At 36.4% G+C, this 288358-nt stretch overlaps 1 protein-coding gene and 1 long non-coding RNA gene across 4 annotated transcripts; one reads left to right on the forward strand and one right to left on the reverse strand.

The window, feature by feature from the left end:
• Positions 1–74622: 74622 nt before the first annotated feature.
• GLCE (glucuronic acid epimerase) lies at positions 74623–210942 on the reverse strand. Of its 3 annotated transcripts, XM_023498328.2 has the most exons (6): positions 210863–210942; positions 164257–164350; positions 110158–110203; positions 95216–95811; positions 86817–87062; positions 74623–78435 (listed from the first exon to the last, which is right to left on the reverse strand). In XM_023498328.2, the coding sequence occupies exons 4-6, from the start codon at positions 95796–95798 to the stop codon at positions 77411–77413; spliced, it is 1854 nt and encodes a 617-aa protein (XP_023354096.1). In that variant the 5' UTR covers positions 95799–95811; positions 110158–110203; positions 164257–164350; positions 210863–210942; the 3' UTR covers positions 74623–77410. The 3 variants fall into 3 exon arrangements, with proteins under 3 accessions (XP_023354096.1, XP_003755734.1, XP_031811171.1); XM_003755686.4 differs by lacking the exon at positions 110158–110203; XM_031955311.1 differs by lacking the exons at positions 74623–78435; positions 110158–110203 and adding an exon at positions 78718–79815.
• Positions 210943–211168: 226 nt separating this feature from the next.
• LOC116421834 lies at positions 211169–229002 on the forward strand. Its single transcript, XR_004232391.1, has 3 exons — positions 211169–211253; positions 225403–225501; positions 228196–229002. It is a non-coding gene; the product is annotated as an uncharacterized LOC116421834 (long non-coding RNA).
• The last annotated feature ends 59356 nt before the right edge of the window (positions 229003–288358 follow it).

Here is a 288358-nt window from a genome sequence, read left to right on the forward strand (position 1 = left end):
TGGCTGCTGAGAAAGCATTCTCAGTGCCAAATTCCATTTCCCTAATAGGTCTTTGCCACTATAGAAGTCAGTCCCTTAGCAAACTGATTTCTATACAACAATAAACTTTCATTTTCAATTAATAATTTGGGAATAAGTGAATTCTTTCACTTTTAAACTTGCAGTCGATTAAAGGGTATTTTTAACAGCTCTCTTATTGCCATTAACCTCATGACCACCAGGAATTGAGGGCATTCAAACCTCATCATAGAGACCAAGTTTCTGTCTTAGTCTTCTTCTGTCTTCTCCTAACTTTGGGCATGTCCATTTTTCTGAGCCTCAGTTTCCTTATCTGTAAGATAAGGGACAGGAGATTAAATCCCTATTTCAAGTCTAATGACATTTAGGAACACTAGGATCCTAGATTTAAGGACCTTAGAATCCAATCTTCTCGTTTCACAGATAAAAAAAAATTTGAGGCCCTGAGAAAAATGTGACTTGCTCAGGATGCTACAGGCAGAGCTGAAATTGCTGCTTGTGTGACTCCCTCTCTCCAGACCTCAGTTTTTATTATTTGTAAAACCAGAAAGGTGGACTAGATGACTGTAGAATTTCCTTCATCTTTAATATCCCTTGATCCTATGAGTATTATCTGTTGGAGCTTTATTTACAAGTATTGTCTTGTGCCTTTGTATACTCTATATATTTGTTCAGGCCAATATGATCTTTTAGATCTTAAAGGGCTGCAGATAGAGACTGCTATGAATTACTGCATAAAGATTCTAACCTGAATAGTTGCTTAATAAAATATACTGGAAATCTGGAGACCTGGGTTCTAATCTCGACTCTGCCACCCAATTCCTGGGTTGCTTATAGCATGTCAATTCTTTTCTGTAACATTCAAGCTTCTCTTTAGCAGAAATAGGATAAAAATGAATGCCTTTCTTGCCCATCCCACTGGGGTGCACTGAAGTTCAGATAAGATAATACCTTTGAAAGCCCTTTGAAAGAGAAAATGTAATTGTTATCATGATATATTTTGATGATAATTATGATGAATGGTTTTAAAAGGAGTAATGTTCCCACAGAATGTTCACCAGGAAATAAACCCAAACACAATTCCATCCTCCCCACCCTGTTCAAACTACAGTACAGACTGCTTAGGAATCTAACCCCCACCCCCCCAAAAAAATCTCTACTCCATTTCATGACAGCCAAAATAAACAGTGACTCTTGGTGCCCCACCTAGAAACACCAACACTCTCCAACTCCCATCTGCAAGCTTATTTTTATGCTCATGTTGTAAATGAAAAGATTCATTCATTCATTCATCCATCCTCCATTCATTTATCTATCTATGTATCTATCTGTTTCATCTATCTATCTTTGGATTTGTGATGTCTTTAATGTAGAGAATCTCACTGGAGGAAATTGCTATCACTAATGCAGATAGGTACTTGTTTGGCAGCTCACAGAGGGTTGGTTGTGGCTGGGGTATTGAGAATTTAAATGTTTTGCCAAGGTTCACTCTGACAGTATATGTCAAAGGAGAGCTTGAATTTCAGATCTTCTAGACTCGTAGGTCTGCTTTCTACAAAATTAAAGGAGGTTTAAAAGCAGAAGGGAAGCTAGGTGGATGGAGTGCCAGGCCTGCAGTCAGGAAGACTCATTTTTTTGAGTTGAAAACTGGCCTCAGACACTTACTAGATGTGTGACCCTGGGCAAGTCACTTACCCCTGTTTGCCTCAGTTTCCTCATCTGTAAAATGAGCTGGAGAAGGAAATGATGATCTCTGCCAAGAAAACCCCAAATGGAACCACAAAGAGTTGGACATGGCTGAAAACATAGATATCAGCCAATGTTGGGCCATAAATTATCTATCAGTCAGCCTTCATTGAGTACCGTTTACATGCCCAACTTTATACTAGGCAATGTGGGGTACAAAATAATATATAAAATATGGTCCCCGCTCTCAACTTGCTAAGTTAGAGTCTAGAGGAAGAAATGCAACAAAATATAGGAAATAGAACAATACAGTATAGAATCTAATATATGCAGGTATAGAATCTAGTGTATACAATATAGAATCAAGAATACAGTATAGAATCTAAATTTTGTGATATATTACTAGAATTCAGAAAAGGGAGAGATCAATGAGTGGTCAGGAAAATTTTTATGTAGGAGGTGGGACCCAAGCTAAATCTTAAAGGATGGGCAGGATTGGGTAAACAAAAAGTCATGGAAACATCAATCCCAGGCAAGGGAAATAGCTTGAGTAAAGTCACAGGGAATTTTAAACAATAACTTTACATTTTAAAATAAGTAAATTTTAATTTTTAATTTTAAAATAAAATTTAAAAACATCTAATAAGTATCAACTATGCATAAGACATCGTATCAGAGACTACTAACACAAAGAAGAAGAAAAAAATAATTCTTTGTTCTTAAGGAACTTAAAACCTAATGGGAGAGAAGCATACAACATACATGCAAATGAGTCTGGTGTAAAGTAGAATGGGATAAAGGCAAGGATGTTCCCAAGTACAAAATTATAATTATGTTCCACTTGACAAATGGCTGCTGTCTTTAGGGTTAACCCCATCCACAAAAATGAAACCAAATGAAAAGAGTTCCAAACTAACTTAAGGCAGAAATGGTGTAGGATGCCAGGAGTTGGTGCAAAATAAACATTGGAGGAAAAGCAAAAGGAAGATACCAGTGGAGACAGGCAGAATCTCTTGCCTGCCCTTGATTCTTCTCCACTATTCCATTAATGATGAATAGTGATTGATCAGAGGCTTAAACAACTTAGCAGATGAGCCAGTCATGCTGAAAAACAACCAGGGGGAAGAATCAGAAATTTCTGATTAGTTTGTTTTTTGCCCATGACAGAAATGCAGTTGGGAAAACCGTGGAATTGGAAGCTGATCTCATTTCCTTGGCTTTCCTCATGGAATCTATAGGAGGACAGGAGTAGAAAAGCAGTTAGGGGATGGGAAGGATGGTTGCAAATGTTAGTATTGGGCATATTGACTAGCTCTTTGTGGGAGTAGTTGTCAGGAAGCAGCTGTCCAGGCATTTCTCTGTTTCAAAAACTCCTGGTTTGGAATACATATGCGTCCAGACTGATTATGGCTACCTAGGTCTGAGAAGTGTCTTAATCATATAACCCAGGGTGGTGGTTGCTTTAACATACTTTGATTTTATTATTTCTTTTGAGTCCATGAAGATAAATAAGGCTATACTGAATTAAACCAATCTTCTGTTATCGATTTCAATATACGATGTTCATATGATGAGGGTATAACAAATATAAGATGAAGGAAGGTAAAATTTTCTCAGGCTGTGGGGGGCTCAAATCAAGGGTTAACCCACACCTCTAACCTAACAAGGTGGTTGCCAATAATTACAAGAGGAGAAATAGAGGTAGCAGCTCTCTGAGAACAATAGTGTGCTTGGTATTTCCTGAAAGTATCCCTAGTGCTGAATCAATTTATTTGTTGTTGTTCAATCATTTCAATTGTATCTAACTCTTTCTGACCCCTTTTGAAGGTTTTTTGGCAAAGGTACTAAAGTGGTTTGCTCATTTTACAGATGGGGTAACTGAGTCAGAAAGGGTTAAGTGGCTTGCCCATGGTCACATAGGTAGTAAGTGTCTCAGGCCAAATTTGTTCACTAAGATGAGTCTTTTTGACTCCAGACCCAGCACTCTATCCACTGAGCCATTTAACTGTCCTGAGTCAATCAATAGATAATCATTCATTAAGCATTTATTATATGTCAGACACAAGTAATACAATGTTTACAAAAATGCAAAAGTCTTTGTTCTACATTCTTCTATCCAATGCAAAACCACATGGGTGAGCATGGACCTTTCTAGTGCCTTTTTGTATTGGTGAATAGTATCAAGCTAATGGCCAGTAGTTTCCCCTGATAGATTAAACAAAAGTGTTCTAGAGAATAAAATCTGATGCTAGAGAGATTGCTTTTAACTGGGAGATCAGGGAAGGCTGCCTAGAGGAAGTGGCAGTTGAGCTGGGATTTGAAAGCTAAGCAGATCAATATGTTTATTCTAAATATGGGGATGCCCTGTGAGAATGCTCAGAGATGGCAGGTGCAGTTATGAGAGTCAGGGATCAGCCGGCAGTCAGTCTAGTGTGATTGGAACAAAGAGCTCTTAATGGGGAATAATATGAAAAAAATGGGCCAGTTGGGACCAGATTTTGGAGGTTAGAAACCCAGAAGAAGCAATTTGTAGTTTATCCTCCACATAGAAAGGAGTTACTAAAAGTTTTTAAGCGGAGGGGGTACAATGTGGCAAGAACTGGATATTAAGAAAATTCTTTTATCAGCTGTGTGAAAGATCATTCAATCAAATTCCAGTTAAGTGTATCCTACTATGTGCCAGATGCTGTGCCTACCAGTATAAAGAATGAAACAATCTCTCTTTGTGAAGAACTTATAGTCTAATAAACAACAAATATAGAAAATATATAAGGTGGGAAAAACAAACAAACAAAAGAAAATATATGAGGAGAAGGATTGCACTTGTGATTTCATGAATATAGGGAACTCCCCTATGAGGAAACTTCCTCTACTAATACAGGTTAGCACTTTCTCTGTGACTTATAAGTCTCAGGGACTTGTTGGGAGAACAGAGAAGTTCAGTGTCTTATCCAGATTGCAGTCAATGTGTGCCATAAGCCAAACTTAAATCTAGATTTTTTTTTTGAGGCAATCAGGGTGACCTGCCCAGGGTGACACAGTTTCTAAGTGACTGAGACTTCTCTTGCCTCCAGAACTAGTGCTTTCTAACTACTATGCCACCTGGCTGCCCCAAATCTAGTTCTTTTCAAGGAAAGCTTCCTATCCGATATGCCATGTACCTTCTTTCTCTATGTACATATAGATAAGAACAAAGTTGTTAAATACAGAATAGTCAGGAAGGATATTACTAGCCGTTGCAAGGACCAGAATTAAGTGGATTTAAGAGGGAAGAGAGTGGTTAGGGTGATTAGATGAGAGAAGTGAAGGATCAGGATACTGGCATTTTTTCATGGAAAACAAGAGTTTTGGGACACAATGTGGAGATGGAATTGGGAGGATTTTGGTAACTAATTAAATTAAGGAATTGAGGGAGAAACAAGAGTCCAGGAGCTGGAGTTTTGGAGCCTGGAGGACCCTTACTTGTGCAGTAAGGGAAAATGAACAAGTTGGGAAGAAAAGCTGGTTTAGGGGATAAGAAGATGGGCTGACTTTGGGACATCCAGGTGGGGATGTTGTAGCCAACAGAGGGATATGTGTTACTGAAACCAGGCTGCTCTTGGCCACAATGATCAGGATTTGTTCTGGTGAGGAAAAGGGCTATGGAGGGGCATTACCTTCTTTTGAATCCCACTCAGACCTTGTTTCACATAATAGTAGATATAATTTTATTATGTGAACATTCTTTACTCACTTTCACGTGTGAGGATAAAATGACATAATATTTGTTAAAGTGCTTTTCTTTTAAAAAATTATTTTCCCCAATTACATGCAAAAACAACATTTTTTTGATTATGTGTGTATATTCAATTTTTTTTTTTTACATATTTGCTCATGAATATCAGGAGAGAAAAATCAAGACAAAAGAGAAAAACCACTAGAGAATAAAAACAGAATTTCTCAAAGCTTAAAATTTTATATTTAATTGTATTTGACCCTTTATGACCCAATTTGGTGTTTTCTTGGCAAAGATACTGATATAGTTTGCTATTTTTTCCTCCAGCTTATTTTACAGATGAGGAAACTGAGGCAAACAAGGTTAAGGGACTTGCCCACAGTTGCACAGCTAACAATTATCTGAAGCAGAATTTGAACTCAGAAAAAGGAACCTTCCTGATTTTCAGACCTTGAATCTAGCCCCTGTGCCACCTAACTGCCCTAAAACTCTCTCTATACGAGCTATTATTATCTGAGTCTCTTAAGCCCCTTGAAAGCAAAAACAGGATTTCTACTTACCTCCTTCTTTTGTATAAGAATTATTACTCACATTTCTGCAGTACTCACTACTGCTTTGCAAGGCAGAATATATCAGGTCCTACAGCTCCAATAGCAGTGACCATCTCATCTCATCGTAGTTACTCCCTTTGCCTTCTTCCATCATGTCTACTGGGAGTTTTGTGCACTTAAATAACGCCAGCTGAGGAAATGCTAACTTTCAAAAACTTTTAAAAAATATCACCGCTAGCATTGCTTAATAGCAAGACCTTAAATATGGATAATGTTTTATATACTTTCAAACCCTCTCACATCAATTATTTCATATGATCCTGACAACACCCATAAGAGATAGGCAGATGATCATTTTACAGATGATCAGAGTGAAGCCCAAAGACATTAACTTAGTGATTCTGTGTGTGTGTGTGTGTGTGTGTGTGTGTGTGTGTGATAGAACCCTTTAGCAATCTTGTGAAGCATTATATTTTTAAACCAGAAAAAAGTTTTTAAGTAACTGAAGGAAATACTAAATTTCAGTTGGAGGTTTGTGAAAATAAAGGTGTAAATTTTCCCATTCAAGCTCGCAGACCCTGATATCTTTCCTTGGAATCCTTGGGATTCCATGAAGCCCATACCAAGAACCACTGTGTTAGCCTAACCTGTAACAGAGTAGGTATCTTGGGGTTCTCTCCAGAGTCAGCTCAAAATCCCCTCCCCCACGTGCTGGTGTTCTATCCACAAAATCACCTACTGCTTATTCCTTATAGCGCTCTGAGGTAGGGAAGTATAAGTGGTATTATTCCCATCTTAGAGCTGAGAAAAACTGGCAGGCACAAGCCACAGGACTATGGGTCTAACATTGATTCCATTACTCTTTATTCATCGTTCACAACAAAAAGTCTTCGAGCCTCCATTTCAGCCTTAGAGATGTGGAGCTCCCAACCTCATCCCATTCCATTCCCCTTTGGGACACCTCTAATTCAGTCAGCCAGGGTGGAGGCGATGATTGTCCGTTATTCTTAAAGAGGGCCCAAATCACATCATTATGTCAGAGTCAAGTTTTAGCATGAATAATGATGGAAATCAGACCAATTCTAACTCCAAATTTTCTACCATAATCCACATGAACATTGGGGACAGAGTCTCCAGATTTTCACATCTCACCTTTCTTCTGAACTACTGCAATTCTGAGTAGAATCATCTTTGCAGAAATTGTGTTTTTGTGTGTGTGTGTGAGAGAGAGAGTGTGTGTGTGTGAAAGTGTGTGTGTGTGTGTGTGTGTGTGTGTGTGTGTGTGAGAGAGAGAGAGAGAGAGAGAGAGAGAGAGAGAGAGAGAGAGTATGTGTGTGTGTGTGCACTTGCACTTTAACCACAGGATAGGATCCTGCTAGCTTTGATCATCAGGCCAAGCTTGGGTAAGTAGACAATTTTCAGGGCCATTTTCAGCCCCTCCTTCACACCGTGAGATGAGCAGGGCAGGCTTACAGGGGTCCTCAAACTTTTTAAATAGGGGCCCAGTTCACTGTCCCTCAGACTGCTGGAGGGCCGGACTAGAGTAAAAACAAAAATTTTATTTTGTGGGCCTTTAAATAAAGAAACTTCATAGCCCTGGGTGAGGGGGATAATCATCCTCAGCTGCTGCATCTGGCCTGTGGGCCATAGGTTGAGGACCCCTGCAAAGGCTGCTCAGATGCCCAGGGGGCTGCCAAATCCCCCTGCTGTTTCCAGTGAGAAGACCACTCTATGGCCAGAGCTGCCTCTGTGCAGGGGGGTGACTCCCAATGGGTTTGCACCTGCTTCTTTATCACTAGCCTATCACCACAAGACATGATAAATGGTAAAATGGTATGGGAGATGTTTTTTGATTAGTACATAAATTGAATTTAAGTGAGACTTCTGGAATCTCCCCCCAAATCATCTCAGTCCAATGGCAAGACAGAGTCAAGCTGACTGGTGATAGCTGAGGATGCAGTACGTGATCCTGGTGTCTTTGACATGTAACCAAGTGAGCTCTAAGTGCTCACAGTGCCTTCTACTGCTGCCTTCAATTCCTTGGGAACAAATTGTTCTCATCTACCCATTCCACTAGGGAAGTCTTCACAGGCTTGTAGGAGACAACTCCTAACTCACTGACAGGTTGGAGACTGGTTACTTTTGGTTAAACAACCTAAGTTAGCCCATTTACTAAAACAGTTTGCCAGGATGTGGTCATTGTGCCTACCAGCTTCTTAGGGCCACAGGTGGGAGTTGGGTGACACCAAATGTAGATGAGTAGTCCTGAAAAAGGGCTCAGCAATCCTCACACAAGAAGTACTGTCTTCCCTGCACAAGCCCTACAATTAATCAGTAATTGTTAATTAAGTACCTACTATATGGCACTATGCCAGGTGCTGGAAGAACAAAGACAAAAAGGAAATAGTCCCTGCCCTTAAGGATCTTACCTTCTAATGGGTGAGGTTCTCTCTCTCTCTTCTCTCTCTCTCTCTTTCTCTCTCTCTCTCTTTCTCTCTCCCTCTCCTCTCTCTCTGTTCTCTCTCTCTCTCTCTCTCTCTCTCTCCCCTCTCCTCTTTCTCTCTCTCTCTCTCTCTCTCTCTCTCTCTCTCTCTCTCTCTCTCTCTCTCTCCCTCTCTCTCTTCTCTCTCTCTCTCTCTTTTTCTCTCCCTCTCCTCTCTCTCTCCTCTCTTTCTCCTCTCTCTCTCTGCTCTCTCTCTCCTCTCTCTCTGCTCTCTCTTTTCTCTCTCTCTCTCTCTCTCTCTCTCTCTCTCTCCCCATACATCCTAATGGGTAAGATTTTATATGTAATATACTATGTAAATGATTCATAAAAAGTAGCTACACAATAACCTTAGAGAAGGAGATTCTAGCAGGTGATGGGACTGGGAAAGGTTTTCTACAAAAAGTGGAACATGAACTGCGACTTGGAGGAAACCAAGAATTCCAAGAAGTGAAGGTGAGGAGCAAGAGCATCCTAGGCATGAAGAAAAAAGTAAAAAAAAGGCCTGGAGATGGAGCATAGTATTTGAACAGCACATAGGCAAATGTAGATAGTTTGTGGAGTCTATGGAGGAGAGTACTATATTGGAACACTAGAAAGGTAGGAAGGAATGGGCTATGAAAAGCTCTGAGGACCAAAAATAAAAATTTCTACTTGATCTTCCAGGTAATAGGGAACCATTGGAGTTTATTGAGTAGGGTAGCAACATGGTCAGACTTGATCTTTAGGGCAGCCATGTTGGGAGCTATGAAAAGCATATATTAGAGTGAGGGGAAGCATGAGGTAGGGAGTACTATGAGGAAGCTGCTGCAATATTCTAGGTAAGAGATGAGGAAGACCTAGATTGGGGAGGTGACTGTATGACTGAAGAAATGGATATATATGTATATATATATATATATATGAGATAGAATGAAGTTTATCAACTGCCTAGACCTATGGTGTGAGTTAGAGTGAGGAATCAAGGATAATGCCTTGGTGGCAACCCTGAAAAAGGGCTTGATAACCCTCACCTCAGAAGTACCAGTTTTCTGTGAAGATCAGTGATGCCCTTGACAGATACAGTGACATTCAGAATATGGGTTGGTTTTGGGGAAGAGATCATGAGCTCTCTTTTGGACATGATGAGTTTGAAATGCCCATGAAACATTCAGTTTAAAAGCACTAATAGGTAGTTCATGATAGGGGACTGGAGCTAAGAAGAGAGACTAGGGACAGATAGTCATACAGATGATATTTGAGCCTATGGAAATTAATGATCTCACCAAGTAATAGCGAAGAGAGAAGAGAATTAAGGACAGATCCTTGGATGTACACCCATAGCATGATATGGGTGGAAAGGTATGAGGCGTCAGATTGGTAGGAGAATAAGGAAGAGAGAATCATGTCATAAAAATCCTAAGTGGAGAAGGTATTCGTGGGGAGAGAATGGTCAATGGTGGCAAATGCTGTAGAAAGGTCAGGAAGGATAGAGATTAAGAAAAAGCCATTGGGTTTGACAATTAAAAGATCACTAGTACCTTGGAGAAGGCTGTTTCAGCTGAATGATGACATCAGAAGACAGATTGAATAAGGATTAGATGAGAATATGAGAAAAGGAAGGAGATTATTGAAAACAATTTCAAGGGTTAACTGAGAAAGGAGGAGAAATATGACATGATAGCAGGGATGACTGGTCCCATAAATTGGTGAATTTTTTTCTTCCCTCTAAGAATATGAAGACTTGGATGCATTCATAAGCAATAGAGAAGAAACTAGTAGAGATGGGATGATTAAAGATTAAAATTAGAGGGAATAATGATGGATGAATGCTAGAGAATGCAAAATGCTAGAGAAATGAGAAAGGATGAATTCAAGAATATGCATGGGATTGGTCTTGTCAAGAATGGCCACTTTGTCATCAGAGATTAAAGTAAAAGGAGAGATAGTAGGCAGTACTGTCATAATGATACAATAAGAGGTAGAAGAGAGGGAGCTTGTGGCTACTGGCTTCAGTTTTCTCAGTAAAATATGAGACAAACTCTTCAGCTCAAAGGTGCTGTGGGAATGGTGTGGAGTGGAGGCTTAGAACAACTATTATGATAAATGAAAGAAAGAACCAATAAGGAAAAACATGATCACCTTTCAATAGTGAGAGCCCATTTGAGATTATATAGAATGAGTTTATGGTAAATTTGACTTTCTTCAGAATTTATAGTTAGCATGACTTTTCCTATAACTATTTTCCAGCAAGCAAATAGGTACAGAGAAGGCAGATAATTTGTGTTTGACAAGACTTGAGAGAAGATAGGATTATGGAAGAAAAGGTTCAAAGGCAAGGTGTGGAATCTAAAGTGGAAATGATTGATTAGAATGTTGGAACTGGAATGTCTATCCATAGATTGGAGGTTGTAGAGTATATCTAGAGCAGGAGTGAAAAAAATACTGAGTGGAAAGATCATAGATTATAGTAAGGATGAAGGTTTAGAAGTAGTAAATCATAGGGAGAAGTGAAAAATATAGAATATTATGATCAGATAGAGAAAGTTAGAATTCCTAAAAAATTTAGGATTGGGAGATAAATGATTATCTCATTGACCATAAGCTCTGACTCAATTTTCTTATCTTTGTTTTCAGGTCCTAACACAGTGACCGGCACACACAATTAGTCATAGAATCAAAGATCCAGAGCTAAAAATTTCTAATCCCCTCAAATCATAGAATAAGATACTAAGATTAATAGATAATAAGTGTAAATCCGAAGGTTGGATTGACTAATGCAGCCTCTAGGCCCTAGCATGACAGGTTATGGGGGAAGGGTACAGCATGAGCTTAGGTGACAATTCATTTTTTTTTAAACATCCTTTTGGGTTCCAAAAGAACTTGGAAATTTGGACATTGTGCCTTCTTTTAAATTCTAGTTATCCTACATGATGGAGAAAGCCAAAGTTGCTTTGTCTTTGGCATATAATTTCTGTTTTGGAGAGGTCTGAGAGGTCATGAGATCAGAGAAAATGTCTAGTCCTCCATCATGATGATCACATGACCTGAAAGTCTCTTCCAAATCCTAGCTTTTGACCACAACCTATATAACTCCAGAATCCTTCCTCTATAACTTGCTTGCTTTAAATGCTTTGTTGAATTCAATTGAATTTCTAAAGGTTCTAATAACAACCTTTATATCCCATGATTTTTTAGACCAAACATCAACAATTCACAAGAGCCTTCTTTGTTGAATGTCATAGTTTCCAGAATATTTGAAGGGAAAAAATATTCCAATTTGACTGAGGCAAGGAGTAGATGGCAGAGACATCAACAAATGAGAATGTATCCATTGGAGGGTGACTATGAATGAAACAGTCATCAGCCATACTCTATGAAAATGAAGGAAGGAAGTATAGATATTTAACCTGAAGAAGAAAAGACCTGAAGGAAAACGTGGTAGCTATCTTTAACTGAAGTTACTGAGGCAAGTTGTGTATAGACAGAGGGTGGAAGGGATAAAGTGGCTTGTTTAGGGATGAGATGGAATGGCAGGTAATTATCTATTAGCTAGTATTTATGGAGCACTTTAAGGTTTACAAAGTATTTTTTCATATCATGCCATTTGGTCCTTACAATGACCCTTTGAGGTAGGTATTAATCTTATCCCTGATTTCAATGATGACATTGAAACTTAGGAAAGTCACATAATTTGCTCAGAGTCAAATAGGACTATCAGATAGGAACTGAATTCAGGCTTTCCTGACTTCAGGCCCAGTCCTCTCTCTAATATCCCCCATCTGCCCAACATCAGAATAAAGAAAACAGGGCATGAGAAAATGGTGGACAAATTTGGGAGGGAAGAAGAAAGTACAATATTTTGTGTAATGTTTAGAGTGTGACCCAGATTGGGCATTTACTCAGGTCACCTAAGATGGAGGCACCAATGAGGCTGATAGTAGGGACTTGCTTCTGAGAGAAGACATTATTCTCAGATCATATGGATATAAACTCTTTCTTTCCATTTGCTGCAGAGCTAAAGTGGTCTACATCTTTGAAACTCATAGCTGGCACACTGTGCAGGTTGTGGGCTTTGTTCCCCCACAGCATGGTCACCATGCACTAAACTGGGATGGAGGAAGGAAGTGGGGGAGAACATCTGCTTGTCCCTTCTCCTTAGGCCCTGTGGAATGAGAGATGGGCTTGAGGTTTTGGTCTGTCTCAGTCCTGGGCACAAGTGGTAGAGTCCTGGACCTAGAAGTTAAATGGCAACTTTGATGTCATCCCAGATGTTTCTGCCAGCTAAGCAAGTCCTGGGAGGCCATTTGTGTGCAAGTGCAGGGAGTTTTGGACTTGCACCTTGTGAGACCATGTCTCTGAGAACCTACTTAAATTATGAACCTGCTCTTCTTCTCTTCCCCAGAGACATAGAAGAAATGGAGAAAGGGGGATTGTGTCCCCAAGATGTTAGGGATGGAAGGTTTGAATCTTTGTTCTTGTTACATCTTTGAAGTCAATGTTCATTAGTAAAAGTTAATCTAACTGTTAAATGGGACTGTGGTACTGGATATCCCTCAAATTAGGGGGGGACACAGGAGCTTGAACTAATGGCAGGGACAAAGATAACTACCTCCAACTGTTAAAAATGCTGCTGGAAAACCCTGGGGGTGGAGGTGAAATGTCATCCACTACACTAAGGATTCCATAAAAATCAAGGCTGTAGACAGAGGCCAAGGGACAATAAACACGGCATCATTGTAAGTGATAAATTCTTTATTGTGACATTAGGGGGAAATTTTTTTCTGACTCCTGGGCTGGCTCCTGGATCCAAAATTCCTTGTAAAAAGTGGACCATAACTTCCCAGACTAACAGAGGAGGAAGTAAATTGCTTGAATAGTCCCATTTCAGAAAAGAAATAGAACAGGCAATTAAACAATTCCCTAAGAAAAAATCCCCAGGACCAGATGGATTTACATGTGAAATTTACCAAACATTTAAAGAACAATTGGCCCCAATGCTATATAAATTATTTGATAAAATAGGGAATGAAGGAGTCCTATCAAATTCCTTCTATGACACAGACATGGTACTGATACCTAAACCAGGTAGGCTGAAAACAGAGAAAGAAAATTATAGACCAATCTCCCTAATGAATATTGATGCTAAAATCTTAAATAAGATATTAGCAAAAAGACTACAGAAAATCATCTCCAAGATAATACACTATGATCAAGTAGGATTTATACCAGGAATGCAGGGCTGGTTCAATATTAGGAAAATTATCAATATAATTGGCCATGTTAATAACCAAATTAACAAAAACCATATGATCATCTCAATAGATGCAGAAAAAGCATTTGATAAAATCCAACATCCATTCCTATTAAAAACACTTGAGAGTATAGGAATAAATGGACTTTTCCTTAAAATAATCAGCAGCATCTATTTAAAACCATCAGTAAGCATCATATGTAATGAAGACAAACTGCAAACACTCCCAATAAGATCTGGAGTGAAACAAGGTTGCCCACTATCACCGTTACTATTTAATATTGTATTAGAAACACTAGCTATAGCAATAAGAGCTGAGAAAGAGATTAAAGGATTAAGAATAGGCAATGAGGAAACCAAATTATCACTCTTTGCCGATGACATGATGGTATACTTAGAGAACCCCAGAGATTCTGCTAAAAGTTATTAGAAATAATCCACAACTTTAGCAAAGTTGCTGGTTATAAAATAAACCCACATAAGTCATCAGCATTCTTATATATCACTAACAAAATCCAACAGTCAGAGTTACAAAGAGAAATTCCATTTAAAGTAACTACTGATAATATAAAATATTTAGGAATCTATCTGCCAAGGGAAAATCAGAAACTTTATGAGCAAAATTACAGACCACTTTTCACACAAATTAAGTCTGATCTAACCAATTGGAAAAATATTAAATGCTCTTGGATAGGGCGAGCAAATATAATAAAGATGACAATATTACCTAAACTAATCTATTTATTTAGCGCTATACCAATCAGACTCCCAAAAACTATTTTAATGACCTAGAAAAATAACAACAAAGTTCATATGGAAAACAAAAGGTCAAGAATTTCAAGGAATTAATGAAAAAAAAATCAAATGAAGGTGGCTTAGCTGTACCAGATCTAAAATTATAGAGCAGCAGTTACCAAAACTATTTGGTATTGGCTAAGGAATAGATTAGTTGATCAGTGGAATAGATTAGGTTCAAGGGATAAAACAGTCAACAAATATAGCAACCTAGTCTTTGACAAACCCAAAGATCCCAGCTTTTGGGATAAGAACTTACTGTTTGATAAAAATTGCTGGGAAAATTGGAAACTAATATGGCAGAAACTAGGCATTGATCCATACTTAACGCCGTACACCAAGATAAGGTCAAAATGGGTCCATGACCTAGGCATAAAGAATGAAATTATTAATAAATTAGAGGAACACAGGATAGTTTACCTCTCAGACCTGTGGAAGGGGAAGGTCTTTATGACCAAAGCAGAACTAGAAATCATTACTGATCACAAAATAGAAAATTTCGATTATAACCTAAACTGAAAAGTTTTTGTACAAACAAAACCAATGCAGACAAGATTAGAAGGGAAGCAATAAACTGGGAAAATATTTTTACAGTCAAAGGTTCTGATAAAGGCCTCATTTCCAAAATATATAGAGAATTAACTCTAATTTATAAAAATCAAGCCATTCTTCCAATTGAAAATGGTCAAGTGATATGAACAGACAATTCTCAGATGAAGAAATTGAAACTATTTCTAGTCATATGAAAAGATGCTCCAAATCATTATTAATCAGAGAAATGCAAATTAAGACAACTCTATGATACCACTACACACCTGTCAGATTGGCTAAGATGACAGGAAAAAATAATGATGATTGTTGGAGGGGATGCGGAAAACTGGGACATTGATGCATTGTTGGTGGAGTTGTGAATGAATCCAACCATTTTGGAGAGTAGTTTGGAACTATGCTCAAAAAGTTATCAAACTGTGATACCCTTTGATCCAGCAGTGTTACTACTGGGATTATATCCCAAAGAGATTATAAAGAAGGAAAGGGACCTGTATGTGCACGAATGTTTGTGGCAGCCCTTTTGTAGTGGCTAAAAACTGGAAACTGAATGGATGTCCATCAGTTGGAGAATGGCTGAATAAATTGTGGTATATGAAAATTATGGAATATTACTGTTCTGTAAGAAATGACCAACAGGATGATTTCAGAAAGGCCTGAGAGACTTACACGAACTGATGCTGAGTGAAATGAGCAGGACCAGGAGATCATTATATACTTCAACAACAATACTATATGATGACCAGTTCTGATGGACCAGGCCATCCTCAACAACGAGATCAACCAAATCATTTCCAATGGAGCAGTAATGAACTGAACCAGCTATGCTCAGAAAAGAACTCTGGGAGATGACTAAAACCATTACATTGAATTCCTAATCCCTATATTTATGCACACCTGCATTTTTGATTTCCTTCACAAGCTAATTGTACAATATTTCAGAGTCTGATTCTTTTTGTACAGCAAAATAACGTTTTGGTCATGTATACTTATTGTGTATCTAATTTATATTTTAATATATTTAACATCTACTGGTCATCCTGCCATCTAGGGAGGGGTGGGGGGTAAGAGGTGAAAAATTGGAACAAGAGGTTTGGCAATTGTTAATGCTGTAAAGTTACCCATGTATATATCCTGTAAATAAAAGGCTATTAAAAAAAAAAAAAAAAAGTGGACCATATGCTTCACCATGGACCACCAAAGGGGTCCATGACACACCAAAAAGGTAAGAAGCCCTATGCTGGATTAAAACTATGTGTTCTTCCAGTTTTCAGAGTAGGGGGATTTTGGAGCAAGCATTCAGTAAGTACTTGTTGAATGATTGAACCCTTTTGTCAGCCAACATCTGTACTAAGCCTGAGAAGACCCAGAGAAGGATCAACAGTTTCTTTTATCATCACTCTTTCATTATCAAGACCTTCTTCTGTATCTGATTGTCCCATGGCACTATGCTCACTTTTTGCTGTACAGAGAACTACATAAGCTATTTCTGCCCTCAAGGACTTTATAATCTAAGACATCCAAGTTTATCCATTATGGTGACCCTCAATTTTGCCTGAGGGTAAAAGTTGGGAAGATTTAAATTCCAAATAGAGGGTTTGATGTTTTTATCTATAGCCACTAGCGTTTGTTCTATTTTTTTTTTTTTTTTTTTTTGGTAGAAGGAAGTAGACAAGTGGTTAGGAAAATTACTTGGGCAAAAAAAGTACTTTTTTGGCTCTCATTAGATATAGTAATATTATTAATTGGTAATACACTGATATTTATACTGAGAGCAATGTGACTAAATGTTTTGTTATTTTTGAAAATGCTGCTTTAACACTTTGTAGCACAGAGATTTGAAAGTGTACTTCTAACTTCGGTTTATTTACTTAATTTTAATAATGATCATAGCAGAATAGAGACCTCACAAAGATCCACAGATGCAAATGGAAGTACATCATTGGTTGTATTTGCTAAGTCATGACACTCATTTTTTAATACTATCCACCAGTTTTGCAAAGGTCTCATTGCAAAAACTAGGAAATTTCCATCTTCCCTGAAGACAATCATTTATTTTTACAGACTAATTGGAAAGCATTGCATTTTAAAAAAATAATTCTTAACAAACAGATTTAAAGTCCACTGAAGCTCTTTATTTGGAAGATTTTTAAACAGGTTGGAAATTTTGGTTTCCAAGTTTTTAAAGTATGTGAATATGCATTTTAAAAGGATAACACACTCACATTGTTTTTGACTGCAAAAGCTTAATCTTACATGTCTTTGTAATGATGATGACATTGTACTATCAGTGACTAGAATCTCAATGAATAATATATAGGTAAGGTGGGGAATAATATATAGTTTAGATAACTAGGTGGTGCAGTAGATAGCATGGCAAGCCTGGGATCACGGAATTCAAATCAAGTTACATACACTTAGTTGCTATGTGACTCCTGGCACACCCTGCCTCATCTGTAAAAAAAATGAGTTGAAAAAGGAAATGGAAAACCCTCCAGCATCTTTGCCAAGAAAATCCTACATGAGGTCATGAAGTCAAATAAAACTGAACAATAACAACAACAACAAGGTGGGGTTCATCGTTAATGATAATGCATTGGTATGAAAGTCCAGGTTTCAAAAAATTATCTTGATAACTAATTGCTATTATTGTTTTTATCTCATGTGGATGACAAAAGGGCTTGCATTAATAGTTCCTGTCTTGAAGTGGCTGATGGCTTATGTCTCTGACATTTTCTTTTCTACTTGCATTATTAATACAATCTTCAAACTGATTTTCTTGAGGGAATCTTTTATAGCCAATGGTTCATTTTTATGAAAGTTAGTTTAATTAAAACTAGATCATATAATCTGCAAATCTACTTCACAGAGTTCATGCAAACTGCAAGACATTATGTCACAATCTGCTGAAAGCTACAGAATGAGTGAGGGCACCTTTACATTATGGAACTCCCACTCTTTCCTCAGACATCTCACCTTTCATACATGACACATGAATGGTGAAAATGTTGATCCATATACAAAATAACAATAAAAGTTAATTTGCAATTATTTGCATAAAAATGAAATAATACTATTACCCCCATATTTAAATGGATTGTCTTGACCATCATCTTAGGTAAGCACAACCTACTTTTGTGGCCAGTGGAATAAATGACTTAAAGTTTAATAGTGACCTTTCACTGTATAGCCAAGTGGTGTGATAACTAGAGTGCTGGACCCAGAGTTAGGAAAATCTGAGTTCAAATCTAGCTTCAGACACTAAGTGTGAACTTGAACAAGTTATTTAACCTCTGTCTGCCTCCATTTCCTCTTTGTAAAAAGGGGACAATAAAAACATTTCCTTTATAAATGTGTTGGGAGGGACAAATAATATAATATATTGTATTTTGTAGACTTCAAAGGGATACATAAATGTTATTTATTGTAATAATATTGTTTGCATTTTAATAGGAAGCAAAAATCTATATATATGGTAGAGTTTCAGTTACCATAGGCCATTGAGAAAAGGACCATGTGTTTGTGTGTGTGTGTGTGTGATAAGCAGGGGTCTTGAAACCATTCAATTCATGAGGATACTTCCTCACAGAATCTCCAACTTGGAGAGGGGTCTCAGAGATAAATGTGACCAGGTGAAGATTTCTCAGGCTGTAGGACCTAGGTTTTAGGAAGTCACATGATCCCTACTCTCAGGACTGTATTACAAAAAAGGTCAAACCCTAGGTCTAAGCTTCAGGAAGTTATGTGACGCCCTTCCCCCCACCCCCCCATCCCCCCCACCCCCCACCCCCGCCCCAGGAACATCTTTTTTTGCTATATAATCTGTTCCCTATTTCCACCATGGTCATATCCCATGCTAGACTTGGTCCAGTTGCTATGTCTGGATCTCTTCTTGCAAGGACCGAATAAATACTTTGTCTCTAGAGCTGCCTTTGAGTAACCCCCTTTGTGTAAATTGGGGGTCTAGCACCCATCCCACACAGTTTATGGGGGCTCATCCGGGATCTATGATTTCTTAGAGAAAGGGCTGGGGGTCTGATACAAGGCAGATGCTAGATTGAGTTTTCTGCAACTTTACTTTCCTGTAGGGCAGGGTCCCAGCCTCCCTCCCTGTGGAATATGGGCCCCAGAGGGAAGCACTGGATAAAAATAGAAAGCAGAAGGAAAGTCTCTGAAGAAGCTCAAGGGTGAGAGAGCAGTCAGGTAACTTGTGTGCATAATCCACACCTGCATTTTTTATTTCCTTCACAAGCTAATTGTACAATAATTCAGAGTCTGATTCTTTTTGTACAGCAAAATAATGTTTTGGTCATGTATACTTATTGTGTATCTAAGTTATATTTTAATATATTTAACATCTACTGGTCATCCTGCCATTTAGGGGAGGGGGTGGGGGGGTAAGAGGTGAAAAATTGGAACAAGAGGTTTGGCAATTGTTAATGCTGTAAAGTTACCCATGTATATATCCTGTAAATAAAAGGCTATTAAATAAAAAAAAAAAAAAATGAAAAAAACAAAACAAAACAAAACAAAAAAAAAAAAATTTGTGTGCATAATCCAGAGGTAAGAGCACTGCCTGTGTCCTTAGGCTATCTTTAGGCTGAAGGGGACCCCGGGATCATCTAAATGATACAAGGAAAAGGGTGACATTTAGTAAGCTAGAAGGATAAATGGCCAGAGCAGGGGCACTCTGGATGACTGATGGGGGGGGGGGGTGATACCTCCCTACATGGGGCTCTTAGCTGAGAGGTCAGCTCTGTGTGTTACAGGATCACATGCCATGAGAGTGGAGCTGCTCTCCCCAAAAAAGCAGTCCAAACCAAATCTTTAGAGCAAAAAATGTAAAATAGCACCAGAATGTGCACTTGATGAGATATTGTTGTTTTGTAGGGGAGGGATGGTCCTCTTCCAAGTAATTTTTGTCTGTCATGTTTGTTCTGTGAGCTAGATGTTGTTACCTGGAAAGATTTAAAATGCAGTCAGCAAGAAGAAAAACCTCTATGCTGTAGTTAGAACACTGGGAAAGATTTCTTAACATTCTTGACTCCCACCTTAGAAGAAAAAAAACCCTGACTTTTTCCTATGGACCCCAGCTCTGGCCAAGTGGAGGGCTACAGAAATAAAGTTAGTTAATTTTTGAGAGCAATGACTGGGGAGTTTGGCAATTGGTCATTTCAAGAAATACTGCAAAAGTGCTTAGCATAAAACAAATGCTATATGAAACTGCTATATTGAATATAATTGTTTCGTATTTGATAACTTTAATGAGTTTTTAAATGTGAGCAACATCGAATGTTGCGATAAATGATTGTGTGTGTGTATGTATGAGTGGCCGCGCATGCGTGCATGCATGTGTGTGTGTGTGTGTGTGTGTGTGTGTGTGTAAAGTAATTTGGTATAAAATTCAACTAAATTCAAGATAGTGCATAGAGTAAAGAAAGTCTCTTTTTCTTTCCCCTTTCCCATTCTCTAACTGCATTAGGGATACATGGACAAAGGGGTAAGAGGGAAAGAAAGGTAATATACTCACTGAGTTCAGTGAAATTTGTTATTTGAGATATGATAGTAAAAACAGTTTTAAAAGAGCTCTAATCAAAGCCCATTAAAGGGATATGTAAATGGTAATCTCTGCACTGACTGTTAACAGAAGATTTAAGATTATGGGAATTTTAGGGAAAACAGAAAAGCAATTGGCTATCAGGCACGTAGCCTTTTCTGATTCACAGAGGAAAGAGAAAAAGATTTGTGTGGACTGGCAAAAATGACAAAAAAGATAATGGTTTCTTTCTAAAATTGTAGAACTGAAATTTGGCTTGTAACTAAGTTTGTATCTGGGAAAAAAAAAAAAAAAAAAAAAAAAAAAACCTTATCTGGATCAGATTTGCACTTTAAAAGCCTAGAGACTTGAGAGTATGCAACTCCAAAGGAAGCAGATGTCAATCAAAGAAAGTAAACAGACAGGAAGTGAAGAACAGTCTTTTTCTGGAATTCCTCTTAATTGTAACTTTGTTGGGTTTCTTAAAACTATCTTGTGAGTAAGTTTGTTATTCCTGAGAAATAACTTGTTTGAATTACAAAGGTCTCAATGAAGGAATGAGTTTACCGATAATCTACAACTTTGTTAAGTGGGAACAATTTCTAATGATTGGCTTTTATACCAGGAATATTGGCTTAAGGCCACCTTCTTAGATATCGATATGAGTTGTAAATTTCATATGATGAATTTCTTACTACCACAATTATATAGAATTCTGAATTTGTTAACTTTAAGCACAAGATCTTAGAAATTTGTGTGCAAACATTGAAACATTACTACTGGAAATTTAAATCTGTATTTGATTTGATTTTAAGTTAAAAAGTAGGTTATTAAAACAAAGTTCTGGTAACTTACTTTAAGAGGTCACATGTTTGTACCCCCTAATTAGATGAAATATGTTGCTTTCTAAAATGTATATAATTTGTAAAAATTATGAGCTACACTTTAAAATTTTGTCAGCTCTGCTGGATATATGTATAAGTTTTATGAAATTTGGTCCAAAGTTATTTGGATATTAGCTATATTGTGAATCTTAAAGTTTTTTTTAAGTGATTTTAAAAACAAGGGACAAGAAAGATTGATTTGCAAATAAGTTTGATAGTTTGAATGGAACATCCAATTAGAATATCACAAGGTAAAGTACTGATTTTTAAAATAACTTTTTTTAATTGGTGTGTGTATTAAAATTGGAAGTGACTATAAATTACATGAGATTTCTATCCATTTTTGTGATAGGTTATGTTTATTTGGCTATCACTTATAAAAATTATGAAATTGCTAATTAAGTAAAAGTTATTGTCATTATTATTTATTATTATTATTTTAAATAAATATATTTATTTATTAATATAATTGTTAAGGATGTGGTTCTCTGGTTCCGGTTTCTTGGGGGCTTCTGGAAGCAGCCTTTGTTTCAGTTCAGTGATCACCCGAAGGAGGAGAGCCTGCCACCATGAAGTGAATAAATCTCTCTGAGTCCAAAGGTTTGTGCTTCAGCCTCCAACCACCACAAAGGTGGACAATGGAATGATTCTATCTCAGCCTTTGCTGGCTGTTACATACTCCATTATCACAGGTGTGAATCTTGTGGAACTATAGTACATGTATTGAATTAGACAACTATTAAGTCAATTCCACTGACTTAACACCTTATAAGAATCCTTGTTTCAGAGTGCTGGCCCATAACAAAGGATTATTGCTATGATAGGTTGTTAGAGAAAGAGGGAGACAATATGTTAGAGAGACAGACAGAAAACAGACAGACAGACAGGAGATGTGAGGTCACAAAGAAGAACAGGTTGTTTTGGCTGGTACCAAAAGGTGGGTTCTAGGACCCAAATGGAGGGACAGAATAAAACCAGGAATGATTAATATGAAATAGAGTGGGAGAGCAGAGAAAAGGGTTTTAATAATTAATGATGGAAAGAAAGGGCAAGTTCTTTAGTGGAACTTGCCATTTGCCAGGAGAAAGGAAACACCCCATGAATTGGTACATGCCTTTAGTTGGCAGGCTAAATCCTGAGAGAGATTTAGCATCCTAAAAGAGTTTGCTCTAAGGAGAAGAAGTGGGGTTGGAAAGCTTAATGGAGTTAGGAGAGATAATCACATGGTATAGGGGAAGGGAAAAGACACTATATGGTGAAATGCCTTGGTGGGCTGACCTGGGGAAGAGCAGCAGCCATGGTGGGGCCCATGGGTAGATTTTGTGGAAAGAATGTCCCTAGGGACATGACTGGGATTTCTGGTGGGGCATGGCAGGGTGAGACTGCTCCTCTGCAGAGGGTGGGGTCTTAGGAGTTTGACATAACTTGGATTTCAGACTGCACTACCTCCCCCAAAAATGGAACCATGGAGTTGAACTGATCTCTTATCTGTGGCTTCTCCTTGCCTGCCTAAGGGACTCTAAGGTGGGACTGGACAGGCAGGGAAGTAGACTTCAGCCCCTGCTTTAGGATCCATTCCCCTGCTTTCTGAACTTGCCGAGTTTAGAAAAAACTTGGGTATAGAGTTTCAGTTTCTTCACCTTTAGGTTTTTTGAGGTTTCTGATTGGGATTTTGGGTAGTTAATCTAAAATTTAGGATTGAAAACCGTATACTGATTATTTGCATGATCTGTTGGCTTGGGAAGGAGAAAGCTTAATCCGCTCACTGGGTGTGGCTGCTTCTTAGAAGTGAGAAAACAAACCCATAGTGTTAATAACTGAATTTTTTTTTATTCTTCAAGTTTATGGGTGCTTTAAGGCCAAGTTATTTTTGATGCTGTATCAAAGATTCCACTGCTTAGCAATGCAAGAAATTTTTAAGAGATTTGTTAGAATTGCAAGTTCTTTGATATTTCTACCAAGGTTTCCATCTGTCTTCAGCAAAATTATTTAATATTTATTGAGTGCATAATGGTCTCCTTGTTTAATGAATATGATAACAAATACAATATATAGCTTTCTTGAAGTACCTAGAGCAGAATTTTAACCCGATATCCCTGCACTAGTTTTGACTGTGTCTTGCAGGTGCACATGATAAGTTATGCACAATGCTTCATAAGTTTTGGGGTTTTTTTAAAAATATAAACCTGTAACCTCTGATCAGTGAACCTTGTTATTGAGATGAAATCTCTTGGGACTGTAACTAATATTGTTCTGATTTTCAAATCTGAATATGATTGCCTGGTGGATCATTAAATACGTAACCCACCATTTGGGAGAAATGCTATAAGTTACTTAGAGAGATGCCTTCTTGAACTGTTACAGGTAGATGTCTTATCTGGACAAGAGTTGAAAGGACAACCTTGGTCTCTGCTTAAGATGGGATCCTTCTGACCCAGTTTCCCAGTTGTGTTTCTTTGAATAAAAACCCATCTGATTATTCTGAGTCTGGCTATGAGGGGGGGATTGTTACTGCATGATTGCTTGTCAGAGCTAAGAACACTTTATCCTGTAATGCATGTATTCTCAGGCTGAGGCCCTGAAGGACCAGTTTTAAGGCAATATATTATAAACATGTCCCTGCTTTTTCCTGTTATAGCAAATTTCTATAATCAGAGCAAGTGTCAGTAGAAGCCATGAGCACAGTACAAGTATGTAGATGATATCTTGATCTGCAGCCCAGCCCTGGAGGTTTTTCTGCTTCTGCCATAAAAACCTTTAATTTCCTGGCTTCCTGGGACAAGTATTAACACAGGGTCTGATTTAAGACCCCTTGCTTACTTCTCAAAGAAAATGTCTGAGGGATGACCCTCCTGCCTTGGAGCAGTGGCTGCCATAGCCCTTCTAATCCAGGAAGTCTCTAAGCTCACCCTAGACCAACCACTGGAGGGTCTAATTCCCCACCAGGTTCAGAACCAGAGTTTTAGAATTGGGGAAAGGAATGTGAGTGAACATTTGCACTGACTCCAGATACGCTTTTCATGTTTTGCATGCTCTTGGGAACTATATGGAAAGAAAGGGGATTTATTTATTTATTTATTTTGCCAGAAACATCCCTCCATTAAGTATGCTGATCATGGACCTAGAAAGGTTTCTGTTATTTTTGTAAAGGATACCAGAAGGGGGACTCACTTTAGGCCAAGGGAAACAGGCTTGCAGACTCAGCTCCCCATGATGCTGTCTGTTTGCCTCTGACCATGGCCCCTTTAACTCCCCAACCCTAACTCCTACATTCTCTCATATAGCTCCTAGACAAGTAAATTATGAAAGGCTGTTAAACTGCCCATTCTGAAGCCTATGTGGAGGAGGGATACATACTTAGGAGAGGACTGGCACATGGATTTTGCATGTATTCCCCTAGTAGGGACTTCAAACTGCTTTTAGGTTTTGTTGACATCTGTACTAATTGGGTAAAAGCTTTCCCTTGTAAGACTAAAAAGGTTCAGAGGTTTTTGCTAAAGGAGATCATACTTACTTAAGGCCACACCATTCCACCCATTGCCCCTACTCCTTTGAGGAAACAAAAGCATGAATTTAGGGGAAATGTTCTTTGGTATTTATGCTAGGGAAAGCTGTTTGGATGAGACATTCATGATAACCTCATTTCCTTCTCTCCCCTCCCCCCAATTTTCCTCTGGGTGGGGTCCCTGGTCACTGTCCCTAGTAACCTCCAAATTAACTCCGCTCTTGTTTATTCTTTTTCTTTTGGTCATATTTGGTCCTCGTATTTTTAGTCTACTTGTGAGAGTTGCTTCTTCTAGACTCCAAGCCATGAAATTCCAACCACTTGCTCAACCTGAAATCACCCGATTCTGATTCTCAGCACCGGACACTGCTGACATCTCCTACATTATAAAGCAGTTGTCTCCCTCAGTCTGGACCTCACTGGGCAGGGCCAGCTCTACCACCCCTTGCGAGACTGAAGCAGCTCCAGAAGATGATGAGACCTTCGTCCCTTTGTCCCTGATGAGGCTGGGTCTGGGCTGTTTGAGGTGGGGACGATGGGACAATGGCTCTGAGGCCCCGGACCTCCAGTGCTGGAGTTCTATGCTTGCCAGCCCCCAATCTGTTGGTCTGTGATGAATGGGCTTCCAAGACAGACAGTGGGAGTTGGTGGAAGCGGGGTCTGATTCCTGCTCATTGCTTTAAGCAGCGTTCTCCTATTACCCACTTGCTTATTAGAACAGTTTGAGATTCCTTAGCTAAAATGTTCTCAGTAAAAGCTTCCACTGATGTGTGGATGTTGGTTCTGGATGGTAGAGGGTGGATTACTGTTAGTTCTGAAGAGAGGGACGACCCTGAAGGCCCAGGTCACAAAGATGCCCTAGTGGGAGAAACATGTCAGGGCTAGCGTGAGAAATCTTCAAAGGTTTGAGATATAGAGGGGGCAGTGAATGGGACCAGGGCAGATTTCTCAGAGGCTGTAAGACGTTAGACCTAAGTTTCAAGAAGTCATGTGATCCCTATTCTCGGGACTGTAGGGCAGAAAAGGTCAGACCCTAGGTCTAAGCTTCAGGAATTCACATCATCCCCAGGAAGTAGACAGCATTGCTGACCACTGGTCAGTGGTTCTTCCTTTTCAGAGCCGATGAATTTAAAATCAACAGGAAAGAGAGTTGTGCTCGTCGTCTCTCTCTCTCTGTCTTTCTCTCTCTCTGTATATATGTATATATATAAATCCATTTTCTATTTCCTCCATGAGCCCCACCAGACTGGCCTGTCCAGTTGAGGTACTGGGGAAGGGATTAAAAAGATGAAGATAATATTCCATCAGCTAGAATGTTAAAACTGTGTGAGCAGTGAAGTTCCAAGGGCATACTAGATATGGCCCTTAACTTGGGATAAAGTGATAGTGGGGGATAATCTTGGAGCTGTAGCTTTTAAAACATGGGTATTAAGAGGCAGGTGATCCAATGTTTAGAATGCTGGACTGGGAGTCAGAAAAATATGTGCTTAATTGCACACCTAATGCCTATCAGTTGTGCAAACACAGGCAAGTCCTAACTTTTCTGAATCTTTTTTTCTTTATCTGTGAAATGGGGATAATAATACCTCTAATGTTTATCTTATGCAGTCATTCACTTATTAGCTTATGGGAACAGATTCATTTGGAGATATCCAGTTTTTAAATTACAGGTCCCCTGATACATGGTATTTACATCCTTTCTTTAAGGAATTCAGGATGGGGTTAGAGGTGGAGATTTAATTACTTTATGGTCTTTAGTTTCTGAAATAGTAAGACAATCTTCCTTTGCTATACTTCTTTTGCAGCTGTTATCTTTTGTACTTTAGCTTCTGCTTTGTGTCTTATTTGTACATGTAGTCATTGTCAGAATAGAACATTACTCATTGCAGAAATTTTAGAGATGACTGGAAGGCATCTTCTCTCTTCCCTTTCCTTTACAATTGTTCCCCCCAATATTGTCCTCAGCTACTCACTGATACCTTCAGCAACCACAATACAGAACCAGTCTCTTCTCTTTATAGTCATGCCTTGGTTTTTGTTGTTGTTGTTATTAGTTTTATTGCTCTTCTTTCCTTTTTTTTTTTTTTTTTTTAACCAGAAACCATATTCCTCATTAGGGAGGATTTTAGATATTTCTAAAATTTAGATCTTCAGAAGATAGTCACTTGTAAATTCATCTGGACTAGGATTTTTCCTCCCTTTGATGATTCAATTATGACTTGCATGATTGTCCTTCCTAACAATCAGTTAAGATCACTATTTCTGATTTTGCTAGTTGGGGTGTTTTACATTATGCTTCTTTTAATTTCTCATTAGTCTTTTTTATTTCTAACTTCATCTATTTCTCTGATTTTCAGATTTTCTTCTTTTTATGCTTAGGTTTGTTAATTAATTGGTTTTCTAGGATTTTAAAGAATTGTATGCTCAAGTCATTAATCTTCTCTCTTAAAATAATTTTATTAACATATTTTCAGACATAAATTTTCTTCTGAGGACTTCTTTAGTAGCATTTTATAAATTGTGATAAATTATGTCATTATTTTAATTCCCTGAGAAAAAGACATTTCTTGGTTTATGATTTGTTCTTTGACCCACTCATTATTTGGGAGGTTGGAACTTAGTCTCCATTTAGAGTGATCTGGGATGGAAGGAGAGAAAATAAAACTTCGAATCTCTATTATATTGATTTGGCTTTTCTTTTTAATATATAATAAATTCATGTAACTTGAAAACTGCCCTGCTTGTCTGTTTCATTTTGGCCTGCCTTTCTGCGAGAAATGGATAGGGATTTGGTTTCCACAGTTATGAAAATTAAATTGGAGAAATGAAACTTAAATTAAAAAACTAAAATTCACAAGGACATCAAAGAATAATCAAGGATAGAGATGATTCCCCTCTCCCCCCCAAAAGAATGCAAGCCTTGGGGACAGGGATTGACTTTTGTAATCAGGGTTGGTAGCCTGAGATTTAAAAATAATCTTTTGTTCTTTGCCCTTAGTGCTCCTCTGTAATTTTCCCTCTTCCAGAATGTAAGTTCCTTGGGAGCAGGGACTGACTATGTAATGAGCGCTAGAGATTCGGTGTCCTGTAACATCCAATTCATGGGAAATCAAGGGAGGGACTTGTGCTTCAGGATAAAAAATAAAATGCTGCCTTTGGGGTTTCAAAGTTGTGTCTATTCACCTAGGTACCCATTCCTTTTATTTTTAATTTTTTTCTTTATTAAAGCTTTTTATTTTTCAAAATTATGTGTGGACAATTCTTCAACATTAGCCATTGCAAAACCTTGTGTTCCAATTTTTCCCTCCCTTCCCCCATACCCTCCCCTAGATGGCAAGTAGTCCAATATATGTTAAACATGGTAGAAATATATGTTAAATCCAATATATGCATACACATTTATATATATATCTTGAAGCACAAGAAAAATCAAATCAAACCAGAAAAAAAGAGAAGCAAAATAAAATGCAAGCAAACAACAACAACAAAAAGTGAAAATGCTATGTTATGAGCCACATTCATTTCCTATAGTTCTCTCTCTGGGTGTAGATGGCTTTCTTCATCAATAAACAATTGGAACTGGTTTGAATCATCTCATTGATGATGATCATGAAAAGAGCCACATCCATCAGAATTGATTATTGTGTAATCTTGTTGCTATGTATAATGGTCTCTAGGTACTCATTCTTAAAAGAATGTAAAATAAATCTTTCCTGCATTCATCAGTGACTGAGTGGAGTCCTTGGTAAGATATTTGTTTATTACATTTTGTTCTCTTGTCATTTACCAGGAAGGTGTGGTGGTACAATCCTATCCTTAGGCTTTTTCTTCCTTTATTCTTCTCTCTCTCAAATTGGGGGAAATGGGGGGGGGGGGGAAGGAAGAAGAGAGAGAGGGAAAAAAAAAACCTTAAAACAAATTTTCATAGTTAAGCAAAGCAAATTCCTATATTGCCAATGTCCAGATATATGTCTCATTCTGCATTTCAGGTCCATCATCTGTCCTTTAGGATGTGGATAACATGTTTCAGAAACATTATCCCTTCACTCTATCTTCAGGATTAATTTCCATTATTTTTAGAGAGCTCGTGTATTCTTCTGTTCTCATTACCCTTTTATTTATTTTAATTTAGTTGATTTTCTTCTGCCTCTGAATATGTGAATTCCATATTCTTCAATCTCTTTTTCAGAGAATCTATTCTTTTGAAAGGATTAGTTATCACTTGATCTCAGTTCTTTTCTCTCTCTCTTTTTTTTTTTTTTATCTTTTTGGCTTCAGTTTTTAAATTTATTTTTATTTTATTTTATTTTTGTTGAGGCAATTGGGGTTAAGTGACTTGCCCAGGGTCACACAGCTAGGAAGTGTTAAGTGTCTGAGATCAGATTTGAACTCAGGTCCTCCTGACTTCAGGGCCAGTGCTCTACCCACTGCGCAATCTAGCTGCCCCTTGGCTTCATTTTTGAGAGCTCTAATTTTCATCCTTATTTCCAAACTTCTTCTATTCCGTTTTATAAATTTTAAAATTATTCTCTTGAATTATTCTGAACATTTGTTTAATTGTTCTGTTATCATTTCAGGGGTTATAGAGCATTCTCTTGTATGTTTGTTAAATATTTTCTTTACAAACTTTGAAATGCCATATAAATGTTGTTATTATTATTGCCAATAATCACAATAAAAGAAATTAGACATAGAATTGGGAAATTGGTCATAGAGGCATGATACCATAGGGATAATCATCAATAAAAGCATATTGAACAAATCTCAGTTTTCAGTCAAACTTCAATGTACTAATAGAGAGGGGAAGAAGGAACTGCTGAACAGGGAACTAAATCATTTTGTTCTGAGAATTGTAAAGAAAAAAGTTAGCAATCCTGATCTCAGAAAAAGTAAAAGCAAAAATAGATCTAATTCAAAGAGATAAGGAAAGTAACTACATCTTACTAAAAGGTGCCATAGGCAATGAAGCAATATCAATACTAAATATATATGCACCAAATGGTATAGCATCCAAATTTTTAAAAAAGTTAAGTGAGTTACAGGAAGACATAGAGAGCAAAACTATACTAATAAGGGCTTTCAGCTGTCCCCTCTCAGAATTTGACAAATTCAAGCAAAAAAAAAAAAAATTAACAAGAAAGAAACTAAATAGGTAAAGAGAATATTAGAAAACCTTTGGGGGAAAAAAACTGAATAGGAACAGAAAAGAATATACCTTTTTCTCAATAACATATGACACCTACACAAAAATTGACCGTGTATTAGGGCATAAAAACCTCCAAATCAAATGTAGAAAAGCAGAAATAATAAATGGATTCTTTTCATATCATAATGCAATAAAAATTACATTCCACAAGAGGCAGGGGAAAGTTAGATTAAAAATTAATTAGAAATTAAATAATCTAATCTTAAAGAATAAGATCCAAGAAAAATCATAGAAACAATAATTTCATTAAAGAGAATGACAACAATGGGACAACATACCAAAATTTGTGGGATGCAACCAAAGCAATATTTAAGGGGAAATTTATTTCTCTAAATTCTTACATCAACAAAATAGAAAAAGAAGAGGTGAATTAATTGGGTATGCAACTAAAAAAATCCCCAATTGAGCATCAAACTGGAAATCCTGAAAATCAAAGGTGACATCATTAAGACTGAAAGAAAAAAAACTATTAAACTAATAAATAAATCTAGGATCCAGCTTTATGAAAATCCAATAAAACAGATAAGCCATTGGCTAATTTGATTTAAAAAAAGAAAATCAAATATTTAGCATCAAAAAAATTAAAAGGATGACATTACTACCAATGAAGAAGAAATTAAAATAATCATTAGAAAATATTTTGTCCAATTATATTTTAATAAATCTGACAGTGTGAATGAAATCAATAAATATTTTTGAAAATATAAATTCCCTAGGTTAACAGATCAGAAAATAGAATGCCTGAATAATCCCAATCTTAAAAAAAAAATAATTGAACAAACCATTAATGAATTTCTTAAGAAAAATTCCGGGGCCAGATGGGTTTACAAGTGAATTCTACCAAACATTTAAAGAACAACTAATTCCAATATTATATAAACTACTAGGGAAAAGAGGTGAAGAGCTTTTTTATGATGCAAATATGATACTAATATTTAAACTAGGAAGAGCTAAAACAGAGAAAGAAAATTATATGCCAATTTCCATAATGAATATTGATGCAAAAATTTTGGACAAAATACTAGCAAGGTAATTACAGCAATATATCATAAGGATTATACATTTATGACCAACTACCAAAGAATTATTTGATAGTATTAGGAAAAAGATAGCCACAAAATTCATTTGAAAGAACAAAAAGTGAAGAATATCAAGTCAATTAATAAAAAAAAATACAAAAAAAGGTAGATCTCAAAATAAAACAGTAATCATCAAAACTATTTAATACTGGCTAAGAATAGATTAGGTACATAAGACAAAGTAGTCAATGACCCTTGTAATCTAGTATTTGATAAACCAAAGATCCCACTCTTTGAAATACAAACTCATTATTTGCAAAAACCTCTGGGAAAATTGGAAAACAATAGAACACAAACTATGTATGGACCAACATCTCACACTATATGCCAAGGTAAGGTCAAAAGAGTATATGATTAGACATAAAAGGTGACATCATAAGCAAATTAAAAAAAACAAGGGATAGATGAGTTCAGAAAGGCCTGGAAAGACTTATATGAACTGATGCTGAATAAAATGAGCAGTCCAGGAGATCATTATTTACTTCAACAACAATACTATATGATGATCAATTCTGATGGACGTGACTTTCTTCAACAATGAGATGAACCAAATCAGTTCCATTTGTTCAATAATGAATAGAACCAACTACACCCAGCGAAAGAACTCCTGGGAATGAGTGTGAACCACTACACAGCATTTCTAATCCCTCTGTTTTTATCCGCTTGTATTTTTTATTTCCTTCATAGGTTAAGTGCACATTATTTCAAAGTCTAATTCTTCTTGTGCAACAAATTAACTGTATGGACATGTATACATATATTGTATTTAACATATACATAACATTTAAAATGTATTGGTCTATCTGTCATCTGGGGGAGGGGGTGGGAGGAAGGAGGGCAAAAATTGGAACAGAAGGTTTTGCAATTGTCAATGCTGAAAAATTTCCCATGAGAACTGAGTCAAATTTATAAGAATACATGCTTGTATTTATATGAATAGGTTCCTCAGTTGATAAATGTTCAAAGGATATGAACAGGCAGTTTTCAGATGAAGAAATCAAAGCTATTTATGTTGACTTCTGAAAAAGTGTTCTAAATTTCTTTTGATTATAGAAATGCAAATTTAAACAACTTTGAGGTACCAATTCACATCTATCAGATTGGCCAATATAACAAAAAAAAAAAAAAAACAAAAAAAACTGATAAATGTTGGAGAGGATGTGGGAAAAGTGGGACATTAATGCACTGTTGGTATTGTGAATTGATCCAACTATTCTGGAAAACAATTTGGAACTATGCCCAAAGGGTAGCCAAAATGTATTCATTCTTATAAAATTGTTCATATCCTTTAATCCACCAGTACTACTATTACATCTGTATCCCAAAGAGATCATTAAAAAGGGAAAAGGACCTACATGTGCAAAAGCATTTATGGCAGCTCTTTTCATGGGGGCAAAAATATGGGAAATTGAGGGGATGCCCATCAATTGAGGAATGGATGAACAAGCTGTAGCATATGAATGTAGTTGAATACAATTGTGCAATAAGAAATGATGAATTGTCAGATTTCAAAAAAAAATCTGCAAAAACTTGTACAAATTGATGCAAAGTAAAATGAACAAAACCAGGAAAACATTGTACAAAATATCGGGAACATTGTGTGATGATCAGTGACTCAACTCTTCTTAGCAACACAATGGTCCGATACAAGTACAAAGGACTCATGAAGAAAAATGTTATTTACAGCCAGATGAAGAACTGATGGACTCTGAATGCAGATCAAAGCATTTTTTTTTCACTTACTTTTTTTTTTTCCACTTATTTTTTCCCCCTGGTTTTTTCCTTTTGATCTGGTTCTTCGTTCATAATTGTGACTATTATGGAAACATGTTTTACATTATGTGTATAACCTATGTATATAACCCATGTCAAATTGTACATATGTGATATATCAGATATGTATAACTTATCCACATGCATAACCTATATTAAATTACCTAAAATTTTCAGAATAGGGGAGGGAAGAGAAAGAGGAAGAAAAGTTTGGAATTCAAAATCTTGGGAAAATATATGCTAAAAATGTTGGCATATAATTGGGAAAAAAATGCTATTTAAAAAAAGAAAGCTTATAGGCTATAATCAAGATTAGACTTAGAAAAAATGGGCAAATTATCAAAAGTACACGTTAAATGTATTTTTAAGTGTAGCTAATATACTGAAAGTGTAGTTTCATGATGAAAAACTTAAAGAATATAAGGCAACATTTTGTGAGTTCATGACATTATGTAAAAAAGTTGTAGCAAAAGGTCATTGCATATTAAAATTTTAAAAGATGTTAAATTATATGAATTAATTTTATAGGTCTAATTATATAAGTCAATAAATGTAATTATTTTACATTATCCCAGTTTATATACCACGGAAAAAACTATGTTCTGTCCTATTAACAATATGAAAAACCATTGAATTTACTTCCTTGACATAATAATTTTACTCTTGTAACATTTTATAAAAAGATATATGGTAATAAATGACTAGGTTAATTTTTAGATATTTGATCTTTTTCTTGATTTGCCTTAATGATATTGTGATTCTTCAGAGGTAGAAGAACCAATGAAGGGAAATCTATTCTCATTTTGATTCTCTACATTGGAAAGAACTGGTTGTGGGTATGCTGAGAATTTTGATGGGAAATGACAGTTCAGTTTTAAAAGTCATGATAGAGAAGGAAAGAGAAGCGAAATATATTCTGAAATAAACCTGAATTTTGCAATGGCAGAGTCGACAAAAGATTGGGGTGACAACTAAGGCAACATAGGAGGTTGACAGGAGTAGTATTGTGATGGGGATGGGGCTCACCCAAAGCACAGTTTCAGAAGCTTTCAGTCCAGAAGAGGGTCAGGACCTGGCACTGTTTGGTAACTCTACTGCATATACACAGTTCTCTGTCATAGTTCCAGGGCACAGGGGAGCATTGGTGGTCAATCACAAGGGAGTAGGGGTGCTAGTCTTAGCCAGAAGTGCATTGACACTTGCAGCTGCAGGGGAGCAAGGGTCCTTCTGGATAAACATAGACCAAGCATAGACTGAGCATAGACCAAGAGAGCAGTGACCACACCTCTCTCTACATCTCACCACCACCTTGGAAGCACTGAAAATTTGCAGACCTCTAGAACCAGCTCAAAACAACAGCATGAAAAAGCCTGAGTCATGGGATGGTTTCTCCCCTACTTCCAGAGTCCAACTTTAATATAAAGTTTGAAGTAAAGAAATAGGCTGGAAGAATGAGCAAACAACAAAAAACGAACTTGAACATAATAACAATTATTGTGGCAGGTAGGACTAAGACACAGACTCAGAAGAAGACCATAATGTAAAAAGAGCCACAAGCAAAGTCTCAAAAATGCTAATTGGGTAAAAACTCAAAAAGAATTCCTGGAATAGGTTTTTAAAAAAGATATTACTGGTATAGGAAAAATTGAGAAAAGAAATGAGTGATACCAGAAAATTATGAAAATAGAACAAACATGTTGAAAAACGAGGTTTGAATAATTCTCAGGTGAAGAAATTGAAACTATTTCTAGTCATATGAAAAGATGCTCCAAATCATTATTAATCAGAGAAATGCAAATTAAGACAACTCTGAGATACCACTACATACCTGTCAGACTGGCTAGAATGACAGGGAAAGATAATGTGGAATGTTGGAGAGGATGTGGGAAAACTGGGACATTGATGCATTGTTAGTGGAACTGTGAACGAATCCAGCCATTCTGGAGAGCAGTTTGGAACTGCTGTGTTATTGTGGCTTTCATGCAGTCCAATAATCCTTAAGTTTTTCTCTCCTCGATCTATTTTCCAGAGAACAGTTATTTTTCTAATGAGATATTTTACATTTTTGTTATCAGACTGTGCATACCCTTTGATCCAGCAGTGTTACTACTGGGATTATATCCCAAAGAGATACTAAAGAAGGGAATGGGATCCACATGTGCAAAAATGTTTGTGGCAGACTTTTTTGGAGTAGCAAGAAACTGGAAATTGAGTGGATGCCCATCAATTGGAGAATGACTGAATAAATTGTGGTATATGAATATTATGGAATATTATTATTCTGTAAGAAATGACCAGCAGGATGATTTCAGAAAGGCCTGGAGAGACTTACATGAACTGATGCTGAGTGAAATGAGCAGGACCAGGAGATCATTCAATACTTCAACAAGACTATATGATGATCAATTCTGATAGACGTGGCCCTCTTCAACAATGAGATGAACTAAATCAGTTCCAATAGAGCAATAATGAATTGAACCAGCTACCCCCAGTGAAAGAACTATGGGAAATGAGTATGAACTATTTCATAGAATTCCCAATCCCTCTGTTCTTGTCTGCCTGCATTTTTGATTTCCTTTACAGGTTAATTGTACACTACTTCAAGTCAGATTCTTTTTATACAGCAAAATAACTGTTTGGACATGTATACATATATTGTATTTAACTTATATTTTAACATATTTAACATGTATTGGTCAACCTGACATTTGGGGGAGAGGTAAGGGGGAAGGAGAGGAAAAATTGGAACAAAAGGTTTTGCAATTGTCAATCCTGAAAAATTACCTATGCATATATCTTGTAAATAAAAAGCTAGAATAAAAAAATGAGGCTTGAAAAATATTGAGGGAAAAACACTTTTTTTTGGATAAAAAAAGAGAACTAACCTAATGATAAAAGAAATACAAAAAATTCATTGAGGAAAAGAACTTCTTAAAAAGCAGAATAGACCAAATGGAAAAGGAAGTACACAAATTCACTGAAGAAAAAAACTCCTTAAAAAACAGAATTGGCCAAATGAAAAAAAGTACAAAAGTAGATTGAAGAACATAATTCCTTAAAAATTAGAATTGGGCAAATGGAAACTAATGACTTCACGAGACATCAAGAAGCAATAAAAAAAATAAAAGAATGAAAAAAGAAAGAAAATGTAAAATATCTCATTAGAAAAATAACTGTTCTCTGGAAAATAGATCAAGGAGAGAAAAACTTAAGGATTATTGGACTGCATGAAAGCCACGATAAAAAAAAGAGCTTAGATATCATATTTTGAGAAATTATGAAGGAAAATTGTCCTGATAGATAGATGGTCCCTTAGATCCATATAGCAAAATGGAAATTTCTAAAAGAAATAATTAAATGAAAACTCCCAAGAATATTATAGCCAAATTCCAGCGCTTTCAAGTCAAGGAGAAAATTTGGCAAGCAGCCAAAAAAAAAAAACCAAAACCAATTCAAATAACATAAAGCCACAGTTAGGATCACACTAGGTAGATTTAACAACTTTCATATTAAAAGAGAATAGGGCCTGGAGTATGATATTCTGGAAATCAAAGGAGATAGGGTTATAACCAAGAATAACCAACAGCAAAAAATTGAGTATCTTGGGGGAAATGAATATTTAATGAAATAGAGGGCTTTCAAGCATTTCAGTTTAAAAAACAGATCTAAATAAAAAATTTGACATTCCAAACACAATTCTCAAAAGATGCATAAAAAGGTAAACATGAAATCAAAAAAGACTCAATAAAGTTAAACTGTTTGCTTTCCTATATGAGAAGGTGATGTATGGAATTTCTGAGAACTTTACCATTATTAAAGTGGCTAGAAGACTCTACTAAAAGACAGCATAGGTATGAGTCAATTATATTTTGACCATCTCCCCCAAAATGAAGGGATGAGAAAAAGAGATGTATTGAGAGAAAGGGTAGGGGAGAGGTAGAATTGGAAAAATCTTCTTACATAAATGAGGGACAAAAGGAAGAGCTTTTACAATGGAAGGGAAGTTGGAGGAGGGTAACAGACAATGCTTGAACTTCACTCTTATAATTGTTTCAAAGAGGGAAGAATATACACATTGTTGGGTATGGAAATATTATCTTAGCCAACAGGAAAATAGAAGGGAAGGAAGATAAAAGACAGGGTAAGAAGATGACAGAAAAGGAGGACAGATTAAGGGAGGCAGTGGTCAGAAGTGATGAATGTGGAAATGTTTTGCTTGATTTCAAATATATATATATATTGATACCATATTGTTTGTTTAGTCAGAGGATAAGAAAAAAAGAAAGATTTGGAACTCAAAAATTTAAAAACTGCTAAAAATGAAAAAATAATGTGTTTCTTTAAATAAGTATTCAGAAGACAAGTAAAAGAAAGTGTAATGTTAAAAAATGACAAATTAGGAGGAAGATTGTTTTGTTTAACAGAATATGCACTTTGTCATTTTTTCCCTCAACAGCATTCCATTTTTCCATCTACATGCAAAGATAGTTATCAACATTCACCCCTTTAAGATCTTAAGTTCCAAACTTTCTCTCTCTTCCTCCTTATACCAATAAAGCAAGCAATCTAATATCGGCCACACATGTGCAATTATTTTAAACATATTTCCATATTTTTCATATTGTGAAAGAAAAATCAGAACAAAAGAGAAAAAAAGGGAAAGAAAAAACAAACAAAAAACGTGAAAATAGTATGCTTCAATCCATATTCAGTCTCTAGTTTTCTCTCTGGTGTAATGGAATTGCCTTGGATCTCTGCATTGTTGAGAAGAGTTAAGTCTATTGTGGTTGATCATCACATAATTTTGCTATTATTGTATACAATGTTCTCTTGGTTTTGCTCACTTTGCTTAGCATCAGTTCATACAAATCTCTCCAGGCCTTTCTGAAATCATCCTGCTGGTCATTTCTTATAAAACAATAATATTCCATAACATTCATATACCATAACTTATTCAGCTATTCCTCAATTTGGGGGTGCCACTCAATTTCCAATCTTTTACCACTACAAAATATTTTTGTACCTGTGAATTTTCTTTATGGAGGGAGATTAGTAAAAAGAATTAATAGGTTGGAACAAACAGGTGGTAAAATTTCCTTAAGAATTGCATTCCCTGAAAATTAGAATGAGTCAGAGAGAAAGCTGTAACTACAGGAAGCAATCAAAGGTAACAAAACAAAATTAGCAGATTTTTTAAAAAGAAAAAGTATATATTTGTAAATATATACTATTAAAAATTAACTTAAAGCATGTAAATCAATAGTTCTCATTAATTGATTTCAGACTATTAACAACCATTTGAGAAAATTATCTATATCAAGAATAAAAATAGAACTGTAAATTAAACCAGCCTTGAGTATCACTTCACAACCAGCAAATTGGCAAAAATAAGAAAAGTCAATGCTGGAGAGGTTCTGACCTCATTAGTGTTTCATTGCTGGAGTTGTGAATTGGCACAACCACTATGGAAAACAATTGGAATTGTGCAAATAAAGTGACCAAAATATCTATACACTTTGACTCAGAGATTCTACTGCTAGACCCTTCTTTATAATATTGTCATTGTATAAATTATTCTTCTAGTTCTTCTCACTTCAGTCTGCCTCATTTTATAGAGGTCTTTCCACTAATTTCTGAAATTGTCCATTTTGTCATTTTCTAATATACACCAAAATATTTATGCTACCATTGTATGTGGGTATGTGTGTGTGTGTCACACATGTGGATGTGTAGGTAAAGAAATGGGTAAACACTCATTAGTTAGTAAATGACTAAACAAATTGTGGTACATGAATATAAAAGAATATTACTTTGCTAAAACATGCTGAATGTGATGAACAGAAAGAAGCATGTAAAGACCTAAATGAACTGATGAAAAGTGAAATAAGTAGTGTCAAGAAAACAATATACACAATGACTATAACTATGTAAATAGAAAAAATTGCAAATGAATATTAGGAAAATGCAAAGGGGATTACTTCAAATAAAATTTAAGGAATAAGGAAGAAACTATCTTTTAAATCTATTGAACATGAGGAATTCATGATCAAAAAGTAGTAGTCATATGAAATAAAAAGACCTATTTGAGTTATATAAATTAAAAAAACTTTTATACAAATTTAATAAAAATCAAAAGGAAAATTAGTAATTGGAAGAAAAATCTTTACAGCAAGTTTCTCTAATAAAAGTCTCAGATATAAGATATATAGGAACAGAGTCAAATTGATAAAACTAAGAACCATTTCTACAAGGTCAAAACATATGAAAAAACAGTTTTCAAAAGAAGAAATAAAAACTACCACCAGTTCTAGATTTCTCAATGTCTCTCTTTGTCTCTATCTCTACTTCTCTGTCTCTTTTGAGATATATATGGTCAGACCTCTATAAACTGAGGCAGACTGAAGTGAGAACTAAAAGAACAATTTTGCAATAATAACATTAAAAAAGAAAAACAATTTTGAAAGAAAGAATTCTCATCAATGCAGTGACAAACCATGAGTTCAAAAGAATGAAGAAACATCACTCACTTTTTTAATAGAAGGTGATGAACTTAAAATACAAAAAGAGATATATAATTTTGGATGTAGTGATATGGGAATTTATTTTGCTGGACTATGCAGCAATATATTAAAGGTTTGTTTTCCAGTTTCTTATTTTTAGCTGCTAAGTTGAAGGGATATGTGTGTGTGTGTGTGTGTGTGTGTGTGTGTGTGTAGGAAGGGTTCAGTACAAGGAAGAACAGATAAAATATAGCTTTAATATAGTTTTTAAAAAGAAATTACCAACAAGTTTGGCCCTCAAGAAGAGATACAAGAAATTTCCACCAATTCTTTGTAGAGGGGTGTTAGGGGGGTGGGAAGATGGTCTATGAGAGTGGAACATTGTATATCTACTCAGATTTTTTTTTTTTTAGCACTTTGATTAGTTTTGCTGAATCATCTCCCTCCCCTTAAAAAAAATCTTTATTATATGAGGTAGCTTTCTGGGAGAGGGGGTAGGTGAAATACAAGGGAATTTTAGAATGTATATAAAAACAAAAACTTCAATAAAAATTTTGTTGAAAAAGGAAAAAGTAACAAATGGAAAAGCAGAATAAGGAAACCTGTCAAGACCATATCAACAAGAACTAAGCTTCCAATCATTATACCACCTGAAAATCATGACCACTACAAAAGTCTGAATACCACATTTCAAGAAATCACAAACAAAAGCTGCCCAGAGGTGTTAAGACTAGAGGGCAGAGTGAAAATAAAAAGAATCCACTGGTCAGTCACCTCCTGAAAGAAACTCCACAGTGAAAACTCTCAGGAATGTCAAAGCCAAAACCCAGAGCTTCCAAATCAAAGAAAAAATATTATGAAAAGCTTGTTTTTCTTTTTAAGTATATAATAAAATCAACATGTTATTTTCAAAACTGTTATGTTTTTTGTATCCTTTGTTGTCCTCTTTTCTCTGCTTTTTACAGATGCTTCATTGATTGTTTTCTTACTTTTTTCCTTCATTTAAGTAACCCCAGAGCTGGTCTCTTCCCTACTAAAGTGAAAGAAAGAAAAATAAAATTCATATGCCTGATATTCATAGTCCTTCCCCCCAACACATTAGTCATATATGAAATTGTAAACCTTATTCTATACCTTGAGTTCATCATCTTTTGGGGGAGATATACAAATTGTTAATAATCACTTGAAAATAAGTTTAACTTCAAAGAGATCCAAAATAAAACAACTTTAAGGTACTACTATATACACCATCAAATAGGTGCTGATAATTAAAGACAACACAATTTAACACTAGTGGGATTGTGAAGATGCAGGTATTTTTATTTATTGCAGATGTAATACAAACTGGCAGACTTTTTGGAGAGCAATCTGGCATTACCCAGAAACATACAAAAATTATCATAATTTTTATCCAATAATTTCATGGTTATGGATATTTGCTGAAAGTGTCAACAAAATATTTGAAAAGAGACATCCATTCAAAGCTTTTTATGGCAGCATTATATGCAACTGCAAAAAAAAAAAAATCCTGTAAGTACTCTAAATGTGTCATTAGTAGGAAAACAGTTAAATAAATATAGTACATTAATATAATGGGATAATATAGTACAATTAAGAATAATCAATGTGAGACCTATAAAGAAATCTGGAAATAGTGTAAAGCAAGAAAAAAAAATCAGAGGCATGAGAATGAAATGACAAGGGATCCTGCTGGGGCTTTAGATGGAGCAATTGAAATCATATTATGATATTTTTTGCATTGAAATTTATTAAAAAGTAAATATCTAATAAACAGGTTTAATCATATTTATTCATGTTCAATGTTACATTTGTAATAAAACAATATCAAAAAGAAATTGTATATGGTAGCTACCATATAAATGATGTATGTGGAGTGTTGGGAATAATGTAAAGGGCTTTAGCTGCTTAAGGAGAAGGAATAGAAACAATGGTCAGTTAGTTTGTTGAGCTGAAAAGCTATCTTGGAAGTCCTCTAGAAGCACACATTTTTATAGTCTTAATAGTTTGCTTTCCTCACAACAAACCCATAAGATAGAGAGAGGGCATGTGCTATTAACCCCATTTTGCAAGATGAATTAATTGAGACTCAGAAATGAAATAAATTGCCTGTCCAAGACAGAGCTAATAAGTAGCACTTTGATCAGGTTTTCTGATAATAAAAACAGGGCTCTTTCCACTGTACCATCGCCCTGTGTTGGGGAATGGTAAGAAATATCACTCTGCCACATAAAGAAAGGACTACACTGATTTCGTGTCTAGCAGATTTTGGTCTAGTAGAACCAACACTAGTCTAGGAAACAGAAGAACTGAATTCTAGTCCCAGAATCTCCACATTCTAACTATATATGCCCATGCCAGGTCAATTCTCTTAATCTCATCTATAAAATAGGGTTAAAATGTCTCTAGTAGCTTCCCTACAGAGTTTTCTTGAGAATCTAATGAGATGATGTATATAAAGTGCTTTTGTAAATCCTAAAGTGCTATGTACAGTAAATGTCAATTAGTATTACCTGGAAAAGAAAGCCCTTTTGAAATGGTAAAGTGCTGTTCAAGGATCCAATATTTGCAAATCCAGAACTACATGGAAGATTAATTAGGGAGTGTTCCTTTATGTTATATCGCGGAACATAATAGGATTGCTTCAAATATAGTAACTCCCCCAGTGCACTTAAAATAGAATTCAATTTTCAAAAGTTTAATGTAATTACTACTTTGCTAGGAACATGTCTAATGTATAAAGCTCAATGTATGCCAAGTTTAGGTTAAAATTAAATTCTGTAGCATTAATAAATTTCACATTAGACAGCTAACCTTGATAACAATTGTCTTTCCTGGGTCATGTTTGTCATGGATAAGGAGTCATTATTCCATCATGATAACAGCTAGCATTCATCAGTACAAATATGTCTATATGTATGTCTATATACATATACATATATATACACATATATACATATATATATATATACTATACACACACACACACACACACACACACACACATATATATATATATATATACACACACACACACACACATACATATATATCACTTTATAATCTACCTAAGCCCGTTTATCACAAAACACTCTGAAGCAGGTATTTCTGTCAGGTGAATGTCAATATCAGCAACATTACAAATCTTTCATTGGATCCCTTCGATGTAAAAGCCATCAATGAAATCAGAGACCATTAATTTAAGCCCAAATCTTTCATTTTAATGATGAGGAAACTAAGTGTCAGGAGGTGAAAGACATGCTCAATGTCACAGAATAATAAGTAGCAGAGTAAGGAAGCAAACGGAGATTCTCTGAATTTTTGCCCTTCTCTGGAGGTTTGCATGCAAAAGCCAGACAATCACTTGGGATATCGTAGCAAGGATTCATGTCCATATATAAGTTGGACTTGATGATCCTTGAGGTATCTTTCCAACTTCCATATTTTGTACCTCTTTATGAAACCCTTGAGACCATACAGTCTAACTCCCTTATTTTATAAAAGTCTGATCTGACCTTTTTTTTTTTTTCCCACAAAGAAAACAGAACTTGGGTATTAGTTTAAAAAAACAAAACAAAACCCAACAATGTTCTTGTCTTTCTCTACAAATCAGATAACTTTCTGCTGGGTCTGGAAATATTTTCTGAAGGGCCCCTGCTAAATATTTTAGCCTCATGAGGGAGTCACTAAAGAATCAGGAGAGAAAGAAGGACTATGTAAATATTTAATTTAGTCCTAAGCCAACATCCTAAATTGTATACATTAAAGGGTTGTATTTTTTTTATCCCATATTATTCCAGAGTTTATCTACTGACAAACAACTCTTCCTACAGTATGTAGAAAAGCTCTTGGTTGAAGAAGCTTTAGTCTAGTTGAATATTCTTTTCACTACTCCACACTTCTGTTCATGGTGGTTCTTTAACCTGAAACTCCTTCCAGAGCCAAAGCTGAGAGAGAAGGGTGATCTGATCTTTTCCCCAGGTTACTGAAATTTAAAAGGGGCTGATTCTTCTCTGAGCAGTACTCTAGCCATTATCAAATGTCAGTCATAGACTCTTGCATTTACCAGGCAATCACCTCCCTATATTTTGTAGTTATTTGCATTTTCTCACCCCTATTGGAAAGTGAGTTTAAGAGGAATTGTTTCTTCACCTTTCTTTATAGCCCTATTATTTGTGCCTAGCACATGGTAGGTGCTTATCAAATACTTGCTGACTCAATAAAAATTGATTCATAAACTTTTATTAAAAGACCTACTATGTGCCTGGTACTGTGTTAAGCACTGGAAATAATATGCCATGATGGAAATAGCACTGGATTTGAAGCCAGAAGATTGAGATCAAATCCTGGCTTTGCCATTTATTGCTTATATTAACTTGGGTAAATCACTTAACTTCTTGGTTCCCCATTTTTCTTGTTTGTAAAATAAGGGGAGTTGAACTAGATGATCTCTTAAGTTCCCCTTTCAACCATAAATCCTATGACTACAAATTGCAAAATCTGGATTTGAAACAAGACCTTCTGACCCCATATCTAATGGTGCTTGAGGTTGAATAAACAGGGTAGAATTTAGAGATACTTTAGATTATCTCTGAATTCTTTTCCTACTTCAAGGCTCAGGGATTGTAAATGCAGGTAAGCACATGAATGATAGACCATTGCCTGGCTAGGAAACAGACCTATAGATTTCACAAAGGGCTAGTTGTTTATTATCTCTACTGCCCATCCCCTATCTCTTCTCCATCCCCAAAGATTAACCATAAGGAGAATGTATGTGGGGTTTAGCTATGCAGCACTTCCCAGACATTTTAATAGATAACAACCCATCCATCCTTGTCATTCTGTGCAGTGCTTGCTCATGTTCTCCCATAAATCCAGCCCTGGGGGTTCTCATCATTCTGGGAGCCTTCTCCCAGATGTTTTACCGTTTTTGTAGACACCAGTGGGACACACGGGCTACCCTACTGTAATTCTGAATAATAGGTTCTTCCAGTGTCCCTTATATCACTTTTCTTCCATGAATCTTCATACATAGTGTGTTGAAGCCTACTGATGTCCACCAAGCACCTTTCCATTGCCTTTTGAGGGACCTTCAACTAATATTTGACTAAGAGTGAAAAATGTGGAAATAAATACATATATTTTAAGTTAATGTTTAATTTAATTTTAATTTGTTTATTTAATTTAAATGTTTAATTTATGCAATTTAAATGTTTAATTAACCAATCATCAAGCAAGATGCCAGGGACTGTGCTAAGGATTGGAGTCATAGAGAAAAAGAAAATTTAGTCCTCAGCTCAAAGAACTTACCTTCTAATGGGGGACATGAATCCCAAAAAGATGAAAGCTAAGCGTAGAAAGGAAAGTCCAAGTTGCTAGGGGACTGGATAAAGAAAAGGGAGTGGTTCCATGAAGCAAATTTGGAAGGAAGGAGATATGTGATTGATGGACTTGAGCTTTCTGAGAACATTGTGGAGATTCTGGGAATTAGTCTTAGAGTCTCTGTTCTTTTCCTTTCATTGAGTCAGTAATTAGGGAGGGGAAGGGCAGGAAAGTTGCCCAAGGAAAGGTGGCTATATCCATCATTTTACTTCGGTAACACAGACAGAGAGGGGAGTTTTACTTCCAGAAGGGTTTATTTAGAAGCCGATGGCTTGGGTTTAAGAAGTGGGATGGTATATTGGGTAGGGTATTAAGTGGGTATATTTGTGCTTTGAAGGCACACAGGTCTGGGTGCATACCCTGTCAGTAAACTTTTATTAATTATGAGAGCTTGAGGAAGTTGCTTAACCTTTCAGTGACCAGGTAACTTTCTAAGGCTACAAATTGCTGAGCCAGTGCTGGTCTTCAGTGGTAGGAGGCAAGTGGGATTCTTTACTGGGAACTCCCCAAACTAATGAAACCACAGATCTTGTCCAAAAAAATCTATCCAAAGCAAACAAAAACTTGGGTTCCAAAAGTTTGAGAAGCTTTAGCAGCTTTGGGGGTTGTGAGTTAGTTTAGGAAGACCCAAAACAACCAAAAATATGGATTCCAAAAATGTGAGAAGCTTTAGCAGCTACTAAAGGAGAAAGAATGTGGTCCTGGAAATATTGGGGAAGAAGTGAGGAAAGGACGAATCAGATCCAGGAAAAAGGGTTTGTCACTAAAGGATGGGGAGAAAGCCATGGGATGGTGGATTTGGGGTTGGCAGGATTCTTAGAGGTCACTAATGTAACTCTGGAAAAACTGAATCCTTGATAAGTGACATGTCTGCCCACAGCCAAACAGGTAATAAGTGTCACAGGCAGGATGTGGCTTCCTGGTTCTAAGTCCAGCACTCTATTCAGTCATACTGAAGCCCTAGATACTAGGAAGAGACACATAAAAGAACTATCCCTGAGTGTTTTGGGGTGGGAAAATTGAGGTAAAGAAGAAAAAAGGGAGCGGTCAGGGTTGGAGAGCTGGGAAAACAGAAGGCAGGGAGCTGAGCTTTATACCTCTTGGCTGACATCACTTCCTGACACTTGCCCTTTGTAGGAATCTGGAGAAGGAGGTTACAACTTAGATTCAAATTTTGCTTTACCTTGGGAAGTCACTGGTTCTCAAGCCTGTGCCATGGGAGACACGTCATGACTGAACACCAGATGGCATCCTTGTGTAAGTCTAGGCAGCAACAGACACTAATAATACCTGTTAACCCAGTTCTATCTCCATTTTTTATTAGCTTTTTTTCCCCCAAAATGCATGCAAAGAGAGTTTTCAACATTCACTCTTGCAAAACCTTGTGGTCCATATTTTTCCTCCCTCTCTCCCCACCTCCCCCTGCCCCTGGACATCAAACAATTCAATATATCCACCTCCATTTTTAACCCTGTTTTTTGGTTATCACCCATTGCAGTGACAAGGTTCTGGCTGATGACGAGGATGGGGAGAATGTCAGAGGCATCTATTTCAAAAATGTTTGTAAACTTTAAAATGATATCCATATTTTGTTAACCTTCCTAGGCCTCTTTTCCCAACTATAAATAGGGAGTGGGGATGATGGGGACAATAGGTCCTACAAAAATAGGACTTTTGTAGTGACAAGGTCCAAAATTAAATACGAGGCACATAGAAATCTCTTTGAAAACCTTAAAGCACTATATAATGGCCATATATAATACATATTATAATATTATTATTGTTATAAATATAAGCAATTAAAGAGGCGTACGCCTCTTAAATTGCTTATATTTATAACAATAATGTATTTCCCAGGCCATTTCAAAATAACCCTCTGTATAGTTATGATTCTGTCTCCTCTCCAGTGGGCTACCAAGGTTCTGAGAGGACAGAAAGAAGAAGAGTATGTCTTCAGTTTTTGGATGTCTTAATTCAGATTCAGGAGGTTTGGAATCCCATAGTCCAATATAGAGAAAGGAGCAATCTCCCTTGTTTTCCACTTATATTCGTAAGGGAAAAAGCCTTAAGAGCGTGGGGTTCAGGAAAGAGCTCTGGTCACAGTCCTGATATTAGGGAGAAGGTAGGAAGCCTCTTCACCCATGATTCAACCTTTGCTATTTACATTCTTTAAATCAGAAACTTGCTATATAGGTGTGGCTGCTAACATCATGAGTCACAGTCCTAGATGATGGCTTATGCTATTTTAAGGAGAGAACTGGTAGCTTGTCAGGGCAGTATAGCCACCCAAATGGACAGAGAGAAAGGAAAGCAAATAAGTAACCTTTATTTTTTTAAGCAATAGTTTACTTTTCCCCTGATTACATGTAAAGACATTTTAAAAAACATTCTTTTTCAAAAATCTTTTTAATTTTTTAATAGTATTTTATTTTTCCAAATACATGCAAAGATAGCTCTCAACACTCACTTTTTTTTTTTTTAATTTAATAGCCTTTTATTTACAGGATATATGCATGGGTAACTTTACATCATTAACAATTGCCAAACCTCTTGTTCCAATTTTTCACCTCTTACCCCCCCCCCTCCTCCAGATGGCAGGATGACCAGTAGATGTTAAGTACATTAAAATATAAATTAGATACACAATAAGTATACATGACCAAACCGTTATTTTGCTGTACAAAAAGAATCAGACTCTGAAATATTGTACAATTAGCTTGTGAAGGAAATCAAAAATGCAGGTGGGCATAAATTTAGGGATTGGGAGTTCAATGTAATGGTTTTTAGTCATCTCCCAGAGTTCTTTCTCTGGGCGTAGCTGGTTCAGTTCATTACTGCTCCACTGGAAATGATTTGGTTGAGCTCGTTGCTGAGGATGGCCAGGTCCATCAGAACTGGTCATCATATAGTATTGTTTCAACACTCACTTTTGCAAAACCTTGTGTTCCAAACTTTTTTCCCTCTCCTTCTCCCTTCCCCCTCCAATATAGGTTAAACATGTACAATTCTTCTAAACATATTTCCATATTCATTGTGCAGTGCAAAAAAAAAAAAAAAAGATCAAAAAAGGAAAAAACATAAGAAGGAAAAAAAAAACAAGCAAACAAATAAAACCCCTGGAAAGGGGGAAAATACTATGATTTGATCCACTTTCATTCTCCATAGTTCTCTCTCTAGATGTGAAAGGCACTTTCCATCACAGTCTATCTTCATCCATCTCATTGTTGAAAAGAGCCAAGTCCATCACAGTTGATCATCATATAATCTTGTTGTTATTGTGTACAATATTCTCTAAGTTCTCCTCATTTCACTCAGTATTAGTTCATGTAAGTTTTTCCAGGCCTTTCTGAAATCAGTATGTTCATCATTTCTTACAGAACAATAATATTCCATCACATTCATATACTATAACTTATTCAGCCATTCCACAACTGAGGGGCATCCACTCAGTTTACAGTTTCTTACTACTACAAAAAGGGCTGCCACAAACATTTTTACATTGTGGGTCCTTTTCCCTCTTTTATGATGTTTTGTGATACAGACCCAATAGGGTCTGGAGCAAAGGGTATGCACAGTTTGATAGTTTTTGGGCATAGTTCCAAATTGCTCTCCAGAATGATTGGATTATTTCACAACTCCACTAACAATGCATTAGTATCCCAGTTTTCCCACATCTCCTCCAACATGATCATGATCTTTTCCTGCCATATAAGTCTTTCCAGCTTTTTTCCTTAGCCAGATTGAAAGATGTGAAGTGGTTCCACAGAGTTGTCTTAATTTGAATTTCTTTAATCAATAGTGATTCAGAGGACTTTTTAATTTCTTCATCTGAAAATTATCTGTTCATGTCCTTTGACCATTTATCAATTGAGGAATGGCTTGTATTTTTATAAATTTGAGTCAATTCTCTCTATATTTTAGAAATGAAGTCTATTAGAAACACTGTAAAACTTTCCTCCCAGCTTTCTGCTTCCCTTCTAATATTGGCTGCACTGGTATTGTTTGTGCAAAACCTTTTTAATTTAATGTAATCAAAATGACCAATTTTGTATTTCATAATGTTCTCTAATTCTTCTTGGGCCATAAATTCTTCCCTTTTCCACAGATCTGAGAAATAAATTAACCCTTGTTCTCCTAATTTGCTTATAGTATTAAAACATTCTTTTGAAGAAAATTTAGAGTTCCAAATATTCTCTCTCCTTTTCTCACCAACTCCCTGCCCTAAGATAGTAAACAATTTGATAAAGGTTATGCACATTCAGTTATGCAAAGCATATGACCATATTAGCCATCATGTTAAAGAAGACATAGAACTAAAGAGAAACATACACACACACACACACACACACACACACACACACAAACCAGAAAGTGAAAGATAGAATGTTTACTGAATCTATCAGCTCTTTCTCTATGGCACTTAGCATAGAAGCTTTTCCAAGATGGCTAGGATCTTGGTATAAAAATGTCTACAGAACTCAGCTAGGACCATGTGACTTTCACCCTAAATCCTTCAGAATTATCTTAGATCACTGTATTGCTTAAGTAGCTAAGTCATTCGCGGTTGATGATTGTACAGTACTGCTATTACTGTGCACAATGCTTTCTTGTTTCTGTTCACTTCACTTTGTATCAGTTCATGTAAGTCTTCCCAGCTCTTTCTGAAACCATTCTGCTCATCATTTTTATAGCACAATCATATACCACAACTTGTTCAGCCATTTCTTCAGTTTCTAATTCTTTGTAGTACAAAAAGAGTTCTGTAAATGTTTTTGTTTAAATAGGTCTTTCTTCTTTCTTTGATCTCTTTGGGACACAGACCTAGCAGTGATCTAGATTAAAGATTATGTACAGTTTTATAGCCCTCTGGGCATAGTCCCTAGTTGTTCCTTAGAATGGCTGGATCATTTCACTCCACCAACAATGAAACGAGTTTTATTAGGGGAAAACGTTCATACAGTAGAGGGTCAGTCAGGGAGGTTGAATCCAGAGCTCTCAGCAGAGATTCTGGGCAGACTTGGGTACCAGAAACAGGTGAAGGAGAGTAGCTTTTGATAAGGTATCTTATGTGGGTTAAAAAGGACAGGGCAAAAAGCAGGCAGCTGGATTTGGGATGTAAATTCAGTTTTTGGAAGGGCTGACTCGTGCTGTAGGGACTGCTGGAGCATTTGCCAGCTAGTTGATATTTAAAGTCCTTACTGGAGCAAAAGGGAGCTTTGGCCATTCCTATAGGTCTTATCTGACAGGATAAGTTAAGAGGATTTTGAGCTTCCCCAGCAAAGCTGGTAGAGAAAGCAACTATATTCCTTATACTAGACTAGTCCAGTCATACAAGATTTTTCTCCATGCCCTGGGAGGAGCGAGATGCATAACTCTTTCTGGCTTTGGAATTCAGCCCTGGGCCCTGCACTCTATTGATTTGTGAAACTTAAAGGGACCCATTATATCTAGCCAGCTCCAGTCATGCTTCACTTTACAAGCTGGTCTGAACACCCTCCCCAGTTTCTAGAGCTGGAACCATAACAAATCAATACTTCTATTGCTACTGGAAATCATGAGTCAGTCTTCTTCCCTAAGGCTTCCCTCACCATCCCTGTAACTTTTCAAGCCAAACACCCTTCCCTGGCCACTACTCCCTTAAATGTATCATCTCTTCTGATGAAAATATATGCTCCATAAAGTGACAAGCTCCCTCCCTCCTTCCCCTCCCTCTGTATTTGTATCCTCAGGTTTAATGTAAAGCTTGGCACAGAATAAAGCCTTGGTAAGTGTTTTTTTGCATTCTTTTTTTCTTTTTCCCTCTTTCTTTCCCTCCCTCTTTCTCTCCTTTCCCTCACTCCCTCCTTTCCTTCTTTCCTTCCTCCCTCCCTCCCTCCTTCCCTTTCCTCCCTCCCTCCCTCTCTTCTTCCCTCCCTCCCTCTCTTCTTCCTCCCTCCCTCCCTTTCCTCCCTCCTTTTCCTTCCTTCCTTCCTTCCTTCCTTCCTTCCTTCCTTCCTTCCTTCCTTCCTTCCTTCCTTCCTTCCTTCTTCCTTCCTTCCTTCCTTCCTTCCTTCCTTCCTTCCTTCCTTCCTTCCTTCCTTCCTGTAGAAAAAAGAACCTTCTCTTCATGTGAAGCAGGAATGAAGGAGGAGATAGTGCAGTAAGATATTTTAGTAATATGAGAAGAGAAGAAAAGGGAACTGTTGGTAAATGGCCTCAGTTTCAAGGGAGAAATATAAAAAGGGCCTCAGTTGAAAGAGTAAAGGGAACTGAAGAGGGGAATGAGGGCTATGAAAATGGTTGGAATAGCTTCTATGCTAAGTGCCATAGAGAATCTGTTAGAGCCATCTTGGAGGCAAGGCACCGTTCTAAGTGCTTAGGAATAGGGAAAGAGGTGAGCTGAGAGGATATTTAAGGCCCCAGTGTCCACTGTCCAAGAACGTGGAGTCTAACTAGCTCAGACAAAGAGGCTGAGAACAATAGCTTAGGGATATATTGCAGGCTTTAGTCAAAGAAGATCTTTCCAGCATCTTTTCCCATCCCCCACCGCGGGTTGGCCACAGCTGTTTTTCATAGTCTAGGGGGAAAAGGTGCTGCCTGTCAGGCAATGTCCTAGCTCTACCCCCATCCCTTAGCTACAGTGTTGGCTACTTTTTTCAGTTAATCTATTTTAATTTAGTTTGTAATTAAAAATATTAATGCACTGACAAGATCTGCTTACAGGGCATGTAAGAGCTATGAATATGTCAGTGGAAGGGGCTCTGGTGCATTGATTTAAAACCCATATGCAGAATGAATAACTTTCTGAACAAGGAAGAAAATCTCTATTTAGAGCTATTCATGACTTCATAAATGGCCAGACCGGGCATTATTTTCCCACCTGCTTGGGAGAAGTGGAAGGGAGTACCGGATGTTGTTCAGGGTACCCCTTGGCTGATTCAAAATTATGAAATCAGTCTTTGTATTTCCCAGTCTCAGAACCTTAAGATCTCAGAGAGAAAGAGGCTTCAGGAGTCTCTCCCTTGGTGATATTTTCTTCTTGCTTTCAAGTGCCCAATGTTTTTCTGCTTTCTTATGTGCCCTGCTCTGGGGAAGGGACCTGATCGTCTCATTCAGATTGAAGTGAAATGAGGAATCACAGCTTGAAAGAGTGACTCTTCCTTGAGTGATTTAAATTTTGCTCAAAGATTAAGTGTTAAAGATAGCTATGGGCACCTATATCTAATGTAGGGAACTAAAGGTAAGTTAACACCTTTTTACAATGCAAATCAGTAGCTTCTCTGTAACTTATAACCTCAGAAACCAGTTAAAAGAGTCTCCTAAAGTCACTCAGTCAGGAGGTGTCAGAAGGAAAACATGAGCCCAGTTCTTCTTAGCTTCTAGGCAGACTATCTGTCCACTCCACTAACTTTCTTCCAAGACATGTCATAGAGATCCTGTGCTAATAGTGCCATTTTGTCCATCAGGGATGGGCCAGGGATGGTGGGAGAAGACTATGTTTAAAGACAGTACTACCTGAGTGTCTTCCCCTCCCAAACTCACACACACACACACACACACACACACACACACACACACACAATTTCACCAGGTTAAAAAAGCCTTTCTTTGCCTCATTCCTTACCTAGCCTTAATCATTGGTTGGTCATTACCTCAGTCAGATTGAGACTTGTTAAAGTAGTTTTAAAAAGCCAAGGTCTCCTACTGCATAGGGGGCCATCCCCAGCCAGCCTGATCTCTATCTGGCCTCTGGACCCAGAGGGTTCTGGAGGAGAGAGTGAGGCAGGTAACCCTGCCCAGCCTCCCTCACTTCAGCCCAATTCACTTTTATGTCATGGCATCCCCCCTCTGATGTCCTGGCTCTCTTCCAAAATGAAGGACCAACAACAACAACCTGCCTGCTTAAAGTTTTAACTTTAATATCCCATGCAAGTCTCTAAATGATTCTCCAAGGTCGCACGTCCAGGATGGGTTCTAGAGGAGCCTGAACACTCTAGAGGGAGAACTTGGAGGCTGGCCCCACCATGGCTGCTCTCAGGCAAACCTGCTTTTCAGCACTGAGCTTTCCATCTCTCCCAGTGCCAGTCCCCTCCTGGCTGCCAGAACTCCCCACGAGGGAACCTTAGCCCCCAAGCCAGGGCATCAGAACTTCTTGACCTTTATAGAGTCAGGGAAGGTTTGGTGGAGAAGGTGACAAATGATGGACCCCTTGAAGGAATGGATATTTCAGTAGACATGAAGAACGGAAGCTGGAGGGAAGGGGTGTAGAAAGTCAATGCAGGAGGATTCTGGGAAGATGGCAGATTTCAAGCTCTCCTGATTTCCCCCACAGATAGAACATTTGTTCTCAGGGCGAACATAGACGGGTGAAGAATCAGGAAGACTTGGGGCAGAGCAGGGGTCCTGCTGGCACAGCCCAAGAAGACCTGAAAAAAGACCAGGATTAGCCCAGGTGAGTGCAAATACCTCTGGGATCGCTTCCCAGCAAGTGGGGAGCCCTGGGGCTAGCTGGGTTTGACTGGAGCCTCAGCAGGAACCCCAGAAACTCACCTCCTCGACTGTTTATAGAGTCAGGGTCTGAATTCTAGAAGACAGAGGCAATCTTGGTTGATCAGGAATGCCAGGCCCAGTTGTGCTGCTGAGACACAGCCCCGGGGCCAGAAGGAACCAGCACCAGGTGAGTGCAGAGACAGTGGGGTAGGGACACCATGAGCTGCGGGCACCTGCATGGGGGGGGACTCTCTATCTGGCATTCCTGCTCTGAGGGGGAGCTGAGGGAATCCTGAGATAGCACCCTCCTACCCCATGATTAGAGATTCTTACACTAATACATCTTATTTAAAAAAAAAAAAAAAAAAGAGCCAGCAAAGAAGAAAGAACGCTATCACTGATACATGATGGGAATAGGGAAGAACAGCGGGTTCATCTTCAGAGGACACTGAAGTACAAAAAGCTTCTACCCAAAGAGTATCGTGAAATGGTTCCCTGCCCAGTGAGAATTTATAGAAGAACTCAAAAGAGAACTTAAAATCAAATGAAAGACATTGAGGACAAATTTTTTTAAAAATCCAAGAAAAACAAAATGATTATGAAAAAAAGTTAACTAACTAGAAAAGGAGATACAGAATCTTAAAGATGAAAATTACTCTTTGAAAATTAGAATTGGGCAAGGGGAAGCCAGTGAATCTATGAGAGACCAAGAAATAAAACAGTTCACAAAGAATGAAAAAAACAAAAACAAAAAAGAATAACAAACATAAGAAAAACAACAAATCTGGAGAACAGACAAAAAGAGAAAATATAATAATAATTGGACTGCCTAAAAGTTGTTTTGTTTTGTTTCATTTTGTTTTCCTTTTGTTTTTCTTTTTTTTTTAATTCTGTTTCTTTAAATAAGATAAATTTTTAAAAAAATAAGAAAGCAAACACATAGAAGAAGTTGGAATGAGATTAGGGAAGGTCTTAAGTATAAGTCAGAGGAGTTTATTCTCTAATCTAAAGGCAATAAGGATCTACTGAAGGTTTTTGGAGCAAGGAAGTGACTTTGTCAGATTTATGTGTAGATTAAATTTATATCTTCTACTTGTTCAATCTGTTCATTGGACAAACACATGCTAGGTATCAATTCTTTTTTTTTTTTTTTTTTTTTGCTGAGGCAATTGGGGTTAAGTGACTTGCCTTGGGTCATACAGCTAGGAACTATTAAGTGTCTGAAGCTGGATCTGAACTCAGGTCCTCCTGACTTCAGGGCTGACACTCTATCTACTGCACCATCTAGATGCCCCTGTTGGGTATATATTATGGTTTGCGAAGAGCTCTGTATCTGATATTGAAGAATATGTGAAATCTTATGAATATAAGGTAAGATCTATAATCTTTGCTGTCTCAATTCCTGTTTTCCTTTAAAGCCTAATTAAAACTTCCATCTTTGTTGAGTCTTCTCTCATTCTCCAAGTCTCCAAGCTAAAACCTCATAAGATAGTTTGTTTCACAATTCTTTCGTATACTTATCCATTATTTTGCATTATGTATTATCTTATGAATGCAACTACAGAGATAACTGTGAAAATCAATAATTCTCTGGTTATCACTACTATATGAGATATAAAATAGGAAAACATTTATGTGGAAGGTGTCATGGAAGATTGCCTGAGCAAAGTCAAGTGGAACTCACAGTAGACCCAGGAATTTTTTAAAAAATGGTTTTTACATCATCAGAATTTTTATCAATATCTTTCCCCCTTCTCCCAAAGAAGCATCCCATACAAGAACTTTAAAGAAAAAAAAGGAATAAGATGAAACAAAAGTCAGCAAGATGTATTGAATCACCAAAAAAATCTGAAAAAATATTCACTGTATTATGCTTGTGCATCTCCCACCTTTGTAAAGGAATGGAGTGGGTTTCTTCTCATCTCTTTTCTTTGAGAGCATGCTTATTCTTTATAATTTTGCAACATTCATATTCTTCTTTTTTAAAAAATAGATTTTTATTTATTTTTTTTCACATCAGCACAATTTTCCCCAATATATCTATCCCACCTCATAGAGAACTTTCCCATATAGTAAACATTTTTAAAAGACATAAAAAGAAACAACTGAAAACGAAGAAAATCAGCTGATCAATACGTTGAAAAAGTCTGAAAATATGTATATCACACATTTGTGAACTTCCTACTTCTGCAAAAGTGTAAAGGTTGGGGGTGGGGTGGGAAACGTCTTCTCATCTCTCTTCTTTTCAAATATGTTTGCTCTTTGAAATTTTGCAATTGAAATAGATTTCAATTGTTTTGTGAGGTTTTTTCCCATTTACATTGTTGTAATATTCTTATATGTTTTCTCAGTTTTATTTGCTTCACTCTGGTTAGATCACGTAGGTATTTTTACCTTTCTCTGTATTCTTCATATTCATTATTTCTTCCAGCACAGTAATATTGTATTACATTCATGAACCACAAATTGTTCAGCTACTCCTCCACTATTCTGTTTCTAATCCATTGCTACCACAGAAAAATATTGCTGGTATTTTGGTAAATATTTTGGTATTTATGGGGAATTTCCTTTTATTAGTGATCCCCTTAGAGTATAAGCCCAGTAATGGAATCTTTGGGGAAAAGGATACGGACATTTTAGTCACTTTATTTCCATATTTCCAAATTGTTTTCCATAGTGGCTGTATTGAATCACAAGTCTACCAACAGTGCAGTAGTGTGTCTTATCTTCTCACAACCCCTTCAATATTATTTCATCTTTGGTCATCCTGGACAATTTGTGGGTATGAGACAATTTGCATTTGTTGTTATTATGTTTGGAGCATTTTTCATGTGATTATTAATAGTTTGAAATTCATTTCAGAGCAGTTCATATCCTTTGACCATCTATTAATTGGGGAATGGTTTTTGATTTTCTATTTATTAGTTTTCCATACAGCTCATTTACCAAAACCTTATCTGAAAAATTTGACGCAAAGATTTCCCCCTCATTTTCCCATTTGCTATATTGATTGTGTTTGTTCAGAAACTTTTCAGTAAAATTATATATTTTATCTTTTTACAATTATCTCTATCTCTTCTTTAAGAATACATTTTCTACTCATATGATCTCTTCTAGTATTTTTATGGTATGATCATTAATATTAAGTCCACGTGCCTATTTTGAGTTTATTGTGAAAATAAGACCAGAAGTTCTTAAATTGATGTCTATGAACTTGGTTGAGAAAAAAATTGCATTTTTGTTTTCAATTAACCTTTAGCTGAAATTTAGTGTTTTCTTTAATTATTAACAACCACCCCCATTATTCTGAGATAGAATTCATCAGACTGTCAGAGGGATTTATTTCCCAAAAAAATGTTAGCAACCTTTTCTGTAAACGATGAGATTCTCTATTTGTTCCTGCTTACAAATGTCATTTTCTGATTGCATTAAGCCTTAGAAAGAAGAAAAGAAATAAGCATGTACTAAGTACATATACATATACATACTAAGTACCATATGCAAGACACTATGCTAAATATTTTTACAAATACTAACTCATTTGATTCTCATAATAATCCTGGGATGTAGGTATTATTATTATCCCCATTTCATAATCAAGGAAACTGAAGCAAGCAGAGATTGTGATTTCTCCAGGATTACACAGGTAGCAAAGGTTTTAGGTTAGATTTGAACTCAAGTCTCTCTGGAAAGAGTCCCAGTGCTCTATTCACTGTGCCACCTAGCTGTCTCCAGAGCCCTATAAGGTCACTTCCATGAGATTCACAATCACAGAAGAAATCAAGTGAATGAAGAATCCAAATTGCTCAGATTTTATATATATGCATTTGGGACAAGCAACCCATTGACTTGGTTCTTATATAACTTGGACATCCATTCAGTGCAAAGGCTGTAGTATCTACCATACAGTAGCTTGGCAAAGTTAGGTGTAGATTAAACCCTCAATAAATACCCCTTGAATTGTACTGACCTGCACAGGACATTCTTTGCTCCTTCCTCCAATCCCCCAAAGGCTCAGATGCCAAGATTAAATTCTGTCCTCTTCTTCATGGCCCTTGCTAAATCTGGGGTTGCTTGGAGGATGGGATTTAGTACATTGATAGATCAATGCAGAGTGTTCAGAGGACAGGAGAATTTAGATTCAGGAGAGATTTCAGAGATCATCTAGTCCATTTTCACTTTTTAGATGAAAAAAAAAATAACTCTCACAAGTCCATTTCACTATTGCATCTCTTCATCAATATGTACTATGTTCCATTTCCTCAAGATTCTGAATTCTGTAATCAAAGAAGATTGTGATAAAATAAATTACAATAGTCAATTAACTAATTTAACATTCAACAAGTATTTTTAAAAAATTTGTTTATTTATGAATGCTTTATGAATCATGTGGAGAGAGAAAAATCAGAGCAAAAAGGAAAAACTATGGGAGAGGAAAAAAATAGAAAAAATAAGTGAACAAAGCATGTATTGATTTACATTCAATTTCCATAGTTCTTTTTCTGGATGCAGATGGGGCATTTTCTGTCCAAAGTCTATTGGGATTGCTTTGGATCACTGAACCACCGAGAAGAATCTAGTCTTTCAGAGCTGATCGTTGCACATTCTTGCTGTTATTGCGTACAGTGTCTTCCTGGTTCTGCTTGTTTTGCTCAGCATCAGTTCGTGTAAATCTTTCCGGGGCCTTTCCAAAATCAGCTTATTCATCATTTTTTATAGAACAATAATATTCCCATTATACTTTCATATACCATAACTTATTCAGCCATTCCCCAATTGATAGGCATCTATCCATTTTCCAATTATTTGTTACTACAAAAAGAGCTGCTACAAACACTTTTGCACATGTGAGTCTTTTCCCCTCCTTTATGATTTCCTTGGGATATAGACCCAGTAGACAGTGCTGGGTCAAAGGGTATTCACAGTTTTATAGCCCTTTGCGCATAGTTCCAGATTGCTTTCCAGAAGTTTCACAACTCCACCAACAATGCATTAGTGTCCCCAACAAGCATTTAGTAAATACCATCAACAAAGCATTTATTAAACATCTATTATATATCTGGCACTGTGCTAAGTGCAGGGAATACAAAGAAAGACAAAAGACAATTCTTGCTCTCCAGGAGCTTGTTGTCTAATGGGAGAGATAGCATGCAAACTGCAAAGTACAAACAAGATAAGGGGCAGACCAGAGAGAAACAAGGGAGGGAAGGCACTAGAATTAATGAATCATGAGGAAAGCTTCCTTTAGAAGGTAGGATTTTACACATGTTATGTTCACTTTTTTTTTTTTTTAAATCTCTCCTAGGGTTTTGCTCTTATTTTTCTCTCCCAGCATAATTCACAAAGAAGGTGGGATTTTAGTTGGAACTGAAGAAAGCCAGGAAGCAGAGATAAGGAAGGAGAGCCTTCCAGCATGAGGAACACACAGTGAAGGTGCCCTAAATTGGGATGTAGAAGTTTTTTATTTGGTTTGAGGACTAGACTAGCTGTCACTGGGTCACGTTCTCTGTGGGGTAACATATATTGGGGTGTAAGTTTTGGTTTGTATAAGAATGGGGGTATAAGGCGACTGGAAAGGGAGGAGGAAGTTGGTTATGAAGAGTTCCAATTTCCAACAGAGGATTTTATGTTCGAGGCTGGAGGGGATAGGGAGCCACGGGAGTTGACTGAATAGGGGAGGGCCATGGGCAGATCTGTGCTTTAGGAAGGCGGTTGCGTGAAGGACGAGCTGGAGTGGGGAGACTCAGGCAGACAGCCCTGCCAGCACAATGGTCCCGGGATGGCCAGGGGATGAGACAGGGCGCAGGGTCAGAAGGGAGATCATTTGATCTCAGCCACAACCTTGGAATAGGTGCGATTTCCGTCCCTTTTTACAGGTGAGGAAACGCCTGTGATCTGCCCGGATCCCCCAGCTGGAGTCTGAGACAGAGCTGAGCTCAGGTTTTCCCGACTCCCGGCCCGGCCCTGAGCCCCTGGGGCGTCTCTCGGTCATGGGGATCATTCCTGGAGAAGAGGACCAGCGACACTGGGGCGGTCCCTGGATCTCAGGTGTATTTAAGTGAGGCAGAGTTGCCCAAAGTCAGCTGCCACCTTCTCATCCCAGTCCGGCAGTCAGGACACCGGGAGATGGCCCAGGAGGCAGCGGGTGATTCTCAGTCAAATTGAAGACCTTAGCTTAGAAAGCCCAGGTGCTCTCATCGCATCCGGGGCCAGACACAGATCAGGACGCCTGGAGATCTCCCGCCAGGGCATCCCCTCCCTGATGTCGAGGTCCTCCCGGAGAACAAAGGGCGGACAGCGCGGCCATGGAGCAAACCGTTCTCCTCCGCCAGGGAAAGACATCCCCCGAACTGACCCCGGGCCCCGACCGAGTCTGCCTGCTGAGACTGTGCGGCTGCCGCGCGTGCTAAGGCTCCTCGGAGCCACAGGTGAGGTTGGGTGAAAGGTGGACCCTACGGGAGGACGATCAGCCCTGAGAAAACTGGCACACCCTCACCTGAGAGGGGCTCGTCCTCCCAGAACTGCCTGAGGCGGTACTGCTTGCTGACCTCAGCCTAGAAGTACCGGGAGGATTTGCACTGATAAAGGAAGACATTTCACACAAGGAAAGAACTATAAGCAAAAAAGCAAAAAGTACAAGAATGGGAAAGAGAAAAGCAAATGGACCAGGAAAGAATAAGGATTAAAAATAGGGACGAGATTGTGGAAGGTCTTGGATGTCAGGCAGAGGAGATTAGAGAAGATACAGAACAAAGAAATAGGAAACTATTAAGGTTTAGAGCATGGGATTAACATTATGAAAATAGTTTTAAGGAACTTCTTTAGTGAATTATTATTGAGTGAAATAAGGTAGAATTGAGAGATCTGGATTAAGATTGAATCCTGGATTCTAATCCTAAATCCCCATTGAATGACTGTCTAATTTTGGGCAAGTTTCTTTATATCTTTGAGAATCAGTTCCCTGTTATGTAAAGTGAGTCTCCTAAGTAAAGGTGAAAATAGGCTCTGTTTTGGGGCATCTTTCCTGGGATTAGTCTATAGAACAATAAGGGAGACCCCAGGATGTAACAGATGGAAAGCCCCACATTTTTCACTGTTCTCTGCCAGGATTCTCAATGGGGCAATTTGTCAGGCTCGATGTAATGTTATTAGCACAAATCAAAATTGTCCGCAGTTGTTGAAATTTATTTCAGTGCCTCCTGGCTCTGAAGTCAAAACGACATTTAAATAGAGCCATATAATGTACAAAAAAAAGTAAAGCTTTTGGGGGAGTGGTTACTGGCAATTTCTCGGAGCTGCTGCCCGATACTTCTCACAGGTGATTTGCTTCCAGAAAACTCATCAATAGACACACCAAAGATCCAAATTGCTCTCATTAAAGGCAAACAGTAACTGGTGCATTTTATCCCAAAGAGAGACATTTTTATTAAATGGATTTCTTTACCCCAGCTGCTGGCAAAGATGGTGTCTTTCTGGTGAATACTATTAGAAAATTAATTCTGCCCTTATTGCAGAGGGAGAAAACCTCTTAAAAAGCTTCTTCCTCATGGGTAAAGTTTGCATGAGCAATGTAGCTGCAGTCACTGGTCTGGAAGAGACAGGAAAGGCATGGTCAGGAAAGATTTTCTTTAGAGGAACAAAACAAAATAAAAAATGATTTTCTTCATGTATCCTAACTATTGACGGAGCAGATTCTTTATTCCTATCTCTGTCTCTATCTGTCTCTGTCTTTTTCTCTGTGTCTCTGTCTCTCTCCCTCTGTCTCTGTTTCTGTCTGTCAGTCTCTCTGTTTCAGCCTCTATCTTTGTCTCTTTTTTCCTCTCTTTCTCTCTCCCTCCCCCTCCTCTTTGTCTCTGTTTCTGTCTGTCTCTGTCTGTCTGTCTGTCTGTCTCTAACACACACACACACACACACACACACAATCTCCCCCAGTGGCACCTTACATAACCACCTTCCCCTTCTCCATTCTCCGTCACAAGAGGAAACATTTTATTAAGGTTTGCATCAAAATGGACATATGTTGCTGCTGTTGCAGCAGATGGGAGGGAAGACTGGGAGCTAGCCCTTTCCCATTGTTCACCTCTCTATTCTCCTTGTCAGTACCCCAGTATAAGCCTTTACAACCGCCTGCCTTGGCTAGTGCAATGGCCTCCACTCCCTTCTCTCCCCGACCTCCATCCCTTCTTTCCAGTGTCAGAATGATCCTCTGCAAAATTCAGTCACACCATTAGTTTGTTCTAAATCTTCAGTGGCTCTCTCTTACTTTCCAAGCAAAATGAAAACTTTTTGGGGTATCTGGCCTCTCACATCTGATTCCAGGCTACCTTTCCAGCCAAATTCTCTCTCAAACTCTTTGCTTTGGTCTAACCAAACTATTTTTCCACCTTTTGAACAAACACTCTATATTCTTGCCTCAATAGCTCTGCTCACATTAATCCCTCATCTGAAATACCCTCTCTCCTCTTCCTTTCCTTACTAAATTACCCTCTTTCCTTCAAAGCCCAATCTGAATGCCATGGTCTTTATGAGCCCTTCTACCCTCTCCCCCCCCCATTATTACCGATCTTTGCCCCATTCTGACCTCACATACCATTCTGTTTCCACTTATCTATCGCAATTATGTAATATTGTGTACTATAGGGATCTGGGTTTGTGTCATCCCTTTACTAGGCTGTAATACCTCCTAGAGGTTTATTATGTTAACTGTGATTCTCTCCCTGATTCTTTAATATCTTAGGTAAAATACCTCCAATCTTATAGGTCTCTTCTCCACTCAGCTGGGTGATATAGTTGATAGGACATTGAACCTGGAGTCAGGAAAACCTGAATTTAAATCTATCTGACTTACTAGCTCTGTGACTCTGAGAAAATTACTTAATCTTAGTTTCCTCTGCTGTATAATGGGGACAATAACAGCCCTTACTTCCCAGGGATTATTATGAGGCTCCAAGGAGATATAATATGTGTAAAGTGTTTAGCACAGTGCCTGGCAAATATTACCTTCCCCTGACAAGCCCATTTCTGAAACTCTGGGCTCTTTGCTAAGTATACAAAATATACCAGGTATGTGTCTATACAAAGTATGCTAAGTAAGTGAAGTCCCTGCTTTCAAAGAGCTTACACTCTATAGGGGAGACAACATGTACATACGTTGGTATGTGCAGAAAAATGAATGAACAGTAAAGACATTAGTGACTGTTAGGATCACAAAAGATTTTACAAAGAAGGTGGCATTGGAGCCAGAAGCTGAGGAAGATCAAAGATTCTAAGAAGTAGAAATGAACAGGAAGAAGATTGTAGCCATAAGGGATAGTCAATGAACAAAGCCTCAAGATGAGAGGTGAAGGGGAGGAAGGATAGAGAGGTAGGACAGGGTCAAGTTGTGGAGAGCTTCACTTGCTAAACAGTGATTAAATATGAGGGCAGGGAAAATAAGTTCAGTACAACAAAGATGGAACTGCATAACCTCCAGTGATGTCTTCTCTCTCTGAACTCCCCTAGTACCCACAGTTTGTATCGATAACCTAGTGTGTGATTCTGTGCAGTTGTGATGTTCCCTCTTGTTTTGTGTGAATTCTTTGTACAAATTAGCAGTGTGATGGCAAACTTTTAATTAATTAAATGTATTTAGGTAAATCAAGTTAAACAATTAAAATTTGGAGGGGGAAATTACATGCCACATACTTTTAAAAAATTCTTTTTTCCCTTCCTTCCCTGTAATGGACTGAGGCTTGAGTAGATGCACTGAGGTCCCAAGCACGTGAGGCTAAATAGTAATTGGGCTATACTCTATTAATATATGCTTGGAGAAAGAATGGCCCCCGCCCACTCTCCATGCAAGTCCTGATGTGTTGTATAGGAAATGATGATTTTAGTGGGTGGAGGCAGAGAGAGAGAGACAGGAAGAGAGTTTGGAGAGATTGGCCTGGGTTCCATACGCCCAGCTGCTGGTCTAGCTAGCTTCTTGACTCAGCTACACACATTGCTATTGCCCATTCTCTTCCACCTCCGATTTTTCTTCACTGAGAATAAAGATTGATGATTTTCCCCTAACCTGAATTCCTGACTCTGGCTGATTGTAAAATATGCGGTCTTCACATTTCCCCACCCCTCCTGAAGACAGCAAGAAGTTGGATATATGTTAAATGTGTGTAATTCTTCTAAGTGTACTTCTATATTTGTCTTGCTATGCAAGAAAAATCAGATCAAAAGGGAAAAAAACATGAGAAAGAAAATTTTAAAAAACCAAGCAAACAATAACAACAAAAAGATGAAAATACTATGTTTTGATAAACATTCATCTCCATAGTTACCTCTCTGGATACAGATGGCACTTCATTGTTGAAAAGAGCCATCTGAACTGAACATTACATAATCTTGTTGCCACGTACGATGTTCTCTTGGTTCTGCTCACTTCCCTCAGCATCAGTTCAGGTAAGTCGTTCCAGGCTTTTCTGAAACCAGCCTGCTCATCATTTCTTATAGAACAATAATATTCAATTCCATCCATATACCATAACTTACTCAGTCATCCCCAACTAATGGGCATCCACTCAGTTTCTAGTTCCTTGCCACTACAAAAAAGGCTGCTACATACTTTAAAATATTATTTGCATTATTGAGATTTTCTCATTATTTTCTTTACTCTGGAGAATGAAATAAATTAAGCTTTACGTTGTAGAGTTTGCTGATATCTGAGGTGTAATTTGCTCAAAATGAAAATTTAACAATCAGTTCTCATGGTCTGGTTTGAGTTGGCTCTAGCACACCTCTCTCCAACTGTACTTTATTCTCCTAAACTAGCTTCTTTTGTCTCCTTCACTTATATAGCAACTGTAAAGCAGGGCCATTGTTCAAATCCCATCTTAGATACTTATTAGCTATGTGAGCTTGGATGAAACATTTGGATTCAGAAAAAAATTTCTGGAGGGCAAGGACTGATTCATTTTTATCTTTGTATTCTCAGAATCTAGTAAAAAAGAATCTAGTGCTTACACATTGTTTTAAGATTTGCAAAGTGCATTATAAACATTATTTTATTTCAACAGCAACTTTGGAACAGAGTTGCTATTTCCCCCCATTTTGCAGATGAGGAAACTGAGGCAAACAGAGGTTAAAGTGACATCCCAGTTTACACAGATAGTTAGTGACTGAGGATGGATTTGAACTTAGGTCTCCTTGACTCAACTCTATTTACTATGTCAACTAGATGCCTCAGCACAATAGTGTCTTGCAATACTCAAATGTTTGTTAAAGTTAATTAGAATTGGAGAGGAATCTTGGAGGTCATTTAGTCCATCCCTCTCATTTTACAGGAGAGGAAACTAGAATTCAGAGAGAAGAAACCACCTTTTTTTAATACCCCAGGAGTAGTTAAGTATGAGAGCTTGGATTAGAAATAAAGTTTCTTGATTTAAAATCCAGGAATTTTTCTATTTCACAGGGTGGTGTTGTAAAGATCAAAAGAGTATATACACCCTGTTGTAAAGAAAGACTTTTTTTTTTTTTTAAACCAGTGAGCTCCATTTAACAAAATTCCATTACAATGAAATGACTTTGGATGCTTTATGGAGCTTGTAATGAAGAGATTTTACTTCTTTTTTTCTCCCCCCCCCCCAAAAAAAAAAGAACCAATGATAGGAAAGTAAAATGGTGACTATTTCTAGAAGAAGCTATGTAGATGGGATTTTCTATAATAGCAACTCTAAAAGGTTACGACTTTGTGCTTAAAACACAGCATTTTGCTTCTCCTTGAAATGTTTCCTTTAAAGCAGCCTCAGCCCTAAACGAAACAGATGAACAATGTGTAATAAATTAAACCTGGAGTGTCACTTATTGCAGAAAAGAGGATTATAGCTTGGGAGCTGATCATGTAGTTTAACCCTTCACTTTACAGATGGGAAAACTGAGTCCTGGAGAGATTTAAGTAACTTTTCCAAGTTCAGGATTCAAATCCAGGTCTTCTGATTCACTATGTTCCCTCTTCATGCCATGCTTCCTCCTTCTTATGCACAGATCTGGGTGCAGCAGTTAGGGTGTCTTGATGAAAAGGAATTGATTTGAGTCTTGACTCTTGGCTGTGTGGATCTGAGAGCATCCCCTAGTGGGTGGTCAGTAAATGTAGAATGAATAAATGATGTATTATTGATGAGGTATGGGATTAAGGGGGAGAGGTGCAGGTCCAAATGCAAAAGAATTCAGGAACCCCAAAATCTGTGGCAAAAGGAAGTTTTATTGTTCACTAAGAAGGAATTCTCTTAGGGGCAAATTTCTAATGAGGAAATTGGCAAAGAGTGTGTAAACAGACCCCTGTTTTGTGAGCAAATCTTGGCCTGGGGACTAGGGGGCAGTTTGAGCTGATTATTAGACCAAGATCTCCAATTGAATAAAATCATTTTGAAGGCTTTTCCCCCCAGAGTCTGGAATTTCCTGAAGGGAATTCGGGCCACCCCCAAAGATCAATGGAGGGTGATTTGATCAAGATCTCCAATTGAATGACATAGCTTAACTTGGGAAGGGCTTGTCTAGGAAAGCTTTCTCCAGACTTTTCAGTCTGAGATCCCAAATCTAGTTTCAGAGTTCACCCCATCACTATGTTACTGAGGCCAATTGTGAACTGGAGTGTTAATGACTTCTAGTCATACTTTACTCAGTAGCCCCCATTTATAGTGAATGAAAAAGCCCTTCAATGCAATCTCTGGGCAAAGTTTGGGGAATATAAACATAAAAGCAGACAATCTTGACTCTTAAGGAGTTCACATTTAACAGGGAAAGAAAACACATGGAAATTTCAATTAAGAGTCAAAAGCAAAAGCTCTACGGAGCCTTAGGGTTTAATGGCAAAGCAGATACAAATATCCTCGCCCCCCCCCCAATTATATATATAGTTTTCAACATTCACTGTAAGATTTTGAGTTCCAAAATTTTCTCCCTCCCTCCCTACTTCCCTCCCCACTCTCTCCATAAAATACCAAACAATTTGATTTAGGTTATACATGTACAGTTATTTTAAATATATTTTAATATTAGTCATGCTGTGAAAGAAAAATCAGTGAGTTAGAGCCAAGATGGCAGAATAAAGGCAGAAACTCGCTGACCTCTCCCCCCAAGCACTCCAAATTGTTTAAATGATGACTCTAAATTGCACATGTTTAACCCATATTAGATTACTTTCGGTCTAGGGGAGGGGAGTAGGGGGCAAGGAAGGGAGAAAAATTGGGAACACAAGTTTTGCAGGGGTGAATGTTCAAAAATTATCTTTGCATGAATTTTGAAAACAAAAAGCTATTATTTAAAAATAAATAAATACATAATGACTTAAAACAAATTTTAGAGCATTAGAACACACAAAAAGAAGAGTAGAACATCAACAGGAAAGTTCTGGGGCACCAGGGTGGGAGTCCAGCATGCAATCCTGGTGCAGGCTGGGCCAGCACAGCCCCAGCCTGACTCCCAGCACCAGCAAAGCAGGAACTGGCTTAAGGAACTCTGAAACAGTGGCATCCAGACCTCTCAGACCAAAGGGGACTTGTTAGTAGGAGGAGAGGGCCTTGGGAAACCAGGAACCCAAGAGTGAGTATGTGCTGTGATGGGGTTGGCAGTTTTTGGGGGCCTCAGCCCACAGGGGGTCTCTTTACTAGTGTTGAGGAAGGATTCTGTTGCTCTAGCACACAGAACTTAGAGCTACAGAGGGATGGAGATCCTTCTCACAGTTCCAGAGAGGAAATATTGGTGGTCAGCTCCCTAGAAGGATCTCTGAAAACAGTTGCACAAAAACCCTGATGCTTGGGACATTAGACTCTATACTGAAAATAGAGGGTTAAAAGCCAAATAGGAAAATGAGCAAACAACAGAAAAAGATTCTGACTCTAGAAAGTTACTATGGTGATAAGGAAGATCAAAACACACATTCAGAAGAAGATAAAGTCAAAGCTCCTACATCCAAATCCTCCCAGAAAACTAAGAATTTGTCTCAGGTCATGGAACAACTCAAAAGGAATTCTGAAAATCAAGAAGAGAATTGAGAGTGCTGCAAAAGGAAATACAAAAAATGAATGAAAAGATGCCTTAAAAAACAAAATTGGCCAAATGGGAAAGGAGATACAAAAGCTTGTTGAGGAAAATAATCTTTCTTTTTTTGTTTTTACATATCCAAACAGCTATTTTGCTGTACAAAAAGAATTGGACTTTGAAATAGTGTACAATTAGTCTATGAAGGAAATAAAAAATGCAGACAGACAAAAATAGAAGGATTGGGAATTCTTTGTAGTGGTTCATAGTCATCTCCCAGAGTTCTTTTGCTGGGTGTAGCTGGTTCAATTCATTACTGCTCTATTGGAACTGATTTGGTTCATCTCATTGTTGAAGATGGCCACGTCCATCAGAAGTGATCATCATATAGTATTGTTGTTGAAATATATAAGGATCTCCTGGTCCTGCTCATTTCACTCAGCATCAGTTCATGTAAATCTCTCCAGGCCTTTCTGAAATCATCCTGCTGGTCGTTTTTTACAGAACAATAATATTCCATAACATTCATATAGCACAATTTATTCAGCCATTCTCCAATTGATGGACATCCACTCAGTTTCCAGTTTCTGGCTACTACAAACAGGGCTGCCACAAATATTCATGCACATACAGGTCCCTTTCCCTTCTTTTGAGATATAAGCCCAGGAGTAGCACTGCTGGGTCAAAGGGTATGCACAGTTTGATAACTTTTTGAGCATAGTTCCAAATTGCTCTCCAGAATGGTTGGATTTGTTCACAATTCCACCAACAGTGTATCAGTGTCCCTGTTTTCCCACATCCCCTCCAGCATTCTGCATTATCTTTCCCTGTCATGTTAGCCAGTCTGACAGGTGTGTAGTGGTATCTCAGAGTTGTCTTAATTTGCATTTCTCTGATTAATAATGACTTGGAGCATCTTTTCATATGGCTAGAAATGAAAATAATCTCTTAAAAATTAGAATTGAGCCAAAAGAAAAATTAGAATAAAAGGGAAAAATCACAAAAATGGGGGAAAATGTGAAAATAGTATGCTTTCATTCATATTCAGTCTCCATAGTTCTCTCTCTGAATATAGATAGTCTGTTCCATCCCAAGGCTATTGGAATTGTCTTGGATCACTGTATTGCTCAGAAGAGCTGAGTCTATCATAACTGACCATCACATATTGTTGCTGTTATTGGGTACAATGTTCTGCTCATTTCATTTAGCATCAGTTTATGTCTTTCTAGGCTTTTCTGAAATCATCTTGCTCCAGATGCCAATATTCTAATGTAGTTAAGTACATTATTTGGAAATAAGATTGTATTTATTTCAATATATTCTACAGTTCCACATAATGAATAATTGCTATTTCATGGATAAATTGGTCAAGTCTCCTTTATAAGTTGGGAATTAAAGATAATGGAAAACAATGCATTGCTTTTTAGTGAACACTGAATTCAAGGGGAGCTCTGAAGGCGTAGGGAGGAAGATCTCCCTCTCCTAAGTGCATTCCTCCAACTGCTATGTGTGAGGGAGTGGAAAGGATGCTAACCATTGATAGCTCCTAGGGTTGGTAAGCAATAGAAAGGGGAAGTGGGCTCTTATCTATAAAAGTGTTTCCCAAAGATAAAACAGTACTTGCATTAAATAACACTTCCAAATGGCCATTATATTAATTAGCCTTAGTTAATTCTGCGAGACTGAGAAGCTGCTGTCATGAATTAAAATGAAAAATATATATATATTGTTAAATTTACATAAGAATAATAACTGACTGGTGTTCTAATAATGCTTGGAGGTTCATATAGCACTTTTCTCATAATGACCCTGCTAGGTGAGTAGTGCAAGGATTGTGAATGTTTTCCCAGAAGACTCAACTGGTATTGGAGATGGGGTTCAAACCCAAGTCTCTGGACTCCAGCTCAGAGTTTCTTATATTCCATCATGGCAGAGGTCATAGGCCAGAGTAGGTCCAACAACTATTAGGGTCCAGCTTGTGTGAAGGAGAAGATGAAGAGCCCAAGCACAGGTAAGGGGAGGTGGAGGAGGCCCCAAGCCTGCTGTGGTGGAGGCAGAGACAGCAAGGTTTTCAAGAAACCAGTAGGAATGCCACCTGATGAGCAGCCATGGGACCCGGAGAGGTTAAGGTCAGGGACTGACTAGGCAGGTGCCTACGTTGGCTAGACCGCGGCTACAGACTCTAAGGTGGTTGGATCCCTAAAGTTTTGAGGTTTTCCTGTATATATTTTGAAGTGGGCCAATCTCAGTAGAGCTGTCTATGGCAGAAGTTGATTGGCAACAGCATCTGCACTTGGCTATAGTAAGGATGATCTGAGTTTTTAAAATCAGTCATTTTTTAAAAAATAGCCTTTTATTTTCAAAGAATTTCCAATTTTCAAAACACATGGAAAAATAGTTGCCAACATCCACCCTTGCAAATCCTTGCATTCCAAATTTTTCTCCCTCCTTCTCCCCACCCCTCCTTTAGGCAGCAAGTAATCCAATATAGGTTACACATGTGCAATGGAATCTGTCTTAAAGAAATAAGTAGAGAAGAGCAGTGAATCCAGAATTAGACTCAATTTTTATTCAGTGACTCTTCCAAGCACTTATAGGATGGTTCTTTTGGATGGGCTGTGTCTGTGGCACCTTCTGGTGAATATCCTCCATAGCGACAATCTTTCAGGGTTAGAATGATGTTTGGAAACAATTGGAAGTTATTTTCAGCAAGATTTGGTTTACTATCATAAACAATTAGGTATTTGGGGACTGCCTCATAAAAAGGCACTGAAGGCAGCAATTAAAAACAAAAAGATGAGAAAAAAAATTGAGCAGTTACAGTGGGGAAAGTGAAGAGGGTCCCACAGTGAGTGGTCTGTAGAATTCTGGGATTACAGCTGAACTATGTTCAAATTCCATCTGTGCAGTTTAAAAGTTTTTGTGACCATGGATGGGCACGTCATTTTTACCTCTGTGACAGTTTCTTCATCTGTAAAATAAAGGAATTGGATTCCATCACAAAAGTTCTTTTCTAAGTCTATATCCTAAGATCTCAAGAAAGGATAAATTTTTTGCTCAGACGATTTCAGGGGCTTAAGGTAGTGAAGTCCAAAAACTTGTTGGGTACTTTGTCTGTCAGCAGCAGGATTTAAATCTACTTGTCTCCAAAAGACCCTCAAAGACACTGTCATTCTGACTTTTATGTGTAGTTGAAGCAGGGCAAATCATGAAGGAGTGATTATATCCTTTCTCAAACCCAGGAGAACAAGGGATACAGAGAGAAAACATTAAAACATTCCTCCAGTGGTTCAAAGTATTCTCCACAGGATTATAGACGGATCCCTTCTTTAAGAGTCATTTGCAAAATGCCTGGATGTGCATGTGATAATTTGCTACCATCAGTGAGGAAGCAAAACAAATCAGCAGGGAATCCAAATTTGGAGCACTAAAATTGCTTGTAAGCAGACACCAAATGCATCACAGCCATTTAGTATTTGCTTGGGCTTGGGAAAGTTTGTCTAAGTCATTATGTTCGAGCTGGAAGGAATTTTGGAGATTATTTAGTCCAACTGTGGAATTTTTACAAAAAGGTAAACTGAGTTCTAAAGAGCTGTGAAGCAAATTGCCCGAAATCTCATGGAGATAAAGAATCGAGAACAAATTAACCTAGTTCTTCTGTTTCCTAGTCTAATGACAGCAAAGGAAGCCCCAACAGAATGCTTGGGGAGCATTTTGGAAAGCAAAGGTGGTTAAGGCTGCAAGTAGAAGTTAGCAGGAGGGCCTCTGACATAATGGAAGGAGCCTTGAAACTAGAGTCAGAGGACACCCCTCTACAACTTAATCTATAGTCATTGCCTGTTTTTTTTTTTTTTTTTTTTTTTTTTTTCATCTCAAGGGGCTGGAGTGCATTTCTAAGGTCCTTTCCAGCTCTAAAATCCCACTAACACCTGTGAAGTGAAATCTGGGCAGCCCATTTTAAAGAAGTCATAGCCATTTCCCCTTCTCATTCTCTCTGCAGGTGATAGAATCTAAGCATTTACTTCAGGAAACACAGGGGGCTTGGCACTGTTCTATTAAAATGGGCTGCCCAGATTTCACTTCACAGGTGTTACAATGAGGAGCCATTTCGCCATATGTTTACATACAAACAAGGTTTCCAGTGGGATTCATTTCCTTACTTGACTAGATTTTCCTCAACTGGAATAAAGCAGCCATTCTCACCTCAAAATGCAATCAGAGATTTCAGGGCACAGATGGGAATACATTGGATTATGGGGCAAAACTAGATTTTCACCGGTGTTAAGCCTCAGGTATAGCAGAGCTTTTAAACTAATGGCATCTGAGCAAAACTGTTTGCTTAGTGCCACGGATGTAGGGCTATTTCAGTCACCAGGATCCTGCCTCCCCCTTCACTCCCTTTCCTCTGTCTCTCAATTACTGCTGTACAGACACAGGGGTAGTAAAGCAATGTTAGCTTTACATTTCTTTCTCTTTCTGGAAAAGAATTAGTGGAACAGTTTAGAATTGCCGTTTAACATGCAGGAGATGTAGCACTTGTACACAAGGTATCAATCATTCTAGGCAGATGGTAAATGTATCTCCTTTCACCGCAAATTGGGCAGCAAACATTCAAATTAATCACCATGACAACATTTAAATTCACTTCTATTTTCAATTTCCCACTCTCAGTGAATGGGAGTAATGAAAATCTAGATTCTGTCTGCAATCTAGATTTTATATCCTGTCATTAAGCAAACCCAGGACATCTTCAAGACACTTGGGCAGGAGGATGACTTCATACATCTAAACAAAAATTTAGCATCCAGCATTTATTAATAATGGTGTTGATATTGCGGCACTCTGGATTTTTAAATTCCTAGATCATAAGATTTCAAAGTTGGAAGAACCTCCAAGACCATCTTTCCCGACCGCCTTTTCTTATAAAGGATATTGAAGTCTAGAAAAGGGAAATTAATTGTACAATGTGAGTAGATCATTCTTTTGGGAAAATTCCCAAACAAAGCAAAGTCCATAGTGGGGACTTTGATGTTACAGATGATTCATAAGTCAGATAGATAAATCCTTGACGGAGCCAAGAGTCTGATCACCTGGTTCAACCTACCTTATTGAATATGAACCCTAGCCCATTTGGTTTTATTTTAGGGAATTTTAAAACTAAAATAGTGAATAGCAAGCTGAGCCAGAATCTAATAGCTACTTCCTTATGACTCTGGGTGAAGTTTAATTTCCAATACTTTGATGTGGACAAAGTAATATTCAAGGTTTCAAAAGTTTCATTTCAAATACAAAACTAGAAAAGCCCCACAATGTAATAATGAGCAAATAACTTGTTGGTGACTGTGTGTATATGATGTGGGAAAGATTCCTTTCTAGATTCCCACCCCCTCTTAGTTAATAATGTAAATTACCCTTTAACTCACAAATCCTGGTCCCTTTGAATTCCAATAGAAGATCCGGACCTGTCCCAGCCCCACCCGGATCTGAGCCAACTTTGGGGCTGCACCCCAAAGCCCCTCGAGCTAAGTGTCCCATTATAAAAGGGAGATGCTGGGACCCCCTCTGCAGAGATTCCAAACATGCCAGCCATGTGAGGACCCTCTGTTCACTGGACCCTCTGTCAGGTGCCCTCTTTATCTCTACCTTCACCTATCTCCTACTTCCAAACCCAACAATAAACCTCTTTTATCAGTCTAGTTCTCTGGGCCAATAAATTTCTTTATTGGGAACTCAAGCCCTACTAGACCTCATTTACACCGTATCCTTGCACCGAATCTAGGGGAGTTGCAGGGGAGCTCTGATTCCCTGTACCCCAAACCTGCCACTAGACCACAACTAAACCCTAATTTCATTTAGGTACCCCAAATCTAGACCTCAACATATATATGTATTTTGTTATGGTTGAGTTGTATAGCAATGTCTGGCGCTTTCTGATTCTGGACTATACTGATGTTCATGGGGTTTTCTTGGCAAAAATGTTGGAATGGTTTGCTATTTCCTTCTCCAGTGGATTAAGGCAAACGGAGCCTTAGTGGCTTGCCTGAGCTTAGACAACTAGTGACTGTCTGAGGCTGATTTTGGACATGGATCTTGGGGACTCCAGGCCCAACATTCTGTCCACTAAGCCACCAAGCAGGCTTCAGGGGTTGTTGCCCAGTAATTTGCCCCAAATGACACAGCTAGTGAGTATCTGAGGCTGAATTTGAATACACACACACACACACATATATATATTCCAGAATTTGTCTGTCATATTTCCATATCTATTAAATTTTAGAAAGGAAGCTAGGAGTTGATTTGCAAAATGGACTTGCTGTGAGATGCAGTTAGACTTCCTGATGCCTGGGAGAGCTTGAAGTCTTGAATTGAGCATGGGGGTAAGGGTAGCTGCAATAATTATTGACAAGGCCATCTTTGAGATTGAAGAGTAATGGAAATAGGGGAGTATATCTGCTTTATAAGTAACATTCTACCCTGCAGACTTCTGGGAAGAACATTTGTATAGTCAGATACGGGACTACACTTTTGTATATATATTCATGAATCAAATCCCGATGGGATGTTTTTTTTTTTTTCTTTTTAAAAGATGACCAGTAGCTGGTGTTGTGGAAGATGGGCAAGTACAAAAAAGTGTGGGAAAGCATTAACGAGATTAATAGGGTTATCCAAAAAGGAAAGAAAAGGGTAACCTTTCTCCTGCTGGGTATCATCTGATCATTTTATTCCTTGGACTAGACTATTCTTCCCTTCTATTCTGCATAACCAAATTCTTCCCCCACCTTCAAGGATTAGAAGCTGCTATCTTTTTGAAGTCTCCAACCCACTAGGATTTATTTCTCCTCTAAATCCTGACACTTATTTAGGCATGATAGTGTAAAGTACGAGTGTAAAACCAGTAACAGAGTACTCTGCAAACCTCGTAGTGCGAAAGTTTAGTGTACCATTATTTAGCCTTGTTCCAAAATGGTTTCCCACATGTTGGCTAGTTTTGTCTCTCCTAGAGACTGCTGGCTGGACAGCCCACTCTCATCATTCTTGGATCCTCCCAGGGCCCTTAGCAGAGTCTCAGACGGGCCCATAGCACGTTAATTAGCACGAGTCTAAAAGGAAGTCATGTGTTCAGAAGGGCTGTGGAAGTAATGGGCTGGAGTCATCACTCAATTTACCCCTAGTCTGCTTCCTCTACACCCTCCTGGAATATGAGCGCCAAAACAGCACTACTCAGGCATAGTGCTCTCAAGATAAAAACTTTATTTTACAATTTTATAAAGCAGCTTTACATTAAGCACAAACGATCCATTTACTTTGTATAGAAACATAATACCTTTCCATCTGCAAAAAATCAAGTTTTGCTGTATATAAAACTAACATGTGCACATTGTGCTTGAATTGCAAAGTCTGTACAGCTTTACAAAGGACTACCCTTCAGAAGGGCATCCAGTAAACACTTTATTGCATATTTAACACATGGTATATAACCCACATGTACAACAAAGAAAAAACAAGAGAAAAGTAGTAGAAAGAAAAGAGTAGAAGGTGGATGAAAATAGCAGCTTCCAGTGCACAGCTTTCAGACACTGGTCGAGAAAAGAAGACTGCCACATTTATAGAGTTGTGCTTGTGTGTCACTGTTGCATATACTCACATGCATCGCGTTTCTTAGATGAAACCTATGTACAATTCTCCTGATATAAAGGTCAAAAGGAACTCGCATCTCTCCACTCTTGGATGATTTGATTTTACATGTGAAATGCCTAGAGAGGTTTGGGTTCAAATCAAAGTCAGCTACAGACCAGACCAATACATGTTCCATACCAGCCCCATGCCATCCCCAGTACCCAACCTCGCCCCTGGCAAAGCTTGGAACAGTGCGCAGCTCTCCCCGAGGATGTCTATGGAGGCAATTACAAACACAAAGAATGGTTTAGGAGGAACGTACTAATGTAGTCTCCATGCGCTTTTCCCCCAACCATGGTGTCACGGGTTCGAGGAACTCTCTTAGGACCAAAGAAATCACACAGCTGCTGCTGCTGCAGTAGAGAATGCAAGGTCAGACCAACATCACGGAAACCCCAATGCCATTCATTTCTGACATTTCTGGATGAAGTCACTGCATTTCTTTCCTGTGCAGAAGCCAGCCAAATGGTTAAGGCAGTACCATACACTCTCATGAATCCTCCTAATTTGAGATTCTTTAAGGTGTGCAAACACATCCGGGAGAAGCCCAGACCACTCATCTTTCTAGAATAGCCTCACTATCAAAAGGAATCAAATGGGATGATTACACAGACTTTCTGGATTCTGGCACTGAGAAAGAATAAACAAAAGCTCTAAGTTCAAAATTTTCAGACTGCAAAATTAAAAGTTAAGTAGTTAAACATATTGGTTACTTCAAGCCCGCTTCTTCTATGACCAGATTTATTTTATCACAGTGCTGACAGGCATCTTTTCCTCAGCTCATAAACCGTCTCTTCAAAATTTCATTTCTCTTTCTTAATCCAAAAGTAAAAGAGATTGCAGATTGACGGGACACATATTTGGTTTCTGGTGATCATTTGGTACAAATAGCCAAGCCATACTGTATTTGACAGGCTTTTTACTTGGAAAGCGGGGGACCTTATGGTTATAATTTATAGAAGTCACAGTATTGTTGTAAGGCATTAATATAATGGCCTGCAACCAACCAGTTACTAATAGGATTAAGACAAAGGCCAGTGGAAAATTGACTTCACCCCACCCCCACTAGCTCAATGATCTGATCAATGACTCTGAAGGCCTTCATCTATCCAGATAACATTCTTGTGGATGTGAGGGGATGTGGAATCTGCTCAAGTGTAGAAGCAGCTTCTTTTTTTTTTTTTTTTTTTTTTTTTTTTGTCCAATGGCTGAAATAACTTTCTCTAACACGGAAAAAATATTTAATGCACATTACAGCAATGACTTTCAGTTTGAAAGAAGCATGTGTCTCGAATTTATGTTTATACTACATTGTTCCCCCTTAAGAGCATGTATGGAGATGGGGGTGGGGAATGATTATAACAATGGACGCTAATTCAGAAAGCCCTTCAAGTGAATTACTCTGGGGAAAAGAAACTACTCAGGTGTATTATAAGTTTTAATTCAAGTTTTTCTGCAGGCTATGAAAATTAGATCCTTTATAAATCTAGGCTGACCATAAAGTTTCTCAAAAAATATGGTATCAAAACGAACAATTCTTAAGTATGATTCAAAATAACAATACAAAATTCCAGACAGTGACAAAAAGAACCCAATGCCATGGCAGAGGGGAGTGATTGATGATTAAACTTTCATCTGATTGGAGATCAAGTTTCATCAAAATGAATGGTAGTTTTGCAATTGTGCAGTCAACTATTTTCACTCTTATTTGTGCTTACAGAATGTAACTTAGAAGCCAGAAAACTGGCTTTATGTTTTTAATTTATACATTTCAAGAAAACCATAAGCTCAAAATATTTCTCCATATATACCAAATTTAACAAATGCTCCCCCCAAATTATTCTGTAGAAAAGAAACATCTTTTAAAAAGATGTACACAGTCCACTATTCAGTTTACAAGTAAGTAGACATTTACCTCATTACAGCACATGATTTTTCTTTACTCTGCTTCCAACACACACATAAATAATTTCATTTTAAAAGAGGCCACATACTAAATTTTCAGGCAAGGGCTAGACAGAGGGACTGTATGGCTATTTAATCATTTTCATATAAGAAGAAAATGATGTTTCCCCAAACTGAGTGTGAATTTCTTTAAGGCATGTCTAATCAAATTGGACTATAGGTAAGCAAAGTAAAGGGAGTAGCCTTTATTGAGCCCTCATGCTAGAAATGTCACTCACACTTGTTAACATCCACATCATGGAATGCAATGATTTTGAATTAGCTTTAAGGATCACTATTTTAAAGTGATCCATAAAACTCATTATGTGACCTTTTAAAATGTGCCTTGGTTTTTGCTATGAAAGCCTGACTGGTGGTTCCGATTTTGGTCGTGAGCTTTAGTTGTGCTTTGCCCTGTTGCCTTTGAGGTAACTCTTCCACCGCTTGACGAAGTCTCTGAAGACCGGGGCCTCGTCGATGGTACTCAGCAGCTGCAGCTGGTTGATGTGGGTGGTGTGGTAGTCCCAGCGGGCCAGGTTGGGCGCGCTGCCCAGCATGAAGTGCCGCAGGTCGTAGATTGTGCCCGAGCCGGTGTCGTACAAGGGGAGCATGGCCTTCAGGGACTCCATGCCACGCTCGTACAGCAGCCTGGCTTCTTTCCCTAGCTTTTCCCCGGCAGTTTCTTTTAAGTCATAGAGTCCAATTAGAGAGTACATGAAGCCATTTAAGACAAAGGAGCTAGGTGTGGTTGGATATTCTTCATACCAGTCATATTTATTCATGAAGATGGCTTTCACGCCATGTTGCTCTGACAAGAACTTATAAGGGGCCGTTGCCCGTAAAGCTGAGTCGAGGAATACGTGGTCCTTGGTTAAGAGATAGGCCCTCACTAGGGTGGAAATCGCTTGTCCCTGGGCCATGGCTGAGTACCAGCCGGGCTCTAAAGACCTGAACCCTTCGCCTAACTTTCGTGTCACCATGATTGGCCAGCCACCTTTTTCATCCTGGTTTTTGACCAGCCAGTGACTTGCTGCAAAGAAAGCAGCCATGTGAGCCGTGGTAGAGATGGTGATGTTGTCGAGGAATCCTTTTCCTTTTGCAATTAACCTGACTACTTTCTTGGGCATTATTTTGGTCTGCTTGACAGCTTTTGTGTTGGAGAGACCCACTCCTTTCCTCAGGTCAGTGACCAAGTCTCTCGTGACAGTGCTCCAAGTAGTTCTGGGCCCAATGCCATAGTAAATGTCTCTTTCTTTAAAAGCAATCAGCTGAGTATTTGAAACATAATGCACTGTGAAGAGCTGGTTTTTCTCCGTGGTCTCCAAAACCACAGACACGCTCCCATTTGTCAGTAACTTGAGGTCAAAGGAAATAATGAAGTCTTTTGTATTTCCAAGCTGTAGAGAGACGCCCTCACTGGTTTCTGGAGAGAGGACATACAAACATACACCCCCCCAAAAAAATAAGTTTGATTAGGAAAAACTATTAATTTGAACATTTTAGTTCAATTCTTCCTGAAAACTACATTGGGATAATAACACCTGATAAAAAGGTAAATCTCACTATTTCAAGGGTATTTAATATAACAAATGTACTCTTAAATTAAAATTAACATTTCAATTTAGGTGTCAGTTCATTATTTCTTATTGCTAAAATGAATCCAGAATAGCTTTTAAAAATTAAAAAAAAAAAAAAAAAAAGCCCTCTAACATTTCCCCACTTCCCTCCAAATTGCATAATATGCTTCAGGAGATTAAAAACAAATTGGTCAGATTATTAGGCTAGACTTTTTTTGTAATCTAATGCTGACTGATCACTGGTTTGTGGGTCTCTGGTAGTAACAACAAAATATCTATAATATGCTACTATCTTCTGTACTGCCTGGAATACAGCTCAAGAGAACCACAAATTCACTGATCAGGATACTTTATCCATAGGTAGACTGTGACTCTTCCACCCCCAGTGGTTTAGTGAATGGATATGGCCAGAAACACTAATTACCTAGGGGCTAATTTTCTGATGATAACACTGTTTAGAAGCCTAGCAGCAGAATTTAAATTCTGCTGGTATAAATTCTGAGAACCAAAGGTCACCTGATTTTTTGGGATAAATAGCTACTGAAATTACTTCAAAGATGTGTTTGCATCTTGCTAAGCTTGAGAACCAAGTTCAAGTTGCATCAGTTCTGGCAGAGGTACCAGATTTCATAGGTCTAGTAAAGCGAAAGTAATTTCAGCCAATTTAATGTCAACAGAAAGTCCTTAGTAACCAGCATTTCGGCATGATAATTAATGTTAACATTTTTAAATCAAAGATTATACTTCCTAGAATTCTAGTTCAATATATATTTTTATCTTCTCATTCTTTGAAAACCGTTTCTTTTATATGTGAATGAATTTATTGCATAAAAATAGATGTTATCTTCTCAGAAACAGCTTCCCATTTGACTTTTTAAAATATTTAGTAAACTTTCCTAACATGATCAAACAAATATTCCAGCTAATGAAGTTATTGCATACACACACGCACACACACACACACACACACACGGTATTGAAAAAGTCTTTAAATTTTAATGGCTTAAAAGTACTCTATGATTTTTGAAATACTCAGTCTACATATGTTGCAGTTGGAATTCTAACATTAGTTGGAATATTTGATCAAATGTGTTAGGAAAGCTTAATAAACATTTAGAAAACCACATGTGAGACAATTTCTGAGGCATTATATTGTTTTCTTCCCAGGGCCAAAAGGATACTGTTCTTCATGCTCCTCATATTCATATCACTCTTTCTGAATAAGCCTACAGCATGAACAAGATAGATAAATCAGGAAGAAGTTTGTAGCAGACAGTTCATAATCCCCCTGTGGACATAATTAACAAAATCTAAGAACAGGAAGGGGCCTTAGTTCTGACAGAGACCTCACACAAGAACCCACTCCTACTAAACAAGCAGTCATTTGGCCTTTGCTAAAAGTCTCCATGTGAGAGGGAAATCTACTTTTGGTCAGCTCTCATTGTAAGCAATAAGCCTTCCTTGTTGTTATGCTGAAATCTGCTTCTTTCCCACCTCCACAATTCTTCCTAGAATTCTGTTCTCTGGGTCCAACTCTTGCCAGTTTCATGATTCGGCTGAAACTCCTCTCTCTAAAAGTTACCACAGTGAATGGCCCCTTAGAGCCTTCTTGCCCTCCCTGTGCCAGAGCAGATCACCATTTCCTCCAGGAGACCGGCTTGTCTCTAGGTTTTTATATCTGATCTCCTCTTACTTGTCTGACCACTCCATATCTCTTCTCTCTGGACCCTTTCTCTTGGTTATCTCACCAATTTCCATGGTACAATGATCTATGTGTAGATGATCTCCAATTTATATATCCAGCCCTAATCTTTCTCTCGTATTACTGACTGCCTTTTGGATAGTTGAAACCGCATGTCCAAAATCAACAGGTCCACAACCGAATATCCGTTTTCTCCCCTTGAACCCTTTCCTTTTCAGAACTTCCCTATTACTGTTAAGGGGACCACCACATGCCCAGTCATTCAGACTGCCAATCTCAGGGCCATCCTTGACTCTTCAGTGGGCACTCTCACTTCATGTCTCCAACCTGTTGCCAAATCTTGTCTCACTACTTTTCCTCTATGGCATTTCTCCCAAGTGTCCCCTGAGTGTCCTTGCACAGGCCTTTGTTACCTCATGTCTGACTGCTGCAGCAGCCTTCTGCTTGGCCTCCCATCCTCCACTCACCTACAGAAGTGAATCTCCTGCAGCACAAATCTGAGCATGTCCCTGTCCCTATTTAATAAATTCCAGTGGCTCTGTTACTATAATGTCAAATCTAAAAGCCTTCGCTTGGTTTTTAAGACCCCTGATCCCTCTGGCTTTTCCAGGACCTATAATCTATCTAAAATAGCCTCTTGTTCCTTGTGCACAAGAGTTTGTCTCTGGACTGCAGACCTTTTCCCAGCAGTTCCTCAGATTTGGGACACCATCCCTTCCCAGCTGTTCCTCCTGACCTCTCTGTCTTCCATCAAGATTCAGCTCAAAGCTATCACTGGCAAGAAGTCTTTCCTGGTACTCTCTACTGCTGGGACCTTATTTCCCCTCAGCTTACACAGATATGTATGTATGTATGTATGTATGTGTGTGTATATATATATATATATACATATATATATATATATATATATATATATATATATGTGTGTGTGTGTGTGTGTGTATATATCGTATATGTATACAGTTATCTGAATGCTGTCTTCTTCAGTGGAACTTTAATTCCCTGAGGGTAGCCTTGGCCCATATTTTTGTCTTTCTTTGTATCCATCCCCCAAACTCAGCATCCTGCTGGGCATTTAGATTTTTGTAAACTTATAGACATTTAAAATATAGGCTAAATCTGGGAATAATATTTCTGCTATATTTATGTATTTTTTCAGTTCTTTTTATTTAAAGGAAAAAGTGAGCTTAAGATTTAAGAGAGCTGTATAATTCTGAAAAAATTATTACAAATTTCCAATTATTGTAGAAAGCATTTGGCTCTTCAAAAATAATATATGACTTACTTATAGTCATTTCTGGTTTTATTCTGGAATGATTTTAACTCACATTGGTTTTTTATTAATCCATTTCTTCTCTGAAAAGGCATTATCTTGTCCTTCACCTAGATTTTTTTCCCCCAATAATTGTTAAAAATGGTATTTTTTAATATACTGGATTTATTTAAGTGTCATGTGAAAGCATTTTCATTAATAAAGTCACTTATGAAACCAAATTAATTTTATGCAACATTTCCCTCTTTACTAAGACAGACTCATTAATAAGGATGTAATGTATTTTTCTCCACTAATCAATATCCATTTGAATTAATGAGCCCATTACCTGAAAAAGACAATAAAGAAATTTTTACTAGAAACTTGGGTTTGCTTATCTTGAAGGGAAAAGTTGTCAAGAACAACCTTGTGTCTTTTTAGAAGATAATTATTAAGAGGAAAAATGGTTATGGGATTTTATATTTTCTCTTCATCCTCTAGTGAGGGCAGAGTAATCTGCTCATTGTGAAAGCTACAATACAAATTTACTCATTTTAGCCTTAAGTAATAAACTGATGAATACTTATTACAGTATAAATAATGGGCAATTTTTATTTTTTATCTTGTGGTACTTTATATTCTGTACAGCTTGCACAAAAGCAGTTTTGGCTTGTGGTTTTCTGTGTGATTTTTAGTTAATTTGCCTTAGTTTGTCAAATTATCATATGCTTAATTTTATAATAGCATTTTTCTTTGAACTATGTTCTTCAATGAATCTACTGAAAAAGCCACCATCTTACTTTCTGGAATTATATAAGAGGTAAGAATAACTAAACAAAAAACAACAACAACAACAAAAAAACACTTTGGAAAAGTTTTTAGTAGCAGGTAATATCAAATACAGTATTTTCACCAAGCATAATGACACTGTTTAGATTAGGGAGCAAAGAATTTCCAGTCTCAGCCTAATTTTATCCATTCCATGGTAGGTCTTCTAAAACTATCTTAGGGTCATATGGCAAGCAGGAAGTTGTGATAAGATTAAAAGCTCAGCATTCAGGAGTCCAGTCTGTGAACTTTACACTGAGCTGCTGTATAAACTGAGCATTTTTGGCGTGCCTTTTTTTTTTTTTTTTTTTAAACAGTTTAATCTCTTAAAACAGAGGAAGTCATGGAAGGATTGATATTTTAGAATTAATTGTGACCAGCAAGGAAGAACTGTGACTGATTAAGTGGTAGTGATAAGCAACTTGGATGAAGAAACTAACATCTTAATATATTAACAGCTATAGAAAGAAAACTTAGCTCTGGATAAAAAAATCCAGAGAAAAGGTAAATACAAAAGAAACATATAGCTAAAAGAATAGTGTCCGTGTTACAATTCAGAATGACTCAGAGCAGCCAAAAATGGGAAAAATAAAAGAATGATGGAAGAGATAAAAGATGACAAAGAGCTGCCAAAGACTGTGGGTCTGGAAGAGAAAGAACAAAAATGATTGTTCCTTAATTGATACTCATGAGAAATATAAATTTAGAAAAGGATCACCCAGTTGCCCTTAATTAAATTCCGGTCCTTAGAGATAATGAACTACCCCCTAAGGTACTGAAAGACTTGGAAGTTATGATTTTTGACCTATTGTCAGCCATTTTTGAAAGGTTGTGGAAACTGAAAAAGTACTACTGTAGGAGTAGAAAAGCACAAATGTCATTATCAAAAAATAAAAAGAACTGAAATCTGCATTATAGGGCTGTATATTTGACTTTAATTCTTGGCAAACTACTAGACTATGTACCAAAGGGATTCTTCATTAACATTTAGAAAAAGGAAGTAGTCTTCACAAAGAGCCAAAGACTAATAATAATCATGACCAACTAACCTTATTTCTCTTTTGACACCGTTCTTAGCCTGATAGATCAGGAAAAGATTATCAGTATGGTTTGGCTAGGTTTTTTAGCTAAGAATTTGACAGAATTTCTCCTTCTATTCTTGAAAGTATGGAGAGTATGGAAGCTAGTGGATTAGACCACACGAAAGTCTAGTTTAGGGAGAAAGAACTGGTTAAAAGACCAGGATTAGATTATTCAACCACTATTAAGTCTTCTCAGAAGCCATTTTATCAATGATATATGTAAAAAAAGACACAGATGGTAGGTTTAAAAGACTTATAAGTGACATAAAGTAGGGAGGGATAGCTGAAACTTTGGATGATCAAGTGAAAATCCAAAAAAGATCTTGACAGGTTATAATACTGGGTTGAATTTGACAAGATGAAATTTAACAAGGATAACTGTAAAATAGATTTAGTTGTTGTTTTTTTTTTTTTTTTTAATTAACTTCATTACAAGATTGGGAAAGAAATGACCGAGAAAGGCCCATACATAGAAGATTTGGGGATTTTACTGGATAGCAACCTTAAAGTGTGTCAGCAGTTCAGCAGCACAGCTCAGAAAGCTGTGCTTTCTTAATGCTAGGTGTCCAGTATTGTACATTCTGCCTTGGTCTTAGAAGATTTCAAGTATTGTGTTTAGTTCTTAGGCATCATGCAATCTTAATGCTAGGTGTCCAGTATTGTACATTCTGCCTTGGTCTTAGAAGATTTCAAGTATTGTGTTTAGTTCTTAGGCATCATATTTTAGAGAGAACATTGGTAAAAATAATATAATTACAATTATTTTTTGTGCTTCAAGGTATGCAAAGCACTTCTTATTCAACATCCCGTTCTGTCCTCACAATAATCTTATTATCATCCTCATTTTATAGATGATGAAACTGAGGCAGATATAAGCAAAATGACTTGTCCAAGGTTACAAAGTAAGTATCTGAGAAGATGGATTTGAACTCAGGTTTTCCTAATTCCAGATCCAGTGCCCTATCCACTATACCACCCAGCTGAGTGGAGAGGAGATCTTTATGATAGAAAGAAACAAGATTTGGCAACAGATTGGATATGTGTCAAATGTGAGAGTAAGGTGTCAAGGATGACTGAGATTGCAAACCTGAGTGACTTGACAAGTTAGTGCTACTCTCAACAGTAATAGGGAGGGATGGGATTTTAGGGGAAAGAGGAGGTCTGGTTTTGGATATTCTGAAATTGAGATGCCTCCAGGACATTTCAATCAATATGGGCAATAGGCAGTGATGACCTAGGACTAGTGCTTAGGAGACAAACCAGGGCTGAGTATATAGACCTAAAAATTATCCAAATAGAAATGGAAAGAGGACCCAGACAGAGTCTCAGGAAACACCTGTAGATTGAGGGCATGACATGAAGGAAGATGAGACAGGCCTCAGGAAAACCTGCAGGAAAGTGCAGCCAAAAGCCAGTGGCAAACGTTGCAGAGAGCAGTGAAGGGTGAGGGCTGAGAGGAGGCCATCAGATCTGGCAGCTGAGATAACAGGATACTTTGAGGAGAGAAGTTTCATTTGAACAATGAGCTTGGAAGCCATATCATAGAGGATTTAGAAGGAGTGGGGTAAAGGAAATGAAGGCACAAAACATGGAGATGGCTTTTTCGAGTACTCTAGCCAAGAAAGGAGAGATACAGGAAGATAGCTGGTATGGTTGGAGCTAGGGAGCATTTTCCTAAAGATGGGGAGAGATATGGGCCTATCTGTAGGCATCAGGGCAGCAGCCAGCAGATCAGGAGAGAAGGAAGATTAATAAGACAGTGACAATGAAGGGACAGTCTGTTGAGGATGACTAGACTGGTATTAAAGGTGCATGTAGAGGGGCTTCTTCTTATGAGCAGTTAGGGGCACTTCATATGAGATGGGGTTGTGAAAAGGGAGAAAGCTGGGGGAGAATATTTGAATTATATGAGATAAGAAGGAGGTGAGTCAAGAGGACCTTTTCAGGGAAGCAGCTTCCCTCCATCCTCCCTCTCCTTCCCCCAGCAAAATATGATCAGCAAGGGGTGACTGCACATAGATAACCCACACTTGGTTTCTCAATGAGGGGGGAGTGGTGAGAGAGTGAGGAAGGATTCAGAATTCAAAATGCTTTTTAAAATATCAACAATTGTTTTTTACATGAAATTTTAAAAACGGTAAAATATGATGCAAGGTTGCTAGCTAAGAAGGTGTTAGGGGAGGAGATGAGAGGCTTGAAGAGGGCTAAAACCATTTGGAAAAGCAGCTGTGGTAAATGAGATAATAAACTGATTAGGGAGGTGTAAAAGGACTGTCTTCTTGTAGTGAGGGTTTAGGTGACATTATGTCACATAAATCTGTAGTGTATCCCGTTAGCATTAGGCTCCATAATTTTCTCTAGCTCCTTTCAGCTCTTCTGTATTCCTAGACCAAAGTGTGAATTTAGATACAGATTCCAAACTTTTAAATGTAGGAGGAGGAACATTAGAAAAATCCAGCACTTTAAGTCAGCTTTAAAAATACAATTTTAACGGGGCAGCGAGGTGGCGCAGTGGATAGAGCACCAGCCCTGAAGTCAGGAGGACCTGAGTTCAAATATGGTCTCAGATACTTTAACACTTCCTAGCTGTGTGTGACCCTGGACAACTCACTTAAATCCCAATTGCCTCAGCAAAAACAAAAACAAACCCCCCCCACAATATTAACATTACTAATCCAGTCATGTTAACAACATTACACTGTACCTAAATAGTGTTAAATTGTCTTTCTCTACAAAAAAGTACTGGAAAACAAGTGTTATTAAAATACCATCTAGAAAAGGTTAGATTTATAAATCAAATCACATTCTTTTATTGACTTTTATTTGGAAATTTGGAGATGTTTTTCCCAAGAAAAAACATTTGGAAAAAATAAATAAAATAAAAATAAAAACAAGGAAAACATCTTTTAAAAAACCCATAAGATCATTTTTTTTTTTATTCCTAGTTTTCTTATATTTAAAATGAGAGGAGTTGGATTAAATGATTTCCAAAATATCTTGTGGCACCCTCTATCTTGTTTGATGTTTTGGGGTGTTTATATATTTAATATTTCTGCTTAGAGGTGTTAATATTGTTAGTATATTTTGTTTAGTAATCCTCTTCAGTTCCTTATGGTAACAATAAGGGTATTTGATATTACCATAAATTATAAGAAATGAGTATTTTTTCAGACTTTGAAAGCTGGATACGATATGGATTAGAAATATTGCAGAATGTAAACATCAAATAATTATAGAGAAAAAGAAATGAAGCAATCCTATATCAAATCCACATTAAAAGAACTATCTTTTTTAAAAAAAAAAAAGATTTATCAGCTATTAACCTTAAAAGTAGCAAACATTCTAATATAATAAATAATTTACCTGGAGCAACAAATTGTTTAACATTGGTGAATCTAGACTTATCAGCCACATTAGTCATGAAGCAGCCTTTTGGCACAGTCCAATCATTAGACCGACTGTGTTTGTCCTTATCTTCTGCTGTTTCATAAACTTCAATGTGTGGGGGCTTCTCAGTTAGATTCTTGCTGTAATGACTTAAACCATACTGTGCAATCTGGATTGGATAAAAATAGCCTTGAGGTCCCCATTGAGTGGATAGTGGTACACCTATAAAATAGAGAAATAAAATGAATGTGTTAAAACATTTAAAAACCACTTTTGAATCCTACTCCTCACTGTTTTATTATGGTATTACCAACTTCCAATCAGTGATTCTGATAAAGAAAATCACATTCTAAAAAACTAAATTATGTTGTCTTTATATTATTTAAATTAAACTGTTTTCTCTATGATATTTAACTGTTGATACCATTATAGCACTACTTAAAAATTAAGTGATCTTTTAAGGCTCATCATTTCTTCCTGAGGATTAGTAATCCTATCCAGAGATAGGATTCAGTTTCATACATTTAAAATTTTGTGAATGGAAGCAAATATCTAATTTTACTAAAGACACTCATAAAACTTTACACATGAAATTTTATTGGATGTCAAATGTATCATCAATGTCAAGATATGGTCTAATAATTAAGCATTATTAATTTGATGATTAAAATATTTGCTAAAAAAAATGTCAGCCATGTTCAAGGAATTTAAAAGACAAAGAATGGACCTTGCCCTGTAAGTACTTGTTTTTAATAAAAGGTCCTTGAAAAAAATTTTTTTAAAAATAATGACATTTAAATAAACTATATGAGGATGGGTAAGAAAATGTATTGTCTTAACTGTAATATTCAATTTTTAACTTAAACATTTAAATGTATATATTCTACATAACATGAAATAATATGAAGTGCTATGTAAATGTCTAGTGCTTCCATCACTATAATTCCTTAAAAACATGACACATTGATAAAAATGTGCTAAATATAATCATCCATATGTGATTTCTATGAGGAAGTTACTCTAAGAAGGGAGCTCTTAGACATTAAACTTGCTGGACAATATTAGAATAAAGGAGAAGTTGGTGATTAACAGTTCTCATTATTTAGTGATTAAAATTAGAAGTCAAATTCAGGTTTGAAAAAAGAAGTATTAGATGAAACAAAGCAGTAAGTTCCATATTTCAGGTTACTGCTCAACTTGTTCTGATAGTCTCGGGTCCATTTTTTGCTAATATGGAGGAAGAAGGGGAGAAACAGGGCCAATGCTGTTACTTCTATCTATTCTAAATTTCCAAGGAAGAAAAAAAAGCTTTTAATAGCATATAAAGGTTGACTTGTCTTCCTTAGAAGGAGGTTGTGTTCTTTATGGATATCAAAAGTGCAAAGAAATAGTTCTTAAATACTATTATCAGAGGGATATCTTTCTAGCTCCAACAGTAAATTGCTAATGATAACAGAATTGCTTGGGGATGATTTTCAGTATCACTTCCAAGATAAACTTTAGTTTTAAGGAAATTCATAATAAATCATAATATGTAAATCCAGGCAGAGATCTAATATGTATGATCTAGTGTAAGCAGACTTCTTCTGTTTTCTTACTCCCAAAGTAGATTTTTCTCAAAGTTCAGCTGAACCTGTTAAATGTCTGGACCTTAATCATAATGTAATTTTATGCAAACTCTATTAAAAACTGGCTGCTCATTTGTACATCATATTATCTATTTAAGAAGATCATTGTGAAGAAAGTGCACAAAAGACCTTAAGGCACTATAGGGATGTGAATTATCATCATTATCATTCTACTGCATAGATGTCTGGGTTCTTAACAATACAAACCTGTATGAATGGACAGCAAGAATTAGTGACACTGAAATGAGCAAATGTGCCATCTAGTGGCAGCCCAACTCAAGTTTCAGATGGGTTAGTGCTAGTTTTCTAAAGGGTACAAAGAATGTCTTCTAAACCTAGAGAATGTTTTTATTTTATTGTCTATGAAAGAGAAAACAAATTTATTAAGTCAAAAAGATCTTAGAGATCGCCTAATTCATCTTCATATAAAGATTAAGAAACTGTGGTCTCTGTTACATCATTTTAAAGATAATGGATTAGTAAGAGTTCAAAAGTTTGTTTCAGTTATCTTTTGGCTGAACAATTATGATATGGTAAAAGAAAAATACTAAGGAAACAATAGAAAGCCAAAAAACTTTGCTTACAAAAGAAAAGTATCTTTCTTCAATTTGGCTAATAAATTAGATTTGAAAAGTAATTTTAGAAGTTCACAAATCATCAATGAAAAGACTTACCTCTAAGTAACCCTCTTGTTCTGTTTATTAATGAGTAAAGACTAAGTGCTTTTGCACTGAGTAACTCTTAATCTACATAAAAATGATCAATAAATACAATTTAGGAGATAGAAAATGATTCTGTGGTAAAAATAGAATAAGGAATTATATGTCTCCCACTATTTCATAACTGTTGATTGACTTATTACAAGTGATAATATTTAAGGTTTGGTCCTTCTTTTCAAGGAGACTCACAAACTACTTGGGGGAAAAAAGAGCCATGAAATGATTGTGAACAATATTATAACTTGATAGTTCAAAGGAAATGGAACAGGATAGAATAGTCAGGAAAGAGTTAATAAGAGGAAGATGGACCTGATGGAGGCTTTGAAGGCTGTGCAAGCTTTGGTTAGACAGAGGAAAATGGGAGAAGGCATCTCATTTTATGAAGGGTCTAGTCTGGCTGTCTCAGAAATGATGTGTATGAGTTCTAATAAATTAGAAAGGCTGAGGAGATGAAGTTCTTTTATTCTTATTCCTTTATTTATTTGGCATAAGTAAATTTCCCAGTTACCTTGTTTTTTCCCTTTAAAAATTATTTAAACTCCTCTAACTGGTCATATACTGTATACCATATTTAACACCAGGGCTTCTTAAACTGTTTCTGCTCATCATCCTTTTCTGTCTGGGAAATTTTACATGACCCCATCTTGATTCTGAGGTGTTTCTGACTGCCTTTGTGCTACACAGTGCAGTATATACATTCAGGATCAGAAACAAAGCTGCAATGAAGTCACTCAATGCAACAAGGGCTGCCAGAAACACCCTGGATTCATTACCTGTTTGATTCTGAATTAATTTTTGGTTGTAGTGTTTATAAACCTTTTACTGTTGCCAAATTTTTTTGCCAATCCTACATTCAGTTATAGATACCCCCATATGAAATCTCAACTCAGTTTGACCAAACCCTTTCCTAACACCATTAACTGATCTAGAAATAAACACGATGCTGGAACAAGCAAACGTTTGTTTTGGGAACAATGAGATGGTAACATAGTAAGTATTGAAAATAGAATAGTATACAGGAATGCTCAGATACTTCTCATGCACCTAAAGAATATTCCATTCAGTTGGAGGGGATGTGGGAAAACTGGGACACTGATGCATTGTTGGTAGAATTGTGAACAGATCCAACCATTCTGGAGAGCAGTTTGGAACTATGCTCAAAAAGTTATCAAGCTGTGCATACCCTTTGATCCAGCAGTGTTTCTACTGGGTTTATATCTTAAAGAGATATTAAAGAAGGAAAAGGGACCCACATGTGTAAAAATGTTTGTGGCAGCCCTGTTTGTAGTGGCCAGAAATTGGAAACTGAGTGGATACCCATCAACTGGAGAATGGCTGAATAAATTGTGGTATATGAATGTTATGGAATATTATTGTTCTGCAAGAAACGACCAACAGGATGATTTCAGAGAAGCCTGGCGAGACTTACACGACCTGATGCTGAGTGAAATGAATAGAACCAGGAGATCATTATACACTTCAACAATATTATATGATGATCAATTCTGATGGATATGGCTCTCTTCAACAATGAGAGGCTCCAAATCAGTTCCAATTGATCTGTAACCAACAGAACCAGCTACACCCAGCGAAAGAACACTGGGAAATGAGTATAGACCACAACAAAACATTTCCACTCTTTCTGTTACTGTCTGCTTGCATTTTTGTTTTTTTCTTCTCAGTTTATTTTTACCTTTTTTCTAAATCTGATTTTTCTTTCCTGTGCAACAGGATAACTGTATAAATATGTATACATATATTGTATTTAACATATACTTTAACATATTTAACATGTATGGAACTATCTACCATCTAGAGGAGGGGCTGGAGGGAAGGAGGGGAAAAGTTGGAGCAGAAGTTTTTGCAAGGGTCAATGTTGAAAAATTACCCATGCATGTTTTATATATAAAAAGCTATAATAAAAAATAAAATTATAAAAGAAAGAGCCAGGTTTATCATTAAAAAAAAAGAATATCCCATTCAAAGTATGAAGAGGAAGGAGCAGAAAATGCAGTTCAGGAGTGTGGGAGTGTATGATTCTGGTTGGTAAAAAGAATATTAAATAATTCTCATTTTCTTTCAGTGTATAAGTAATCATAAGGGGGGGGGGGGGGGAAAGGAGGCAAGATGAATAGAGATGACTCCTCAGAGATCAAAGCCTGGTCACAGCTAGCTAATCTGTTGGGAGAGAAAGCTTTCTGATTGTCACTATTTTATTTGAGTACCAGACAATTGGCCAAATGCTGTTACCACAGGATTGGGCTACGATGTGTTAATGATGTCTGGAAAATGCTGACAACAATGTTTAGGAAGATATTTATGTCTGCAAGCACTTTCATGCTTTCTGGAAAAGAATAGATTGAACAAAATTTAACATTTTCCAATGATTCATAGCCATCATTTGATCAATTACCATACCATACTACAAAGCTGCACTCATGAACTGACTGCTCAGATATGCAGTAATATGATCCCTACACCAAACATCACCAGGCTTTTAGAGTTCCTGTACCTGCTTTTAAAAAATAATTTTCCTTGGTTCTAAGTTACAAGGTGCCTCTATCCCCAGCTGGCCATGTGCCTAGCTTTAAATATCAGTCCTATCTATCTCCTTCTAATAAACTTCAATTCTTCTGTGGGAGAGGGAATCAGTCAAGCAACTTTAGAACTATGCCTAAAATATGTAGCAGGAGGCTATGAGTGAGTGCCTAAGTAGCTCTCTTATGAGTCAAGTGTATATAAACATTATTTTAGAACTTTAAATTTAATGACGTCTCTTATTAATATTGAGCATTAAAAAAAAAGTTCTTTTTGGATTCTTAGCTATTATCCAGAGTCAAGGTTGCTTGATAAGTGATTTCAGAAATGAGCTGTGATTACTGCAGTGTTTTCTGGAGAGGGGAGGGAGAAAAAAGAAGAAGAGGGAGGAAGGAAGGAAGGAACAAAAGAAGGAAAGAAGGAAAGCAGGGAGAAAAAAAAAATGATTCCTATTTTGTCAGGCACTGCCCTTGCTAGATTCATAAGATTAAGATGGAAAATTCCTTTAAAATCTTATTTAAAACCCTCACTTTACAGATGAGGAAACTGAGGCTCAAATCTCAATCACTGCTCCAGAAGAATAAGTGGCAGAGTGGAGACTTGAACGTAGATCTTTAACTCCCAATCTGGTACCCTTTTTAATTATATCATGCTGCCTCTTTGAGAAAGTGCTACAATGAGCCAAAATTTTAGATTTGAACTAATAAACAACATCGCCTCTCTGGGGGGGCTATCAAATAGGAGAATGCCATAATGAAAGCACTATTTTAGGATGATTAATCTGGCAGGGATATGCAGGAATGGGAAGGACTATATATAGGGAGGTCAGTTAGGAATAATATGGTACTTTAAAATTTACAAACATTATTTGCATATGTTATTCTATTTAAAGCTTTACAAGGAGCCTCTGAGATAGGTACTAAACATTTACGATATTTGTTTTCCAGATGTGGAAAAAAAAGGCTTACAGAGGTTACAGTTACAAAGCTGGCATCAGGAAGTTACTACAGTAATTCAAGCACAGTATAATGACTGCCCAAGCCAGGGATTTTTAACTGCTTTTTTATGTAGTGATTTCAGAAAGTAACAAGAATCTCCTTGACCAAAAAATTGTCTATCACTCTCTCCCGCTTTGGCAGTCTGGTAAAGCCTATGCTATGGGCCCCTTCTAAAAATGTCTCTTAAATGCATAAAAATATATTTGGATTACAAAAGAAACCAATTATCTTGAAATACAGTTATCAAAATACAAGAAAACTCAAATTCACAAGTCCTAGGTTAATAAGAACATTTGGTCTAAGCTAAATTTGTGGGGAATAAAAATGAAAAGGAGGGCCCAATTCTCAGGAGTCATTCTGAAAGTATTAAGGACCTTTGGCATTGTGGACTAGCACAAAATAGAAGGCCTGGAAGTTAGGAAGCTTTGGATTCAGGTCTTGTCTCTGAGAAATAAATACTAGCTATAAAACCATCAACATGTCACTTAACATCTCAGTTATCCTAACCAATTCTTTTAAAAAACATCAGTTGTAAGAGCTTCCTTTAATAGAGATTTTGGGTTTCTAGGCTAGAAGTTAGTTATATTGATTAAAAACACTTGGTTTAGAGGGAAAAATAAACATCCACTAATTAAAAAGTTTTTGGTGAAGATCAGAAGGAAATAGTGAATGGTTTTAAAAATTTTGATCTTATGGCTGTGGAAGACCAGGAGGCATGTCTGACCAAAATAAGGAAAAGCAGAAAATCATTTCCTGTTGTAAGGAAGATTACAGTTCAGTTTCTGACATTTTCAGTGATGCTGGGGAACATGTAACTAGAAATATCTTCTTATTGAAGGCTAGGAATATAGGAAGCTGAATTGTGAGATCAGGGCTAGATAAAAGAGAATGATTTTTATTTGAATTCATACTTACTCAGGTCAACTAGAATATTGTAACATGATATTTTTCTGCCAATTACCAAAAAGCTCCTTTCATTCTGACCCTTCTTTTCTCCCACTTCCCACCATCATTTTCATAACCTCCAACTGCCTCTCACCCCCTCCAAACAAAGCAGAAATCTGTCCTTTTTCCTAATCTGCCAAGGGCAGATTGCCAAAGGCAATGTTTCTCAAGGTGACAACAACCTAATCTGATAAACAAATCCTACATTTTAACAGTGGCTTTCTGGAAACATAAAATCTGAACTCAAAGAAGTTATTTATAGAATGTGAACTTCAGGCCTCAGTGACAGACATTTTTTGGTTCAGGAAGGTCTTGTTATTTCCTGAAATCATATCATGTAGATAGCTATCTAGGGTTCTATCTTGACCTGAGGGAAGAATGCTTTTTCTCTATGACCGTTGAAAAGACTGAGGGCCAAACATCCTTTAGTTCCTGTTGAATTAAAACAGGTGGTTTTTGAAACTATTTCTAGTCATATGAAAAGATGCTCCAAGTCATTATTAATCAGAGAAATGCAAATTAAGACAACTCTAAGATACCACTACACACCTGTCAGATTGGCTAAGATGACAGGAAAAATAATGATGATTGTTGGAGGGGATGTGGGAAAACTGGGACATTGATGCATTGTTGGTGGAGTTGTGAGCAGAATCCAACCATTTTGGAGAGTAGTTTGGAACTATGCTCAAAAAGTTATCAAACTGTGCATACCCTTTGATCCAGCAGTGTTACTACTGGGATTATATCCCAAAGAGATTATAAAGAGAGGAAAGGGACCTGTATGTGCCAGAATGTTTTGTGGCAGCCCTTTTTGTAGTGGCTAAAACTGGAAACTGAATGGATGTCCATCAGTTGGAGAATGGCTGAATAAATTGTGGTATATGAAAATTATGGAATATTACTGTTCTGTAAGAAATGACCAACAGGATGATTTCAGAAAGGCCTGGAGAGACTTACACGAACTGATGCTGAGTGAAATGAGGCAGGACCAGGAGATCATTATATACTTCAACAACAATACTAGATGATGACCAGTTCTGATGGATCAGGCCATCCTCAACACGAGATCAACAAATCATTTCTAATGGAGCAGTAATGAACTGAACTAGCTATGCCCAGAAAAATAACTCTAGGAGATGACTAAAACCATTACATTAAATTCCCAATCCCTATGTTTATACACCTGCATTTTTGATTTCCTTCACAAGCTAATTGTACAATAATTCAGAGTCTGATTCTTTTTGTACAGCAAAATAATGTTTTGGTCATGTATACTTATTGTGTATCTAAGTTATATTTTAATATATTTAACATCTACTGGTCATCCTGCCATCTAGAGGAGGGGTGGGGGGTAAGAGGTGAAAAATTGGAACAAGAGGTTTGGCAATTGTTAATGCTGTAAAGTTACCCATGCATATATCCTGTAAATAAAAGGCTATTAAATAAAAACAAAAACAAAAACAAAAACAAAAAAAAAAACAACAAAACAGGTGGTTTCCCTCCCGTCTTCCAGAAGAGCTGGGGAAGAGTTAGGCAGTGACACTAACCTTCCACACCACTTATGCACTTGACTCTATCTCGGACTTCCACATTGTAGCCTTCAAAGGACATAAACACTCCATCAGGGTGATAAGGCGCTCTCTGTGCGTAGACTTTGGAATAACTGTGAGAGAACTCAAACCGATCATAGCCGTCGTACTGGACCATCTTCCCATAAACTTCAAAGTACTTCTCTACCCAAGAGAAAGGGAGGAAGATCTCATTTCCCTCTCGCCTTCCTTTAATTGTGTGTTCATCATTTATCAGACAGTCAATCTCTTCATACTTGAGTCCCAGAACTCTGTTGCCCTGGCTGTTGAAGCCTCCGACTACAGGGGGAGCTTTCTGCTGCTCCTGCGGGGATGCTTCCTCCGGCTGCTGCCTGGCTGCATGGTTCACGCTATCGTCACTCTCAGAAGCTGCTGCTCTTTTTTCTAATCCGTCTGCTCTCAGACCTTTATTCCAGTTTCGTGGAAACTGAATAGCCTTATCACTGGAACACTTATTCCACAGCAGGACTGTGACCAATGTGAAGAGCGCACAGATGACAATCAAAGTCTTGTAGTTGACCCGAGCTGCCAAGCAACGCATATTCAGACCATACCTAATGGAAAAGAGAAAAAGTCCATAAGACAGTGAGTAGATATTATGATCAGATTATAATTAATTATTAAACAATTTTATAGTGTTATGCGCCTCCTGACAGAGAAGTGACAAACTCAAGACACAGTGTCTTATATATAAAACTTTTTGGATATGGTCCATGAGAGAATTTATTTTGTTTGACAATGTGTATGTTATATGAGTTTTATTTTCCCCTTCACTCTCTCCTACTCTTTTATGGGGAGAGAAAATAAATATCAATTGAGTACTTTTTAAAAAAAAGATCACCATTTATATGGGAAAATCACATTTCTTTCTCCAGCTCATTTTACAAATGAGAAAACTGAAGCAAATACAGTATAGTGACTTGTTCAGGATCACACAGCTATAAAGTGCCAGAGGCTGAATTTGAACTCATGCCTTCCTGATTCCAGGAGTTTCCAGAAGGAAATTAATAACTCTTTATATAGGGACAGCCTAAGCCATTTTTTTTCTGGACAGCTCTAATTTCGAAGAAGTACTTCTTGATAATGAATTTTGAAGCCTGTTTAACCTGCTGATCACACAATCATAGAATTTTAGATCCGAAGGGGAATCTTGTTTAAGCCAGCACTCCAGTTTTAGAAGTGAATAAAAGTCCAAATAAGACTAAGAAAGGGTCTTTTTGATTTTGCCCTTGCAGCTCTAAGACTTGGTACATGGCAGGTATTTAAATACTTGTTTAATTGAACTGAAGAAACCAAGATCAATAGTGACAATTCCCAAACGCAGTATTTGTGGTAACTGAGATTGGAATCCTTATACCAATTTTAAAAGACACTGATCTTATGGTCAGAATTAATGACCTTATAGTACCAATATTATCAGACTAAAAAATCCTATTGAAAGTATTTGACTATGATCAACATAAATTTTCAACAAAGGACTTCCTCCCCCCAAAACATATTTATAAGTAAGATTCTAACATTACTTAAAACACTCTTAGTCAAGGTTACTTTAACAAATCTCTAATGGAATCAATGAATTATGTCTCACCGATTTTATGTTTCTATACTAAAGCACCATCTGGGCATTTAAATTAGACTTTAAAATGGTACATATCCTATTTTCTAAGGTCTAGCTTACTATAAGCTTTTAGTGAATATCAATTTCTATATAATTGCATTTTATGCAAATGTTAAGAAAATAATAAATCCAATTTTCTACATCAGCAGATAATTTTAAATGATTATGTTTTTAAGATGACCTCAACAAATAAGCTTTACTTGTTTTATATGTGGGAAGTAGCATTTTCAACAGACTTTGGTCAAAACAATAAAAAGACACATTTTAGTGAAACCATCTGTAGTGAGAACACTATCAGCATAGTCTTATAGTTAGATGACTAATCATCAAAAATGATTGAGTATTATTCTTTATGTATAATGGGTTCCAAACATAATTTCATTTCTGAATTAGGAGGCCAAGAACCCATGGGCATTTTTATTATAAATAAAATTTGTAAAAAAAGAGCTAAATCCTAAAAGATTATAGGTATCAACACAAGCCCAACATTTTTAAATGGTAAAATTCTTATCCTTTGTCTTTAAATAATCCCAGCAGTTGTGAGGTATGAGTGGATTGTTTAATTTTTCTGTCCATTATTTAATGTCTATTCTATCATTATCTGTTTAATAATTTTCATACTGACCATTATAGAAAACTAAGATAGTGCATGATAGTTTCTCTTCAAGATAGTGAGATGAGTGGACAACAACCATTCTAGGAAAATATTTAAAAAGGAGGGGAAAAAAGGATAAAGGAAAAAAATTCACTATCCCAAAAATGCTCAAGAAAATTAAGGAGAAAATTACAGTAAATACATTTTAGCAGTTTAGGTGTATACAAAGAAACAATAATAAGTCTGAAAGGTATCAGGAAAGGGATCTGGATAGAAAAACATAATCAGGTGAGCATACCCAGAAGTGTTCCAGCTTAGAAAATAAAGGATATCAGGGTAGTTAAGGCTGGAAATTATGGATCAAATGCAGCCCAGTCTAGTTAAAGATTCCTGGAGCCTGCATTGGTGCTCATCCTACTGTGAATCAGGGATCAGAAAACGGAAAGAAACACACACACACACACACACACACACACACAAACACACACACACACACACACACACACACACACACAGAGAGAAAAAAATAGAAAGGAGGAAAGAAAAAACGAAGGAGGAAAGAAAAGAGGAAAGGAGGAAAGAAAGGAAAGGAGAGAGAAATTATAACAAATGAAGAAATAATGGAAATTATTAGAAATTGTTTTGCTTAATTATATACTAAAATTCTGAATGAAATTAATGGATATCAAAAATATATAAAAGAACCTGGCTTAATAGAGCAAAAAACAAGAAATTAATCTCAGAAAAAAGAAACTGAATAAATGAACTTCAAAAGGGAGGGACAACCTTAATCCAATTGGATTCACAATTGAGTCTATCAAACAATTAAAGTTCAATTAGCTCCAGTATTGCATAAAAAAAAAAAGGTTTCCAAAAATAGAAAATAAGGGAATCCCACCCTCCAAATTAGTCCTCTAAAAAGAAATAAAATATTAGTACTTGAACCTAAAAGAGAGATCAATTAGAAAAAGACACTAAAGGCCAAATTCCTTGATATACATTTAATGAATATTTAAATTTAATTTTTAAATTTTAAATAAAATATTTAAGAGTTTATACCAACACAGAAAAATGGTTGTACATTAAAACTAGGTAGGATTAATATCACGAAGGGTTGGTTCAGTATCAGCCATATTAACACAATATTCAAAAGCACACCATTATATATCAACAGACATGGGAAAAGTTTTTTGCAAAAACATCCATTTTTATAAGGAAAATCATAAAGACGATATGAATAATGAACCTTTCTGTTATATGGTAAATAATATCTAAAACCATGATTACACACGATATGAAATGGGGATAAACTAAAACCTGTCCAATAAGATAAGAATAAACCAAGGATATCTATTATCAACACTATTATTTGAGAATATTGGAGGTACTAACAATAACAATACAAGAAAAAAAATCAAAGAAATAAGAATAGGCAAAGAGGATGCAAAATGATCACTCTGTAGAGGATATGATCTGATTTTATGGGAGAGCCGTAAAGTCAACTAAAAAAAAAAAAAATCAGAACAGGAACTTTAGCAAAGAAATGGAACATAAAATAAAGCCATACCAATCATGAATATATATATATATATGTATAGGTATACATATGAGCTTTAGGAAAATCACTTTCAGTGGCTGAATGAAAATAGATGGGCGTGAGAAACGACTTGAAGCAAGCAGATCCACCAGCAGGCCATTACAATATTCTAAACATGAGGTGATGATGGCCAGGGCATTCACCACCAGAGTGGTGGCAATCTCAGAGAAGAAAAGGGAAAATATTCAAGAGACAATGCAAAAGTGAAATAGATTTGGGGCAAAAGACTGGACATGAGTGTGTGGGGGTATGAAAAATTCTTACTGCTCAAGAATGACTCCTAGGTTATTAGGGACTGGGAGTCTAGTGTTCTCTGCAGTAATAAGAAGACTAGCCTTCCAGGAATAAGGACAGTAGGAGATGGGAAGAAAGAGGAAAGAAGGAAAGAAAATGAGTTTTCTTTTTGGGCATGCTTGGAGATACAACACTGGAGGGCAAGAGAGAAACTGGGACAAGAAAGGTAGATCTGAAAATCATCAACATAGAAATGGTATAACTAAATCCATAGGAACTGATGAAATCATCAAGTGAAGTAGTATAGTGGTAAAAGAGAAGAAGGTCCAGGACGAAACCCTAAGGGATATCTATAATTAGAAGGTATCATTTATCTTTTGAACAGGTAACACAGGATTGTTGGAAGGGAAATCTATTATAATGAAATATTCTAGCTTCCTTCATCCTCATCACTAGAGAAAAAATACCTTTTACTTCAGGGGGACCTAATATAAAATATTAACTATGTGGGATGATTTGGATAAGTAAAGGTTTCTATTTGGCTCTATTACAGAAACATGACTAAAGATTGTTGAAAGGACCCTCAAAACTCACAAAAATCCATCATATCCTCTCCCCTCTGTATTCTCCCTGGATTTTCCCAATGAAGTAGATGCTTTAGAAGATAATTAAAGCTTGGGTGTAGTTGAAGGGTCCCTAGTGCTCTGTCACTTAATTTCTGGGTGTAGTTTTATTACAAGTACTTTTATAAACTGGCCATCAATTACTTAAAAAAAAAAATCAATCTCATGATTTATGAACCATACCCAAACTTTGGTGTAATCCCCCTCAGCCTATTTAGCAAAGTAGCAGTGATCTCTGTGATGTCTTCCTCTATTCCCAAAATGTCCATTTTTATTGAATGCAGTCTTTGCTCAGGCCCTAACTACTTCAACATCCTGCTTTAATTTTCAGTGTATATGTGCATGGTTGTACGGACAGGGAGGCTAAGTCTGAAAGTCACATGGGTAGAAAAGAAAGCAGTATTAATTGTCTTTCAAATAGACTGGCATAATGTGGCATAGTGTGGCATGTGGGGAGCAATAAATCCAATCTATCAATCCATTTCCTTTAGGTATTTCATCTTTCGCCTACCCCCTCCACTTTGCTGCTTAAGACATTTTCAGTCTTGCTTGATTCTTTGTGACTCCATTTGGGGTTTTCTTGGCAAAGACACTACAGTAGTTTGTCATTTTCTTCTCCAGCTGACTTAACAGATGAGGTAACTGAGCAAACAGGGTTAAGTGACTTGTCCAGGTCACATAGCTAGTAAGTGTCTGAGGTCAGATTTGAATTCAGGTCCTCCTGACTCCAGGTCTGGTCGTCTATTCTGGCCACCCAAATGGCTCCAAAGGGCATACAACTTTACAAAATTAGGTTCAAATAACTCCCCATTCTCAGCTAACTAAGAAGGGACAAAACACATATCTCGGCAAATTTGGCTGACTGAATAAAGGACGTCTTCCAGACCCTGGGAGGCCAAAGCAGAAAGAGCTTTTCAGACTCAGAAGCCATTGTCCAGTTGTGTTTCTTGGGTAAAGAGGCTCTGCCCACATTCTATTCACTCAAGGCAGAGAGATACTAATTTCCTCTCCTGGGAGCAGTGTTAGGATAATTCACATTATTCCTCCATTTTTGCCTCTATTCAACCCTCCAGACTTTCGCTCCTATCTCTGGGCCAGAGAACCCTGCTTGTGGTCCCTTCCACCCCATCAGGTTACATTTCTTCCCTTGGGCTGCCAGCAGCTCCATGGGTAAGCCACCCCTCAGCTTTCACTGCAAAGTTCCAGGAAGCTGAGAGCTCTGCATGAATGGTCCTGCCCAATTTACTTTGGGTCTAACTTGCAGGCTTGTGCAGCCCAGAATACTGGTCTTTCTTTCCCTTTCTAGGCAGCTTCCTCCAGCACTCAGTTCATGTTTGTCTGAGAAGCATGCTGCTGGCCCCACAGAGAGGCCACCCCATGCATGATCAGTGCCCAATGATGGGGAGCTAGGCAGGGTCTCATGCTCAAGTGAGTCCCTTCCCCTCCTACCCTTCCTGTCTGTAGGGCTCTTCCTCCAACTTTACCATCAAAATACTCACAAGGCCATTTCTCTTTCATCTCAACTTGCTAAGAGCATGCCAAATGGCCCTCTTAATTCAGGTTTAATGTTGGCACAAAATCAGGTCCTCATAGTCCCTGAACATTTAAGTGAGGAGATTTATTTTGTCCTAAGACATCAAGGATCCGCAATAAAGATACTGTGGCACTTAGCTCATTTCCCCATTTGGAAACAGAATCTATTTGGTTAGTAATTCTCAGAGTATGGCAACTGAGGTAGTCTAAGGTACCCATCAAGCCTGAGAAGCCAGAACTGAGATTAATAAAGCTCCTTTCATTAGATGTCAAACATTTTCATATTTTCTAATATAGAATTTTAAACAAGCCTTCTTCTTATTATTTTCTTAGCATAGTTACAAACTTTTAAAAGTTTTTTTTCCTAGAGAAAATTTTTATATTTTGTTTTTTCCTCAATAACATGTAAAAACAATTAACTTTTTTTTTTAAATTCTGAGCTCCAAATTTTCTCCCTCCCTCTTCTCCCCATTGCTTGAGGAAACAAGCAATTTGATATAGATTATGCATGTGTAGTTATGCAAAACATATTTCCATATTATCCATGTTGTGAAAGAAAGCAGAGGGGCTGCCTAAAAAAACCCCTCAGAAAAATAAAGTTTGCAAAAAATATGCTTTGATCTGCATTCAGACCCCATCGTTTCTTCCTCTGAAGATGGATAGCATTTTTCATGACAAGTTCTTCAAAACTGTTTTGAATCATTGTGAATAGCTAAGTCATTCATAGTCCTCAAAAGATTAAAAAAATCATTTTTGTGTTCTGTAACATGAAAAGTACACATCTGTGCCAACAAATATAGACAAATTTAAACAGTTTGAATATTCTTTTACACAAAAGGAATACAGTTGTGATTAGTCATTTATAACGCATAGTGTGACTTATTAAGATTTCTTGGCTTCAAGACACCAGAATGACAGCAGTAAAAATAGTTTTAAGAATTTTTTGTTCAATTTTTAAAAATCCTTTGTGTTCAAAACAGTTTGATACACCATTTGCTTCATCTCCATTTTTAAGTAGGAATATAAATTCCATTTAATCAAAAAATTTAAATAGTTCCACTAAAATATTTAATGTTGTGTAGGAGATGAATTGACTAGTTGGCATTTCCTTTGATAGAGTACTGAGTATTGCATTTTTATTAGGAAGGCAAAAAAGAGATTTGTGGAAAACAAGACTAAGTTAACTACTTATTTAATGTGTTTATTGTAACAAATGCAAATGACACATTTTAAAATTGAAATGAATATATACTGCTGTAGTTAAAGAAATTATTTGGCTATCTAGAGACAGGCCTCTATTTTCTATGTGGCATATGTAGTTTGATCATTCTGAGACTGCAAAAGAAGTTAGGCATAGTGGCTAAAGCATTAGACTTAATAATGGCACCTGCCATTCATGTAGCCCCTTTTAAGGTAGACAAAGCACTTTTTGTACATTGTTTCGCTTGCTCCCCACAGCAAACTTATGAGGTAAAAACTACACTTTCACCTTACATAAAAAGATGAGGTGGCTCATGGATTGAAGCAGAGAGTTCCTGAAAGCATAGAGCCCAGTGAGTTGGCAAGCACTGAGTAAGTGCCTGTTGTATGTGAAACAAACAGGTCTGGGGATACAGAGGCCCAAGACAGAATCCCTCAGGGGGCTCATCAGGAAGGAGGGGGATGGGGAGAGGCCCTTATGGAAGGTGAGACTCAGCTGAGGCTTGAAGGAAGCCAGGAGGCACAGGGGAAGAGGGAACGCATTCCAGGCATGGGGGTGGGGGTGGGGGTGGGGGAGAGAGGCCGCAGGCGGCAGAACTGGAGGATGGAATGTCATGCTGAAGGAACAGCAACAGGCCAGTGGGCTAGTGTCACTGGACTGCAGAATCCATGGAAAGGAGTCAATTTTAAGAAGACTGTTTTGTAGGAAGGAGTCAAAAAATGAAGAGCTTTAAAAACCAGATGGGATTTTTATATCTGATGCTGGAAGGCAAAAGGAACCACCTGATTTATTTATTTGAGGCAACTGGGGTTAAGTGACTTGTCCAGGGTCACCCAGATAGGAAGTATTAAGTGTCTGAGACCAGATTTGAACTCAGATCCTCCTGACTCCATCCACTGTGTGATCCGGTTGCTCCAGCTGAGTTTATTAAGATGGTGACATGGTTACTTATAGCTGCACATTAGGAAGATCATTCTGGCAGCCAAGGGAAGGAGTGACCAGATCTAGAAAAGGACTATAGGCAGGGAGACCCACCAGAAGGTTCCTGGGATAGTCCAGGAATGCACACCAGGGCCACAATGGTGTTAATGGTAAGAGACTGAATAACATCCATTGGTAGTGCCCCGGCCTTCAGCACTATGGAGATAGGAGCTAACTTGGCAGAAAGTGGGGGTAATCCACAGGGGGATTTGCCCCACAGGTGGGGTTTGGCAAGGCCGGACCAGGGACTCCACTAGTGAGGCTAACACAGAAGGGAGCCGGTGCCCTTCAAGGCTGAGAGAGGGAAGGGAAGGGAGGGCAGCTTCTGCAGGGGTGCTGGCCTGGGAAGGAGCTGAAGAGTGAAGGGAAGTGAAAGAACAGGGTGAGGAAATACAAGGTCTGGTGTCCATCACTTCTCCATTACTTTTGGAATCTCCCTCCATCTCATTTCTTCCCACAGACTGTTCCTTTTGTAATGGCCACTCTCACTTATCTTCCATCTCTTCCTCTTCCTCCTCTTCTGAAAAACTCTTCCATGGATCTCACCTTGTAAGCATCCTCTATCCTGCCTATTGTAGATAAACTTGAAAGGCCAGCTACACCTTCTCTCCTCTCACTTCTTAGTCAAGTTGTGACCTTATCATTCCACTGAAACTGCTCTCCCCAAAGTCATTAGTGATCTTTTAGCTATCAAATTCAATGGTTCTTTCTCCATCTTCATTTTTCTTGACCCCCCTTCTAGCCTTTGATGCCGACTTTGTTTTTAGGACCAAGACAGCCTGATTTTCCCATCTAACCTATCTGACTGCTCCTTCTCTGTACTTTGCTGGATTCTTTTCCAAATTATGCCATCCCATAGATATCCCTCAGGACTCTGTTCTGGGCCTCTTCTCACTCTAATCTACTACTTCTCGAGGACATGAAGTATCTTGTCCCTCTTTTTCTATACTTGGGTGCTTAACACAGAGGCTAGCACATAGTAGGCACTTAATAAATGCTTGTTCACTGACTATAGGAAGTTGATCAAACTCATATCACTCCAGGGATCAACTACAGTTGAGTACAACCTTGCCAATGCTTTTCCCCTCTATTCTTGTGGCTGACACTGGTTAAGGAATAGTTTGCTCTCACCTGAGAAGACCAATGTACCTTCACCTTTCTTCCCCAGGACTACTTACACTGTCCTCCAAATCACCATATTATCATCAGGAGAGCCCTGAAAGAGGCTCTCTTCTTGAGGTAGTATCTAACACACTACACTGATGACACATTGGTGACTAAGTCAGATCAGAGGGCAGCTCTTATGAGAGAGACGGGGGTAGTAAATCATCACTAAGAAAATCTAAGTTCCAGCCTGCACAGGCAAATTTGTCTAGTGATTTCTGTCTGATAAGAATAAATAATTTTTATTCCCTCTCCAGAAGAGAGCTGACCTAAGGTCTAGATCCTTATGCCCACAGAAAGCTCCATGCACCTTAGAGAAGTAGCTCAGGTCTCTCTTAATTGGCAAACTTTCTTTTGGAATGGTCTAGGAAACTCCCTCCCAGAAAAGGCTTGGGGGACAAAGAAATGGTACTGATGGGTGGCATCCTTCTTTGTAATAATTTGGCTCAAAGTGGGAATGAGGGGGGAGGTGAAACTTGCTATAAAACTGTGGTGGGTGTTATTTACTTGGAAGAAAGGCTATCCCTTCATTGACTTGGTGAGGGGGGCTGTGTTTATCCTTGGTGCACCTTCTTGCTATTTCTCAGGAGAAAATAAAATTCCTCTTTGGAAAAAAAAGTGGGGGGGGGGGAGGAATTAAGTTCCTTTCTGATTTAATTTCAAAGAGAATAATCCTTACCTGTTCTATTCTCTTATTTCCTCAAAGGAATTGAATATATTAATTAAAAAAAAAAAAAGCTAGAGAGATCTAGAGCTTGACATCTTCCCCCCAAACTATTTCCTCTCTTACTTTCCTCTCTTCTGTAAACATCAGCATCAACTCTTCCCAGTTACCTAGGTTCTAAAGTCATATTCAACTTGCTTTTCCTTCACTCTTTATTCATTTTCTCTTCTTCATCAATACTGCCACATTTGTTATCCTATGCATTTTTTCTCTCTCTGAAAAACTAGTCTAGGCTGTCTCGAAGCTAGCTCCCTGGAATGGTCTCTTAAACAACCTTGCTAATTTCAGGGCTCTAGTACAATCACTGGGCAGGACCTTGGATTTCAGGGTCAGAAGATGAATCTTCAGGCCTTACATTGCCATTTTAACCTGAGTGATCTTAGATGCATCTCTTAAACTGAATGAAACCAGATGGCCCTTTAGGTTCCTTCCAGCTCTAGATAGGCTCTCTTGCTTCTTGTGGTTCATTGTATATACTACTGTCAGATAATTTTCTAAATTAACAACCCACTGTCATCATCATTCTTTCACTAAAAAAAAAAGTTCAATGAGTCCCTAACTCATTAAAGTAGGTAGTATTCTCTGATTGGCTCTCAAAATCATCTAGAAACTGCCTCATCCCTATTATCTTAGATCTTCTCTAGCTATTTCTTTGTTGTTCTAATAAAGCTGACTGTACTGCCTCTGATTTATATTACTTGACTTTTTTCATGTTATTCCCCTGAATTGGAATGCCTTCTCCATTTATTTCTCACCTGCAATGTTGTAATATCCTTCCAGGAACACTTTACATTCAATAATTAATAAGCACTTAATGTGTGCAGAGAGCTGTACATAGTACTGAAATAAAAATTTAGCTAATACATGGTACCTGTCCCCATAGATTTTAGATTCAAAGAATCCACCAACAGCTAAAATAATATATGAGACCTGCATAAGAGAGATACAATACTAGTGTGCTGGTTGGGGCAAGAGAAAATTATTACCAAGAAACAAGGTTCAGAAAAGGCTTCAGAACAGAGGAAGGCCAAGGTGTAGAGGCTTAAATTGGGACCCAATCTGCCGAAAGGTTTCTTTAGGGAAAATAATGAACTAAAAGAATAAGTAATTTCCCCAATGTGTAGTCCTCAGCTCCTTTGTATCTGCTTAGGAAAATGTAAGCTTCTCAAGGCCCTCCACTTTCTCTTTTGTTTTTTTTAGCTTAGCACCATCTGTGCCTCATACTAGGTAGCCCTTAATAAACATTTGTTGAATTACTGGATGGAAAGCCAGATCTAGCTTTAGGCCCATTTCCAAAGGGAGCAGAGGATTTCCTTCTTGGCAGCTAAAGCAGAATCAGAATTGTGAAGTCAATCATGTCCTTATTTAAACTGAATAATTTAATTTGTTTAAATTATTCATTTATAGGTATGTGCCAGCACGGGCTGCAGCACAGCTGCTAATGGGGCATAGTGATCTGCTAAAAACAAATTAGAGGGAATAAGTGCTCAAAGCTGGAGGCTCGGGGGTGCTTTTGTCCCAGCTGAATGAGGAAGACATTTGACTTAAGAGATGACAATTATGAGAATAACTGCAGCATTAGCCTACAGTTAACAGTCCTGTGGGCCACAATCCCCCAAATGATGAAAAATCATTTTGGGTAAGGTGTGACTACTAGGTAACATTAGCATTCATTAATATAAAAGTTCATCAGAATAGCATCAATGGAATAAAGCCACAGGAAAGGAAACACAAGACCAATATGAAGGAGAAGATAATGAGAAATGGAAGAATCCCACAACTGTTCTAGGCAACAGTCAAGGATCCTGGTATGTAGCTGGGGCAGCACTTTAGAGAAACCTGACACTGAAAGAAGTGGAGAAGCTAAATTTGCCTAATTTTCCCCCCCAAGCCAGCTTTACTCTTTATTTCCAAAAGCTAGGCTTCCTAGAAATATCATAAATAAATGAATAGGCCATACAGAATCAGGTGTGGCAAATTATTTTTTCCCTACCAATAGAAGCCTGACTCAGAAGAAAAATCAAATAAAGAAGGCAAAACATTATAAGGATGGGAGACTTGAATTTTGTTCCTTGACTCACTTTCCCTATCTGTACATCGAGATGGTTACAACATTAGAAGGATTCCTAAGGTCTCTTCTAGCTATAAAAGATAACATTGAGATATCTTCACAAGGCAATTGTAAGAGTCAAAAGAATTTCTGTATGTAAAGTGTCCCTAAAGTCTTAGTATAGTCAGTTTAATACTGTATGAAATGTAATGTCTGGACTAGTTCTCTGGAGGATCTCTGGACTGGTCTTAGTCTTTAGGTGGAGAAGTGATGAAGGCAGGAGAGCCACCACAAGGTTGGTCAAAGATGGAGTCTGGAGTCTAGAATCTGGAGTCTCAAGTCTTCTCTGTGTTGGTGGCTGAGTCTTCTGTATCTGAGACTCCCTTAAATACCTCAGTACAATCACTACAGCACACTGAGCATGCGTCAATTGCCCATTACATCACCATCACATTAAGTATATGTTTAGAGAACCATTATATCATACTGAGTAGGTGCTTAATATAAGCACCCTGCTGTCCTTGATTTAAGTATACCTTTCCAGAGTTCCGGCCCTCTACATCAGTTTATAAACCTTTTAGTATTATATAAAGACCTGCTATTACTACCACAGTTATGAAAATTAGTTTGTCCTTATAGAAATACAGAACAGGGAATACAAGATTTAAAGTATCACAAATAATAAATTGTTAACATATTTTTAGTCATCTTGGGGAGATGAGGAAGAAAAAAAGATGAAAGTAGGAGATGGGGAGCTGGAGGGAAGAGTGAAAAAAACAAGGAAAGATGAGGAAAATGAAAGAAAAAGACAGAAACAGTGAGAACAAATTATACTTAGCAAGAATGAAGTGGGGGGAGGGACAAGGGTCTTGTTCAATCAGGTAAACTACCTATTTTCAGTTACCCACTGGCAAACAAGGTAATTACATTATAGCATAGTGAATATTAACAGTACTGTTTTTTTTTTTTAAGTACTGCCTATTAACACAAATGTGACCATTTATATAGTCTATCAGCTCTGCTTAATATTTACAAATATTAAAGCTAAATTCTAAAGACTCTTTACCCAACTCTATCATCACATCACCTCTAAGTCTCTTCAACCTCCAAAAACCCCTTGATTCTGTTAGAAAAGAAAACAAATAAACCCAAAGAACTAAGCTAACACTTTGTTGAGGTTAGTTATACAGCATTTCTCCTGGCACAAAAAGGAAGGTAATGAAAAAAGAGCATTCAAATTTTGTCCCAATGATTTAAACATCAAAGAAAGCTGTATCTTTATGGACAGAAAACTATATGTATTAACACATACAGTAATGGCTATGCCTCAGGGAGAGAGACCCAAGCTCACCCAATACCAGAGATTCTTGCTGAAGTCAATTTACATAAAATTACAACTAAAAATGTCACCTGCCATACAAACTTTCAAATTTCAAAAGGCAGAAAAGATTGCTTTGGAATTTCTTTTTTTGGGGGGGAGGGAGGAGGTGAGGATAAGGACTGTAGGGTGAAGGGAGATAGATATGAAGTCAATATCCTAAGTTAAAACCAGTGATTTCTGCTGAGCAGTGATAAGCTACCTATTTATTTGAAAGCTTCTGTAACATCCATGGGCTAAGGCTAATCTTTTAAGTAAAAAGAAAAAGTTAAAAAAAAAAAAAAAAGCCAAACTCTGAAACCTTATGTATCTCCAATTCTATAGGAACTGAGTTAAGCTATGAACCTAATCCCCTAACTTTTCCCAGAGACTGAGGTGATCTAAGGGTGAAGGATTAACCCTTTCATGTTATGTATTTTTTGTTAAATATTGTTTAACAAAATTTGTATTGTGGTGTTTTTTTAAATATTCAAATAGTATATCCAGTTTATTGCCTTATGTGACATAAATATTAGTTTAAACCTATTTGTTTCCAGACTACTTTTCAGCTTTTTCAGAAGTTCTTGTCAAATATAGTCCTTCAACTAGTTTATGTTTTTTAATTTTTTGAACATTAAACAGCTAAATTTGATTCCTTATGAACTTTGCCTATTTATTCTATATCACCAGCCAACTTTTTTATTTAGTTAATATCATAGTTTTTGTTTTCTTTTTCTTTACTTCTTTATAAAATTAGACCACTGAAAGAGTATTGTTTTCAGAAGAGGCACTCTTGTAGAAAATTATGGTCATATTTATGCATCAGAAATCAGGAGATCTGAGATCATTTAGAAACTACCAACTTACCTACCTATCAATTGACAGTGCTGAATAGATCTTAAATTTTTTTGAAATTAAATTTTTTTTAAGGAAAAATCTAATTTGACTGTTTAGTGGCTAAACAGAACTGGAGTGCAGAGGATACTTCTTATACTTGGGGGAACACTATCAATGAAGACTGGACCAATGGCAGAGAACCCAGACACCTCTTAGTTCCACTTAAGAGTTCTAGAGAACTGGGTGGGGGGGGGGGGAGGAAAGGGAGGTTTAAAATCTAACACATCTCCTTCCTCCCCCCCCAATTCCCCCCCCCCCACACACACACACTTTTCAGTCAGTAAAGGCCAAGAAAGCCAAAATTACACTAATACTTAAGACATTACCTTTCAGGCACGTTTGAATCTCAGAATGGCACTGTGGATATTCCTCCTGGAAGTTGAAAATTTGAAAATGCAATTCATCAGTCAGCCCTTCAGTTATTATTCATAAAAGTTAATCTCTATTAACATTGTTTTCTTCATTGGTCATCTAATATTTTTACTCAACAGCTTTTTATGACGCCAAGCACAAAGTAGGGGATAAATTCTACATTTTACAATGATTTATATATATTGGAAAGGATACCACTAAAAGAACAGAATGATACTGGTTAACCAAAATAATTGGTTCAGGAAATAACTGAATAACTTCTGTAATAAGTATATAGGTTGATGGTCAGTTTTAGCCATAAGTCTGGCCTCTGCCATTAAAAACTGGTGATTTACTGCAAAGAACATGCCACAAGGAGTTGGATTTTCAAGGTTCTCCATAAGTAAATCTTATTCTACTTTGCTAACTTTTTTCCTACTATTTACCTAGCACAAGTCTCTTGCTCACCTACCGACTTTTTTACTCATTCCTACTTTCTCAAGGTTCTCCATAAGTAAATCTTATTCTACTTTGCTAATTTTTTCCCTACTATTTACCTAGCACAAACCTCTTGCTCACTTACCTACATATTTTACTCATCCCCACTTTCTCCTTTACTCACACTTCTTTCCTTGTGTGAAATATTCTGCTTTCTATTTCTTTTCTATCCCCTCAAAATCCAGTTTGTGTTGTTAGTCCCATGAACCCTATTGCAACTTCTCTCCCCCCCCCCCCCCCCCCCCCCCCTCCCTTCTCCTCCTCCCCCCCCCCCCCCCCCCCCGTGAAGTTTTGGCTTATGCAAATTCCTGTTGTACCCTGTAGACATCAATATGTATATTTAATGGCTCTTTAATTTTCAAGAAAATGTTAGTTGGGGCAGCTAGGTTGCCACAGTGGATAGAGCACTAGCCCTTAAGTTAGGAGAACTTGAGTTCAAATCTTGCCTCAGACACAACACTTCCTAGCTATGTAATCCTGGGCAAGTCACTTAACCCCAAGAAGCAAAAAACAAAAAAGAAAATGTTAGTTCTATTTGCCCAATTAAAGCCTTAAGTTTCTTTTAAGTCAGGAGCCACTTAAAAAATGTTAAAATTTAATTTTTATTATTTTTTGATTATCAAACATTTATCTTTTTAAAATTATCAACATTTATTTCTTCTTTCTCCAACCTTAACCACCCTCTATCACATGGGGAGAAAAGAAAAAGAAAAACAAATTCCTTGTAATAAATATGCTTATGTTTTAATCAAACAATTGTCCATTGTGGCCATTTCCAAAAATGTATGTCTTGTTTTGCATATTTATTTGGTCTATCATTTCTCTGTCAAGTTGGTAATATTCTTCATCATCAGTCTCTGTAATCATTGTTGGTTACTGTTTTGATCAGAGTTTTTAAACTAAAAACTGTATTACAATATTGGTATTATGATACAAAATTTTTGGTTCTATTCATTTTACTCTGCATCAGTTCACAATTTTTCTCAGGTTTCCTTGAAAACTGGCTCATTATTTCTTACAGCACAACAGTACTCCATTATATTCACGTAGCATAATTTAGCCTCTCCCCCATTAACAAACATCCCTTATTTCCAGTTCTTTTCCAAGACAAAAAGGGTTGTTTCACTGACTCCAGTGAGGCAGTATCTGAGAGTAGTTATTAGTGATTTGGCATGTTTCCATATGGCTAGAATATCTTATATTTATTTCTTTTAAAACTACTTCCTCATGTCTTATGATCGCTTATCAAATGGGTAATAGCTTTTAGCCGGTAAATTTGAATCAGTTCCTTATATATCTTGGAAATGAGACCTTTAATCAAAGAAATGTTGCAAAGACTTTCCCTCCAGCAAGTATTTCCCTCCTGCTCTTCTTAGCTACCTTAGATTTCTTTGTGCAAACTCTCCATTTAAATTTGTGTCCCTCTCTATTTTTATTTGGTCATGAACTCTTCCTTTCGCCTTATATCCAAAGGATGATTTCTTCCTTTTTTGTCTCATCTGTGATGTGACCTTTAATATATAGGTAATCATTTGTTACGATTCCTCCTGGTAAAATAGTGTGAGATACTAATCTAAACCTAATTTCTGCAAGGCTACTTTCTAGTTTTCCCAAATACTAAGTTCTTACTTCATTATCTGGGGGATTTTAATTTTAAATTTTAAATAGTAGTGGTGACAACGGACACTATTACTTTATGTCAGCTCTTGGTTTTAGATATATTACTATCTATTTAAGGATAGATGTTAAGGAAAAGTCTCATTTCTTCATATATTTTCTAGAGACTTTTAAAAACAGAAATGAGCATTGCAGTTATTTTTTCTGAATCTAGATACATTTGATTTGTGTTGTTCTTATTATTACCATAGTCAATTGTGTTTTTAGCTCCCTTAACACTAACCCAAACCCCGTGTTTGAGGTAAAAAACCAATGTGGTTATTGTGTATAATTTTTGTGATATGTTGCTATAGCCTTTTTCTTAACCTTTAAAAATTTACCATCAATGTTTATTAAGCATATCAGTCTATAGAAAAAAAAAAACACATTATTAATCAATCTGCACTCATTTTTTTTTTTTTTTTTTTAAAGAAGAGACATTTTAACTTAACAGCTTTGCTTACTTTCCTATTATTTGGGTGTTTTGAAACTATAATCCAAAACCAAAGGAACATAACCAACAAAAGAGAATATAGATTAAGATGCTGTGGTTTGGCTAATTCTTTAACACAGACTTATGATTTAATTACTGCTGTTAGTAATATTCCATCTGTGTACTGCTTGATGAACTGGGATTTAAATCATTCTGTAAAATGGTTAAGTACCTGGTGATAGAAGAATGCTTTATTTTTAAAGCAGAAAATGCCTAACTTTTTAGAGGTCAGAATCGATTCTTTCCTGTAAGCAGTAGTAACTGACCCCACTTCATCAACTACATTATCTCTTGGCAGCCCAAAAGATAAGACAGAAGTAAATGTGGGGCCACTTTTGATAGTCTCTGTCTTGTTTTGTTTTTTAAAATGATTAAGAGAAGCTTGACAAGGTTCACAAACATAATATTTCACTTATAGTCAACAACATTCCTGAAAGGAAGGGTAGGACATATGTGATACTTTCTATATTTCAAAGATGAATAACATAACACACCTTTGCCCATAAATGAGTTCATCGAGAAGACAATCCTAATCAGGCACTAAGAAGTTCTGTGCTTTCTTACTAAATTATGGTGAATGTTAACTTTTCAGGTTTGAAGAAGCTCGATCTTCTATGTATAGAAATCATATCAAATCAATCAATGATCAATATGAAAATACTAATAAAATTTTTTTGGGGAAAAAAAAAAACCTGGTCTCATTTCTAGAATCTTGGACAAAGAAAAACTGGGCCCTCCTCATTTTTGCTATGTGAAATGCACATCTCCCTTTTTGGCCACACATTTTTAATGTGCAAGTCATTGTTACTAAGACTGTTATTCCTTTGGAAGTGATCCATGGCACATCCTAGGTACAGATGCAAAGGTGCTCATGGGCCACCACATGTCAGTTCCATACTGCATTGCTAGTACACAGCATGGGCTTCATAAATGCTTGTTGGTAATTCATCTGCCTGCCACACTCCTTCTGATTTCACCTACCAATGTTCTCTGGATAATAGTTACATTGCACACCATACTTTCTCTAAGCTCAATTCCTCTTTGATGTTCTTTGTTGCTTTATGAGGCAGTTTTCGAGCATCCTGTTCCAGTTTTGTGACTATCAGTTGGACTATGCTTGACATGGGTGTTGCTCTTGAATGTCATATTTCTGATTTTCAAGGAAGCTGGCAGTTCTGCTCACCATATTCTGCTTTGAATATTGCATGACTTATCCCATGATAATTTTAAAAGCACACTGTAGGGGCTGCCAGGTGGTGCAATGGATGGAGCTCTTGTCCTAGACTCAGGAGGACCTGAATTTAATCAAAATAAATAATATGGAAAAAAGGTTCTATTGTTCAAGATAAATACAAAACAGAAAATAAAATCTTCTGATTATGTCTTCTTTGATGATCCTTTCTCAGTAATAACTGAAAGACAATTTATAAAAGCTCAAAACATTTAAAAAAAAACCATTCATAATCATAGCCACCCAAATAATAATGCACGTATAAATATTCTATTGTGTTTGCTGATATAGAGATGGCCACATTGTAAATACAACCTGGGACTTCTGGCTCACTACTATGCTCTAAGCATAGAATAAGGCTTAGACTAGTGACTTGATTGGTATAGTGAGCTCCTGGTCTCCTACCAATGCACATTAGCACCTTCTCTGCAACTTCTATACGCAGCTAGATTGCTAAGTGGATAGTGCTGGACTTGGAGTCAGGTATGCCTGAGTTAAAATCCTGCCTCAGACACTTAGCTGTGTGTCCATGGAAAGTCACATAATTAATTTTTCTTTTCTTTTCTTTTCTTTTCTTTTCTTTTCTTTTCTTTTCTTTTCTTTTCTTTTCTTTTCTTTTCTTTTCTTTTCCTTCCTTCCTTCCTTCTTCCTTCCTTCCTTCCTTCCTTCCTTCCTTCCTTCCTTCCTTCCTTCCTTCCTTCCTTCCTTCCTTCCTTCCTTCCTTCCTTCCTTCCTTCCTTCCTTCCTTCCTTCCTCCCTCCCTCCCTCCCTCCCTCCCTCCTCCTCCTCCTCCTCCTCCTCTTCCTCCACCTCCCCTTCCACCACCACCCATAATGTTGCAGTGAGAATCAAATGACATATAATAAGCCCTTAGCAAACTTTAAAGTACTATATACATGCTAGCTATGCCTAGAACACTGAGGAATTAAGTGATTGCCTGTGGTCATGCAGATAGTATATGCCAGTGACAGACTTGAACTCATGGCCTTCCTGGTTGTCCATACATTATGACATACTATCTCTCTAGTGGGCTCTCAAACATGATAACTTTAATTTCTCCTCAGTTGACTTTCTGGTGACCATGACCACATGAATAAATAAAAGCTTACATTTATATTGGATTTTAAAGCACTTTCCTCCCAACAGCCTGAGGTAAGTAACAGAATTATCATTATCCCGAGATGAGGTGATCTACATTTTGCTAGTATAGAATCAGAGAAAGTACAAAATATATTCATAAGTATCTACAAAAATATAGTAATCTCAAATTCAGAATTGCAGTCTATTAAATGGACTTAGATTTATGCTACTAGATTGAGCATGGAACCAGCCAAATCATTCCTTACTAAGCGGGCTCTTTTTTAAACAAAGTTGAAATTTTTTATCTCGATTCAAGCTCTCATGAGTAAGGTAATCACTGGAAAGTTGCCCAAACACTCTGAAAATATGGTTTCCATTAGGTTATTACTACAGTTATTAACATTTTTAAATGAAATCGTTGGATTTTCCAATTTTTTTTCAAACTTTATACCACATTTACATGACATATTGGGAAACAGTAAAAATTGCTGTCATGATTATAAATCCATTCAGTAAATGGTCCAATAAATCTACTCACTCTCAAGATGGATTGGAGCAATAAACTCTAACTAATGGTACAAACAACTCCCCTCCTCCCTCAGAACCCTGATCTAGCAACTGCTTACAAATGCATTACAAGGCTTCACTTCAAATTTTATATTATTGATGTAAAAATTGCTGAAGCAAAATCTTTCCCAAGAGATGGAAGTGAAACTTAACAGTTTAATTGGTCTATATTAACTCTGGGCTTTGAAAATAATATACTGATACCCAACAAGTCCCAAGGTAGCAGAGTTTATACAATAAGTATAGAAGATTGAGGTTAAAGAGAGTAGTTATATTGAGATGAAAAGATTTTATTAACATAATTAAATCTTTTTTTTATTAGTTATGTTAAATAACCAGAATTTTTTCAGTTTAATTTATGGCAGGAACATACAATCCTGGTTACAGATTCTCTATAACTACCTCCACCATGCTCTGAAAATTACTAGAGATATCAAAGCACAACTGTAACCAAATTCATTGCTGAAGTGCTTAATTTACAATGTGTTTTGAAACAACTTCAGCTAATATTTAACTTTTTTTTGGCAGTTCTTCTAGAAAAAAATGTCTTTTTTCACACACTCAAAAAAAGATACTCAAGATTTAGAAGCAATGCTTAATAAACACATTAATTATAAGAAGAGCATTTCAGAGTAAAACTGATGAAGTGGACTTTTATCTAGAAGATGAGAAGTCAAAGCTTCTATTATTCATTTCTTTCCCTTTTTTGCTGAATATGATATTGTCAAAGTTATTTATTTTCTTGTCACCTTCAGGGCAAATTGATTAATGTAATGAGTTCGAGTTTTATTTGTAAGGATGATAGAGGACCACTGGATGAATTCCATTAGTGCAAAGTGCTCCTCTATTCTTACATGGAATAAGTTTTCCTGAGACTAAATGCTTGCTATTTATATTTGCTTTTGTACGCTAATCTCAGTATTGTTAACCTTATTGATGAACAGGGTGGTTACAAACACAACTCTGATTTTGCTTTGTTTTGTTTTTGCAGTTGAACGCTTATAGGAAGAGTAGTGGGAATAAGACAATGAGAAACTTTTTATGGAAATGGAGGGGTTTTATGAAAATAGAAAAATTACACAAGGATTATCCTTAAGAAATCTGGAGTAATTTATTAAATGATAATTTTTTCAAGGCAAAACAGTAGACATTGTGCAAAGCAATTCTGTAGATTACACTTCCCACTTCATTCTCCAACTTCTTAGCAATAAGACTTGAGATGCCTTTGATCTGAAGCCCATTCTCCTAATTGGTAAATCTTTAGCCTGGCCACCATTTCATAAGGCACTTAGACTATGCCATTTTCATTCTTGGTTCCAGGAACTTTTTTATTTCTTTGATGCCTGTACAAATACCCCTCTTTTCTAGATTTCTTTTATGTATTCATTCTCCACTGAAAGTAAGCCTCCCGAGGGCAGGCACTGCTTTGTTTACTTGTATTTCTACTCCCAGTACTTAGCAGTGTCTGACACATGGCAAATACTCTATAATAAATGTTTTAACTATTGATATTAAAAAATAGCACTGGTTATCAAATATCTAGCAAGCTTATGGCTAGAATTATACAACAAAACCTTACTCTTTCATAAACTAATACTTGACAAATCCCCATACTGCAAATAAAAACCTCAAAACATCCTTGAAAATTTTGTTAAATTTTCCTCCTATCTGCTGACAGGAGGGGAAAAATTGGAACAAGAGATTTGGCAATTGTCAATGCTGTAAAGTTACCCATACATATAACCTGTAAATAAAAGGCTATTAAAATTTTTAAAAAAAGAAAAGAAAATTTAACAGACAAATCAATCATAATTGCATAAAGATAATATTAATAAATAAGTATTTAAGGATATTTTTAAAAGACTAGTGTCACACCCAATACTTATAATCACTTACAAAATAACATCAAAACCATGTAGAAGAAGGAAAAAATACCTATCATCCCACTTTTCCTATCTGTTGTTGTTCTATAATGCTTTCAGAGTCTGACTATAAAAGATGAATTTGCATTCAACTGCTTTTTTTCAATAATAAAAGCAGTTAGTTTACCCATCTATGTAAGAGTCCACAGAACATTAAAATAAAATAATACTAGTAGGAGAGTGAGTTGTTCTCAGACGGTTTCTGTCTGAATTTCATCAAAACAGATGTGAACAAAATAATGATTTGCAAGACATTCCACACACATCTTCCAACTTGATCCTCACAATAACCTCATGAGACTGTTTCTACAGTTACTCTTCTCCTTACTTTACACACGAACTCAAAAGAGCAGCAGCATGAGAGTTTGGATTGAGCAAGCCAATGTAATAATAACAACAACAACTAGTATTTATATAGCATTTTAAAGTTAGCAAAGCATCTTATGTATGCTAACTCATTTGAAAGAGTTAAGTCTCATCAACCAGAGACCAGTAAGAAAGGATAGAAGCTGGAATGCTGATTTGGAGGTGGAAATTAGAGTAAAGGTTTGCGGCAAGAATATGGCAGGGACCTACAAGTAATTCAGAATATATACAACATGCATGTCACATTTATTCGATATACCTGAATATATACACAGATCTGTATATCTAGGAACCAGTGAATACTAGAATGAGTGAAGACAAGTTATTATAGTGCCTTTCTCCTTTCTCAATGACTTCACTGAAGTTCCAATGTCAAACAGCTTCATTTCTGATCCAACTGTTTTGACAATGTGGAAGGCTAAACAATCATGATGTTTAATTGTAGAGAATGAGGCACTTTAATTATCCAGATACACAGTTTATCAGCTAAGTTAATAAAATTTGAAGGTGCAATATAAACACAAGATGTCTTCTTTTAATTTCTTTTTTTAAATGCTACATACACCTTTCCTTAATGCTTGCTATGGAGAAAGGAGCATTTCTTTCCTGTAACAATAGGATTCAACTGGATTATTTTGCTATATTCTTATAAATACTGACAGCTCTTGATTTACAAACATCTGAGTTACAAATTGTTAATATATACAAGCAGAAAGTTTCCAATTCTTTGTGGTTTTTGTAAGGGTATGCACAGTTTAATAGCCCTTTGGGCATAGTTCCAAATTGGATCAGTTCACAACTCCACCAACAATGCATTAATGTCCCAGTTTTCCCACATGTCCTCCAACATTTTTCATTTTCTTTTCCTGTCATTTTAGCCACTCTGAGAGATATGAAATAGCATCACTCAGAGGGGTCTTAATTTCTCGAATCAATAGTGATTTAGAGCATTTTTTCATATGACTAGAAATCATAGCCTCTTATTTCATTAAAAAAACTTCAGCCATTTGCAGAAAGATTCCTCCTTCTCCCCTGTTCCTCATCTCCTACCAGTCAAAAATGACTGTTACTATTTCCTCCTTGAATCCTATTTCACATAAAGAGGGGGTCCTTCTTGCTAAGACAAATCCCTCTCCCTACATAAATAACCTCATGTCACCCTGTTTTCTTTAGCAGACTGACCTCTCTATGATTCCCAATTTATCTAGTCTTCAGTCACTTCCTGTCCCTCAATGTTTTCCTGTTGCATATAAACAGGTGCCCACCCTCAAAAAAGCCTCACTTGATCCATCATCCATCCTCACTTGGTAGCTACTGTCCTGGATCTCTCCTCCTTTTCTGAAGTCACCTACACTAGGTGCCTCTACACCCTTTCCTCTCATTTTCTTCTTAACTAAGCTTAGTTTAACTTCTGACCTTATCATTCAATTGCTCTCTCCAATCATGAAAGACCACTTCACTGCCAGATGTAATAGCCTTCTCCCCACTCCCACCCCCCACCACCATTCTCACACTTCTTGACCTCTCTGCTGCCTTTGACATGATTGATCTCTCTTCTTTCTAAGTTTACACGACACTACTCTCTTGTAGTTCTTCTACCTGTCTGACCGCTCCTTCTGTTTCCTTTGCTAGATCCTCAGGCAGTCATGCCTGCAACCATGGTGGAATTCTGAAGGCTCCATCCTGGGTCTTTTTTCCTTTATACTACTTCACTTGATCTCATTAGTTTCCATGGTTTCAATGATTATTTCTGCAGATGACTCTCAGATATGTCTAACTCTAACCTTCCTTCTGACTTCGTTTTGCACCTTCTCATGCCTATTCAACACCTCACACTCAATTTGTCTACAAATGAACTCGTCAGTATTTCCCCTGCCCACTATTACCCTCTCTCAACCTGCCTCTCTTCCTAACTTACCTGTTATCGTGCACCCTCCTCCAGTCACTCCAGCCCACAATCTTCGTGTTATCCTCGAGTCCTCATTCTACCACTTGTCATATCCAATCAGTCTTCAAATCTTGTTATTTCTACTTTCTTAACAGCGCTACTATATGCCTCCCCTCCAAACTTCCTGATGCATGCCACCTGACAGCTGGACCACAGTAACAGCCTGTTGGTTAGACCTACCATCTAGCCACTAAAGTGATCTTCCTAGAGCACAGGACTGATCATACCACTTATTATGCCCCACCTTCCTCCTCATTCAATAGATGAGTATACCAGATGACTGTTAAATGCCAAAAACAAATTATGAAGAACAATATCATGTATTATACAAAATAATCCAACTGCCATGTCTGGGTGAATAAGATCTTACCTGTTTTATATTTTCATTGTCTGATCTCTTTTAATTTTCATAGAAAAATTGAGATTCTAAATTATCTGGTCATTAGGAGGCTCATTAGCTTATACATGACAATCGTTTTAAATTTCTTCGGGTTAAAAAATGCAATTGTATATCTAAAACTAAAAAACAAATCTTTGTAGAACTTAACAGGGAATCAATTCTCCCCCCTTCCCCCAACCCCACCAAGTGAATGAAACAATATCTGATGTGTTATTACATGGGCAGAATTTCTATCAATTTAAGTGTACAAGTATTTTCCAAGTACTTAGGTGCAAACCACTTTTTAAAGGTATTACTCCTTTTTCCTTTTCTTAAGAATAACCTAAAAAATGAAGCATTTAAAAACATTTTTCTGCCAAATAAATCTTTCCAGGAAAATTTCTGTAACTTCGTCTCTAAATTGAAAGCTGTAAGAAACAGCAATTAAAGATTGAAAATAGTCTTTCTTTTCATTTAGAATAAAGTAGTGACAAGGAGTTTAAATTTTAGTACCAATATCGTGAATTAAGTAATCATGAACTTATGTCTTGAACTTCTCATATGTACAATATTTGAAAGCCAACAGTAAGGTTACCAAATCAAATTAACTTTTGACTCTACAAGAGCTTTCATTTGCCTCCCACTTATGACCCCACTACATACTGATTGAAGGATAGTAGAGGATTTCCACAAGCTTTAAAGTGCAAACATATAATTAAAATATGGAACTAGTTCTATGTAGCTAAGTAAATACATATTGCGGTTTGAATCTAGTTGCTATTTGTTGAATAAGTTATTTTTGGTTAATTAAAAAAATTATTTTATTTTAATATTTAAAAATTAATATATATTTTATTTGACATTCAACATATATGTAATAAAAATAAAAAATTAAACATTTACATAGTTAAATATTTTTATATTTTTTTAAATGTTTTTCAAGGATTGAGACATTGCCAGAATTATACATTGGCAATATAATTCCTTCTTTTTCCTATGAGGCAATTGAAGTTAAGTGACTTGAACTCAGGTCCTCCTGATTTCAGGGCTGTTGCTCTATCCACTGTCCCACCTAGCTGTCCTCACAATATAATTCTTAGTAGAACATGAATTATAAATATTCAGCTCAAGGAATTTTCTCTTTTTATATGAATATCCATTCTTTCTCGGCAACTAGTCCTACACCAAGTGTTCCACAAACTGACTGATGAGATTGTGTTTTTCACATTAAGAAACTGTTACCTTTCCAAAGGGATTTTAAAAGAAATGTTATCTCTATATTAGTTTGTGTCCTTCAAGTGTGAGGTTTCAAGATGTGCCAAATACTAATTAAGAAATAATAGATTACAGTGAGATACAAACTCTCCCTTTTCTATCAAATCAATAAACCTTTATTAAGTACCTATCCTGTGCCAGGCACTGTGTTGCATGCTGGGGATACAAAAGGAGGCAGAAGATGGTTCTTGCCCACCTTGAAACAATACAACAGAAATAGAGTTTATAAACTGAGTTTCACACTAAGTCCTATGAATGATTTTATGTATCAAGGATAGAGGTCATCTTGGTGCTCATTAGGAAAAAAAAAATGCTCATAACTATTTATATTGCTCATAAGTCCACCTCATCAAATTCTTTTTCTTTTAGGAGAAAAAGATAATTAAAAAAAAGAAAGCACCAGTCTCTGTTCATTGTCTTAAATTTAGTTTATTTGGCAGGTTTTTAAAAATGAATTTGTTTGTAGTTTAATAACATGAAAAGCAAAAAAAAAAAAAAAAATTAACTCCATCTTTCCCCTTATGGAATTGATGAGATTTTGACTCCTGTTTTTCCAAATACTTTCAAGGCAGAAAGAGACAAAAAGATTATAGATTTGGAACTGTAGAGGACATCAAAAGTTATCTAGTGCAATTTCCTTATATTACAGACAAGGAAATCTTTGGTCAGGGAGGTGGAGTCTAAGGTCACACAGGTATCAAGTATCAAACAAGATCTGAATTCTAGACTACTAATCCAAGGCTTGTTCCATTCTACTTTGAGGCTTTTGAGGGTTATGTTAAACCTCCTGGATTATGGGATTAAAAAAAAATAATTAAGCATTTCCAACATAGCCAATTTTTCTTAAGAAATTCTTAATTCCTTTTCTTCATGTGGTAAACAATCTTTAAACAAGTAATACTTTATAAGGATATCTGACATGATATACTATGATATACTTCTGGCCTATTAAAAAGAGTTGGGGAGGAATACATTTTAGTTAAGTGAGAACTGCCAATCATAGCATATATGAATTACCAATTATCAAGACAGAAAATATAGTAAATATAAACTTCATTGAAAATAATTATATCTTTGGCAGTCCCAAAAGTTGTTTCTGAAGTGTACATGCTGCTGACCTCTGGATACTGACTATGTCTCTGATTATTTTTAATTATTAATATTCATTTATTTCCCATCTAATATTTGTGCGTTAAAAAAAAAATCCTGGCTGACAAAGTTTAACTGTCATGTAGTTTCAAGGACTTTTACCTTCTCCGGTCCCCTACATACCTGACCATATATGACACCTGAAATTTCTTTAATAAAGAATGAGTTCTTCATTCCACAATGAGAAATATGGCTTAATATACAAAATCTCAATTTATTTAAATATATAATACTTACCCTAAGAACAGCAGAGAGAGAATGAAAGGATATGAGCCTAGTCAAGGAGAAAAGAAATAGCAAACAGGGTTGCCAAAGGCACAAAATGTTTATTTCATCTTACTTCACAATTCTGGCTAGTACTCATTTAAATATATTATACCTAGTGCTATATAGATTGGTCATATTTTCTCTTTTTGGTTAAAAGATACTCTTATTATTAATTTCTATTATTTGAGATAATGAGAAACTTCATTTTCTAAGAGAGATAATTATTAAATTATGAAACAAATTCCAGAATTGATTATCCCTCAATCCCAAAAGCTACATTCTGAACTTTAAGCCATCTTACTCACTGTCTATGTGGAAGAGGGGCCAATTCTTATTAGTGGTGTACTGGGAGGTTAAAACAAATTTATACTTTATATAAGGAAAGCTCATAGTTATATGCATAGTAAAATATTTAAAGGAATCCTTTTTAAAAAGTATTTCAAGAGTGATATTTGCTGTGCAAATGATAAGCATTCAAATGGCATACATAGCTTTTTATGCCTAGAAAGGATGTCATTAGCAACATCAGGCCCTACTTAGCTCCTGTTGTAACCCTGTTGCAATAATCTGCAAGATGGTGGTTCACAAATGGTGTGCCCTTGGTCAGGGGATTTAAAGCTTTCTCAGTTTCAACTGTAAAATGGGAGTTGGACCTGGTCCTTCCAGCTCTAAAGCATTTATCTCGGGGGACCTTTCCATTCTGATCAGGGGGTTTCTTGGCAAGTACAAGTAACAAGAGAGAAATCACTTGGGGCCACCCTAACAGGACACATTATTTCTAACGGGATGAAGGATGAATTTAATCTTACAAATTGTAAGCTAGTTGAAGCAAGGAAGCAGTTTTCATTTCCCAGTCATGCTAAGGGCCAGTCATAATAAGATAAATCCAGTTAAAATAAACACAGGCAGCTAAATAAAGGAAGCACACTACCAGGACACTAAAGGTAAGACCAAGCTGGAAATCAAATGATCTAGTGATGGAAAGTATAAATCTATAATAGTAAAAGTCATTGTTGTCTTCATCATCACCATCACCACTACCATCATCTAGACACATTTATCATCATCATCATCGTCATCAACCTCATCTAAACACATTTTTCAGTTTATCGATACACTGAGTAAGGTTCAGACAACTCATTTTAAGTTTTCCTAGTTCAAATTCTGGTAATATAGCAACCCATTTTTCATTCACAGTACTGTGGAATAGGAATAGGAATACTGTTCCTGTGCCATAAATCTGTCCTGTACCATATGCTTATTTCCCTGCAATCCCTTTTGTTTCTGTGGGCCCAATTAAACACATAATTCTAGGTGACATAGAACTATATATTTTTTTTGGCTGAGGCAATTGGGGTTAAGTGACTTGCCTAGGGTCACACAGGTAGTGGAACTATACTTCTTTATTCACTTCAAGACTTTCTTTTTTGCATAGTGAATTCTCAAAGGATCATTCACTTCTCTCTCAAAAAGTTGAGCCAGTAATTTAGGCATTCTGTAAGATACTGTGGTTGTCATAATTATGTTTTCCCTGGTGGTAGTGGGGTGTTAATAGTGGTGTGTGTGTGGGGGGTGACTTTTCTTTATATCCCCAGCACTTTTCACAGATGCTGGCAAAAAGCAAGAGCTTAATAAATGCATACTGTTGATTGCTTGAATTACTTGATTTAACTAAAAATTTTCTACTTTAAAAACAAATTCACAGTTAACATTCCCCTTTATCCCTTAATTGGGAGTCTTCTTAACTTAGAATCAAAATCCCCTTCTTTACTATTTACTTCTCAATCTTCAAGCTCTCTCAGCAAAATTTTTTCTCTCTCTAGAGTCATAGATTTTCCCTGTCCACATTGTTCTGACTAAATACAGAGAAATCCAAATCATCCTTTTCTTTCTCCCAGTACTTACCTTTTCTTTAAGGCACAGCAGAAAAACACAATATGGGGAATTTTTTTTTTAAAGTAAGTGCACTATGTATGTTATTTTTCCTTCCCTTTTTTTCACACTACCAAAGGAGTAGATTTCTGCCAAATATTCTTTTTTAGTATTTCTACTTTCTTCAGCTACTTATGTTAATCCAAGCTAAGTGTAAACTCATCTGCAAGCAATTCTTATTTATTTTTCAAAGTAGCTGCTGATACAAACAAACAACAGAACTGAAATTTTAAAACAATTCTAGGAACAGAGCTGAGATATTTCTTGAGAGTCAGAGGTTTCTTGAAAATAATTTTCTTAAATATCCTGTATCTTTCATACAACAGAGAATTCTAAAAAAAAAAATCTAAATGAAACTAAAAATATAAAATATACATTCAAACTATTATAAATGCACTATAAAATATATTTATTCTTAAAAAGAATTAAGAATATTTCCTCAAATCCACAATATTCTCCCCAAGGGCCCATAATACAATTTGTTAACAGCCAAATTAAGAGATTTTAGAGTTATTCAGTGAAGCTTTCTAGTATGAATCAATAGCATAGAGTCAAAGGATATTTTGACATTCACAAGTATCTTATTGATTAAAATTACTTGCATCCTTTATAGAGAGGTATCTATTCTAGTGAAATATGAAACAGATGGACTGTTTGATGAAAATGCCTAGGTACAGTCAATGGATTTAAAAACAGCAGTCCAATAAGGAACTATCTTGTACCTTCATACTCTTCCACTAAATTACAGACTGCTAACGGGCTATCCTTTGTAACATCTGGGTTATTTCTATTAGAAAGTGACCTAGTTTAGAATGTAAACTCTGACAAGAGCTATACAACTATCAAGATAGAAGGGCAGATGAGAAGTCAATCTCTAGTATTACAAAGTTCCATTTAATTTTTAATGGAACCATTTCTCAGCATATTACAAAGACCTTATCATATTTCAGTCAGTTTTAGACTTAGAGACTTTACGAGGGCAAGTGTTAATTACTTAGCCATCTCATAAAGTAATGTTCTTCCACAAAGCCCATACTAAATCAAGTATGAATGCAAAGGAATAATTTTCCATGAAAATGCCCTTTTTCTATTCCCATTCCACAAACTGAACCTGAAAGTTCTAGGTTAAATCCTCCTAACATTTTTCCAATCTGGAGTGAAATAAAAGAAAATAATGTACCGTTTCAAGAAAGAAATCTTCATGGACAATTCGAGAGTGTGGGAAGTAAGCAGAGTGCTGAAGTGTCAATAAACAATAATGCATGGTTGTAAAGGTGAAGCAAAATTTTGACAATGAAAAGAATACTGGAAAAAATATTAACTAGTTCTTTTAGGCCCTATATAATACAATCATTTCAAGAACAGGTGCTTGATGTTAGACTACCAGTCTTTCATAAATCAAACAGGTTAGCAAGTAACATTTATATAGCAATTTTTCTATCCTAGAATCATTTCCTATTTAAGTACTTCACATATTTCTTCTCCTAGATCCCTTTTTGCTAGCAATTACATCCTTGTCCCATCTCACCTTCATGTGCCCCAGTCTTTTCTCCCTACCTGATCACAGGAAAAAAATGTTAGGATAGAAAAGATGATGCAAACATGGCACCTGTGCCATTCACCATCAATTCAAATATTGTGCTAAGCACAAGTAATACAAAGTCAACCCCCACCCCCAACTATCTCTGCCCTTCAGATTTATAATAAATGCTTGTTGACTACCTCATATCATTTTCCCAGTACAAAGATCTGAGAAGTATGCCATTTAAATATATAGCTCTTTCAGTAGTTCTGAAGGTTAAACAAAACAAAAACCTAAGTGAACTACCACATAGTAACGGGAGGAACTCCCTGGCTCAGAAAAGACACTAATCAAATGTTTACATGAATGTCTTCCTGTGCTACAGGTCCATTTCTAAAATTAAACCTTTCAGATCTTTACATTCATTGTTCACTGCTCTGAAACCAGCACTATATGAACAACATGCTTAGTCATAGCACATTAATAATGAAGGGAGGGGACGCCATTACCTGGTACTTCCTCCTCCTACCATAATGGATGAGATTCAGAAATGAAAATGATTTTCTTCTGCTACCTCTATCTTACATGTTTGCCTCCTCCCTGTCCCTTCCATCATCCTAAAACGCTGCACTTTTACCTGGCCTTCTTCCATCTCACATTATCCATCTCCATCTTCTGGGGCTCCTAGAAACCTAGCCTTCAGAAGATATTGTATCTCTAGTCACCCTCACCCTCTCTAATTACCAAATGCTCCTCTTTTCACATAATCCAAACATCCTGGGCTGGGAGGTTATAGTAGTCTTCTCTTTGCTCCTTATTACTACTTCTAGAAATATTAAATCTATTATAGACAATGCAATATATATCTCCAGTCCCCTACAAGCAAGAATAGCGTGTTTGTCTGCTTTTTCAATTTTTCTTTTCTTCTCTTCTTTTTTTTTTTTTTCTTTTCTTTTCTTCTGGTTAGCTGTCATTTCTTGAAGCTAAGTAGCAATTTCCTCCTCCTCCTCTTCAAATCCTCATCCTTACTAGACACCCCTGTTAATTAAAATTATGTCTAAATTAAGGGTAGTCTGTGAAGGTGAGTCTCTCTTAGGAGTGTCTTGGCATTATTGCATAGGCTTTGTGACATCTATTCTGGCTTATTGGAGACCTTTTTTTCACTTATTCTAAATTCTAGGCAATGTTCCAAATGTATGAGACTGTTAAGAGGCCTGACTTCCAAATAAATGGGGCATTACTCTATTTTGTTTTAAAAGTACATAGTGACAGTTTTATTGGAGCCTTAAAACCTTTCTCTCTCTCTTTTTTAAACAGTGAATTCAAGTATATTCAAAAACCACATGTTTTATCCTCTTCCCTGTAGGGGAAAATGTTTTCAGTAACATAGCCAACTTTTTCTTATTAAGGCTGCTGGCAAAACAAACAAATAAATAAATAAACATCAGCATGACAATGTCCACAGAAGGAAATAACTGTAGTCTTAAAGTACAGTTATTACCCATTGAAAGTAGTAGAATTGTATTAGAAAAGAAATCCTGTTACTGCTAAATACAAGAAGCAATGCTGAACTGATTTTTAAAAAAATACCCCTACCTACAATTTTTTTAAATTCACATGAAATAATTGATAAACATTTTTCTCAGTAACAATGAAAAGCAAGGCTTATAAAAATAAGCACTAGTAGTCTTCTTTTTTCTCTTATGTTCTAACAGAAGAGTTAATATCAATCTCCATTGAGAATCTTAGTGTAATACAATAAAAAAAAATGCCAATTAAGAAATGAAATAATTGTGTTTATGCATCAGTGAACTTAACTTCAAATACATTGGTGGCATTTATAGAATCCTCCCAATTTTCAAATTTATCAAGAATTCCTTGTACTTTGAATAAAAAATTTTTTTTGCAGTTAATAATCAAATTTTTATATGCAACTTGGATCTCACCTACTTGAGTTTCCTTCAATGATGCAGATTACAACCTAGTATCTTTCCATTCTGTGTAATGTTTACACATGTCCTCAAAAAGGTTTGCCACAGGGATCTACCCAATATGTTTGTGGCCATCCTTGCTTCCTCTCAACATCTCAAGGGACCAGTGGAGCATTCTGGCCATCTTATATCATCCCTTCCTTTTGCCATGTGACCTGTCCAGCTTCCTTTTAGTCATCCATTCCCTTGATGACATCTTTTATTTCTCTTCTTCATAGGAATTCTTCATGAGTTATACTTTGTGGCTACTCCTGCCCACCATATGCATCTTTCCATTGCCCCCTGGATAATGCTCTTATTTAGTTCTTCAGGGACAGTGATATGCCAGGTCTTGCTTCCATACAGCAATACTAGGAAATGTTTGTGAAGCAGTGGATGGAGCAGTGGATAGAGCGCTGAGCATGGAATTAGGAAAACACTTACTACCTGTGAGACCTTGGATGAGTCACTCAACTCTGCCTCAGTTTTCTCACCTGTAAAATGAGTTAGAGAAGGAAATGGCAAACCATTTCAAGTACCTTTGCCAAGAAAACCCCAAATGGGTCATGAATATTTATACATGACTGAAATAACTGAACAACAACAAAAAATGAAAAAGATAGGATTTTGTTGTTATAGGACACTTGGGAGCCAGTAAAAATTCTATGAATTTTTCCCAAAACAATTCAGCATGTTCTCTTCTACTTTTTCAATTCTAGGCCTAGATCACTGTCATTTATATTGTCTGTCTTGGACATACACATGTATATATGCATATATGTACACATACGCATTTTATACACACATACAAAACCCAACTCCTTGGAGGAATAACAGATCCTTTCCAGGAAGATATGAAATGTAGTACGAGTTTGATACTATCAATATAATGTCATCAATCAACAGATGTACTCTCATCACAGAGAATCTTTCCTAGACCTGGACTCTACACCAGGTCACCTCCACCAAAGTGACATACTTTTGGCCCCATTTTGTACCTTACCTGATATTGGTCATCAAACAAAATTAATTCTGTTGTGACCAAGAAATCCCAAATGATCTTAGTACGTGCAAAGGAGACAGTTTGTCGTGAATGATTTTTGAAAGTTGCTTCTGACTACTGAGTCAAGGGCTTTGTTCAACAAACAAATACCATAGGATATATGTTTTAGTCTGTTGTGACATGCTAAAAATATGGTCCACTTTTGCAGATCATTTGAAAAAGCCCTCTTATTGCCCTCCAATGCCTCCATCAAGGATGCCCCTAGTTCTTATACAGATAACCCTTTCAAGCACTTCAATTAGTTACCAAAAGTAACTAATACAAGAAGACCAAAAGAGTGTAGAAAGCAACTTAGTTTAAAAATTTGTGATTTTTTTTTTGTCATAGAATGATGCCAAAGGAAACAATAGGTTAGAATATAACTTTGTAAAATTTTCATGAATAAGGATGAACACAAAAACAGTATCATCTTGTAAAGGAGAAAGCAGTAGAAAATAAAAACAAACTAAACAGAACTTTCTAAAGCAATTAAGTAAAATAAAACTTTCTAAGATATTCAACTAAGCAGTCATCCCAAAGAAAACATCAAACTTTTCTCCATCTGCGCAAGTAGAACTGTCAAATTTGGACCATAATAAACATTAGTCCCTGAGATGCTTATAAAAGCAATATTAATGGCATTAAAGAGAATTAAGATGGAGAAAGCTACCAGAGTGGATCAAGTACATATACAGCTGAGATCTGTGTTGGAAGTGATTCACTTCTGAAGGCAATTTAGGATGGATATTCAAGATATCTAAAATAAGATACAAAAAGGCACGGAAAAAATCTCAGCTATTATTTCCATCAGGAAGAAGTCTAGGGAACATCAAAAGTTTTCATTTACATGATTCCTATTCCATCTATACAAACATTTTATGTGATTCAAATGTGTGTGAAAAACCATTTCATTTTTAGAACTTCTCTAGCAGAGATAGAATACTTATTTTCACATAAAAAGACCAAGAAATAGCAAAACAATATAAAGAATGAAAAAAATAGAACAGAATGTGAAACATAAGAAAAACAATACATCTAGAGAACAGATCAAGAAGAGAAAATATAAGAATTGGATTACCTTAAAGTTGTGACCAAAAAAAGAACCTTGATACAGTAATGCAAGAAATAATCAAAAATGTAATGTTTCTTGTGCAGCATGATAATTGTGGAAATAGGTACAGAAGAATTGCATATGTTTAACATACATTGGATTACTTGCTGTCTAAGGGAGGGGATGGGGGAATGGAGGGAGAAAAAAAATCGGAACTCAAGGTTTTACAAGGATCAATGTTGAAAATTATCTATGCATGTATTTTGAAAATAAAAAGCTAAAAAGAAAAGAAATAATCAAAGAAAATTATCCTGGAGTGAAAGAATGAATATGAAGGGAAAATAGGAAAAAAAAAAAGAAAGAAAGAAAGAAAGAAATCCTATGTGGAAAACAACAGGAATATCACTGCTAAATTTCAAAACCCCCAGATCAAAGAGAAAATTTTTCAAGAAACAAAAAAATTCAAATATGCTGGAGCTACAATAAGAATTTTACAGGATTTATATATCAGCAAACAACTGTGGCCAAAAATATCATATCCAGCAGAACTTATCATAATAGTGAAAGAAAAAAATGGACATTCAACAGAATTGCAGATTTTCAAGACTTCATCTCAACCAAACCCAAACTTAATAGAGAATTTAACATATAAGAGCCAACATCAAAAGTGAATTTAAAGGGACTTAACATGGACAAGTTATTTAGTTTTTTTGCATGGAAAAGTATACCATATTTTTAAGATTGACATCAGTAATTGGGTAGCTCAAAAGAAAGATTGGGGCTGATTTGAATATGATCTGACTCTAAAAAACAAAACTGTCTGGGAAAAGGTAAAAATAGTAATTATGTTATATGAATGAGGTACAGAGGAAGAACTGACACAAAGGTACGCACACATATACATATACATACATATACATACACACAGACCATAAAGGGAATAGCACCTTCTAAAATCTAAAAACAAATAATGGGAGAGGAAATGGGATAAGATGGGATTTAGAAGGATGAGTAGATTTATGACAAGGTATAGATTAATGGGAAAGGGATAAAGTGGCATCGGATAAGTTGAGATATACAGGGTGTTATTTCGTAAAGTTTTCATAAGTTTTTCTTTTTCTATTTTGTTTTTTCTTATTTTGTATTTAATTTTATAAAATTTTTTAAAATTATTAAGTTAATGTAAATAAAATTATTTAAGAATCTTATTATGCATTACAATATTGACTTAGAGATAAGGTTAAACACTAATACTGACAGGGATCTTTATATTGCTATTCAGAATAGATAAAAACAATTTAGATTTTAAGGTTAGTAGCATGTACAAATAAGAAGCAGGTTTTTTGGTACTATAACTGTAGCTACTGTACTGTGGATTTTCTAAGGTTACAAGTTACCACTTTGTTTTGATTTACATATAAAACCTGGGCCATGTTCTATTTCTTTTTTGGCAATTTTGTCAACTAATTAGCTTTTATATTAAGTGCTTACTGTATGCAGGGCACTATGTTTAAAAACACAGATTTGATGATAATGAGAAGGGTAGACAGGAAACAATAGGCAAAAAACGGCACATTTGAGACATATACAAAAGAAGGTACATTTGTCATTTTGTGAAAGCTCCACTGCTCCTTCTGCTGTATATTTAGGAGACCAGACAGCTTGAGAATTTGCTCAGTTCTCAGAGTTACAACTACTGATAGAATAAAATATTTAGGAATCTATCTGCCAAGGGAAAATCAGAAACTTTATGAGCAAAATTACAGACCACTTTTCACACAAATTAAGTCTGATCTAACCAATTGGAAAAATATAATGCTCTTGGATAGGGCGAGCAAATATAATAAAGATGACAATATTACCTAAACTAATCTATTTATTTAGCGCTATACCAATCAGAGTCCCAAAAAACTATTTTAATAACCTAGAAAAAATTACAACAAAGTTCATATGGAAAAACAAAAGGTCAAGAATTTCAAGGGAATTAATGAAAAAAAAAAATCAAATGAAGGTGGCTTAGCTGTACCAGATCTAAAATTATATTATAGAGCAGCAGTTACCAAAACTATTTGGTATTGGCTAAGGAATAGATTAGTTGATCAGTGGAATAGATTAGGTTCAAGGGATAAAACAGTCAACACCATATAGCAACCTAGTCTTTGACAAACCCAAAGACCCCAGCTTTGGGGATAAGAACTTACTGTTTGATAAAAATTGCTGGGAAAATTGGAAACTAATATGGCAGAAACTAGGCATTGATCCATACTTAACGCCGTACACCAAGATAAGGTCAAAATGGGTTCATGACCTAGGCATAAAGAATGAAATTATTAATAAATTAGAGGAACATAGGATAGTTTACCTCTCAGACCTGTGGAAGGGGAAGGTCTTTATGACCAAAGCAGAACTAGAGATCATTACTGATCACAAAATAGAAAATTTCGATTATACCAAACTGAAAAGTTTTTGTACAAACAAAACTAATGCAGACAAGATTAGAAGGGAAGCAATAAACTGGGAAAATATTTTTACAGTCAAAGGTTCTGATAAAGGCCTCATTTCCAAAATATATAGAGAATTAACTCTAATTTATAAAAAATCAAGCCATTCTCCAATTGAAAAATGGTCAAAGGATATGAACAGACAATTCTCAGATGAAGAAATTGAAACTATTTCTAGTCATATGAAAAGATGCTCCAAGTCATTATTAATCAGAGAAATGCAAATTAAGACAACTCTAAGATACCACTACACACCTGTCAGATTGGCTAAGATGACAGGAAAAAATAATGATGATTGTTGGAGGGGATGCGGGAAAACTGGGACATTGATGCATTGTTGGTGGAGTTGTGAACGAATCCAACCATTTTGGAGAGTAGTTTGGAACTATGCTCAAAAAGTTATCAAACTGTGCATACCCTTTGATCCAGCAGTGTTACTACTGGGATTATATCCCAAAGAGATTATAAAGAAGGGAAAGGGACCTGTATGTGCACGAATGTTTGTGGCAGCCCTTTTTGTAGTGGCTAAAAACTGGAAACTGAATGGATGTCCATCAGTTGGAGAATGGCTGAATAAATTGTGGTATATGAATATTATGGAATATTACTGTTCTGTAAGAAATGACCAACAGGATGATTTCAGAAAGGCCTGGAGAGACTTACACGAACTGATGCTGAGTGAAATGAGCAGGACCAGGAGATCATTATATACTTCAACAACAATACTATATGATGACCAGTTCTGATGGACCAGGCCATCCTCAGCAACGAGATCAACCAAATCATTTCCAATGGAGCAGTAATGAACTGAACCAGCTATGCCCAGAAAAAGAACTCTGGGAGATGACTAAAAACCATTACATTGAATTCCCAATCCCTATATTTATGCACACATGCATTTTTGATTTCCTTCACAAGCTAATTGTACAATATTTCAGAGTCTGATTCTTTTTGTACAGCAAAATAACATTTTGGTCATGTATACTTATTGTGCATCTAATTTATATTTTAATGTATTTAACATCTACTGGTCATCCTGCCATCTAGGGGAGGGGTGGGGGGGTAAGAGGTGAAAAATTGGAACAAGAGGTTTGGCAATTGTTAATGCTGTAAAGTTACCCATGCATATATCCTGTAAATAAAAGGCTATTAAATAAAAAAAAAAAAAAAAAGAGAATTTGCTCAGTTCTACAAGTTAGCATTCAGTAATTCCTTAGAAGAACAAGAACCATAATAGTATCTCAATTATACTGTCTACTTCACAAAAATATTCAAAAATCTACCAAGCCTTACTATTTTGAATAGCAATGTATGAAACCTAACCTGAATCATCTAAATACTATTTTTCATCATCTAAAATACAAAGGATTTGTTCAGGGTTCTACTAGAAGATTTTATTCATAACTCACCTAAAGACAAAGCAGTTGTGGGTAGGTAGGGTCACAATATATTATGGTTAATACACCAAATTACAAAGAACAGTAAATATAATCACTGGGAGTGGGGTTGGAGAGGAGAGTTATTTTGCTTCTTATGTCCCGTGAAAATCTTCAACTTTCAGATAATAAAATCTGTAGGAAGAGGCTATGCTTTTTTTATATCTATGTTTAGAAATTACCACTGCTATGCAATACAAAGCCTTTCTTTACATAAATCATTGCACAAATAACAATCAAGCATTTGTTGTATGCATAATGCCTCACAGAACACTATAAAGAAAATACAGATTTGCATAGTGCCTGATTTCCAAAAGCTCAAAGCTAGTTGAAGAAGTAAGACAGGAACAAAGAGGAAAAAACAAGAAAATATATAATTAAGAGCTCACTTGTGGCACAGAAATAAGTACTGGTTGAGAAAGGAGAGCAATCATTGAAAACTCATGGAAGGATGTTATGTACTCTGTACTCAGAGTGTACTCTGAGAGTTGGGAGCAGGCGACTGTGTGCTCTAGGATGGGTTTGAAAATTATACCCTTGGTGAATCATGGCTTTCAGGAGGCTTTGAGCCTTCCCCAAAACATAAGGAAGTTGACAGATCACAAAATAAATGCACAATGGAAAACAGAATCTTAAGGTCCAAATATGTGCATTTACAAAAAATAACAAAGCATATTTAATAGTGTCCCAAGATCCCTTCTACAATATCCTGACCCTCCTCAAATACAATGTAACCTGGGATAGGAACTAGACTTGTGATTTCACTGGCACAAAGGAAATTTCACCAACCACAGCAGATCAGTACTTTCTCTGCAAACCAGAATCTTAGAGAGAGTTGTTGGAGAACAGGTAGGTTAATGAACTTGTCCAAAGTCACAAAGCTAATTTTTATGTCAGAGGCAAGAAAGGATTGATGTTCTAGCTCACTAACCCCTATGTCATATTGCCGATCACAGGCAATTAAACATGAAATCCTGGTCTTTGTATTACCTCACCCAAGTAATAAAAAACAGGAAAATGTTTTAATTTACATTTAAAAATATGTATTTTTCAAATTGATGTATTTACTTGTTCTAGCCTAGAAGTCTTTCTGTATGCTGCTCTATATATGTGCTATCAAATTCAAATAAATAGGGATCATTAATTTTCCATAAGGAGCTCTATGGGCTACTTATTGATTTAGAAAATCACATATGTTTATACATTTTTTTTATTAATGTCAACATATTAAAATCAGGTAGGTAACTACATTTTAATCTGGTTTGTATCACCCTTGGGAGTGTTGTGGGTTTGCATGTTTGACACCTTTGTTCTATATAACCTATAACAAATTTCAGGTAATAAGTATCACCATAATTTTTAAGTAGTTTATTCAAAATGAAATATTGCATAATTCAAAGCAACAGGAAATTCACCAGATATCTAAAGCAAGAAATTAAATCATAAGACTTACTATTTGCTAGAAATTCTTTTTTTCTCAATAGTATTTCATTTTTCCAAATATACGTAAAGATATTCTTAAACATTCATTTTTTCTAAGGCTTTGTGTTTCAATTTTTTTTTCCCTTCTTCTCTTACCTCCTTTCCACCCAAGACGGCAAGCTAGTTAATATAGATTAAACATATGCAATCCTTTTAAACATTTTTTCATTGTCATAATGTGCAAGAAAAATCAAACCAAAAAGGGGAAGAAAAAAAAAACATGAGAAAGAAAAATCAAACAAAGGTGAAAATACTATGCTTTGATCCATATTCAGTCTCCATAGTTCTTTTTCTGGATGCACATGACATTTTCCATTTCCCACTCTACTGGAATTGTCTTGAATCACTGCTTTGCTGCCAAGAGCCAAGTTCATTACATTGGATCATCACATTATTTACTAGACTATTTGGAGGTGTAAAGGATCTTAGAGATTACAAAGTGAAAACTGGGAAAATCAAATTGATTCTATTTTGTAACTGATTCCCTTCTGTATTACTGCTGACATTTTTCTAACTGCCAAAGTAATGTTTTGTTTGTCTCAAAATTAAGTTTGAAAATTTCAGCTTTCTTGTGAATAATACTGTCTTTAAACTAAATTTAGAAGCTCAGATCTCCTGCTAATCACTACTTTATTCTTATATTAAGAGTATCTATTATCCTTAAAGGATGCAGATGCCAAGGAGTCTGGTCTGTTATGTAAGTCCACTATCACTAAACTGTTCATATAGGGGGACTTCAATGATGAACAATGATAGACTGGAAGGAGAGATTGTTGCCAATTCCTCATCCCCAAATTCAAGCCTGATTATTCCTTACACCCATCATACTACACGTTTTGTAAACAATCATACTGTTTTCCTCAACTATGATATTGCTTTCCAGCTTTTAGATGCTTTCCCTTTTGTTTGTAAAAACAATCTGTCCTCAGTCAGTGTCTTTTGGTTTTCTGAGCAGCTAAAGACCCCATTTATTGTTAACTGCTAGCCTTAGTAATAAACTGAATACTCTTGGAATTTTGTGTCTCATTTTACACACCATTCACACTTACTAAAGATCTACTACACAGCACTATCAATTGCTGGATAGGTGGATTGGTAGTTTCTAGATGATCTCAGGTCTCTTGATTTCTGATGCACAAATATGACCATAATTTTCTACAAGAGTGCCTCTTCTGAAAACTATACTCTTTCAGTGATCTAATTTTGTAAAGAAGTTAAGAAAAAGAAAACAAAAACTATTTGATATTGGCTAAGTAAAAAAGTTGGCTGGTGATATAAAATAAATAGGCAAAGTTCATAAGGAATCAAATTTAACTGTTTAATGGTTCAAGAAATTCAAAAATATAAACTAGTTGAAGAAGGACTATATTTGGCAAGAACTGCTGAAAAAGCTGAAAAGTAGTCTAGAAGCAAATGGGTTTAAACTAGTATTTATGTCACATAAGGCAATAAACTGTATATACTATTTGAATATTTAAAAAAACACACCACAATAAAGATATAGTTATGAAAAAAACTCACCCCAAACAAGTAGTAGAGAAGATCACAAAAGATAAAACTAGAAAATTTTAATTATATGAAAACAAATAAATTCTAATAGGATAAAAAGAAAACCAACTTGGGGAGAGGGATGTAATATTTGCAAGAGAAGTCTTTAATAAAGGTCAAGATCAATAAATCACCTAGCAATTAAGTGACTAGTAGGTTGCAGGAATCGTGCTAATGACTATTATACAAAGATCCATAGAGAATTAATACAAATAAACAAGATGAAGATAAGTAGAAAAAGATTATGAATAATTTTTAAAAGAAGGAATGCAAACTATTAATGACAATATGAGAAAAATGGACTAAATCATTAATCAGAAGTGGAAATTAAATCAATTCTAGAGTATTGCCTTATACTTATCAAATTAGCAAAGATGATAAAAGGACATAAATAATGTTGAAGCAACTGTGACAAGACAAGTACACTATATAATTATGACTGGAGTTATGAACTGATCCAAATATTCATGATTCTGTATGGAATTATATAAGAAGAGTCATAAAATTGTTTGTAACCTCTGATACAACCACTGGGATAAACTCCCAACAGATAAATACTAAAGAAAAATGACTAGTGCAAAAAATTAGAAATAAAAAAATTAATATTAATTAATGTTTAATTGACTCATAATAATAGCTAACATAGTGCTTACCATATCTGTTATTGTACTTTATAATTATTATTTCTGCTTGTCTTCTCCATGCAGGGAGAGGAGATGGAGAAAGAGAGCGAATTTGAAATGCAAAAATTTTAAAAGTTCACGTTAAAAATGGTTTTTATATGCAAATTTAGGAAAATAAAATATTATTCAATGGGAAAAAAATATATATATATAATTATTATTTTATTTGATCCTTACAAAATGAGGTGTGCTATTACTATCCCCACTTAACATATAAATATAGGAATTATACATAAGGTAATCTTAAAATTCATCTGATATTAACCTTTATTTTACAGGTGAAGAAACCAAATTTGAGAGGACTCAATGACTAATTTAAAAGCAAATACCTAATAAACAGGAGAAATATGATTAGAAACCAGAATTTGTTTCCAAAATTAATGGTTCTCATTCTATTATATGAGGTATCTTCCACTGCTTACCTCACAATATCTAGAGAAAAAAGATGACTATAACTTCCTTGAAGATAAAGTATTTTGTCTTTTGCATTTGTGCTTCCAACATGTAGCATAATATCTTGCACACAGCATGCACTTAATTAAATGCTAATTTATTAACCAGATAAACTAATCTTATTTTAGGTTGTATTAAGAAAAACAGTATCCAGGACTAGAGCAATAGTCCCATAATTATATGAAATACTAGAACATGTTATGTTATTATCTCCTCCAAAATGTTGTAATCAAACAATGTCCAGTCCAGGTCATTTCCCTTCCTTCCTCAAAAGCTCAATCAAGTGCATTCTTTTCCATCTCAATTCCTATCATTATGTTTTGTAGAGGGATGCAGATAGTGGGGGAACTCTGGGTAAGGTAGAAGACTCTTCAGGCCAGAGGGAACCTGTTGACAATGTCTGGTTTGGCTCTCCATCTCTCCTAAGGGCTTTTGGCCTTCCTGAGGCATCAGGGAGGGCATGACCATTTCCCTTTGGTGCTCTCACCCTTCCTGAGAAGTCAGAGAGAGTGTGACCATCTGTGTTCTACTTGAAGCAAGGGATACTTACAGTAAAGAGAGACATTTGCATATCAATAGCAAGGTGCCTTGGTGATGTGATGGTTCTACAGTTGGCACATGCTCAGTGTGCTGTAGTGATGTAATCTTACTAAGGTATTTAAGGGTTGAGAGGACTTGAAATAAAAGGACTCTATCTTTGACCATCCTCACGAGTCTCCTGCCTTCTTCACTCCTCCACTAAGACAAAAACTAGGGCTGGTCCCGAGGCCCTCCAGAGAGCTAGTCTGGATGGTATATTTTGGCAACCCCAGCATGGGGGCTCTAGAAAGCACACTACATACAATCTTTGATGAGACATTTGTGTAGTGGAAAGACTACTAGACAAAAGGGGGAGGGAAGGTGACATGGTTGGCAAAATAGGTGACTAATTGTTTTCCATATACTCTCCCAAACTAATACCTTCAAAATATGCTAGATTTATAGGTTTGTGAAGTTAATAATTTAATAAAAATTATATCACCAACATACAGAAACACCACACTGTCAAATGTTTTTTATAACATAGAAAAGTTGAAATATCTAAACTTACTACTTTACCCTATCCACCCCAAATGTGTCCTGTACAGAGCCTGACCAATGTATAAAATCTGGCATACTTGTGTTTTAAGTCCTAGCTGTAGTAATTTCTTATTCTCTTCACAATAGTAAATCAGTCTGAATCCAACCCCTAAAAACATTGATCCTCCTCAGCCACATGATAGAAAGAGGTTGAAAATGCTCAAGTGGAGAGCAGGGATAGAAAAAGGAAAGAAGACCAATCAGCAGAGAGGCTAAAGTAAGGGAAGTAATTCAAAATAATTTAAAATACATAATTATTGGGAGTCCAATCAACCAAGAGACCTTTAATATTTATGCAAGTACAGTTACAAAACATTCCTTATAGCAATAAAGGAAACCTTAAATAACTGCAAACTGATTCATATATTTAGTGTTATCTCATATTACCAACAGGTCATTTTATATATTACTAATAATATTCGGTCAGAGGAAAAAATGGTCTAGAATCTCAAAGGAAACAACAAAAAAATAGGACTAAAAGGAAACAGTAGATCACAACTGTAGAGTTGGAAGGGTTCTAGAGGACTCCAAGTTGGAATAGAAATATACAGAAAACAGAGATTTTAAAGAAAGAGATTTTAAAAGATTATTAAAATGCTAAAAACAATATCTTAAAAGTACTTAATTCTATAGACATTTTCTGCATGACAAGGTCATTAATGTAATTTAAATATTTTTTTAAAAACTACAACCAAAAATGGATGATTCTATAAAGTTGTCAATCTTGACAGTATACTACTACTATAGACAAAAATACACAACAGTGTAAAATCACTCCACAAATGGAAGCTATTGATCCACTACAAAATGAGCTTATTGGCAAAACAGTTAAAGCATTATCTGAACCATATAAGTTTACTTTGAAAATACTATACCCAATACCAACCCCATGAGTTTAATTAAGATAAAGCAATAAAAAAGTTATTTTAAGATGTTTGTTGAACCTGACATGTGTATAGATATATATGATACTAATGTGGACTTGCAATATTAGTCCCTACTGAACAATCATTTCTTTTTTTAAGAGAATTACAACTACTAATGACATATTTGAAGATCATTTTCAATGGAAGGTAGCCAAGTGATTACTATTAATGACTGTTATGCTTTTGTATATGATCTTGCAGAAGTGATGTTTAATATAGTCGAGGAGAACACAACAAACATATTATTCCTATTTTTATCTTTGTCCAATTAATATTTTCTTTCTCCAGAGGCTCAGAAATTGAAAGGAACATTGAAGATTATTTGTTATTTTCCAACCATTTTTCTACTTAAAATGACAACTTTTTTGATGGGTTAAAGTAAGAAACATTTTAAAAATGTAAATATTCACTAGGCTTTCATTTTTCTGCCCTTTCCCCTCCATCTGAAATACACTTAAAAAAAAAAAAAAAAACAAAAAAAACACGACCAGTTCAATCCATGTTTGAATAAGAATGCCCGTCCACAAGATCCCAATATGTGGCTATTTGATCTTTGCTTGGACCAGATCTTGCTTCATATATTATCCTGTCACCATACAATGCCCAACTCACCTCCCTGCTTTGAATACAGGATTCAGATCAATATTACCATTACTTTGAGGGAGGAATGGCTGCCCCTACAATTCTTAAATCCTTTCAAATCCCTTCTCCATCAACCACTTTGCTCTATGTGTTGTCTCCCCCATTAGTATATAAGCTCTTTGAGATGAATTATTTTATTTTTTTTTACCTTTATATTTGTATTCTTAGTGCTTAGCATAGTGTCTGACACATAATAAATGCTTAATAAATACTTTTTCATTAAAGAAAAACTGTACTCCACTAAACAGCAGGTGGTATAGTAGATAGAGTACTGGATCCAGAGTCAGAAGACTCATTTTCCTGACTTCAAATCTACTTTCATTTACAAGCTGTATGCTAGGCAAGACCCTTAATCCTGCTTGCTTTAGTTCCTCATCTGTAAAATGAGCTGGAGAAGGAAATGGCAAACCATTCTAATATCTTTGCCAAGAAAACCCCAAATGGGATCACAGGGAATCAGATACCACTGAATGACAAGACAGAACAACAAAAATATTCCATTAGGCATGGCACAAACAAGTAAAAATAAAATAAATATCAAGATTAAAATGTTATGCCTGAGAGGTCACTAGCAAAGGGGCAATAAGAGATGAAGGTCAGGATAAGAAAGGCAGAGCAGGGATACAGGTGTGGATAAGAAAAAATGTCCTATAAGTATCATCCAAGTGTCTCCTTTGACCCAAAGGAAGGATTCTGAATGAAGAGGTGAAAAGGGAATGCATTTCAAAGTTGGAAGGGCAGGGATCAGGAGAAAGGGTTGTAAAAAGGTATGGACAAAGGAGACAATGTTAGAGGGGGGAAAGCAAGTAAGTGAATTTAGTCATAACATAAACTGTTTCAAAAAGTAATGTACTATAAAGTCTGGAAAAAGTAAATTTTAGCCAGATTTTAAAGAGCTTAATAAATCCAATAAAGGAAGTTAGTCCTAATGGTAGAGGAAACTACTTGTGCATTCTGAGTACTAGAGTGACAGCCATATCTGTACTTCATTTACATTTGGTAGTTGTGTGGAGGATAGTCTACTAAACCTTTTCTACTTATGACCCCTTTTCACAAGATAAATTTTTACAGTACCTTGGGTATAAAGATATGTAAAGTAGGTTTACAAATCAAACATTTAATGATAATAAATCATAATTACATGACGCCCAAATTCAGTTTCAAGACCCCCTATGAAATCTTAAATTAATTCTAAGGTTTAAAAAAGAAAGGTCCAGATGTCAGGAGATCAATTAAGAAGCTAGTGGATGGAGTAAGAAGAAGTGGGTCTAGACCTGACTCTCATCCACTACCCAAGACAGGCTCACACTGTCTAGTGTTTCTGCCAACCTCTAATCCAGCCCCGTTCCAGTCTATCCTGTGTCTCAGGAGGTTCTAAATTACTTCCAGGATTAAATGCTTAATATCTTTCCTTTGTCCTTTACAGATCCTCACAACATGACCTAGGCTTCTTATGCAGGATTCCTTTCTACATCATCCCCAGTTCATTGACACTGGCCTTCACAGAATACTCCAGCCCCAGCTTCAGGCCTTTCTCTGGTAGTCCCTTATGCCCATAATGCTCTCCCTCTCCTGGTCTTCTGGCTTTTCTGGATTATTTCAGGGCTCCATCAAAACCCACTTTCTGTAAGAGGCACACCTGGACCCTTCCTCCCACTTACATTGAGTCTATCTTTATGTACACAGATATGTATGTATCTCCATCTCCATCAGGATGTGAGTTCCCTAAGAGCAGAGGCAATGTTTTTGCCTTTTTTGGTATCCTTGTTGGGCTATACAAAACATATCTGAGATAGAGACTTTTAGAGTTTTAAGATGGAGTTTATTGCTGGAGATAGTCATAGGCTCTTTCCCCAAATCATATGGCCTGAGAAGTGGGAGGGCAGGGTTTAAATAGGCTCTCACTAAGGTATACAAGCTGAAGATAACAGAAGCCAAACTTGCCACTAATCTATTTCCTTTATCTGACATCTTGCAGCTGCTGCTTTTAGCTATTAGTTCTATTGAGAAAATATTTGAATTAAGGCAAACAGGGAAGGGGGAAGCAAGTGAAAAGTCAGGGCTTGCACAATATTTCACAGCTGCTAGTTTCTGGATACACAATGGCGAGGGGGAGTAGAGTTTCTGGATCATCGAGTTCAGAGTTGTTCTTTTTGTACCCAGCTTATCCAACATTCCCTACTCCTTTTAGGGGAGTATTCAAACCTTTGAATCCTCATCCTCCACATAATCAAGGAGTTGCATTACCATGGCCTTGACTTCTCTACCTGGGGATAAGCCTAATGAGGCTTAAGAATATACAGTGAGGAAGAGGAGGAGGAGTCCCAATAGGCATATAATATAAGCATGATTACCTATGGGGAGGAATTAAATAAGGACTGGGACCAGTTTTGTTCACTTTTCTGCTCTAGTCATCGAGACTCTAAGTTCTTGCAAACAAGAATCAGACTTTCCCTGATGACCCCTGAGTTGTTAGTATGGAAACAATCCTCATTTAGTGCGGCACAGAGGCCCCCTTGCTGGAGGAGGAGCAAGTTCAGTCCCCTCTGGTTCTGGAGTACCATTTTGGCAAGGGAGTCTAAGTCTACTTGGTTTTCTAGTTTAGATACAGAGAATTCTTCAGGAGTCAGGTCTTCAGTCATTTGTGTACTCAACTCAGCCACCCCGGAGCTGCTTTTCAAGAGAGCAGTAGAGCTCAAGTCTGTTGGGCCTGCTAACCCCAAAGCTGCAAAGAGGGTAGGAAGTAGTGGCACTGTGGGGCTTCAGGGAGAAAAGAAGAGGCCCTAAACCAGTCCGCTGTCCTTGCCCAGGAGGAGGGAGAGCTGTAGGAGCACTAGGAACCAGAAGATGAGACTGCAAACCAAAAAATCTCTGGAGCTGGGGACCAGAGCACATCGTCAGCTCGAGAGGCTGAAACTTTAATTACAGTGCTGGAGATCCAGGACCAGAGGAGCGGTCAGAGGGGCTTGTAGGTGCGCTCATTAAACAGGTACCTGTAACTTGGTTGGTCCCAAGAACATGTAGAGTGGGAAGTGGTCCCTATGCCTGGGTCGTTAGGGCAAGTCCAGAGAAATAAGGGGTTTGGCGGTCAAAGTAGAGCCAACGGCCGCAGCCCAACTGAGGTTGTGTGAAGTTCAGAAATGAATGAATGAACAGAGGGCAGGAAGCCAAAGAAAAAAGAAAGGGACTTGGGGCTGTTTGTGACTGAGACTGGGAGTGTGGGAGGGTAAATAATTCCTGAGATGGGCTAGACTGGGTTGGGGGTGTGGACTACTAGAGAGGCCAAGGGTCCCACAGGGCCCCATGAAGTAGGTGGGTGGGATTCCAGCTGGGCCACCTGGTGTAGAGACTAGGGTGAATTTTGGGGGGCGATTTCCACTTAGAGTTATAGGGTTGCTGGATGGTTAAGATGACACGTGGAGGATGAAGGGTAGTTAGGGTCTGGTGGTCAAAAGTTTGGATTGACACCATGAAGGAGATATCCCCTGGGAGTGAACACCACAGGTGAACTAGATTACAAATGGAGGCATGGAAATAAAAACAAGGGGCTAGAGTGGGGTCGACTGACACAGAGGGTTCCATTCCCTAGTAATAGGCTGCATATTTCAGAGGATTTCCTTAAGTCAGGATCCATATGGGACTTGGGGAGTTGGGGTTCCCTAAGGAGGCAGGAAGTATGAAAAGGCAAGTTAGGGAGCAGAAGAGCAAACCAGTCTTAATTTGAGGGGATCCTCACAGATTTCTGCTTTCCATTCTATAGTGACTGCTGGTTTTATTCTACTATAGTGCATCTAGGCAGAAATGGAATCGACCTTCACGGTGTAGTGAGGATCATGGTATAAAGTCTTTTCCACCGTGGTTCTAGGCTGGAATGGGTGGCCAGGAGCAGAGTCTGGAATAGGAAGGGCTTCTCGGACCAAGCTTGAGATTTCTTTTTGGGTTTTCTGTAAAACCTGGAAGGAACTTAATAAGGAAGGAGTTAGTGATTTCAGCAGTCAGTTCTTCCCTGACAAGGGGAAGAATGGGTGGTGGTCTCCCAAACATGATTCCAAAAGGAGTCAAACCTAATCTATTCGGACTACACTGACTTCTAAGGAGAACTAGAGGTAGTAACAAGACCCTGGAGTCTTGGATTTCCAAGACAAGTTTAGTGAGAAATTCTTTAAGTATCCTATTCTTCCTCTCTACCTGCCCTGATTTCTGTGGTCTGTATGCACAATGGAGTTTCCAGTCAATTCCTAGGGTTTTACTGATGCCTTGAGATATTTTTGCAATAAAAGCAGGACCATAATCAGATCCAATGGTGGATGGGAATCCAAATTGGAGCATGAGCCCATTTAGCATTTTCTTGACAGCTGTGAGAGCTGTCTTGTTTCTTGTTGGAAACATTTCAACCCATGCTTAAAAGGTGTCTACAAAAACTAGGAGGTGGTATTTGTAGTCTGCCACTGATGCCTTTATTTCTGTGTAATCCATTTCCCATCTCTCTCCCAGGGGCATGCCCTCTAAGCCTGATTCTTATACAGGTTTCTCTAATTCTTTTTGGATTTACTTGGGCGCAAGTCAAGCATCTATGAACATAGCTTTTGATTAACTAACATCCTTTATATAATATCTGCCTAGTAACTGGTACATTTTGTTAGTGCCCAAATGGGTGGAATCATGCAAGTCCTTCCCAAGAGCTCTGCCTACTGCTTGTGGAATGAAGATTCTGTCTTTTATATACCATCAGGGACCTTCCTTTCTACCTCCGTTTTCTGTCGTGAAGGAATCTTCCAAGGGAAAATATACAGGTGAGAGAGGAAGTAGAGAGATGGCTATGGGCAGGGAAGAAAACAGGGAGAGGGTGACCATATGACAAGCTGCCATGTCAACTTTGTGGTTACTCACAGCCTCCACAGAGCTACCAGATTGGCATCCTAGGCAATGGATAATGGCTACAGATGAATTCTAACAAGGAAAGGATTTCTATCTTATTTTTGATTTCCTTACGAGCAGAAGTTAAAAGACCTCTCTCTTTCTATGTAGAAGCATGGACATGAGCTGTAGTAGTAAGAGCATAACGGCTGTCGGTGTAAATATCGACAAAGCAGCTTCTATCAGCGAAGAGGATAAGATATGAATTTGGCAGGGGAGTATCAAGAAGATCAGGCCTGGCTGACTGGGTCTCATCAAGGAGTTGGAAGCAGGTAGGGAGAGGGTCAGAAGAAAGGTCTGGAAGGAGGGTAGCAGGGTTGAGAACCAAAGACTCAGAAAATGTAAGATCTGGATGGTAAAGGAGTAGAGCTTGATATGGGGTAACTTTGTGTTAGAAAGCCACCCACTGAACAGGGATAGATCTGAGAAGCACCTCAACAGAGTGGGAGGCAGACACAGCGAGGGACTGTCCCAGAGAAAGTTTGTTGGCCTCCTTGAGCAGGAGGGTAGTAGCTACCACAGCCCCCAAGCAGAGGGGACAACCAGCGGCAACTGAATGCAAGCATTCAGAGAGGTACGCTACAGGGCGACCCCATGGGCCCAAGGATTGGGTGAGGACCCCGTTTGTGACTCCCCTGGCCTCTGCCATGAAAAAGTGAGAAAGGCTTTGTGACATCAGGAAAGGCAAGGACAGGAGGCTTAATAAGGGCATCGTGGAGGCAGTCAAACAAAGCTTGCTCCAAGGAACCACAGACAAGGGAACCCAACCCGATGGTGCAGGGATAAAGGGGCTTAGCAATTTCAGCAAAAGAAGGAATCCACAGATGGCAATACCAACTGTACCCAGAAACTCACTTCTTTTTGCTTCTTCTTGGAGGGAACAGGAATAGACAAGATAACATGGATATGTTCAGAGGAAAGAGAGCTGTGCCCAGATTCAAGGATATAATTTAAATAAGAAACCTTAGGGAGCAGAGTTGGGCTTTCCCTGTAGAGATGTAGTATCCGAATGATTGTAGAAGGTGTAGGAGTGTGAGTGACTTTTAGACAAAGGGACACATCAGGAGCTGCAAGAAGGAGATCATCAACATACTGAACAAGGGAACAGTAAGGGTACTCTAAATGGAAAGGTTGGGAATCCAGATGGAGAGCCTCATCCAATTGAGTAGGAGAATTTTTAAACCTCCGTGGCAGCCTGATCCAGGCAAGCTGCCCTGAGAAGCCTCCCTGTGGATCAATTCATTGAAAGGCAAACAAGTGGTTGACTAATGGGGGGTAAAAAGGAATTGCAAAGAAAGCAATTCTTAAAATCAAGGATTGTTATGTACAAGCTGGTTAGGTTAGAGATAATAGGGTGGATAGATTCAACCTGTTTATTGACTTCCCTAAAATCTTGAATGGGGCAATAATTGGCAATGCTAGCCTTCAAGACAGGGAGAAGGTCAGTATTCCAAGGAGACTGGCAAGGAACTAAAATACCAGCATCTTTCAGCCTATTAATATGGACAGATATACCCAGATGATTCTCCCTGGACATGAGATACTGCCTGATGGATACAGGGGAAGCTGTAGCCAGGAGATGAACAATCACAGGAGGAGAATGGGAAGCCAGACACAGGGGGTTTTGTTCCGCCCAGATATGGGGGAAGTCAACCTCCTTCGGGAGGAAGATACAGAAGAGAAAATTACTACTAACAGATGTTCAAATTAAAGGGACGGAGTAATGAGAAGATGTGGTAAACTAGGGGGATCAGAGTTAAGATAGCCCAATCCTCAGAGAAAGAGAGTTTTCAGAGTAAATCCCTAGTTAGTAGGGGGTAAGGGCAATCTGGTATGACAAAAAAAGAATGGGTGTCTATGCTCTGCCCTAAATGGACTATATGCTTGGTAGTCCAGGGATAAGAGGTGATTTTACTATAATTCCTTGAATGGAGATTGAATCAGAAAACACCGAGCCATGAGGTTTTTTAAAAGGGCAGAGTAAGTGGCTCCAGTGTCAACTAGAAAGTCAACAGCAAGAAAACCCTAGATTCCGGTCGGGTCCAAAGAAAGGGAATCAGGGACCCTTCATGCTTCTCCTGCCAGAGAGTGAACACTTTTGGACAATTTTTTCTTCTATTTAGATGAAGGATTCTAAGAAGGAAAACCCTATGAATTTCAAAAGATCATAAAAGCTATCCCAGTTTTCAAGCAGTCCTAACTGCCTTAACTCTGAGAGGGGCAAACTGCTTGACCTAGCCTGGCAAAAGACCAATCCTTAGCCAAGATACCGTTCTGTAAGCAAGGAAATGAAATGTTAGACTTAACCTTCAGCTACACTGCACCAGGAAGAGGCCCTGAAGGTGGGAGTAGGGGTGTTGTCTGAATGCTTTGTAGTAACTATTTTAAGTCAAGTTCACTCTCAGGGAGACCAATTTGGTAGAAAGGAGAGTGTGCTCCCAACTGTGAAGAGGGGTGATTGAACTTCTGTTCTTGCTTTAATTTCTTGGGAAATATTCCTTTGTAAAAGTTAATTGATGTTAATTATTTATTCATGATATTGGGAGATGCTAATCTTACTAGGGAAGGGAGAGATAATTTAAAAATTTATGTGATATAAAAACAAAAAAACAAAATAAAGGTGATTAAAATAAATTATTCTTTTTAAAAAAAATCTTCCACCCCCCCCCCCAAAAAAAAACAAGGAAATAAAGGCTTAAGAGATCTGACTGTATTATACAGCTAAGTATTTAAATGTGAATGAAGACTTGGATTGGATCTTCTGACTCCAAGTCCTGTTCTACTATACTATGTCATACTTATTGACAAATTAGTAATATTTAAAATTTTCAAAGAATCTAAAACTGAACTGTCATTCCATGTCTGATCCTTAAACAATGAAGATAATTTAAGTACTGATTTAATTCAGTCTCTCAATTAAGTTTACCCCAAATATCCCAGAATAATATAATGCTACCATAAAACTGAGATTAATAATGTATTATTACTTGTGTTAAAATCTTATTCATATTTGCCTTTTACTATTGTATTCCATTTAGTTTCTTAGAATTACTATAAACAGAATCTATTCCATGCTTTGAAACAAGGATAAAAACAACAGCAATCTCACTTTTGCATACTGCTTTGTAAAAATGAAATTATTTTCTTCACAGAAACCCTGTGAAGTAGGTAAAACAAGAATCATTCCTGTTTCCCAAATAATTAAAATCAAAGTAGACTGCAGGGGTCCTCAAATTACGGCCACAGGCCAGATGCAGCAGCTGAGGACATTTATCCCCCTCACCTAGGGCTATGAAGTTTATTTATTTAAAGGCCCACAAAATAAAGTTTTTGTTTTTACTACAGTCGGGTCCTCCAACAGTCTGAGGGACAGTGAACTGGCCCCCTATTTAAAAAGTTTGAGGACCCCTGGTTTAGAGGGTAAACAATTGGTTGGCAGTTGCATAATGAAGGGGCAGAATAATAGCCTGAGCTTCTAATCTTCCACTGTTTTTTAGAATAAATAAGTTCTGTAGTAAGCAAGAACACAACAAAAATTATTTAAATAAATCCAACAACTAAGATCTGAATATTTTTCCACTTTATTTTAGCAAGGTAAAAAATCCAATTAATTTCTAAATTACAGATTATTCAGCAGTAGCCTTTGATCTACAAAAATGCAGGTGAGAAGCATTTCCCATTTTTAATTAATTTAGCTAATGAAGTAATACATTACAGGTTTTTAAAACCAAAAGTGGTCAGTCAACATACATGAGGAAATTCTACTTCAACAACAAAACATTCATTTCTATCCCATTTCACCCAGGATCACATTCACTTGACAATTTAGATTATGTATTTAAATATAGACTTTATCTACACATTTAATGATCAGAAAAACCAGCAGCCATGAACACCACAACTGAGGAGTAAGCAACTTGTTTTTTCAGTCCAACAGCTGAATAACCCATAACCAAGATACTGTCCTACAGCAAGAGAATGATTTGTTCATCAGCTATGTCACATGAAAAAGTGACATTAGTGGGATGAATGCTAGCATTTTAACCATTTTAAGTTTGAGGCTACTCTCAGAGGGGACCCAGGAGATAGAGGAGAGACTTTTAAGAGGAAAGATTTTTACCTATCATTCTACTAGGTACTTAAATTATCTTTTAAGTCAAAGATACATATCAACATCAATGCTCAGAGATATATCCAGCTAAATTCCTGGAGTGGAAGTTGGGGGGAGGGAGGTATGGGCATCAAGAAGAAAAAAGGCACAATATACTTTTCAGTTTAATCTGGATCATTAACATGTTCTCTCTCACTTTCTTAATTATAGACAATCAACAAAACATCAAATCAAGCCATAATTTAGAGTGTTTGCTAATTTCAAACTCTAAATGCTCACAATGAAAATGAACAATTGGCCCTTGGGGCTTCCGTATACCACTGCATATTACTATCTTTTTGTATAAATCTGCTCCTGCTTCCAAATTTTATAATGTTCTATCTATGGTATTACAATTCACTGCTGAATCATAGGGTATGTACAGTTTTATAGTCCTTTGGGCATAGTCCCAAATTGCTCTCCAGAATGGTTGGATCAGTTCACAACTCCACCAACAACGTACTAAGTATCCCCGTTTTCCCACATCCTTTTCAAAGCCAATCTGAAGTGTGAAGCAGTACCTAGTCCTATCTATTTCACTCTGCAACACCCAACTTCTGTTCTTTCCTTTATATTCTTCCTTAAATTTGAATCTAAGGCTTTGTTACTCCTCTTGCCTGCTGAAATACTTTAAAAGATATTCCTTTCTCCATTCTCTCTGCACTACAATTCATCCTTCATATTATCACCCAAATAATTTTATATCTGATCATTTCACTACTTTGGTCAAAAAATTTCAGTTTCTTTTCACTGGCATTATTGACATTACACAATTTTGTCCCTTTCTTGCCATTTTAATATTATCTCATATTTTCCTGAGCATGTATTCTATGCACTAAAAGATTGAACTAGTCTTTGACCATTGAATAAATACAGTTATCTCAAACTTTCATACTTTATATTCAAACTGTCTCTTGTCTGTAATGTCTTACTCTCTTTGCCAGTTTTATTTGTGCCAATCTTTTAAAATTCAACTTAAATGCTACCTAATAGCTTTCTCTGATTTTTCATTAGTAAATTAACACTTACTTCAATGGTTTTGTGATCTCATCAATATGGATTCTATCTCCAATATGCAGATTGAAACCCATTCCTACTTTTTCAATCTATGTCATACTTCTGCATACATGACCATAAATTCCCCACTAAGAAGTCCACCCAAAGGTCTGGGGTAAGATGCATTCCTTTAGACATCTTGATGCTAAATAGACACTAATGAAACCTAAGAGCTGTTCACTAGTGATCCCTCATTTCAGTCAGATGACCAGTTAATCTTCTTTTTTAAAATTGTTTTTTAATTTTTTTTTAAGTATGCTATCCTGCACAATTTGTCCTGTGCATTTCTTTGCTGGAAATACACTGCAGTCTACCCAAGTCCACTATGCCCCTAATAAATGTCCTTTGTGTGATTTTTAACTTCTACTCTTCCAAGATAGGGGTGTTTTGTAACTTGTGGCCATATAGTACATAACAAGATGAACCTTTCTTTTAGGTAGAAGTGGGATAATTAAAAGTATATTGCATTTTTCTTTTCAAATCAACTTTTGTTCACTCTTCTCGTATACATTTCTGGGTCAAATTCACTGTCCATACAAAATGCCTCCAAATTTGCTTTGGATTTTCAATACTGACCTGTGGAAAGAATCTCATTGATTCTTTCAGGTAAGCTATCCTGGAGGAAGGGGATTTGAAAAATGGTAACTCAATTTTGGAATATTAACTATGGCTATATTTTGAGATAACTTTTCTTGTTCAAGATTCCTAAAAATGTTCCCTGAAATATTCCTGAGGCGGAAAGTCATATTGGAGGGAAGGGGATTGTGCCAGTTTGGACAATTTCTTCTATCTAAACCAAAGATGGCTTGATTATAGATGAATGGTATGTTAAAGAAAAAATGTTTCTCACAGATTGAAGCCTAAAAGCAGAGAACAGTATTAATATTAATATTTTTATTCCATGAAACAATAAAGGAGAGAACATGGAAAAACTTCAAAGACTTCAATATGCATTCTGAAGGATGGGTCAATAAATATTTATTTCATAGAACAGAATTCTACAATTAGCACAGGTAGCAAAGTAAGTAGAGTGCTGACTTGGAGTCTTCCTGAATTTGAATATTGCCTCATATAATATTTATATGAACTCTGTACAAATCACTTAATGTGTTAATCTTTCTTGTTTTCTTCTTCTGTAAAAACAGAGATAATAATAACATCTACTTCATAGGATTGTTGTAAGGATCAAATGAAATAACATGTCAAGTGCTTTGCAAACTTTAAAGCATTTTATAAATACCACCTAATTTTTTAAGGTAGGAGACATGAGAAACAGTAATTTAATCTCTCATTTTACAGATAGCGAAATTAAGGTCACAAAAGACTGGATGCATAACTTATTACACTAAGATAATACTGCAATAAAAATTTAAATTCAAGTTTCCTGATTCTCAGTGTAGTATTCTGCTCATGAGTGATTTCTATAAAATATAGACATTTGTGATTATTACACCCTCCTCTCCCCCCAAAAAAGGACTGAAGCCAAGAAATGTTGAATTGACCAGGATCATAGCAATCAGGTCTTGTAACTTCACTCTTTCCACTTCAACACAAAGTCTCTTTACCTCCAAAAGATAAGATCTATTACTACAAGAATATTTAAAAGAATAAGAACTTCCAAAAGAGAAGTTCCACAAAGTGCTTTAAGCAATGGCAATAAAACCAGAACAAGTTTATATAGCTTCCCAAAAGCAACCTTGATGGGCCTAACAATTTTAAAGGAAACTATATTTTAGATATATAAGCTCTGATATATTTATAAAAGTCTTCCTGTGCATCAATAACTGCTTGTATCAGTTAATCCGTAAGAATTTTTAAATTGTCTATTATGTGTCAATCCCCAGGCATACAAAGTAAAAACATTCCCTGCCCTTCAGCAGTTTACAATCTAGCTGATGAAAAACTATTTCAATATATACACAAGAGCTACAAAATAATTTTGAGGGGAAGCTATTAAGAGTGATAGAAATGAGGAAATACCTCCTGTGGTAGTTGGCACATGAGCTAAATTTTCAGAGAAGCTAGGGATTTTGACAGCTGGGAGGTTAGCAAGTGCATTCCAAGGAAGGAGTTCCACTAGTACAGAGGTAGGAAAGGGATATTCTACATAAGGAGAAGCAAAAAGGCCAGTCTGACTGGGCAGAAATGTGTAGTAAAGATGGGAAAGTAGACTGAGGTCAGGTGGTGAAGAGTTTTAAATGCCCAGTAGAGAAACTCAATATTTGATCTTGGTGGTATGTATAAGGAAGCTGGTATAGTTGACTGAGTAAGGAAATGACATGATCATACATGGATTTTAGGAAAATCACTTTGGTAGTTGTGTGCTGAATTGAAATCTGAGGAAGAGATACTAATTAGTAGTTAAACATCCTATATTCCTGGACTTATATAATCAGCCCAAAAGGCTTAAGTTGGAGTAAAAGTCACAAATGAAGCAGCTCCTGCTCAAGATGTTTATATTACCAGGTGAGACAATGTAAGATACAAAAGTATATGAACTATATATAAAACAAATGCCAAGTGGTTGGAAAAGAAGAGCACTAGCAGCTGGTGGCAAGCAGTAGAAGGAATCAGGAAAGACTTCACACAGGTGTATTTGAAGGAAATAAGGGATTCAAACCACTAGTAACTGCTTTTAGAAAAAATGTACTATGCAGAGACTCATGAAAAACAGATGGAAATAGTTTTGACTTTTTAATTTTACCTCATAAAGTAAAAGATAGGACTTATTCTTACTATATCTTTTATGGAAGAAATTTGACTGAAAGGACTTTCCTTTTCAATTACTTCTATCTTCTCTAAAAGCAGTGACCCTAAATCTTTTTTTAAATGTTAAGTTTCTCAAGTCTAAGAAAATCATTTTCAAAAGATCCTATCAATTTGCTTTTGAAATTCAACCCAAATAAAGATTCAACAGTTATTACTGCTCCAAAAGAAAGAGAAATATCCTCAAAAGAAAAATGCATCCCTCCTCCTCCCTCCTTCCATAGTGCTTAGAATTCTTCATAAACTTGTAGTAAAGTTCCTCATCTCATCTTTTGAACTAGAACATGTTTAATCCCACCAAACCAACTCTAATCTTCTTATACTCAACTATTTTATGATCATCTACACTAGAAAAGGAAAAGACTCTCTTTGATGCTTCCCTCTGGAAAAACTTCTGGCAATTAAACCAAAGCACATTAATTCAAGATTTTCTCTAAGTTCCTAGTTTAAGATTCTATGACAATCCTAAAAACTCTGTAACAGAACACATACTATATCCTAAGCCTAATTTTCTCGCCTAATATTCCATTATTCCAGCCAAATGGAATTTGTTATTTCCTTTACATAAGCTATGCTCTCCTGCTTCTGAATTGTTCCTGCACTTTTCTTCATCTAGAATTACTCTCCCCCTAAAACTAAAAGCTTATGCAAGGCTTTCATAAATGCTGTCTTACTCAGGAACTTATTTCTCAAACTTGCAAAAACAGATTTTTCTTTTTTAATATATTTCCTTATTTCTTTCTTCTGATAAAATCAGTTGATTTTAGAGGTTTTGAGTGAGATAGCAGACAAGAAGGGATGGGTCAAGTCCTATTTCTGACACACACTAGCTATTTAACCATATGAAAATCAGATTAGTTTCCACGAAGAAATAATAATTTTCACTATCTTCCAGACACAAGTTTGGGTTCTGGACAACAATGATATAAAAAAAAAATCTCTCCCATTATATTTTGTCAAGGATATGCATTATAACTATATACAGAATACAAAGTGATTAGGGCCAGAGGACATCAGCAGCTGAGGGATCAGGAAAGGCTTCATTTGCAAAATGCTAGAGCTATTTGAAGGGGAATGATTCTATGGTATAGCTGTGAAGAGGGAGTGTACCCCAGGCAGGGAATATGAGGGCAGTACAAAGGCAGGGTGTGAAGAGGTAAGAGTTAGTGTGTTAAGAACAACAAGAAGGCCAATTTGCTAGACTGTAACCTAAGACATAAAGAGGTAACTAGTAGGTGGTAGTTAGCCTGTGATGTATCTTCTTCAATGAAAAGTTCACAGTTGATCTTAGATGCAAAGTTATTGAGTGAATTGAATGGATAGATAGTCAGCTCTGCACTAAAGGAAAGTCACTTTGTGAAATGGGCAGAACCGGAGAACATTGTACACAATAATAGCAATACCGTATGATGAACAGTTGTAGATGCCTTATCTCTTCTCAGCAGTACAACGATCCATGACAGTTTCAAAGGACTCATGATTCTCCTGCAAAGTAATGGAGTCTAAATGCATATTGAAGCCTATTTTTTTTTTAAACTTTATTTTTCTTGGGGTTTTTTGATCTGTTTTTCTTTCACAGTATAACTAATATGGAAATATATTTTGCATGACTGCCCATGTATAACTTATGTCAAACTGCCTGCCTTCTCAATGAAGGGGGAGGAAAGGAAAAGTGGAAGAAAATTTAGATTTCAAAAAAATTCCAAAAGTTAAAATTGTTTTTACATGCAATTGGAAAAAAGTATTTTAAAAGTCACTTTGACAGTCATGTGGAAAATAGATTGCAAAGAGAGATGATGCAGAGAGATTAATTACAAGTATTCAAACAAGAGGTGATGGATAAGAAAAAGGCAGACACAGAGAAATGTCATGGAGTAAGTAATGGCAATATTTGGCAAGTGATTGATTATGCCAGATAAAGGAAAGTGAATGGTAGAAGGTAACGCCAAAGTAACATACCTGAGAGAGTGAACAAACAGTGGTGCTCTTAATAGAACCAGGTAAACCAAACAAAAAGGAAAGGAAAGGAAAGAATAATGAAAACAGAAAGTTTAAGATGTATCCAGGACATCCAGTTAGAAATGTCTAATATTAAATGATGATGGACTCAGGGTGTAGACTAAAGCAAATATTTTTTGGACATGGCCAATTATTTTGTTTAAATATGTGCATTTGTTAGAAGGATTTTTTTTTCTTTTTCCAATGAGCATGTGGAAACAGATATTATGAGAGAAAATTGTTAATTGAAAAAAAACTAATATCCAAATAAGCAGATGATGATACTGGAATGGAGATGTAGATTTGTGAGTCATTTGCATACAGATGATAATGAAATCTTGGAGAGAAAAGAAAGTATGTACAGGACAGAGGCTCAGGAAAGGTTCTCATGTAAGAAAGAAGGTGGTACGTGAATTACATATTTAGAAATTAGGGATTCTAAGAAGCAGAGGGAATGGGATGTGCACTCCAGGGGTTGAGGTGTGCTTGGGGGGCAGAGACTGGAAATGAAGTATCACATATAAAGAATATTAAAGTCAATCCAATAGGACTGAAGGGTATATAAAGGGAAATAATGGATAATAAAGCTGGCCAGGTTGTGATGGGCTTTATTAAGGCCAAAGAGAGGAATTTATATTTGATCCTAGAGGTTAACAGGGAGCTATCCATGTTTATTGAGGAGAACAATAGTAAAATCTGCACTTGATAAAAACCACTTCACCAGCTGTGTGGAGGATAGATTGGATTAGAGAGAGACATGAACCAGAGAAGCCAATTAGGAGGCTATTGCAGTAGTCCAAGTGAGAGGTAATGAGGACCAGCACTATCATAGAATACTAAGTAGTAGGAGAGGCATGATATGGTGGAACAAGAAGGCTTTTATGGACATGGGGATAAATAATCAGAAATCTAAGTAAAAACTAAATGTAGAAAATGGCAAGAAGATTTGTCTATCCTGAATCAGTAGATGTGGAAGGTAAGAGTATAGGTAAGCATGGCTGATTTTCAAATGTTTTTTCTGTTTTTCCCCAAAATTCTATTCTGACTGAAGTGGCTACTTTTCATTTATCAATACCAAATTTTATGCCTCCTATTTCTATCTCTTCATCTATATCCCATTTTAGCAAACTAATATAAGAACTGGTAAAGAGAAATATTGATCTCCTGGAAATACAAATTCCCATGAAATTAAAATCAAAAACATGATTTTTAAAAAAGCAGAATACATTATATTTCTTTTGGACCTGTTGCTCTGTCTCTATGAACTCACTTAACTTCCTTTTAGGATCTGGGTAAGTGGGTCAATGATTATTTCTATGACTGATCAAACAATAACTGAGAAAATAGAGGAGAATCTTGGGTTTAGTACTTTATCTGGTGAGCTTTGAAATAAGGCTTAGGTTAATCAAAGATATTAAGTTGTTTTATTCTACTGGGAACATATAGATTACTTTGATGAGGCTACAGATGCTGAGATCTTCACACCAGGAGATCCCTACAATGATGAAATCACAGGCTTGAATAAAAGAGGAAAAAAAAAAACTTTCTTGAAGGGCAAGTACTTTTATATATCTGAGCCTCAATTTCTTCATCTGTAAAAGAGGACAGCAAAAATCTGTTATACAGAAAATAGTCTATAACAGTCTCTGCAGAAATGCACGTTTTATTATTACCTCACCTAGCCTTTTATGCACTGCAGAATCTAGCACTCTAGTCATTTCACATAAGAGTTATTAAATATTTAAGTGAATATGGGGCAAACTTCCTCAATTCTAAACAGTTAATACTTCCTTGTAATTCTGTTCATGTTCACCTACTAGTATAGTTTAAATTCCAATATTTATTATTTTCATACTTATAGCTAAAAAAATCTCTTTTTTTTTAGGTGCAAGAGTCAGCTTCAATTCAAGAGATTTCCCTTTTAAAAGTACTTTTATATGTGGTACATATATTAAGAAGTTATAATTAAGTTATCTGTCATAGATTTAGACTTAAATGTAAAAACGACATTTATGAGAGCTTACCCAATCTAAGAGATTTTTATCTACTTTTCTTCCCTCACCTAATTTTCAAAACAAACAAACAAACAAAAAAAACCAAAACCAAACTTGTTCCACAGTACATATTAAAATTATAAGCTAGTAAACATGAAATTAGTTCTTCCCTCCTTCCTTCCTGTACCCTAAAATGCTTTCTATTATCTAACCACTTGTGCTGAAAAGCAAAGTGACCAGGAATAAGGTAGCAACAGTCTCACTGGACTCAGTCCACTAAAGACATCTGGAGTATCTTACTCAGTTCCAGGTACATTTTAGGAAGAGCACAAACTGTCAAATGTCTAGAGGACAGCAACAAAGATGGGAAAGTGTAATGGATCAGAACTCTGGAGAAGTATACTTAAGGCTCAGTATAATTGATTTAATCCTACAACAAGGTGTTAACTCAGTGGAATTGATAAGACAATGGTTATCTAGTTTTACATGTACTTAATACTTAATATAGTTCTACAAGATTGACACCTATGATGATGTAATTATAATAGAGTATATAAGAGTCAACAAGGACTAGAGGAGAGACATTCATTCCATCTCTGACCTTTGTGGTGGCTGGCCTGTCCTCCTGCTTCCCCCCACTGAAACCAAGGCCCGCCTGAAGGCCTCCAGAAAGCTAGCCGAGCCCCAGGCAAGGAGACAAGACTGTGAAGGAGATAATAAAGAATTTGGACTTTATTCCTGGCTATTCTCGTGGTAAGACCTCAGCAGAGACCAAGGCTGGTCCGAAAGACCTCCAGAAAACTAACCAGAATACTATAGGGAAAGGGTCCTAAGTTCATTTTACATGAAGAATGGCTGAATGAAATGGAGATATTTAGCCTGGAAGACTGAAAAGAGGATATGATAGCTGTCAAATAGATGAAATGTAAGAGGGATTATTCTTATTCTTTCTGGTTACAGACAGTAGAACCAGAAGAAATTAGTAAAAATTGCCCCCAAAAAAGCAATTTAAGGGTTGATATAAAGAAAGAATTTCTCCTAATTAGAGCTCTGTGACAAAAATGGATGTCCTCTAGAAATAATGGGTTTGAGGTCTTCAAGCAAAGGCTGGAGGGCAAGCATAGTTAAGGGAATAGGACTAGTGAGTACTGAGAACTCTTTCAGTTCTATGATTCTGTGAATCAAATTACCTTTATTTTCCAAAATTAATTCAAAACCACATCCCTTTGCTTATGTTTCTATATGGCTTTTGCCAATTTGTTTCATAATAGTCAATGCAAAATGGTTTTGGTCAGAACATACACAGTATTGTCAAATGTATAATAACTTTTAGTTGTCTGTACCAATAGTCTGTTTTATAGCATCTGTTACAAAATTCTATATTAAAGAGAGCTCTGCTCCCTGCGTAGAATCCTGAAATATAGTCATGTGGCACTTTTATAGTGACTGCAGAAATGTTTGCTAGGATGTTGCCTTTGAAAGTGAAGAAGTCCAGTGGGAAATACTCTATCAGCAAACAAAATTAAGTGGATCTATGCATTTGTAAAAATGTCCAAATAGGAGCTCTCTTCCTGAAAATATGTACTTCCTGAAAACTGCTCCTCCTGAAAATTTCCTCTTGGGAAAGGTTTTCTTACCTTTCTGAACCCAGAGATTCTCAAACTTTTTAAATAGGGGGCCAGGTTCAGTGTCCCTCAGACTATTGGAGGGCCGGACTATAGTAAAAACAAAACTTTGTTTTGTGGGCCTTTAAATAAAGAAACTTCATAGCCCTGGGTGAGGGGGATAAACATCCTCAGCTGCTGCATCTGGCCCGCAGCCGTAGTTTGAGGACCCCTGATCTAAACCATCAGCTAAAGTAGGGATAAGTAACATAAAGCATATTATAATAGAAAGAACACCTGATTGAGAAAAAAAGAGCCCTCCATTCTAGTCTTAATCCTGTCACTATTTACCTATGTAATCTTGCACAAGTCATTTCATCTGAGATAGAGCCTTTTCATTTCTAGGCAAGTAGAAAAAGTGATATGGTCTGGGAAGCATAGTTCTGAGAAATAAAAAGGTGACAGTCTTACTCTAACACTTGCCTGGTAACAATTCACTTGCAATGTTCAATGTAAATGTTGAACACTGGAATGTTCAGTTCCAGAAGGCAAAGTTTAAAAAGGGCATTGGTAATAAACTAGAGTGTGTCCAGAGGAGGGCAACCAGAATACTCAAGAGCCTCACTCAGTCATGAGGTTCAGCTGTGAAGGAAGTGAGACTATTTAACCTTACTGTAGGGAAATTAGACTTGTGCTTGACCGCAAAGGAAAAAAAATTAGAGCAAGAGGGCTAAGGGTCAAAGAGACAAACTTAGGCTTAATGTTAGGACAAACATCCTAACAACTGGAGTTGTCCAAAAGGGGAATACACAACCTAGGTGTACTGGTTTCTGAGTAAGATGTAGAAAGGAATCCTCCCCTGTATGTAATAGATTAGATGGCCACTGACATCCCGCTCAACTCTCAAATTATGTGATCCTAATTAAATGATTTCTAAGAGTGCTTCCTCTAAGAAGTGCATCTTTTGATAGTTTTAAAGTGGTAGAAATAATTCAGTGCAGCAATATGATGGGCTCCCATGTACACCACTCTGGGTACTCCAGAGTAAACTCCAAGTATACTTCAAGTTTACTGCTCTTTTAAAAAGAGCCATGATCTTACATTTAACATGAATCTTTTCTTGAAGGCAAATCCACTTAAAAAAAAAAGTCCTTCCTAGAAATCTATTTTAGGAAAAAGGAAGATGGTACATTAGCAAGGTGGTACAGTGGATAAAGTGTTGGTTCTAAATTCAAATCCAGCCTCGGACACCTATATTGGCTGTGACCCTGGGCAAGTCACTTAACCCAATTTGCCTCAGTTTCCTCATCTGTTAATGAGTCAGAGAGGAAAACACCAAATCACTTCCAATATCTTTGCCAAGGAAACCCCAAATGGTCATGGAGAGTTGGGCACAACTGAAACAACTAAACAACAGAAGGATGGTACCCTGCCACAGATCTTCTCACTTCTTAGTACCAAGTAACAGAATGTGTTTTGAAATACATATCTGTGCGTATGTGTGTGGAATCAAAGGGGATTTTTTAAAGTTACAAGTTTTTTTCTAAGAGAACCAAGACCTTATTTATAAACTGACAAACTTAATGGTCTGTGGTACATATTTTGTTTTAGGTCTAGGTCCAAAATGTTAAAAGACTGAAATTTACCTGATATCTTTCAGAGTCATGAACAAAAGGAATTTAGGGAGCATGACTTTACCTTTTCTTTTTTTCTTTCTTTTTTTTTTTTTGAGGCAATTGGGGTTAAGTGACTTGCCTAGGGTCACACAGCTAAGTGTTATATCTGAGGCCACATTTGAACTCAGTTCCTCCTGACTTCAGGGCTGTTGCTGTATCCACTGTGCCACCTAGCTTCTCCCCCCCCCCCCAATTATTTCAATGATTGTTTCTATCTGCTGGTGACTCAGTATCTCGTTTTTTAAAAAATGAAACAACATATGCCAATGAAATTATTAATGATAAAATTATGATTAAGTAGAAAACAAACAAAAATAGCAAGAGAACTGTTTACTAAATATTGGGAGATGATTTTAACAATCATTACCAGTTCCTTTTTTTAAAAACTTTTTCTTTCAGAGACGATTTTCAACATGTACTCCTACAAAACCAAGTGTTCCAAATATTTTTCCTTCCCTACTCCCCACTCTCTTCCCTAGACAGCAAGTAATTTAGTATATGTTAAATGTGCAGTTCTTCTATACATATTTCCACAATTATCATGCTGCACAAGAAAAATCAGGTGACAAAGGGGAAAAAAATGAGAAAGAAAACAAATGGCAATCAAACAACAATAAAAAGGTGAAAATACTATGTTGTGATATACACTCATTGCTCACATTCCTTTCTCTGGGTACAAATGGTTCTCTCCCTCACATTTCCATTGGAACTGGCCTCAATCACTTCACCAGCTCCTTCTTATTACTGTTTTAAATAGTTCATCACTTAAAAGGTAATTTTCAAGATGTCAGAATATGAATAACTTTTTTTCTCCAAGGATTCAATCTAGGTTACTTCTTTGTATGTGTGCCAAGACTATTTTTATACAGTTAAGTATTCAAGGTTTCCATTAGTTTTTCAGTAGTATATTTTCATTTATCCATCAGAACTCAACTCTACAGGCATCTTCATCCTAAAAATTATTCTAATGTAAATATAAAGCTCATGATGCCGATATAAACTGAGTAGGAAACATTCTTAAAATTATGAAGTTATTACTTATACACAAAGAGATGGCAAAACTTTCTGGTACAAAGGGCACCTTCTTCAACCATATTACTTAAATTACAGTAACCTCCAAGTCCAGCCTTCCCCAACTTTCATTCATTTACTCTTTTTACGATATTTATTAGTATTCATTATAAGTAAGGAATTCGATACAAAGCTAAACAAATCATTGTTCCTGCTTTAGCCTAATCATCTTGCATAAAACTCCTCTCAAAAGGTCTTTTAATTAATCTTTCTTAAATCTTTTGCAAAACTATTTAATTAAAATGTCAGTTTATTATTTGTAAAGGGTCAATAACACTACTATGCCTGTTTTTGAAATGTTAAATTAAACCTTACAATGATATAAACTTTAATCACTATACTAAAGAATTCAGATATAAAAATTATAAATGAGGAACACTGAAATATAAGGGGTAATGAAACAGAGCTCTTTAAAATCAATTTTTTTAAATCCTCTTTCTTACTGTTCCCAATATAATTAATCTGGTTCCTAGCTTGATATTCCATTCTAGAAAGCACACTAGTTTATTTTTCTTGAATATGTTTAAGTTTCCCCTTCTTAAATCAAAGAAAGGACACTTTAAATGGACTTTATGTGAAAGCAAATAAAGGAATACAACACACATGACAATTAGGAAATCCTATATGTTACGCCTCAAGTTATTTCCTATGCTAAAGATAAAAGAGGCTGTTTTCTTAATCAAATGGAGTCTTCATTTGAATCAAATTTCAGGAAAGTCTATATTAAATGTTTTATTAATATTTTTTGGTAGTTAGCAAAAAGCATTTAAATCAGGTCTAAAAATGTAGATCATGTTTTTAAAAGAATACTCCTTTTAAATATCCTATGTAACTTGGCTATAAAATAGACTTCAGCCACCAGATTTTTGAGTCTGAAGATTTGGTACAATATTTTCTGGCTTATAATTTTAATTTCTTCCCTAATATGATTCTCTAAAGTTGTATTAAACATTTACCACAAACACAAAAATTATTCAATTTAAACTTCAAGGACTAAAACACATATTATCCAATAATAAAACCACTTCAAAAGACTTTGCATTACAGTGATCTCCTTTAAAAAAAAAATCTCATTTTCTCAACCTTTAAAGCTATCATGACAAATGTTTAAAAAGCCTCATTATTATGCAATAAACAAATTACTCACCTATAACATAGGGGAAAAAAAATCACACATAAAAAGGATTAAAAAAGCAACAAATCCATCTACAATTTTAGTTTGAAAAGTTTTAAGAACTTAGTCCTCATGTAATTATGAAGATAATTTTTAATAACCTGAAATAATTCACTTTCCAATATTTCAGAAAACTAATTCTCTGGCTCAAAAATGAAACATCATTTACTCCTGGATGCTATCAATCCTCTTTCTGATATGCAAAGCTATTCATATGTATGAGTTCATGTGTGATAGACCATAAATGAAAAGCAGACCTCATATTTGTATCATTTTTTATATAATCACATAACATTAATTCTGTTGATACATAAAGATGACACATTTGATATCGTGTCTTACGGCCTTTTGAAGGTGAAAGTTGTCGAACAGAACATCATTTAAACAGTGAGGAGACTCCTAAAATTATTACAAGTTAAAACCAGCAAATGCCAAGATAAGCCAAAACATTAAACTATGTCTCCAAAATAAGCAAATATAAAGTTGAAAATACGCAGTATGACATGTAAAATTTTATTAAATAATTTTACCTTAACCAAATGAAACACTCTAAATTCTAGTGCATCTCTGGTTTCAAACTTTCAAAATGTATCTGAATCAAATCTTCTGTCCCTTGCCAAGTACCTAAAGTAAGGGGGAAAAAAAAAAAAAAGAAAAGCATTTAGGTCATCAAAGTTTTTCCAAAAGACCTATAATTTGCATTTTATAGTTTGCAAAAAAAAATCCTCTTATTTAAATTCTGTCTGCTTTTAAGACAGAGTAAATGACAAATATCTCTACTCTATTCTTGATATGCAAAATTACTGGAGGATCAATAGCATAAATATCAGTTCCTCTAAGGCAATGCATCAACTGCAAAGAAATATAATCTGCTATCTACCACAATCCCATATAATTGAAGAGTAAATCCCTATGTGTGCTTAGTGGCACCAAAGCTTTCATTAAAAGCATTTCTGAAGAATTACAATTTAAAATCAGTAAAGAATTTCAGGGAATGAGGTAAAAGTTATTAACTCTCCTTCAAGTTGCATAAAGGAATACTTTGAAAATGACTTAAAATATAATAATTGATTCCTATATTTATTATTGGGGAAAATTTGATTAACTTTATTTAAATAAGGAAGATAAGAAGAGGAAAGTCAACATATCTGAACACAGAATATTTCAGATTTTAATCCAATTCTACATATTTCTCTACTGGATTTAATTCACATTGTCTCTACTGATTTAATATGCAGCTTAGAGTTTTCAATGAGTTTTAAAAATTCATACATTTATATACATATAGTGAGTCAAAGTAGATTACAGTCATAGAGCTTCTAGGATGTGTTTAATATTAAAAATAAGTCCTAAATGAAAGTATTTTTTTCCATATGAAAATCAATATTATCATGTATTTATTTGCATATAACATAAATATTAATAAATAAATTCTATGTAAAAACAAATCAATTTTTATTTTGTCATCTATTTTAAGTTAGTTAAGGATTTTTATAGTGCATTAGTAAATTCAACAATTTAATACCATTTTATGTTTGTTCCTTAATATAAAATGAAAAAAGAAACATCTGTTAGGAATAGAATTTGTCTTTGCTAATTTTTTCCCTCGGGTTGTGCTTTAATTTTCTAACAAAAATTACCTCTAAGAATGCATGTTTATTTTCTCAAGAAACATATTTGAAAAATATATGATCTATGTCTGGTACCATACGTTTGCTTTCATTGAAACCATTTATTTGTAGACAATTGCAGCAGTAGTTCACTAAGGTCAATTTAAATTTGGTCCATGAAAATCTACATGTTTATTTCTTCTCCTGTAATCTTCTCAGCAGACGTTCAACTTAATAAACCAAAGGAAGCTTTAATAATTCAAATCTTTCTTTCAAGGATGTGCTGACTATCAGAGGAGCTTTTGGCAATACAGTTAAGTAAATTTCTTCACTATTTCCACAGCTTTGCATACATTTAAGTCTATCTCCTTTTTCAATGTCAGTAACTTCAGCTTCTTTTCTGTTTTTGAAAGGATTAGGCAACTCACAGGCAAATCATGCACCATTAAGTGGCCAACAGAATTTCATTCCATGATTTTAAAGAAGTTTCCTAATGAATTTTTATAATCAATTTATTAAATAGAAATAGGATGATACATTTTCTCACTTACAAGCTTTTCAAACATGAAAACTATGCTGAAAAAAAAAGACATTGAAGTCCAAAAGATATTTCAAAATCAACATGTCTAATACAGAACTCATTGTTTCCTTTTTAATGTTAAGGACACCACTGTGTCTTTCCAGGTACCCTATATTGTAGCATAGGAATCACACTTAACTCTTTCCTCTCCCTTCTCATATCTAATCAGCTGCCTGGTTTTGTCTATTCTACCTTCACAAGATCTCTGATATCCATTTATCTTCTTTTTATTCATCATAATCACCCTCATTACCTTGTGCCTAAATTATTACAATAGCCTCCTAAGTAGTTTTCCTATATATGGTTCCTTTCCTCTCTAACCCATCCTTCACAGAGTCAAATAGATATTTCCTAAATTTTGACCGTGAATGAATGTTTTAGCCAAACCAGCTGACAAATATTGCTCTCATAGTACATTCATTTCTTAAACCTGTGTTTTTGCATAGTTCCCCTATAATGTACTTCCCTTCCTCATCTTCCTCTTAGCACCCATAGCTCCCTTCCAGGCTCAGCTCCGGGATCACCTCTAAGGGGCCCTGCCTGATTGACTTAGCTGTTAGTCCTTTCCCTTCTAAAACATTATTTGTATTTGTTTTCTGAATATTTGGCATTTACTTATTTGTGTACATGTTACTCTTCCCAATAGAACATAAGTCAAAAATGAAACACTTGTTGTTATATCCCCAAATCTTCCACACAGAATCCCACAGAGCTTCATACTTAATCCCATACTTAAAGGCAGTTAATAAATGCTTATTGAACTGACACCTTCAATGCCTCCTTGCCTTATTCTCTTCATCATAAACCAATGTCTCTAACTACATTACTTGATCCTTCTCTGGTCCTTTATTTATTTTTATTTTTTGAATGTCACAAGCTTTTTATTTGTCATTGTTTTCTTTTAATTTTTTGAAAAATAGTTTTTTTTATTTTCAAAATATATGCAAAGCTAATTTTCAACTTCATCCTTACAAAAACCTTGTGCTCCAAAATTTTCTCCCTTCCCTCCCCTAGACAGCAAGTAATCCAATATATGTTAAACATGTACAATTCTTCTTTATCATGCTGCACAAGAAAAATAAGATCAAAAAGGGAAACTATATTGTAATCCACATTCAGTTCCCATAGTCCCTTTTCTACATGCGGATGGCTCTCTTAATCACAAGTCTATCGGAATTGGCCTGAATCATTTCACTGCTAAAAAGAGCCACATTTTGGCATAACCTCCAAACTTACTCCCCTCTATCTTCAAATATGAACCTTCTACTCTTAGTTATTTCATCTTATTCTGAAGTTCATTTAAAGCTATTTCATACTCATAGCATCTGTGCTTTTAAAAACACTATCTTTAAGTCTGATTCTTTTTATACAGCAAAATAACAGTTTGGTCATGTATACTTATTGTGTATCTAATTTATATTTTAATGTATTTAACATCTACTGGTCATCCTGCCATCTGGGGGAGGGGGTGGGGGGGTAAGAGGTGAAAAATTGGAACAAGAGGTTTGGCAATTGTTAACGCTGTAAAGTTACCCATGCATATAACCTATAAATAAAAGGCTATTAAATATATATATATATATATATAAAAAAAGGGAGAGAAGCAAAAAAAAAAATAAAATAAAATTGAGGCTGAGAGTATATGCTTTGCCAATGGTACATAAATCTGTTAAGTTGCAGAATTGGGGTACAGATCTGGGAACCATATCTCCTGGTTTACTTTGCAAAGGAGAAATAAACACATTAATAAATACAGAGATGGACAAACAAGAAAATAAACAAATATATATATAAAAAAACACTATCTTTACCATCTATGATACTCATCTCTCTCCCCCTTCTATAGCTAATCACTGTCTAGAATACAACTTCTAACACAGTAAGAACTTGATGAACAGACACTGACTGACATCAGCTTTCATCCCATCACTCTCTCTTCCATTAAGCCTTTCCTAACTAATTATATTCATTCACTATTTCATAAGCACCTTCTATGCACATGACACAGTTAGGTACTTGATAAATAGAAGAGTCCCTGATATAGTAGAAGATCACAGAATTCAAAAATTTTAGAGATCAAGTTCAAACACCTCGTTTTATAGATGAGGAAAATAAGGCTTACAAAGGTAAAAAAATTTTCCTTTTCAGTTGGGATTCAAAGATAAATCAATGATTTAAAATTTATTAAAATCAAAATTAATACCTTTATCTTGCCACAATACTCACTGAAATACATGCTGAGAGATAGTAAGAAGTCTCTAAGAGGAGATGTTATTTGTGAGCAAAGACACTATATATTTTGGAATTATAGTATGTTTAACCAGGCAAGAGTTTACAGGGTTTGAGGGAAGGAAGACATTTTAGGCAGAGACAATAAGAGCAAAGTTGGCTATGTGTCCAAATAACAGCAACAAGAACAAAAAAGGTAAAGCTAGAAGGCCCTTCAAAAGCTCTTCAATCTAGTCTAACTTTATACCTTAAGAAACTGATACTTCGAAAAGTTAAGAGATTTGCACAAAGTCAAATAGAATTTGACTATAACTTGTAGTCACTTTCTCTACTTTGTCACTAGTCTATTAGGCATGGAAGAAAAGAGAAAGAATGTGAGGGGTCAAAACAAGGAATGATTTGAAGACGAGACCAAAGTTTAGATTACCTATGTGGCCTGAGGCAAGCTTTTAAATCTTCCTTCTTCATTGTCTTAATTTCTCAAAATTTTTAGGTACCTGGGCTTGTACCACACAATTCCCCCTCTCCCCCTTTCCCTTTGCAGTGCTTATTCTAATGCATATTACAAATGCTACAAAAAAAGAGACAGGGTCTCAAAGAGAGAGAGGAGAGAGGGAGAGTGTGTGTGTATGTGTATGATTCACTGTACAGAAGAGCATAACACTAAGTATTTAGTAGGTATTTAATACCTGTCTTTCGTCACAGTTCTCAAAATATCACTAATTACAGCTAATTTATAACCAAATTATGTAATACTTTTAAAAAGTAAAAAAGCATTTTAGTTATTTTATTTGCTTAATTCCAAACACTCCAAAGTGGTCATACTAATTCACAGTTCTATCAACAAATGTATCAGTATGTCTATCTCTCCAAAACCATGCCAGCATTTGACTATTTCCATCTTTTGTGCTGTTTGACAATTTACTGGTTATTAAGTGCAACCCCTGAGTTGTTCTGATTTGTCCTCGTTTTTTCTTCTGAGAAATTTGATAAAAAATTTTTTTGAGTTAATGTTCCCTTGTAATTCTAGAGGCATAAATTTTGTCAAAAAGCTTTTCAATTTTATCTAAACTTTCTATTTTGCCCCTTGGTTAAAAACTCATTTCCTATTCATGGATGTGAAAAATGGCTTTTCTTATTGTATAATTTTTATTGTCAGATGTCATATATTTAGAATTTAACATGGAATGTGGTATAAGCTATCAGGCTGAGGTAAATTTCTGTCAGATGGCTTTCTACTTTTCTCTACAGTTGTCAACAAATAGTAAGTTCTTTTCTATGTTATTTGTAGGAAACACTAAATTACCATTCCATTACCTGATTTCACTTGTTTACTACATTCTAGTTTCAACTAAGCTATTCTTCTGTTTGTTTTAATATTAAATATCAAATGGTTTAGATGACTGCTGTTCTATAATAGTTTAAGGTCATTATCTCCCTTGGTATAAATCTTTTGTTCCTCCAAATGAATTGTTATTTTCCAAAGTTCCATAACATATGCGCTTGTACAACGTTAGTCAGAGTAAGAATATGACCAGTTATTCCATAAAAGATGCAAACAATAGAAACTCTGATAGGAAATTTTGCACATGACCCTGGGCCATCCTTGGCACTATGCCTTCTTTCTTTGTTTTCTATGTAATATCTAACCTGTTAATGTGGCAATCTACCTTTACCTGTCATGGAAGACATGATCCTGTGAATAAATTCCCCCCCCCCCCATGAATACTAAAATCTATTTAGCTGGCATGAAGCCTTTTTTCTTCAGGATCTCAGTATTGTCTTAGAGGGTCTGCATCCCTACAGTTGGCATATCAGGTCAGAACAATTTAATCTCCTTAGTAATGGAATAGTCAGCAAGATTATCTGCCCCCTACAAAATATATATCCTTATACCCCTTAATTTAATTAGTATATTAAATTTGTTAAGGTAACTTGGGCAGTACTATCATTTTTATTATGTGGAACAGCCCAGCTATGAGTACTAAATATTCCTCTAACTGAATATATGTAAGAACTGCTTTAGTAGAATAATTGCCAAATATTTTATGTATTTTGAAGTTCTTCTGAATGGGATTTCCCTTTTTTATTATTGTCTCATGAATCTTGCTGCTGTTATTTAGAAAAACTGCTTGATTTTTGTGGGTTTATTTTGTGAACCATAGCTTGGCTATTAATAATCTCAATTTGTTTCTTCATTGATTTCCTAGAATTTTTCTATATCCACAAATAAGGACAGTCTTCTTTCTTCTCTTTATGTCAAGTTTTAAGCTCTTTTTCTTGTCCTATTATTAGAATTTCTTGAACTGTATGGAGGATACTCTTGCTTTACTCTTGTTTATTGGGAAAGTTTTTAATATTCCCACTGCATGTACTTGCTCTTGGTTTCAGACAGATTGGTAGTTAACAGACATTCAATCATGCATGACTTTTTGTGACCCCATGGCACATAACAGACCTCAAGCCCTTATTATCATATCCTTTCCTATACCCCTTCCCCCCCCCTTTTTTTTCCCCTTCAATCTTGCCCTATCTTTTTATTATGTAGTCAACATATTTAAGCTGCAGCTTCAGGATGTGACTTTATAGGGAACAGTTGGGGTTGATTTCTTTAAACATGCAGTGACTTACTCTCCTTACGAGGAATGTCTAAATCTTTTCCAGCATCATAATTCAAAAAGAGCAATTCTGTTGTACTCAGCTTCCTTATAGTCCTAGGAAAGCCATACATTGCTACTGAAAAAAGTACAGCTCTTTGTCAGCAAGGTGATGTCTTTTTAGTATGCTGTCCACATATGCCAGTTTCCCTTCAAAGGAGGAAGCATCTTTTAATTTTAAGACCACAGTCATTCTCTACAGTTATCTTTGAGTCCAAGTGTGGTGGTGTTCTTTTCTAAAATATAATGGTTCTCTGGGAGCAGGTTTCTTGGGGAAGCTTCTGGAAGCAGCCTTAGATTCAGTTCAAATCAATAATCACCTCAAATGCAGCCAGGGATTTAAGTACAGTCCTTTATTGTCTCTTCCAAAATAGCCCAGTTAGTTTTCTTAGAAGCCTATCTCCTTCCTTGGTTCCAAGAGCTCTTGAAGCTTCAGCCTTCAGCCCTCTGCTATATATGATCTCTTAGAGGTGTGAACCCAAAGGTTGACTCCTCCTCTGAGAGAGTGGGATTGTGGGAGCTGTAAACTTGTGAATCTCATACTGAATCCTCAAATCTCCCAAACTTGTGAACTAATGTGTGAGTTAATGTGTGAACTCTCAAAGATGTAAACATAAGCATTGTTTCTATCAATTCTAGTGACAACACTTTGTAAGGATTCTAACATCCAAGAATATAAAACCTGACGCTGGTTCCATTTCAAGTTTCTCTATTTCCCAAGAAGTGATAGAACCAGTTGCCAAAACCTTGGTTATGGGTTTTGTTTTGTCTTTTTGAAATGTTAAGCTTCAAACTAGCTCTTATGCTCTCCATTTTTTTTTTTAAAGATTAAAGCAATTCTTCTAAACCTATACTTTTTTCTTATAAGTACAAATATTGCACTAATTCTTTAAAAAGTTATAAAGACTTCTCTTGTAAATTCATTCATCAAGATTACTCCACTATTCTACTTAATAGCTAGTTTTATTTCTCTTAGAAAAGACTGGATTGTTCAAGATATCTATCTGGTGCTTTGTCTATTAAATTGGATAGTTTGCAGATTTGAAAGCAATACAATCTCTTGTTTGCAGTTTTCTTGGACTATAACTGGGCATAGGATGTTCCGATGGTTTTGATAAGGGGCTTTTTCATAATTTCATTGTATTTTTTTAATGTTTTGTTTTTTAATTTTTTTTAACAATTTAACAAATTTTTTTTAAATTTTTTAATGTTTGGCAAAAGGGTTTTTTTCTTAAGAGTTCTTTTTAAAGAACCAGCATTATTTTTTTTTTTCATTTCTATAGTCTCTCCCATTGATCTATTTCTCCTGTAATTCCTAAGATATCTGTGCTTATTACAAGTTTATTTTGTTAGGTGTCCAATTTTTAACACATATTCAATCATCTCCTTTTCTGTTTTGCCAGTTTATGTTTCATAAAACTTTCATGTTGTCTTCCTAAGAAATGTATTCTTTAGTGGTCATATTCAGTAGATTCTACAACACTTTCATCTCTAATTTCTCCAGAAATTTGTTCAATTTCATATTTTCCTTGCCCACATTTCATTTGTCAATTTTTTTTTAAGCTTCAGAGTTTTACTTAACTTTCTCTTTCCCTCCTTTAAACAGTTGTATAATTCTTTAACTACATAACTGAGAGTAGGGGGAAAAGGTAATCTAAACCTTCTACTCTTCCCTTTCTATTTCTTTCATTTCTTCTATTTTTCTAGTAACAATTTCTTAGATCTTTTAAATAATTCTCTTTCCACTGAACCCATTGTGAGGCTCTCACTTCCCATTACAAAATATATCTTCCTAGAGCCCTGGAGAATATTCTTTAAGCCTGTTGCTTTACTATCACTTCTATTACCTTTATTTTCATTTTCATCTTTAAAATCAGGTGTTCTTTTTACTAAGAATATCTTATAGGTCTCTCCTTTTTTTGAAGAACAGAGAAATATTTTCCAGGGCTTTTTTTTCCCCCTTTTAAATAAAAATATTATTTCAGCATTTGAGTTTTTGTTCATAATTGCATTTCTTTACCTTTCTTGTGTTTCTGTTGTTCAGGTATTTGCAAGTATCTGCTCAAAAGTCTTTTGTAGTATTGCTTCAAATATTTCATATTTTTTTTCCATTTATAATCCAGTTTAGGTTTATGGGGCAAATAATTTCAGGCTGTATCTGGATGGAGAAAGTCTTTTTCAGGATATATATAGATATATATGATTTTTTTTTTAATAGACTCTGTAGTATTTAAATTTCCTTTATATTTGAAAGTCTTTCTTCAGGAAGCTTTCCAAATTTGTTTACTGTAATTATAATTTTAAATTTTACCCACTACAGGTAGGCATGCCCAGGAGTTTGAAGCACATGCTTTGTTTTATGTTCCAGGAGGGCATTTGTGGATTCTTTTGATTTGTGCTTTATTTTCCATTTTCTGACATTCTGAGCAGTTTTCTGCTCTGGGTTTTTTCAACTGTCATGCTTGTGAGGAACTGTGATCCAATAGTTTAATTCATTCATATTTAAAGTTATAAATTAGACATATTTTCTTCCACTATGAATTAGAAGTTTTGTTTTTGTTTCAACTCTTTGTTATTTTTGCCTAATCTACTTTAAAATAAGGGCAGGTAGGAAGCACAATGGATAGAATACCAAGTCTGGAGTTAATTAGACTCCTCTTCATGAATTCAAATATATCTTCAGACACTGACTAGTTGTGTTATCCTGGGCAAGAATCACTTTATAAGTTCTCTTCATTTTACTCTCAAAATCCCTACAATCAAATTAAGCTTTACTTAATTCATTTCATTTTTCCTTAATTCATAATTCTTTCCCTTTTTTCCTTTTAATTAAATAAAATCTTTCATCTCATCAACTTTTTTTCATTTTGTGCACCTTTTCTAAAATGAATTTTTTCCCCTTTGTTCTCTTCTTTCTCTTTCATTCATGCATGGAAGGTTCCACAGATCAACAAATCCCTACAGATTACACTCATTGTGATGAGTTCCCATTTCACATTATACGATATCTCTTTCTCTCCACTTCCTACTGATGTAATATGATTTTGTGCTTCCCTAATTTTAGGGGGAGGCTTCTGTTTTGCCAGTTAAGTCAGGAAATCCTGGGTCTTTTGGTTTTGGAGTCTGCCTCAGGAAACTCCCATGCCCAATCTGTCTGATTCTGAATAGACTATTTCTCAGTTTATTGTGACTGATATCTGGTCAGTGATAATCAAATTTTGGAGACTATCACTCAATCTGGAGACTACTCCCTAGATCTACCCTTGGGCCACAGACTCGCTAGCCCTATCCTTGAGCCATAGAATTAGCATATCTATGGTAGATGCTGGATAAAATGTCTCTCCCTGGTTCTGTTTCTTTATTCGTTATTGAATTCCCTTACAATTCACTCCCCTTTGTAATGGTGTTACCATTACTTTCAATAAACTTTGCCCCTTAACTAAAAGATGGGTTCAAGCCTGCAAATTCTTTTGAGATACCTTGCAACACTGGTCTGGGACCCCAAACTTCTAGGGTCCCCTCCTTCCCAACCTCTACATTACCATGGAAGCATTAACTGGGGCCTCTATCAGGTTGAAATTTCCTTCTTTGTACAAGCCTATGGGTTGGTTTATATTCTCTTGGGGTGAAGAGACTAATGTGAGCTGAGCATGTTAAAGATGAGTGAAACACTGATAAAGACTGTTTAGTTAGGATCTGTGTTTTCCGTGAAGTGGGAAACTGAAGTGGGACTGCTTCCTCTAAACCTAATTCTTCTTTTGGGGTTTATTTATTTAGGTTTTACTTAGTAGGACCGGAAACACATGTTTTGCCCTCACCTTGCTGGCCATGTGACAAGTTTCTGACACCATTTGCTATTACAGATTTTTCAAACAACTTACTTTCCACTTTCTTCTAATGAACTGTACTTTGGTCATCTTACTACTTTTTATATTCTTTACCCTGGGTGGTAGCTAGCTGGGCAGTGGCACAGTGGATAGAGTGCTAGGTCTAAAGTCAGGAAGCCTCTCTTCATGAATACAGATCTGTCTTCAGATACTTCCTAGCTGGGTGACCCTGGACAAGTCACGTCATCCTATTTGCCTTAGTTTTTTCATCTATAAAATGAACTGCAGATGGCAAGCCTCTCTCATACATTTACAAAGAAAACTCCAAACAGGGTCACAAAGTCAGCCATGACTGAAAAACAACTAAACTTTTTGAACAGGCAGAAGGGAGTACAAATCAGTACATCAAGGAGTGAAGGCTGAAATTTTACTTTTGAATTTGAAGTTTTAGATAATCTAAAAGTTTCAATTATCCATGTAACCTCATCCCCATTACCACAAATAATTAAGCCCTATGCTATATTACATCACATTAGATAACAATGATGATGGTGGACATCTTTGCTTAACCTCTGGTTATTATCCTCTTACAAATAATGCTTGTTGTTGATTTTAGACAGTACTACTCATCTTAAGAAAAGTCCCACTTAATTCTTTTGCTTTCTAGTGTTTTTGAGAGGAATGAGTTTTGTATTGTTTAAAAAAAAAAAACTTTTTTAGCTTGTCCCTTACAAGTATTAATCTTCAAAACAATTTTTATGTTACTGGTTATTTGGTTTAGGTAATCGAGCTTAGAAATGGGCCAAAATTGAGCATTCTTATGATAGAAATAACATTACTTTTCAATTTCTAAGAACCTTGTTCTACTTTTGGTTCACTGTGATTTATTGAACTTACTGTCACCATTTGGCCTTAGAATATCTCTCACTTTCATGAAAGAGATTTTTTTTTTAAAAAAGTACATGTTTTGATATTTATCCCTTTCTCTTTTTACTCTAAAATTTAGCCACAGTTTGCATTTAATTTGCATAAATTGATATTTATTCTGCAAAAATACTCTATTTCTTCCTCCACAACTAAATTATAAACTTTCTTATGGAAACAATAGTGAACTCTTCCCACTCCCTCCATATTCACTGTAACAAGATGATTGAAAATATCAGTTCTTTGTGTCCTAAATTGTTTTCCTTATCAATTTTGTCTTCATAATCCTCTCCCCACCAGTTTGCCTCACCATTGTATTATTTTCTTTTTTTTTTCAATAGGGTTTTATTATTTAACATTTTTGTTTTTCACAGTTACATGTAAAATAATTTTTACATTTGTTTTTAAAATTTGTAGAGTTCTAGATTCTCTCCCTTCCTTCCCACCCTCTCATCCCATTGAGAAACCAATATACTGCTATAAAAGTTATGTTGCAAAAGAAAACAACCCTTAAGAAAAATAAAGAAAAGATTTGATGCAAAATATAGACTGAATACCCTTTAGTCTATATTCAGACACAGTCAGTTTTCTGGCATTTTTCATCATAAGTCCTTCAGTGCAGTCTTGAAATCACTGTATTGCTGAGAACAGTAAAGTCATTAACAGTTGATCATCCCATAAATTAACAGTGATCATCCCACAACATTGCTATTACTTCTTTGCTCAGGCTTCCCAGGTTTTGTTATTGTTGATTTTCCCAAGTTTTTCATGATTTTCCATAGAACAATAATATTCCATCATAATCATACACCACAATTTATTCAGCCATTCCACAATTTCCAATTTTTTGCCCAGAGAAAAGAGCTACTATAAATATTTTTATATAGATCCTTTTCATTTTTTTTTTAACATCTTTTATGGGATTTATGCCTAGGAGTGGTATTGTCAGGTCAAAGGATATGGATATGCATGATTTACAATCTTTTGAGCAATTTCATATCTTTTGATCATTTATCAATTGGGGAGTGGTCCCCCTTTTTTTTTTTTTAAATAAATTTGATCCAATTTCTTATATATGAGAAATGAAGTTTTCACAAGAAACTTGCTTCAAAATTCTTTTCACAATTATCATTTCCTTATCCTGTATATTCTGTTCTCCTTCTTTTACCTTGTCCATTCTCAAAAATATTTTGTTTGACCATTCCCTCCCCCAATATGGTCTCTTCTTATCTTCCTTCCCTCTTCACATGTCCCCTTTGCTGCTACTTTCCTAAGTAGGTTAAGACAGATTTCTATAACTATAATGGGTATGTGTGTTATTTCCTTTTTGAGCCAATTCTGATGAGAGTTAAGGCTCTCTCACTCCTCCCTCCCCTCTACTACCTTTTCCCCTCCACTGTAAAAGCTTTTTCTTGCTTCTTTTATGGCAGATAATTTATGCCAATCCACCTATCCTTTTCTCATTCTCCTAGTTTATTCCTCTTTCATCCCTTAATTTTATTATTTTTTAGATATTATTCCTTTGTATTCTACTTATATCTGTGCCTTCTGTCTATACACACACACACACACACACACTCCTTCTCTACATACACATACACACTCCTAACTTAGTCACTTAGTGACAATCTATCAGTCCATTAATCTTAGGTACTACAGCTGGACACTGAAGCAAGACCAGAGCTGAATAGATCAATGAAAGTAGGTTTCTCAGTAAAGAAACAACAGCTCATTCAACACTTTCAAGCTGTTTCCTAGATAAAACATTTTTAAAAAATCAATTTTATTTTGGGATTCACAATCTCTCCCTTCTACTTCCCCCTCATCACCTTCTCCTATTGAGAAATAAATAAAAAACAAAGACTACTACATATATTTATAGTAAATGTTAACAACAACAACAACAAATTCCTGCACTGGCCAAAACAAAACAAAAAAAAAATAACATATGGCTTAATCTGCACTGAGTTCATCACTTCTTGATTTGGAAATGAATCCTTCATCATGGGTCCTCTTTAACTGTTGTTCATGTTCTAAAACATTTTTTTTTTTTTACCACTAATAATCTCACAGTTAATAGTGAATGCCATGAACAACAAATAAAATTGAAGGTGACTCATATGACAAGATATATATGATATATATAAATAGAATAAAACATAATAATGATTACTTGCACACACACACAATTAAAGAGTAGAAAAGGAGATAATTTCAGTCAATAGTGAATGTTATGATCAACAAATAAAATTGAAGGTGACTCATATGGCAAGATATATATATATATATATATATATATATATATATATATATATATATATATATATGATAAAACATATTAATGATTACTTGCACACACACACACACAATTAAGGACCAGAAAAGGAGATCAGTTAATCATGTACTGAATATTGCATTGGTATCCTTGAAATATTTAAAGAAAAAAAAAAGGCTTAGAGTAGGGGATCTTAACTGTAACCTATGTGTAGAAGGCCAAAGATAGTGGGGGAACTCTGGGTAAGGTATAAGCCCTTTCAGACTGGAGGAAACCTGCTGACAACATCTGGTTTGGCTCCCCATTTCCCTTTAATATTCTCACTTCCCTTCCTGAGAAGTTAGGGAGGGCATGACCACCTATGTTCTACTTGAAGCAAGAGATACTTACAGCAGGGTGCTTGTAGTTAGCACTTACTCAGTATGATTGATGATATAATGGTTCTCTAGTTTGCACTTACTTAGTGTGCTGTAAGGATGTAACATACTGAGGTATTTAAGGGCTGAGAGGACTGGAAATGAGAAACTCCATCTTTGACTATCCTGGTGGCTCTCCTGCCTCCTTCACTCCTCCACTAAGATCAAGGTTGGTCCTGAGATCCTTCAGAGAGCTAGTATGGCCACTACATTTGGCACCCAAACAGGGGCCTCCAGATGGACACATGGTTTAATCTGCTATAATCTGTAAATTTATTTTTTAAAAAAATATTTTTATAGCTAGTTTTCAGTATAATTGGTTTCTTTTGTAATCCTATGTACTATATTTTATTTATTTAAAACATTCTAAAAAAGGGTTCATAGGTTTCACCAAACTATCAAAGATCTCCATGACATTTAAAAAAAGAAAAGAAAAAGGTTAAAATCTTCTGGAACAGAAGATGATGTCCAGTGGGCTGCATAGAGACTCTATAGAAGATTTTTGGAAGGTCATGGTCAAAAATTGCACAGAATAAGAAGGCATAGATGGGCTGCAATTTCTATCATTAGAGGCAATACTCACATCAGTGAACTGATGGACCAGCCTAAATACTAGTAAGTATAAAAATGGCTATAAAATTTAAGTGAGTTGAATACAGAACTATCAGGGGAAAAAACTTAATCTGAGAAGTGCATTATATAAAAAGATTATATAAATAAATATATATATTATAAATATTAATTATATTATATTATAATATTATAATAATAATAATAATATTATAATATAATATAATATAATATATATATTTTAATATATATATAATATATAAAATAATATATTATATATATTAATTTATATATTAATTAATATTATTTTATTTATATTTATATTTAATTTATATTATATTTATATATATTATATATAAATATATATATATAATATTTTATTATTTATAATATATAATATAAATATATTTATATAAATATATTTATATTTATATATATATAATATATATAATATAATATATATAATATAATATATATTATAATATAATATATAATATTATATATAATATTATATAATAATATTATAATATTATTAATATTAATAAATATAATATAATATAATAAGATTATATAAAGGAAAAGTAGCCTTGTCGAAGGTAAAAATGGCTGACTTCCTAAGAAATGTGTTAAATGGATGTCAAGAATTATATTAAATATTTAAGAAGCACACTCCAACTTTTACATTTGGACTTTAAGCTCTCTGAGAAAGCAGGATCCAAGCTAAAAATCTATGGAGTGCCCTCAAAGGAAAATTAGTTTTTATTTGTTTAGTCCAACATTTAATATAAGAATTGTGAATCAGTGAAATAGGCTAATAAATCTTAAAATTTATTGGTTTTGGTATTTTGTGTCTTTTAGTTTCACTGGAAAAGAATAATGATTTTGTTACAGTAAAACTCAATAAGAGGTCAAACAGTCATTACATACACACTGAAACATTTAGTGACTAATGGGGAGTTAAACACTTAAATTCAAAATGATATAAAATCTAGTATCACTAAATTTCAACTTGACTTCTGCATTACCTGTGTTAAAAATATTACATCCCTTGTATAGTCATTTTTAGAACTCTGGACTTTCATAAAACTAAAGATACAGGACAGCTAGATGGTGCAGTAGATAGAGCACAGGTCCCGAAGTCAGGAGGACCAGAGTTCAAATCTGACCTCAGATACTTAATACTTCCTAGCTGTGTGACCCTGGGCAAGTCACTTGACCCCAATTGTCTCAGCAAACAAACAAACAATAACAAAAAAAACTCTAAAGATAATTCTGCTTTACATCATTAAAAGCAAAGTTAGACTTTGTGTAGTACAATCAACAAGGTGAAGAAAGAAGGCTGACTTAAAGATAATCTTGTAAGTATATATGAAAACACTTCAAATAGAAATAAAGGAGAACAAGGCCTAGATATAGGATAAATGAACTTTTAGAAGAGAAGAGAAAGAATATCTTGGAGAGCTATATTGGCTTGAAAGGGTTTACATAAAGCGTATAAACACAAAGTAATTCTTAGTTATATATATATCAGGCAAACTAAGTAGATTCCTTACAGGAAAGATCGTACTTAAAAGAAAAGAAAAACTTTTAAGTAATATTTCATTTATCAATGCACTTGAACTAGTTGGCATTTTAAATTATAATAAAAATTTTGCATCATGGAATACCTGTTTCAAAAAAAATAACCTTATACATTCCATTCAGTACTGAGTCAGTAACCACAAAAACAACCCCCACCCCCAATAAATATTATGAAACAACACTATCTGCCCAAATACTAATTAACTGATTTTCAGGGTAGGGACTTTTTGTTTTTAAATCTAGAACTATTTCTTAGGCTCTAATGTTTAAATATGTTTCCTGAAATATTAAAATAACCTTAGCATACAGTTTGTTCAACAGTAATTAGAATTATATCCACTTAAAGCAACAGCTGAGCAATCTACAACAGATGGCAGAATTTCTTCTTGCCTAATTATCAATGTCAAAAATTTTTTATTCTATTTTATAGCTAAAGGGGAAAATGCTGTGGGCTCTTTCATTTACAAAATCCTAACTAATAACATTTTATGTGCTACACCGGCTTGATTAAAATTGCCTTTGTTCAGCACAAAATAGCATTTTCCAAATTTTTTTAATTTATTGAGAATTTTTAAAATCTATTATTAAGATAAAATCTAATATACTAGCCAGATCAGTGATTATAAAATCTGAAAAAGGAATGGATATACTATTGATCTGACTTTGGTTCCAATTCTTTAATTCTTTTCATTTTCCCTCTGGCAAGGCCCTCACCTTTCAAACATGGCTAAGGGAAAAACACTTAGTCTTTTGTTGGCAATGTTGTGTAAAAGAAATACACAGAACAGAGAAGTGGTTTTTAGTCTTCCATCTGCTGCCATCTTTTTGTATGATATTAGTTAAAATACCTGATAGACTTCCATCTGCTGACATCTTTTTGTATGATATTAGTTAAAATACCTGACTTCTCTAGGCCTCAGTTTTCTCATCTGTATAATTAGGATGTTGAACAATTAGATTATTTGCAGTCCCTTCCAGGTATAAAATTATAATCTTATGAGACAGGTATAAAATTATAATCTTATGGGAAGGCAGGAGAGAATCAAAGACCTGAAGAGTTAACAGACCATTTAGTCTAACATATAGGAAAAGAATCCTTATACCTGACAAGTTACTATTCAATCTCTGCTTGAAGAATTATGAGGGGAACCTACTACCTCTAAAGGTAAACCATTCAACTTCTGGTGAGTTCCAGTTTTTACTTCAAATTTAAATTGGTCTGTGAAACTCTTGAAGAATTGTAATCACATACGTAGAAGGAGAATTAGGAGAAGTATTCTGAAAAATCTAGAAAGATTATTTTCTTTCTAGTAAGTTGGCAAGTAAGAAATAATTGGCAACCCTGCAGAGTACATTTTCAATGGAATGATAAGGTTCTCAGAAACCCAATTAAGAAGAGGAGAGGAGGGGAAATAAAAGCACCTATCGTAGACGATCTTTTTGAAGAGTTTAGAGCTACAAAACTCACAAGAGATGGATGATAGCAAGAATGGAGGGATCAAGTGAGAGTTTTTTCAGAATGGGAGAGACATAGTTATGTTTACAAGCAGTAAGGAATGAGCCAGGAGACAGGTAGAGATCAAAAATAAGTAAAAACATGGGCATGACAAAGGAAAAAATCTGTTGGAGGAGACAGGGTGGAATGGGATCTTTTGAACAGGTACTGAGATTAGCTTTGGTTAAGAAGACATGTGGGAGGTAAAGAAAGATATTAGCAGATATAAGAATGATATGAAATGTGGAGAAGAGAAAGGAATTACTGTTGTCAGATAGTCTCAATTTTTTTTTCCTCAGTAAAATATAAGGCAAAGTTTTCAGCTGAGAGTATGATGGGGCAGCCATAGAAAAGTTTGAGGAGGGATGAAAAAACTGGAAAAATAACTAAGGAGTGGGATCAGCAGTTGATAACAGAGGTACAGAAGGATTGCCCTGATCAGCCATGAGGGCCTGGGTAAGGTTGTGTAAAACTGCAAATTCAAAACCAAATTTCATTTATAATATATAAGTATATATGTATACACACAATACACATGTAATATATATATGAATATGTAGAGGCAGCAAGGTGGTGTAGTGGTGAACAGAATGCTAACTCTTAAGTCAGGAAGACTCAATCTTCCCCAGTTCAAATCTGGCCTCAAACACTTATCTGTGAGACCCTGGTCAAGTCACTTAACCCTATTTATCTCAGTTTCCTCATCTGTAAAGTGAACTGAAGAAGGAATTGCAAACCACTCTAGTATCTTTGCCAACAAAAACCCAAATGAGGTTTAAAAAAAAAAAACTAGCATATTACTGGTGGGAGGGCAAAATTCTAATTAATACCCAGAAATCCTCAGAAGTCAAGAAAAGACTCTTAAAGGGCTATGTCAGAGGGAAGTATCATTTCTGGCTCCTCAAAAGTGGAGCAAATTATCTTGGCTTTTAAGTACACCTTTGAACAACCTATTTTCCAAGTATAGTTTTGATGCTATCATATAATCACACAATTTTCATTTTTCTTCTTATTAAAGTTAGAACAGAGTGTAAAAAATAGCTTCAAACCACTTTTATGAATAAAAGAACACTTATTGTTGGCAACCTAAAGTAGAGATTGGAACATTAAGGCTAGGAAAAGGTAATTTATTGATGAAACTTATTCTCAATTATACCAAAAGTATTATCAGAAATCCAAATAAAACTGCATTTTCAAGATTATAAAACATCTAACTTAAAAAACATTTTGAAATTTTTTTTTCCTTCTAGTGGGTTTGGAAATCTTGTCCCATTGTACGAATGATAATTCTGAAAAATATACTAATATAGTGAGAAGCAGAATTGTTTGGGAATTACATAAATTCCCAAATGGAATTATACAACATATCTCATAACTTAACACATCTTAAAACAATAAAAAACAAAAACAAAAACAAGCTTCAGTGACCTGAGAACCTCCCTGATTTGAATTCCACTGAAAACCTATGATCTACATTAAACTGCAACAAAACTATATGATGATCAATTCTGATGGACGTGGCTCTCTTCAATAATGAAATGATTCAAACCAATTCCAAATGTTCAGTAATACAGAGAGCCATCTATACCCAGAGAGAGGACTATGGGAACTGAGTGTGGAGCACAACATAGCATTTTCACTCTTTTCTGTTGTTGTTTGCTTGCATTTTGTTTTATTTCCCAGGTTTTTTTTCCTTCTTGATCTGATTTTTTTTGTGCAAGGTAACTGTATAAATATGTATACATATATTGGGTATAACACATTTTAACATATTTAACTTGTATTGGACTACCTGCCATCTAAGGAACGGTGGGGGGAACGAAGGGATAATCTGGAACAGGCTTTGCAAGGGTCTATACTGAAAAATTACTCATGCAAATGTTTTGTAAATAAAAAGCTTTAATTAAAAAAAAAATTAAATAATTAAAAAAAACCCCTATGATCTATAATCAAGGCTAGACTTGGAAAAAATCCAATGTACAATTAATAGCCAATATAATACAGTTTCATGATAAAGAATTAGAGAATATATAACATGGGTCTTGTAAATTCCATGCCAAATCATGTAAAACAAATAGCTATAGTAAAAGAACATATTATATATTAAAAGTTTTTTAAATATGTAGAGTCATAAAATTTGACCATTTGGATATAACTTGTTTTAAGAAGATAGAAAAATTCCCCCCAATGAAAGTTTTCAAGTCCCAAATTGTATAATCCAACTCTACCTTGTGGCATCCAATTGTATATCCAGTTCTATTTTGTGTCATCCTTATGATCAAGCTATTTCCCATTTTTCATGTAATCTCTTCTTTTTCCTATTCTTTAGAAGTTTCCTAGCTCCCCAAAACTCAAATATCCCTTCTACTGAGGCAGAATGTTGTCTATGGAGGCTCAAAATCTATAAAAGAAAGTGGTTTTCCTATACAATAACCTCCTAAGGATCACACCTACTATAAGGTCTCCATTTCAATATGTCTTCCCCCATAGGAATGCCCTTCAGTAGGATTCAATATTTTTCTGGAACCCAACAGACAGAAAAACTGCACATATTTTCAGATTTTTCCTCCTACTTTCCTACTGGAAATATATTTCCCCCCCTTTTTTTGCCTTTCTTTTACTTAAAAATTCTTTGCTATAAGGGATGACACTTTTGTAGATAGGGGTCAGAGTAGGAAATTCAGACCATGTCGAAACAAAAATTATCGATAAATATCCATTTAAAATATTGAGCTAATAGGGGAGAACTGTACCTGTTTTAAAAAGCAGTGTTTGATTAAAGTCATATCGGGTTTAGTGTGTGTTAGACTATCACTGCAGAGGAAGACATAGGATGTGCACAGATAAACAAGTAGGAAAAATGATGAATCCACAAATGTAAACATTAACCCCCGAAAAAATTGTACCAATAACTCTGTGTAACTTTAACATACTCCATACAATCCCCAAGAATATGTTTGCCTTATATTGATGAACTTTAAAAGGGTATCAACTTCCTTTGTTCACCTTATGGTTTTAAAAACGGTTTAAATCCCAAAGTTCAGGAACCACTCAAGATGATCTACAGTCTGACTATCTTCTAATTAAACTGCTCATCATGCTGTTTTCATTCCCAATGTTGACAGAAGGAGCCCAGGTGGCTATTTTTCAAAACAGCCTAATTCCTCAGAGTATCCTTTATTTTATCCTCAAAATCTTATAATTAATAAGTTCCATTGAGTGAGCCATCTTTCTTTCTTAGACCCAAATGGACCATTGCAGTGATATAAACTAATTATTATTATAGTTCAAAGTACAAAGTGATATGGACTAGATGATCTCTAATGTCCCTAAGAACTCTAAAATCTTATGAACCAATTCTCTATCACATATATCTCAAGTAATTATACTTAGCTAGTAAGGCCACTGTTTTAATAACCTCAAGGTTAATTACACTGGTGAAAAATACCACCAGATGCTATTCTCAGTACTTTAATAATATATTATGCTCTATATTTTTGGCTTACCACTTTAAAAGTACTAAGATTCTTTTTAAAGTTGGAACTTAAAGGACTTCCGGCCAAGATGGCGGAGAGGAAGCACACATCTGTGTAAGCTCTGCATTTTCTCTCAGAATTTATTTCATTACAAGCCTTTGAATTAATGCTTAACTGAAAACAAAACAAAACAAAACAAAAAAAACACAGTTACCAAGAGCAGACATCCTTGAGATTAGCCAGCAAAGGTCTGTTTTTGCTCGAGGGCGGGACGGTTTTAGATGGGGCACAGGCTGAGGGCAGGCAGCTCACAGCCCAGCAGACCGGAGGGGGTTGGGGTGTGATCTCAGCCGTCTCTGCAGGGAGAGCTTCGCTACAGGATTGGATACTTTGCCCCAGCAGCAAGTCAGTGGCCCAGCAGAGAAGCTAAAAACACCGGGGGGTGAAGAATGCAAACCCAAACAGCTGGAGTTTCTCAGGGCCTGGCCACCCCTCCCCCACTGTGTTTCAGCTTGCTCTGAGAATCTCGGAGCGCAGGGACAGCACAGTCCTGCTAGTGCCTCGCTGCTGCCCCTGCAGCCTGTAGAGGAAGCTCGGTAACACCACCCAGGCCCCCCACCCCCAAACAAAGCAGATTCCATTGGGTTTTTTTTTTCCTTTGCTATTTTGTCTTTGATTCTTCTCTGACAAAACAAGCAAAAAATTTAAATGGACCTCAACCATTTACAGCTTCTATACGGACAGAGAGCAGACTCTAAATCCTGAGGAGACTAAAAACAGACTGACTCCAGATGAATCCCTGAAGGAGGAGATCATCTGGTCCTCAGCTCAGATGACTCTCATAGAAGAAATTAAAAAGGCTCTCACAAGAGAGCTGAAGAAAAATGGGAAAGGGAAAGGGAGGTTTGGCAATAGAGTCTGGAAAAGTCATCTCACTCACTTAAAGACAGAGTGAATAACGAAATCAAATTGTTGAAAAATAGGATGAGTGAACTGGAAATAGAAAATAGCTCTCTAAAAAATAAAATTGGTGAAATGGAAAAAAATTCCATAGAACAAAACAACTCACTTAAAAACTCAATTGGACAATTAGAAAAAGATATAAAAAAAGTGAGTGAAGAAAATACTTTGTTGAAAATCAGAAACGAACAAATGGAATTGAATGACTCAAGGAGACACCATGCATCAGTTGAGCAAAACCCCAAACATGAAACAATGGGAAAAAATGTCAAATACCTTCTTCGGAAAACAACAGACCTGGAAAATAGGTCTAGGAGAGACAATCTGAGAATTATGGGACTCCCGGAAAAATATGATGAAAAAAAGAGCCTGGACACTATTTTCCAGGAAATTATCAAAGAGAACTCCCCAGAATCAAGAAAAAGAAAAAATAACATTGAAAAATTCTAATCACCACTAAAGGATCCAAAACAAAACCCAAAAATATAGTGGCCAAAATCCAGAACTATAACAACGGAAAAAAAATCAAGCGCTAGAAAAAAAAAAAATTCAAATATAGGGCCACAATAAGGATTACCCAGGATCTAGCAGCCCATAAAAGGATCAAAGGGGAAATGTATTGAACAAAACCTTTCAACCAAAAAACACCACCAGAAAAACATCTTTTCCAAAGAAATGATTTAAAAAAAATAACAAATTTCACCTATTTTGATGAAAAACCAAACTTAACAAAAATTTAATCTATAAATAAACTCAAGAAAACCAAAAAATAAAAAAAATTTGGGAACTATATTTCTTAAAAATAAAAAAAACATTATCCCAAAACTAGATGGAAAAATTTACCGAAAAAGGTAAAGTGGGGTATTTACTCACAAAAGGCAAAAACCATTACAGGAAAAATAGGGGATAATATATTACCTTACCCATCAAATTTTCCAAAAAAATTCAATTTATATTTCTCCCAACTCATTGAAAAGTGGGAAAAGGGGAAAAAAGGAAAAAAAAAAAGCAAGGGAAGGGAAAAAAAACCTGAGGGAAAAAAAAGGGGAAACCTAAGGGAGGGATACTAAAAACTTAAAAAAACAAAAGCCTCAATTTAAAAGGAAATAAAAAGAAAAGGGAAAACACAAACAGGGTTAAAAATACTTAATTTTTACCATAAATTAAATGGGAACCCCCCCAAAAAGGAAAATTAAAAAATTAAAAAAACCTAAATATTTTTTAAAAACACACCAAGCAGGGCATACAAAAAGGAAAATTAAAATCATAACCGTAATCAAAAAACACCTATCTCGTCAACAAAAAAAAACATCTAATTAAAAAATAAGAACACATATTTCAAAAGCATAATAATAACAAATCAAAAAAACATATATCACCCAAGTGGGTACTATAAATTTTAAAAAAAAAACTGCAAGAAAAACAACAAAAACAAACAGTGGGAATCCCAACCTTAATTTCAGAAAATAAATAAACAAAAAAAAAAGAAAAAGTAAAACAAAAAATACTAAAAAATTAATATATAATCTTTGAAAAATTAAAAACAGAAAACCACTTTCTTCTCACATTATGGAACCTATACAAAAATAATAATTAGACAAAAACTTAAACTCAAATGCAAAAAATATATACATCCTTTTCCAACCAAATAAACAAAAATACCAAAAAAAAAAACAAAAAAAAATTGAAACTAAATAATTTTACTAAAAAGATTGAGTGAAACAGCAAGCAAATCACAGACATAATTAATAACTTCACCCAAGAAAATGACAATAATGAGACATCATACCAAAATGTGTGGGATGCAGCAAAAGCGGTAATAAGGGGAAATTTCATATCTCTAGAGGCCTACTTGCATAAAATAGAGAAAGAGAAGGTCAATGAATTAGGCTTGCAACTAAAAATGTTAAAAAAGGAACAAATTAAAACCCCCCAAACACTAAACTTGAAATTCTAAAAATAAAAGGAGAGATCAATAAAATTGAAAGTAAAAAACTACTGAATTAATTAATAAAACTAAAAGTTGGTTCTATGAAAAAAAATCAACAAAATAGACAAACCCTTAGCAAATCTGATTTAAAAAAGCAAAGAGGCAAATCAAATTGTTAGTCTTAAAAATGAAAAGGAAGAACTCGCCACTAATGAAGAGGAAATTAGAGCAAATTAGGAGTTACTTTGCCTAACTTTATGCCAATAAATTCAACAACTTAAATGAAAAGGAAGAATACCTTCAAAAATATAGCTTGCCCAGATTAACAGAGGAAGAAGTAAATATCCTAAACAGTCCCATTTTAGAAAAAGAAATAGAACAAGCTATTAACCAACTCCCTAAGAAAAAATCCCCAGGACCAGATGGATTTACACGTGAATTCTACCAAACATTTAAAGAACAATTAACTCCAATGCTATAGAAACTATTTGGAAAAATAGGAATTGAAGTCCTACCAAATTCCTTTTAAAACACAGACATGGTACTGATACCTAAACCAGATAGGTTGAAATCAGAGAAAAAAAATTATAGACCAATCTACCTAATGAATATTGATGCTAAAATCTTAAATAGTCAGGAGCATATATTTAAAACCGTCAGTAAGCATCATATGCAATGGGGAAAAACTGGAACCTTTCCCAGTAAGATCTGGAGTGAAGCAAGGTTGCCCACTATCACCATTATTATTCAATATTTTATTAGAAACGCTAGCCTCTGCAATAAGAGTCGAGAAAGAGATTCAAGGAATTAGAGTAATGAGGAAACCAAACTATCCCTCTTTGCAGATGATATGATGGTAGTATACTTAAAGAACCCCAGAGATTCTACTAAAAAAAACTATTAGAAATAATTCACAACTTTAGCAAAGTTGCAGGATACAAAATAAATCCCCATAAATCCTCAGCATTTTTATACATCACCAACAAAATCCAACAGCAAGAGATACAAAGAGAAATTCCATTCAAAATAACTGTCAATAGCATAAAATGTTTGGGAATTTATCTACCAAAGGAAAGTCAGGAATTATATGAGCTAAATTACAAAAAACTTTCCACACAAATAAAGTCAGATTGAAATAATTGGAAAAATATTAAGTGCTCTTGGATAGGCCGAGCAAATATAATAAAGGTAACAATACTCCCTAAACTAATCTATTTATTTAGTGGTATACCAATCAGACTCCCAAGAAATTATTTTAATCATCTAGAAAAATTAACAACAAAATTCATATGGAAGAAGAAAAGGTTGAGAATCTCAAGGGAATTGATGAAAAAAAAATCAAATGAAGGTGGCCTAGCTGTACCTGATCTAAACTATATTATAAAGCAGCAGTCACCAAAACCATTTGCTATTAGCTAAGAAATAGATTAGTTGATCAGTGGAATAGGTTAGGTTCACAAGACAAAATAGTCAACTATAACAATCTAGTGTTTGACAAACCCAAAGATCCCAACTTTTGGGATAAGAATTCATTATTTGACAAAAACTGCTGGAATAACTGGAAATTAGTATGGCAGAAATTAGGCATGGACCCACACTTAACACCATATACCAAGATAAGATCAAAATGGGTCCATGATGTAGGCATAAAGAACGAGATTATAAATAAATTAGAGGAACATAGGATAGTTTATCTCTCAGACTTGTGGAAGAGGAAGAAATTTGTGACCAAAGATGAACTAGAGATCATTATTGATCATAAAATAGAAAATTTTTCTTACATCAAATTAAAAAGCCTTTGTACAAACAAAGCTAATGCAAACAAGATTAGAAGGGAAGCAACAAACTGGGAAAACATCTTCACAGTTAAAGGTTCTGATAAAGGCCTCATTTCCAAAATATAACTCTAATTTATAAGAAATCAAGCCATTCTCCAATTGATAAATGGTCAAAGGATATGAATAGACAATTTTCAGATGATGAAATTGAAACTATTTCTAGCCATATGAAAAGATGCTCCAAGTCATTATTAATCAGAGAAATGCAAATTAAGACAACTCTGAGATACACCTCTCAGATTAGCTAAAATGACAGGAAAAAATAATGACGAATGTTGGAGGGGATGCAGGAAAACTGGGACACTGATGCATTGTTGGTGGAGTTGTGAATAAATCCAACCATTCTGGAGAGCAATCTGGAATTATGCCCAAAAAGTTATAAAACTGTGCATACCCTTTGATCCAGCAGTGCTACTACTGGGCTTATACCCCAAATAGATACTAAAGAAGGGAAAGGGACCTGTATGTGCCAAAATGTTTGTGGCAGCCCTGTTTGTAGTGGCTAGAAACTGGAAAATGAATGGATGCCCATCAATTGGAGAATGGTTGGGTAAACTGTGGTATATGAATGTTATGGAATATTATTGTTCTGCAAGAAATGACCAGCAGGATGAATACAGAGAGGCTTGGAGAGAATTACATGAACTGATGCTAAGTGAAATGAGCAGAACCAGGAGATTATTATATACTTCAACAACGATATTATATGAGGATGTATTCTGATGGAAGCGGATTTCTTTGACAAAGAGAAGATCTAACTCAGTTTCAATTGATCAAGGATGGACAGAAGCAGCTACACCCAAAGAAAGAACACTGGGAAATGATAAACTGTTTGCATTTTGGTTTTTCTTCTCAGGTTATTTTTACCTTCTGAATCCAATTCTCCCTGTGCAACAAGAAAACTGTTCGGTTCTGCACACATATATTGTATCTAGGAATATACTGTGACATATTCAACATGTATAGGACTGCTTGTCATCTGGCAAGGGAAGGGGGTGGAGGGAGGGAAGGGAAAAGTCAGAACAGAAGTGAGTGCAAGGGATAATGTTGTAAAAAATTACCCAGGCATGGGCTCTGTCAATAAAAAGTTATAATTATTAAAAAAAAAAAATTGGAACTTAAACTGAAATGCAACAATTTGAACACTAAAAATACTCATGGAAAAAAAGTCATGTCATAAATCTGAAAAAGTCAAAAAAGCTTTTTGCAAAATATGAGAATGTTTATATAAAAATGTTAAATCTTTTAAAATTTTCCAGACTGCATATGCAGTTATAAATCTTAAAATACTAAATATATGCAGAACATATTCTGAATTTTTGTCAAAAAAAATAAAAAGGTACATCAATTCCTAAAAACTATTACTAATTTTATAACCAAAATGGGCAACATCATTTAAGTATAGTAACCAAGATTAGTTTTTTCCTATATAATGGGCCTGATGAAATAATCATGACTTTTAGGAATAATTTGCTCTCTTTCTACAATAGATTTATGTCCATCAATTGTTATATCAACAAATCAGATTATGACAATCAAAATGTGCTTAACAACAATCAGAAGTATTGTGCAATGAGTCCATAACTTTTAGACTTTGCTAAAATAAAATAAAATAAAAAACAGATTGACTTAAGATTGCCTTCTTGTATGTATACAAGAACCAATCCTGTGAGGGAAAGACCTTAAATGACATCAGGGTTTTGCTATCTACTAGGTATTTCATCAGGACTGAAATACAGGGAGGAAGTAGAGAAAGAGGGGGGAGATTCCAGAAAGGTGGTGGCACAGTAGGTTGGAAAACTTCATGCTCTCCAGATTCCCTCCACAAAAAAGGACAAAATAGGGTTCAGGATGAACACCAAACAGCAAAAATAAATAAGAGTTAGGACAAAACAGGGGTCCTCCTAGGGCAACTGGAGGACAACCTGAGGAAAGACACCAGGGCCTGAGTGAAGTGCAACCAGTGCAAAAATCTCCAGGCTACCTCCACTGAAACAACAAATAATAAGCCCTGGAAATAGCTGGATTGAGGCATCCTCAGTCACAGGAATTTCACTCACAGTGTTGGGGGTTGGACATCTGAGCAAGGTGAATGCACATTTTGGCTATGGCTACTTACAGGAGAGGTAAGTATGGGAGCCCAGCTGCAGTTTGGAGGGGATAAGGAGAGCTAAGGTTGGGCCCTGGACAAAGCACAGAAAACAACACAGGACATGAGGCCAGAGATATCCTCCTCTACGCCCTAGGACTAGGTGGGATTACAATAACATGCTGCTAAAACCAAAAATGAATAAATCAAAAAAGAGCCCAACCAAAAATAGCTAATATGGGGATAGAGAAGCCTTGGATTCATTTTTAGAGGAGGAAACTGAAGCAAAAAAGCCTCTCCTACCCCAAAAAGTAATGAATATCAAATGGTCATGAGCTCAAAAAGAATTCTTGGAAAAACTTAAAAAGTACTTTAAAAATCAAATCAGTGAGACTGAGAAGAAAATTAGAAAAAAATAAAAACAATCCAAGAAAATTATGAAACGTCAATCAATTAGAAAAAGAGATACAGAATCTTAAGGAAGAAAAACTAGAATTGGGACAAGGGAAGCAAATTAAAAATAAAAGAGAATCTGAAACATGCATAGGAAAAAAACAACTTATCTGGAAAATTGTTCAAAAAAATGTATGTGTGTATGTATGTATTTTTTGAATCATCCCTGATGTTTTGCTATGCACATGGTAATGTTTTTTTTGCTCTATTTTGTTTTGTATTCCTTTTCCATTTTTCTTACTCTTTGTTTTTTCAATTAAAATAAATTTTGAAAGAAAACGTAAGAATTACTGCACCTGAAAGCTACATTAAAAAAAAAAAGGATCTTCAACCAAATCAGTTCCAATGGAGCAGTAATGAACTGAACCACCTACGCCCAGTGAAAGAATTCTGGGAGATAACTAATAACCATTATATTGAATTACCAATCCCTATATTTTTGCCCGCCTGCATTTTTTATTTCCTTCACAGGCTAATTGTACAATATTTCAGAGTCCAATTCTTTTTGTACTGTAAAATAATGGTTTGATCATGTATACTTATTGTGTATCTAATTTATATTTTAATATATTTAACATCTACTGGTCAAAAAATAAAATAAAATAAAATAATTTTAAAAAGGATCTTGATACAATATTATGAGAAATAATCAAAGAAAGATGTGCTGAAGTTTTAGAACAAAAAGTGTAAATGGAAATAGGGAAAAAAATCCACCAATCACCACCTATGATCCCGGAATGAAAAACCTATAGAAATATCATAGCCAAATTTTAAAACTCCCAGGTTAAGAAGAAAATATGTCCAAGAAGAAAAAAAAAAAACAATTCAAATACTGTAAAGCCACAATTAGAATTACACAAGACCTACCAGCTGCTACACTAAATGACTGCAAGTCTTGGAACACTATCAAAGAACAAAAGAACTGGAGCTTGTAATCAAAAATAATTTATGCAGCAAACATAAGTATTATCCTGAGTGGGGGGAAAAAAAGATATTCAATGAATTGAGAAACTTCCAGTTTTTTGTCACAATAAGACCAGAACTTATTGGAAATTTTAACATATAAGATAAATATAAAAGACCAATTAGAAGGGATTCAATAAGATCAAACTGTTTACTTTTTTATATATACAGAAATGTAAACTGTGTTAAGACTGTCAGTAATTGGGTAATTTGAAAGACAGATTGGGGATAAACTGAGTATCGTGGTGATTCTAAAAAGCAAAATTGTGTAGAAAAAGGTAAAAAGAGCAATTATATCATACAAATTCAGGAGAGTCAGGAGGAAACCAGAGTTCAGTTTGGGTTAGATCATATCTGAAGCTTAGCTGTGGAGAGGGAAAAGGGCTGGAAACACACACACACACACACACACACCCTCTTTTACAGGATTGTTGTAAGAATCAAATGAGTTAATATATAAATACATCTACTTCTACCTACTATAAATCACCTGAAAGTGCCATACAAATGTTAATTATTTGAGAATCAGTTATAAAGAGTTTATAACAAACTTTGGGAATGGATGAATATGTCAAAGGAGGGAATATAAAAGTAAAGGAAGCCAAAGACAGCCTGGGAGGCTGCCCATATTGAAGGGGTAGAAGATGTTGAGCAATTTATGAGATAGGAAGAAAAATGTCCAAGTCGAGGAATTCAAGGGATGAGAAAATATCAGAAAAAGAATGTAGTCAACAGTATTAAAAGGGTACAGGGTACAGGGAAATCAAGGAATACTGTAAATAAAAATTTTTATTTTGATTATGAGAATTACTAAAAATAATAATATAAATAAAATAATAAATAATAACTTAAAATAAGCTTCAAACATGTTTTAAAATTAATTTGATTTTAGATGTGTTCTTTAATTTTTTTTTTTAAATGAACAAAAATCTAATTTATTTCTCCTACTTGGAGGTAGGCCCATTTGAAAATGAAAATTGAGAACAAAATCTTTCTAAGAAATATGTGTAGTCAAGTACATCAAATATTCTCAATGGGTGTATACAAAAATATCTCTCATTCTTCACCCTAACTCCATCACCTATCTATTAGGAGAGGAATACCATGTTTTAACATTGGTCCTCTGGAATAAATTATTCTCATTCTACTCTCTTCACTGTGAATTAGCTCATATAAGTCCTTTCATGTCACTCTGAAATCATCTTTTTCCCTGATTTCTTACACAACAATTTTATTTTATTACACACAATCAAGAATAATTTGCCCAGCCAAACCTGGTATAATCTTGGGGGTAGGGAGGTACCAAGGGGAGGGAAATGCTTTTTACTGAAAAAGACACAACTTTAAAGCATTCTCAAAGAAGACCAGAGCTATATGGAAACTGAAATACAAACACAGGAGTTAAGAGAAACATGACAAAAGTAAACTTAACCAATTCTAAGTCCCACAATTTGTTCAATCATTCCAAGTGATAGATATCCCCTGAGTTTCCAGTTCGTGGTCACACACACACAGAAGCTAATATAAATATTTTGTACATATGAAACTTCTTTGGATCTGTATTATTGTGAGATCAATGCTCATTAAATTTCCCCCTCCCAATCAAAATTCATCTTTCCTTTTTCCTCTCACCGCCTTCTCACTTGAGAAAACAAAATTCCTTAGTGCAAACATGTAGTTAAGCAAAAAAAAAAAAAAAAAACACCCCACGTTACCCAAGTCAAAAAAAAAAAAAAAAAAAAAGGTACTATTCCTTCTTTAAGAGCCTTGAAGACCTATTCTCTTTAGAGCTTGCTTTGCTTGAAATTAGAGCTTCCCTTAATCTACCTTCCTCTCACCCATATCCCTCCTTCTCTTTCCCTCATATACCAAACTATTTTTATGTGAGATAATTTTCCTCATCCTCCAAATCCCTTCTTCCTAATATACCCCTCTTCCTTTCCCTTTTCATTTGTATAATCCCTGATGAAAAATTCGTAAGGGGTGACTTGTATCATCTCCCCATAAGAGTGGAAACAGTTTAGTTCCTTATAATTCACTGGCCAAGTTTTCTTTGTCATGTTTCGCTTGACTCCTGTGTTTGTATTTCAAAGTTATGTAGCTCTAGTCTTCATCAAGAATGCTTTAAAGTTCTCTTTTTCAGTAAAGAGCATTTTCCTTGCCTTCCCATCCCCACTAAGGATTATTAAGTTTGGTTGTGCAAATTATGTTTGGTTGAAAGCCCATATTTCTTGCTTTCTGGAATATTTCATTCCAAATTTTCTGCTCCTTTAAGATAGTGGTTGCTAAATTATGAAATCTTAGGGCTCCTCAATTCTCTTTCTAGCTGCTTACTTTTTCTTTTGACCTGAAAACGTTGGATTTTGGCTATAATATTCCTAAATATAGCATTTAGGGGGAATTTCATTCAGTGGATTACTTTTCTATTTTTCTCTCTAGTTATGAGACTATTTTCTTTTTTGATTTCTTGAAACATTGAGTCTATTTTTTTCTGTAATAGCTTTAAGTCCAATTAATTCTTAAATTATCTTTCCTTGATCACTTTTCCAGGTCACTTGTTTTTATCATAAAATACCTTTTCTTCTATTTTTTCAATGTTGATTTTTAGTATTTAATATCTCATGTAGTTATTATCACTTCTCTTTAGTCTATGTTAATTTTCAGAATGTTTGTTGCCTGGGTAAGGCTTTGTATCTTGCTCCTTATTCTATTTACAATTCTTTCTTCTAAACTTTTATTTTCTTATTGTTTTCTTCTAAAAGTCATTTCATTTAACAATGTTTAAAAAAAAAATTTAAATCCTTGCTTCACCTCTTCCAGAAATTCTAACTGAACTTGTGCCAAGCTGTTTTTTGAGACTTTGCCTATGGATGGTTTAAAGTCACTCTTCAAGATATTTTGAGAGGCTCTGTGTCACTATAGTAGATTTTTATGATGAGATTCTTCCTCCCCCACTTCTCATTTTTTTAGTCTACTTCTTGGCTTTACACTTAACATTAGACATGGACTCTGCACACTTCATTTTGAAGAAAGGTCCATGTGGGTCCTGCCTTTGCTTTCTTGGCATAATGAGTATATAGCATTATTTCAGGATCTCGGGCCCAGGCAGGAGACATTCAAGATTTTAGTGCTCCCAAAGTGATCTGATATATATAGGGTAGTCCTACTGATTCTACTTGCTGATCTGAGCTCTACAAAATCCTGACTTAGGTTTGGGTCTGAACATACTTTGTTTGGAGTGACAGTAGACTGCTGCTAGTTAATCAGCTACTATCAGATACCTTGACTGCTCTGCTAGTCCAGACTGACAGAACTGCATATTCCCTTTTAGTCCAGGATTTATACCTTATGGTTATTTCAGAGCAAACTTCAGAATGGGGTGGGAACTAGAACCAACTCTATTAGACAGAGCTACTGAGCTGCTGCTTACTTCTAAACTTGTTTATGGTTGAGTACACAGCTGAGATCCTGTGCAACTAGTGGGCACTATTCCCCCTCCTCAGTCAGCCCTGGGTCTGTGAGCAGAACTGGGTAGTGAGTTGGATAGTTGCCAGTTGTTACCAGATCCTACAATAGCCACAAGGTCAGGTTCCTCTATGGTGGATCAGAGACCTCTTTTTTGCCCTAGTATAAAGATTTCCCTGGGACAGAATGCTCTTTGTAGGTATCACTAGATAGACCTAATTCCCAGATAGAGGCCTGTCTCTCTATGCTTCCCTTTTTTGGAAAAATGACTCACTGTAATTTTTTCTTGGATTTGCAATGAGTACTTATTCTGGTGTATTTTTTAGATCTATGTGAAAGAATTGTGGGTCAGTGCTCTAATGCCCTTTTTCTGGTAACTCTACCCTAAAATTTTAATAGGCTATAGGTTCATTATATTTATATAACACAATTTGTTTAGCCATTCCTCGATCAATGAACATCCCTGTTGTTTCAGGTGGGGAGAGGAACAGAATGAAGAGAGAGAAGGGGAAAAGGAAGAAAGAGAAAGACTCTCTATACACACCCCACCCACAAGCACCCATCCTACTAGTCTGCTTAGTAGGGGGAACTGTCAGATCAAACGAATATATGGCTATTTCTTAGTTACTCTCAACAAAATTCCAAACAGTTCTCAGAATCTCAAGCAGGGTCAGATCAATGCTTTAGGAATGTTAACTTGGCAGTTACAGGGAGGGCACATTAGAGAGAAAGTCAGCAGGAAAGACTAATTGAGAAGATACCATAATAATAACCCAGGTAAGAGATGAGGGCCTGCCTTTATTAAAGTGTGGTTATATAAAAGGAAAGACACGATATACACTATGGAGGAAGCAACATGTTTGTTCTCAGGACCACCATTTATGTGACTTTTGGAAAGTCACTTTTGTGGGCAACAGTACCTTCATCTCAAAGATGAGAAGTTTTGATTAGATGACTGGTGAGCTCCCACATACTATGAAGCAGGCCATACTGTCTTAAGGAAAACTTTTTAAAAAAATTTTCACAAGGAAGAAGGGGAAGAATTTACTCATTCTTCATGGGGAAATGCAAATGAAGAAAAAAGGAAAGAATATAAGAACAGAGGCAAATACTATAACACTATATATTTATGGCTTTGTGAGACCAAATTAAATTGTCTAAAGTTAGCGTATACAGTACAGCTAAATATTATGATAATACATCTTTATGTAGCATAATACATATACGATATCTACCTCCTGCTTCAAGGCATGTCTTCACATAAATTACATAATTTATAAAAAACCTATAGGCCTTTGATGTAATAAAATGTTTGCTTCACTGTTAAATAAGTTCTATAAAGAACTGCCTTTTGTCACATCTATATTACTCTGATAACTGAAAAGTCATTTAGTTTAATTGATCTCTATAGTTCATGGGCTAAAGAAAATAAAATTCAATATATGTTTATACATTAAATTTTCAGAGTCATAGTTTGTAAATAATATAAAAAATTAACTTAAAATTTTAATGTAGATTTTTAAAATACTTCTGTACCTATTTATTACATTATTCTATTATTCAAAACTTTCCAATGATTTCTTACTGTGTAAGGAAAAAACCAGGATAAAGGATTTAGAGATAGAAGAGGCTTCAAAATTCATCTAATTCCATCTCTTTATAAAGATCTGAACTGTGGTCCCAACTCTGCTATCGCCCACATGAAAAACTGAACAAAATACCTTCATCTTTCAATCTCAATTTTCTCACTTGTAAGTTCTATCATTAACTTTATTTTCTTTGTAGGATCTTCCTTGGTGTTCTCACTGACTTCTATAGCTTCAAAAATCATTTCTATGCAGAAGACTTACAAATATTTACAGCCTCAATCTCTTCATTAAACTCTAGTTCTGTATTTCCTCCAAGCTGCAAGACATGTCCGACAGAATTTTCCACAAGCATCTCAAATTCAATATAATCAAAACTGAACTACTCCATTGCAACATTAAACACCTATAATGTACAAACACTTTATATATTTTATCTCTTAAATACCTTGTGAAATAGTTACTACAGGTATTATTAGATCCATTAGATGAAGAACTAAGTAAGGGTCAAAGAAAGCAAGTGATTTGTCCATGGTCACGTATCTAATGTGTTAAAGATAAGATTCAAATCCACCTCTTCCTAACTCCCAGCTTATTCTGTAAACCTACTGTTTCTTCTGATTCCTCCATTTGACCCTTCTTAGGAACCTAGCTTATTATCACAGTCATTTCTTACTTGTCCTCTATCACATCCTTCTCCTATCAGTTATCAAGCCTTAGCACTACTTCTCCACAGTATGTCTTATACCCAGTCCCTTCCCTATGCTTCCTTCTCTAAATTCCACAGCCACCCCCATAGAGTTCAAGTATCATCACCTTTTGCTTATTCTATAACTTCCCAATTGGTCTCACTGATGCTAGTCTCTCCTCCTTTCTAATTTATACTCTTCCAAAATGACTTCCAAAATCATCTTCTCAAAGCACAGATCTGACTCTGGTCTGCAATTCAAAAACATTAGCATATTATTATTTTGGGGGGAAAATATTTTATCCTGACATATCTTGTTTCAACCTACTTTGCTAAATTGAATTCACATTTCAGTTTTGCATACTTCATGAAACTAAACCACTGAGATGGTTCCTTTTTCCATTTTCCCATATCCATCTACAATGCCCATTCCTCAAACACAGAAAGTACTCAGTTCTCCCTTCTGAAATCCTTCTGTGAAGAGAACAGTCTGATCTTTCTTAAACAACCAAGTCACCCAGAAGCCAATAACCTCTTCAGTTTCATCTTTCTATACTGACTGGGTTTTTTTTTTTTTTTTTTAGAAAACTCGGGGGAGACTACCACATGAAAGGAAAACATTTTACTTTAAGGAGGATACTTATGCCATTATATTTCAGAAGGACTCCAAATACAGTCTGTGGCACTTTCAACACAAGAACTAATTAAATTCCTGTTTCCTTTGGAAAAGTGAATGTGGTTTTTTTGTTGTTTTTAAATACAGCACATACTCTGCAATCAGAGGAGTTGGGTTCAAATTCTATCTCCACTGTGGGCTGTGTGAACTTGAACAAATCTCCTCTCTGTAAAATGAGATAGCTGGCAGATGGCTTCTGAGGTCCCTTTTCAGTTTTAGATGTATAGTGCGGGTTATGAATCTGCATTATATGAATATATCTATTATCTCTATACAGAATCATCCCTCAAAAGAAAAATATTCACAAATTTTACATGCATGGTTTGGGTTATTCATGAGCTGCCTATGAGTAAATTTAATGGGAATTTTTTAGAGATTTGTGGCATACTTTGGAAAATCATAAATATACACATGTAAGCAAAAATTTAAAAAATAATTGTCATAAATGCATAAATCCTGGATATGATTAATTTTATTTTATCATTTACTACAATATACATACAATTATAAGCATTTAAATTTTGTTAAAAGTTTGAGTGCACCAATGAATTAAGAGCTAAGCATTCTCTCTGTGTGTAGCTAGTCATCTTTCTACCATTCAGTCTCTAACATGTGATTTCTTCCATAGTGATTTTGTGCTTTTCATAGAAGGAAATCTGTGAAGCACTTGCAGCTATATTGTAGCTCCAAAGACACTGTATAGTGTTCAAGATACTGTGCCCCAAAGAAAATGCAACTGTTTTTAATGGGTGTAGTGTGTTGTTTTACTTGTTTCTTGTATTAAATAAATATGATCAGAATTATTTAAAAAAAAAATAAAGGTTTGAGTTGGGGCCTAGAGTTATTCAGTTTTTCATATTGGCAAGGGTCCTGCAAAAGTCAAGGGACTACAATATATATAACACTTTTATATCTGTCAGCTCCAATAAAACAGCAATATATGGTAGAAAGAGCTCAGAAATGTTCATTAGAAGTTTGAGTTCTAATGCCAATGCTAAATCCACTTATGAGGAGTGGGTCCTTAGACAACTCCTTTTTTCCCCTCTCAGCCTGTTTTCTCATCAGCAAAAATAGGGAGAACTACCATATAGAAGATCTCCAATATGCTTTGTAGTTCTAACATTCTAAGAAATAGAAACAAAAGAGCTACAGCAAATGCATGCGGCTATAGGTTGTTGCCAGAACACAGTAAACTTTTGTAGACTTGACATAAAAGGGTCAGGTGAAGTTAGTCAATGAATATTTATTGAGAATCTACTATGTGTCAGGCACTGTGCAAAGGGCTAAGTTTAAAAAGGAAAAAGATTGTAATGAAAGATCTCACAATCAAAAGAGAAGCCTACATTTCACAAGGAATGAGACAGCAAGCAAGCACATGCCTGTCCTGTCAGGAACTAACATATATATATGTATGTATGTGTGTGTTTATGTGTGTATGTGTATTCTTTGAGGCCTAAAAATATAGATAGATAGATAGATAGATATTCCTTGAGGCCCAAACCCCTAAGAGTAATGAGTCAAAACTTCAAACTTCCACAGAATACTTTATCAATAGCAGAGGGATGCCATTATGGTGAAGAAACAGCTAGGGCAGAAATGGCAAGTGGTCCATGGAGCCGATGAGAACCCGAACCGAGATGATGATGTGCCAAGCATAGAGAGCCAAGTTAGAGTCATAGGCAAAGAATGACTTTGGGGGGCTGTGACCAGGAGGAGCTGAAAGGTTCAGAGCTTTGTAGAATGTTACAGCTGCAGACAGCAATGTGACTTCCAAGAGTTCTATGGGACAGAGCTCACAGTTGACAGGCCAGTTTCTAGGGGGGAATCTGGAAGGGAGGTGGTGGAAGATTAATACAGGGGAATGGCTGCTCAAAATAGAGGGGGAAATTCCATTTCTGTTTCACATAACACTTTGTTGCTAATTGTATTATATATACTTAGGTTTCTGTGAGCAAAATAATAACTGAATATTGGACCCTGGTGAGGACTAGCAAACCACAAGCTATATACATTTACCAAAAAAAGAAAAAAAACCTCACTCCCTCACAAAAAAAAGAATACAAGTCTGTGAGGAACTCATGTTATCTGGCCCAAGGACATTTGAAGCAGTGAATAAATGTGGACTGTTGCTATTCCGCTGAGTTAATTGGTTACCTCAGTGGTATAAATGGGCCAGTGACCGATGGGACCACCAGAGGGCACCTGAGAAACAAGAATGGATGGAGGAGATGAGCTATGTAATGTCCAAGTGAGGGTTCCAGGGATCCATCCTCTGTTGATGCCAAAGTTTTGAGCGCAGGACCAGCACAATGTCTGAGTGGGCTGCTGGCCAGGAGGAGCTACAAATGCAGACACAGCAGAATGATAAGCCAGAGAAGAGACTACTGATAAAATCCAGAAATATGTACCGGACAGGAAAAAAGACTGGGTGAGGACAAAGGCTAGACTCAAAATGAGACCAAAATATGGAACCACACCGCAGTCACAAATATCCAGAGCGTAGATCAGAGGACAAAGCCAAATCTCAAACACCAAGGATGATAAAGTGAGGTCACAACATCTGCCAGAGTACCTTTCTCAGCTTCAGGACATCCAAATGGTTCTTAAATTTGGAGGGATCTGACAATAGCTTTTCTTACTGCTGATAGGATTAAGCCTGGTTCTACGATTTTCACTGGGTTGGGAACTCCCAGGTGAGGAAAATTTCTTTATCAACACAGATTGCAAACTTCTCTGCCCCTTTGTCTCAACTGTCTAAAAGAGCTGCCAGAACACTAAGCCTTGGTCAAGTGATTGGGATCCAAGGTCACAGAATTATGGGCCAGTGGCCAGGCCTCTCTAGAAATTTCAGATAGTTTGGTCAATAACCAAAACAAACAAACAAAAAATTTCTAATCTCTATTGGCAATAAAAAATTCAAATTAATAACAAGATGAATCCAAATAAGCAATACATCAAGAAAATATTCTGAAATGGAACATTAAGTAGAATGGAGTAAAGAAACCAAAGGCAACCACAAAATTGTGCTTCTAAGGATATAAAGCTTAAAAGAAAACCTTAGAGCACCAGCCCTGAAGTCAGGAGGACCAGAGTTCAAATCTGACCTCAGACAGTTAACACTTACTGGTTATGTGACCCTGGGCAAGTCACTTAACCCCAATTGCCTCAGCAAAAAAAAGAAAAAGAAAAAAGAAAAGGGGAAAAAAAAAACCTTAAACACCCTTTCCAAAAATATGTAATATTAAAAGCATGTAAATGATATCTGATTCTTGTTATTCATATCTACATCATATTCCAGTGCTATTCAAGTCATGCTCCAAAAGATCTTTATTAAAGGAGACAAAAAAAAAAAAAAGGAAAACCCAGATCTTTATATGCAAAAAAAAGAACTGAAAATCTAACATACTTTAAAAAAAACAAATTTATATTACAAAAGCACACACACACACACACACACACACACACACACTTTTTCATCTCTTAAGCTGTCAAGCTTTATCTTGGGGAGGGTAAAAGGCAGGAGAAGCCCCTTTAATTTTATTTTCAATTGTTCAAACACTGATTTTCATTGTTAATGATTTTGGTATACTTTCCATGACTTCACTGAGAAGCTATAAGTTGATGGTTAAAACTTTTCAAACACAACTTAGTCTTTACACCTTTTCCCTTAACTTTCTTTTTTCCCTTGCCTCCAGTTGCTGTTCAATATTCTGATATTTCAGAAATCTCCACAAAATTGAATTCTTTTTAAAAAATTTGGTTTTCCTTATTAAAGCAGCACTAAGTCCAATTGTCAAAGAATCAATTCAATAATAAAAAGAGCTAAGGTCACTTGTCTTATAGAAAATTACTGCCAAATGCTGCCAGGCCCTGCTTTTCTTCTTTCTGGGCCACTGGCCAGATACCAATCATTTTTAGGTCCTTTTTAATTTTTATGTAATCTAATGTCTAATACCACATCTGAGGCAGTTCTCTCCACGAAGCAGGTTAGTGAACTTTCTCCCATAACTTAACTAATGTTTTGGATATTTAAAATCTATAATATGACCTATGCTCCAGTGAAAGGAATCCTTCCTTATGACTTTCATTTTAGAATATAGAAGTGCTTTACTTATTTCAAAGGATTTTTAAGATTCATACAACATGGCAAAACAGATGAAGCATTTAGAACTACTCAAACAGATTAGATAACAAACTTGTTAACTGACCACACTTAAGGAAAATCTACAAACTTCTTTTTAAAGAAATCCAGACCTAAATAAATAAAGTTAAATGACTACAGGTAGACTGAGCCAATAAAAAAGACAATGTTATCTAAATTATTTTACAACTAATTATATTGCTGAAGGATTACTTTATAAAATTAGAAAAAAAAAATTCTTCTGGAAGAACAGGTCAAGGGAAACAAAAAAAATGGTAAAGAGCCTAACAGTACCACAGATCAAACTTGAATACAAGATTATCATCATAAAACAATTTGGCAATGGTTAAGAAATAAAACAGTTGATCAGTGAAACAAAGTACACTCACAATATACAAAAACAAAACAGTATTCTAGTTAGTATTTGATAGTCAAAAACCCCAGCTAGTGGGTTACAAACTCATTTGGGGAAAAACAAACCAAAAAACACTGGGAAGAGTGGAAAGAAACTTAGTAGAAACTAAGGATAGACCAACATCTCTTTCTATATTTAAAATTAAGTCAAATGAATACATGACTCAAAAAATAGAGATTGACATAAATAAGAGGAGCAAAAAAGAAATTACCTTTCAGATCCATGGAGAAAACAGTTCATAATCAAACACAAAAGATATGGAGGATTACAGAAGATAAAACAAATAATTTTGATTATTTAAAATTAATAAGTTTTTGCACAAGCACAACCTGAAAATTAAAATTACAAGGAAATAACTATGAAGACTGAATGTAAATCAAAACATGGCATTTTCACCTTTTTTAGGTTGTTGTTGGTTTACTTTTTCCCCCTCATGTTGTTTTTGATGGGATTTTTCTTGAACAGCTTGACAAATATGAAAATGTTTTTTTAAAATTGTATATGTTTAACCTATATTGGACTGCTTGCTAACTTTGGGAGCAGGGAGGGAGGGAGGGGGAGAAGGAGAAAATTTCAGAACACAAGGTTTTGCAAAGGTGAATGTTGGAAATTATCTTTTCAGGTATTTGGAAAAATAAAATACTATCTAAAAATAAAATACAATTATAAGGAAAGCAAGTAATTGGGAGAAAAACTGCAAGTTTCTCCAATAAAGGTTTCATTTTCAAGATATGTAAGGAACTAATTCAAATTTTTAATAGGAGCGATTCTTCAATAGACATAATGGACAAAGGATATAAGTAGGCAGTTCTCAAAGGAAGAAATGCAAGCTATCAACAGTAATTTTTTTTCTAAATGCTCTAAAATCCTAGTAGAAAAATGCAATTACAATTCTGAGGCTCTTGGTGAAGTACCTTCTACACATAGCTTATAGAAATCACTTAATAAAGTATAGTTAACATCAGGCAAGAAGACCCATGTCTTCTGACCAAATCCAATGTAAATAACTGAGGGGAAAAACTACTCCAAGCGAATGAATGTGTTCTTTTTTGCAGGGCAACTGGCAGGTAGTGGGCTGACTATTTGATGTTGTCTCTCTCTTCCACATTCTAACTGGAATTAATATATTAAGGTGGATAAGTGGACAAAGCAGAGGAGGAAAAAAGTCACGCTACAATTGAGTTTGGTTTGTTTTAAAGAAGAAAAAAATAAACATAGTCTAAGCCCCAGCTTCTTAAATTGTGGTTTGCAACATCATATGAAGTCTTGTAATTGAATGTGAGTTATGAAATTATGTTTTATTATCAGTAAATGTTTGATTTGTATACCTATTTACTCCAGGGTCACTTAAAAATTTCTCAAGTGAAAAGGAGTTGTGGTGGAAAAAATTTTAAAAACCCTAAACTAAGCTAACGAAATCTTATGCCAAAAAACAGTTTCAAACATTAGGAGACTTTTTTTTATCATACATAATTAGTATCATTATCTTTAACTAACCAAGCACACATTAATGACCTATGTCACCAATGCAAGGCTAAAGATAAAACTATAAATTAGGATGGAAATACAAAACAGAGGTAAAAATGAACAATTAAATGCTAAACTTGAACAGTGCAATAGATTCAAAGATGGAAGAGATCAATGAAGGATATAGTTAACAAAGATTTCCTAAAAGGAGGTAGGTGAAACCACCTGCTAAATGTCATGTCCCTTTTCAGTCCTCAATTTCTATAACCCCACACTGTTGACAAAGTCTTTTTTTTTTTTTTCAATTTGTGACCCGAAATCATTCTGATTCTTTTTACCCCTGTGATCCTGAATGTTCTAACAGCTCTCTTTATCTCTTTACCATGATCTCTGGATTCTAATTACAACGAGGAGAAGAGTTCAGATATTATCTTTTATACTTGAAAACTATGTGACCATGAACAATATAACTCTCTTTAAGCTAACAAATAACTCTTAAGTTCTACTTTCTCATTTGTAAAGTGGGGAAATTATCTTTCATATCTACTTCAAAGTACTAACAGGGTAATTAAATGAGCCTATGTGTACTAAGACAGAGGTATCTTAATTGAGAACCCAATCAAATTAAATTGAAAAATGTTTAATAACAAAATATATATAATGCAACATGAATAATATGAATTTGTGATTTTCTAAGTCAACATGTTTCGATTTTGAGTTTGACATCACTGATTTAAAGAATTTTGTAAACTTTAACAGGACAACTAGGTGGCACAATGGATAGCATACTGGGATTAAAGTATATAAACTCAAGTTTAAATCCAGGCTCAGAAACTTACTAGCTTTGTGACCCTGGGTAAGTCATTTAATCCTGTTTATTTCAGCTTTGTCATCTGTAAAATGAGATGAATGAAGTAAAGAAGGAAACTGCAAATCACTCCAGTATTTCTGCCAAGAAAACCCTCAAAAGGGGTCACAAAGAGTTGGACACAACTTAAACCATAAAAAATAAACTAAATTATCCTACTAATGTTATTAAAAAAATAACAATTAGAGGCATGACCCCAAGGTCTCCTTTTCCAGGTTATCTCCTTTCGCATATCAACTTTAATCCACATCTACCTAACCAGCACCATCCTCCTTTCTAAGATCAAGTAGCATATCTCTACTTGCTTCTTATTTCCATTTAAATGGCCTGATAGATATTCAAAGTACAAATTCAACATACTTCCTCCAAGACTATACTTTACTGAAATTTTTATAAGTTATCAGGGTATGGAACGGAAAAACATAATTCAACTTGAAGTTAAAAAGATTTAGGTTCAAATCTCAAATCTAACACTTATTAATTAGGGGAAAATGCCAGCATCACACTTCATCCAGGATCAAAGGATCAAAGACTTACAACTGGAAGGGACCTTAGGGCTCTTCTAATCTATACCCCTTTTTTTAGAAATAAGAAAACTGGACTCCAAAGAGCTGAATGGACTTGCCCAAGATCACCTAGGTTCAGGGCCTCTTCTGAACCCAAATCTCAAAATCCTTCATCCATCCTCAGAAAGAAAGTACCTGAAGAAACTTAAAAGGGAAACAACAAGAATAGTAGGCATTTAAGAAAAAGTACCTTACATATAAGTACTATCAGTTTTATTCTCATTTTATAAATAAGGAAACATAGGCTCTGACTTAACTGTTCATTTAACTAGGAAACTGTCAGTAGGGTTCAAATTCAGGACTTTACTGAAGGCAAGTTCAACACCCTTCCCATAGTCACACTGAATTGCACAAAAACAATTTCATCTTTAAAAAACTGCAAGTCAAAAAGGAAGTGAGGCTCTAATTCATCTGCCATCTGTTTACCTTTCTACTCACAAAGACTTCATGCTATTTATGATAGTAAAATTAGCTTATGATGTTCAACTGTAAAGGCAGCAGCTGGGTTATGGGTAGTGGCTTCATCCCCAGACTCTGACCCTACAGGCTGTAGGACCCAGGGCAACAATCAGTCCTACTAAGCAAGTCTTAAAACTAAGGAATTCCCTTATCAATGAAATTTCAAGGTAGATCTCAGCCCACACTCGTCTTTACTTCTATTTATTTTATTATTATTTTTTAATTTGGAGGACATTGTTATTTCTTTAGGTACTACCATTTTAGTAATTAGATTAAAACAAAAAAAATCCTTCTATCTTATTCATAAGAGAAAAACCTGTTAGATGCATATATTGTTTAACTGAAAAAATGTTATTCATCTAAACTTTGTTTTATTAAGACAACAGAGATACAAGTCCTAATCATCTCTTGCAAGACTATCATTTCAAGCCCAAATACTAATAATAAAACAATTTAAAATATCAAAGAAAATAGAAAGACCTAAAATTTATCTTTATCAAATGCATATTTACATATTTTAAATATAAATTTTTTAATGTCAAAATGGTCTCAGTGAAAAACTGTAAGTCTATAACTGGATTTAACTAAAATTTTAAAATAATGCTTATCTCAGTTTTTTAAGTAAAAAGTTTATTTCAAAATCTTTACTGGGCTGTCACAGAATTGACCATTTATATTTATATTGCCTTTCCCCTCCTTAAATGTGAAAGACACACTCTATACAAGAAACCTTCAGGTTAAATTCAAGTTTTAAATATATGGTTTCATGTTTAAAAAAAAAAAAACACTTCTATAGAAAACATACCAATCCCAACAATAATGCAAAATGGATTGGAAATCATTTATACTATTTATAAGGTTCTTTAAAAGTGGCTGTTCACAAAATATTAGTTCACAAGATCATTTGAGGGATCCCTGATGCAACACTAATATGTTTCCATTTTTAATATGATAAATACAGATAAGACATATCCCACATAAGCAAAAGCTCTTTGAGGTCCAAAAATTTCAAGAACTCCTGCACTAGTGGATTTCCATTATTTTAATGCTGGAATTAAACAAATCAATATCATATAGAAAGAGTACACTGGGCTCCAAATTATTCTCAACTGTTGGGGGAATGGGTTGTTCTAATTAACTGAATTATCACATATATAATACTGTGATGACCAATTCTCAAAGAATTAAAACAATGAAATTCCACTGAACATGGTCCAATCTTTCTTTGATGAGTCTAATGGCCTTCAAGCACCATTACTAGCATTTAATTATATAGTACCGTGGATGCAGAAGAACTAACTTTGATTATAAGTTGCACGAGTTACTTTTTTGAGCAAGTCTCTTATTTGAGTTTGCTTACTGGACATTACTCCTGCCTTCATAAAAAGGAGAATTTATTTGAAAAAATTCTAGTCTCTCTTATTGTTTGGATTATGGATAAGCAATCATTTTACTTCATATTCAGAATTATCTCAGCATTTGCAGAAATGGCCTATAACTATTTCTGTCATAAAAATCATTCAGACATTCAGACGAGGGAAAACGGACTATAAGGTTTAAAAGAAAAAAAATACTATTGCAAAGTTTTTGCTGATAAGTTTTTAAAATAGACTTTCCGTATTTCTTCAAGTTTTTAAAATAGACTTTCCGTATTTCTTCAAGTTTTTAAAATAGACTTTCCGTATTTCTTCCACCTTACCAAATAATTTCCAAGGACCAGGATCATCCTGGACGACGTTTCAAGTTCTCCTAAAATCCAGAGCCACAGAATTGTGACGCTTGTAACTGCCACTAGGAAAAAAAATAACGCTAAAGCAGGTAAGACTCAGCAAGTCTCACATTTGTCTATTTACCCAACTTCAGGTTTGCCCTATTAGGGGGATATCAAATGCTGATAGTATTTTCCTTCGAGCCACACTTCGCCCAGTGGCTTATTCTCCTCCAGTTTTTTCAAGAGCCAAACAAACACACACTAGGTATTTTTTTTTATTTCCCATTAAGTCAGAATAGCCACGACAAAGATCACTTTATGCATATTTCCGGAGAGTGCCTTTCACTTAAATTAGTCCAGAAAAACCTCGAAAGAAAACCTCCATGTTTAAGAGACGGCTTTCTAGTCATCCTTAAAGTTCTCAGAACAGGATTCCCCTTCTTCCCCTCTCCCCCTTTCCTTCCCTTTTTGGTTGCTGGCTTTAAATCTTTTAAAACCTCCTGATCTTCGGGAAGCACCAGCATCTCAGCCCGGGACTTTTCTCTCGGAACCTTCCTCCGGGTTCGCCCCCCGCGCGTCCCGCCCGAGCGCCTGCTCTTCTCCCGGCCCGGCGCCCACACCACCTGGCCCCCAGAGTCCCTCCCGCTGGAGACTCCACTCTGATCCCTCGGGGGTCTAGTCGGCAAGGAGCCGCTGACCCCGGCAGGGAGCCGCTGACCCCGGCAGGGAGCCGCTGACCCCGGCAGGGAGCCGCTGACCCCGGCAGGGAGCCGCTGACCCCGGCAGGGAGCCGCTGACCCCGGGATCCTTCGAGGGTTCCCCGCTAGTCCGGGGGAGGGGTGCAGAAAAAAGAAAGCCTCGAAAGCCGCCCCCCCCCCCCCCCGCCCAGGTGTCCCCTTACCTGGGGCGGGGACTGCCCGCGTCCCGAACGCGGCATGGGATGTCCCGAGCCCCGGAGTTGCGCACGCCCCTCCAACCTCCCTCCCCGGGAGCTAGCCCGGGCACCCTCCGCAGCCGCCTCCCCCACAGCCCAGGTGGGAGCCCGCGAAAGCCGCCGACTGGAGCCGAGGCTCGTTCAGTCGCCCCCGGTTCCCAGAGCCCGCCCGCCCGCCCCCCAGCCCCGGGCTGGCTCGGAGGCTGTCAGCGGCAGCGCGGTCCTTCACCCCGGCGGTTTCCTTTCCCCGCCCGTCCCCGGCCCCGGCTTCCCCGCTCCTCCCGTACCTGAGCCTCTCCGGAGAGCGAGCGGGAGCAGTGAGGAGCTCCGGCGGGGAGGAGGCGGAGGAAGGGGCGGCCCAGGCCTCCAGCTCCGCAGGCTCACTCCGGCTTCTCCAGGAGCTAGCGCCCGACTGAGCAGAAATTGCCCTGCTCCGCCCGCAACCTAGAGACCGTGCCTACTAGCGAGCAGTCGCCACCACCGCGGCCGCAGATCTTCCCGCGAGATCCCGGCCCGGGGAAGGGGCGGAGACGGCGGGAGTGGGCGGGGAAATCGGAACGACTGGTTCGCTTACCAATCAACGGTGAGTCATGAGGAGGCGGGACTCGAAACCTCCTCCCGCCAATTGGAAAAGATGACAGGCGGGGCCGTCGCCCTCCAATAGGATTTAGCGAGAAGGTGAAATTGGAAGGGGGTGGAAATAGGTGGTTGACAATACTAGGCGGGAGAGAGGTGCCCCATTGTAGCAGGGTAAGCCCGTCAGGTAGTTGAACTTGGGGTTGGAGCCTCTCGGCCGCCGTAGACACACCTGAGGCTCGCGGCGCGAAGTGTCCCCGGTAGCCCGGCAGCTGTCTTCCCTGCATCTTAGAAAGATACGTCCCCCTCTTTCCCCTCGTTTTCTTTCCGCTATAAAGCGCCTCACGCGCCCCCACCCATCACCGACCCCCGCCCCAACCCGAAGCCTCTAAACCATTGTTCTTTCCCGCCCGGCCTACGACCCTCTCTTTGTCTCTTCCTTTCTCCTCTAAGGCTCCTCCTCACCTGCGCCGGCGCCCGCTCCGCCCGGGCCCCACCCCAGGCGCCAGCCCAGCCTGGCCCGAGCTGCTCCCGGGAGAGTCGCGCCCGGGCTTTGCGCTGGGAGAGTCTCCGTGCCCTCCTCCCTCGCGTTCTGGGTGCTCTGCGGTTTCTCGTTCCCGCGAGCACCCGGCCCGCCCCTCTGCCGGGCTCCCCGGAGCCTGAGGTCGCGGCGGCGGGGGGTGTCCGAGCCGGCGGGCGCCTCGGAGACCTGACGGGACCGAGGGGGAAGCGCACGCCCTGGCTCTCCCTGCATTCTCACCTTTCCCGGGGGTCCCTCACCCTGCTCCCCTAGTGACGTGGAGAGGAAAAATGGCTCTAAAGGAACGGGATAAAGTACACAGGGCTGCAAAGGTCACGGACAACGCCGCTTGCCAGCTGTGTGCCCCCAGGCAAGTCTCTCCGGTTTGCCTCGATTTCCTATGGGTAAGACCGGGCGTAACCGTAGCGCCTCCTTCCCAGGAGCGCGCGGCACGCTGTCCGGGACGTGAGCGTCAGCCGTTGCTCTAGGGGACCGAGTGCCGAGCTGCCGTCAGGAAGCCCCGAGGGCGTCCTGCCAAACGCAGCGGCCAGCTGTGGGATGGAGCGGCGCTTACCTCCGCCCAGCCTCACGCCACTAGCAACACCCGCCGCGCGGGCCAGACGCGACACCGTGGGCCGGCCTTTCACAAACTTTACCAAGCCGTAGCTGTGACTGTCCATAGCATCATGTATAATTATATATTACTCTTGATCAATCACTAGTCAGTTAAATGCCTGTTACCTGTCAGGTACTGGGAGGCAAGAGCAAAAAGGCAGCTCCCGCCCTCGAGGACTCATGAGCTGATGGGGGAGCAGCCCCCATTGCAAACCAAGACAAGATAAGCGGGAAATAGGTAACAAAGGTACTAAGATGGAGAGGGGCCGGGGAAGGCTTTTCGTGAAAGATGGGACTTTAATTGGGACTTACAGGATGCCATGGAGGTTAGCAGCGGTCGCGGAGAGGAGGGGACATTCCAAACAGGGCGCACGGGCTCTCTATTATCTTCAGATGCTGTCTTTAACATGCAGAGCCCTTTATAATCTAGCCCCCCGCTACCTTTTCGGTCTACTTACTCTCCTACAAACACTCGTCCCTTCAGTGACATTGGTCTCTCGGCTGTTCCACAAACTAAACACTCCGTCTCTCAGTTCCGGTTCCTGGCATTTTCTCTGGCTGTTGCCCATGCTTGACATATTTTCTTCCTTTCCCTTTAACTCCCAAAATCAATGGCTCCTTTAAGTTTCAGCTGATGGTAAATTGCCAAGTGGCAAATAACTCCTCCGAACTAAGAGAAATACGCATATTTACCCAGCCTTAGAGAAGTTGGCAAAGAAACTTTTGAGGCGAGACTACTCCATATTTTCTTTATTTGAGTTACTGAATAATTGGGATAGGATGTCAGATTAAGGAGGTGGCAGAGAAGACTATTTTAACCTTGAGATAATTTTTTTTTATTGGTGTTGCTCAAATCTTCTCTATTCCCAAGATTAGGTGTGATCTGGGTAGAGATATTTCTCAGTAATTAATTTTATCAGAACATCTGAATATCTAGGTAGGACCGGAGATCTAAGATAAGGGTGGCCTTTGAAATATAATCAGAATAAAATACAGACCAAGAGTCTATATTTATTTACCTTATAAACCCCAAGTCTTTGATCTGTAAGGTTAGTTTTAAATGTTGAAAGGAGAAAAGATTGCTCTCCTAAATTCACAGCACACAAGTTTTGTCTATTCCCTTCGCATGAACTAGGTCCTAAATTCAGTTGTTTCTATGCTGCTGGAGTACGGAAACTTTCAGCACTGTTCTGGTGCTTTCAGGCAAATTTTAGCCAGGACAACTTACTGCAGCTCTATATTCCTTACCTGAATAGAGAGATCTTTGATAATCGTAATGGGGAAAAGTTTGGAATTTGGAAGCAGAAGCTAAGTATTTGAATAATGACTTTAAAATTTGTGGAATATTCTTAAGCGATTCATTCAGACTTTTTGGGTCTCAGTTTCCTCATCTATAAAATAAGAGGATTAGACTAGATGATATTTCAGGGCCTTCTCTGTTCCAATCAACAAGATACAATATCTATCTAAGCAAAACCCATCAGCATGTTGAGGGACCTGGGACTATAAAATGTAAGAATCGAATGAAGAAGAACCAGAAATGTTTCAAGAAGAAAATTGCAGGATACATGATGTTTTTGAAAGGAAAGTCAGGCGAAAGAGAAATGCCACTTTTTCTACTGGTCCCCAGAAGGCAGAACCAAGAGATGCAATAGCTACAAATTTCAGAGAAGTCAATTCAGAGAAGTCAACATAAGGGAAAGTTCTTAAAATTAATCAAAAAGGAAACACCACACCTCAAAGGGTACTGGACTTTGTGTGAGGTCTTCGTTGTAAGTTATCTTTATAGCTATTTATTCAATATACAATTATCCCTTCCATATCAAGGGGTTTGGGGTTAGGATCTCCTTAATCTGGAAAAATCTGCATAAAATTTTTTGATTCCCTCAATCAGAAAAGAAGTTTTTTTTCCTTTTATGATGTTTATAGTACATTATTATAAAATTTGAGTGGATATTATACAATACTATATATATGCATTTCTGAGTTTCTAAACTTTTTCTGTTTCATCTGCTGGCCTTTTCATGTTGTCTCTGGCTTCCAAATTTAAAAAAAAATTCCCATTTAATTTCTTATGCCATTCCATCATATATTGAAAGTGCAATAGAGACAGTCACAATATGGAAGGGATAACTTTGTTAAACTAGAATTTGAGGTCCTATCTAATTTTGAAGCTAGGTTATATATTTCCCAATTTTTACCACCAATAAAAATTTATCCATACTTCTTCCATAAACTTTCAAGATATTACTAAGTGCTATGGATGTGGCCAGATGGGAGAAGAAGGGACCCAAAAATGTAGAAGTTACCAGCCATGTTTATGCTTATGGTCCTTAGGATCTAGTGGAAAAAGCAGTATTATCAAAACATGACAATAAAATAAAGCTTTAAAAATGACCAGAATCTACAAAGCAAATTCAACAGTATTCATTTTGAGGAGCTATGACTTCAGGGTTTTTTTCTTTGCTGAAAATATTTTTAAAACTCCTTTGGGGGCAGCTAAGTGGTGCAGTGGATAGAGCACTAGTTCTGAAGTCAAGAGGACCTGAGTTCAAATATGGCCTCAGACATTTAACACTTCCTAGCTGTGTGACCTTGGGCAAGTCATTTAATCCCAATTGCCTCAGGAAAAAAAAAAAATGTAGAACTCCTTTGGTCTTTCACAGCTAATTTATAAGCTATAAAAGAAATTTTATCCCTGATATTTTTTAAGTATATATATTTGCTTTTTGTTGTTTTTGTTTGTTTTTTGCAAAACTGTTATTCCCCTATTTGGTTGCCTACCTTACTCATTAAATTGGGTGATTTGATTTTTGGCAATTTCAAAAAAGTTATAATCAGCCTTAAAGCATACCTATTAACTGTGAAAGAAGATATTCAAAGGATATAAGTGCAACTAGCATTTCTAATCATATGAAAAAATGTTCTAAATCACTATTGATTAGAGAAATGCAAATTAACACAACTCTGAGGTACCAATTCACACCTCTCAGATTGGCTAAGATGACAGAAAAAGATAATCATAAATGTGGGAAAATTGGGTTTGATCTTATCCAACCATTCTGGAGAGAAATTTGGAACTATGTCCAAAGGGTTATCAAACTATGTATAACCTATGATCCAGCAGTGAATCTACTGCATCTCTATTGCAAAGAGATCATAAAAAAAGAGAAAAGGACTCACATGTGCAAAAATGTTTGTACCAGCCCTTTTTATAGTGACAAGGAACTAGAAACTGAGTGAATATCCTTTAGTTGGGGATGGCTGAATAAGTTGTGCTATATAAATGTAATAGAATATTATGGTTCCATAAGAAACGATCAGCAGGATGATTTCAGAAAGGCCTGGAGAAACTTACATGAACTAATGCTAAGTGAAATGAGCAGAACCAAGAGAATATTGTACACAGCAACAACAACATTATGTGATGATCACCTTTTATGGACTTGGCTCTTTTCAACAATAAGGTGATTTCAGCCCAATTCCAAAAGACTTGTGATGGAGAGAACCATCTGTCCAAAGAGAGGACTATGGGAATTGAATAGTCATGACATAGTATTTTCATCTTTTTTGTTATTGTTTACTTGCTTGTTTTTTCTTTCTCTTTTTTCCCTTTTTGATCTGATTTTTCTTGTAAAGCATGATAAATGTAAACATATGTTTAGAAGAATTGTGCATGTTTAACTTATATTGGATTACTTGTCTAGGGGAGGAAAGAAGTAGGGAGGAGAGAGAAAAATTTAGAACAACAGGTTTTTCAAGGGTGAATGTTGAAAACTATCTTTGCTATTAATCAGAGAAATGCAAATTAAGACAACTCTGAGATACCACTACACACCTGTCAGATTGGTTAGAATGACAGGGAAAGGTAATGCGGAATGTTGGAGGGGATGTGGCAAAACTGGGACACTGACTAATACATTGTTGGTGAAATTGTGAACACATCCAGCCATTCTGGAGAGCAGTTTGGAACTATGCTCAAAAAGTTATCAAACTCTGCATACCCTTTGATCCAGCAGTGTCTCTACTGGGCTTATACCCCAAAGAGATAGTAAAGAAGGGAAAGGGACCTGTATGTGCCAAAATGTTTGTGGCAGCCCTGTTTGTAGTGGCTAGAAAATGGAAAATGAATGGATGCTCATCAATTGGAGAATGGTTGGGTAAATTGTGGTATATGAATGTTACGGAATATTATTGTTCTGTAAGAAATGAACAGCAGGATGAATACAGAGAGGCTCGGAGAGACTTGGAGAGACTTACATTAACTGATGTTAAGTGAAATGAGCAGAACCAGGAGATCATTATATACTTCAACAACAATACTGTATGAGGATGTGTTCTGATGGAAGTGGATTTCTTCGACAAAGAGAAGATCTAATTCAGTTTCAATTGATCAAAGATGGACAGAAGCAGCTACACCCAAAGAAAGAACACTGGGAAATGAATGTAAACTGTTTGCATTTTTGTTTTTCTTCCCAGGTTATTTTTTACCTTCTGAATCCAATTCTTTCTGTGCAACAAGAGAACTGTCTGGTTCTGCACACATATATTGTATCTAAGATATACTGTGACATATTTAACTTGTATAGGACTTCTTGCCATCTGGGGGAGGGGGTGAAGGGAGGGAGGGGAAAAGTCAGAACAGAAGTGAGTGCAGGGATGTTGTAAAAAAAAATTACCCAGGCATGGGTTCTGTCAATAAAAAGTTTTAATAATAATAAAACAAAGAACTAAAAAAAAAAAAAAGAAAACTATCTTTGCATGTATTTTGAAAATAAAAAGCTATTATTATTATTTTTTAAAAGGGCAGTGAGATGGCAAAGTGTCAAGTCTGAAGGCGGAAAGGCTCATTTTCCTGAATGAAAATCTGGACTCAGATCCTTATTAGTTGTGTGACCTTGGTTAAGTGACTTAACCCTGTTTGCCTCAGTTTCCTCATCTATAAAATGGTTAGGAGAAGCAAATAGCAAACCATTCCTGTGTCTTTCTCAAGAATATCCTAGATTGGGTCACAAAGGGTCAGACCAGACTGGAAAATGTTTGAACAACAAACCCAAAAGCAAAAGATACTCAAAATGTGCCACAAATTCTGAAGTAAATTTCCTAAGTCATTGACTGTCTGTATATTAAAGCTAGAAGAATCCTTTCATACTAAAAATGTTTTAATACAAGTTTCATTGGAATAATATCACACAGTGAATTAGACTTGAATAAGAAGGTTTTAATATGCATAAATGGGACCAAGAGGATGAGTTCATTCCAAAGATGGAGATGTACAAAGAAATAGTGGCAGAAGACAGCAAAATGATAAGAGGGTATAACAAAATAGTCCAGTTTGATTGGAGGGTAATGTATATAAAAAAAGTATAGTGCCATGAAACAAACCTAAAAAGACAGGTTGAAGCCAAATTGGGAAAGGCCTCAAATATCAGGTTAAGGAATTTATATTATTCAATAAACAGTGTAAGCCACTGATTTTTAGCAGGGGATTGATGTGATCAGATCTAAACATTGTAAAGATTATTTTGGAAACTATATGAGAATGGATGGGACAGACACCAGAGGCAGGAAAAGTAGTTAAAAATCTTTTATAATAGTTAATAATAAGAGGGTCCTGAGCTGGAGTAGTGTCCGTAAGAGTGTGAATTAGGGATAGAGCCAAAAATGTTGTCAAAAAAGAATCAATAGAAGTTGGAAACTAATTGATTAAGGAAATTCATTTCAACATAAAAATTTTTTTGGCACCTACTATATACAAAATACTTAGTTTGGCATTAGATAATGATAAGTAATGAAAAATAATCCATGTCATCAAGAAACATACTAGGAGAAATAATATATAAAAAGATAAGTAAAAGTAAATCTTTTAATAACTTAAATTCAACAACTTAGGAGTCATGTAACTACATGAAAGGGAAAGAAAATGAAGGATGAGGCTAGAAAATGGTATAGTAATGCCATTAAAAGAATGAATTGAGTGGAGAGGCAGAACAGGATGACATGCATTTGAGGTACAATGGAAATCCAGATGAGAATACACTTATTGGAAGTGTCCATTGCACATATGAGAGTAGAAATTTTGAGAGATATTAAAGATTTGGGAATCATGTGCATCAAAGAGATACTTGAAATTATGGAAGTATGCACAATGGCCAATAAAGAGGGCATGAAAACAAAGGGCTGAAGACAAACTTTTGGGTGACATTTAGAAAAGAACCAGTGAAACAAGATGCAAACAGAGAAAACAAGGAACCAAGTTGCAAATGAGCAATATGTGAAAGCATATTACACAGTTGTAAAGCACAACTCAAATGTAAAGTAATCAAACTCTTGAAGGATAAATAAAACATATGTAATTGTAGAAGAAAGAAAAAAGCATCCCTATTAGGGCAACAGCAGAATTATGAATGCTCAAGCTGTGTCCAGGATCAGTGTAGGCATCTGTCTAGCCAAAAGTTCTTGTAAGGAAATAGGAGAAGACAGAATTGGAATCTGATTGTAGGGGGTTTAGAATACTAAAGTAAATCTGTTTTTTATTTTGTAGGCAAAGGAAAGGCATTGAAGGGTTTTAAATGAGAAGTGGCATAGACAAAATGGCCATATTTCCTTTAGTAATGCACAACCACTACTTGATGAATGAATAAAGAATTGGGGTTTGTCCACAATGGGTACTTATTTTTTTTTCCAGAATATGGAAGTGTTTACTAGTATATTCTGAAAACAGTATTATAATTTTATTTCTGTCCATATCTTTCATGGCAGGGTAGGAGCAGAGCTAAAAATCCAAGTTTCCAAAAATTCAATTTTGTAACCTATACCATCTTTTGAATTCGAGATTGACCTATCTTAAATTTAGGTTTTTCTGAACTTGAGAGAAAATGTAAAAATCTGTGTGTAGGTCTCAGCTTGGAAATAAAGTATAGAACTTCCAAATATGACTTCTATTTTTCCTCTTTTTTATTTTCCTTTTTTTTCCTTTCCTTTTTTTTTTTTTTTGCTGAGACAGCTGGGGTTAAGTGACTTGCCCAGGGTCATACAGCTAGAAAGTGTTAAGTGTCTGAAGCCAGATTTGAATTCAGGTCCTCTTGACATCAGGGCTGGTGCTGTACCCACTGTACCACCTAGCTGCTCTTAAAATATGACTAATAAACAAAATTGAGTCAAATAATTAGTTGACAGTTTGCTATACTTTTATGTTGAAGCTATTGTAAAAATTTGAAAACAACATTGGTTAAAAAGTCCTGTCATCCATAGTAAAGGCTGAAAATTCTGCTTATAAGTGATCACATTGTTTAGCTGATCTTCATGCCATCTGCCTCTGTGTGATGCCGTTATATTTCCTAGCCCACCAGAAGATGATTTAGTTCTCTCAGCCTCTCCATCTGGTCCATATTGCTTCATTCCTCACTGTCATTCTCTAAAAGCTCCCGAGGAGCTAGGGGTACCTGTGAAATTAGTATAAAAGCCCCAGTCTTGGGATCTTGCCAGGGAAGTCTGAGTGTCTCTCAACTGTGACTGACTCACACTCAGTGTTAGTTGTTGCAGCATGAAACTTTGGAGTGAAGCCCGTCCCAGGGAGGGTACTACATCCAGCCTCAATCTCACCATCTGTAGCTACTCCCTGCCAACCCAGAGCCAAACAGAATCAGCAAGCTTCTCATTCTGGTTTCACCATCTGCTGCCTGTTCTGTGTGCTGACCAACCACATTCTGTGTGAGAACTCTGAATGCCTATCTCTCAGTTCATTTTCCATCTTAGAGTGTGCTTTCCTAAAAAGAATACTCTTGAGAGCCACCTCCCAAAACTGACTTGCTAATCTTCAGGGAAGAAGGTGTCACTTCGAAATTTAGGCTTCCTAAACCCAATTCTCATTCCACCATTATGAGATCCCAGAGAAGCACATAGCTGGGTGGCTCAGGTTTTCAGGATTAATGCTAAGCCAGACTAAATTATTTTTACTCTATTCCTTGGTTACAGTTTTGTAAACATGTGCCACCAGAGAGGTTGGGTGAAGGGATATGAAAAGATAAAGAATCGTACAGCTAAAAAGAACCTTAGAGATTGTGTGACCCACTTCACTTCATAAAGGGAGAAATTAAAGCCTGAAATAGGGAAAATATGCAGAATCAGTCAATGAGTCTACAAGTATTTATTAAGCATTTATTTTGGGCTTGGAAGTGTACTAAGTCCTGGGAATACAAGGAAAAATGTCTAGTCTGAAACTTCAAAGAATTCTCAGGGTAACAAGCAATCAGACACACATGCATCCCACACACACACTTACGTCTACATATAAACTTAAAGGATATTGTATACTCTGTTTTGCCATGGTAGGTAATGTGTCTAAATGTGGCTCATAAGGAAGTATGAACAGTTATCTCTAGTGTCTCCTCATATTACCCTTTCCAAGGGAAAATTTGATTCTTGCCAGAAGGGGAAACAGGAAATCAAGGTCAGAGGCTAACAACTCTGTTGTCCTCAGAGAAAAAGGTACCAGGTTAGAATTATATCCACCCACCCACCTTAAATATTCTTAGTCTAAGGAAAATAATTTTAAAATTCAAGCTGAGTTCCTAGATCACTATCCCTTGAAGGGGAAGGAGTAATCCTAGCTATATATGCAAGGTTTGACTTCCTTTCAACAAAATGTCTTTCAAAAAGAGTACACATAGTAAACTCAATTATCCAAGATATACTTCCAAGATATGTAGATGAGAATATGTATCAGACAAAACACAGAATGAATGAGCTCTCCCAATGAGAATGAGAGATCTCAACTCAATCAAGAGAAAGAATCCCAGTTCTCCCCACTCAGGAGGGAAGTCTTTAATATATTAAATTAGGAATAGATAATGGAGTCATAAGTTCTTCTGTATGATGGCTTTTCCCAAGAGTCTTTCTCTCCCTTCAGGGACCTGAAAAGAATATGGAAGTCAAAAGACCAGGATCTTTCTTAAGTGTCACCAATTCTGTCCCTATCTCAGGAATAGAACAATGAGGAAAGGTTATAAAAGCTATATATACAGTATAAAATGGAAGGCAGTCTCAGAGGAAAGACACTAGTGGGAAATGGGGTGGGAGAGGATAGGGAGAAGACAGAAAAGAAAGGCCTCCTTTAGAAGGTAGCATTTGAGCTGAGTCTTGAAGTAATCTAGGAAAGGCAGAAGGTAATGGTGAGGAAATAGAGCATTCCAGATGTGGATGATAGGTAGGGTAAAGACACAGAGTAGAGATATAGCAAGGGCTGTACCCTCCAATATGTGGCATAAGAGTTTCATAGTTGTGGTTCAGAGGGAACAGAATAGCTATCTCAAATCTCTTCTTCAATCTTCTCCAAGGGAGGCTTTAATTCCTTTCAGGAGGGAAAGCAGGAGGTTAAGACCAGTAGCTTAGCCACAGTGCTCTGAGAGAAACAGAGATAGAGACAGAGACAGAGAGAAGAGACAGAGAAACAGAGACAGAGAGACAAAGAGAGACAGATAGAAAGAGACAGAGAGAGAGAGAGACAGAGAGAGAGAGACAGAGAGAGACAAAGAGTGAGAAACAGAGAGAGACAGGAGAGGAAGAAGGAGAGGGGAGTCTATTTTCCTTAGACTAAGAATATTTAAGGTGAATGGGTGGATATAATTCTAACCTGGTACCTTTTTCTCTGAGGACAACAGAGTTGTTAGCCTCTGACCTTGATTTCCTGTTTCCCCTCCTGGCAAGAGGGGAGTATGTGTGTGCATAAAAGTAGGGGGATTAGAATTATATCTCTGCTCCCTTAAATATTACTAGACTAGGGGAAGTGGTTTTCATATTCCAGTCAACTTCTGATTGCTATTTCATTATTGAGGAAGCAATAACCTAAGCTCAACATGCAAAGCTTGACTCCCTTCCCACTAGTTCCACAATAAACACACATAGCAAATAGCAAAGGACTTCATTTATCCAAGTCAATAATAAAACAGAAATCAAATAAAACATTCACAGGGAAATATATACCAGACAATATACACTGAAGGAGCTCTTTTATTGGGAGCAAGGTAACTCAGCTTAGTCAAGAGAGATTGTGAGATCTCACGCAAAAGGAAGTTCCCAAAAGTCTCTAATATGCAAGTTGGAGTGAGGGATATGATGGAAACTATCAACTTGGATGTCAGCTTCCCAGGATTTTGTTTTCCTTTCAGCAACCTGAAGTAGGGTTAGCATCTCTCTCAAAGCTAGAAGTCAGAAGTACTCAAAACAGAGATGGAAGAGACTAGATGGAAGAGACTCAAAGAGTGTTGGGAGACTTTAGGAGTTTGAAGATAGGAAATCTCCCTTCTTTCCTGCCCTCAAAATTTCTGCTTGTCCTTCCTGCAGACAGAGGCCATTGATCTCCATCAATAAGGAGAGAGAACTACACCAACGAGTTTTAGGTCTCAGTTACAGAAGGAAGGCACATCATGTGGGAGTGTGAAAAGACTGGAAAAGTAGGAAAGGGAGAGATTGTAAAAGACTTTAAAAATCAAATAAATTTTATGTTTGAGCCTGGAGGAAATAGGGAACTATTGAACTTATCCAAAGTGCTTACTTCACAAGGTAATTATGAAATTCAATGATATATAAAAAATTCAATCTTCTGATGGAATTAATTGGTTCATTCTTGTAATTCTATACTCCTCCTAATCAGACAGGAAGCTTCCTGATGGATGACATGACTTCCTCCAGAGGAATGAACAACTGAGCACAATTTGTTCTAAGGTGGAGCCTATAGAGCTTGATCAGATATAGGAAACCACATGGCCATCCACTACATCCCTGGACACCACCAGTCATCCTGACTTTTGTCTTGCTACTGGACTTTGACTTCTCTGGAAGGGAAAGTGAGGCTAACAATTTGTCTTGTTCTACTTCTCTTAAATTTGGTTCTCCAAGAGTTAAAATCACCCCATGATATTGTTGATCCTCTTCTAAAACAAAGGGCAAACAACAATTGAGCTAATTTTCTTTCCCCACCAAGGAAAAATAAAGAAATTATCAAATAAGTATACTTGTTTATTATAGTTTTAATATTTAGGATTATAGTTTTTAGATCAGAAAGGATCTTAGAGATCTTGTAATCCAAGTTCTTATTTTTCAGGTGAGGAAACTGAGGCTTGGAGAGGGGAAACCATTTGCCCAAGGTCACTAAAGTAGTGAATGGCAGAGCCAATATTTAACCTCATGTCCACTGATTCCAGATGCAGGGCTTTCCCTACTGTATATCAAGTAGTAGTTCCTAAACATCAAAAAGATCAAAATTCAAAATTGGTCACCTCTAGAGTTAACAAAAGAAAACCCTTTCACCTCCATATCTGATGATGAATAGCAATATTCCTGGACAGCTGCTAGGTCTAAAAAAAAAATTTAAAAAACAGGTTTCTCAGACTTAAGTATTATCCTCCACCTTGACAAACCCCACCCCCAACATTGTTCACCTTCATTACTTGAGCCAAAGAATAAGTCAGAATACATAGCCGTTACACACTGGTAACATGTCTAGGGGTCCTAGGCAAGCAGAGGCCCCCAGGTAGCAGAAGCAAAGCAGAAAACAGCAGAAATCTTCCATGGTTGGAAATGTGATCTACTGAAATATTTTATTTTCATTCTGCAACCAACCTGAACATTTTATGTTGATGTGCCTGTCACTGTTACAGGCACCAAAGCCCAGGTGGCAAAGCTGAAGGGGAGATGTGCTGGGAATACAGATAAAAGTAGGTATAAATTTTGAAGCAAGTCCTAAAGCTTCTCCTCTCCCTCCTCCTCACCCTGCCAGCTGCCCAGTGCAATCTCATTGTTCTTCTCTTAAGCCTGGTTAGAAGATTCTAATGCACTAAATCCATTTATTCACCTGGAATAAGCTCTCTCATCTCAAAGCCTTTCATTAATGACCTTTAGACTTATACAGGCTTTATTTCTAGCTCTTCCCCAGAGACATCATTTACACTCTGACTTTTCTTATTGGCACTACCTCATGAATGATTAGGATGCTTTGACCTTGGTTCTGATTTAATTCTTGTGGACTCTAATACCCACCCAGGAACTACTATTGCTCTAGTAAATAAAGAATTCTTAAGCCATCCAAAAGACAAAGGGGAACATTTGTAGCATCTAGAAAACATGTTTTATTTCAGTTAAGCTACAAATATTAAGTGTCTACTAGTACAAGGCATTCATCTTAGTAAAGACAATATAAAAATAGATGTGATAGGCCCTGCTTCAAGATGCTTGCATTTTAATAGGAAGGAAAGAAACACTAATAAGTATAATATAAGGGAAAATGAGAAAGATGCAAAGCAGAGGTTCAGAAAGAATAAAATGGGAAATTTGGAGAGAGGAAAAGTGATCACTTTCAATTGGGATTCAAGAGAAATTTGGTGAAGAAAATAGCATTGGAGCTGATATTTGAAGGGAGAAACAGAATTCATTTCAAACCTCTGGAATCAATGGAAAGGAAAAGATCCAAGAGAATTATAAGAACATTCCCCCAACAACAACAACCATACCCCACCCCATGCTCTGAATAACTAATAATAAGAAAAATATAAATTGAAACAATTTTGAGGATTTACTTTACATCCAGCAAATTAGCAAAGCTGGAAGTGTGGAATTAAATTTTCTCAATTCAATTCAACAATGACACATTAATGCTTTATTTGTAGAACTATAATTTGGTCCAACCATTCTGGAAAGCATTTTGAAGTTATACAAAGAAAATTACTAAAATGTCTGTTTCTCTGACTGAGATAAGTATGAGAAGATTTATATGAATGGGTATAGAGTGAAGTAAGCAGAGGTGAGAAAACAATAAATACAATGATTAGAAGAATATAAATGGAAAGAACAATAAAACAATGAAAAGTTAATGTAAAATTATAATGACCAAGATTGGCCACAAAAAGAGATATTAAAAGGCATGTGCTTTTCTTCTTTGCAGAGGTGGGGGACTATGGGTGTGGAACATGGTAGATAACCACACTTTTGTGATGGTTAGGTTTACTGATTTTTTAATTTATTCTTTGTTATGGCATGGCTCTCTAAGAGGGGTATTGGGGAGGCGTTCATTGTTAAGTGTTGGTAATGTATAAACAAAATATGTCAATATTATTTTAGAAAAACATCTAGGAGAGAGAACGGATAATTAATGAAAGATCCCAGAAGAGGTGATAGAGGAAATGAACAGGAATGGAGCATAACAGTACAGATGGAAAGGTTAGTATTGTTAAGGAAGTAGGCAACATTTTGTTCTGAATCTGATGTAAAGTCTCAAAGAAAGATCTAATTGATGATTGTATACACTTGTATATGTACATTAACCACTAATTAGTGATAAATACATGGAGTCGAATGTGTCATTACTTTAAATAATAAGTCTAATTAAACAGAATGAAGTAGTTATTTTCTATACTGTCTTTTTCTTTTTTTATTTCTCTTTTTTTCTATTGTTAGTTTTTAATATTTATATGAAAGTAATATTTTCATGCTAGTTAGGGGAAAACATTATTTTGTCAAGACCTTTTCTTCAATGTAGTGATTACCAACTTTTCTCAAGTAAACATTAACTATACCAAATGCTAGATTCCAAAGGCAAATACATAACAAAATCATGCCTTTAATGATATTACATTTTCATTGATTTAGAGCTGGAAGGGATCTTAGAATTCAACTAGTCTACCCCTTCCCTCATTTTATAGATGAGGAAATTGAGGCTCAGGGAAGTTCAATGACTTGCCTAAAGTCAAAAGATAGAAAAGGATACGATTAGGATTTGAACTCTGGTCCTTTGACGTCAAAGTCAGATCTCCCTGTTATTTTTTTTTTTTTGACTTTAAAACTTGTAGTTCTCTCCATCCTCAACTCTAACTATAGATATCCCTGGCTTCTTGTCTCCTACAGGAAGCCTTCTTAATTCAATGTCTTCCTTTTTGTAATTATTTCCCAGTTGCTTGTGTGTGTGTGTGTGTGTGTGTGTGTGTGTGTGTATATATTTGTATATATTTATTGTATGTATACATATATGTATATATTTGCATTTTGTTTCCCTCATTAGATTGTAATATCCTTAAGAGTAAAATTTATCTTTTGCTTTTTTTATATCCTTACCTCTTAGCACAGTGTCTAGCACTTAGTAGGTGCTTAATAAATATTTATTAAACTGATTTGAATTAAATATCTGTGATTTTATTTTATCTTCTTTTTCACATACCAAGAATATTAAGTTAATATGCTTTAGTTCCTATGATAATATATCATTGGGCAAGGGTCTTACATTTAGAAAACCAAAAACTAAATTATTTACAAATGCTTTTCAAATCCTTAGCACTCTCTAGCCCACTTCCCTGTGTTCCTTTTTCTTTGAATTTTATGCCAGTACAGAGGCAGCAAATAAACACAAAATAAAACAGATATGCCCCTGTTTCCATAGTGATCTATCTTCATCATTGATAATAGGAAAACCAGGGTCATTAGATTCTTTCACCCCTGCCTGATATGTGAGGAAGTGAAAATGGCAATTAAATAGATGGGGAAAGTGGTTGGATCTGACCAAAGACATACAGAAGAAATCCATTCCTGAAATTATATAATTTTAAAAAGATTCAGGAATGAGTTTCAAGGTGTCTCAAAGATTTGTTTCTAAGAGATTTTGAACATAATTAATGAGTAGATTGCTTTAGGTGGTCTCAACCTGTGCTCTGCCTCCAAAGGCCTTTATAAAAAGGCCATTCTTCTCTTGGTAATGCTACCTCATCCATGTAATTCCAAAATGGCATTATTTCTTTGGTGATGTGCATCATAGAATATCCATATCTCCTTAGGCATTTGACAAAAGAGAAATAACATGGCATAGCAGGAAGAGCCCTGGCCCAGGAGTCAAGAGACCTGGGTCCTAGTTTCTGGTTCTGCTATAGCACTCTCTGGCTCTCCTTTCCCCTTTCTTTAAAATAAAATGTTTAGAGAAAATAATAAAGTCCCTTTCAGATTTCATATTCTTTCATAGACATATTAATGTAACCTTTCTTACCCTGGCCCTCTTTCTCTGCATTCTTTCTCTCTATTCTGTGATATCCTACTTCAGAAACTGAGCAGTTTTTCTCTGCCCTTCTTCACTTTCTCTCATCATAAAAAGTGCCACTAGAAAAATCTACTCGGTTCTCTTTGTCCTCTTTTCAAACAAAAATTTTAAATGTTATGTGTTGGAGAGGAAAGTGATTTTAAAAGGGGGGGACGAGAGTCTGGAAATGCATTAGAGTTCCTGTGATCTGGGTCCCAGTCCTTCAAATGCATAGAAAGTATTTATGTGACATTGGATTTAACACATTTAATATGTTTTGGATTACCTGCCATCTAGGGGAGGTGATGGGGAGAAGGAGGTAAAAATTTAGAACACAATGTTTTTCAAAGGTCAATGTTGAAAAATTACCCATGCATATATTTTGTAAATAAAAAGCTTTAATAAATTTTTTTTTTAAAAAAAAGAAAGTACTTATGTGCATTGCAGAAGTGGGGAGAAGACAGTGCAATGGACAAACAAGGAAGCAGGGAATGTCTCTCAAAGATTATCGGGAGGAGTACCATGTATTAATGCCTCCTATGATTAATTGTTTCCTGAATACCTGTTTAAGATCAGGTCACTGTGTAGCATAACTATCTTTTGCTTAGATAGAAATACATGTAGCCTCTGCCAAAGGAGGTCAGCAAATAATCCAGACAGCGGCAAATCAAAAAGAAAATTGTTGGGAAAATTGGGCTCAGTATTACTTAGGGAAAATGTCAACTTACATATCACATAAAAAAATCAAGATAGTCAAAAGACTCATCAAGCAATAAATTGTTAATAAAATTGATTCTCTGTCTCTCTGTCTCTGTCTCTGTCTCTGTCTCTGTCTCCCTCTTAAAATTTAATAGAATCAAAGAATGTCAGCTGTGGAAAAGACCTTTGCAGGCTTATAGACCAACTCACACATTTCACATATGAGGAAATGGAAGCCCAGAAAGTTTCTGTAAGCTAAAAAAGAATAAGTCATGTTTTCCTTATTGTATGTTTCAATTAAATATTTGTTTATTTCTCTGTTTCCTCAGTCAGCTTAAAATACTCCTGCAATAGTAAACTCCCACTGCTAATGTAACTTGACCTTTCACTGATTTCAAACTGAGAGAAAGGGGAAAACAGTAAATTGCATAAATTAAAGCATTATATTAATTAAAGATTATTAGATGGGTAAAGAGACTTGCTCAGTGTAAACTGTTGTGCCCTGTGGTTATATTAACTCTAGAATTTTCAAGGGGATATGATTGAAAGGTCCAAAATTGGATCTGGCGATTGGATATATCTGCAAAACATGAACAATGTTAACAAGGATTTCTTTTCCCTGGTGTCTTCTCAAGATTGTTTCCATGGTGATCCACATTGTTTTGTCTAAATTATTCCTCATGCAGTTTTTCCTCCCTCATCTAGATATTTGCAAAGCAGCTATCACGAGAGTATCTCTTCTCTGTACAAGTCCCCTGGAGAGGAAAAAGGATACCTATTCAGTAGGGATGTGTGGGATGCTGGAAGGTGAGGGTGGAGGGACTACAAGAGGTGTTTGATTTTCATTGTTTTTGTGAGGTCAGAGAACCTCATACAAGTATCACTTTTGTTCCCAGGGATAACTTTGTGTAATGGGCTGAGGCTTGAGTTGATGCACTGAGGTCCCAAGTACATGAGGCTAACTAGTAATTGGGCTATACTCTATTAATATACATGATTGGATAAAGAATGGTCCCTGTCCACTCTCCGTGCAAGTCCTGATGTATTGTATAGGAAATGACGATTTTGGTGGGTGGAGGCAGAGAGAGAGATAGGAAGAGAAGCTGTGAGAGATTGGGCCTGGGTTCGAGACTCCAAGCTGCTGGTTGTGTAGCTGCTGGTCGAGCTAGCTTCTTGACTCAGCTGCACACATTGCTATCGCCGATTCTCTTCCACCTCCGATCTTTCTTCACTGAGAATAAAGACTGACGATTTTCCCCTAACCTGAATTCCTGTCTCGTGCTGATTTTAAAATACACGATCTTCACATTTGGCGCCCAACGTGGGGCACCAAGGACTGAAGAAGTCTCTGGTGACCAGGAACTTGGGTGAGTATTGTTAATAAACAAATAAGGAACTTATTTTCTTAAAAACTAAACCAGTAATCTTTTTTTTTTTGGCTAAAATGGGACAAATGCTAGCTAAAGACTCTCCATCCCCGCCTCCTCCCCTCTCCTCTGCTCGGCGCGCGCCCTTCTCCCCTCTCTGCCTCCCGCGCGCCAACTATCTTCACGGATGCATCCAAACATAATATTTGTGCTGTGTACTCTCATGATCTAAATATAAAGAGAGTAGTCAGAACTCCTTTTCAGTCCACTCAGCAGAATGAATTATGCTTGGATCATTCTAGCTCTTACTTATATCCAGGAGACATAAATATAATATCTGATTCGGCCTATTCAGTAGGTGTGGTACAAAAGAATTGCCACAGCCCAAATAAAATTTGCAGCCTCTAATATATATCAGCTCTTTAAGAAACTTCAAGAGCAAGTGAGAAAGCATCCAGGTAAGATCTATATATTACATGTCCATTCTCATAGTGAACTTCCAGGTCCCATATTTGATGGCAATTCAAAGGCAGATAGCCTTCTAACTGTTGGTCAATACCCCTTTGTTCCAAGAAGCTCAGGCATCTCATTCTAAATATCATCAGGCTGCTCGAGCTTTACGTTTACAATTTGGAATAACAAGAGAGGAAGCTAGGAGCATAGTAAAAGCCTGTACAGCTTGCCTTCCTTTCACGCTCCTACACTGCCTCCAGGAAGAACCCTCGTGGTTTGAGACCCAATGAAATCTGGCAAATGGATGTGACCCATTATAAATCTTTTGGTCGTCTGTCTTTCATCCATGTTGTGGTAGACACCTTTTCAGGATTCACTTTTGCAATGCCAGCAGCAAAGAGACAGCCAGTGGTCACTGAATTCCTCATACAAGCATTTGCCATTATGGGTGTGCCACAAGCAATAAAAACAGACAATGGTCCTGCTTATACTTCAAAACATTTTGCACACTTTTGTGCACAGTATAAGATTTTACACACCACGGCATACCTTTTAATCCTCAAGGACAGGAAATAGTGGAGAGGAGAAACATAGATATTAAGACACTCCTCCAAAAACAAAAGAAAGGGGGAGCCACAGGTAACCCTAGAGAACTTCTAAATCTAGCTCTTTATACTATTAACTTCTTGATTTTGTCAAAGATGCACTGGCTCCGGCAGACAGGTTTTATAACCCACCCGAAGGTCAGTGTCCAGTGCGAGCGGCTCCACTATCTTTAGATAATTGCCAGGTGATGTGGAGAGACCCAGAAAGTGGTGAATGGAAAGGACCAGATAGGCTAACTGCTTTGGGGAGAGGGTTTGCTTGTATCTCTACAGGTGGAGAAAGGAATCAGATGGTGCCAACGAGCCATATTCACCTTGTCCATCGCAGAGAGACAGAGCAGACCTTTGAAACAAAGGAAGACCAAGAAATATCGGTGGTGCTGTTGCTGATTGTGCTCACCATTGAAAGAGCGTGGCAGTTATGGCGTTTGACTCATGGACATCAAAGATTGTTGGACTTCAAAACCCTCAGGAATCATTGGATTCTCTGAGCCATAGGACTCAAAACCCTTAGGAATCATTGGATTCTCTGAGACATAGGACTTGAAAACTCTCAGGAATCATTGGATTCTCTGAGAAATGATAAGACTGTTACAACACTTCAAAATCTGCTGGAATCATTGGATTCCCTAACACATAAAAGACTTTTGCAGGACTTCAAAAACTCAGGGGATCATTGGATTCCTGACATGTGAAACAATGGACAATAGATTGGTTTTGGACTATCTTGGCTGCTGAAGAAGGTGTATGTGTGACTGTTGTTTACATACCCACCTTCTAGGACTTCTGGTGATCTTTTGCAACACCATGTTGATTTATATTGTTTGCTATTCCGCTACTTGCGTGTACAATTCATGTTTGTTACACCACATCGAGCCTGCACTGACTGAGGGGAGGGTCATCCATAATAGCCTCTGCGTTATTGCTATGTGCTTGTGTAATACCTCCCATGCTGATGGGTTTGTGCATAATAAGACCCTTCAGCCCAGAAACCCACTAGCAACCCCATTTCCCTTTGGTGCTTTTCATCTCCCTTCCTGAGATGTCAGGTAGGGCGTGATCATCTCCTTTTAGTGCTTTCACCGCCTTTTCTGAGAAGTCAGGAGGCTGTGATCACCTCCTTTCGGTGCTTTCACCACCTCCTCTGAGAAGTTAGGAAGGCTGTGATCACCTCCCTTGGGGCTCTGACCTCCCTGAGGAGTCAGGGATGGCATGACCACCTGTGTTCTAAAATAAAAGAAAGCGGGAGATGTAATGGGCTGAGGTTTGAGTTGATGCACTGAGGTCCCAAGTACGTGAGGCTAAATAGTAATTGGGCTATACTCTATTAATATACATGATTGGATAAAGAATGGTCCCTGTCCACTCTCCGTGCAAGTCCTGATGTATTGTATAGGAAATGACGATTTTGGTGGGTGGAGGCAGAGAGAGAGAGACAGGAAGAGAAGCTGGGAGAGATTGGGCCTGGGTTCAAGACTCCAAGCTGCTGGTTGTGTAGCTGCTGGTCGAACTAGCTTCTTGACTCAGCTGCACACGTTGCTATCGCCGATTCTCTTCCACCTCCGATCTTTCTTCACTGAGAATAAAGACTGACGATTTTCCCCTAACCTGAATTCCTGTCTCGCTGATTTTAAAATACACGATCTTCACAACTTTGTTATTGGGAAGAGCTCCTAAAGTCCCAGGCCCAGAGTTCCATGTCATATTCTGGTTTCCTTGTAGGTGAGCCATTTCATTGTAGTCTAGAGTCTCATGGAGTAACCAAGAGACGTCTCATCTGGAATGATTGACTCTACTTTCTCTTGCAGGGCCATCCCTGGAGAGCATGGATCTCCAGGATCTACAACTGGTAACCATCCCATTCCTCTTCTCCCCGGTATAACTCCTTCCCATGCCTCTGCATTTGGGTACAGGTGAAATTAGCAAAGGGCAGCCTTGAAAGGGAAAAGAGCAGCCCCAAAGAGCAGCCTTGGGGGTGTGGTGGGGGAGTGGGGAGTAAGGGGAGGGCAAGAAGGTTTGAAGTCTAAAAGGGAAGGAGGGGTCATAGTTGCTAGGCAGCAGACTCTAGTCCTTGTTGCCTTGGTGATGCTGAAAGGGGAGGAGGTGTTAATATGAAGATGAGCCTGAGGTCTCTTAACACCAGAGGATGGAGCTACTTCTTTTTGCATCCTCTCAAGGATTGTGACCCTGACTCACTGCAATTCTATCAGACCGATGCCCTCCTGCAGGGGTTCTTAACTTTTTCTTATGCCTTGGATCCCTTTGACAGTCTGGTAAAGCTTTTGAGCCCCTTCTCAGAATAATATTTGATAACTCCATTCAAAATGGAATAAAATGCTATATTTCAATTAGAGATTGGCCAAACCAAAGATTACACACACACACACACACACACACACACGCTCACTCACACGCACACATATATATATATATATATACATACATACATGCATACCTTTTTTATTTTTTTTTTTTTACATTTTTAACCTTCAAGCTTGTAATCTTTTTGAAATGGATGGGATTTATGATGAACCTCAGATTAAGAACCCATCCCAATTGAAACTCAGGATCCAGTCTCCCAAGTCAAAATCTTGGGCAATTATTTAACTTTCCCTATCTCTTACTTAGCACCTTATCCATCCTTGATTCCCATTTCGGATAAAAATATGAGTCAGGAGAATTAATTTAAATTCTATTTTGTTTTTTTAAAAAATCTATACTTAAGAAAGCTGCTCATGAGAGTCATCAGTGATTCTTATTTGATATTTACTGCCTTTTCCCCTATTTTTAAACAGTTCAACAACAACATTTTAAAACAGGTCAACAGTAATCTTCCACAAAAGGATAATTCTTTGCTTATTTTTTAATAATAATTATAATGATTCATATTTTTGTTGCTTGAGGCAATTAGAGTTGAGTGAATTGTCTAAAATCACAGAGCTAGTAAGTGTTAAATGTCTGAGATCAAATTTGAATTCAGATCCTCCTGACTCTAGAGCCAATGCCTTATCAACTGCTCTATGAGTCTTTTAGCTAGTAAGTACTGAGGCTATGATTTGAACCCATGTCTTTTAGCCCCCAGCTTCTTAAACTGTAGTTTGAGCCCATAGGGGGTCTTGTAACTGAATGTGGGGAGGGGGTCATAAAATTGTGATTTATTATCAGTAAATGTTTAATTAGAGTCATATAAAAGAATCATGAGTGGAAAAAGTTTAAGAAGCCCTATCCTAACCACCTCATTCTGTTATTCCATTATACTATTTTGACTGAAAGTTTTGGCTTCAAGTTGCCTGATATATCTCTCTCAATCAAACAATAAAAATCAAGCACTGAAATTACTGAGAATCATCATCTAATGTCTCCTTTTAATGACTCCCTACTTTAGGCAGGAAAAGCAATCAAAGTAATTGACACACCCATAAAACTAAAAACTACGTTCTATACAGACAAAAGATTTATAGATGGGTCAAAAGATATGAACAATTTTCAAAAGAGCTTACAGTTATGAACCACCTGAAGAATTGCTCAAAGTCACTAATGATCAGATAAATGAAAATTTAAATAAATCTGACATATCATCCCATACTCATCAATTTATCAAACATAGAAAAAGATAAGAAAATTCAATACAGATGGAGCTGTAGGAAGACAATTACACAAATTCTCTGTAGTAGTACTGGTAATTTTATTTTGGCAAACAATTTGTAATTATGTAAAAAAAGTTATTAATATGTTAAAAATTATTAAATTGACCAGAGATGTCAAACTAGGTTAATATACCACAAAGAGCTTTATGACATCAAGAAAAGATCCATATGAACAAAAATATTCATAGTAACATTATTTGGAATAAGAAAAAATGGGAAATACAACATGTGCCCAATGATTAAGGAATGGCTAAATAAAATGTGGCTTATGACTCTGATGGAACATTATAGCATTGTAAAAACTGACAAAAATGAAGAATTCAGAGATACACAGAACAGAATCTAAAAGAAGAGAGCCAAAGAACAGCATGCAAAATTATGAAAACAATATACTTTTTTTAAAAAAAGGTATTGTATCAAAAACAAAGCACAATCCAGGTCAAAGCTAAAGGATATATTCTTTCTGTTAAGTGGTCCTAAAATAAGTTTTGGAATATTCCTTGATCCCAACTATTTCCAGAATCTCCCTTTGCCTCCATCACTCAGAAATCTTTCCTTTTTTAAAGTTCAATTTGTTAAAAATTTCCAAAATTCTTTTCCTAATTACTATTTCTAATTGTATTTCCCCCTAGTTATTCTATTCTCTTTTCTTTTATCCTGACCTTCCTCAAAAGTGTTTTCCTACTGATCACCCCCTCCACAAATATGCATTCTCTTTGATCACCCTCCCCCTTTCTCATATCCTTTTCCCTTACTACTTTCCTTCAAGGTGAGATAGATTTCTATTCCCATATTGAGTGTGTGACTCCTCTTAGAGTCAATTCTGATAAGAATAAGATTCATATACTCCCTTGCCCCTCTCCTCTCTCTCCACTGTAAAAACTTTTTCTTGCCTATTTTATTGCAGATAATTTACACCATTCTACCCATTCCTTTACCAATTTCTCATTCCTCTCTCTACATTCCTTTCTTATTCCTTAACTTTATATTTTTTAGATATTATCTTTTCACATTGAACTCACAGGTGTGCCCTCTATCTGTATATACCCTGTCTAACTGCCTTAATAATGTTCTTATGAGTTAAAGTATCATTCTCCCATGTAGGAATATAAACAGAATAACCCTTATTAAGTGCCTTATGATATTTATTTCTTAATTACCTCCTTATGCTTCTGAGTTCTGTATTTGAAAATCACATTTTCTATTCAGATCTGGTCTTTTCATCAGGAATCCTTGAAAGTCCTCTATTACATTGAATTTCCACTTTCCCCCTGAAGGATTATGCTCAGTTTTGCTGAGTAGGTGATTTTTGGTTATAATATTTGCTCAATTGTTCTCTGGAATATTATATTCCAAGCCCTCTGATACTTTAATGTAGAAGCTGCTAAATCTTGTGTTATTTGCTGTGGCTTTACTATACTTGAATTGTTTCTTTCTGGGTTAATGAAAAATTTTCTCCTTGACCTAAGACTTCTGGAATTTGGCTATAAATTCTTGGGAGTTTTTATTTTAGGATCTCTTTCAGGAGGTGATTTGTGGATTCTTTTAATACTATTTTGTCCTCTGGTTCTAGAATATCAGGGCAGTTTTCCTTGACAATTTCTTGAAAGATGATGTTGAGACTCTTTTTTTGATCATGGTTTTCAGGTAAGGCTTGTAATTTTTAAAGTATTTCTCCTGAATCTCCTGAATCCTGAATTTTCCAGGTCAGTTCTTTTTCCAATGAAATATTTCACATTGTTTTCTTTTTTTTTTCATTATTTTGGTTTTATTCTATTGTTTCCTAATTTCTCATAAAGTCATTAGCTTTCATTTGCTTAATTAAAATTTTCAAGGAATTATTTTCCTCAGGGAGCTTTTTTTACCCCTTTTCCCATGTGTCCAATTTTGCTTTTTAAGGCATTCTTCTCTTTATTAGATTTTTGTATTTTCTTTTGTAACACCTCAATTTTCTTCTCAATTTTCATCTTTTCTTACTTGGTTTTCAAAATATCTCTTTTGAGTTCTTCCATAGCTTGAGACCAATTCTTTTTTTTCCCAGAGACTTTAAATGTAGGAGCTTTGGCTTTGTTATCTTCTTCTGAATGTGTGTTTTGATCTTCCTTGTCACCATAGTACCTTTCTATGGTCAGAATCTTTTTTTATTGTTTGCTAATTTTCCTAGGTTATTACTTGACTTTTAACTCTCTGTTAAAGTAGGGCTTTGTTTCCAGGGTGAAGGTGCTGCCCCACCACTGCTGCCTATGCCCACTTCTAGTTTGCTGGTTTTCCAAGGTCTTCTCATGCTAATAACTTACTTTTCCTGCTGATCTTTCAAGTTGAATCTGGTGTCTCTGGGCTGAGAGTATTCAGATTCAGAGGCCCCAAGACCCAGTCTTGATTTTGCTAGTACCTGGACTGGGGGTAGAACTGGAGCCCTGGCTCTGCTTGTATGGCCTGCACCAGGACTAAGCACTGGATTCCCACCCTTGTGGCACAGACCTTTCCTGTTGACCTAAGTTGTCTTTGGCTGGAAAAAACATCTCACTCCATCTTTTTTGTGTTCTCATGCTCTAAAATTTGTTTATAGTCATTATATAAAGGAATTTGGAGGGGTCTGGAAAGAATCTTTATTTGTCATTTTTTTTTTTTTATTTTGGATCTCTTTCAGGAGGTAATTGATGTATTCTTTCAAATTCTATTTTACCCTCTGGTTCTGTAATATCAGGATAGTTTTCCTTGATTATTTCTTGAAAGATGATGTCCAGGCTCTTTTTTTTTATCATGACTTTCAGGTGGACCAATAATTTTAAAATTATCCCTCCTGGATCTATTTTCCAGATCACTTGTTTTTCCAATAAGATATTTTACATTTTTTTTTTGGTTTTTGTTTTATTGTATCCTGATTTCTCATAAAGTCATTAGCTTCCATTTGAATTATTTTCCTCAGTGAACTTTTCTACCTCCTTCCCAATTTTTAAGACATCCTTTTCCCCATTAGCTTTTTGTATTTCCTTTTGCATCTCTCTCAATTCTTTCTCTATTTTTTCCTCTGTCTCTCTTACCTGATTTTCAAAAGTCCCTTTTGATCTCTTCCATAGCTTGAGCTCAATTTTTATTTTTCTTGGAGGCTTTAGATATAGGAGCTTTGACTTTGTTATCATCTTCTAAGGATGTGTTTTGATCCTCCTTGTCACTATAATAACTTTCAATGATCAGAAACTTTATTTTTGTTTTCTGCTTATTTGCCTAGGGGGTTACTTGGCTTTTAACTGGTTTTTTTAAAATGGGAATTTTATTTCCAGGCTGAAGGATGCACTGTCCCAACTGTTCAGAGGTTTTGTACAGCTGTTTTCAGAAATCCTTTTTGGAATCTAACCACATACATTTTTTCCTGCCCTGGAGCTGTTAGGTATGTCCCTGCCCCAAGTAGCTGGAAGATCTAGAGTACTGGCCCAGGCTGGGACTTCACTGACTGGAGCTGCACCCCAGACTCTCACTTCTCCTTGATCTTCTGAGTCCTTTCTGGTGAGTCCAAGCTGATAGGTCCAGAAACTGCTGTTGATTCAGAGGTCCCTCCTCATTGAAGTTAGGGTTAGAGGTGAGACCGGGTGGGCCTGTGCTAGGATTTTGCCTTGGCTCCCACCCTGGGTCCACAGGCCTTTTCTGCTGACCATCCGGATTCTCTTTGGTGTCTCTGGGCTAAGAGATCTGGAAGCTACCAGCCCTGCTGCTGATTCAGAGGTGGGGGCCAGGACTGAGGCTGATTGCAGGACTGCATGTTGGACTTCAACCTTTTCTGCTGAGTTTCTAAATTGCCTTCAATTTGAAAATGTTCTACTCAGTCTTTTGGGGGTTCTGGTGCTCTAAAACTTGTTTAGAGTCATTATTTAAAGAAATTTGGGGCAGTTCAGGGAGAGATTGAGCAAGTTCCTGCTTGTACTCCACCATTTTGGCTTTGCCTCACAGCCCAAAGTCTTGAAAGGTATTTCTTAATACTGCCTAGGATATAAAACCTTCTTTCTAGATGAAAGGAACAGGGACTTTTTACTTAGACTATCTATTTTCAAAACATTTCAATATAATAATTCTTCAAAGATCTCTTGTGGTACTTTCTCATTTTTAAGGTAACAGTTGGGTTCTAAAATGAAAGCTTCCAAATATTGCATAATAGCCAGTCTTTCCAAAGTTTTATTCTTCTTTGGTTTCAATGAAAAAGCTATGGATCATAGCCAGCATTGTATAAATAGTCATTTCATCAAGGATTTATTTATAGGATAAGTAGTGGAAGTCACCAAACTTGGACAATTTTTGAATTTGGGAAAAAGAATGGTCCTACAAAAAACAAAATTATTATTTAAAATTTATAAATTCTCTGTTATCCAGTGTGGTTAGGGAATGGGAGTTTTGGTTAAGACACTATTCTGGGAAATAGGGAATTATCATGTATATCTTGCTTATATAATTCTTGTGTCAGAACTTTCTCCTGACCTTGAGGGTCATAGGAGGGCTTTGGGTATAGATTTCTCACTCATCTAACTCATTGCCTCCACTCAGGTGCAATCTCAGAACTTCAGCATCTACCAATATCTTCAGTATTCTCCCAAGTGTAACCACCAGCTTTCTTTGTAAGCACTCACTCTCACAAGGCTTTAAAATATAAAGCAGCTTTATTTACATTGTAAAGGTCACAGAAAGAATTTGAATCTAAGCCAACAGAATCAAGAATAGACTCTTCCCTTAGCTCACCTTTTCTTTCAGAGACTTCTGTAGTCCTCATTGTGTGTAGTAGAAGGTAAAGCTCCAGCCAACATGCTTTGTCACATTGTTTCTCTGCATCTCCTTGTTCTTTCATCAGAAATTCTCCTCCTATCAGATCTCTTCAACTCGGCTACCTCTATTCCCAGTAGGGATCGGGGCCCTTCTCCTTGCTGTTGTATTTCTTTATTTTGCTACTCCCTACCCCTTTGATCACTGCTATCACAGCTGATGTTGTTACAGCTCCTTTCTGCTTTTGAGACAGCAAGTGTCCCAAACCCATTGAAACCTGCTGTTGCTTAACACCCATGTCCTACATTTTTGTTTTCCACACAAAGATCTGCTTATATGGCTGAGAAAAGACCTTTTTCTCAGTTCTCTCAAATGGATCACTATTTTCCATTCTGGGTGGATCCATACTGAGCTTGTAGCAATTTACTTTCTCCCTTGCCTAGTGTCCTGACAATGTACCTTCCATTCATGTCAGTACAATCTGTTGAGTCCTTTAGGATACAAAGAGACAATCCCATTTTCTTTCAATTTGTTTTTTGTTTATTTGTTTGTTTTTACTATCTCCTACCATCCTCTGAGGCTGTTGTCCTGTATTACGTCCATTGTTCCAAGATGCTTCTTTTAAAATCTCCAAAAGGGAAGTTGTAAAGGAAGGGCCTTCTTGGTATTTATTTCCAGATGAAAGGAACAGGGACCCTTTACTTGAGTCAGTTTTTTAAAAAATACAACATAATGCTTCATTAAAAACCTCTTGTGGTGCCTTTTCATTTTCTAAGATGATTTGGGATTCTATTTGTAAGAAGTGGGCAAATCAGTGATCACTTGACTTCTCATTGTTCCTAAGCAGCTCTCTAAGGGCATAACTTGAAAGAAGATACCAATATTCTGGGACAGTTAGATGATACAATGAATAGAGTGCTGGCTGTGGAGTAAGGAAGATCTGAGTTCAAATATAACCTTTGGGATTTATTAACTATGTGACAGAAGTCACTTAATCTCTATCTGCCTCAGTTTCATCAACTGTAAAATGAGGATAATGATAGTGCCTACCTCCCAGGGTTATTGTGAGAATCAAATGAAGTAATATTTCAAAGTATTTAGCATAGTGCCTGGCAATAGTAGATACATAATTGCTTATTTTATCATCCCTCCCCAGAAAAATTTGATAGAGGAAATTTCCTATCCTGATGAAATCACAGATCCTGAAAAAATACAATGCCACAAAAGATAACTATATTCACAATCATAAGGAATATATGTGCATTGAGTTACAAACCTAATTAGTGTCAGAGTTGAGACTAGAACCCAAGACTCTCTTATCTTTTTAACTTTCCCTATTGGAGATCATGCTGCCTTTCAATATGTATTCCACTTAATTATATTTTGAACAATATTCTTATTGCTCCATGGAAAATTCAGGAAAGATCAAGTTAAGGGAAAGGCAAGGCAGATAAAAAGGACGGCAAGACATGAAATCGCACCCACTACATCCCCCCTTTCTCCTTTTCATTCAGCAAGAATTTGGAATCACTTGGTGTGACCTTTAGCTCTTTCTAGTGGAGTGGTAATTAAGTTTGATTCTTCTAAAGCAGATTTTCTGGACTGATAGAATAGAAGGTTTTCAAATACAATAGCTGGGTGAGTATGCAAATACATTTCAATACCCTTCTCTGTTTAAGGATGCCAAAGTTATAGAGAGAAATTTTCATGGCAGGCAATTATCATTTCATTATAGACCACCTGTTGTACTTTTCTTTGCAAGTCTTTTAACTTAAAGATAAAGGCCTCTTAATCAATCAGAATTCTTCTAAACTTTTTTATTTTGGGCATCTGCTTGGTGGAAGAGAATTGTTTGATTGTAAGTCATGGGAGAATTGAGTGATCCTTGCAACCCACTGAGTATCTAGGAAAGTTTATTTTAAATTGTCAACCTTACCCCTCTATAGTCCATGTCAACTTCTGTCTACTTCTGATCTTTTTGTCAGCAAAGTTTAGTTTAGACCAGTCGAATTTAGGTTTGAAATTGGACTGCAAATTCAATGCAACACTAGTGGATAATAAAATAAATTAAATCAGCTTTATTTTTTTCCTCTTTATTATTTTTTAAAATTTATTTTATTTGAAAAAAAAACAGTAAGAAAAAAAGAAAAATAGAAAGGAATACAAAACAAAATAAAGCAAAACAAAAGAGAACATTGTCATGTGCCCAGCAGAATGTCCAGGAGGATTCAAACTATATAACAACAAATTACCAGATCGGGGTGGGGGGGGAATATATATATATATATATATATTAATAAAAGAAATTATATTCATCAATATCTTTACTTCCTTGCAAATTGTTCTTTGGCTCTCTGCTGTGCATGTAATTTGCTTTATTCTTTTCTCCCCTTTCATCCCTCCCAACCTCAAGCAAGCTTCCATTAAGAAGAGATATATTTATATATACATATGTAGATATGTACATACATACCCACACTCACATAGACACCCCTCCATACACACATGTTTTTTCTGTCCTTGCTAACTCTTTAAGTGAATTCCATTCCTTAACTTACCTTGTTAAACTTCCCCTACCCAAGGATCTCTCCCTTGCATTCTTTCCTCATCCTTTGCCTCCCCATCTGCCCATTCCTCCCCCCTTATTTCTTTATAGACTTTAGAGAGTGCAATACTCTTCATGGTATTTATATAGTGTTGCCTACTTACCCATTCCTGATGTGAGTAGGTTTTCAGAACTATGAGCCCTCCTCTCCAGTCTGGTGCCTCTGTGTCTATTCTTCCTCTGTACCTCATTTGTATGACATAATACTATTTCTACCTTAACTCTACCCCAATCTTTCTTTTGAGTTTCCCCATTGTTGATGTCAATCTTAAACATATGCTATAAATTTCCCATGTAAGAAAAAATCAACAGTTTATCCATGTTGAGTTCCTTGAAATTAATTTTTGATATTGGCTCCTATATGTTAAATTTTCTGTTAAGTTCAGGTTTGGTTGATAGAAAATCCTGGAAATCTGCAAATTCACCAATTGTCCATTTTTTATCATTCAAAATTATAGATAATTTTCCTGGATATGATATTTTTGGCCACAGGTCTAGTTCTTTTGATTGTTGGTAGATATAAATCCAGAATCGGTGGTCTTTTATTGTAGCTGCTGATAAGTCTTGTACAATTCTAGGTGTAGTTCCATCATATTTTAATTGTTTTTTTCTTGTTTCTTGCTAAATTTTCTCTTTGATATGGGGGTTTCAAAAGTTGGTAATAATATTCCTGTATGTTTTCTACAAAGGATCTCTTTGAAGTGGTGATTAGTGAATTTTTTCTATTTCTACTTTTCCCTCATGTTTTATCACTCCAGGACAATTTTCTTGGATTATATTCCTGCATTATTTCAAGGTTCTCTTTTGGATCATAATTTCTGGCAGTCCAACTATTCTTATATTTCCTCTTCTTGATCTGTGTCTCCAGATCTGTTGTTTTTCTTATAAGATGTTTCATATTTTGTTTTATTTTTTCATTCTTTATAATCTGTTTTGTTATTTCTTGGTCTTTCATAGCTTCACTAGGTCCTCCTTGCCCAATTCTAATTTTCAAAGAATTATTTTCATCTTTGAGACTCTATCTCCTTTTATAGTTGGTAAACTTTTTTTTCATAATCTTGTTTTTCTTGAATGTTTTTTATTTTATTTTTGTTTTTCCTTGGTGTCTCTCATTTGATTTTTAAGTTCTTTTTTGAGTTCTTTAAATTCTCTCTGGGCAAGGAGCCAATTTACATTACTCTTTGGGGGTAGAAGCTTTTTTTTTTTTTTTTTTTTAAACTTCAGTGTCCTTCTCTGAAGATGAACCCTCGTTTTCCCTGTTCCCATTATGTGTTTCAATGATGACATGCTTTCTTCTTTGTCAGTTTATTTTTTTAAGAGGTATTAGTATATGCACCTTTAATCATCGAGTGAGGATATGGTCCCTCAAGCTTCCCTTCAGTTCTGCCCTCTGATCAGGAGCCCCCAAACAAGAGTTCTACCCTCCTGCAAATGCCCATAGCCATCAGCTTCCCTGCCCTGTTGCTTCTGCACTCACCAGTTACTAATTCCTTTTTGCCCAGGGCTGCACCTCAGCAGCACAGCTGGGCCTGATGTTCCTGATCAGCAGAGGTTCACTTGGTCTTCCCAGACTCAGACCCTGACTGAACAATCCAGGAGGTGAAAGTAAGTGTCTGTGGTTCCAGCAAAGGCTCCAGCCACACCCAGCTGGCTTGAGAGGTCTGCACTTGATGTTTTTGTGGAGCTAGCCTGGAGATGTTTGCACTCACTTCACATGGGTTAATCCTGGCCCCAGGTCTCTCTTCAGATTTTCTGGGATTGTATCCAGAGGATCTCTGTTCTGTCCCAAGTCATCTTGATTTTTCACCAGTCTATATTGACCCTAAGGCACAAATTCGTTCTAATAGTGGGGAAAAGCAAGAGAGCTTGAAATTTACTAGCCTATTCCACCATCTTCCCAGAATCCTTTCCCCAATAACTTTATTTAAAATAAGTTTTTAAAAGAGGTATGATTTCCAGTAGATAAAATAATAATTTTCTCTGTCTCTGAATTCAATACAGTAATAGCAGTGCAGATAAGAAAAGCCCACTAGAAGGCAGTAGGAATTTCACTAAATGTAGAGAGCATGCCGCCATTATGAGCTGGGCTTTTTATATCCCTATTCCCTGAACCAAAAGAGTCTTGAAAATGACTTCCTTGCCTCCTTAAAGAGAAATATAAAACAAGTATTGTTTCCAATATGCTTTCTATTTCATTGTACCCTCTAGACATCCCATTTTATTGTTAACAAATTCCCTTTTATCCTAGTTCTCCATTTTTCATATTCTTTCTACCTTCTGGTTGTAATAGAAATCTGTCTCTTTTCAAAAGATACTACACCCCTGGCAATCCCTACTGGCCTTAGAGAAGTCATAAACATGCTTCTCACCACTATTTTCAGTCCACCCTTTGCTCACCATCACTTAGCAATTTTGAGGTTCACTTCATCTATCTGTATCATCTAATCTAGATCATTAGTCGTTTTTCTATCTAGTCTAGGTCACTCTTCCATTTTCTCAAGGAGTTCCAAAGCAAAGTTCTACAACAGATTATTAAATGGTTTCTTTATAATCATTTGGAGAAGGTAGCAGTGAACATCCATAATGTCAATAATGTGATAGGGCACCCAAAAATGCTAATTTAGGCTTCATTGAGAGGTACTTATAAGGACTGGATCAAAGAGAATTCCTAATATGCTGACTATACATCTTTAGGAATGTATTCAATTCAAGAAGGAAGTTGATAAACTGGAAAACATCCAGAGAAAAATACCCAGGATACTGAAAAGCCCAGAAATAATGTTATATGAAAATCAATTGATATTTAGCCCTAGGAGAATTTTATAGAAAGTCCTGTTGCTGTTGTTATTGTTGAATCATCCAATCATGTTTGATTCTCCATGACCCCATGGACTAGAGCACACTATGTCTTCCATCCTCCATTATCTCTCAAAGCCTGTTCAAATTCATGTTTATTGCTTTCATAAGACTATCTATCCCACTCACCCTCTGCCATCCCCATTTCCTTTGATCTTCAATCTTTCCCAACATCAAGATCTTGTTCAATGAGTCCTATTTTTTCATTTAGTGGCAAAGTATTTAAGCTTCAGCTTCAGCATTTGATCTTCCAATAAATAGCTAGAATTAATTTCTTTGACTGATTTGATCTTGTTTTCCAAGGAAACTCTCAAAAGTCTTCTCCAGAACCACAATTCAAAAGTCTCACTTCTGTGGCACTCAGCTTTCTTCATAGTCCAACTCTCAGAGTCATGCATTTCTACTGGACCTTTGTCAGCAAGGTAATGTCTCTGCCTTTTAGATGTGGTCCAGATTTGTCACAGCTTTCCTTCTAAGGAGCAAGAATCTTTTAATTTCATGACTACAATGTTCTTGGAGCCTAAGAATATAAAATCTGACACTGCTTCTATCTTATAGTAGTCTTTAAGTATTTGAAGAACTGTCATGTGAAAGGTTACATTGTTCTGCTCCTTCCTTAAAGGGGAACATTCTAGCAATGTTGCACATTGCAGAAGGATAGATTTAATTTTGACAAAATCTCACTAACAATTAGAGCTATCAAAAAGTAAAATGAGTTATCTTAGGAGATAATGTGTTTTCCTACAACGGAGACATTCAAGGAAAGCCTGTGTGACCACTTTTTTAGTTTGTAATAAAAGTGTTCCCTGTGCATTCATGCATTCATTCAACAAATATTTATTAAACACCTACATATATATGTAATATATACATATAATTTTTCCATATAAGGGGCTGTAAAGAAAGAAAAACAATTTTGCACTCAAGTAGTCTCCATTCTACGGAGGCAAGTGATATATACACAGATAAGTCAATAAAAAATACATTCAAAAGCAATGCAAAGGAATTTAGGTAGTTGGAGGTAGGAAATACTTTGTGTAGGAAGTAGTAGTTGACCTGAATTTTGCAGAAAGTTGGGATTCAAAGTACAAATGAGAAGGAAGAGTGTTTCAAATATGAGGAAGAGATAACCTGTACAAAATCAACCAGTTAATAGCACCTACTGTGTGCTAGGCATTATCCTTGTCTTTGAGGAATTCACAATCTAATAGGCCAGATAACTTGCAAGCAATTTTGTATAAATCAGCTATTTAACAGAATAAATAGGAAATAGTCAACAGAGAGAAGGCACAAGAATTAAGAGGGTTTGGTGAAGTTTTCCTGTAGAAGATGGCATGAGAAAAAAAGATGATAGATCACTTCAGCTAAAGTGTCCTGTCTGAGACAGAATAATGGGAACTGTCTGGAAAAATGGGCTGTAACCTGGTAACTAAAGACTTTAATACCAGAGAGAAAACTTTCTCTTTTCTTCTAAATATAATCAAAAGCTGCTAAAGATTTTTGAGTAAGGAAACTGATGTTCTCAGACCTGTGACCAATTTGACAACCATGTGGAGAATAGATTAGAGAGGGGGAAAACTATAAAGAGACCAATTAGGAGGCTCTTCCAATAATGATCCGAGAGAGAGGATATGAGGATTTGAGCTACAGAGATGGCTGTGTATGTGGGTAGAGAGAGGGATTGGATGTGAAAAATCTTATAGAAGTAGAAATTGTGTAGTGAAAACAGAATTGCTCTACTCTTACTTGTTTGAGTCCTCTTCTCTCTATTTCCTATTAGTGCTTTCATCAGATTCCAATGATTTATCATATCTATGCAGATGACACCTAAAAAAATCAATATTTCAAACTCTCTTATTTCCTGAACTCCATTCTTTCCAACATATGCTAAAAATCTCAGTTATCCTTTGCTCTTCATACTCATTCACTTCCTATATCCAATCAGCTAGTAAGTCTTGACTCTCTTTCCATAGTAGTAGTTGTCATAAGTATCTTTATCCCCTCTCTGCCACTACCTTCATTCAGGCCCTTGTAACTTCTTTAGAATATAGCAATAACTTTCTAAGTGGCCTCTATGTTTCTGGTCTTCTCTCTCTCCAATATATCCTCTTCTTAACTACCACATTAATATTCTTAGAATGCAAATTTGACCAAATCATCCCCAGTTATAAAGTCTTCAGGGCTATTTATTGCCTCTAAGTTGAAATATAAGTTCCTCCATCTAACATTTAAAGCCTAGCTTTAGTCTGCCTTCCATTTCCCTTTCCTACTTTAATTCATTTTACTGCTCTCTGAATGCTTTCCATTCCTGCTAAACTGACCAACTGATTGTTCTCAGACCTTAACAATCCCTACTAACTCTTTGTGCCTTTCCTATAACGGGAATATATTCTTTCCCCTCCCCCCCCCCCACCTCAACCTCTTAGTTTTTCCTTAGCTTCACAAAGGAAGTTTGTATTCCCGTGCTTTTCATAATGTCTGTCCTTCCTAGTTCTAAACCCCTATTGATAATGTATAGAAATACGTCTTCGGGGGCAGCTAAGTGGTGCAGTGGATAGAGCACCAGTCTTGAAGTAGGATGACCTGAGTTCAAATTTGGCCTCAGACACATAACACTTCCTAGCTGTGTAATCCTGGACAAATCACTTGGCCCCAATTACCTCAGCAAAAAAAAAAAAAAGAAGAAGAAGAAGAAGAAAAAGAAATATATCTTTGGTACTTATAATTTTTGTTGTTGTGAAGTTCATTTTTTTCCAAATTTATTTTATTTAAGGAAACAGAATAGAAAAAAAAACAAAAAGAATATAAACCAAAATGAAACAAAAGAGAACATTGTCATGTGCCCAGCAAAACATCAAGATTCAAAATGTATAATAACAAATGTTTCTATGGTGGTGGCCTTTCTTCTTTGCCTATTTATTATTATTATTAAGAACTATTAGTATAAGCACCTCTGATCCTGGGTTTAGGGGACTGATGTCTCTAGTTTCAATTGAGCTCTCCCTTCTGACCAGGAACCCCAAACCAAGAACTCCACTCTCCTGCAAGTGCCTGCAGCCAGCAGCATCCCAGTCCCACGGCCTCTGCAGTTATGGATGTGCTGGTTCCTTCTAGACCAGGGTCAGGTCCCACAGTATAGCTGGGCCTGGTGTTCCTAATCAGTCAAGGTTCCCTTGACTCAGACCCAGATTCCACAAGGGGAGGTGAGACTGTGGTTCCTGCTGAACCTTTAGCCATAACTACTTGATCTGAGGGTCTCCATTTGTTTCTGCAGAGCTAGCATAGAGGTGTTTGCACTTCACTTGGGTTAATCCTGGCCAGGGTCTTTTCTTCAGTTGTATCTCAACTACCCTTGTTGTATCCCAACTACCCCTGTTCTACCCCAAATTTTTCACAAATCTATGTTTTCCTTGAGGCACAAATTTGTTCTGTTTGTGGGGGAAATTGGGAGAGCTTGAAGTTTACCAACTTACTCCACCATTTTCTCAGAATCCTCCCTCAGGATTTTTTTTTAACTGCAAGTGCAATTAAGTGTCAACCTTCTCCCATGAAACAGAAGCAAACTGCTATATTTTGTCAGAGAACATATACATATCTAGTTTATATTGACAAATTGAGGCCTTTGTTCCATAATATTGAATTCTTGTGCAATTCTATTCCATCCTTTCCCCACTACACCTTAATCTAAGACAGCACTTATTTGTAGAATTCAAGAGAAAACTTGTAATTCCTCAAAGCAATATAGTTCTGTTGCTTCAGGAGCAAACCAAAAAGGCTATTCCTATTGACCATTATTAAATGCATTGAAGATTGGACTTTTTGTTTAAAAAGGAAAAAAATGTATAAACTATTTGGGGAGTGGGTTTTTGAGTTGTGTTACCTCAATAACTGTCTGATATGGCAGACTCCTTGCTGCTCACACAGATGATACAAAGCCATTCTAGTGTCAGGACCCTCCCCAACACATTCATTCTTTCTTCCTCTAGCCAATTGGAAGGAGAGAAACTGTCACTATTTCTCTTTTTCTTTCCGATCCTTTCCCCTTTTCCTCCATTAGTTAATCTGAAATTGAAAATTAATCAACAATGCAGCAACAATGATGTGGTGGTTGCTGTGCTAAGCCCTGGAGATTCAAAGAAAGATTAGAAAGCAAGTCCTTGTCCTCAAGAAGCTCACAGTCTGATGGAAAAGACAACATGCAAACAACTTTATATCAATGAGCTACATACAGGACAAATTTGAACTAATCAAGACACTGTCTGGAAGAACATCTCATTTATCTCCAGAACCTCTTAGTTCTCTCTTGGTTACAAAGAATATCTTTCAATAAACGTCTTAGATGGACTAGTTTCCTCCTTGTAGTATGTTTCCATCTTCCCTGAGTATGGTGGTTAGTTCATCACAAATAACTCCTTTAGAAAGTAATTGCTGATGTAGAAAGTAATATGAATAGGAGAATCTAATCAATACTCCTCTTCAATTATTTTCTACAAATCCCAAGAATAATTGACTAATTTGGAAAAAGGAGTAGGTAACCAAACAAAAAAATCTTTCCTGAGTCCAGTTCTTACCAAAGAGCTCCTCATATTATCTTGTGTTTACTTATCTTTGTACATTTTATATATTCTCCCTTGATATCTCCTCCCCTACTTCTCAGGTAGAAGGTAAACTCCTTGGGAACAGAAACCATTTGCTTTTTGTATTGGGATCTTCATTGCTTAGGACGATGTTTTGCTTAGAATAGGAATCTAATAAGTGTTTGTGGAATTGAATTGAAATGTTAAATCATAACTTTATATATTTGGATTTTTCCCCATCTGTTCATCCCCATGTCTGTTATATCTATCTACAACATAGAAATAAATTTTTTTTTAGAAAATTCAGATGGATTCAATGCTTGTTTGGGATAATAAAAAAAAAGAATAAATATTCGGGCTACTCTCTGCTTCCACACTTAACTTGGGGTAAGCCTGTTTCTAGGTTCTGGAGAATAAATATGCCAGGTCCAAAGTAACTGGTCCAGAACTAATTCCAGTGCGATATTTATCCACTAGCTCTTAATCAAAGTCAAACAAATACATTTGTAAATCAGGAGATCATTATAACATAGAATCAATAACCAATTGTTCAGCCCTCAATTATCCAAAATATCCCAGTCCCCATCATGAATTCTGATAAAAGATCTACTGTAATTAAATCCAGAGTTCACTTTTATCCACACATATGGATGAGGTAACTGCATATATAGACACAAATGGGAGTCTTTTCTATGACCTTTAATAATAATAAATAATGAAAAAAATATATATATATCCTATCCAAGATACTTACCAGCAATGGGACAGAGGGCAAGTAACTTAAAATTTCTCAGTCTCAGTTTCTTCATCTGTAAAATAGTAATAACTTACAGGGTTGTATTAAGGATAAAATAAAATAATACATGAATATGATTTGTAAACCTTGAAATGCTATCTAAATTACTTTCTTTTTCAAGATAGATTATAAATTATCTTTGAAAATATCATACTTGTGACCAAAGAATTCATCATTATCCATTCAACATGGTGATAAGCCTCTCTGAACTTACTTAGCTTCGTCAGAGAATAGACATAAAATTTATTACCATGCCCAAGTTTGGAACCTTTGGCTTGATGGGATACAACAAAGTAGTCAAGTCTTTAAGAAACTATTTACTTCCATGCAGTAACAAAACAGTACAGTAGGACTTTATAGGATGAATTTCTCCATCTTGAACTCAACATATCCAAAACCAAATCTCCTCTCCTCTTTTTTATTTCATTGTTTCTTTTTGTAGCATCACCAGTAACAAGTTTCTCTTGTTGGAGATCTTTGGGACATTACTTGTTGAGGGGCAATTAGTAGCCCTGTGAATGGAACACTGGATCAGGAAGACCTGACTTTCAAATCCAGCCTGAGACACCAGATGTATATAGTACATCTTTTTGCCTCAGGTTTCTGAATCATAGAATGGGAATAACAGTAGAATCCATCCTTAAGGATTTTGAGTATCAAATGAGACTCTGTTTGTAAATAGCACTCAGCATCCTGACTGTCACATTTTAGAAGCTATGTTTATTCACTCATCTTTCCCCCTTACATATCCCATCAAATCCATTGCCAAGTCCAGTTAATTCTGCTTTGGTCAAACTTCTCCCATTCTCTTTTCTCTACTTCAATTTCCATCATCCTAAAAAAGTGTTCATTACCATCTGTCTGGACTGTTTCAATTATCCTTTTAAAAATAGACCTTTCTGCCTCCCTTTTCTTCTCCATTCTAATCTATCTTTCATCCCCCTGCCAGAATAAACTTTCTTATGAAAACATCTGGTCATATCATGTCTCCTTAAAAACCTCCCGTGGTTCCTTGTTGTCTACTGAATAAAATTCATTTTTTTTAATTTTTTATTACTATTTATTATTTTTACTATTATTAAATTGTTTACTATGTGCAAGGTCTGGTGCTAGGAGATAGGGAGACAAAGACAAAATTAAATCTATTCCTATCATCAGAATCACAGAACCAAGGAATTAGAATGGGCTTTAATGGCTATCTGGCCCAAACCATGCCCCAAAACAATCCCCACCACAACATATAAAGGATTTACATTCCTATAGAAAGAAACATGTATGCAAAAAGTGTATGCAAAATAAATTAACCTATTTTGAGGTGTGGGATGCTCTAACAACTTAAAAGAATAAGAAATGTTAATTGTTAAAGCTAACCTTCGAGCTGAATTTTTGAAGGAACCTGAGAGTTTTCAGAGGTGAAGAGGGAGAATTTTCCAGGCAGAGGAGAGCCTGGGGAAAAGGCATAGAGACAAGAGATGAAAGGTCATATATGGGCAACAGCAAGAGGACCAGTTTGGCCGGAATGTAGAGTGTGAGGGGGAGTACTGTGAAATCACAGGAGAAAGATAAGTTGAAACAAGATAAATTGTGAATTGTTTTAAATGCCAAAGTGGTAGTCTTTGAGACAATTAAGATGTTGACATTTCTTGAACAGGGGCGTGACACTGTCATAATGTTGTTTTTGGAATGTATTTTGGCAGCTATTTGGAAGGATCCATTGGAGGGAAGAGGCTAAATGCAGGGAGAAATGTTAGTCTATTGCATTAATCTCTCTAAACTACAAATATACTGTATGCTCTCATCTCTTAGTGTTTTGCTTTACACTTCCTTAAGATGAAAGTATTCTTCTTCCTAATCTTTGCCAGTTGAATCCCTAGTCATCTTTGAGAGCCTAGCTCAAATACCCCTACTACAGAAAACCTTTGTTGATCTTTCATGTATTAGTCATGAGAATATATCCCAAAATCTAAAATAGTTTTAGAAAGAAATTTACTTGCTTATTTGGTAATGGAGCAAAGTCAGAAGAAGGCTCCCCTTCCCAGTTTCAGAGAGGTTTACATTATACTGGAGTTCAGAGATTATTAATCACACCAGTTTTATAGAAAGGACAGTCCCAGACAAGATCCTTGCAAATGTATTATCAGTAAACATAAACATTCAAATTAAGATCACTTGTAAGCATGAACACTCAAATTTTGGGAATCCAAAACACAAGCATTGGGTGACTCAAGACTTGGGTGAAATTCAGGCATTCCCTGTAGCCATCCATCTTTCCCTACAGCATATGAGGTCAGCCCAAACTTGCATAGTAAGCTTTTAGGATAGACAATTTCTAGCCACATTAAGCTAAATTCAAACAATATTAATAAATGATAAATAATAAAGTATTTTTCCTATACATTAGTAATGACCATGTCACCCAAACATTATAGAATACTTTGTTTTGTAATACTCTAATACACTTGCCATGAATATTATATAGTACTTCTGTGCTAGCATCTTTACTCCCTAAGTTCCTTGAAGGCAATACCATGTGCTATTTAAACTTTGTACCCATCATTATCCAGTGCAGGGGGTTTTAACACAAGATCCATCATCCCCTAAAGAATGCGAGGGGGTCATGAACTTGAATGGGAAAAATTATATCTTTATTTTTACTAATCTCTGATTAGCATTTTTTTCAGTGATGATTCAAAACAAATCAACAAACAAATATTTTGAAAAAGAGTGCATATATTTCTCCAGATTGGCAAGGGGGTCTTGACATATAATACAATTCTTTGCAGACAAACAACTAATGCTTATTAAATGCTTGTTTACATTAAATGCAAGGACTTCAGGAATCAATAAACATTTATTAAATGCCTTCTATGTACCAGATCACAATACAGGAGACAACATGCAAACAAATATATACAAAACCAAACAAATCTATATAAAACCAACTACATGCAGGATAAATAGGAAATACTTTTGTTGGCTTTTTTTTCTTTTGCAAGGCAATTGAGGTTCATTGACTTGCTCAGGATCATATACCTAGTAAGTGTTAAGTGTCTGAGGCTACATTTGAATTCAGATCCTTTCTGAATTGAAAAACATGCTCTATCCACTGCGTCATCTAGTTGCCTCCAAATAGAAACAATTAACAGAGAGAAGGAGTCAGAATTAAGAAGGATTGGAACAGGCTTGCAATAGAAGATAGGATTGGTACTGAATAACAGCAATAACCAAAGGAAGCCAGGGAAGTCAATAGGTGGGGCTGAGGGAATAAATTGTGATACAGCATTTTGTAAAGTTTGACTTTCTGTGAACATTAGTCTTCTCCCCATATATTTATACCTATAAGAGTCATAACTAGCACAAGGCAAATGAGGCTTTGTCTTGGGATATCAGCATAAGATAGGGCATATTGCTTTCTTAGCATCCCTCCTCTGCATAGCCTTCTGCTAGTGTAAACTGCTATTCAGAACAAATATACCCTGGCCATGTCCATCACTTTCACCAACATCTCTCCATCCTCAGGGTCCTCGTTAGCATTTTGTTAGAACTTACTTTTCCTCTCCAATCCTAAGGCAATGAAAATATGATTGTACCCTCTCAGTTACACTGTTCTCAGTATTACCATAACTCCCTTCCTTTCCTCCCCCCAAGATGAAAATATTCATGTTATTGCTCTAACTCTCCTTCCCTGAACACAGGTTAGTTTAGTACTTGATGAAATTTATGATATCATCATTTTGGGCCCTACCTCCAATGTAGGTCATAATCCAATGCAGTTGTCCTCTCATCCCCCTCTTTTCCATGTTCTCTCATGTCTTCCAGAGGGGACAACCTAATGTTCTGGGGATCCTTTTTCTAATTCTTTTAACACTGTACTGATAACTTTAGGGAGAGTTAGATGGCTCAGTGGATAGAATGATGGGCCTGAGTTCAAATCCAGCCTCAGACATTTATTTAGTAGCTGTATGATCCTAGGGAAATCACTTTATCTTCATTTGCCTTAATTCCACTGGAGTAGAATACGACAAATACCTCCAGTATCTTTACCAAGAAAATCCCACAAACGGTATGGACAACTGGGTCACGAAGAGTTGGACATGACTAAATAACAATAGCAAAACTAATATCTTTGATCCATGAGTGGTCCATTGGCTATTTTTCACTCTTGTCCTGTGACCAATCTATCTCAGTAAAAAGAGCACTGGATTTGGAATCTTGATTCAAATCCCTACTCTGCCATTCTTCCTCTGTGTTCCAAGGCAAATCATTTCATCTCTCATGGTCTAAGTTTTCTCATCTATAAAATGAAGATATTGGACTACATGGTTTCAGAAAACTCTTCCAACTCTAAAACTATAATTCTACAATTTTATTTTTCTAAGCATAATTTATATAACTTAGTTTGTAAAATTCTTGTTTGTTATTGTATTTTGATTTACTCAAGTTCACAAATCCATTTTGTAGGGAATTCTTTGGATATGACAACCTATGAAATAACAAACAACAATGCAAAATGCTCTTAACCATTCCACTTCCACTGTGATGAAAAAGATTGCAGTCTATTTTTAGACCATTTTCAAACACATATACAAAGAGAATTAAATCTCCTCTTGCTCAACAACTAGGCAATAGAGTTAAAATGCTAGTTATAAGCCTAGACAACCTCCTGTAACTTACATATCCATAAAAGAATTTTTCTAGGTGATGAACTGTGAGGTTGTTAACATTTACATTCTACCCTATATATAGATGTTTGGCTTCCTATGTGTGAAGGAAAATGGTTTGCAGGTTGATCATTATGGAGCATACTATATTTTATTAGAAGAGATTGTGAGCAGTTCTTATTTTAATTAAACATGTACCCAGAAACTAAACAAGCTCCAAATGACTAGGGCTTGTATATACATCAGAAATGCCAAGATGGGTAAGAGATATGAGTCATATAATCTAGGATCCCTTCTTTTATGAGGACACTGAGGGATGATTTGGGGGTTAGCCTTATACACAGGCCTCATAAGGGACTGTCTCCACTGTAAGAGTTTGCTTGTAACTGGGAATGCCTTCTATCTTTTATTCAGTTGTTTTTCAGTCATGTTTGACTCTTTGGGATCCCATTTAGGGTTTGCTTGGCAGAAATATTGAAATAGCCTGCCATTTCCTTTTCCAGCTCATTTTACAGATGAGGAAACTGAGGCAAACAGGGTTAAGTGACTTATCCAGGTCACACAGGTTATGAGTGTCTGAAGCCAGATTTAAACTTTCTGACTTCAGACTTGGCATTCTATGCTATGCTACCTAGCTACCCTTATTTATCTTTTTTTGTTCATTTATGTCTAAAATGTTTTTACAAGGAAAAAGGTTTTGGTCTTAAAGTATAAATATATTTGAGAAGAGGAGCATAGTCATTTGTATTCACATCCAGCTGTAAGTGTCTGATGGCAGAACCTTTGCTGAGAGCAGGTCTGGCTGGATAAAAGAGTAGAAAAGGAGTACTTGTTATGAAGGAGGGTGGACACCATTGGGGAAAGAAAAAAATTCATATGGACACTGGGGGCTTAAAAACAAGTTTCATATACTTTGCAATTTTGACCAGGGCCATCCAACCCTCTATATATCAAATGATTTATCCAATAAACATTTATTCAATGCTTACTATAAGTCAGGCTCTGCCTTAGGTACTGGGGAAACAAAGGCACAAGTGATAGTCTTTGCACTAAATTACATCATATTTTTATGAAGTGAGATAATATTTACACAAATAAGTTTATGCCAAATTAATATATACAAAGTAATTTGATAAAGGGGAACCAAGAAGTGGTATCTGAGGTACAGGTGAGAAGAGAATGCATGAGGACAGCCTTGCAGAGGTTGGAGATGATCACATGTAAAGAATATTAGGAATGCCAGTTTGACTAGACTGTAGAATTCATGAAGGACCGTAACGTATGAGGCTGCTGAGGGCCACAGGTGATAGAGTGTTTGTCTTGGAGACCTGAGTCACTTACTAATTGTGTGACTTTGGTCAAGTCACTTAACATTTCCTGGCCTCAGTTTGCTCATCTGTAAAATGAAAATAATAGCATCTATTTCATAGAAGTATTGTGGGAAACAAATGAGAACATATGTAAAAGCATTTTGCAAAGCCTTAAAGTGTTACACATGTATAAAATCTGGCTATTAATAATGTTGCAAAGGCAGTAAAGGTTATGTAGGACTTTAAATGCCAAAGATAGAAGTTTGAATTTAACCTTAGAGATAATGAGGCACCAGTGGAATTTGTTGAGTAGGAGGAATGACATGGTCAAATTCTGACTTTAGAAATATCACTTGGCAGCTGTGTGGAGTAGAAATGTCAAATGTATAACCCACCAATCCCATGCAGCCAGACCCCAGATCAAATAAAAACATAATTGAAAAATATTTGATAAAATAAATAAAAATACAACAAAAACTAGAAAACATTACATTCTAAAACTTAGTCAACATAGGGCCCACAGAGATATTTCTGAATGGATGAGTGACCTCTGTTATTACCTGAATTTGACATCACTGGTGTAGAGAATGTATGACAGAGGAAAGACTTGAAGCAGGGGAACCAAATAGAAGGCCATAAAAGATCAATTATACATTATGAGACTCCTCTGTGTAAAAATTTAGAATGAAAGATCATTTAGCTCAGGGACTCTTATCCTGGGGTCCATGGACCCTACAATGAATTTGCAGAGAAATTTCATGAGGTCTATGAATTTAGCTGGGGAAAAATCTTTATTTTCATTATCTTTTGGTTTTCTTTGCAATTTTTTGAATTTTATTTTATCTACTTGAAAACTTATTTTGAGAAGGGATGCAAAGGCTTCCTCATACTGCCAATGAGAGTTCAGGAAGCACACACACACACACACACACACATACACACACACACACACACACACAGGGTTAAAATTTTGTGGCCTGTTTTAGTGCCTTTATTTTACATATGAGGAAAAGAAACCCCAATTGGTGAATGAGTTGACCAGATCATATAGATAAGAAGAGCTTCTGATTCTAAATTCTCATCTAGTAAGTAACTTAGGTCTCCTGGCTTTCAATTCCAGGAATAAAATGTAAATGTTAAATGAAACAATATAATTATAGAGACATTAAAGTTTAAGTCTGAAAAGCAAGATCTCCATTGATTTCCTATTCTTCCTCTAGCTGTGTGCCCATCTCTTCATTACCCTATACCTCATCTATCTTGTGTGTAGGTTGGGATTTATCCTATCTGGACATTCTGAGAATTACTAAAATAAAAGTAAACCAGCACTGTCTCATACATCACAATGGATTTCTTTCCATGTCTCAAAAGATGTTTCAAGCCACTGCCCATGTATGCTGAAGGAAAATCTGTTTCATCTTCCACCTCCATAGGCTTAGTGCCCGGTTTAAAAAAAACCCCACAAACCCAACAATGACAATTCTATAGCATGTTAAAGGTTTTTTAAAAAAGAATGACCTTTCCTAACAGTATTAACAGCCCTAGGAGCTAAATAGTCAATGTCAGCACATCTATCCACTTAATCACTCACTTACTCAAAAAACATTTATTAAGCTTTCTACATGTTTGGTACTGTGCTAAGTATGGCAAATATGGATACAGTTCTACTCTCAAAGAACTTACATTCTAATAGGGGAAAATAACACATAAAAGGAATAAGAGAAATTATTTCTCTCATATTAATCACCAATTACTGGGAGATCCGAGTTTGTGGGTTTGTTATTGTTTTGTTTGTTTTTTAACCTTCCTGTTTCTTCATTCTCTACTAGGTCAAATCAGCCTTTGAAGAATAAGACCTATGATGAGATTGGATTTTAACATTCTCCTTCCACCCAAATGGGAACTCTTAGTTCAGATTAAAAAAAGTAAAGAAAGGGTCAGCTAGGTGGCTCAGTGGATGGAGTACCAGCCCTGAAGTCAGAAGGACCTGAACTTCAAATGTGACCTCAGACACTTAACACTTCCTAGCTGTGTGGCCCTGGGCAAGTCACTTAACCACAGTTGCCTCAGCCAAAAAAAAAAAAATCGAATCTAGATAAATCTGGCTATTGTGTTTTATTCAGACAAACTTGGTTGAAGATAGATCCTTTTATATATTATATATTGCCTGTGGTTGGGAGTAATCTGGGTAGAGATAAGTAAGAGTGGCAAAATCACAATAGCACAATACTAATTCCCCAGCCCCTCATTAGAATCGCTCCATCTCTTATTATAATATTCATTCTATCAATCCTTGTCAGCCAATCAGAATTTATTGACATCTATTAGGAACACTCACTAGTTCAAGGGTGCTTAAGCATGAAGAGGCCTCCAGAAAAGGTCTTTTGGTTTTTGAGAAACAGACAAATGACCATGCTTTTATTAATTATTCACTAGTCATAATTAATGAAGTTATTAATTATCCAGAAACTAATGAACCTTTTATATGTTATAGTTAACTGAAAGGACAGAAAATTACCAATTTCTGGACATGGTAAAGAAAGTCAGTACAGATTGAAGAGGAAAGAAGATGTAACTGGCATCATGCTTTCCTTCTCTGGAGATTCTGGGAGGAGCCATCCTATCAGAGGGTGAGCCTATAACAGGTGGTACTTCCTTTTTTTTTATTATTAAATAACTTTTTATTGACAGAACCCATGGCAGGGTAATTTTTTACAACATTATCCCTTGCACTCACTTCTGTTCCGATTTTTCCCCTCCCTCCCTCTGCCCTCTTCCCAAAGATGGCAAGCAGTCCTATACATGTTAAATAGATTACAGTAGATCTTGGATACAATATATGTGTGCAGAACCGAACAGTTTTCTTGTTGCTCAGGGAGAATTGGATTTAGAAGGTATAAACAACCTGGGAAGAAGAACAAAAATGCAAGCAGTTTACATTCATTTCCTAGTGTTCTTTCTTTGGGTGTAGCTGCTTCTGTCCATCCTTGATCAATTGAAACTAAGTTAGATCTTGTCTTTGTTGAAGAAATCCACTTCCATCAGAATACATCCTCATACAGTATCGCTGTTGAGGTATATAATGATTTCCTGGTTCTGCTCATTTCGCTCAGCATCAGTTCATGTAAGTCTCGCCAATCCTCTCTGTATTCGTCCTGCTGGTCATTTCTTACAGAACAATAATATTCCATAACATTCATATACCACAATTTACTCAACCATTCTCCAATTGAAGGGCATCCATTCATTTTCCAGCTTCTGGCCACTACAAACAGGGCTGCCACAAACATTTTGGCACGTACAGGTCCCTTTCCCTTTTTTAGTATCTCTTTGGGGTATAAGCCCAGTAGAGACACTGCTGGATCAAAGGGTATGCACAGTTTGATAACTTTTTGGGCATAGTTCCAAATTGCTTTCCAGAATGGCTGGATGTATTCACAATTCAGGTGGTACTTCCAATGAGTGAATCAAGTCTGGAGTGAACTTCCAGAGTAAAGAGGATTTTGGAGCAAGGTAGAGAAAGTCCAGAGTTTAGCCTGAAGGTTTCATGGAGTACTGCTATGGCAAGGCTCTTCACATATATGGATTATATACTATCTATTCCTAAAGAGTTGACGAAGGTACAGAAAGGTTGTGACTACTTTCCACACAACTAGTAAATGTCAGAGGCAGTAGGTAATGCTCATTCAATTATCCCCAAAGTCACAATAAGATAGAACAACTAGTAGTTTTTCATCAGGGTACTAAATCCAAGAATAACCTTTCTCCCTGTCCCAAACACCTCATGGCTCTCTTTGGATTCATTGTTGTGAAATTCTAGGAAAATTTTGTCTCTTTTGAAGCTTATCTTTGGCCATAAAAGGCTTACTCCTTCAGCTCCTTTTACTATACTCCAACCTATTTCTTTTCTTCCTCTTCCCCAGCAGTTTCCAGTGTGAATTCAGACACCTGACAAGGACTGTTATCTATGAAATCCTTGCTAATGCTTACCCTTTCTTTGCTTCCTCTTCGGTGTTACTTGTTATGACAAAAGAATTTTCTTTGCTCCACTCCTATTACAATGTCTTACCCAAGTCCTCCTCCTAAGAATTGCCCATTTTAATTGCAGGACCTGGGAGGACTTTCCTTTGCACATCCTTTTACTATCCTCCCAATTATCTCTCTCCTAGTCTTCACTTGCTACAAGGGCTGTTAGATTGCACTGTACTGATAAACTCCCTGTCCTGCTTCTCTTCTATGCTCCTCCACATATTCACTTCTTGATTTGACCTGCATACCAGATCTCCTAGTTGTGGCTTTGATCATCACTTGGGATGAGGATACTCACCCAAAACAGTAAATGTCAGAGCTAGAATGCAAACTGAGGTCTCCCTTAACATCTTGTTCAGAACTCTTTCCACTATACTGAGTAATCCTAATGTTCAATATAAAGCTTTGTAGGCTGTCAGCCCAATGATGAATGGAGGGCAGAGATCACATAAAGGGTCTCTGGTTTGGTAAAAGCATTGCTTCATCATGGACATTGGTATTCATAGGGAGTTTCTAATTGTCACTTGGTGATGGGGAGCTGTAGTGTGGGTAAATGCCCTGGGTTCTCTTTGTGATTAACCTTTATGTTGCACCTCTAGTAACAAGGGCAAAAGCAGATGGCAATTCTGACTGAATTATATTTAATGTACTTAATGAATTATATTTAAAGTCTCTTTTTCTTGAATGACAACCTAGATATTTAGTTTTAACCAAATATTTCCCTGCCATGGCCCTTCCCCAAACAAGCTAATTCAAGCCAAATCAAAGGAGGAATAAACAATAGATTCAGATAGAACCTTAAAAATTATCTGACTCAATTATCATATTTTACAAATGAGGAGACTGAGATCCAGAGAAGTTTGCAATCTGTTCAAAATTGTACAGAAAGGAAGCATATGAGCTGGGATTCAGATACCAGATTCAGTGTCCTTTCCATTATGTGGTTAACCTGCATTTGTCAATACTCTTTTGTTACATGTGTTGTGGTGCAATACCTGGGACAGTTCCCAGGAAATAAATAATAAAAACTCAGATTTACAAAGCATTTAAAGGTTTTCCAACTTTGTTATCTTCATAGGGAGGGTTGGAATCACTCCCATTTTATAACTGTTTAAATACTCTGACTTCCTGGGTGTCACATGGTTAATAAGCATTAACCCCAGACTTAGACTCAGGTCTTCTGATCCAAATAATGACTATTTCCAATGCATCAGGCATCTTCTACAGTAAATAAAAACTCTTGCCATTTTGCAGATGACTGAGCCATAAATCACTGAATTTCAAAGCATCTTTGCTTTACACTTCCCTGAAAAAGCAGTGTTACTTCATTTTGAATTGATGGTTACAATGAAACTATTTATCTAAGTGGCTATAGCATCCAATATTAACAGGTGGTTTTATTGTTGTCCTAACTAATGGAAGCCATCAAGTTGCATCTTCTGCATATGAATTTAGGAATCCATTATTTCAATATGATTGCAAAAATCATTAACAGATTAACAAATCATTAACAAAACGTTAACCAATTGGTTAAAATGTTTGAGGTTGAGAATGTCCTAGGTTATGTTGAGGAATATCCCACTAAACACAGGTCAGGCTGTTTGTCATAGTATTTTCTGACAGAATTGTAGGCTTTTTTTTCTTTAACAATTTTTTTTAATAGTTTCTGATCTTTACATCTATAGCCAGCCATATGTGCTGTACTGTGTATCTGACGTTTTTCTCCAGGAATCTTCATTCATTCACATGTTCATTCATTCATTGGCTCAGAATTTAGACCAGTCAATTCTTATCTTTTAATTTATTTATTAATTTTTGTCATGGACCCAAAATAATTTTAAATAATTTAAAAAATGCCAATTTTCTATTAGATGATGGTGGAAATAAAGACCCCGTGTAATCTATTCACGGACATCCTTCCATGAATTATAGATTAAGAACTCCAATTTAGAACAACCCTCATTTTCATTCATTCATTCACTCATTAATTCAACAACCATTTAAAAAGTGCCAATTTATTATGCAGAAGCTTGCTGAGAGAGATACAAAGTTTAGATGAAACAATAACAATAACATATTTATGTGAATACTTCATAGTTTTTAAAGCACTTTACCCACAAAATCTCATTTGGTCCACCTAACAATCCCATGAGATAGGTGCTATTCTCATTTTACAGATTGTAATGCTGAGGATCAGAAAAAGGAAGTGCAAGGTCACAGAAATCAGTAGCTATCAAAGGCAGGATTCTAACCCAGGTCTTCCTTAGTCTGAGTCTAGGGCTTGATTCCATCCTATCATGCTGCCTTTGTGGAGCTTACAATCTAAAAATTACTTGCCACATATGTAATCTCTTCATACAACTGTGCTCCTCTATTCTTATTCCCCTATACTTTTCTTGGATGATTTTCCTCATTTTTAATTATTCACCTTCTTACTCTATACCAAAGCTTCTTAAACTGTGAGTCATGTAACTGAATGTGGGAGTCACAAAAAACTGGCAACAGTAAAAAGTATCAAACATTTTGCCAACATTTAATTCTTTATGTAACAATAAACAAGCACATCCATCTCATTAATATACAAACTTGCTTTCATCTTAAATAAATAGTAAAATTATATGTGTACTAAAGAATTTTTTAAAAATAAATTTCTTTTTATTTGGATTCTACAATATTTTGTTTTTTCAATTACAGGTAAAGATAGTTTTCAACATTCATTTTTGTAAGACTTTGAGTTCCAATTTTTTCTCTCTCTCCCTTTCTTATTTCCCTCTTTGCCAAGACATCAAGCAATCTGATAGAGTTTATATGTGTATAATCCTTAAAAAAATTTCCGTATTTGTCATCTTGTGAAAGAAAAATCAGATCAAAAAGAAAAACTACAAGAAAGAAAAGGTAAACAAAAAAAGGTAAAAATAGTATGCTTCGATCCACATTCAGTCTCCACAGTTCTCTCTCTGGATATAGATGGCATAAAATGTTTTTTATGATTTATTAACAGCAAATATTTGACTAGTATGGCTATTTTATATACCTATATATCTGGAGTTGAGTAAACATTTCTTGGACAAGAAGAGGTCATGAGTTAAAATAGTTGAAGAACATCCTATTCTATAATGTGCAAATTGTTCTGTTCTATTGACATTTTGAATTGAGACTAAGGGTAGGCACCTCTTCACCTTTAAGTATTTACCTTCAAAAACAGAAACTGAAGTCCAGCTGAGCTAATCCATGGATTAGAGAAGCTGTATTGGACAGAATATGATCTTATAGCTCTTATCAGTGCTACAAAATGCTGATATTTTCTGTATAAGGGGTCCCAGGACATATACACAACCCATTCCTTTTACATATAAGGAAACTGAAGGACCAACAAAGCCACAGTGAGTTACCCAGTGGGACAATCCATACAGAAGAAGTAGATCCAAGACATACTCTTCCAGCTTTCCTATCTCTATGTGCTCCCTTCATGCCTAGCTACTATTCTCTCACCAAAACATTAGACAATAAACAACATTAAAATTATATTAAGATAGCTAATAGACAATATCAGAAATTAGACAATAATCCTTCACAATCACTGTCTTCCTATCATGTTCCAGAACTCCCTGCCCCCCAGGCCTGCTTTATATATTCATAACCTCTTATCATACAGAGTGGCCATCTGTCTACTGCTTGATGTACTAAAATTCACCATGTGGAATTGCAATGAATTGGATTCCTCCTTTGTCAAGTGTGCCTGTGAAGAGAGGCAGGGAGAAAATCTTTCTGATTAAGTAGCAACACCTGCCACTTCTCCCTCCCATTTCTGTAGTGTCCCAGTGTCTGACAGCAAGGTGCCAAGGATATAACACAAAAGATGTGTGATGAGAGATCCTTTTTAATATTATTTGTAATTTTAAATATGATTTAAAATTTATTTTATTGTAATTAATTACATTAATTAATTTAATTTAATTTTAATATGATTTTTAATAACCATGACTTTTAAAAGCCATACCTTTAATATGACTTCTAAAGATGGACATATTTTTAATGTCATAAAGTCTAGCTCTCAGAACCTTGATTGTTCTATTGTTCTTTTCTGATAAATATATCTGTCTAATGATTAGCTCCTCTATCAGAACATGAATTTGTTGTTGTTTAGTCATCATTCAATCATGTCCGGTTCTTCATATCCCCATTTTGAGATTTCTTGGCAAAGATACAGGAGTGATTTGCCATTCCTTTCTCTAGCTCTTTTTACAAATGAGGAAACTGAGGCAAACAGGGTGATTTGTTCGGCATCACACAGCTAGAAAGATCAGGTTTGAATTCAGGAAGATGTGTCTCCCTTACTCCAGTCCAGGCACTCTATCCACTATACCACCTAGATGCCTATCAGAACATGAAAGGTATAGGTCAAAAAAAAAAAAAAAAAAAAAAAGAGAGAGAGAGAGAGAACTCAATTTCACCCATTTTACTTAAGTTTGGCAATAAATTAGCTGAATACTTTTTTTTTCTTTTGAGACTATTCAAAGCACTGCCAGTTATGTTAGCAATTAGATTTATTTCCTATTCTTTTGTACAACTTGGAAAAATTTGTACAAGTACATTAGTTCAACTAGCTATTTTAAAGGAAATGCAATGAATTTGTTCTACATCTGCATCTTTTACCAATTATCTGTACTTTGGGGATAATTTATACCAAGTTTCTCTTCTTTTATTTGAATAGTGTGATTCATTCTAAGTGTTACATTTTTGGAAGACACTGATGATCCAGAAGATGTTCAGATTGGTGTGACCAGAAAGATGAGGGTGCCTGAAGATGATTCCATGGAAAGATCAGTTGAAAACACTCAATACTTGGATGTGATGAGCTGATAACCATCTTAAGTATCTGAAAGGCTGTCACATGGAAGAAAAATAAGACTTGTTCTGCTTGGTCCAAAGGTAAAAACTAGTAGCAATGTGTAAAAATTTCAACTTTATATTAGGAAAAATTTCCTAAGCTCCCAAGTTATCCAAAAAGTTGATACTTCTTCTGGACATAGGGGTTTTGTCTTCTTGGAGGCTTTTAGGTAAGAGTGAATAACTACTTGTGAAAGATTACTGTTGAAAGCTTTCTTTATTAGGTAGGGTAGGACTAGGCAACCTCAGAGGTCTTTTTTTGATTCTGAGATTTTGTGGTTCTTTGCAGGCAAATCATGTATGTTATACAAAGATAGTTTGGTGATACAGTAGATAGAGTACTGAACTTGGAGTCAGGAAGACCTGAATTCAAATTTAGCTTCAGATATCTATTAGTGTGTGACCCTGGACAAATCATTTAAGTGTTGTCTCAGTTTCCTCAATTGTAAAACAGGGATAATAATAGTACACTCTTCCTAGTGATCTCAAATGAGGTAATATTTGAAAAACACTTTGCAAACATTAAAGTAACAAATGGTCAAAAAATAAACACTGGCAGTTTTCAGAAGAAGAAATCAAAGCTATATATAGTCATATGAAAAATGACATAAATCACTGTTTAGAGAAACACAAATTAAAACAACTCTGAGACATCACCTCATATCTATCAGATTGACTAATATGAGAGAAAAGGAAAATGACAAATATTGGAGGAGATGTGGGAAAATTAGGACATTTAATGCATTGCTGATAAAGTTGTGAACTGATCCAAACATTTTGGAGAATGATTTAGAACTATTCTCAAAGCATTATCAAACTGTGCATTGTCTTTGATTCAACAATACCATAACTAGCACTGTACCCCAAAAAGATTAAAGAAAAATAGTATAAACATATATATAAATACATTACATATATTACACATAAATATACAGACCAGAAAAAAAATTAAAAAAAAATTAAAGTATGTTTTGATCTACATTTGGAATCTATCAGTTCTTTCTTTAAAGGTAGATAGCATTTTTTTCATAATAAGTCTGTTAGAACTATCTTAAATCATTGTATTATTGAGAATAATTAAGTCTATTATAGTTGATCATCATACAATATTGCTGTTACTGTGTATAATGTTCTCCTGGTTCTGCTCACTTTACTTTACATCAGTTCATATAAGTCTTCCCAGGTATTTTCTGAAAGCATCTTGTTCATCATTTCTTGAAGCAAAATAATATTTCTATTACAATCAGATACCACATCATGTTTAGCCATGTCTTAATGAATAGGTATATCCTTAATTTTCAATTTTTTTGCCATCATAAAAGAATACTATATAGAATGTGGTCTGTGTTTTTTAATAATATGGTAATAGAAAAATGTTTTGCATGAATGTACTTTGTATAACCTATATCAAATTTCTCCCCTTCTCAAAGAGCAGAAAGAGGAGGGAGGAAGGAAGAGAATTTGAAACTCAAAATTTTAAAAATGAATGTTAAAAATTATTTTTATGTGTAATTGAAAAAAATAAAAGAAAATGAAAACTTCTAAATTCCATTTAAATGCTAGCTATTATTACAATGAAAACTATGACTTTGACTCTTCCTCCTATTATTCCTCTACTTTCTCTTCCTTCTCCTCCCACTACTACTATATACTATTACCAAAAGTAGTACTACTACCACTACTACTGCTACTAGTATTCTATTACAATTACTACCATTATCACTACCATCACCACTACTGTAACTACTATATCACCACTACTACTACTAAAATGAAGGCTCAGTTACTGCAACAGACAGGTAAGACAGAACGGGCTAAATTTATAAACCTTTCAAGCCTGCCTTATCCACGTAGAAACAATAGTTTTGCTTGTTTTTCACTATCACATTTGGGTTCAGTGGTTCAGGGGTAGGGGAATGAGGATTAGCAACAATGGAAAAATCCTCATATATAAAGCAGAAAGAATCAATTAAAAAAATAAAAGGGTTAGGTCCCATTCTGGTGCTATTCCCAACTCCTTAGAATTTAACTGTAAGATTCAGTATCTATCTGTAAGTTCCAAAGTCATCCCGGGTCCTAATGATGGGTGCCATTAACTAAGGATCCCTACTATAACCTCATCTCCTTCACTACCTCTGTACTTTGTGAGAGATGGACTTAGCTATAATGAGTCATTTGTCTTCTCAATAAATAATTCAGATGTAGCATTATTTAGCACACTGTGGTTATCCCTGGCAGCTGCCCAGAGGCCAGCTGAGTCGCCATGGCATTAGAGGGCTTATGTTGTTCAGCTTTCAGAAATGATTTCTGCAAGTTCACAATAAAGTCAAAAGGGCGCATCCTGGGAGCTCCCTAGGTCCCCCATTATGACTCAGAGGCAGTAAAAGGGCATGATTACTTTGGATCGGAGTACATGGACATTTGGCATTTTGAAAAATGGCTCCATGACCTAATGGTTTTGGACCAAATGCCACTATTTACACTTGAGGGAGTTGGTGGGAGTAGGAAAAGAAGAGCATTTAAATAATAATAATTTGTATTTCTCTTGCACTGTGTACTATTAAAGCACTTTTATATCTATTGCCTCATTTGGATTTTTTTTAAAATAGGTGGTACACATTAATTTGCAGATTAAGAAGCTGGAGTTCAGAGATGATATTATTTGCTCAAGGTCACCCATTCCTCATTGTAGCCAGAACTATAATGTAGGCCCAGATAGTTGGTTATTCCTAGTCCATTGTCTCTCTGACTTCCCATGACATTCTTTTCCCCAATTGTAGAAAAATACTGTAGTTTTTTTTTTTTTTTTGAAAAATGAACACTCCAAATCTTATGCTTGCAAAACTGAGGGCAAGTGGCAGGAGTTAGAATTGGTTTAGTAGAGAACAATTACTTAATACTGCTAAGGAAAGGATTTATTGCATTTTTGACTCAAGACAGAGCGTTTTTCTAGGCCACCTTTCCTATGGACTTTAAAATGGTACAAAAAATGAGCTGAATTATGGTATAGGAATGTAATGAAATTTTATTATTCCCTAGAAATGCTGAAAGGAACAGTTTTAGGAAAACCTGAGAGAACTTGTATGAAGTGATGCAGAGTATGCAGAACCAGGAAAACAATTTATATAATAACAACATTGCTTAGACAAATGATTTTGAAAGACTTAAGAGCTGTGATCAAAACAATAACCAGAGGATTATAGAATGAAGTGGCATCTACCTCCTGATGAGAGATGATGGATTCAAGCTATAGAATGTGACATACATTTTGATACAACCAATGTGGAATTTGTTTTATTTGACTATGCATATTTGTATTAGAGGTTTTTTTTTTTTAATATGGAGTTAAAAGAAAAGAGAAGAGAGTAGGGAGAGAGTTGCAAAGAAAAAGAAGAGAAAAAGAAAAAAAATCACTGGAACATTTTTAAGTGCACAGAAATGGACAGCAAAACAGACAAGCAGAACTATTTTGAAAGTTATACATCAAATTTATTATAAAAAAGGAAAATCAAACTGTATAGAAATTTACAATTTCACTTATAATTCTATTTTTGGTTCTACTTTGTATATAGGAATGCTGATTTTATTGTATCTGTTAAATTCAGAATATAAAAATAAAATTAACAAGAAAAAATTTACATAGTAAAAATTGTCTAGTTTTTTTTTTAATCACCTCTATCCTTTGCTTGTTAAGAATTTTTCTCTAGTTTAGAGAAAGTCTTTCCTCTTTATATACTATGGTGACCTCTATATTTAAGTGGTATATCTATTTGGAGCTTACTATGGTATATATATCAGAAGATACTGATATTTTCTGTCAAATGTCTAGTTTTCCAGGAAATTCTTATTAAATGTAAGCTTTCCCAGGTGGTTTCTGTCCTTGGCTTCTGTCCACTAACCCATTGTGCTTGATTCTTCTAATTCTTGCTTATCAAGTCCATTCAACAAAACTACTTCTTTTTTTTTTTTTTAACCAATGCCAAGTAATTTTGATGATGAATACTTTATATTGTATCTTTATCCCCATCTGGTCTCTAAGTCAGGGGTTTTTGAAAAGAGGTCTGTGCATCTGAATAGCTAAATTTTGCATCTTTATTTTCACTAATAGCTAATTGAAATCCAATATTTCCTCTAATTCTGATCATCAATAGAAATCACAGGTATTTTCATATTATAGCTGTAAATATCTTGAAATATTGTTTCTACTACTCTGAAATTTTGTTGTTGTTTTCAGTCATGTCTGACTGATCCCATTTAGAGTTTACTTGGCAAAGATCCTGAAGTGTTTTGCCATCTCCTTTGCCAGATTATTTTACAAATGAAGAAACTAAGGCAAGTACATTTACTAGTTAGATTGTTTTATATTTTGATAATTGCATTTCCAATGTAATTTTCTTTTTTTGTAATCCTATGTTTTTATTTTATGCATTTTAAAACATTCTGAGAATGTGTCCTTAGACTTCCCCAAATTAACAAAGGGGATCTATATCACTTTAAGGGTTAAGAATCTTGATCTAATCCAAGCCCCATATTTTTAAAAAAAAAATTATTTATTTTTAATACACCTTACTTTATGAATCATGCTAGGAGAGAAAAATTAGAGTAAAAGGGAAAAACCATGGGAGAGATAAAAAAAAAGAAAGAAATATAGTATATATAGGAGGAGCATAGATTACTAAATGAACTCTAAAATAGTTTATAGTTTATATTCAGTCTTCATAGTTCTTTTTCTTGGTGTAGATGGCATTTGCTATCCAAAGTCTATTGGGATTGCTTTGGATCACTGAATCATTAAGAAGAACCAAGTCTTTCACAGTTGATCATCACACATTCTTGCTGTTATTATTACAACGTATTCCTGGTGCTGCTTGTTTCACTTAGCATCAGTTCTTGTAAATCTTTCCACGCCTTTCTAAAGTCAGCTTATTCATCATTTTTACAGATCAATAATATTCCATTTGTTCAGCCATTCTCCATTTGATGGACATATACTCATTTTCCAAATCTTTGCTACCACAAAAAGAGCTGCTACAAACATTTTTGTATAGGTGTGTCCTTTTCCTTCCTTTATGATTTCCTTGGGATACAGGCTCAGTAGAAACACTGCTGGATCAAAGAGTATACACAATTTTATAGCCCTTTGGGCATAGTTACAAATTGCTCTCCAGAATGGTTGGATCATTTCACCACTCCACCAACAATATATCAGTGTCCCAGTTTTCCCGCATCCCCTCCAACATTTATCATTATCCTTTCCTGTCATCTTGGCCAAACTGAGAGGTGTATGGTATCTCAAACTTGTTTTAATTTGAATTTTTCTAATCAATAGTGATTTAGAGCATTTTTTCATATGATTATAGAGGGTTTTAATTTGTCATCTGAAAATTGTCTGTTCATATCCTTTGACCGTCTATTAAGTGGGGAATGACTTGTGTTCTTATAAATTTGACACAGTTCTTGATATATTTTAAAAATGAGACCTTTATAAGAAAAAACTGGCTGTAAAGATTTTTTCCCAGCTTTGAAGTTCCCTTTTAATCTTGTTTCTGTTGGGTTTATACAAGAACTTTTTAATTGAATGTAATCAAGATTGTCCATTTTGCCTTTTGTAATGTTCTCTAGCTCTTCTTTGGTCATAAATTTCTCCCTTCTCCAAAGTTCTGATAGGTAAATTATCACTTGCTTTCCTAATTTGTTTATGGTATCATTCTTTATGCTCAAATCATGTACCCATTTTGACCTCATTTTGATATGGCAAGTTCCCTATTTTACTGATGGAGAAATCAAGCCCAGAGAAGTAAGGATATGACCCAGTTTATTCTTCAGACATGGCCTCATAACTCTGGCCCTTTCAATTCTCAACTCAATTTCCCAGTTGCTGATTTTGTCTCATTGCTATGAGCTCTTGACCGGGACCTTTTCCATTCTGAGTTAGGTTTAGTCAACAATGTGAACTTCACCAAGCCTTTGTTTAATAAGATTCAGGCCCTACCCAGGAATTGGGCTGGGGAAAATATTACTGTTATCCACCATAGATTCCTGAGTCTCTTGTGAGCAGAGATCAAGAAAGATGGGCTTGCTCTCTGTTAAGTTAAAACACAATGCTGTTTGGCCAATATTTTCTAATGGCCCATATGTCAGTTCTAATGATTGCAAGAACTGGGGCAGCAGTTACCATGATGATTATGAGGCTTATAGGAAGCAAGTCATATATCCAGGGGAAAGAGCCTTCAATTTTGGTTCAGAATACGTGGCTCCCTGCTTTAAGACTGATTACTGTGTGAGCCTGGGCAAGTCCATCCTTTCTCTCTCAACTTCAATTTCCTCATCTTCATAATGACTTAACAAGTACTGGAAGCATGGGGCAACAGAATGTCCTTTGGGCAGTCAAAGAACCTGGATTTGACTGCTGGTTCTGCCACTAGCTTCTTGTATGAACATGAGAAGGCATTGTGTTAGAGTGGAAGAGTATTGGCTCTAGAATCAAGAAGAGCTGGTTCAAATTTAGTCTCAGACACTTACTGTATGAACCTGACTCTGCCTAACCAATGTCTGCCTCAGTTTCTTTGACTGTAAAATGAGAGGATTGGAATAGATTACCTTTAAGGACACTAAATTTGTGATTCTACAAATCAATTAACCTTTCATATTGAACCTCAATATGGTCACTTGAGGAGGATAGATTACTAAATGAACTCTAAAATCTCCAGCTTTAAATCCTGGGATTATATTTCTGAGTTCCCCTGATTTGACAACTCCAGAATTAGAGTTAGTTCTACTCCATAGGAATCTTTCTCTTTGGGAGATTATTAGTAGGGATCTTAATCTATTTTAAATGTATGTATTCCTCAACAGTACTTCAAGGCTCCCAGAAATATTATGGCAGTCACTCTACCCAATTTGGAATGACATTCCTGAGGATAGAATTTGACTTTCCCCAAGCCTGATGTGAGGATAGCAGGAGAGGTCACTCCTCCATTGTCAGCTATAGACCATCCTTTTCATATTAGCACTAAACCCTACAAATTTCCCTCTGGCTCATTGAAAGTATCATCATAAGATCATTAAAATATAATAAAACATAATAGACAGCTAGATTCCCAATAAATTTAATAGCACCTTGAAATCTGATTGCACAGTTTAAGGAGTAATCAAATTTTAATACAAAACTGGGCCCTAAAATAGACAGCTAAGGGCCTGTTGTTCCTTAATCTCTTTGGAGAGAAGAGTCACCAAATCATAGAATGTGAAGTTCAAATAGACCTTGGAAAACCTCTAGTATAGAATCTAACCTCCAAGCATAGCTAGCTGTGTCCCCCTGGACAAAGGAGGCACTTGAGCCTGTGAGGTTTAGTGGAGGGAAGGTAAATCTGGAATTAGAACTTCCTGAATTCAAATCTAACTTTTGACCTTTACTACCTGTTTAACTCTAGGCAAGCGGCCTTTGCATGTCTCAGGCATCTTCCTAGGATTTATCTACTAAGTAATAATAGCTATCTTTTAAGAGTATTTGTTAAGTAAGGGTATGATACCATATTTGAACAGAGGGAGGGAAGAACTGAAGGAAGGGAGGAAAGAAGAAGGAAAAGAAGAAAGGAGAAAAGAAAGAGAAAAAGGAAGGAAGGAAAGAAAGAAAGAAAGAAGGGAGGGAGGGAAGGAAGCAAGCAAGAAAGAACCCATTTACTGACTAGATTTCTTTCTTAAGGACCAGATCTTAAATAAACCAAAACCAACCTGATTCTACTTAGCTACCAATAGGTTCAAGGCCAAGCCCCATTTGATCATAGTTTGGGTCTAGAATGATTCAGATTTAATATAAATAGAAATCATTTCTGCTTTGACCAGAAACCATCAGGGTCTTCCCCTCCCAAATTCATTCATTTATTCATTTAGATTTTTTTGGACTAGATGAAAGAGGAGATTCTTTGCCTCAACTGCTACCTAGCCTTAATCATTGAATGGGTATAGCTTCAGTCAAACTGTTTAAGACCTTAATTTTAAAAGGCCAAGGTCTCCCATTGCATCCAGGATCAGCTCCAGTCTTCTTGATTTATATCTGGCCACTGCACCCAGATGACTGGAGGGGAAAGTGAGACAAGTTACCTTGCACAGGCTTCCCTCACTTAAATCCAATTCACTTGCAAGTCATGGCATCACTTCCCTGATGTAATGGTTCTCTTCGAGAATGAAGGACAAACAAACTACAACAACAATAGCTACCTAATAGTTAGCATTTATATAGGAAGATTCGCAGAACTCTTTATAAAAGTTATATCATTTGACCCTCATAATTACTCTAGGAGGCAGATGCTACCTTTATTACTTTTCCTATTTTGTTCTTTGTTGTTTAATCTTTTCACTTGTGACCAACTCTTTCTGATCCCATTTGGAGCTTTTTTTGGGGGAAAAATATTTAGAGTTCCATTTTCTTTTCCAGCTCATTTTCCAGTTGAGGAAATTGAAGCAAATTGGATTAAGTGACTTGCCCAGAGTCACACAGCTGAGACTAGGCTTAAACTCAGGAAGACTCAGGAAGATGAGACTTTTTGACTTCAGGCCTGATGCTGTATCCACCTAACTTCCCTGTTTCCCCATTTTACAAATGAGGAAATTGAAGCAGATAGCAATTAAGTGACTTGCCTAAGATGTCGAAGGCTTTATTTGAACTCAGGTCTCCCTGATATTAAGGCCAGTGTTTTATCTCCTGCCTCTAGTCACAGAAGTGCTATCATCTTCAATCTTCCTTGGTAGAAAGAATCATCTGCCTGGTGAAGTCACAAATTCTTGGTGTAAGTATTTTTAGAAGGGACAAAAGACTCAGAAAGGCTGACCTTCCTAAGTCTACACAGTAAGTTTAGTTGAAGATAGTGGAGGAAAACCCAGTTTTTCTTTCTGCTAGTACATTTTTATTTCCATTGTACTTTGTTTCAAAGATTAGTTTTTCTTGGCTGAAGAATACTCCTTGGATTATAAACTTGGAATCTCTCTTAGTTCAAACTGTTGTTAAAGAGTTTGTCATCACTTTTGTACCAAGGCTGCTGTTGATTGGGTTGTGTCTTTGACAGATCAGTAAGTCAGAAGAGGAGGCAGAGATTAATGGAAAAGTTAAAGACAACATTGGAGAAAGCAGTAAGGAGTGGAGGTTGAGAATATGTGGGATGATGGCAGATGGGCTGCTTGAAAGCATATATATTCTCTTTGGAGAAATGATTAACAGAAAATTATATTTGTTGTACTGGATTCAGGAGAGTAGGTGCTTTTCAAGTCTCCGAGGCAGGTAGGGCACAGTAGGAGTCAGGAAAACATTTTTCTGAATTAACTCTGGCCTCAGATTTTCACTAGCTATGTGACCCTAGGTGAGTCACTTAACCCTGTTTGCCTCAGTTTCTGCATCCATAAAGTAAAGGGGAGAAGGAAATAGCAAACGACTCTGAAATGGATGAACAACAACAAAACTGTGTGATTCTGGGCAAGATAGGATTGAAAAGTGACTCAACAACAATAGTACAATGTTTTGCCTACACTCAGTACTACTGACTGTTTGACTCCAGGACTTCAAAGTATCTGGAGGTATTTTTGTTCCAGTGTCCCTGTATTTTAAAAAATGACATACCCATCACAGTGATATTACAGTCATTTCACTGCTATTGCAAGGGAATGATTTTGCGTCACATCGGTTTATGGAAACCAGGATCATCTCTTTTTCATTCAGACTGGGATGGAACCCTAATTTTGATTTGCTAAAGCAGAATTAAGAGATGGTTTGGTAGAAGGGATGGAGGATTAACCTTGGACTGGCCATGTGGTTCAGTGTTCTAGCAACTCTGAAAGATCATAAAAGCTGAGGAATATCTGTTGATCTGCATTTGTAAAGAAAATGATCTTATTTGGAGTTCCCCAACCAATGAACTCAAAGATCTGTTACCTACCAACTTTCTCATCAAAACCAACAACAGCCAAAAAAGCTCAATTTCAACACAAGAATGATACTCCCAAATCTTGTGATTCCAGTCATCTTTCTGCATCCTCTTGTGAAAACAAATCTCCCAAAGGATCAAATGAGAAAATATTTGTAAAGTATTTACTTAGCATAATGCCTGGCACATACTAGGTATTTAATAAATGTTTGCTCCCTCTCTTTCCTCCCCCCTCTCTCTTTTCCCCTTTAGATTTTTCTATGGAGGTGGACAAAGATATCCACATGACTGGCAAGGAAGTTATGAGACACAAAGAATTCCAAACTCACACTAGAAGTCAGAGAGAAGACTGGATTGACATATAATTAGAACTGAAAATAGGTTTCTTGGGGATCATCAAAAACAATTTCCTTGAAACCATTTCTAGTCATATGAAAAGATGTTCTAAATCACTGTTGATCAGAGAAATGCTAATTAAGATAATGCTAAGGTAACACTGCACACCTCTCAGATTGGCTAAGATGACAGGAAAAAATTCATGATGAATGTTGGAGGGGATGTGGGAAAACTGGGACACTAATTTATTGTTGGTGGATTGATCCGACCATTCTGGAGACCAATTTAGAACTATGCCCAAAGGACTATCAAAATGTGCATTTTGGTCCAGCAGTATTTCCTCTGGGTTTATATCCCAAAGAGATCTTAAAGGAAGGAAAGGGACCCACATATTCAAAAATGTCTGTGGCAGCCCTTTTCATAGTGGCAAGAACCTGGAAACTGAATGGATGCCATCATTTGGAAAATGACTGAATAAGTTACGGTATATGAATATTATGGAATATTATTGTTCTGTAAGAAATGACCAACAGGATGAGTCAAAAAAGCCTGGAAATTCTTACATAAACTGATGCTGAGTGAAATGAGAAGAACCAGATCATTGTCCACGGCAACAGCAAGATTATATGATGATTAATTCTGGTGGATGTGGCTCTTTTCAGCAGTGAGATGATCCAGACCAATTCCAATGATCTTGTGATGAAGAGAACCATCTGTACCCAGAGAGAAGGCTATTGGGACTGAGTGTAGACCATAGCATAGCATTTTCATGCTTTTTGTTATTATTTGCTGGCATTTTATTTTCTTTCTCATTTTTCCTTTTTAATCTGAATTTTCTTGTACAGAAAGATAATTGTATAAATATATATGCCTATATTTTATTTAACATGTATTTTTACCATGTTTAACATATATTAGATTACTTGCCACCTAGGGGAGAAGGTGGGGGGGAGGAGGGGAACATTTGGAACAAAAGGTTTTGCAAGGGTCAATATTGAAAAATTATCTATGTATATGTTTTGAAAATAAAACCCTTTAATAAAAAAAAAAGAAAAAAATTTAAAAAGAACAATTTCCAGATGAATTCCCCGAGGCCTAGAGAGGTGAAGTCAGCTCAGACCAGTAAAGAGTAACATCCAGATGCTCTGACTCCAAACCAATCTTCTCCCCACTACATCTCTGATCTTCTTTTCCATCTGCTTTGTGCAGCTTCAGGGGTATCCAAGTGTAGCCTCCTCTAAAGCTACACCAAATTTAAGATACTTTGTGAGTTGACATCCACACTGAACCATATAGTTCATAAATCTCTCTGGGAGGAAGCATGAGACAGTGGGAAAAGCATAGACTTTGAGCTCACAAAGCCCAGTGTTTGAAAAGGGAAATTGTGGTTATTCTTGGAGGATTGCCAGACCTTGTAGCTGCCATGTTTCACCTTGATTGAGGACAAGGAGCCAGAGAAACAAGAGACTTTGGATGTGTTACCTGGGCTCCTTGTTTTAAGAGGACACTGGGTTTATATGCCTAATAATTCAATTCAACAAATACAGATTAAGTACCTACTATGTGCAAGGCATTATTCTTTAAGCTATAGAAAGCATCTTTATACATGTTATTTTATTTTTAACCACCCTGCAAAGTAGGCAGTGTAAATATTATTTTCTTCATTTAACAAATGAGGAGACTCAGGCTAGATGATATGAAAAGACTGGTAGAACCAGGATTCGAGTCCTTATCCAAGTCCAGTGACCTTTTTTCTCCTTAGCCAATTACCTAAGACAGAAGAGATAGATAAAGAAGATCATTCATGAGTTCTCTCTCCCTGTCCATCAAATATTCAGTCCTGGGGACACAAAGTAATTGTTACCATACTTTTCTTCAATCAATCAACTGATGTTCTGAATGCTTGGGCCTGAGCTAGATGACCAGGATGTTTGGGGGAAAGGATAAAATAACAGAAAAATGTGCAATATACCACGCCACTTAATTAAGGGGCATACAATTTAATTATAGAACTGACATAAAATCATTAAAGAACCGTAGTCAACTGCATATAATTGAACTCTCAGCTTTGCACCATTGACAATGAAAAACTCTCCAAGAAGGGAAGGCATTCAAAGTTCTTCTTGGTGGGATGTTGCTATCCAGTTGGGTTGCCCAATAAGCAGAAGAATCACAGAATGACAGAGCTGGAAGAGACATTAGAGATTTTAGCCCAGTCCAGCTCCTTCATTTTATAGAAGAGGATAATACAGAAGTCCAGAGAGGAGATAGTGGCTTCCCAAGCTCACACGATATAGTGTCAAAATTAAAACTAAGGTCTTTCAGGCTAGTGGTGACATGGTGCAGCCATTGTCAGATATGGTGTGAACTTTAACTGTATCCATCCTGTTCCAATTCTCTCATTTGACAGATCTTTCTCATTTTACAGATGAGGAAACTGAGGTACAGAGAGGCCAAATGAGCTCAGAGTGTGATAATGATGATCATAATGACTCTGCACCTAGCATTTAATGGGAAAAAGAAAACACCTTAAAAGGTTCACCATAAAACAACAGGAAAGAAGAGCTAGGAAAAAAAAACAGTCATAGTATTCATGGACTAAAAAGATCATTTGGTTGATTGGCTAGGCCGTGGGGCTTGGCAGCTGTTGACAGAGAAGGAGAATAACCAACAATGAGGTGGCAGACAGGAACTGTCCCTCAGGCTTTTGGAGGAAGGAGTGGGCAGTCATGCCATCTGTACATTTCCTTTACCCTCTCCCCCCATACATAAAACAACCTCCACAGATATGTGGCTCTAACAGGGGAGGCTCAGTCTTACTCTGGCTGCCAAGAAGCAGGAGGTAAAGATGACTGGTGTAGTGAGAATATGGGGATGGAGAAAGGAGTTTCCTTATCTGCCCTATTGATTGTACCATCCAAAGGAATATAAATTTTGATCTATAATTTGCAAGGTAACTTGGAGTTTGGGAGTTAGATTTTTTTCTTCCTTATTTATTTATTCTTTCCCCTGAAAAACTAAGATAATTAATTCTTTTATGTAGTTTCATTTATGATTTCTTGAAATATACCTTTGAAAAACCAGGCTTTGATAAAGCCCACAGGAATTCAAATGGAACTACTTGACTAGGCCTTTAAACCCAAATCACTCCAGCTTTCACAGCCAATAATAAGTCCCAGTCCAAGTCTCATTTGCTCTTTGTTTGTGTTTTATTAGCTCAAAGTGCCTCTTAATAGCAATTGTTTTGGTTCTGGTTTGAAACCCAGGAGGGTTTTCCCCTCTCAGATTGACTCAGATTGAAAGCAAAGTAGGCCATTTTTGCCTCAATTCTTACTTAGCCTTTAATTATTGAATGGGTATTGTCTCAGACAAAGTGAGAACTGGGAAAGACCTTTGCTTAAAAAGATCAAGGTCTCCCATTGCTTTTTGGGGCCATAGTCAGTTGCCTCAACCCATGTCTTGTCACTGGACTTGCAAGACTCTGGAGGAGAGAGTGAGGTTCATAACTTTGCTCTGCTTCATCTAAATCCAGCACTTGCAAATCAAGACATCCTCCTTCTCCTCATGTCATTGGTTCTCTTTGAACAGCAGGCAAAAACTTGCTCAAGCTGGGAGATAGGGTAGGGATGCTGAAGTTGAGTATCTGTGCCCATCAGTCAACCAACCAGCATTTATTAAGAGCTAACTATGTTTCACATCAACTATATGGGTTTCAGAGGTACAAAGTCAGGGATAAGAGCAGAATTTAAAAGGTAATAAATAGTAGTTTGTTAAAGCTAAAAAGAAACTAAAAATCAATTAGTCTAACTTTTTGCGCATTTCACAGATGAGGAAACTAAAGCCCAAACAGGCAAAAGATTTACTCAAAGTTACTTGAGAAAATTATTGAACTAGGACTAGAACCAAAATTTCCCAAATCCCAGATCAATGTTCCAATCCAGATCTATGAGCACTTATTAATTGCCTATTATATGCAAGGCATTGGAGATACAAATACACACACACACACACAAACCAAACCAAACCAAAACAACAAAAAATGGTCCTTTGCCCTAAAGGAATTTACATTCTACTGGGTAGGATGGAATAGGAGAGTTAGAAAAAACATGCAAATAAGTATTATACATAATTATATGAAAAGGAAAAGGGTACTGAGAACTAGGGAAGTCAGGAAAGACTTCATGTAGAAGTTGGCACATGAGTTAAGCCCTGAAGGAAGTCAGGTATTGCAAAAAGGAGGTAAGGAGGAAGCACATTCATAGAGAACAACGAAGAAAAAGGTTTGGATGTGGGAGGCTACTGGGGAGCTCCATGTAAGTAAGCCATTTTGACTGGAACATATGATACATGAAAGACTTAATATGAAAGTCCAGAAAGTTCAGGCTGATATAAAATTGAGAAAGGCTTAACATGGCAAGCTGGAATTTTTATTTTATTTTAAAGACAAAAAGATCTATTGAGCATGGGGTGGGAAAATCGTGACATATTTAGGCTTGTGATTTAGGAAGATTATCTTGGTGACTCTGTGGAAAAACGATTGGCCTGTTCTTTCCATCATCATTCATGTACTGTTTTGCTTCCTTTGCTCATCACTACTGCCTCTGCCACATCAAAGATGGAAGAGAGGATTGGCTTTTCCAGAAATAGAAATCTCTAACAAGGGGAGGGCTGTTTGTTTCTTTTTTGTTGATGAAACTTCACTAATTGATTTGATGTGAGGTGTCCCTTGTTTGGTCACAGTTGGCTTAAGCTAAGGATGTCCTGCTTTTAATATTAGCCAAAAGAAACATAACACATAAATTATGTGGTTTTGAATTCATGTATTCTTGCCCAAGAACCAAAGAACAACCCAGTGGAGCAAAAACACATTCTTCTGTAATCCTTCATGTTTATTTACCAAGAGCAGGGAGATGGTTATGGAGAAGGCCAGAGTAGCTGCCAAGCCTCATTCTTGCATTTTCAACTGTCTGCTGGATGTCTTGACATCACATAAAATTCAACATTTCCTTTGGAAAAGTCATCATCTTCTCACCATACAAGAGCATCTTGGTTCCATTAATGATATCACCATTCTTCTAGGCAATAAATACTTTATTCATTTTTTATTCCTCCTGTCCTCCCCACCATACATATGCTATACACACTGTCACTAAATCTTGTTAATTTTTGAATCATATCTCCATGTCTCTTCGTCTCTGTCTCTTTCTCTTCCCTTTCCTCCCTGTGCCTCTTCCCTTCCACTCTAGTCTTTCCCCCTTTCCTTTCCTCTTCTCTCTTTCCCTCCCTTCCTTCCTCTCTTCCTCCCTCCTTTCCTCCCTCTCTTCCTTCCTTCCTTCTTTTCTTCCTTTCTTCTTTCTTTCTTTCCTTCCTTCCTTCCTAGGATCCTCTCTCTGTCCCTTTTCTCTCCCCATTTCTTTCCTTTCCCCTTCCTTCTTCCCTCTCTTCCCCTCCCCTCACTCCATTTTCCTTTTTTCTTCTCATGTTCCCTCTCTCTGATCTTCTTCCTTTCCTCCCTCTCCTTCTTCTCCTTCTTTTTCTCTTCTTTTCCTTTGCCTTTTTTCTTTCCCTCATTCTCTCTTATCTGTCCCTCTTTTTCTAATACCATTGACATTATCTGATTTAGGCCCTTATTGTCTCATGTCATACTAACATTATAACTCCCTAACCAGTACCTAGCTTGGTTTCAATACCCTTCAATCTGTTTTTTATTCAGCTGACATTTTTACCTAATTCTACTTTCATTATTATTCTACTCAAAATTTTGCTGTAATCCTCTCTGGTATTTATAATGCTAATTATAGTATAAGTGAATATGGGACAATAGAGAGTTTTGAAAAGGGAGAAATTGTTGCTGAGGAATTAGGGAAAATTTTGTGGAGAAAGATCTATCTGATTATATATTATTTTAAAGAAAAAGAAGGAACTGGTAGGTGGTAAGGATGTAAGATACTTCTGGATAAATTGTAATTCCCTGGTGGCAACTAAGATAGAAATGGATCCTTGGGTGCCAAATTGCTTAGAAAACTACAAATTAACATATCTATGTCATATTGTATTTGTATTACTTTGTTAACATTTCCCAATGGCATTAAAAAAATTGAGGTCTCATTATTACTCTGGGGCCTCACAGAAGAAAATTCTTTAGGATCTTTGTCATGATTGATACCATCATTGTTGCTATTACATTGAAGGAATAAAAATTATAGCTTTTAATTTGGTTCAGGCCACCCTCAGGAGCAATGTGGCTGTATTTGATACTCAAATCATTCGACTCTAATGGTGATAATTTTAGATTGAGAAGAGAATTTCAAAGGCAGGTGGGATTTAGGAACCTTCAAATGATATTATGTAGATGGTTTTCTGTTGTGTACATTCTGTCTGATTCGGAAGTATGCATTTCTAACCAATGCAGGAGCCAAGGCAGATGGTAGCAAGTGGGAGTTCATCCTCCCGGGCCAAAATGTCAACTTGTATTAAAATCAGTCAGTCAGTCAACACAATTTGTTGAACATCCTCAGAGTATGGAAATTTGAGCATTGTTCTTGTTGCCTCTGTGTGTTTAGGAAAAGGATATTTACTAAGGAATTAGAAAATGCATGTGCTAAACCACAAGAATCTCTCACTATTTTTGGAATGGTAAAACTCATGTGTGAATCCAGTCCACCTAAAAAGAAAACTCCACACATTTAGGGTATATGGAATATACATAAGAATATAATATTTATAAAGTTGTCTAACAAAGAGGCAAAATAATACAGTGCCCTCTAAGTAACTACTTAAATATGTATGGGTAAAGGAATAGTGAAAGCTTGTTGCTGCTCAGTTCTGATCACAAGAATCCCTCATTATTTTTGGAATGGTAAAACTCATGTGTGAATCCAGTCCACCTAAAAAGAAAACCCCATACATTTAGGGTATATGGAATATACATAAGATTATAATATTTATAAAGTTGTCTAACAAAGAGGCAAAATAATTCAGTGCCCTCTAAGTAACTACTTAAATACTTATGGGTAAAGGAATAGTGAAAGCTTGTTGATACTCAGTTCTGACTCTTTATGACCCCATTTGGAGTTTTCTTGGCAAAAATACTAAAGTATGCTATTTTTTTCTCCAGCTCATAGTACTGTTGGGGACACTGAGGTAAATAGAGTTAAGTGACTTTCTCAGGATCACACAGCAAATAAGTATTTGAAGCTGGATTTGAACCCAGGAAGATAAGTCTTCTTATTTCAGTCCAGGCACACTATCCACCATACCACCTCGCTGCTCATGGTGAGAGTAGAGGGACTTAATTAGAGAAAATTCCTGGAAAAGGAATCTTTAGATTGTAAGTTCTGTAAAGACAAGGACTGAATCAATTTTCCATGGAGAAGATACCCAATAAATGTTGATTTGAATGGAACAGAAGAATGAGAGAGAGAGAGAGAGAGAGAGAGAGAGAGAGAGAGAGAAAGAGAGAGAGAGAAAGTGAGAGAGAGAGACAGACACAGACACAGACACAGAGAGATAGAGAGAGAAAGAGAAAGAAAAAGAAACAAAGACAGAGACAGAGGCAGAGAGACAAAGACAGAGAGAGATAGAGAAACAAAGACAGAGACAAAGAAAGAGCAAGAGATTTGTTGAGACGATAGCTGGACATCCTATCTTGGGTGTGAAGAATGAATTTTTGATCAATATATGAGGATTAAGAAAATCATCAGAGATCTAGTTGGTAAATAACCAAAGATGAGATTAGCATGAAAGAAGCTGAGGAAAAGGAGGTCATAAAAGGAGAGAAGATAGACAGCCTAGAAGTTAAAGAATTAAATCTAGGAAATCTGTTGCAAAGGTTTCCACCAGAGTGATTTAGAGAGTGGCTGGCCATTCATCAGGCAGCTTTAAAGGGAAGATTTCATAGCAGCTCTCTCCACAATCCCTCCCCAGGGGATCCTGTGGGACAAGTTAAATACATGTGAAGACTTACCAACAAAACCCCAGACTTTGGGGCCTCCCTGCTTGATCCCCTGCCATATAAAACATTCAGGGCAGCAGAGAAGCTGGATGAGAGAATGGAATGGAATGAACTCTGGATGTGTTGCTAATATGCTTGGATAGAAGAAGACAAAATATTTCATTCATTCATTTATTCATTCAACACTTACATTGTCATTGTATGCCAAGCATCGTGTCAGGTGCTAGACAAACAAAGATCCAAAAAGAAAATTCTCAACGTGCATATATCTGATTGGGAAAAACAAAGGCACACCAATAAGTAAATACAGAATATTTACAAAGTGAATTTGTAGGGGGCAGATAGGAGTGGAGGGGTTACTGGTGATGGAGAGGACCACAGTAGATCTTGTGTAGGAAAAAGGTGGCAAAGCCCAAGGTGTCAGGAACGATAAACTGTAGGACAAAGAAAGGACTGGCAGAAATTTGGCTAGAGTTTTCCTTTTTAACAAGCCAACAATTAACAATATTTGTTCAGCATTTACTCTGTATTTAGGTCTCTGTTAAGCACCGGGGAACATATAAAATAGGGGAACAACAAGTTCCACCTTTGACAAGCTTGCAGTCTTTGCTAGGAAAACACAAAACATTTGGAGAGCCATCTGGCAGAATGTGAGAAGCATAATGACCTGAGAACCACCCTTGGAATCAGGCCCCACCTCTGAACACATCCTGGCTGTGTGATCCTGGGTAGGTCATTGAGTCTGTCAGAGGCGCAGGAAGCTCTCTGCACCAATACGGAAAATTTCCTTACAGGGAATTCCCTATAGCAGCTAATAATAACAGAATATAATCGTGTTGGATTTGTATAGAACAGACTATAAGGGATGCAAGGAAGGGAGAGGTCTCTTCTTGTATGATGGAAGGGACATTGAAATTGGGGCCAATATACAATTGTGTGTATTATGTCATTTAATTTTTCTAGGACTCAACTTCCTCATGTCTAATGGTGGACTTGATGTTCAAAGGATTTCTAGGTCTAAGATCTGTAAAGTTGTACTCTGATAGCTTCATGACTGAGACAGCACTTGATCTAAGGAGGAATAGGATCTGGAAGATCTAGAAGGACAAAAAAAAAAAAAAAAAGGCAATCCAAGTAGGGAATAATGTGAGCACAGGGATAGCAGTACGTGGTGTAACCAGAGCCCAAAACAAGTGGGAGGTTGTCCTGTTATGAAATACATGGGTCCCAACAAAAAATTCTCTTTTCCCTTGTCTCTGGGGCAACTAATGGCACTGGGTAGAGCACTAACACTGGAATCAGGAGGACCTGAGTTCAACTCTAACCTCAGACACTTATTAGCTGTGTGACCCTGGATAAGCCTCTTAACCTTGTTTGCCTCAGTTTCCTCACCTGTAAAATGAACTGAGAAAGAATAGCCAACCACTCCAGCGTCTCTGCCAAGAAAACCTTGAAATTAAGTCAGAGAGTCGAACATGACTAAAAGTTTTCAATAACAACAAACTCTTTGTTCCAAAGTTACTTACATTTAAGAATATTTTTTTCTGGCCCTAATAAATTAAATTTTTTTTCATATATGACCCTGGTTAAAAAGAATCAAAAGAGGAGGGCTAAAGGTAGTACAATGTGTCTGAGGCAAATGGTCCTGGGATGTTTAAATAGATAAGACATCTCCAAGAAAGACTATGATTGTCACCTTTGGGCAGGGTTGGAGGGCCATGGCTGGCTGTTTACTTCTCCACTCTCTGATCTCCAAGAAAGGTACTGGCCTAGAATTGTAGTCCAGGGGCACAACATCCATGTAAGAGTTCAGGAAAAAAAGTCATTCTTCCTGATTGATTTATGTGGGAAACATTCACCCAAAGCATGGAGGGTAATAGCTTATTCTTGGCCCGCATCTCTCCTTCCCATAAAATATTTGTTGCATAAAAGACAATCATGGATAGTGAGCAAATATATTCATCAAAGAAGTAGAAAATAGAAACTAGAGAAATTATGCAGATTAGGATAGATGATAGAATCTTCAAGTGAAGAGTAAGGTAACAGCAAGTCAACCAGGGAGAGAAGGATCTCATTCTAGAAGCACACGCCTAGCAATCTCTGGAGAAATCCAGGGACGCATTGGATTGGGGAGGAGAATTTTCCTCATAATCCTGCAGCTTTGGGGAGGGGGTAAGTGTTTCCCCATCTGCCATTTGAAGTTCTCACCTTGCACTTTGTTATTCTTTCTCTTACTCACTTTGTACTTAGTCTTGTCTAAAGTCATGTCCTTGTCTAAAGTCATGTCCACTTATAGCATCCCAGGGGATACGGCCACTTGGGAGAGGGAGTTTTACAAGTGAAAGAACCCTTCTGCTGAAGCCAGAACTGGGCTGAAGTCCCTTTTCTGTCTTTTACTTCCTTTGTAACTGTGTGTGTGTGTGTGTGTGTGTGTGTGTGTGTGCCCGATCACATATGTGATTTAACTTTTCTGGCCTTACTTTCTTGATCTGTTAAAAAAAAAAAAAAAAAGAAGAAGAAGAAGAAGAAAGAAAGAAAAGAAAAGAAAAAGAGATTTGAGTGACATGTTCTCTAAGGTACTTTCCAGGTCTGTGACTCTGAAATTATGTGTTGATAGTTTTCGTTATGGGTCTGTTGCTGCTATGTGGCTCTGGATAAAAAAAAAAAACCTAATCTTGCTGAAATCTATGTTCCTAGATTGCAAGGTTGGAAGGGGAGGGAGGAGAGAGCAGAGAGCAGAGAGCAGAAACTATATGAACTAACCACACCCCGAACATTCTCCAATTCTTTGATTCTGTGTGGTGGTAATGAGCACTGGATCTTCTCCCCACCGACATTAGAAAGCACTCTTTCCGGGCCCAGGCAAATACTTGACTATCCAGGAACTCCAGAAACGGCTTTCCTCTCCCTTTCAGCAACTTAGCAGCTCTTAAAGTCTGAGAAGGTCAAGATTACCTAGTATGACTAATAAAAAGCTCACTAGGTTAGTGAATTATTTCTGAGGGATAATAGGAAATGCTGCCCTGGAGAATATTCCACTCTGCAGAATAGGGAAGGGTAGTATCATTGACAGCTTAGTTATTACACAACAGATGATTCAGAATGGTTGCCTCCAGACCTGTTCCCACATCCGGAGATTAGGAGAGGAAGTAAAACCTCTATTCCTGTACCTCACACTATACTTTTCCTCTCCTCTCTCCGCCACTATCCCAATGTGCCAGAAATAGGGGGGGGGGAAGTAGGCTTTTAAATTGATAATGTCACTGACAAAACCCTGCTTAATGCTGTATCCAGACTAAGCCACTTAGAGCTTTATTCATCTGAAGAAAGACAGATACTTCTCCTCTTCAAAAACCCCTCAAAGCTTAGAGATCTGTTTATGGACATGTGGAGTGCAAATTGATGTATTTTCTGACAACTTGGTGTACTGGAAAGGAGGAGAAGGAAGGAGTGTGAGAAATAATGAGTGGGAAGAAGAAAAGAGAGAAGAAAGAGAAGAAAAGGAGAAGAAAAAGGGAGAGGGGAAAGGGACAGCAAGAAGTAGAGGAAGGAAGGGGAAAGAAGAAAGAAGAGAAGGGGGAAGAAAGAAAGAAGGACAGTGAGGAGAGAAAGGATGAAAAAAAGAAGCAGGGAGAAGTAGGAGAATAAGAACAGAAGGGGGAAAGGAAGATAAAGGAATAAGAATAAGGCAGCAAGAGAATGGGGGGAAATGGAGGATGGAAGGAGAAAGAAGAAGGATTAGGAGGAAAAAAGTCAGGGCTCTCTGTAGTTTGCTACTGAATCTCCAACCTCCACAGTGTTCTCATCCTGAAAGAGCATACCTTGAAAGATCCTGAAACACCTTCTCTGATTGGTCAGCTCCTTCTGGAATCTCCATTTGAGGAAAGTACCCAGCTGTAGTTACTCTATTCCTCTATGGATTCCACTTCTGACTCTTCAGACTTTTTTCTTCACTATTCCTCTACATGGGTACCTTCTTCTCACCTCTCTACCTTTTCATCTTCCTTTTATATGTTGCCTTTCCCCATTTTAAATTAAGCTTTGTTTCTTTTTTGCTTGTTAGTTTTACAAGTAAAGGTTTGGGATTCAGCAGGATAGCCACTTATTTAGGGCACTGTTCTATTTGGGAATTCCAAGATCAATCAATCCACAAATATTTATTAAATGCCTATTACATGCCAGCCACAGTACTAACAAAGAGAAGAAGAAGAAGAAGAAAAAGAAGAAGAAGAAGAAGAAGAAAGAAAGAAGAAGAAGGAAGAAGAAAAAGAAGAGAGAAAGTTCCTGCCTTCAAGGAACTCATATTTCATCAAAGAAACAAAATGAACATATATAAGAATAGACAATTCACATACAAAATTAATGCAGCAAATTATTTAGGAAGAAGGTACTGATACTTAGAGAGACCAGACAAGGTCTCATATGCTTTGGGGGACGTTTCTCACATTATACTTCCTCTCCAAATAGATAATGGCATTTTATATATTTCCTCATTATTTTTAGGGTAGTACTGAAATACACGTACAGTTATACGTATAGTATATATTTATATATATAATTCTTATATATACAAACATATTCAATTAAATATGTGGTATATATATTTTATATATATTTCTAAATATACACAATTCCATATAAACATATACACACATATATACATAATTTTTATACATAGAGAGTTGTATAAATTTGGTATATCCATTGTATTTGTCTATGTGTTTCTGCATATGTATATATAATTCATATATACTCTATATATACACAATTTCTATACACACATATATAATTGTATATACATATCTCTCTCTCTCTCTTTCTCTCTCTAGGTACCTATACTATGTATACATACAGCACTACAACACACACAAATAAGTATATATATATATATATATATATATATATATATGTATGTATATATGTGTTTGTGTGTGTGTGCATGCATAATTTTTTCTTGAGGGCAAGGAACCCACCCCCTCCCTCAAGATGGAAGGGAAGTCTATCTATTTTACCTACCTACCGTTTTACACACATACACATACATATGTGAAGGCACACAGAGATGTATATATATATATATATATATAAAGTTCTCTGCCTAGAGTCAAATCCTATGCCAGAGCAGTTTCCTGTACTGCTGTACCTTCCAACTCTCCTGCTTCCCCCACCCCCCCATCTCCTCCTGGGGTTGGGGATCAAAGGTCATTGCCAGGCTAGGAATATATTTTCTTAGGGAAGGGCTGACTGCTCCCAAATTTAATCTAGTGATGGCAGACTGTTCTCTATACAGCCTGCCCCAACTGAATTAACTCCAGGTGCCAGAATTCCTATGTATAACTCCATTGAAAGGGAGCCACATAGAGAGCCTTAGTCAGCCTGGGAACCCCATCCTCCAGTGAATGGCCATTTAGAACTGAAAAAACAAAACAAAACCCTCCCTCTCTCTCCTAAGTCCATGACCGTTACCACTCTCCTCCAAATGAGACACCCTGGCTGGAAGAAAATGGCAATTTCACACTTGCAGCAGTCAGAGTTCTTCCCTCTTGGCTGTTCATTAGGACACTAA

Source organism: Sarcophilus harrisii, chromosome 2 (genome assembly GCF_902635505.1).
Source record: "Sarcophilus harrisii chromosome 2, mSarHar1.11, whole genome shotgun sequence".
Taxonomy (NCBI): Eukaryota; Metazoa; Chordata; class Mammalia; order Dasyuromorphia; family Dasyuridae; genus Sarcophilus; species Sarcophilus harrisii.

Excerpts from the sequence above, each read along its gene's own strand:
- GLCE (XM_003755686.4), bottom strand. The coding sequence starts at position 95,798 with ATGCGTTGCTTGGCAGCTCGGGTCAACTACAAGACTTTGATTGTCATC. Across the intron at positions 87,063-95,215 it reads GTGCATAAGTGGTGTGGAAG|GTGTACCACTATCCACTCAA; the intron begins GTTAGTGTCACT and ends TCTATTTTATAG. Across the intron at positions 78,436-86,816 it reads TAAACAATTTGTTGCTCCAG|AAACCAGTGAGGGCGTCTCT; the intron begins GTAAATTATTTA and ends TCCTCTCTCCAG.